The sequence below is a fragment of the Delphinus delphis genome, chromosome 5 (assembly GCF_949987515.2).
Source record: "Delphinus delphis chromosome 5, mDelDel1.2, whole genome shotgun sequence".
NCBI classification, from domain to species: Eukaryota; Metazoa; Chordata; class Mammalia; order Artiodactyla; family Delphinidae; genus Delphinus; species Delphinus delphis.
In genome coordinates, this window is record NC_082687.1 from 4,044,540 (window position 1) to 4,300,647 (window position 256,108).

The 256,108-nt window shown below is 38.0% G+C and overlaps 2 long non-coding RNA genes across 2 annotated transcripts; one reads left to right on the forward strand and one right to left on the reverse strand.

Moving 5' to 3' along the window:
* The first annotated feature begins 111,790 nt into the window (after positions 1-111,790).
* LOC132425266 (uncharacterized) lies at positions 111,791-195,855 on the forward strand. The gene is made up of 3 exons (XR_009519411.1): positions 111,791-111,823; positions 195,446-195,541; positions 195,835-195,855. It is a non-coding gene; the product is annotated as an uncharacterized lncRNA (long non-coding RNA).
* LOC132425267 (uncharacterized) lies at positions 128,759-226,241 on the reverse strand. Its single transcript, XR_009519412.2, has 4 exons — positions 226,216-226,241; positions 200,605-200,711; positions 194,163-194,246; positions 128,759-129,415 (listed from the first exon to the last, which is right to left on the reverse strand). It is a non-coding gene; the product is annotated as an uncharacterized lncRNA (long non-coding RNA).
* Positions 226,242-256,108: the final 29,867 nt, after the last annotated feature.

Genomic DNA, 256,108 nt, shown 5'->3' on the forward strand with positions numbered 1-256,108 from the left:
ACTTCTGACCTTTCGAGGCTGTATGTAAATAACGTTCCATTGAGGAGCTTGCCATTTCAGGCACCGTGAGTCCTCGGGCTCTGCCCCTATGGCACACCCGCTCCCACACGCCCCAAGCCCGCTCCCTCCAATTCCATCTTCCAGGAAAAATGGCTCGCCTTGGGTAAACACACAGTCTCTGTTTCCACCACCTTTGCATTGCTCACATTGCGTCCTTTGCTGAGAATATCCACCTCCAGGTTTTTACAAGCTTAAATATTTACTAATTTTTAAACTCCTCTACAAATCCACTTTTTAAATCGCCAGTGATGCCTTTCCCACCTCTGTAGCTGCCACGGTGGGAGAAAAGCACCCTCCCTCCTCTGATCTAGAAAATTCCATGTGTTGCTCTTATTTATGGGTCCTGTCTTCTTGCTTCCATCTGCCTGGAAAGAAGTACGCGTCTTAATGTCTGTATACTCCCTCTCAGCACAGCCCTTCGTCCCGGGAGACGCTCTGGCAACACTTACTGAATGAATGAATAGATACTGCATTTGTGATGTACTTAAAATCGGTGGCTTTTTACTCACCCTGACTATAACTACTTATGACATGTTAAAGGAGTTCTTAAGAGGAAATCAAAATTTTGTTTTAATAATTATTATTGTAATTTTGTAAAGATTCTAAGTGGCCTCAGGGGACCTAACCCTCATTTGGAAATAAAAGCTGAGGTTTTATTTTTATAGATAGGTCTCGAAGTTGAATATTTATCTGTGCCGATTGCAGAGAGCCAATCCTGAACTTCTTCTTTTCCTTTTTGCCAAAAATATTAGTTTGTCTGCATTATTTACGTAATTGTCTTAATTTTTCATTGGTCATTGTTTATTTTAATTACCGATCTTAGTTTTCTGATCGCCTTCCTTTGGCCGACAACAAATTCTCTCACTTGCGAAACCCTTTCTGGTGTCAGTAATCAGATTGTGATGTGGCCCCCAAATAACCCTGTTCCTGTTTCATGAACTGATGACCCTGTTGGAGATCTCTGTCCACATACCAGCTTTCCCAGTGGTCAGTCTGGCCTCCATGTTTACTGTGTACCCAACAGCCTGGTCACTTGTGATGCAGGCTAATAATGAAGAAGATGGTGAATGTATCTCAGTGTTTTTTTTTTTTTCTTTAAGAAAACACTTTCATATTTGATGTGGTACAGACAAATGAACAGACTGTGTTTTTTCACCATCAATGAATACAAAGTACATGAAGAAATGTGAGGCTGGGACAAGTCCTTCAGCACTTTGGCTAAGAAGTGTGCTAAATCATGTCCATCATGAATATGCCCATTGATTCAGTGAGCATCTACTTTGTGCCACACACCTTTTTAGATTCAACTGTTTTTATAACAGTTTTCTAGTCAATGAGATTCATTAATTTTCTTTTTTTTTAAACATCTATATTGGAGTATAACCGCTTTACAATGGTGTGTTAGTTTCTGCTGTATAACAAAGTGAATCAGCTATACATATATCCCCATATCTCCTCCCTCTTGCGTCTCCCTCCCACCCTCCCTATCCCACCCCTCTAGGTGGTCACAAAGCACCAAGCTGATCTCCCTGCGCTAGCTATCTATTTTATGCTTGGTAGTGTATATATGTCCATGCCACTCTCTCACTTCGTCCCAGCTTACCCTTCCCCCTCCCCGTGTCCTCAAGTCCATTCCCTACATCTGCATCTTTATTCCTGTCCTGGCCCTAGGTTCTTCAGAACCATTTTTTCTTTTTAGATTCCATATATATGTGTTAGCATACGGTATTTGTTTTTCTCTTTCTGACTTACTTCACTCTGTATGACAGACTCTAGGTCCATCCACTTCACTACAAATAACTCAATTTCATTTTTTTTATGGCTGAGTAATATTCTATTGTATATATGTGCCACAGCGTCTTTATCCATTCATCTGTCCATGGACACTTAGGTTGCTTTGATGTCCTGACTATTGTAAATAGAGCTGCAATGAACATTGTGGTACATGACTCTTTTTGAATTATGGTTTTCTCAGGGTATATGCCCAGTAGTGGGATTGCTGGATCATATGGTAGTTCTATTTTTAGTTTTTTAAGGAACTTCCATACTGTTCTCCATAGTGGCTGTATCAATTTATACTGATGTGTTTTTAATGTTTAATTACTTTTTTCACTCCTTCAGGTTTATTGATATGTAATTGACAAATGACATTGTGTAAGTTTAAGGTGTATTCATGCCAAAATGTAATTAACCTAAATTATATCACCCCGTTTGGATGGATTAGGAAAAAATAATTCCTAGTAATTAATAGATAGTTATTGAGCATCTACTTGGCACAAAGAATGATAACACACTGATGGTCTAAGTGGAAACCAGGTAAGGAAGAATTATAATTGGAGAATTATTTGTAGCTAGGGATATAGACAACAAATTTGGGGTAAATTTGCCAGAACAAAGGGAAAGTGACAGAACAGTCAAGTAGTTAGAGGGACAGAAAAGCCCAGGGCAGTTTGTTAGGGGAGATAGTTTGTATATAATTAAAGACAGAAGAAAGGGAGAGAGAGCAAGAAAGCAGAACAAAGATGAAGACATGGGTTCTAGAAAGAGAAGAAATGAATCCAATTAAAGTAGCTTCTCAAAGTGGAGGCAGAGAATAGGCAGCTTATTTGGAGGGATTTTTTGTTTTCCTTACAGGGTGGAATGTTTGTTTTTCATAAGCAATGTGTGAGTTAAATTTGGGGGGAAAAAATAAAGGGACTGAAGCTGTCAGCTTAGTGTTTGGAAGTCAGAACTCAAACTCACTGTGTCGGAAAGGAAGCTCCCAGCAGCGCACCTTTGTCCTAAGTGAACCAGCGGGCTGGTGGCGGTTGTTCAGAGATCCTGGCAAACCGTGTAATGCGTTCACTCGGGACATATGCTGGTTACAGTATTGTTTGGAAATCTAATTGAGGACACTTTCAGGACTTCAGAGCGTGAATGAGGGACAATAAAGGGTGTGTGGAGGATACGTCTTTTAAAAGTGACCTAAAAAACCTTACCCGAGTCCGTCTAAATATACATCAGTTGTGTAAATTCTTAAAGGAACCTATTTTAGTGCTCTCAACGAGGAAGCTCACATAAGACTAAATCCCATTAAAATACTTTCTGAAAGCTAAATCAACCTTGTTTACAGTGGATTAGCTCTGTGATGTACTCAAACACAAGGCTTCTGCCAAGTGCTTTTGCCGCCACATGTGCACCTATTAATTAACTCCTTGTAAATATCCTCAGTATTCCCTTGGGTTCCCTGAGGTTTGCTGTGGAAGCATCACTTTTCCCACAAATCCTGTTTCTCTCAATTTTAAAATTGGAGGTTTGAGACGACCCACTAAAGAGCACCCCTCTTTTTCATCCAAGTCTGTAACCATCTGAGAGAGAGAAATGGAAATTAGGCAAATAGGGATCAACATATCAACATACATACAGATGAAGCAGATACTGAAGGGCATGGCTAATTGTGAGACCAACTAGGACTTGCTAATACTTCCTTTCTGAGTTAGAACACCTTCCCCACCCAGGCACCAATGCTGGATCGTAGCAGGCCACTTCTCCTTGAATGAACATGAAGAAGAAGGAGAGAATATATACTCCCTGCAGTTAGGCAGACCTCAAGAGAGGAAGTGTAAGGACTCTCCCACTGTGTTATGTAACATCTTTAAGGCATTTGAGATAGACATCATTCTTGAAATGGGGCTCTCCTTGACCTTCATGCCACCATTCTCTCTGGGTCTTTTCCTACGTCTCAAGACCTCCAAATTAGTTTCCTTAGGTTCCTCTTTCTTATTATACTTTAAATGTTCCACAGAGTTCTGTCTTTGGTTCTTCTCTCTTGGGATCTCCAGAGTAGTGCATTCAGTTGTCCGTAAGATACTCTGATCTGGTAAACTCCCAAATTAGCTCAGGGTCATCATATTCAAACTTGCTCAGTGTCTCCCTCTCAATTCTCCCATCCGGCATCTGCTGCTTCACTGAAAAGCATCACCATCAGTCCCTCCATTTGCCAGGCTGTAACCTGGGCATCGTCCTCAGTGTGCGTCTTTCTCACAAGCCGTGATCAGTCCCACCGAACTTGCCTCCTTCATGACTCCTTAATCTCCATTCCCCAGCCTATTCATCTGCCTCTGAGTGGACTTTCTTTTCCTCCCAGCCATTCAGCCATACCAAGTCTACCCAACTGGCAAATTTAGCTAAATAAAAATGGAAGCTAAGCCTTTCACAGTCCAGCCCCAGTTTCCTCTTCGAGTTACAGTACGTATCACTTTTCTTCCACGCCACGTGCCATGGACTGAATTGTGTCTCTCCCAAAATCCATATGTTGAAACCCTGACCCCCAATGTGACTGGATGAGGAGATGGGTTTTTTAAGAGGTAGTTCAGGTTGGGAATTCCCTGGCGGTCTGGTGGTTGGGATCCGGCTTTCACTGCTGAAGGGCCAGGGTTCGATCCCTGGTCAGGGAACTAAAATCCCACAAGCCACGTGGCACGGGCAAAAAACAAAACAAAACCAAACCTTAAAAATAAAAAAAAAAAGAGGTAGTTAAGGTTAAATGAGGCCATAAGGGTGGGGCACTGATCCCCATACAGAAAAGGCACTGTAAGTGGCTTTTCTCTGCCCTGTGAGGACACAGTGAGAAGGTGTTCATCTACAAGCCAAAAGGGCTCTCACCAAGAACCAAACTGGCTGGCCCCTTGATTTGCGACTTTAGCCTCCAGAGCTGTGAGAAAACAAATTTCTGTTATTTAAGCCACCCAGTCTACAGTATGTTGTTATGGCAGCTGGAGAAGACCAATGCATCAGGTCCCAAGCAAGCGTCAGTTAAGGTCAAATGTTAATTTCTGGCCACTATTATTGCACAATACCGTGTCTTTGCACCCTCTCTGCCGGCTGTCCAGAATTCTCTCCCCTTTCCTCATGTAGGATTCTCATCTTCCAAGAGCAAGCTCAACTATTTCTTCCTTTGTCTTTCCTAAGTGTTCTGACACTCACAGAAGCAGTATTAATAACACTTATGTTTGGAAACTACATACTTGTATTATAGCAATTGTAACATCGTGTTTTCATATTTTTCTGCCTTAAGAGTAACCTTCTTAAGCCAAGAAAAACCTCTATTTTATTCTTCTATTTCTAGGGCTGAGCCCTCTGGTTTGATAATGAGAAAATACTGTTGAATGAAGTAATGGATTGATGAATGAATGAGGAAAATAGAGGTTGATGAATTTCCCTAAACTACTGGTACTAAATTAGAAGATGAACTAATTTAGTTCCCTGGAGTATATTTTCTTTCTGTGCTACCTACTTACTAATTTATTCAACAATTATTTATTAAATAGCTGCTACCTAGTACCATTAGCCTGATTCTCTTCAGCGTGGTGAGGAAGCTGGTGAGTTGAAACAAAGGGGAAAAATTTGCTCCATAAATAGTTCGGTTTTTGCTTTTTTAAATAACATGTTTAAATTATCAAGGGAGAAAAGTATAACTATCTATTTTAAATATAAGACCTTCCAATAAGGACTTAATGTGTCACTTCTGTGGGTCTCAGAGAATAACAATGAGTTTATGTAAAAACAGTGAAAAGTCTCCTCTTTAATAGCCAAGATCTTCCAGTTATCCTATGGAAAAGACTGCTAATCAGAATCTTAGCTACAACAATAAAAGAAATTTAGAGTTTGAAAAGAGTATTTGCAGTGGCAACAATAATCACCAAAATTATTCTGGCTAAAGACAAAATATAATCTTAATATTAACAGCCTCATAATAATGCAGTCAGTGTAATTTCATGTTTTTAATGGGCTAAAAGGAAATAATGATAATATATCTTAGTATTGTTTCCAAAATTTTAGCCTGATATAACTTGCCCTCTCATTTTCTAATATAATGTTATGAATAACTTCAGTTATATCTTCCTGTCTTTGTTCTAATGAAATTTGTGATCCAATAGCAATACCTTCAAAGTTAAGTTCTTTTATTATCAACATTTGCATTGATTTATCAGATCTTACAAGTTAAAAAATAGAATTTGAGGAAGTCATAGCACTCATTTAATCTAAACACTTTAGTGATTAGGTGAGGAAACTTCCTGGTAAGTATTTATATACCTGGGGACACATAGATAGTTCATGGCATAGAACAGACTTTACTTCAATCTTTCAATAATATTCTATAAGAAGGCACTACTAAGACTCAGTTATAGTGATTTTTCAAATTAAGTAAGAGTCAAGTGCAATAATGGAACGAATGCAGGATTTGAGTCCAGCAGTCGAGGGGGGGGCGGTGTGCCTTTCTTGCTGTCTCAGCCTTGAGTAAATGACTTATTTTAACCTCTGCATCAGCACTTGTAAAGTAATACCAATAATTCCCGTTTTACCATAATGTTCAGAAGTCAACGAGGGCTTTCATTTGTTCACCAATTTTTTTTTTTTTTTTTTTTTTTTTTGCGGTACGCGGGCCTCTCACTGTTCTGGCCTCTCCCGTCGCGGAGCACAGGCTCCGGACGCGCAGGCCCAGCGGCCATGGCTCACGGGCCCAGCCGCTCCGCGGCACGTGGGATCTTCCCGGACCGGGGCACGAACCTGTGTCCCCTGCATCGGCAGGCGGACTCTCAACCAGTGCACCACCAGGGAAGCCCAGTATCATTCTTTATTAAGCTAGTGTGTAGTTCTGAGAGATATTTCTATATGTAATTTGGCATAGATATCTGTTCAGAAAGACAGAATAAACGTTTGTGTTATCGATTCAGTGGCTCATTCAATAAACACTGACTCAGTGTGGTGGTCCAGGCACTGTACCAGGTCCTTGGATGCAAAGATGAACACGACCCAGTCTCCATCCTCAAGGAACTTATAGGGAGACAAAACCTGCAAGTCTGCAGTTCAGAGTTACTGAGGCTCTGGCAGGCATATGTACAGGGCACAGTGGGCATTACTGGGAAAGGATGATCACTCCTACTCTGGATTTCTTGAGCAGTTGTGAGTGGATTTATTTCTCAGAGAGATGGTGGTGGGTGAAATGGAATAGAGAGGGAAGAATTCTGTAGGCAAACGATGCAACATAAACTTGGAAGCATGATGTGGTCTGGAATGTTCAAGAAAATAGAAGTAGTTTCTAAAATATGGAACACAAGATGAGATGGTTTTGGGGAGAATGAAGGTGAAAAGACCAGCCAGATCATGGATGCTTTGTGTGTTACTGTATTTTGTTCTAGGCATCTGGATACCATAAGGGGCAGAGAGAAACTGAAGGAGAGAACTGAGGTCAGAGAAAGCTCACCCTGACTAAAATTATGAACAGTGTCAGGAAGTGCAGAAGTTGGAGGCATGGAAACCAGACAATTGCAATGTTGTAAGCAAGAGGTAATGTAGGACTAAGATAAAGCAATAGGAGCAGAGCCAAATGGATGGATTGGAGAGTCATTAGGGTGGAGGAATCAGTAGGACTCAGGGATGAGTCTATACGGGGGATGTTTGTTTTTATGGAGGGATGAAAGGTAGGGGCTCAGGGACAGCTCTAAATCTGAGAAAATTCTTATTTTGTTTGGGAAAGTGAATGAATTATAGCTATTGTAGCTCTTGTCATACAATATTATTGCTTATCCATACAGATAGATTTGCATTTATGTGATCAGTATAAGTTCCTTACTTATCAAGTGAAATATAAGTTGAGAGTAGGTCTTGTCTTGAGATATTTGTGTTAATATATTATGGGATTAGGAGGCTGGGATTAATATTACATGTTACTATATATAAAATAGCTAATCAACAAGGACCTACTGTATAGCACAGGGAACTCTACTCAATACTCTGTAATAACCTATATGGGAAAAGAATCTGAAAAAGACTATATATACGTATATGTGTAACTGAATCACTTTGCTGTACACCTGAAACTAACACAACATTGTAAATCTACTCCAATATAAAATAAATATTAAAAATTATATATACATTATGGTAGATTAAATTTTAGAATTTCCACTTGAGTAAGTTTTCTTAGAACATCTATGAGAGACAATGAAGTACTACAGCAATTAGTTTGTAACTGTTATGATCTAAGGCATAGATCAATATCAAGAGCTTGATGTCATATCTCCATAGACGGACTCTCCTTAAAGTTTGTATTTAATTTTGTAATCTAGATATACACTACTCATCTTGAGTTCTGGGGATTTTCAGGTCTGTAATGAACCACTGAACTGATTCCAAATTGCCTGGAGCAACATGTAATCGTTTTTATGTTTTATTTCCTATCAAAAAATTCAATAGGCGGTAAGAAAAGACTTTTATGTTTACTTGCCAAGCTGAGAAAAATTAGCGCTTTAGAGTTACAAGTCAACTGAAATCTTAGGAACAATTTCTTGCAAGCACATCTAATGAAAAAGAAGCGATATTTCATGTAAATAACCAAGGTGACTCAAACAGTAAGCTGCTATGAAAAAAAATCTCAAATATTAAGCTGTAAAAAACTTTTGATAATTGTTTTAATATGACATTAGGTATTTGTAAATAATTACATATGGATTAAAATTAGGAAAATAACTCTGAAAAATTAAGATTTAAAGTGTCTTTATGTTGAAACATTGATTTAATTCTCGATTCATTGTTTCTAAATATATGAGTATTATTTCTACTATTTAGAGAAGAGGTTACTATAAATGGTGGGAGGTTACTATAAATGGTAATATTTCTCTATTTAACAACAAATTACTTCAATTAATTTGCTAAGGGAGATTAAGGAAGTACATTTTGAATTTCTTATTTAAATGCATTTTCATCAATGGGATAGTCAGATTATTTAGCTCTACGTGTTTTTGTTTTTATTTTCTGTGGTTATTGAGAAGATTTTAATGCTTAAATATCTTTCAAAATATTTGTGCTATTTAATTTGGGAAGTTTTGAAGGGGTTATATTTTCTTATAATAGGTCTAAACCAAAGGCCCTTCATAAATTATGGGTAGACAGTCACTTGTCTAGTAAAAGTGGTAGATTTTGATGTGTTAATTTTTTTAGTATTCAATTTGTACAGCTTTTGAGGAAGGAGGATCGATGACATTTTTTATTTTCATGGAGTGGATTATAATTGTACTAGGGTTACTTCATGACTCACTGTTATGTTTTCATTGTGCTCAGTCTTAAATTAGTCATGCAGTTGAAGCACAATTTGTAAGGATAATAGTTAGAACATATTGAACCTTCTGAATAATTTACTTAAAAAATAGAGTGGACTAAAGGCTTTTTCCCTAACATCACTAGGATGTATGGGTTATAGGTAATATTTTCAGGATTGTATATTACCAAGAGGCTATGTTTGTATATTTGAGAGGAACAAAAATGTTAAGAAAGCTGAACCACTGGAACCACTGGAAATTATTATTTTTTTACTTTTATAAAGTATAGATATTTTTACCAAATATGTTAATTAGGTACTTCCTCACATTTCATTTATTATTAGAACATTTATCAGTATCCGCTAAAAGGAATTGGACTGAACAAAATTTGAATCTTGGCACAAGATTTTGATTATCAGTATTCCACCAAAGCATCACACTTCGTTCTTTCTGCTAGTGTAATTTTCAAGCCTTTTTGCTGTGATGTTAACTAAATTGTCTCTAACTTTAAGCCTTAAATATTTTCATGATCTGGATATATCATTCAGTGAAATAGAAAGCTCTGATTTTAAAATTTGGGTTTTGCATGCTATTTGATATTGTACAAATGTCTATCAAAACATGTAATCTGGGATATAGTCCTTCCTTCTGTGTTCTCACTTTCCAACTTCTCTTGCATTATTCTCCTTACTTTACATGTTAAAATATCTGTTCTTAGAAGTTTCATATCAAATGTGTATTGTGTATATATATTACATTTATATTTGTACACACACTATATAGAATATATACATATCTTAAAAAATATATATATATAGTATATGCCTCTATATAAAGCATATATTTCACCGTGAAATGAACTTTCTTTTTCCTTTCAGGACGAAAATGTAGTTTCCTATGTGGTTGCACTAAAGCAACTTTCAGTAGATTTTCAGACTCCTGGGCTGATGGAAAAATAACAAAATATATTAGTAGGGGAAGAGGAAAGGTAGTTTTTACTCTCTGCTTGAAAAGTGACAGAATAAAAGAATCCTTGAGCAATGTGTCAAATAGATCTTTTCTCCCCTTGTGGAAGAAAAGAGTCTGTAGCTAAAAAGAGGAAGCAGCCCTCGTGAGTCTTACTTGCAAACTGTGCCAGCCTACCTAAGCTTCTTGTTCATTCTTAACATATTGAACATTTTGAAATATCTAAGGATACTGAGATGGAGAACAGCAGTGCAATCTAAGGTAGAATATCATTCTAATTATCATTTCTGAAGTGGAACGTTAGTATTTTTTTTGGATGCTTAGTAAGTGGTTCAAACTTTGAAACACTTCCGGCATTTTTAAAAACTCAAAGAAGATATGCATGTGAACACTGGATCAATTAGTTGGACTCCATGAGTCCTGTCTTACAGGACCAGAAGCTGTGGCAATGCTTTTATACATTTGTTTCAAATATTCATCACTTCAGTCATCTGAAGAAATTTGAGCTGGCCATATGTTCATTCTGACACTCAGGAAGAAATGCATTGTTATAGATGGATGGATTTCTACGAGAATGTTATTCCCTTAATATTCTCTTTCCCTAAATCTCCTAAAAAATTAGAAACACATTTCATTGCATAAAACTTGCGACTCTGGTAATCTGATTCAACATATCCTCAATGTCCTACGCAAGGTGAATATTTCTGCTATGACGACAAATTCTGTCCATGGTGATGAGTTCTAACAAAGAATGAGAATGTTGAATGGATTCAAATGAATGGAGAAGTTTTAATGAACTGTAAGTGTTGCAAATTCACATAAAAATAGATTTACTTTTTATTATTTTTAAAAATTTAACCTAATGTTTATTTCACACACCTATTTCACTACAGTGGGAAAAACTTAATCTTAGCCAATTCCAGAATCTTCCACTCAGGATAGATATCTAAATTCTTGAAATGAAATGATAGTGGCTTAACAAAATTCCATGAAATTTGGGAGGGTGCTTGCCTGTGCAAAGATCTAGTGAGATATCAGTTGTCCCATGTGAACCTTGATCTTTGATTCTGAAGCTCACGCTGAGGTGTCCCTGGGACTCGTCTGCCCAGTCCCGTTACGTCTTGGCTTCTTCGCTTCTTCTTCTTGGAGACACAGAATCATTCCACTATCCTCATGCTTTGTTAGTGACATAGGTCCAGCGTAGCTGAATATATTTTCCAGTCACACCTGCTTATGAGGACTCTCCCCAGGGAAGATGCTCTGGCCTTCTATGCCCTTGGGTCTCAGACCCTAATTTCCAGCTATCCTGTCTTCCTGGCGAGGCAGGTTTCATGAAGTGTTTATCTGGAAACCATATTCATCTGTGCTGTTATAAATTCCTCCTCTCTATCCCTTTCTCTTCCTGTCCCTCCCCATTCCTGCTTCCAGCTCACCTGTAGAATCTTTTAAAAAATATATGGCCCCCAAATATTTTGTCTTTGCTTTCACATTCCTCTAAGGAGTTTGTCATTTCAAAAACAAAAATTAGAAAAAAATGAGTACTGCCCTTTTCTCTGACCTCTGCTCCTCACATCCTTCATCTGAGGAAATAAGCAGGAAATGGGCTAATGGGAGAGTGGGCAGTGAATTTGGGAGGATGAGAAATGTAAATTGCACAGATTAACGTTTAGAAATATTACTTTGCTACATGAGCAATGAAACCTAGCATTTGGTAGACTGACGTCATAGGAAGAAAACATCTAGATTACCTGACTGTGAAAGATGGATTATTGAATACATTTATTATCAATAGACTTTATGGATCATGGGTAGAATTAAAAAATACTTTTATGTGATCAGAATCCCTTTTAAGGCAAATCTAAAATTCTTTTTAATACAATAATTACATGCTGCTCATATGGGATCTCTCATCTGGTCCCATCATAAATTCAAATGAATGAGTAGGGCTATTTTAAAAAGCCAAACCAAAATGTTATCAGAAAAAAATTGGTTCTGCTTAGTTTTTATACCGGCCTATCTTTTTCGACCTCAGTATGATAAAGAAGGTTATATGTAACACATTGTATAAGGGTGGTGCAACTCTCCCTGCAGGACACCCTGAAAGCCTTGGGAAGAAGAGGTCTGGTCTCCTTTTTTTAAAAAAAATTTATTAATTAATTTTTGGCTGTGTTGGGTCTTCGTTTCTGTGTGAGGGCTTTCTCTCGTTGCAGCGAGCAGGGGCCACTCTTCATTGCGGTGCGCGGGCCTCTCACTATCGCGGCCTCTCTTGTTGCGGAGCACAGGCTCCAGACACGCAGGCTCAGTAGTTGTGGCTCACGGTCCCAGTTGCTCCGCGGCATGTGGGATCTTCCCAGCCAGGGCTCGAACCCGTGTCCCCTGCATTGGTAGGCAGATTCTCAACCACTGCGCCACCAGGGAAGCCCCTGGGCTCCTTTTTTTAACGGAGTCTCTAGCAGCAAAAAGCTTCCAGGAGCTCCTCTGGAAACAAACCCCAAAGATAGAACGTTTCAAGATGAACGTTCTCTTCTGTCCTGGGGCTCGCCTTTAAGTGGCAAGGCGCTAGGGGGTGCACGTAAAGAAAAGCAGGGTTTTATTTCTCAGTCCTGTTCTGAGATGAACAGACAGAACTCTGATGAAGGCTGAGGCCCTGGTGACATATTTCGTCATTATTAAAGTACTAAATGGCTTAGAAAACTTGGCTGTGAATTTATTCTGCTATTCTGCTCATGTCACTTTGAAAAATTTTGAAAAGTATGTGTAAAATCAGCCCTGTGTGTTCCAATACATTTTTATACGAAGCGGATCATTGCTTGGAATTAATTATAAAGGTGTGTCCTTTTGGGTAGGAGCCAGCGCTGCCTCTTCCCCTTCGTGGCCGGCAGGGGGCAGCAGACAACAAAGGTAGCCTTACCATGCACAAGTAAATGGAGTTTGATCCAACTAATTCTTAAACAAGTGATGGCATTTGCAAAAGAACTGGCGTAAAGACAGACCATGAGAAAAAAATGGCAGGAGTGGAGCATGAAGGGCCTTGAATGCCATGCTAAGGATTTTTAGCTTCATTTGAACAATCACTAGAGGTTTATAAGCAAATGACATCACTGTGAATTGCATAAAGTAAGATTTGCATTTTAGAAGAATCATTTTGAAAACAGCATGAAGGCTTCCCCACTCTGAAGTCAAAAAAGCAAGTGTTTATTTTTTTAATTAGTTAATTAATTAACTAAAAATTTTTATTGGAGTATAGTTGATTTACAAAAAAGCAAGTATTTATTCTTTCTAGGTACAGTACTAGGTGCTTTACCTGCTTACCTACTTTAATAATTTTTCCTCCAGGAGGAGAAAAATTAAATCACTTACCCAGGCCAGTCAAAGAGGAAGTGACCACTTTTCCTACAGTACCATGATGTCCCTTGCTCAAGATTGGGGAGACCAGTTAGAAGGATCCTTCAGTAAATCCAAATCAGAATCCGTGAGATCCTGAACTAAATACAGATTGTCAAAAGATAGAATTACCTGAACTTCATGCTTCATTGAGCATAGTAAAGAAATGTCTAAAATTACTCCTAGGGTAGGGAATGGGTGACATGGGCAGGTATCACTGCTAGTGTCTGAGACAAGAACTGTGAATTACGAACACAAATTTGAGTGTGTGCGTGTGTGTGTGCGTGTGTGTGTGATAGGGCAGCGGTCCCCAACATTTTTGGCACCAGGGATCGGTTTCGTGGAAGACAATTTTTCCACGGACGAGGGGCGGGAATGGTTTCGGGATGATTCAAGCGCATTACATTTATTGTGCACTTTATTTCTATTACTATTACGTTGTAATATATAATGAAATAATTATACCACTCACCATAATGCTGACAGGAGGCGGAGCGGTAACGAGAGCGACCAGGAGCGGCTATAAATACAGGTGAAGCTTTGCTTTCTCACCCGCTGCTCACCTACTGCTGTGCAGTCTGGTTCCTAACAGGTACAGGTCTGTGGCTCAGGGGTTGGGGACCCCTGTGTTAGGGGATTATGATTCCAATGGGACATGTAAGTGCAGGTATCTAGTAGAATGTTGATAAAGTGGACCTGGAGAATATTCTGGGCTGGACAGAGAGAGTTGTGGTTCACACATACTTAAGTGGTAGTTGGAGAAAACCACCTTGCACGCAGCTGTCCTCACCATGCAGAGAGAGGAAACATGCGGCACAAGAACTTTCGAGGCACAGATTCTTTCTCCTGGATAAAAATCGCGCTTTGGTAGCATAGGAGAATACAGTTTTTCAAACTCTATATCCAGGGATTCTGATTAGCACCCAGCAGAGGAAGGTAACGAAAATGGTAGGAAACAGCAGGGCAGTGTCAGTTCCAGACGCCGAGGGAGCGTCATCCGCAGTGGTGGAAATTTCAGAGACCATTAAACTTTGGGGATGGAGGGTAACTAATTCCTACTGGGTGTTACAGCCTGTTGGTCAGTTTTCTACTCTGTGACGCAGACCTATTTCCTTTCAGTGCTACCTCCTTCCCCCCATTCTTTTAATACAAAAAATGCTAAAGTGCTTTTTTAAATTTTTTCTTTTACTTTTTTTAAAAATTGAAGTATAGTTGATATACAGTATCATGTTAGTTTCAGGTGTGCAGCAAAGTGATTCAGTTATGCATATATCTATCTCTATATATTCTTTTTTCAGATTCTTTTCCCTTATAGGTTATTACAAAATGTTGAGCAGAGTTCCCCGTGCTCTACAGTAGGTCCTTGTTGGTTATATATTTGATACATAGTAGTGTGTATGTTAATCCCAACCTCCTGATTTATCCCTCCCCCACCCTTTCCCCTTGGAGGGCTTTGATTAGGGCTTGCTGCCATCATTCTCTGTTTCTGGACATGAACTTCAACCGAGAAAACAATTCACTTTCAGCAAAAAATCAGTTGGAGTGTTGTCCAAAATAAATACATACGTACATGAGGGTGGACTCACCATTTATATCACCACCATCAAGTTTTGTCTCTGCAATGTAGGGGCACTTAGTCCAGAAGTAGACTGCTGCAGGAAGATTAGAAACGGCCTGCGTGTCAGACATCCTTGTATCCTCACATCAAATGCGCTACTTGAATCCAGGAGGTTACTTCTTACTCAAAATATTTGTTTTGGCTTCAAGTGTGTGGGTGCTGAGTTTTGCTGCATGAAATCATCCTCCAGTCCACCTCGCTCTCCTACTTCCCAGCACACCTCCAGCCTGTGGAAATCACCCACAGGGATCAGAAACACTGATGTGGTCAGCAAGCAAATAGTAAATGCTCTTCATAAAGCCTGAAGTCAAGCCTGAAGCAAACTCACACGGAACACCAGAAAATGAATTTAATTTTAAGTTGAGATAGGGATCAAAAGATATAGCTTGGGATTTGGGGATAATTAAGTGTAGGATTCAGTTAAGAGGTTTCACCTGTCCAGAAAATAGAAGTCAAACAGTCCGATGACTGACCTATAGATCTTCGCTGTATTTGACATAATAACATGACAGATCTGGTCATGTATTGCTTTAACAGGCCTTGTACGACTTGACTGAAATGTTTAATTCAGAACATAGGCAAGTCAATTTTAGGTTCAGTAACAGATTTTTTTGGGATGGATTTAAACTTATTTTTGCATAAATTTGTTTTGTAATTCTAATGAGCATTGCCTTTGACTGAAATAATAGAATTGACAAGAACTCTGGGGCTTAGAATTCTTTTCAGATGCTTCTACAATTTTTCCTAATAGAATATAAATGTTGATAAAAGCAGCATATCCAGAAACATCTAGATGTAATTTAAACATTTATTTCTACCATTTATTTTAACCTATGTGTAGTCACCTGGATGCAGAAAATTGATAGTGGCCGAAAAATTTATTGTATGCAATCTGTTAAAAATATCTTGAACGATAAAATTAAAAAAACAAAGGAAACGGAAATCTGAGCTAGGCTTATGTGAGCAGAGAGAATTCTTGGTCCACAGAGAGGGATGCTTGGTGCCAGCCTTTACTTCCTGATCATTACCTTCCCATGCCTCCTCCCCCAGTTTCTTCTAAATGTTCATTAGGGCACACATTAATACATTTTTACTGTCCTCCTTGCCTTTGTACAATTTTTATTTTATTTTTTATTTTTTTTTGTGGTACGTGGGCCTCTCACTGTTGCGGCCTCTCCCGTTGCGGAGCACAGGCTCCGGACGCGCAGGCTCAGCGGCCATGGCTCACGGGTCCAGCCACTCCGCGGCATGTGGGATCCTCCCGGACCGGGGCACGAGCCCGCGTCCCCTGCATCGGCAGGTGGACTCTCAACCACTGCGCCACCAGGGAAGCCCTGTACAATTTTTAATAGTTAAAGACAGTATCTTCCTCTCTTTCAGTGACTTTACATCTTTTGCTAAATGTCTACTCTTTGGATAAGTGTATATTGCTGAAATAATCTGCATATAAAATTAAAGATCTTTATGTTCTAATTAAGAAGTGTTCCATATCTGTATTATGTTTTTAGTATGTTAAGGAGAAAAAAACAAAACAAAACCCAGCAACATGTAGATCTCTAAGGAGCGGGGAGAGACTAAATAGAAAAGCTCTGGCTTACAAAACAGTGCAGTGGCATCTGCTTTGGACTCATAAATGAGATGTTTGAAAAGGGCATGAATAGGGCAGTAGAAAAAATACTTTGCTTAGCAACACACCTGTTTTGCTTCTTGTTATAGACTCTTGTGAGATAGGTTTCTTCCGTTAGGACTCGTCTTGGTCTTACCTCTTTCTCTCCCTCGCATTGAGCTTTCTAACACAAAGCTAAACACCAACATCAAAGGAATGTTGGATTTTGGAGATGTTTTGTATAAAGCCAGCAAGGAGCGCACCTCTGCCAGATGTGTAATTCTTACCCAAAGGGGTGAATGTAACAAGAGGCATGCAGTAATTAGACTGATACAGGCCATTTACCTGGTTTTAAAATTATATACGGTAAAAAAATACAAAATAATTATGAAGCATAGCTATATAAGCTTTTAAGAACAGGAGGTTTAGGTTTAATTTCTGGATAAAATCTGTTGCTTTTTCCCCTTTACATCTATCATTAGGGTTATGAATTAGATGAAAAAATGAATGTACTAGCTTTGAAAGTAGTTTTTTTTTCCTGAAATAGAAAGTTTAATTTCAAGGTTCTTCCAAATCTGAGACTCTTAGATGTGAAAGCCCCTTCCTTCAGTGTCAACTCAAGTGTGCTTGTCTGTTTGGAGATTCATCTTTTTTTCACATCTAAGGAAGTAGGTAGCTACAGCCTCTCTGAATCTGAGAAACATTGGCTGGTTAGATGGAATCTAGGTGGCAAGCCTTACCTAGGAAAGATGAAGCAGGTTTGTGGTCAAATGGGAAGATTTGAAGCAGTGGCCAGAAAGAGAAGACCCCTGTGTCTTAAAATGTCAACACAGCAGGCATCACTGCAGTGCTGTTCTACGGGAACGTCGGAAACCAACCGTGTCAGGAAAGTAAACTTCAGTTTTCAAACTCCAGTGACGATGGGATCCTTTATTTCTCTGTAGGAGAAAATTTCTGACAATGCTATTCATAATTAGCTTCCTTATTTTCATACGCTTGAGAATAAAACATTATACATCCCTTACACCAAAGGAAGTAAAGAACATTTTTGCACGTTTTTAGTAGGAGTCGCCACGAATCCACACGTGGAGGGACAGTGTACAAGGTGTATCCAATTCAAAAGCTAATGTGTATCCTAGGCTTTCAGTGAGTTTTTTTTTCAATTGTTATGTGATAGCTTCATACCTCAGAATTAAATTTCCAGGATACACACAAAGAGAGATTTAAAGCTGTGCTTTCCAGTCTTTGGGGAGCCATATGTCCTCACAGTAGTGTTTCTGTGTCTTAACTAGAGAATTTATCTATAGAAAAGGCTTTTCATAGCACTAAGGAATGTATCAGGCACCTCTGGGTCAGGCGTGCATACAGGTCTTGCTGCTTGCCCCTGAGGAGGCTTTTGGTTTCGTGTGTGAAACAGAGAAATAACTGAGAAATTAAAATATAGAATAAGTGGTACAACAGTGGTAAACGTAAGGATCGTGGTAGCATATAAAAGGATGCAAAGATTCCTGGAGGATACGATTACTTGGCTGAAAGATGAATCCACGTGTGCCGGCAAAGAGAGGGAAGATATTCCAAGTATAGAGAACGGTGTGCAAAAGACCTGGAGGTAAGAAAGAGGCTGCAGAGCTGCAACTAGCTCAGAATGGCAAAAGCAAGGAGCAAGGGACTGAGGGGTGAGAGGGAAGACCGAAGAGGAAGCAGGGACCAAACCCAGAAAGAAATCAGAGACATTTCAAATGCAAATGTCCAAACGGAACTCCCATCCTCTCTCCCAAACCTACTATCACAAAGTCTACCACAGCTCACCCCATGGCAAATCCATCCTTCCATTTACCTACATGTCATCTTTACCCCTTTCTTCCTCTCACAGTCTACAACCAATGGCTCAGCCTTTGAAATATATCAAGAACCCAACCACTTCTCTCTCTCTTTTTTAAAAAATTTCTTTCTTTTTTTAATTGAAGTATAGTTGATTTACAATGCTGGCCCATCTCTACTGTACAGCAAAGTGACTCACTTTTACACATAGATACATTCTTTTTTAATATTCTTTTCCATTATGGTTTATCCCAGGAGATTGGATACAGTTCCCTGTGCTCTACAGTAGGCGCTTGTTGTTTATCTACTCTAAATGTAATAGTTTGCATCTACTAAACACAAACTCCCAGTCCATCCCACTCCCTCCCCCCACCCCCTTGTCAACCACAAGTCTGATCATATAACCCTACAAAACTATAATTCAAAAAGATCCATGCACCCCAATGTTCACAGCAGCACTATTCACAAAAGCCAAAACATGGAAACAACCTAAATGTCCATCCACAGATGAATGGACAAAGAAGATGTGTTTGTATATACAATGAAATATTACTCAGCCATAAAAAAGAACAAAATAATGCCATCTGAGGCAACATGGATGCAACTAGAGATTATCATACTAAGTGCAGTAAGTCAGAAAGAGAAAGACAAATACCATAGGATATCACTATATGTGGAAACGAAAATATGGCACAAACGAACCCATCTATGAACCAGAAACAGCCTCACAGACACAGAGACCAACCACTTCTCTTAACCTCCACGAGCTACAGCCCTAAAGCTTTCCTCCATCATCTCTTGCTTAGACACAGCAAAGGACCCCAAGTTCGCTTTTCTGTCATTTCCTCCTGCTCCCACCTTTCTGATCTTGTGTTGCCCAACTCATTTCAATATTTAATTATTTCTTAGCAGTTTCTGAAAGAGGTTTGTTAAAAACTACCGCTAGGGCTTCCCTGGTGGCGCAGTGGTTGAGAGTCCGCCTGCCAATGCAGGGGACGCGGGTTCGTGCCCCGGGCTGGGAGGATCCCACATGCCGCGGAGCGGCTGGGCCCGTGAGCCGTGGCCGCTGAGCCTGCGCATCCGGAGCCTGTGCTCCGCAGCGGGAGAGGCCACAACAGTGAGAGGCCCGCGTACCGCAAAAAAAGCCCCCAAAAACAACAAAAAAAAACCTACCACTATAATTATGGTTTTGCCTAGCTTTTTCCTTAGTTCTTTTTTGCTTTATAAGTTTTGAGGACATGTTATATATGTATTTAGAATTGTAATATTTTAGTAGTGCATTACTGTTTATAAAATATCTCTTTATTTCTAGTATGGCTTTTTCATTTAAGTGTACCTCATCTGTTATTATACCGGCTTTCCTTTGGTTAGTGTTTTCATGGTACCAATTTTCCAGTCAGGAAGACAAAAAAACCATTAGATAGTTCAAGCAAGAGATTTAGTGAGGGGAATTGGTCACATAGGTTTAGAGAGCTGACGTGCTAGAGGGAATACTGAGTTAACCCAGAGATGATACCTGTAGGAAGCAGCTACTATTCTTAGCCTGGGAAACAAACAAACAAACAAACAAAGCTGAGGTGAAAGGAAGAGCCCTGGAGAGATGCTGCTGCTAAGATCTTGGGGGGAAATGGAGCCACTCAGGAAAGGAGGAGCAGTCAGTGGAGCTGTTGCTCAGACCCCAGATCCAGCTCTCCCAGCACCATCCGGTCCGCTGAGGGTCCTGATGAGGCTGCTTCTGGGAGAGTCCGTGGAAGCTGACGGCTTTGGCCTGCCACTTCGGAACCATCTAACACTGGTCACTCTTAATGCAAATAGGAATACGGGAAGTCAGCCCTTTCCCCCTTTCTTTGACCTTGCAAATTCTCTCTAGTGACTCTTACTGGAAAACTAACAGAAATCCATTTGGCAGTCCAGAAATGTAGTTTGCAGGATCCCAGCCTCGTAATCGTAGAGTAGAAGTAGAAGGGGATTTTTTAAACGTGAGAAGTGATTGATAGGTAACCAGAAAATATGATATATATTTTTTCTACCTTTACTTCAGCCACTCTACGTTCATATACTTTAAAAGCATCTCTTTTAAGCAGCATATAGTTGCATTAAAAAAAAAGTGAGTCTGACAGTCTTTGTTTTTAAATCGGAGAATTTTTTTTTTTTTTTTTTTTACGGTACGCGGGCCTCTCACTGTTGTGGCCTCTCCCATTGCGGAGCACAGGCTCTGGACGCGCAGGCTCAGCGGCCACGGCTCACGGGCTCAGCCGCTCCGCGGCATGTGGGATCCTCCCGGACCGGGGCACGAACCCGTGTCCCCTGCATCGGCAGGCGGACTCTCAACCACTGCGCCACCAGGGAAGCCCCATGATTTTTTTTTAATCCTGCTCTTCTAGTTCTCAGCAGGAAGATTGTTCTGAATTACCTAATCTATTACAACAGACTGTAGACCCTTTTACAGTCTGTTCTCCCTAGAGAACAATACAAGTCAGATGGCATCGTTGCTCAGCTCACAATCTTGGGGTGGATCCTTATTGCAGTCGGAGTAGACGCAGAGTTCTAGTGACCCCTCCCCCTCCCCCACTTCCCCTCTGACGTCTCCTCCTCCTAGGCTCATCACTTCTCAGCTGCACCGGTTTCCACGTGCTTCTCAAACCTGACACGCTTGTCCTCAACTCTAGCCATTTGTATTTTCTGTTCCTTTTGTCTGGAATTGGATACTTTTCTGTCAGATATCTGCTGGTCTGGCTCCTCCCATAATTGCTGAACTTCTACTTTCTCAGAGAGCTCTTACCCAGCCATCCTAGTGAGAAATTGAACTCGGTAGGCACTATCTTCTTTTGATTCATTTTCCCCCTTAGAAATTATTATCTTCTCATATATTTTATAATTTGCTATTATTATTATTTTTTATCTGATTCCTTTCATTAGAATATAAGTCCCAATAGGGCAACCATTTTATTTTTTTATTTTTTTAATTTTTTTATTCACCATGTAGCTCCAGCGTCTAGAATAGTGCCTGACACACAGTAGATGCTTAATAAATATGTTTTGAATGATGGGATGAGTAACATGGCTACCAGTGGGGCAAGAGTTTGGGGTTTAGGTTTGCAAAATACTAAGCAGCCATGGTTAATTGCATCCTGATGACAATGTCGGAGGAGTCCAGGAGGATGACCAGATTTCTGGCCCAGCAGCAACTTCCTTTCCTCTGAACAAACAGGCTCCTTGTTTACCAAGTGGCATTTACTGTCTTTTTCTTCTCTGGCTCCATCTGACTGTAATGATGTTTCATATCACTGTTTACCCCAAAGGCAATAACTATAATAATGATACTCTCCATGACACTGACACTGATGTCAAAGGCCAAAGTATATCCTGTGGGCTATGTCCCCTGTATTTACTGAATTCAGGTAGAATTTCCTAAGCGTCAATTAAATGACAGAAATGATAAGTGCTACTGATATAGAAAGGAAGGAGGGGTTTCTGTGGTTTGAGAGTCTGATAAAGGCCGTAGAAAAGAAGTCATCTTCCACGTGTTCAGTAACATTTGGGTAGGACGTGGCTATTTAAAAGATTGGTCTTTCAGGGCAGAGCATGGAACGAGCATAAATATGGAAGTAGAAATGGGGTAGATACAATGGATTTTGGAAAAATGTGGAGCAGCTGGAGTGGGGTGTGTAGGATGAGCATAGATGTGGAAGTAAAAATCTTTCAATTCTTTTTGAGAAAGACAAATATATCCATTTAAGGTGCAGATAATTTACAATCACACAGAATGTTTGTTTTGAGAGCAGTGTAAGATGAAGCTGGAGAAAAGATAATAGACACATGGTTAATTCAGTTCACTTCAATAGCAGGCAGTTTTGAAAAATATAAGATATGCCATTTGATATCATTTTCTCCATTTTCTTACTTTTTATTTTGAATAGTTTCAACAGAAATTGTATTCTCCACGTTAGATGAATATATCATTGGGATAAGAGACTCAGTTTTCGTTCTTTGAGATTGATATTCTCTATAGAGCCCTTCTGTAAGAAAGGAAACCAAACAGGGATGTACATTCTTGAGAAATGTGGGTGTGCAGACCCTGGATCAGAAAAATAGTTTGGTTTGTTAAAAAACAAACAAGCAGAAGGAGAGTGAAAAATAAAAAGCAGACTATGTATAAACGAAAGTCAGTTGAAAAGTAAAAATGCCTCATGAACTATTGAAAACCTCTGGAGTATTAATGGAAATTGTTTTGGCTTTCTGTAGAGTTGTACCAATCAGATCAGCTAGACTCAGTAACCTGGCTCTGGCTAGTGTCTCCGTTTGGGTTTTGGGCTTTGAGCTTTACCTTCCCCTGAGCTCTCTCAGGTGCTTCACGTAGCTGGAGGCATCTGAGAACTGACTGTGCCTCGTACGTGTCAACAATCTTGGGAAAGTCGACTGACCTCTCTAAGCCTTGCTTCCTCTTGTGAAATATCAGTGTTGAAGAAGATGTTCTCTATGCCCTCTTTCAAATCTCATACTGTCTTCCTCCTGCAGGAGCCTTTCCCTGGAACCCGTCCCTCCTCTGGGCCCTTGGCCGCCTGCATCAGAGGATGCCTGGGACAGACCAGGACTGTGTTACCACCATCCCAGTATTTATAGGGCGACTTCCTTCCTAAAATAAACAAGTCAACTTGATGCGTTTGTATTCACTCCTGGGGAGAGCAAGTAAGCTAGAGCAAGTAAGCTATAAAATGCCATTGCAGGCCCTCTTCAATTGGGTGTTACCCTTGAGGGAAAAGTGTGTTATTTAAGCAAGTTTGCTGCTACCACATATTATTCCAGTGCCCAAGGATAGGTGAAGAGCCTGGCTGGTTCCTGTCTTAGGGGAGAGGGTGGAGATCTGTCTATCCTGTGGAAACGTGTGTCTGGATTTAGCTCCTGCAATAACTCTGGTATCTGTAAATGCAGGCTCTTTGCCTTCAAGCTGTTACAGTTTTCACTGCAGACTGTTATGTATATGAGGTGACAGAGACAGACTCAGCAAGACGGAAGCCTTTAATAAATTTATCATTTTATTGAGTGCCTCAGACTATAGTTGTTAGTTATATAACGGTGTTCAGTAATGCAATTTTAGGTAAGTGGTTTGTATAAGGGTCTATATTGTTTATCAATATAAAGTAAGTAATTTACATTTATGGGTTTTGTTTGTTTGCATGAAGGAGCCTGGTGAGATGGGAAAAGCATGGACTTTTGAGATAGACAGGCTTGGCTTCAAATTTTAGCTCCACCATTTTCTAAGTGTATGACCTAGAAATAGTTGCAAAGCCATCCCAAGACTTGGTTTCCTATTCAAAAGTGGTTTAACCAAACCCAACTCAAACTTGCTATGCAGACAAAAAATATCATGTAAGTCAAGTTCATAGCATAGTTTCTGAGGCAGAGTAGATTCTAAAAAATAAGCATTGGGCTTCCCTGGTGGCGTAGTGGTTGAGAGTCCGCCTGCCGATGCAGGGAACGCGGGTTCGTGCCCCGGTCCGGGAGGATCCCACATGCCACGGAGCGGCTGGGCCCGTGAGCCGTGGCCGCTGAGCCTGCGCGTCCGGAGCCTGTGCTCCGCAACGGGAGAGGCCGCAACAGTGAGAGGCCTGCGTACCAAAAAAAAAAAAAAAAAAAAAAAGCATTAAATGAGTGAAGTTAGTTCCCTTCTGCTTTTATTCATTCCTCAACCTCTTTAGTTCCTGAAAGTTGTGAAAAATAATATATGATAGCAGTAGCAGGTATGAATGATTAAAACAAAATCCTTTCCCTCAGGGAACTCCCACTTGACCAGGGTAAGATAAACAGAAATGTTTTCCTTGAGCAGATAACAACTGTGTTATCTAAGTGTCTTTTGTTTTTTTATCAGTGTGTATGTACACCTTCTCTTACGTGGTTGCAGGATGAAGCACTTGTGCCAACAGCAACTTAATAGCCTGAGACTGATAACACATAGGAGGAAAATGTTTTAACCCAACTGTCTTGATCTAATATCACAGGCAGAGTAGATACGACAGAACTGAGTCAATGATGTTTAACTACCAAGAGGTTCAGGACCTAAACTAAATGTGTGGGATTTTGTTTTTGATAGGTATTTTGCAAGGAGTATTATCTATTTTAAGAGACTTCTTAAGTTTGAAGTAATGGTTTGCTATTCTTTTTCTCCAAAAAATAAAGGCGCGAAGGATTTGGACTTTATGCCATTAACACTAGTGAGTTGTTGTTAAGGGAAAAGCAGCAGACGTTCTTGGTTCAGAAAGATGAATCCCACGTTATTGAGTGAGGGAGTGGAGAAAGGGAATGGAGAAAATGATAAAAGTAACTAAAATCACTAGAAGGAAAGTTACAAAAGAGAGAGACTTTTGTTTAGTGGAATAAGTATCAGGCTATATCTTTAAAAATAATAATGATAGTTATTCATTTAAAAAGGGGGGGGGTCCTTAAAAATTCATTACCCAAATCTATTTCCTCTTCTATTCTGTTTTGATAACATCACCAATGCATTAATTAAACATATCACACCCACACAAAGTGGATGCCCCACCAGTCACAACACAGGTACAATGGTCCATATAATGAAGGTAAGCAGGTGGCAAAGCTGGAAGGTCAGAATTTAGAAGGTCAGGTTGTCATTTGGTTTGGGACCTCTTCAGCCACGCGTCATCTGGTTGAGAAATGGACATGGTTGTGCTTATTCTGAGCAGACAGCCCTGAATGGTAAAAGCAAAAAGCAACCAACCAAACAAAAACAGACTTTGGCTTGAGACACACCTAGTTTTAGATTCTCCCTCTGCCTCTTCGTAGCTTTGTGATCCTTGGTGAGTGACTGCATATCTCTGAGGCTCGGTTTCATCTTCTGCAAAATGGATCAATAATGTGTGTGTCCAAGTGTGACAAATGAAATGCGGTATCGAGCACGTGGAAAATAAAAGGTGCTCCTTGCCTGGTGGTTTCTTATTTTCTCCTTAGGACAAGACACTGAGGTGTTCCGTAAATATTTCTGGTATTAAATTGAATATTTAACTCTTGGGATGATTATGAGGATATATTTGTTAAGAAGTACAAAAGAATAACAACAACAATTACAAGAGCAGCACAAGACACAAAACCTGACACACAAAAAGGATCAATAGCTGTTGGCTTCCTTTTGCCCTCATTTGTGAAATAGCAGCATTGGACTAAAGGGCATTCGAGGTCTCTCGGTTTTGAATATTCTGCAGTTTAGTAGATTCTGATTCTCTTCATACGAAAGTGTAGCTTTGTGTGCTCTTTTTTTATAGAAAAACATCCAGTTTCAATAGGGCACTCTGTCTGGCTGTACATCAAAGTGGAAATACAAATCCTCCATAAAAACTGATTTTTTTGTTAAAAAAAACCAACAACAATAAAAATCCTCCTTCCCTTACTTTTCTCGTGAAAGTAAGCAATAAGGAAAAGTTGAGAGAAAATGAATGGGTACTGAACTCTAAAGACATTGAAAATGAGGCAGAAAGAAGATTGAGCAATCATTGCAATAATGGATGGAACCTAAGGAGAAAATGTTAGCAAAATCCTGTTTGCAGGCAGAACAGGAGTGCCTAGATGTGGATGAATGACTGAATGTAAGAGGGCAGTGAATTTCAGCGCGACAGAGGCGAGGAAACATGGTCAAAGGAAGGCAGGAAAGCAATAAAAATACGAGCTGAGTTTTCCGACAAAAAGAACAGTTAAAAAAAAACTCAAACTAAGTGAAAGGTGAAGGGCAGGTGCGCAATGGTTAAATGCTTCTCTGCTTGGCCTGCGTGTGGTGAATGAAGTTCTATTTTTGTTTTTTTTTAACTGAAGTATAGTTGATATGCAATGTTGTGTTAGTTTCTGCTGTACAGCAAAGTGATTCAGTTATACATATACATATACCTGTATCTATTCTTTTTCAGAGTCTTTTCCCTTATAGGTTATTACAAAATATTGAGTAGAGTTCCCTGTGCTATACAGTAAACCCTTGTTGGTTATCTATTTTATATATAGTCGTGTGTATATGTCAAACCCAATCCCCTAATTTATCCCTCCCCCCCTTTTCCCCTTTGGTAACCATAAGTTTGTTTTCCATGTCTATGAATCTATGTCTCTTCTGTAAATAAATTCATTTGTATCTTTTTTTTTTATATTCCACTTATAAGTGATATCATATGACATTTGTCTTTCTCTGTCTGACTTACCTCACTAAGTATAATAATCTCGAGGTCCATCCATGTTGCTGCAAATGGCATTATCTCATTCTTTTTTACGGCTGCGTAGTATTCCATTGCATATTATCCATTCCTCTGTTGATGGACATTTAGGTTGTTTCCAGGTCTTGGCTATTGTAAATAGTGCTGCTATGAACATTGGAGTGTGTGTATCTTTTTGAATTAGAGTTTTCTCCAGATATTTGCCCAGGAGTGGAATTGCTGGATCATATAGTGATTCTATTTTTAGCTTTTAAAAGAAACCTCCATACTGTTCTCCACAGTGGCTGCACCAATTTACATTCCCACCAACAGTGTAGGAGGGTTCCTTTTCTCCACACCCTCTCCAGCATTTATTTGTAAGCTTTTAGATGATGGCCTTTCTGATTGGTTTGAGATGATAAATCAATGTTCTATTTATTATTGGCATAGTTTTCTTATGAGTTAACAACTGATGACCTGTTCTTTTCATGAGAACATCATTGTAAGCCGGGTTCACCTCTGACTTGCGTCAGAACAGCTAATGAGGTCACAGAAGCAGTGACCGTGTGGATAATGGAAGGAAAAGTATAATTAATAAAACTAAAATGAGGCAGTGAAGATTTTGATGGGGTTCAAATTAAAGTATAATTTGGTAGAGGTGAATTAAAGCACTGTGATAACACAAGCATATCTTTTAGGAAGGAAAACAGTGATTGTATTTGGAATTTTAGAAGACAGACTCTATTAAAGAACAGATAAGTAGCTTCCTCAGGACAGCATTGCCACAATACCGTTTTATACCACTTGAGAAAAAGTACAAACGTCATGCTTATGGGTTCTCTAAAAACAAATTGAAATCCAAACCATATGTTAAATGATAAAATTACAATCAATTTTCAACACAAATAGCTTTCTAATTTACTGGGCACTTTTCTTTATAAAATAAGGATGGATAGTAATATGCTACTCCATTTAGTTTGATGAAAAAAAAAATTCTTTAAAGTACCTGCCTCTCCTGTGCGTCTCCGGAATTACAGATTTGTCCCCTGTCCTTAGCGTGATAAACCTTTCCTATTTCCTTCCAGAGTTGTCCCTCCAGAATTCACTTCCATTTGTTTGAATCCAGTTATCAGATTCTTCTTCACGTGCGTTGTCCTGGACAGAGCGCATCATTCTTGGTGGGAGCCCAGAGCACTGATACCCCTGTGGTACTTTTGCAAGATTAATTCGGCAGCTTTGGGTAGGACGGATCAGTGTCTGCAAATTTTTACAACACTGTGAAAGTCTATAATGTCAAATTTTCATTCCAGGGGTTTGGTGTCTTGTTTCAGAGCCTTTTATTTGGCCTCACTCCTCTTCAGCCTTTAGAAAACAATCTTCATTTAGCTTCAGGCTGTCTTGTTGCCTTGATGATTGCTGTGGTCCTTGGACAAACTGAGATCTCGGAGGAGAGAATCACTCACTCTCCTCTCGGGCCCGGGTGACAGGTGGCTGTTTGAACACTGATTGTTGAGACTACTTAGTATTCTGGACAGTCCGTGGCGTAAGCATGAGAGAGATAGTGAGGGGGACGAGAAGAAAATAAGTATAGGACGAATGACAGAGAAAGGAAGAGAGGGTGAGAGAGAGGAGAATATCAATTAACAGGTCAATCATAACTATCCTTCATCCATTTATGTTTCTATTATTATGTGATTTTCTTTGCCTGTAAATGATGGCATTGCCTATAAAAATTCTCTTCATTCTTTAAAGAAAAACGTAAAAACAGGTCTTTCTTAACTGTTTAAAGCTTGCATAAAGCTTTTTCAGTGTATTTTAAAACATTAAAAAACACATACAAATGAAAAGCATTCCTTTTGATATGGGACCGTTGTGTCCCCCTATGACAACAGCATTTGCTCAGTTAATTCTTCTTCCGATTTTCTTTCAGATCTCAGCTCAAGCATCCTTAGAGAGGCCTCCTGAGCATCTCAATTAAGATAGATTTCACAGAAACACAAATCTTCCGCTCTGGCTTCTTCACAGGTGTCACTGGACAATTTACAGATGATTTTCATTAATATTCATCTCCTTCACTACACCGTGAACTCCATGGTGACAGGGACTCTTTTTTTTTTAAAATCACGATTGTATCTCCAGCACCAAGCAAGCACCTGGCGTACAGTGGGTGCTCAATGACCATTTGATTAAATAAAGAAATTTATGATGAGCTTGCCAGACCACTGAAGGACATCAGAGAAAATCTATTTGCTGAATTGCAGCAAAAACTTTCGAAAGATAGGTGAGATGGAAAAATATCATGATTTACTATAATAACGTATTTTTTCTACTTGTAGATTTTGAGTTATTCTTTTCAGCTATGCTTGCTAACAAACCTAGAATGAAAACAAACTGGATTTACAACCAGAATTGCCGAATTGTAAAATGCTAAGCCAAAGTTACTAAAAGAATAAAACATTTTTTGTTGCTTTTTTGCGGTACGCGGGCCTCTCACTGCTGTGGCCTCTCCCATTGCGGAGCACAGGCTCCGGACGCGCAGGCTCAGCGGCCATGGCTCACGGGCCCAGCCGCTCTGCGGCATGTGGGATCTTCCCAGACCGGGGCACGAACCCGTGACCCCTGCATCGGCAGGCGGACTCTCAACCACTGTGCCACCAGGGAAGCCCAAAATAAAACATTTTCAATCATATTTCTGTCACTGAAAACTGTCATGAGTGGTCAATTTATACTGTTAAATAAGATAATTATTTTTAAAACATTGTTTTATAGTCATTCTTATTCCTTTATGTTTTCTCTCTTGTGTGTATATATTTTAAAATAAATATAACATATTAAAACACTAGTACATGTGGGCAAGAGGCACATTCATAGAAGCAACTTTATTTCCTGCCCACTCTTTCCTTGAATCTGCTCTGTGGGTCACGTCTTTGTCTACCCTGGATGGAATTCCAACCAGATTCTATCGTTTTCTGGTAGCTCTTTATGTAATAGAAACTTCTCTGATCAGTTCTAATCTCAACAGATACTGACTTCAGTAATTAAAACATCCAGCTCGATGTCAATAAATACCCTTTCAACTTCTCTTGAACTTAGAGTTTCCCCGTCCCCCTTTCAGGGTGGCTTCAGCTGGAAACCTGAGAAGGAGATGGTCCCCTGAGGGCCCCTTTATTACACCCCATCTCGCCTTTCTCATCAACCAGCCCTCCTCCATCCCCAAGGAGGCGCCTCTGGATCTTTCAGGATTGGGTGGGAGAAGGGAGCCCAGAGCTGGATGAGGAAAGGAAGGTGGAAATCAGCAAAGATCTTACTTACCTGTGGACTGTTACATTCTGGCATTTATGCTCTCTGGGCTGCTGGGTGTTCAAAGCTATTCTTTTTCTCTCTTGTGGAACTTTTATGGGTTTCCCAGAGACTCTTCTGTACTACCTGTGATGTGAACATCAGGTCTCCTGGTCTGATTGCTTATAGTTTCTCCCTCAGGCCCTGGGCATCAGGCTGTCCACCGTTTGTACGGAGGTCCCATAGCCCCAGGCTGGCACCCTGTGTGGATTCAGAATTTGGCCCTGGATAAACATGCTCCCTTAACTTACCATTGCTGCAGCTGCTTTCCAGTGATGCCCTGGCCACCTTGTTAATCAGGAACCAACTAACCAGCCCCCAATCACTTGCCTTTAAAATTCCCAGACGTGGGTCTAAGTCTGGCATTAGTACGTGACTCCACCAACTCCTGGGGACAAGGTCAAACTTACCTTTTGATTTGCTTTAAAAAAGTTTACTGAAGGGCTTCCCTGGTGGCGCAGTGGTTGGGAGTCCACCTGCCGATGCAGGGGACATGGGTTCGTGTCCCGGTCCGGGAAGATCCCACGTGCCGCGGAGCGGCTGGGCCCGTGAGCCATGGCCGCTGAGCCTGCGCGTCTGGAGCCTGTGCTCCGCAGCGGGAGAGGCCACAGCAGTGAGAGGCCCATGTACCGCAAAAAAAAAAAAAAAAAAGAAAAATTTACTGAAGTATAATTGAGTTACAATATTATGTTAGTTTCAGTGTACAGCACAGTGATTTGATATTTTTATAGAGTATACTCCATTTAAAATTATTATAAAATAGTGGCTATGTTCCCTGTGCTGTACACTACATCTTTGTAGCTTAATTATTTTATACCTAATAGCTGGTAGCTCTCAATCCCCTTCCCTTATTTTGCCCCTCCCTCTCCCCCTCTCCCCAGTGGTAACCACTAGTTTGTTCTCTGTGTCTGTGAGTCTATTTCTGTTTTGTTATATTCATTTGTTTTATTTTTTGGATTCCATATTTAAGTGAAAACATACAGTATTTGTCTTTCTCTGTGTGACTTCTTTCACTCAGCATGATGCCCTCCAGGTCCATCCACGTTGCTGCAAATGGCAGAATTTCATTCCTTTTTATTTTCTCACACCATATAGAAAAATAAACTCAAAACGGCTTCAAGACCTAAATACGAAACCTGAAATTGTAACACTCTTAGAAGAAAACACTCTTTGACATTAGCCTTAGCAGTATATTTTTTGATCTATCTCCTTAGGCAAAGGAAACAAAAGCAAAAATAAACAAATGGGACCTAATCAAACTTAAAAGCTTTTACACAGTGAAGGAAACCATCAACAAATGAAAAGGCAGCCTATTGAATGGGAGAAGATATTTTCAAGTGATATGACTGATAAGGGGTTAACATCTAAAATATATAAAGAGCTCATACAATTTAATATCAAAAAAACCCACCAAACAACCCAACTAAAACATAGGCAGAGGATCTGAATAGACATTTTCCCCAAGAAGACATATAGATGGCCAATAGACACATGAAAAGGTGCTCAACATCACTAATCATCAGGCAGATGCTAGTCAAAACCACAATAGGACATTGTCCTTTGATCCTCTTGAAGTCTCTTTTAGTCAGCATGTGGTAGGGGTAAAGGTTGGGAGAATGGTGTTTGATCGCTTCCTTTAAAATTCTGCCTCTTTGGTCTAGGCTTCACTGTGGAATATGGAAGTAATTGACCAGACTGTTTTATGTTTGGTCTTTGGGTCTTCAGTTTGAGACTGAGACAGCATCTCGTTTTAACCTCCTGTGACAAATACAATAAATAAATAAGCAAATACATTAAAAAGTATATAAATAAAACATGTTCAAATATTTTTATTGATATGAATGTATAATTAAAGTGCTTTGCAGACCACTATGTTACCACGTGGTTTCCCAGACTCATTTTTTATAGAACACTGTTGCAGGAGGTGTATAAGTTTGTGTTACAAAACAAACAGACAAAGAGAAGACAGTGAAAAAGTTCCCAAAACCTATGAATAGAATTTAAGAATATAATTATTCTTTCTTATACACTGTATCCTATTATTATCTCCTGGAAATGCACATTATCTATTAATAGCATAATACAAGTTTGAGAACACCTATAATTCTTTTAATTTTGTTTATGATGTATTTTCAGAAAAAAACCTTTGAGTTTTATGTGATTAAATCTAGTAGTTCATGTTTTCTGTCTCTCCTTTTATGTGCCCAGCTTTTCTTTTCTAGTATGTTTTATTGTCTCCCTCTCTCTCTATTTTTTTGCCGTCTCCTTAGTCCCTTAATTTCCTCTTACAGTCTGTCTGTTCTGGTTTTCTCCACTCTGATCATTACCCACTGTTTCTATCAAAATTGATTGCTCTCTGGAGAGTCATTCTGCTGAATGGAGTTTTACTAACATCTCATTATTAACACACTTATTAAAATACTTAATATGTGCGAGGCACTCCTGAGTGCTTCAGATGCAGTATTTCATTTCATCTTAATGTCATTTGGGTTAAAGAATTTAGGTCACTTGCCCAAGGTCACACGACAAGTGAGTAGCAGAGATTGGATTTGTGTTGCTAGAACTTGAACTATTAGAATCATTCTTCTGGGAGATAATTTGGGTGAGGGCCTTTCCAAAGCCACTTAAAAGACACCGCCCAGGCTAACTCTCAGTTTGGTGGTGCCAGCAGCACAGATGCTAAGGGTCCTCTTAACCCTGGAGTTTGAATTTCCACTCAAAATATGAAAATCTCTTTTCTAGATGGTTCAGCCACAAAGCATCCATGTCCTTCTATTCATCTTTGGTATAATGTAGCAGAACCAACTATTATTCAAATGGAAAACTCTGTACCTCCCTCCAAGTGAAATGTCTTGCTTTTGAGACTTTTCTTATTTATAGGCTACTTCAGGAATTATTGGCACTAATATGGGGGTTGACTAAACATCCTCTTGAGTCTGATGCCCCATAGCCCTATAGTAGCATTAACCACTTTCTATCCATGGATTCACTACCTCCTTGTTCCTAAGACCTTAAGGAACTTGTATTATCCTCTATTTGATTCAAATTCGACTCGAATCCCCCATTTGTTCAAGTCTTATAGACCAGAAAGGTGTTGTAAATATATGACTCTCATCACTGTGCTCTTTTTCTACACAAAACAGTGGATTTTGAACAAAAGGGGTAACAAAGCTCAGTATGGAGTCTGTATGCATGACATGTGGACTTAAGTATTAATGTTTCAAAAATCAGGGTAATTCTGGCTTTTCTACTCACTTCATTTTTAAGCTCTTAACATCATTCACATGATTAACCATCAGAATGATTATCCCCCCTTCGAACAGATAAATACACTCCTTATCAATTTTATTTTGTGTGTAATTTTTTTGGGGGTGGGAGGAAATAACAATATTCAGGTTTGATCTCATGCTATATATATCACTGTGAGAAGAAAACAAAGAAAAAACTGAATCAGACAATCATTTATCTCTGTGATTGCAACATCTGATAATAGACGGCTTTTAAAAGAGAAACATCTGGGACTTCCCTGGTGGTCCAGTGGTTAAGACTTCGCCTTCCAATGCAGGGGGCGTGGTTAAAATCCCACATGCCTTGCGGCCAAAAAATCGAAACATAAAACAGAAGCAATATTGTAAAAAAAAATAAATTATTTTTAATTAAAAAAATAAAATAGAAGAGAAACATCCATAATAATTGAACTATCATTTTCTTTTTTACAATGGGATAGTAACTCTAAAAGAACCAGGGAAGATCACCTGGAATCACTTGGGACTATAAAATAATAACATAGTTTGTGGCAATTGCACTAGGGAGTTTTCTCATTACTTTAGAGACTGATCCGGTAATTTCCTTGTCCATCGACAAGGCCATTTGTACACAGTCACAAAGAAAAATAGTGTGTTTAGAAGGCTTCAGAGTGAGAAATCCACTGCTTGTTTTTAGGAATACTTTTTGTATCAAAGAAATCAGTATCAAGAAGTGTTTCTTTACATTGAATCTGAATTATAAGAAGCAATATACACAACTCTCAGAAGCGTGGTACAAACTCTCGACACATCTCTAACGTATTTCATCTTTATTTCTTGATAGAGTCTCTAAAGCTTTGAAAAGGCATGAGATTTAACTCCTATGTACAGTGATTCTAAAATTATAAAATAAAAACTCTTTCAGCTAGGGATCCCATGATATGTATAGAAATCTCAGATGAGGAGATACAAATATATTCTTTTTGTTGAATGTACTATTCTTGTTAAAGTTTGAAATGCCCTGAGAAGTCATCACTCCCTCTGCAAAAACAAAATTAAACTCAATTCACTTGCTGTTAAACACGGTTGCATTACCTTGAGTCAGAGGAACTTAATCCTTTCCTTTTATTGTTTTGCTCTACTTACTTTTACTAATAAAATTCCTTAGACATAAATACATTGTTCTTATTTGGGAGGTGGTAGAAATTGTAAGTGCTAAGTTTAATATTTGCAAAAGATTTTAATTTTACAAGAAAGATTGACCTTGCTCAAATGCCATATTAAAAATCTTTGCCTACCTAAATAAGGTTGAGTTCATCTTTTGGAAAACATTATTTTTTAAACAATAAGTCATAGAGATTTTCCTTGTCTTAGGTTGACTCTTTAGAGTACATTGGTTAGAGTGATGTGAGTTTAAGGTAGTTGGAATGGGATGGAGGTGTTGAGATGTATCTATGTTTCCATATACATTACCCCATTAATCTGTAAGAAATGCTTGGGGTGTGTTTGTGAATAATGCATTGTGCTTCCAGTGTGATACATTTGTTCCTGTGCATATGCATTTTACAGAGCTCAGAGTGAGTCTACTGGATTGCATTTGAAGATGTGTTACCTGTGTACAGTAGGTTACTGCGTGTACCCATGTGTCCGGTTCAGGCTTAGTAACATTTTCCATCTTCCTTTTGGGGGCCAAAATGCTCGTATTTTACTGTACTTGTTGCCATTCATCGAACCATATGAAAGTTGTTGGATCAAACACCAGATTTTCAGTTTCTGGAGCTTTTATAATACCTGTACAACTCTGAATATTTCAAATTTATAGATTTATTATACGGTGGGAAACAGATTTTTATAAACGATCGTAGGCAGCATTGTACATTAAAGAAGTCCTGCGCATGTGATTCTATTCAGTCCTCCAAATGTCAAGAAGGCAGTACATCTTTATACCTTCTTACACCCATGAGGTGGCCTGTGTTTACACTGATGAGAATTGTTAGGAGTGTGATTGTGGCACCTCTGTTCAGAAAACTGAAGAATATTTGTGCGGAGTTTCCTTCAGATTCTTGTTCTGCAAGGTTTGCCTGCAGAATTACATTTATACTAAACTGGGTTTTGGAATGGGATGGGGATGAAATCTTCCAATTAAAATCACGATTGACCTTTTCACAACTTTTCTAAACCTTATTAACTTCTGTGAATTAAAGAAAAAGAACTGCAGACCTTTTTCATGTTTGCTCAAATTTCATTTGAGAAATAAATACCAAATGTGTGCAATCCATTGTATATATTAAACTTAAGTTAGACTGGCTCGAAATTTTAATGATGAGTTATTCAACTTTCTGCAAAACACAAGTCAATAATCACTCTCTGTATGCTAATTTTTAATTAAAAAAACCAGAAACAGCAATGGTCGTCTTTTAACTTCATCATTAATATAGTGGCAGCTGCATAAAGTGATACCTAGAACCACATATGCTGTCTCTATAGAAAATGAACTCTTTCACTTTGTAACAAACTAGTAAGTAGGGTTTCTCCATAGACGAATGTGGAGAGCCAAATGGTTCTATCTTCTGGAATGTACAGATTTAAATTTAGGGAGTGTACTAAATATATAACCCATAATGCTTAAGAAGTTTTGGGTAAATTGTAATCAAATTATATGAGAAAGGTAGAATTAGGAGGCCAGTGGATGGGGGTTGATTGGTTTTGTTTGTTTGTTTGTTCAGCTGGAGTTTAGGTCTGAATTACTTTGAATCAGAGCTTGGGCTGTAGACTGAAATGTGCCTTGGGTTTCTTAATAGCTGCAGAACCTTTGGGCAAGCTACATAACCTTTACCAAGTTTTAGTTTCCTCATCTTGTGATATGGAAATAATATATAACAATACCTATTTCAAAGGATCGTGAGTTGTTTGGGGCAATGTTTCTATTTTCTTTCTTTTACTATTGACGCTTCTTTGGGGATCTCATCAATTTTCAGGGATTTTAATCCCGTCTTTAAGATAATGATGATGTCTCCACAACATACCTCTCTTTTGTGCTTTAGACTTGCATCGCTAATTTTTAAATTTATTTATTTTCACTTGGGTTTCTCACAGATACCTAAAATTTACCATACCAAACAAATTTCTCTTTGTTTTTCACCCTGATTCTTCCAGAAACTGAGTCCCCCTAAAACTGAGTTCCCCTGCCGAGTTCATGATTTTTTTAAAATGAGTTTATGATTTTTTTTAAACTTGTTATTTTATATTGGAGTATAGTTGATTAACAATGTTGTGTTCATTTCAGGTGTACAGCAAAGTGATTCAGTTATACATATACATGTATCTATTCATTTTCAAATTCTTCTCCCATTTAGGTTGTTACAGAATACTGAGTAGAGTTCCCTGTGCTATACAGTAGGTCCTTGTTGGTTATCCATTTTAAATATAACATGTGTACATGTCTATCCGAAACTTTATTCCCTCTCTTGTCCTGCCCCTGTTCCCCACAGGATTGAGGAGTGTCAAAGAAAAAGTGGGATGGAAACCAAGCAGGACCTTGTGAGGCCCTCCCACGTACAAAAACCCCTCCATTTCCCCCATTTCTTGTTTGTAGAAAAAGCCTTTAGTCTCCTAGCCTTTCCCTGAGTTCCAAACTCAGTTATTAATTAGGGAAGTGAGAGAATGCAGAAACAAGGCAAGAAATGTAATGAAAATAGTTCAGAGGTAAAACAGAGTCCTAGTTCCTCCTCAAGAGATATAAATAGCAAACTGACACATATCTTCGAGTTGTTCTGCAGAGACTAAGACCCACCCCGCCCAGGTGGAGGATAGTGACTACATGCTGACCACAGCATGTAGACTCCAGACTGGTGGGAACCAGAAGGTTGATGGTGAAGATTCCTGAAACATCACCCTGTGACCTCACCACCAAGCAACCAAAGGAAAATCATGCACCCTGCAGGCCTCACTCCACATGTTGCCTTAAAAACTCCTTTGCTGAAAGCCATAGGGGAGTTGGGGTCTTTTGAGCATGAGCTGCCTGTTCTCCTTGCTTGGTGCATGTAAGAAATGCTGCACATTCCTTCACCACAACCTGGGGTCAGTGGATTAGTTTTGCTGTGTGTTGGGCAAGTGCACCCAAGTTCAGTTCGGTAACATGCCCTCCCCTCACACCCCGACCCTGAACCGTTAACAGTCCTGATTCTATCTCCAAAACATAACTCTGTTCTCTCCTTCCACCTCCAACACCAGCTCATTTGTCAAACCACAGTCATCTCCTGCCTAGATTGCCCTCAGCGTCTGTAGTCTAGCCTGCCTTTTCCTGTTGTTGTGTCCCTCTTATGCAGACTCCAGATTGTTGCAGCTGTGAGACCCTTAGCATCTAAACTGGATCACATTCTGCTTGGCATTCTCTAAGGGCTTCCCCTGAGTTTAATATAAAATACATATTTCTTACCATGGCCCACAGGATTCTTTATGACTCTCTGGGTCATATCTTTTCAAATGTATGTCTTTTAAAAAATATTTTATTTATTTATTTGGCTGCACTGGGTCTTAGTTGCAGCATGTGGGATCTTCATTGTCGCACGTGGGATCTTTGTTGTGGCACGCGGGATCTAGTTCCCTGACCAGGGATTGAACCTGGGCCCCCTGGGAGCATGGAGTCTTAACTGCTGGACCACCAGGGAAGTCCCTCAAATTTATGTCTTGCTACACCCCTTCAAGCTCACTGCACACAAGCCAACTGTGTTTCTTTCAGTGCTGTGACCCTCCTTGGTCTCTCTGGCCTTGGCCGTCTGGCATAAGCTGTGCTGTTTGCATGGCATGCTTTCTCCCACTCCCTGCCACACACTCACCCCAGCTCTCCATGTGGTTTTCTAACATGAGACTTCAGTTTAAGGATGTCTTCCTCAGAGCCCTTCCCTGACTGTCCTAAATAAAGAAGACCCTAGTGTGGGATTCTCTTTGTCTCACATGTGTTTCTATGATAACACTTATAATTGAAATTATTTTATTATTTATCAGTTTGCTTTCTTTTTTGATTGTATTCTCCACGAGAAGTGAAACCAAATGAAGACAGAAATAGCATCTGACTAGATACTATCTAGTATAGAACTTTACCCAGTAACTAGCACAGTCCCTGGCATATAGTTGATATCGAAAAATATATATTGAATGAGTATATTTAATGAGAATATGCAAGGAAAGTGCAATACACAGTGTCCTGTTTATGTCAAGTGCTTGATGCTGAAAACTTGACATCTGTGCACCATTGCCTGGTGACAGGGTTTTGGGTGAAGTAGAAAAGGACAGCTTTATTGCTTTGCCAGGCAAAGGGGGGACACAGTGGGCCCCTGCCTCAAAAGCTGTGTCACAATCAGGAGGACTTGGTGAGGAGTTTTATAGCAATGATTCAAGGGTGGGATTGCTGATAAAATTAGGGTGTGTGTAGGGCCTGAATTCCTTTAATCTGGTCTCAGGTGGTCTCTTGATAAGCTTCTCTGGTTCCTTTAATCTGGTCACTGGTGGTCTTCTCTGGACTGAAAAATGCTAGCATCATCCATTTATTGGGGGTTTTAGTTCTGTAATGAGCTCAAGATATCGTGCTGTGTATCCCTTGATGTGGAACCAGGACCCTGCCCCAAGGCTGCACTGTTGTTTCGTAGCTGCAACCTCCTTGTCTCTGTGGCCTTTCCCTTCCCTGATTAGCAATCTGCCCTTTGTTCGAATCTGCCCTTTGGAACTCAGGGAAGGTCATGGAAGCTGGAGTCTGTTCCCTACAAATGAGAGACAGGGGACATGGAAAGGCTTCTGTGCCCAGGAACTCCACAGGGTCCTGGTCAGTTTCATGTCCAGTAAAAGTTAGCTAACAGAACGTGAGTTCCTCTCTCAAATCTTGGTTGTAGGATAAGAGAGTGTAAAGAGTCCTGTTAAAACAGTAGCAATTGACCCTGATGCTTTTTTGTTTGTTTGTTTACTCTTTACAGTCTATTTTAAAACAGTTGTGTAGCGATAGGAGGGTTGATGGTCTTCAAATACATGAATTGACCACAGTCTTTTGATTTAATAGGTCAATTTTTAACTAATTATAAACATAGTCATCCAGTTCAGTTGTAATCATTAAAATGCTTTGTAACCATGAAAAACTCTGAAAGAACCTAGAGGAAATAAAAGAAAAGTGGTAGAAATAGTGTTTTAGACCCACTTTTTAAAAAAAACCTCTGAATTGATGACCTTTCGTCATCTCTAAGAATGGTGAGTAAATAATCTCTGTGGAGAGGTTGTGGCTTCTGTTTCCTAGGGTGGGAGATAGACTGCTGCCTTCTGTCTCCTGGACCAGGTCCACCTGGCTGACGTTTGTCATGTTGGCATCTGCAGTTCAGTTCTGCAGATGATGTAACTTGTGAGTTGGTCACTTTCAGTTTGGGCAAAGCTCCATCTCACCTCAAACATGGGCCTCTGTGAACTTCTGCTGTTACTTCTTTTCAGCCCAAGCCTGGGTAGGGGTATAGGTTTCTCTTATGCAGCTCTTGCTGTAAAGCACTCTACTTTCCTAAGATAGACTCTGTAGCTGCCTCCTTAAGCTGATACTTCTGGATTTTATCCACCCAAAAAGGAATCAAATGGCCGCCCCTTGGGTTGGTTTAGAGCAGTTTGAAAGGGAGTGTCTTTTCACGTTCTTAGATAGAAGGTTGGGTTGGGGGGTGCTACATGAGTACCTCCCAAACCATCAAAGACATTTCCCTTTCACCGAAATGAAATCCCAGGGAAGGATACTTGGATGAAGATATTCGAAAACTTGTTTTCCCTTCTCTTCTCTCTCTCTCTTTCTAATAATCTCCTTGAAACAGAAGAAGGCATACGTCTTTTCTAGTTACCTTATTTTGTAGGGTAACACGTATGGTCTCATTTTCCCAAGAATAAGGGGTACTTTCTCTACTTTAGGAGAGTATAGGGTGATTTGTGTCTTTCCAGGCTTAAGCGTTATTACGCTGCTAAAGGGGAAGGAATCAGAGTATCTTCAAAATCCTTTCTCAAAACAACCACCCAACATCACACTTTGTAAGACATTTTCTTCCTGCAAAATTCTATTTTGTTTAACAGGCAAAGTATTGCCGAGGCTTTCCCCTCTCCCCTTTAGACTCTTTATTTGAAAAGTTCTAATCTTATTCCATAGGCCAATGGATGCCTTTGGCTGAATAGATAAAGATCAGATACTCATAAAGGTAATCACAAAGAAAAAGGAGATAATTACATTCAGAATTTTCTAAATATAGCCTCCTTATACTAGGCATTCACATTGAACATAAAATTAGGAGGAACAGGGGAAAATTTGGTACAGATGTTAAGTTATTCAAAAGAAAATATATGAAAAAAATAGAGATCTTAAAAGGTATTTCAACGTGCCGATGAATTCAGTGCGCCATATATAAGTTATGCTCGGTTAGCAGGTAACTTTAGTTTCTGAAGTTCAAGGGGTTGCATATGAATCTGCCTTCAGTGCACATGATAGCCTGTTCTGGTTGGAAACATTTAAATTCAAAAGTTGTCATCTGCTCAGTCTTCTCAACCTCAAATTCTCCTCTGCGTATCCTGTGCACATTCAATCCCTTGCCCTTGGTTTTGCCTGATTTAGTGAGGCTCAAGGTCTGTGTAAAGAAGTCGCTCAGTCATCACTTAGAAAAGGAAGCAAAAGTTGTAGCATTGGCTTTGCTGGGAGATAAGCTGTAAGAAAAGATTGCAGTTATTCCAAAAAGATAGTGACTCTTAGGTGCCTTTGGAAGAAGTCGATTATAATAGGATACGGATCCTGTTAATTAACTCAGCAAAAAGTACTAAATCTAGAAGGTCCTTTCTGGAAAATCTAGAGGAGACAACTTATACGCTCTAAAGAGTGTTATACAATGGACACCTTTTCATTCAAAAATGAGTAGTGCCTACTAGGTGCCATTTGCTCTGCTGGTGAGCAGGAGAAATTGGACATTTGACTGAGGTACCGGGATACCACATCTACATTCCAATGTAAAGGCCCAGGTGAAAACGAGAATTTTTAGAGGCAATACCAAGATTCAATTGCATACACTTGAAATGTCTGACTGACTTTGAGCTCATAAAATTATCAAGAATGGATATTGAATGAAGGAGCTTTGAAGATATTTTTCAGAGTAGTGGTGGGGGTGATGGTGGTGTATTTCTAAACCTGTGCTCTCCAGGAGAGCTGGTAGGTGTCTCCAGGTGTTATGGAAGAGGGATGGATGATGTCAGACGCGGCGGAGCCATCTCAAGGCAGGAGGCTGCCGCCATCAGTCTAAGGCCGAGGCAGGTAGGAGGGAGCTGGTGTCACACTTGAAGAAACTCCACTCTCTTTCAGTGGGGATGCTGTGCTGGAAATGCCAGCCCTGGTTCAATTTAAAGGGTGTTCTCCCCTCAAAACTTTCTACCAGAAGGCAAGGAGATTCCAACAGAGAGGTACTCTTTGCAGTGACCACCAAAAAGCCAGAAGTTGAAGAAGACAAGAGCTGGTGGGGAACAGCCAGGTGGAGAGAGGCAGTTGGAGGGCCTCTGTGGTGGGGGAGGGAGCATGTCCACAAACCCATGAAATCACTTAGGAGAGAAAAAGTCCACTTTAAACCCACTATGCCCAGAGAATACAAAGCCGGTCAAACTTTCTGTGCAGAATGTTCTCTTCTGTTCTCCTGCGCTCAAATTGTAGAGGGCACAGAAGGTGTAGACAGAGAGTCGGACGAGGAAAGCAGACAACGAAAGACTGTTTATGCCCCTCTGCAGAAGGCAGCTGCCTGCCCAAGCCTAGACCTAGCTGGTAGAAGAGAGAAGGCTTAAATGCAGCTCACATTCAAAGTTTTTATTATTGCACTGGATGTATATTTTAATGAATGTACTGAAATAATTCTCACTTAAGTTCGTCTGAGAGTCAGCAAAAAGCCGTAAGTTCTACCAGGGTTTTCATTCCGGTGAAGAGAAATCTTTCCCTAGCTGAAGGTGTATAAAGGGAGACTAGGAAATAAAAATAAAGTTGTATTATAAAAACATCATCCACGATTACATTAGTTCTTAGAGAAACAAAAGATGTGATGTAGTCCCCGTCCTCAAGGAGTGAAGTCTGTATATTTCAAAGAAGATTGATCCTTAACTAGGGTACAGTGGAGACACTTGGGAGGGACATTTAACCAAGACAAAGAGGGATAAGAGAACATTTCCCAGAAAGATGCAGCATCAGTTGAGTCTTGAAGACGAGGTGCCGTGGGCTGTGTTCTGGGTAGAAAAAGCAGCGCAGGCAGCAGCATGATGCCTTTTTCTAAAGACAGCCTTCACCTAAATTGACTGCCCCTCCTGTTCTATTTAATGGGCTGAGCTGGGCCCGAGACAGGAACCGCAAAGGTTGTTTCTGCCTTTGAGTCTCCAGAGGATGCAGCCCTCTGCTCTCTGCTTCCTCTCTTCTGCTCTCCGCCCTCACCGTCCATGTTTCTGGGTTGAAAACTTTACCTAAAGACAGAGGACATTCTTAGCCTAAACTAGAGCGTAGAGAGACTCATTAAGAATTTGAAGTCCAAGAGGATTCTTCCAAATCTCTCCAGTGAAGCCCCATTGCTCACCCCACACCAATTCTAGGTCTTGATTTGGGGGGTGGGTGTGGGAGAGAGGTTGTTGACCATTTCTGACCCAAAGTAAACTATCGTTCTTTCTTCTCTCAACATTTTCTTGTTTTAATAGGATGCATTGTTTCCACTTACTTGGAGGTCTAAATTGGCTCTTTACTTATTTTTAGTTCTGTTCATTTATTGTGTATATAGTATACCTACAAAACTCCTATGAGAGGGAAATAAGGTGGGTCATAGGAAGGCAGATACTAGCTAATAATCCCTATATATTTGAGATTTTGCAAGAGGATATAGTGAACTAAAACCGTTGGCAAGGAACCACAGGTGTCATGTGAACTCACAGTGCATAAAGGTGGGAAAAGTTGAAACAAACAAACAAGTGACCATTTTATCCCACAGGTCTAGATTCTGGTTCTCTCTGCTAACTCTCTGGTGGGCAACACAAAGACATACAGAGGTATGGACACCAAGGGAGTACAGTGAGGGGGCGGAGGTGGTGGTGGTGGGATGAACTGGGAGATTGGGATTGACATGTATATACTAGATAACTAATAAGAACCTGCTGTATAAAAAAATATAAAATAAAATAATATTCAAAAAAAATTTAAAAAATTTGAGCTTCAGGTCAGGTTTACACAAATAACTACTTTTAATAGAATTATTTAAAAATATCATGTGGACTTAGATGTAGATAAATTATAAAACTCATATAAATTTATAACTTAAAATATGTATTAGATTTCTCTGAGAGATTTAATACATATTTATTGAGAACAGTAAATAAACACCTTAAGGGAATATGTTGGAAGGATATGAAGATCAAAGCTTGGCAATGACATATATCAGGGAGCTCTAAATGGTCTCATAGAAATATTTACAGGAGTTCCATGGTCTTCTCCATCATGGTCAGGCAACCAATCCCAAACTCCCCATGTTACTGAGGGACTCTTGGCTGCTACATCGTCCTGGTACATCTGCATTAATCTACCTCCCTTAGCAAAAATGCCATTTATTGAATGGATATTAGGGATTTGTCGAATTGGTTGGAGGCTGAAAGCTACATTGGAAGAATAGGCAGGAGCTTGGGAAGTCCTCAGTGCAGGATCCACAGGTGTGGTCACGCTGCGGAAACACTGTGTTCCAAATGCTGACGCTGTGATGAATGTGACCTGCAGCCCCAAGACATCAGTGTGGTGACTCAAGGTTCAAAGTCTAGGAAGAGAGCTTCTGACGAGCCTGTTCAGTAACTGTGCCAGAGCTCGGAGAGAAAGCTATTGCTTCCATAGTGGGAGGTGGGAGCTACCTTGCAAGATGCTACACAAAGACCCCCAAAAGAGAGGGAATGGCACTAACAGGGGAGGGTTTGAGGCTGGTCAGTTAATAAACAACACGGGTTTATGACACAGATCTATCTTTTTGTTTCTTGACCATGGGATACCTGCAACTGACATATACATCAAAATTTATTTATTTATGTATTTATTTATTGGTGATGAGATGGTGGCTAATGACGATGTCTGTAAATCTCATTATAACGGTTACTTGAGGAGTATGCTGTCTCTAAACCAAAATATGTAGTGGTGAAAAAAAATATATCAATCATCAATCTTCTGAAATATTGGTATTTTTCTCTTCTGACATCTTTTCCTATCTTAACTTCATTCTTTGAAGCTTCACTTATAAATTCCTCATCTCCTTATTTTTCCCCTTACTCCTCTCCTCCGTCATCACCTAAAATTTGTCCCTTTGGGTGCATGCATTTGAACTAATATAACTGTCTTTGAGTTAGCCTATCCATGAACCAGGCCTGTATGTAAGGATTTGACTTAAGTAGTTTATTTGGGAGGGGATCCCAGAAAACTTCATCAGGGAATGCAGAAGTATGACAGGGAAGGGAAGGCCTCCAACGAAGAGTGTGTAAGCAAGTCACCACTGTGGGTAACTGGAGTTGGATCCCACTGGGGAAATCTGACAGCCAGGGCAGGACATACACATCAGCACGATTCCAGATAAGGAACATGAGATCTGAGGTATTTTATATTCCAGTTTTCCTCAGTCATTGGTTTAGATTCTCCCGGGCCTCCCTGGTTTGCATACAGGTGGGCAAAATGAACTCTTGGAAAACAGAGAAAGTCATAAGGCAATGAAAATACGGGGCTGACAGTTGGAATTCACCCCATGGGAAGTGAAATGGTAGGGATGAGGGCTTACAGGTGGGACACGAGCTGCATCCACTACAGTCACAGGACCTCCTCTTTCCCCGCCTCTAGGGATGCACCAGGTCCCTTATGGACCACACTCAGCTGGAAGAAAATGAGAGTCCTGGGCAAGGACTGGAAGGGTCAGCGAGTATTTAGGGACATGGATAAGCAGTAAGCCATCAGGACCAAGACTTGTAAAAGGGTGTTTGGATTTAAGAGAAAAGGGCAGCTGAATAGGATATGGGAGTGGCATTAAGTAAACAGAAAGATACAAAAGCTGGGAACCAATGGGAAGGTCTGGTAGATGCAAAGATTCCCCGTCCAGTCCCCCCATCAGGGCGGTGAGCCTCATCTCCAGGTGTCGATGTCCCTCCGCTGAGTCCCACTCTGCCAGTTGCCTTTGAAAAAGGAAAGAGAGCTGTCTCGCCTGGGGTTAAACCACGTACCCGGGAGCAGCCACTTCTACTGATGCATTAATATAGGGTTACAAAGTCCCTGATTTCACCTTGGGACATCTTCGAAGGGCCAGACCTACTTGAGAGCTCTCTGTGAGATTGGCCGAGGCCGTTTCTGAGACTGCATCAGAACTCAATGTCTCCTTCTGCCCAATCCCACTTGCCTCACTTCCTCCCCTGGTAATAATAACTGGTAAACCTCCCATAAGCAAATTTCCTTCTAAAAGTCTGTTTTCTGGGAACCCCAACTAAAACAGAAACAACAGTGGAGTGGACTATTGACAGAGGTGGAAATAATAATTCCCATCGGATTCTGCACAGGCATAGTAGATGGTAATTGCTGTTACTTGCATATGTTTATTCCAAGCGTACACAGAAATGAGTTCTGATGCTTACTCTTAGCCCATGTATGGTTGTTCGTGTTTACTGATGCATATCCTACCTGTATTCTAATATCAAACACTTACAGCTTACTTTGAATTCTGTTGTATACAAATACCAAATAAATGTTGAACCGTGGGACGTGAAAAACGAATTATTTTATGGCTTGTCATGAATATGAGCAATTCAGAAAAGAGTTGGAAAGCAAAAGTAAGGTTGTTATCTAGGGAGTTTGGAGTTGTTAAGGGTATCACTTATTTGTCAGGTCTCATTTTGTTAGCGTCAATCTCAAGAAGATTGGGAGGAAAATGCTAAGCAGGTTATTGCAATTACTTTTCTGTAAAACTAACGGCCAGCATTCCTGAGAATCTTAATGTCACCTTGTTACTTACCTTCCATAGTTTCTGGTTGAAGGCAATTACAGCCTGCTTCCCACCTCGAATCAAAAGAGGACTTGTACTTTCCAGTGATTCTGTCTCAGCAAAGCTATGAAATCTCTTCTCTACTGTACGAACTCAAATACCTTGCTGAAAAGGCTCTCTCACCGTTAAAAACTCATTTCTTTCCTATTTATCTTAATATATCTTACAATTCCAGAGGCAAGGGAATAGGAATGAGGGTGAGGAAAAGTACGGCAATTCTCAAGGCCTTCTTTTCTGAGGACTGAAAAATTAGGTTTGACCTTTTTCCAGCAGACTATCATGGAATACTAGGAGCACTTTATGGATTTGAGAAATAAAATATCGTGTCAGAAAGACGGGGACAAAAGACCCTTTATATACTCCCGGAGAAGTAAAAGCCATATTAACTTCAGATAAAAGATTTAATCAGAGGAGAAAGCTTAATATGATTGTCTGGTGTGTATTTTTACTTTTTGTCGAGAGAGTAAATGAAAGACGCTTTAGAATTTCACCAAAGTGATCTCGTGGAGATAATGAGGTTAACCAGCTAAAATTAGGCTCTTGGGCTTAGAAAAGAAAAGAATTCACTTATGAAAAGAATTGTTAATTAAATGGAAGTGTCTTCATCCAAACAGCACCATTTGCTTGTCAGAGATGAGGAGCCGAGATAGGCCTGATAAGAGAAGATAATGATAATGTAATGTTGCCTGAGATCAAGAATCGGTGCTCATTTCAACACTCCTGCAGCCATCAGCAGTCTGGAACTGCTGGAGAAAAAGAAATACAACACAGGAATGAGCTCTGAGAAAGACAGAAGCACCATTTTCATCCTGGTATACAGCCCACCCTGCAAATCCGTATGCATCTGTATGCATTCATTTCCTAGGGCCACCATAACTAATTACCATAAACTAGGTGGCTTACAACAACAGGGATTTGTTCTCTTACAGTTCTGGAGGCTAGAACTCTGAAATCAAGAGGTTGGCTGGACAGTGGTGATCTCTAAGGCTGCTAGGGAAAGACTTTTCCTTCTGGTGGTTGCCAATTGCCTTTTCCTGGCTTGCATTGCAATCTCTCTCATTGCAATCTCTATCTCCAGTGTCACCTGGCATTCTCTCTCTCTCTCTGTGCCTCTCTCTCTGTCTCTTAACTCCCCTCTTCTCACTGTGTGTCTGTTTCCTTTTCCTGTAAGGAATCCAATCATTGGATTAGGGCCCACCCTATTCCAGGATGACCTCATCTTAATTCAACTAATTACATTTTCAAAGACTATTTCCAAATAAGGGCACATTCTGAGGTTACTAGTGGATATGAATTTTGAGGGGACAATATACAACCCAGTACACGATGTAAAAAATATCTCTGAGAGAACTCTTCAAATCAGGGCATTTCTTCAAGGTAAATGATAAGATTTGACTTCTTACTCTTTCTTCTTAAACACACCTGTTATAATAATTTAAAAAGAATATACTATGTATAACATTTTGTGCATATGTGTGCATATTTGAGTTTCCTAGTTAAAACAAAAGAGACATCTAGGGTAAAACTCTTTAAACCTCTGTTCAAATTATTATTAATAATTCACTTGGAAAAGAGAATGAGAATAATTGGTTCCTAGAAAATTGGAGGTATATTCTGTTGAGTTTGAATTTGTGCCTAACTTTTAAGAACACCAGTGGGGCAATGAATTTTTTATAACCATCTTTAAAATTGAAGTATAGTTAATTTACAATGTTGTGTTAGTTTCAGGTGTACAGCAAAGCGATTCAGATATATATGTATATATGTACACACACATATATTTATATATATTATTTTTCAGATTCTTTTCCATTATTGGTTATTACAAGGTATTGAATGTAGTCCCCTGTGCTATACAGTAGGTCCTTGCTTTTTATGTATTTTATATAGAGTAGTTTGTGTCTGCTAATCCCAAACTCCTAATTTATCCCTACCCACTTTACACTTTGGTAACCATAGGTTTGTTTTCTCTCTGTGAGTCTATTTCTGTTTTGTAAATAAGGTCATTTCTATCATTTTTTTAGATTTCACAAGTAAGTGATATTATATGATATTTGCCTTTCTCTGTCTGATTTACTTCACTTAGTATGATAATCTCTGGGTCCATCCATGTTGCTGCAAATGGCATTATTTCATTCTTTTTTTATGGCTGAGTAATATTCCATTATATATATCTATATATCTATATCTATAACTATATCTATATCTATACACCATCTTCTTTATCCATTCATCTGTCAATGGACAGTTGGTTGCTTCCATGTCTTGGCTATTGTAAATATTGATGCTGTGAACACTGGGATGCAAGTATCTTTTCAAATTAGAGTTTTCATCTTTTCTGGATATAAGGGCAATGTATTTTTTAATAACCTTTTTTATTTTAGGAAAATTTTAGATTTATGGAAAAGTTGCAAAGACAGTATAGAGAGTTCTCTTACATTCTGCATTTTGTTTGCCTATTGTTAACATCTTAGCTTGGTCTGAAACATTTGTCATAATTAGCCTACCAGTATTGATGCATTATTATTAACCTAAGACCATACTTTTAGAACTTCTTTAGTTTCTTTCATTTTCTGTCCCAGGATCCAAACCAAGATACCATGTTAACATTTAGTAGTTACGTTTCCATGAGATAGTTTTGGCTGTGACTTGCCCTGTTATTAGACTTGCCCTGTTTTCAATGAGAAGTACTGCTAAGATATTTTGTAGAATGCCTTTCAGTTTGGGTTTGTCTTACTTTTCTATTTCCCATGAATAGACTGGGGATATGTGTTGTGGGAGAAAGATCATAGAGATTAAGTGACACTTGCATCAAATCACACCAAGGGTACATGTTCTCAACATGACTTATCACTTTTGATGCTAACCTTGATCACCGGGCTCAGGTAGTGTTTGCCCACAGTAGTTTCCACCATAGTTACCTTTTTTGTCTCCTTTCCCTACTGTATTCTTTGGAAGCAAGTCACTATGCACAATCCACACTTAAAGACCAGGGAGTGATGTTCCACCCCCTTGAGGGGGCAGTATCTATCTCTACATAAATTATTTGGAATTCTTCTATATAGGACATTTGTCTATTCTCACCCATTTGTTTATTTATTCTTGTTTTAAAAAATTTATTTCATGTTGGAGTAGAGTTGATTTACAATGTTGTGTTAGTTTCAGGAGTACAGCAAAGTGGTTTAGTTATACATATACGTATATATTCCTATATCTCTCCATCTTTATTTATATTAAATTAAACATGAGTTCATACTGACAGCACAAAATCTAATCCATGACCACATGTGTCCTTCCAACCTCTCCCTTACTTCTCTGTAAACTCCCCCTCCAATGACGAGGCTCCTGGTTCCACCATCTGCCATCTACGTACTTACTGTTCAATTCCAGCATACATCTACAGTTTTAGGATTGTTAACCTATACCCCCGTAAGAAACAATCTTAGCTACTGGAATACAGTACTTACACACAGTTTCTTGTTCCTCCACTCACTTCCAAAGTTACTTACTTCGAAACATCTCCCCCATCCTCATCAGTGAAACCATATCACACATTTGTGATAGAGCTAGATGCTCTTGCCACAGTTCGTATTCCGTCTTGGGATCCCTGATCTCCTTGATTTTTTATTTGTTTGTGTGTATACATTAAGGTTTACTTCTTGTGGTGAAAAATTCTATGGGTTTTGACAAGTGCGTAGCATCATGTGTCTAACACTATAGTATCGTACAAAATAGTTACAGCACTAAAAATTCGTTTGTACTTCACCCAGTCAACCCCTCCCTCACCTCAAACCTCTGACAACCACTGACCGGTTTTCCTTCTCTATAGTTTTGTCTTTCTCAGAATGTCATATAAAAGGACTCATAAACTATGCTGCCTTTTCAGACTAGGTTCTTTCACTTAGTAATATGTTTTTGTGGGTTGATAGTTCATGCATTTGCATCCCTGAGTAGTATTCCATTATATGGATATACCATCGTTTGTTCATTTATTCATCTATTCAAATACATCTTGGTTGTTTCCAGTTTTTGATGATGGTGAATAAAATTGATTCATAATTCATTCATGTGCAGCTTTCTGTGTGGATATAAGTTTTCAAATCAGTTAGGTAAACCTGGAGTTGATTGCCAGTAAAGTTATGTTTAACATTATAAGAAATTTCCAAATAGCTCTCAAAGTGGTTATAACACTTTGCATTCCCACCAGCAATAAATGGGAGTTCTTGTTGCTCCATATATCCATGAATAACAGATACTGCCAGATTTTGGATTTTAGCCATTCCCGTAGGTGTGCGGTAGTATGTCATTATTATCTACTTTGCATTTCCTTAATTGTAAGTGATGTTGAGGGTGTTTTCATTGTCTACTTACCATCTGTATATTTTCAGTGGTGAGTTGCTTGTTCACTATTTTTCCCCATTATGAAACTAAGTTGTTTTCCTATTATTAAGGTCTAAGAGGTTTTATTATTATGTAGTTTTGTATATTTTGGATACAACTCATTTATCTGATAAGTGATTTGCAAATTTTTTTAGTCTGTGAGATCTCTTTTCCTTCTCTTAACAGTGTTCTTTGCAGGGCAATTTTTTAAAAACTTAAATAAATTTCAACTTATAAATTTTTTCTTTCATGGACTGTGCTTTTGGTGTTAAATTGTATCTAAAAACTCATCATTAAACTGCAGGTCATGCAGATTTTATTGTATGTCTTCTAGAAGTTTTATAACTTTTCATTTTACATTTAGGTCAATGGTATATTTTGAGTTAATATATGTGTAAAATGTGAGGTCTATGTCTAGTTTCTTTTTTCTTTCTTTCAGTCTTAAAAAAATATGCACTGCCAATTATTCCAGCACCATTTATGGAAAAGACTATCCTTGTATTATATATATTATATTGCCTTTTTGCTTTTGTCAAAAATCAGTTTTCTTTACCTGTATGAGGTTATCTTCTAAGCTCTCTATTTTATTCCACTGAACTACGTGTCTGTTCTTTCACCTACTGTGCTCTCTTGAGTACTATAGCATGACAGTAAATACTGAAATTGGCTAGTGTGAGTCTCTCAACTTTGTTCTTCTTTTCCTGTATTGTGTTCGCTTTACTAACCTATAAATGTTGGAATCAGTTTGTTGTTACCACCAAAATTTTGCTGGTATTTTGATGGGGTTGTATTAAATCGATATATCAATTTGGGAAAAAGAGATGTCTTCTTTGTTATGTTGAATTTTCCAATCCATGAACACAAAATCTCTTTCCATTTACTTAGATCTTCTTTGATTTTTTTCATTAATATTTTGTTGTTTTATCTTTTTGGTACAATTGTAAATGGTATTTTAAAATTTAATTTTCTGATTTTTCTTTGCTGACATATAGAAAATCAACTGACTCTAAAAAAAAAAAAAATCGACCTTATATCCAGCTACCATGCTGTATTCACATTCACATTCAGGAGTTTTTTTGTTGGCTACCCATTCTGTTGGTAATTTTTCAGGCTATCTACACAGAAAATCATGTTATCTTTGAGTAAAGAGTGTTTTACTCCTTCCTTTAAATTTTGTATACCTTTATTTTTCTCTTCCTTGTCTTATTGAATTAGCTAGGACTTACAGTACAATGTTGAATGGGAATGGGGAAAGAGAATATCCTTGCCTTATTCCTGATCTTATGTGGAAAGTGTTAGTCTCTCTTCACGAAATATGATATTAGCTATAAGGTTTTATTTTTTTAAATATTTATAACCTTTATTAAGTCATTATACTCTAGTTTTCTTTTAAAGTTTTTATTATAGTTGATTAATTTTTTCAAATGGTTTTCTGCAATGATTGATATGATTATATATTTTTTCTTATTCAGTGTGTAATGAGATGTTACCTCGATTGATTTATGAATGCCAAATCAGCCTTGCATTCTTGGTCATGATGTATTACCCTTTTTATATATTGCTGGGTTTGATTTGCTAACATTTTGTTAAGGACTTTTTGTCTCTGTTCATGAGGGATATTGGTCCTTTGTAATGTCTTTGTTTTGATATTAGGGTAATGTGGGACTCATGAAATAATTTGGGAAGTTTTTCTTCTTTTATTTCTTTGAAGAGATTGTTGATAATTGGTATTATTCCTTCATAAAATGTGTGGTAGTGTTAATCAATTGAACCATCTGTCCCTGGATATTTCTTTCTGTAAGGATTTAAAATAAAATTCAATTTCTTTAATAGATATGGGCATATCTATTTGCTTGTCCTTGCATGTATTTTGGTAGTTTGTATTTTTGTTTCACTTTATCCAAGTTATGAAACTTGTGGGTATAGAGTTGTTCATAGTGTTTCCTTATTAACCTTTTAATGTGCATGGGATCAGTAGTGATAACCCCCTTCTTTATTTGCTGTAATATATATCTTCTTTCTCTTTATCTTGTTTAGCCCACATAGAAGTATCAATTTTATAGATCTTTTCAAAAAAACAGTTTTTGGATTCATCAGTTTTTTTCTATTGTTTTACTGTTTTCAATTCCATTGATTTTTTGTTCTAATTCTTCATTATTTCCTTTCTTCTGATTGTTTCAGAGCTTTGTTCTTTAGTTTCCTAAAGTGGGTGCTTAGGTTGTTGTGGCCAATGTATTTTGTGCAAAATCAAGTTGTACAATGAGATATGTGGTGGGGTTGTCCTGAGAGACACATGGAATTTGACATTGTTTTGGTGAGGTTGGAAGGCAGAGAGAATAGCAGTCATCAGGTGCCTCTGATATTTCAGCCTTAGTTAATAGGTCAACTCTGATCATATTGCTATGAGGGTAGATGGAGAAAATAGAGGACTAAGAACGTATTAAAGGTCTATAAGGTCGATATGTTTTCCAAGGCAAATTCAACTTCTGGTCCTTTTGAGAGAAAGGATTCTCTGATTATGATTTCCACACATTCCTGCTGATATGACAACCCCAGGATGGTATCAGGGTTGACTCGTTATCTAGTGAATTCAGGATTTCAGACCACCCAGAGGATAATGAGTAGAATCCTCAGTGAGCCATAAACTTCCAACCCTCTGAGCAGGAAAAGACTCTTCCACAGAAACGATGTTGTTCACGGCTGCCACAATTCTGCTACCTAAAGCTGATTTACAGGACCATGTGGCACTTTTATACATTTACATGGATGTAGAATAGAATAATGTTCAAAAACTCTGATTAAGCCAATAGGCTGGTTGTCTCCTGGGGGAATCGTTGCCACGGTCTTATTAATGCTGACTCCTCACTACACCCCAACGGAGGATGTGAGCTTTCGTTGTGTTCTCCATCTTTTCCTTTGGAAAATGTCAAATTTCATAGAACACTGTACATATTTCTGATTTTATTTTGAAGGAGCATGACTTTTGGACAAATTTGTATGACTTCTTTGTCTTGAAGCACAAATTCTCTTATTAATTCATTACTTATTTTAAAAATATTGAGTGTTTACCATGTGTTAGGCACTGTTCTAGGCCTTGCTCTCTTAAGACCTTACTTCTAGAAGAGGAGACAGATAAAAAAAAAGAAGTACAGAGATATGTAATATGACTGTGCTTAGTGCTATGAAGATAAAAGCAGATTGCATGACTGGGAATGACATGATTTTGTGTGTGTGTGTGTGTGTGTGTGTGTGTGTTAGGCAGGATGTTTAGAATGGGTATTTTGGGGGAGTGATGTTTAAACAAAGACTTGGAGGAAGTGAAGGAATGAGCATTATAAAGCTTGAAGGATAAAGGGTTCTAGGCAGTGGGGACCCCTAGTAAGAATAAGCACGGCATCTTGGAAGAGCTGCTCCAATGACCCTAGAGCAGAGTAAGGGGTGATGGTGGGAACAGCGGACAGGTAACAGAGCCTGTAGTGCCTTCCAGCCCACACGGAGTTTAGATGCAACATGGTGAGAGTGTTTTGAACAGGAGAGTGAATGATTACTCCGGCAGCTGTGAAGAAAATCACTGCTGACAAATTTGCTCAGCTTTGGTAAAAACAAGACACTGATATGTAGCATTTTATTTGAAGTTCAGAATGACTTGAATAGTACTGTATTAAAAATAACAGTGGAGAAGTCCTGCTATTCTTCAGTAGGATGTTTTTAGCAAATTCTGTGGTCTGAGCCTCAATGCTCTGTCATTAAAATAATCAAAGAGGCAGAGAGGATTATTGGAGAAAATGACGCATGGTTTTAGTCTTGTCTCCGTTGTTCTGAGACGATCACATCAGAGCTAATGGCTGGAATTGGAAATCAGCTGGTATAAGAAGTAATTGTGCTCTTGTGCCTGGAGAGTGAATGTATCTCCAAGAACATGAGGTGACAGCCAGTGACTTGGGACACTAGGATAGTGACTAGGACAGTGGGGTTTCCTGAGTCCCGGTTCTGGGACTGAGTGAGATGAGCTCCTTGGGCCTCCACCTTGGATTTCTCCTGTACTGTTACACCTTTTAGGTGTTGCCTCAGCAGTGTGGAACATGGATGGTGTCCATTCCTGGAAGGATAAATAATCCCATCCCTAATTAATAGAGTATGTACAGGTAGCTGAAGCTTCGTAACTGCTTTAAAGTCAGGACATAAAGGTTGGTTTCTGCTAAACTGGGTGATGCTGTCCTGTTTTTGGGCTCCTATACTGAAGAACTTGAGGAGAACTATGATAGATCATTAACCCAGGCAGATCCTCTCCCTAAAATTCATCAGGTTCAATGCTCCCTTTCAGGGTAACAGAACAGGGTGAACTAAACATGGAAGAAGTAGGCTCTAAAATAATACAATTTGGTCCTGTACTTTTTTCCCAGCATGCAATTTGACTTACTTCTCCTTTAATGTATAAGTCTGCTAAGGTTCAGATCATGTTTTGTTTTGTGTGATAATCTCTAAATTTTTCTACCACCCCTACTACAGTGTATTTTTGCTTTACTTATTTATTTTGTTTTTGCACTGTGGATATTTAATAAATTGTGACTATCTAAAGCAGTTGAACACTAATCTCATATTGTATGAAAATTTGCACAGAGTATTTTTTCTATTTAATAACATCAAAATTAGAGAAATAACTCATTATGGAAAGTGTTGCAGTTCATTAATTTAACTATTCTTTTTTATTCATTCATTTATTTACTGTCTTATGTTTAATAAACACCTGGTATATATCTGGAAGAACACTAGAGGACACATTTATAAAAGATGAGTAAGATATATCAATAGTTTGCCTTAGCTGAGCTAAGTGATTATAGTAGAATTTAATAAATACTTTGTGACATGGGAACAAAATGAAGAAGGAGCATAGATGTGAGAAGCATTTCTTGCTATGAAGGATAAGGAAAGTATTTTGAAAAGAAGTGACATTGAGGGAGATCTTCAAAGAGAGCTAGGATTTGTTCATGTAGAGAATGAAGATGACCCTAAAGAGTACAGAGGCATAAAGACATAAGGTATAATCAGGAGAAAGCAAATTTCTCCAGTGGAATTGAACTATGGGATATAAAGTAGGGAAAGTATGGAGGACAGGACTGGAAAGTTGATTGGGACAATTTAGTAAATGATCATTATGCCATGCTAAGGAATTTGGATTTTATTTTATAAACCATGAATAGTCAGTATCTTAGTACATTTGGGCTGTTATAACAAAGTACCATAGTGTAAGTGGCTTATAAACAGTATAATTTTATTTCTCACAGTTCTGGAGGCTGGGAAGTCCAAGATCAAGGTGCCAACTGATTCAATGTCTGGTGAGAGCCAGCTTCCTGGTTCAAGATGCTTTCCTTATAACCTCATATGGTGGAAGGGGTGAGAGGGCAATCTGGGGCCTCTTTTATAAAGGCACTGATTGCATTCATAAGGACTCTGCCTCAGGACCTAATCACCTCCCCAGAGCCCCACTTCCAAGTACCATCAAATTCAGGATTAGGTTTCAACTCATGCATTTTGGTGGGACACAAGCATTGTCGATAGCATTCGATAAAGGTTTGACCACTATTATCGACTAAATTGTGTCCCCTCAGTTCATATATTGAAGCCCTAACCTCCAACATGAATGTATTTGGAGATAGGACCTTTACAGGTAAGTAAGAGGTAATTAAGATTAAATGAAGCCATAAGAATGGGACCTTAATCCGATATAACGTGTGTCTCTATAAGAAGAGGAAGAGACACCAGGATGTGCGTGCACAGGGAAATGTCCATGTGAGCAATGATGAGAAGGTGGCCGTCTGCAAGCCAGGGAGGGAGCCTCCAAAACCAAATCTGTCAACGCCCCGATCTTGGGCATCCAGCCCAAGAATGAGAAAATTAATAACTGTTGTTTAAGCCACCCAGTCTGTGGTGTTTTGTTATAGCAGTCCTAGAAGATTAGGACAATCACTAAATTAATTCACAGGTTTATTCCCTCTCTTGTACTCTGTCTGGTCCTCTTCCTGTCCCCTCCTCATTGTTACTTTCCTGTTTTCTTCTTTGGCTCACTTTTCTTCTTAGTCTCCTTAAATGCTCTGTTTTTAAATGCTGGTATTCTCCAGGTGTTTGTTGGTGGTGGTGGTGTGGCTTTAGCCTGTTTTCTTCTCGGTCTACGTGCTCTCCCTGTTCAATTTTACCCAATTCTGTGACTTAAATACTGCTCATACGCTGATGAATTCAAATGCATGTCTTAAATTCACACTTTCCTTCTGGGCTCCTGACTGATACAGACAGCTCCCCACTGCACATCTTCACGCCCATATGTCACACAGGTGGCTCAAACACAGCACATTCCAAAATGAATTATTATGTTCCATTCCCAATCTGTTTCTATTTGTGTGACCTAATTCAGAAAATATGATTGCCGTCTACCTGGTCACCTAAACGGGAATAATGAGAGTCATTCTGCACTCCTCCACTAGTCCACATTACTGTCCACAGGTCCAATTAATCACCGATATCCAAAGATGCTAGCTGTATGGCATTTCTACTGTTAGATTTTCCTGTCAATTCTGTGGGTACTGCTTTAGATCGGGCATGAACTGTTTCTTAGCTACACTGGCCTTTCTAATCAATGGGCATTTCATTCTATGAAAGCCAGTTATCTTCTAATATCTTATAATTTTGAGATAATAACTAGTAGAAGATCTCTGTGATTGGACCATTAAAATTGTTTAGTTTCTGATGTTTCATGTAATGTAGGGTTTCCTACACAAGACGGATAATCACTATGAAGTTGACATATATGCCTCCAGGGTTATTTCAGATTAAAAATTTTAGATTGCTTAGTGTGGTATTTAGTAGTTAAGGATCATTAAGATGGAAGAGCTTACTAGAGTAAGAAACATATTTTTCTCTGATGATGTGATCTTTGCCTTATAGTTTACATGTGTGACACACTGACATTTGAACAAAGCCTTTTTGGAACTCTTGCTGCACTATCTTCCTTAAGCAAAGCTGCAAGATAAACAGAACAACTAGTTAGTCAGAAATGAATCGACACATTCATTCACCTAAACCACTTGGTCAGTCACCATTGCCCAGAATTTTTAACTTCTAGAATCTTCTAACTTTTTAGTTCATTCCTTTTTTCTACAAGATAGATTCAAACCTGCTTTATAGTTCCATTCATTTCTTTGTCCTGCTGTATTTTTGTTTTTCTAGGTCATAAATCCAGTAAAATTTCCAAACGTCTTGGCCTTCACAATTCATGAGTGGCGGTAGTTTAGATCTTTCAGCCTGAGATATAGTTGTGCGTCAACTGAATGTGAAAAGAAAACCATAAACTTTTGAACTAGAAGCCAAATGTACACAAATAAAAACTCTTATTTGTTCTGTAGTTTTATTTCTTACCAAGGAGTTTCTTATATCATTTTCATGAATTTTGTTATGCCTCAGCAACATACTGTGAACTATTCGGTTGGAAAAACATGGGGGAAAAAAGCTACTGAGAAAATGCAAATATCAGTAGGTGTCATTTTTTATTAATTATTTTTATTTATAGCTGACTTTTAATTTTTGTCATATTTTCCCATTAGACATGCATGCTTTTGTGTTGCTGTTGTTTTTATAGGTGAGAAAAATCAATGGATTAATTGGTTGGGAAAATCAATAAGGTAGTATAGATCGCTTGCCTGTGACAGAAAGAAAAGCTCCCTGATTCTGAAAGCTCAGCATTTCTGTTACCCATAAAGAAGAATTACTGGTATGCAAATGACAAAGAACCTACTTAGAACTGTTTGCCTCATGCTTGATGTTGCAGTGAAAATTGACAAAAAGAGGAGTGGGCATTTCCTCCCCGCACCACCTTACCCTTCCTCAACCGAATATAATTTAGAACTCAGGAGTAAGCCATGAGCAGGTCTGTGCCCCCAGTCTTGACATAATGAAACTGAACAGCCCCTCTGTCTCCCACTAAGAGTTAGCCAGTTGAAGAGAAAACACAAATAAAAACAAGTGACTTCTCAGATTTGGTGCTTGCTTTCAGGGCTGCCATAGCTTTAGGCTAGTGCAAGATGCCAGTGTTTTAGAAAAAGGTTACTTCTGAATAGATGGCTGGTTAGCACTGTCCAGTTACTGAAAGAAAATACAACTGTGCTGGGCAAAGAAACACTGCCCTTATATTTTTTCTCTCGATACATGTATTCCACACAAAAGAAATCATGGATTATGGGTAGTAAAATCCTTGAGAATGAAAAGAAAAAGGTAGAGGCATCATCCTTTAGGCAAGAAAGACCTAACGTTATCTGCAGTAAGTTACTTTCTGCTCTCTCATGATACGTAACACACCACTGGATAAAGTACTATCAGCCCTCTGGATCTGTAGTTTCCATATTCCACATTTAAAAAAAAAATTTCCAGAAAGTTCTAAGATGCAAAACTTGAATTTGCTGTGCAACAGCAACTATTTACATAGCATTTACATTGTATTAGGTATTATAAGTAATATAGAGATGATTTAAAGTATACAGGAGGATGTGTGTGTGTAGTTTATATGCCAACACTACACCATCTTGTATAAGAGACTTAAGCGTCTGTGGATTCTGGTATGGCAGGTGGTGTTCCTGGAGCCAATCCCTCACGGATACAGTGAGATGACTGGATCTTATATAGTTAAGATTTTTGGTCTTTGGATTGAGAAATGCTTGGTTGTAAGATCTTTATACTCTTTCTTAATAACTGTGCTTTCCTAAGCAAGTGAGCTAAGTTCTCTAAGCATCAAATTTCTCATATGTAAGGTGAGTAAAAATACCTGTTTAATCAGTTTGTTGTAAGGATTAAAGAAGATAATGTATATTAGTGCTTACTGGATATTCAGTAGAGGGCAATGATGAAGAAGGAAAGATGATGATGATCAATAAAACAGAATTTCCTTTAGAGTAAGTTTATAATTCCTTTTTATTAAATGGAACAAAGAAGTCCTGATAAGATGTATTTCCCTGCAAAATTAGATAGTCTGTAACTACATCTTAAAGTCTCACTGTTCTGATTTTCTTAGTATTGCAGCTAGATCTGGACTAGGGGTATTTAAAACAGACCTATTTAAAACAGTATTATAAGAGTTACCATTTACTGGGTATACATTTTGCCCCATATTTTAGTATGTGATTTACAGGCAAGTTAAAAAACGACTGAAATCACATAACTTAGAAACAGCAAAGATGGTATTCACATCCATATCAAAACTCATGCTCTTAACCAATTTTGATAAAGTTCTCTCTAAGTTGCAGATTTCCCTTTAAGCTCCAGAGTTGCTAGTGCCAGAAATGTAGATGTATCTGGTATCTCAGGTGAGATTTGGTACGAAGTTGGTGGATAAAATTGGGCCAACTTTTTGGGAACCATAAACCACTCTGTGTTCCCAAGCTCTTATTTTCAGGATCAAATCAAACTATTCTTGTCAGTGAGTTCTGATTACTTTGCAATAGTCATTTGAGGACACCTTGGAAACCAGCTTCTCTGTGACTCAATATAATTTATCTGGTATGGACCCTCACAACTTCAGTTTGCCTTGAACCACTCATTGTCTGAGGCCCATTCAAAGAAAAAACACAATCTCAATGACTTTCTGGAATGCTGATGTGAGTGATGGACCACCCTACATCAACTTGGGCTTTTAGGATGTATCCAGCTCACATGCTGATTGGAGTGAAATCTTGTCCCTGTGCAGCCTCGCATGTCTGCTCTCTTTTTAGCAGATAACACTACAAATTATACACTTGGTCCACTTGAAACCATTACCAACCATGAGTGGTGACGGCCCTTCTGTGAAAGCAAAGTCTTTCTGACTCTGCATATGCAAGCCATTTTTATGACTGGTAATCGAAGCTGAAATAGTTGTTAACTAATAGGTGTTAGTTGTTAACATCATATACATTCAGTTCTGGAAAAGGTAGAAAGTGTTATTGGGCCCTGGGTACTTCCCGAAACTCAGAATTCCTTTGTATGAAAAAACACCAGCAATCTCATACACGCCTCTTCTTCATACTGATGATTTGGTCAGCCTTGATCTTGTGTAAAAAGCTGCAGTCTCTCTTGCACAGAAAAACAGATGAGAAGAAAAGCTGGCTTTTTACAAAGCAGAAGGAAAATGGCCTCCCAGGAATGGGCATGAGAGAATGAAACAGATCAAACATATCTTATGCTTGTATATTATTAACATGACAGATGGAAGGTAAGATGGAACCTCTCTCTCAACGCAAAGATTAAGGAAGTGAAGTAAGGAACATATAGTTTGTGTAGCGTGGGTAAGTGTTACAGTTGGGCTTTCTTGCTTTCCTTGTGAGGAAAGAGGGACATGGCTATGGGGAAGGATATATAAATGTGTTCAGTGTATATATAACATGTATATGCGGACTATCATATCATAACATATCATATACGTGTATAATGTATTTATGTGTATGGATATGCACGTATATGAACACACACACACACAAGACTAGATGACTGGTTACATACCTGCTTTCCTAGTTTGATCGCATGACCTTTGATGGAGTTTTTTCCAACTGGTACGTAAATAATAATTTGGCATAGACCAGAATAAAAAAAGACGCCCAATTCTGAGAATCTTGGTCCTTAAATTTGAAAATCTATTTACACATTGAGGTCAGTTAGAGGTAGGATAGAAAAGTTACTGATGCTGGAAAGTCGGGTAGAAGAGTTTTACTGATTTGATGCAAAAATCATCTGAGTACTTACTATATTCAACACTTACGTTAAACCCTGTCAAGCAGAAATGCGCCACTAAAAGACATTACTTCTCTTGTAATTTGCCCTGAAATATCTGACAGAAGATGAAAAACCATTATGGCTACCTGGTAGCAAGTCCAGTTACAAATGACTCCAGAGCCCTCTGTTCTGTGACCTGACTCTAAATCGTCCTTTAGGATTGCCATCCGGTCTGCTGGCCCTCGGCTTTCCGCCTACTCCTGGGTAATTGGGGGATGGAAGGCACTTATCTGTCTTGTTTATGGCACTGGGCTCATTTGATAACAGTTGCTCCACAAGCGCACAAGAAGGAGAGTATGTTTGCTGGAGCTCTAAATTCACTCACTGGAGTTATTAGATCCTGGGTATTGCAGTTGGACAAACAGACATTGGGCAAAGGGGGTAAGGCTAACAGGACTTCTTTTTTCTTAAAAAGAGAAAAAAAAGCAATAAAACAAAGCTCTACCGTCACCCTCTTTTCCTGACTTCTGTTATCTTATTCATGAAAAGTACAAACTAAAGAAGGAAGAAATAAGAGAATAGCACTGAGGACTTAAGAATACTCTTAGCAGAGGGAGACTCTCAACATTAGCAGTACATTTCAGACTCTTTTTTTGTTTTTTTTTTTTGCGGTACGCGGGCCTCTCACTGCTGTGGCCTCTCCCGTTGCGGAGCACAGGCTCTGGACGCGCGGGCTCAGCGGTCATGGCTCACGGGCCCAGCCGCTCCGCGGCATGTGGGATCTTCCCGGACCGGGGCACGAACCCGTGTCCCCTGCATCGGCAGGCGGACTCTCAACCACGGCGCCACCAGGGAAGCCCGATTTCAGACTCTTAATCCAGCTATCCTTCAAGGATTCTCCTGCTACCGTCTGAGGTTCTTTTTTCTTGCTGTCCTGTCGCTGCACCTAAAAATGCTCACTACTTTTTTGCGCTGACAGGCTGGTAGGGAGTCAAGGCTTATTTTGCAATGGAATCCTGCCTAGGACCCATTTCATGTTGGCCTGGTGAACTGCAGCTTTGTGAATATTCACTGCAGGTGCCCGGCCAAGGGAGCCGATTTTCACAGACTGAGCGGGCAGTAAGGGAGTCCATTTAGATGTAAGAATCGAACGTAAGGGTTTTAGGTTTCTATACATTTTTTATGAATTATAAAAAGTAAATGAACACAAAACCACATCTACAAATAATCAGAGACATCTAAAACCATGTTTAGAGTTGAAGAGAAGAATTTTCACCTCCGCAAGCATCAAGGAAGAGTTTTGCTAAAGTACCATCGTAGTCATAAAAGCAAGGATTTTACATCTTTTATTAGCACTTCTGATTTAGGAAGCTGGAAAGCACTTTGACCCATACGTGGAAATGAAAATACCCAAGCCAGAACCGCTTTCTTTTTGGCAATAAATCTTTGTCTACTTCTGAGGGTTGTCTCATTTACCTTTTTGGCATCTTATTAGAAAGCCTTTTTCTTCCAAACTGAAGCAAATACCTTTACATGTGTCTTTGCAAGAATGCTTTGTTTCTTAATCAAAAAAAGAGTAGTATTCGGTGAATCCATAGGCATGTTGCTTTAATGACTTAAAATTCTTTGAAGAATTCAAATCACTGCTTTCCAGTCAACATAGTATTAAAGCGTCAGGATACTAATAATACGAGTAATGAGTGGAAACCATTTAACCTTGATAAATCCTTTCCAATTTAATATTACAAAATCCCCGATGTTTTCAAGCACTGCTGACATGGGCATTCTGAGTTTCCTTTTATATCTGAAGCTTTGTAATGTGGAGGCCCTTGCCCCAAGCCCCAGACAGAGCCAGGGTTGAAATGATTGAGTCCTTACCCTTGGTCTTACCTTTCTCTTCACTTGACAGCACATCACCCAGCAAAGGAGCAAATCAATAATAATGAAAACTTCCTCTTTCTCCCTGGAGTGTTAAAGAGAACAAGTTCATAGAGCAGTACCTATAGCAGTGCTGGCTGGTCCTTGACCAAGACCTAGCCATTCTGGTGTGGAATTGGCGAGGAGAATGAAAAAGGGAGTAAATAATGACAGTGGCAGAGAGTACAGCCCGGTGGGCTAAACACAGGCCATCTGAGTTCTGACACTGACAGACTGTGTGACTTTGGGCTAATTCCATAACCCCTCTGTGCTTTATCTTGGCCACAGCAAAATGGGACCTGGAAGCATAACCATCCTGCTTTCCACAGTTGTGGTATTAAATCTGTCTTTGCCAACTACTTTCAAAACCCAGGTGCCGGTGATGGTGGTCTTTTCTCCGTTGATCTTCGTTTTAAATCAAGTTGGCATTTAAACAGTCTTTATTAGAGGGTTTATTAACGTCTAACTTGTTCTGATAAAGTATGATGGGTTCGGAAACAATAACAAGTGTAAATGAGACCAATATGGAGAGTGCAAAAGTGAATTAAAATTCACTTTTAATGAAATTCACTTTCATTTTTAAATGCTAAAAGGAATTTTAAGTTTTTTTTTGTCTAGGATAGTAGCTGTTTAGATGAAGTGTCAGCCTAGCACAAATTTCCCTAAATGAAGCCTGTACGTACTCTTTCAGGAACTGCAATACACCGATTGCAATATTTCCATTAGTCACCTCAGGATCTGTTGCTTATGTTAAATTAGTCCTGGACTCTGGTGCTCTGTCCTTAGCGTCCACTGGTGAAAGGACCACTGAAACGTCCTCCTGGCTGTTGCCATGTTCGTCTCTTTGTGGCAACCTAATCAGGATACTCTCTCCCAGTGTTTCCTGAGGTTGAAATGATCCCAGAGCTAAAATTCTTTCAAAGGTTCCGAAATGTGTCTATTTTACCCACAGAATCCATGGGGAATAAATCCCTCAGTCTGTACCTCAAATTCTTCACTTTGTTGGGACTTGGAAAACACTTCCTACATCGGGGTGGAGGCAGGGTCTGAAATCTTCTGTGCTTTTCTCCCTGTTCAGTGATTTTTGTGCGAAATTTCTCCATTTTTTCCCCATGCAAAATGGAAACAAATAAAATTTAAAAACAAAGTATTAATAACTCAGCTTATAATAGTTGATGGGATGCTGTAAGAGGACTGGAAAGGGATGAAGTTGAAGGATAGTGGGAGTCAATATCCAACAGCAAAGAAGGGGCCTTACAGGTGTTGCCTAAAAATACATGGTGCTGACGTACATAGAACAGTCTGTACGGATTCCCACCACTACCGAGCTATAGCAGAGGGCGGTGGGACCACTCCTTTGCTTTGGGGACAAGTGTACACACCCCCTCAGATTTCACAGGAACACCTTATGATTTCTTAAGCTCTTCAAGACTTCCTGAGATACTGATTTTGGTATCACTTAGACTACGTAAGAATGTCATGGTTGTCAAATGAGCAGCAGCGAGAGAGAGTCCTGCAAGATTGAGATGGAAAACTGTAGCATTGGAACCAAGCAGGACCCTGAGGGGCCTTCTCGGGGACAGACATCCCAGGTCCCCTGCCTCTTCTTTGCAGGAAAGCTTTAGCCTCCTAGGTCTTCCCTGAGTTCCGAAGAGCAAATTTAATCAGAAAAGTGAGAAAATTCAGAAACATTGGGAAAAAGTAAGACAAAATAATAATAGTTTAGCCATAAAACAAGGTCAAAGAACTTTAGTTCCTCCTGAAGGGCTGTAGATAATATCCTGAGCCATATCCTTAGGCTGTTTTGTGGATACTGAAACCCCTACCAGGTGGAGGAAGTTAACTGCATGCTGACCACCGGCAGGTAGACCCCAGATAGGTTGGAACCAGAAGGTTAATGACTGAGATTCCTGAAACACCACCCTGTTATCTCACCACCAACCAGAGAATTGAGCACAAGCTGATCACACACCGCATGACCCTCTCTCTAACACTGACTGTAAAACCCCTTCCCTGAAAACCATCAGGGAGTTGGGGGGCTTTTGAGCATGAGCTGCCTGCTCTCCTTGCTGGGCCCTGCAATAAACGCTGTACTTTCCTTCACCACAGCCCAGTGTCAGTAGATCTGCTTTGCTACGTGTCGGGTGAGCAGACCCAAAATTGGTTTGACAACAGCATTTGTGGTCAGAACTGATGAAGTCATGTCTCAGGACAAAGATAATTTGACATCTGACCTTTTATACATCTGCTATTGAATGTTGGTGGCTAAGGTCTCAGAGCTGTGCACATACAAGGGTATTTTAGTTATGTGGAGGGAGGGAGCAAAGTGATTGTAGGTCTACTTCAGGCATGAGTGGGCCAGATGGGAAAGAGGAAATGTGGCACTTTAGTACTTTGAGGACTAACCATGCTCAGTGCATCATGGTTTCCAGGACTAAAATGCTCAGAAGGATTCTGAGGCTCTGCTGCTTGACCACAAGATCAGTCCTAAAATATTGTCTCCTTACTTCTTGTGAAAGAAACCTTAAAATATGATTTTCTGAATGGCTTTCTTCAAGAAATTTTTGTGTGTGTAACTCTATGTAGACCTGTCTCAGTCATATCTTTTAAGATTTCCTTTTCAGTTACTATTGCCTCTAAATCCTCATTCTAGTTTTCTCATTTTTGTGAAGTCCTTTTCCCGCAGCCCTCCGTCCGCATTGTCACTGTTTCTGCAGTTGTTTGTTACTTGCCCGAGCTGGCCGTGAAGTTAAACCTGCTGGAGAGTGGGCACTGTGGACCTAAAAAGTTGGAGCTGTCAGCTGGTGTGGATTCTGGGACGATTCCAGCAGCCTGTCTGCTCATTTTCAAAAGAAAACACATTATCAGCAGAGTTGAAGCTGGTCTCCTTAGAAAAATAAGCAAATCTCTGAAGTCTCTTATAAAACTCACAGATCTGGTCAGAGTAAGTTTGATGTTGCTGACAGATCGTCAGTTAGAGGGTGCACGTGTGAAGACAAATGTGGGAAGTGATTGGAGTGTGGCTTTTCGTAGGGGTGACAATGGCTCTCACCGGATTGGGAGACAAACTCAGCTTTGGCTGAAATGCAGTAGAGCTAGATTTTATTAATTTACTAAACCTCACCACCTCCTCCCTTTAGCCTTTGTCTATGGATTCCAGAGAGGCGCCATGGTGAAATCAGTTAATACCGCATCTTGTCCTTACTTAAGACTGCTATTGTTTATCCTTACGGCTTGTATTAGTTCTGTTATAGCAACAGGGCATGATTTAGCCTTTGCTACTGAGGAATTAATCAGGTTCACGTCTACTGTAGAGTAGATGGCTTTGATTCACTAAGGCATGGCTCTAAGGGCTTATTGGTGATTATTTCAAATGTTTTCTTTTTTTATACTTAATCAGAATGACAAACTCTTTTTGTCCCATCTACACTGGAGCATTACTAGGGTGGCCTTATGCATCAACTCAGTAAGATGCATTGGAAAGAGCATCCTATGGAGGCAGGCTGACTTGTGCTATGCTGCCTAGAAACTGTGTGACTTGGGCAATTTAGTTATTTTCTTTGAGTTTCACCATCAGTAAAGTGGGGATAATAGTATCTAATTGCCATGTATTGTTATTAGAGAGGTCAAACAAAACAACACAGAAAAACGTCTTTAGTCCTTGGCACGTAATTAGTACTTAATGGTTGTTACTCTATGTAAGGACCACCAACACGACCACAACAACAGAAACACACACTACTAACAATTATTGAGAATCTGGGCACCAGAATTCAGTGATGAAAGACACTGCATTTAAGAGTTCAGGAATTTACAGCTTTGTAGCACAGGTTTATCTTGAACCATTTTCACAGGTTAAATTACTAGAAGTACCACTGGGATTTCCTCGTAATTCCTTTGTAATACAATCCAGAGGCATGGGCCTCTGAATTTAATCTTAAGGCCATATATAGAGGCATCCGTAAAAATATTCTGCCGAAAAGTTCTCACCTCTAGCAAATGAGACTATCTTTAGAAAGAAATCACTTTATAGATGTTTTGCCCGAGTTTTCACAAAATACTAGTTTCAAAATGGCTATTCTTACTTTCTAAAACAGTAATTGAGGAACAGAGTTTTAAAATTGTGTCAGGAAGACAGATTTCAGGCTTTGAAATCTCCAAATCTTCTGCTATCCATTTTTACTCACTGCTTACCTTCTTTTTGTTTCTTTCCACTGAAGAGATGAATGTGTCAAACAATACACAAGACGATGTATAGTTACTCATCAGTGATTTAAAATATAAAAGCTGACTTTTGGTATCCATCAAAGGCTTACGGTTTCAACAGGCTTGTATCTTTACAGGTTTTTAAAGAATATAAGAGAAAACTGAATATTTGGAGGTACACTTTTCTACTATAGTGATAACATTTGTTAGAAGAAAATAAATGCAATGCATATATATTTATTTATAAATAAATGCAATGCAATATATTTATTTATAAAAGTTGAGAAATGTAATTGAATTATATTCTTGCTTTGATCATTTTTCATGAATGAATTTAATTTAGTAAAACGTTTTTCTTTGAGACAGGCAAAATTAAATTTATCCAGGACAGAAAAGTATTAAGGAGGCCTACATAATTACTTAACTTTATATTGGTGGTTATGAAAGCAATTTTAGGACACGTATGTATATAGTCAATAAGTTGCATTATTAGGACCACCTTAACTTGAATATATGTGAAGTGTTTATGCAATATTTCTGGGGTATGATATATTTTTATAACTTCCATCAATATCACCAAAAAGGCAAAAGAAGACAAGATATTCTAGTTGTTCTGCAAGGTTTAATTAAACCCATCACACAGGTAATTGAATATATAAATATTTCATTGAGTGATAAACTTCACACAAGGAACTCTTCTAAGACTTGGTCATATTGCACTCGGTGACACTGCAGGTTCATCAGAGAGCTGATCTATGTGAATGACTGTGTCTTTAAGAAAGAACAATGAGTTTAAAATAGAAATGAAAGTGACGTGAAAGATGGCTTGGAGCTTGAATTTGACTCATTCTTGAACTGCTTCTGATTTATACCTATTTCTTTTTCAGAGTGTAATTGTAATTTTTAGCATCTCTGCATTTAAAAGTGCCAGAAAAAAATATCAGTATGCTATTGGAGATGCAAATGTCTTTATACGGAAAAAATCTTGGCATCATTGAATTACAACCTAATTTTCAGGACTTTCACCTCCATATCTGGATATGTGATGTTTCCAGATAGATAACTGATAAATACAAAGACATCTTTATTTGTTCTGAACCTAGATCTACATCCTACAACTATCATTCACATGCCTAATGAACTTGATAAAGAATCTTCTTTATATCACAGAACAAAAACCATTAGACTTACCCTACTTTAATAATTCCTTTCTGTACTACCTTTTACTGCATCTTAACACCCAAATCTTGAGTCAGTGATGGTCATAATCTGGAACCCCCTCATACCGTATAATCTTCAGAAATTGGTTTAGCTCCTTTCGATGCTGCAACACATATATCTGCCAAATGGCTTTGTAGGGGAAACAGAGGCAAGGAAAGTGAGTGCTGAAAAGAAGAGACACCTGTTCCCAGCTGCAGAAGGTACTGGGAACTGCAGACTTCCATTCAGCCTGCTCTGGTTTTATTAAATGTGGATGGGGTCACTTTGTGTCTGCCGTTCATCCTCTTCCTGTGCCTACGCTTGCACTTTAATGTCATATAAGGCTTTGCGTTAAAGTTTCCACATGTAGTTCAACAGATAGTATGGAAGCACTAATCTTATTTCCAAACTGATAACATTTGGAATTCCTTCCAATAGTAGCTAAAGCAATAGTCTGCAACCGTCATTGTTTGGTAGGTTTGCCTTGTAGGCTGCCTGATGTCTGTTGAAAACTCATCTGCTTTCAGACAATATATTAATATTTTGTAGCCTTTTGCATCTTGGTTCAAAGCCAAGGATAGAAAGGCAAAAGATATAAGAAGCAGGAATCATACAAATTCTAACCTGGTTTCCACAAGGTCTTGGGGGCCTCGGCTCTAAGCATCAACAGGGGGATATAAATATAGAGCATCCTTGGGAAAACTCACTCTACAATCAAGCCTTGGTTACTAGTCTAAAAATAGTACCCACATCTTAGAATTAATGAGTGTTAAAAAGACAATGAATTTAAAGAACATAACTAGTTTCAGGTATATACGAATTAGTAAATGTTAGTTATTGTTATAAATATAGTTCGATCATTCAGGAAATTAAGTTCCAAGCTTCTGGGCTCTAGTAGAACATGAGTTAAAAGACCTCCCCTCCTCCCACTGACCCCCATCCCAGAGCCCCATTTCCAGCAGTCAGCCTGTCTTGTATTTCTTTTGGATTTGCAAGCTGGAATTCGTTTTGCACTTAGAATGCTTGACGAACTGGGAAATATTAATAACGCAGCATCTTATTCACTTACTCAACATCAAAATGTAACAGACTGATTAAACAGAAAGAAGACATGAATAAAATGACAGAATACACATGAAATTTTAATCACTACAGGTTCACCTAAGACATGTAGCCGACATGCTGTAAAGGAATTATACTTAGGTCATGGAGGTGGCAGTGTTGTTTAAGAAGCTGGTTGAATTCATCCAAGGTAGTGGAAAGGTAGTGGCAGGATTAGGCATGAAGAATACAAACATCTTTCTGATTTTTAACACAACCACTTAGGCTTTTTGAGTCCCAAACAAAGCCGGATGGTGCTTTTGGTGTCAGTGTATTTGGAATAAAATTGTGTATGAAATTCAAAGAAATCTTACTGGGGTCGAATCCTCTGTACCCCATAAAAGTTAACTGAAGAAAAGTCCCCAGAAAGTCTGGGAGGAAAGAGACACTTGAAACAGTCCCTATCTGTCAGAGACAAGCAGTAAGATGAATTTCAAGGGACAAAATGTTTATTACAGAATGCTAGGCTATCGATTAGTGCGAAACTATACATTTTTTTACCGTGTCATTTAATTGATTCCTTCAGAGAAACTGCCATGTTTGTCAGAATGAGGCATAAAGCTATTTTAACTGCCTGCCTAAAAGTGTTCAAATTCCTTAGCATAAAATTGAATGGAATCCACAATCTGAACCCAACTTGCCTTACAGCCCACTGCTCTTCTACAATTTCAATACCGCATTTACCCAACGGAGTATCCACTCTCCTCAAACAGTGGGGGAGGGTGAGGGAGCGCAGGGTCATGCTAGAAAAATCCACCCGTTTTTTTTTTTTTTGCGGTACGCGGGCCTCTCACTGCCGTGGCCTCTCCCGTTGCGGAGCACAGGCTCCGGACGCGCAGGCTCAGCGGCCATGGCTCACGGGTCCAGCCACTCCGCGGCATGTGGGATCTTCCCGGACCGGGGCACGAACCCGCGTCCGCTGCATCGGCAGGCGGACTCTCAACCACTGCGCCACCAGGGAAGCCCCACCCCTGTTTTTTTTTAATGATCAAAGTGTATGTCGCATTCAAGGCTGAACGCAAATATCTCATTCCAAAATCTTTTCTGCTCTCATCGTTTTATCTTCCAGGAAAAGAGTAAATAGTCTCTCCTTTCAAGCTTCTGACAGTTTATATCTATCATTTGGAGCTTATTACTTTTGCAAACTAAAGAATGTTAGTCGCCATCTGGCTCTACAAGGATTAGGTCATTAACCACTGCAGTTGCTGACCTTTAACACCCCCTGAAAGGAGTTCAGGGCAGAGATCAGGAATAAGGCCCTCTGTGCTCTAGGAACACTGGCAGAACAGGCCTTCAGATAGTTAGATATTTTGGGGAGAAGAGTTTATGAACCCAATTTCTTGCATCTTCTCATACCCAGAAGAGCACTAAAATCATTAACAGAGACATCTGTTCCTCGTGACTAGCAGCAAACTTCTACTGAGATGTGTGCTTAATTGCATGTATCCCCTTCACCAAGATCATATATAATATGTACTGACTTCCCCTCCTACCTCTTGGGAGCAGTTTGTCAGAGCTCTCTAAAATGCTGTCTCTCAGGCTCTAGTCCTCCTTTTGCCCCAAATAAAACTGAACTCACAGCTCTCACATTGTGCATTTTTTTTCAGTAGACAGTTTTCATCTTTTATAATAAAGATTAATGTATATCCTTACTAATCTCTAAAATAATACGTTGAAGAGCAAAGAACCTTGTCTTTTTATTATTGTATAACACCATAGGCTACTAAAAGTCATCTATTCATATATTCATTTAATAGTTCACTTATTTGCTCTAAAAATGCTTTATGTATCATGAATATTTGGAGACACACAGAGACAGAGACAGAGAGGTCTTGTTCTAAAGAGCTAATGCTATAGGAATAGACTATACACGTTACCAAGTAATGATGCTTTAAGTGCAATGATATTTGAGAAAGGAAATGATTCAGCATGATAGGAGCAAAGGATATTCACGAGAGATGGTAACAGAAAGCGGAAGGGTTATGACGCGGTTGTGAAGCCTTTGTATACTGTGCAATATTTTATCCTAAAGTTAATGGGCATTTGCTAAAGAGTTTTAAGGTCCAAAGTTATACTCTCTAATTATGTGAAGGGTGGTTCTTAGGAATTTGACCGTTGAAGTAGTGAGTCCAGTTTAAATGTAGTTGAGGTTAAAAACAAACAAAAACAAATAATAAATAATAAAGCTTAACCTCAGACAGTAGCAAAGGTGATAAAAAGGAGAGAATAGATTTGGGAGCTAATTTTTGTAAATGTCTGATAATGTTCGGTCATTCATTTGTTATGCTAAGGATGGTGCTGAAAGAATTAAGGATGGCTCCAAAGTTCCAGGCTCAGGCAACTACGTGGTGATATTAATGGAGAAGAAACACGTGGCAGGAGGGGTAGGTTTGGGAAGAAAAAGAATGAGTTAGTTTTAAACCAGATGAGGTGTGTGTGTTTGTGTGTGTGTGTTTAATGGAGTTTGAAAGTCACTGGAATTAAACAGGTCAAACAACCGTAGGATTAGAATCTGTGGCGGCACAGAATCTGCCACCCAAATATGTCTCTGTGGCATATTAATTATTTTAAGCTAGTTATGTTCTAAGAAACAGAAGACTTGGGAAAAACTCTGAAAACCAAGTAGGAGTTACACTTTTGTAAGAAACATTTACATTTACAAGGGAAATCTCCATTTGTAAAGGTATCTCCCTTGATGGACCAGGAAGAGGCAGGTGACCAAACCTGTAGAAACTCCTTTCAGTGGGGAAGGCAATGATGGAAAGCTGTGTAACAACCATACCCTTGTTTACTGTGCTTTTCCGGGTCGCCTCCCATAACTGGCTCTCCCCTCCCCCCATCAACATCCTCTTTTGTCTTTAGCTGAGGATGGTATTTAAGGTGAGGGCTTTGGCCATTTTTGCGAGTTACTCAGTTCTCCTGGGTCTCTCCCATGTACACATGGTGTTAAACTTTGACTTCCTCCCGTTAATCTGTCTCATGTCAACTGAATTCTTAGATCATCCAGAAGAACTTAGAAGGGTAGAGGGAAATTTCTCCCTCCTTGACAGATCCTAAGTGACTGATTCACAGGAATGTTTCAGTTGACTGGTAAGGTAGGAGGTGTTGGGTAAGTGGAAAGGACTATTAGCCAATGGCAAAAATTCTTTGGAGAAAGTGTGTAAATTACCAAAGGCAAATCCATGAAAGCAACATGGAAGAATTTCTGAAAGGACTGATCCCTCAAATATATGAGTCATGAAATCTACCATAGTAGCATAAATTACTAGCATAACCATTGCTTGGTTAAGAATTGGGTCCCAATATTTCTATTGTGAAAAAATGCAATTGCATTACCTCGGAGGGAACATGCACCACCAAGTACCACGTTAGCATCAATGATGGACCTTGATTAAAAAAAAAAAAAAAGCCAGAGGAGAAAAATAAGGAAACTAACATTCACTAAGCACCTGTTACATTATGTCACTTAAATTGCACAGTCAACTTTGTGGTTTTACTATTTTTTAGAGATGGAAAGGTATATTCCAAGTGGCTAAAGGACTCAGCTCCTAAAAGAATTCTCTTTCTGTCACAACAGCATGATAGTAGTAAGAATGATCACAGTGTTGAAAAACACCATTTTCCAGGTACTATGTACGAAGTATGGTGCTATGTGCCTTATACACCATGTCTTATCTAGTCCTCATAACGTTCCTAAGCAGGAGGTACCATCCTGGTTTAAATGCAAGAAAACTGAAGCCCAGAGGGTTTGAATAAGCTGACCATTATCATGCAGCTAATGAAAGTGGTGAAAAGATTCAAACCTGGATGGGACTGGCTTCCTAGCCCAAGTCTTTAACCATTATCCACACTGTTTCAGGGCCCTGTGATTCCTAGATAAAGACCAAGAATGGAACGAGCTGATTTTTTTAAACCTCGTGATTCAATGTTTTGGCAGCATCTTTTATTGTTTAAACATACAGTTAAGAAATCCGGTATTTTAACAATTGAATCCTTGCCAATGTCAGCTCTCATTACATCCTACTGCCCTTCACTCAAGGAAATTCACATCATATCCAAATAGGATATAATATCTTATAATAGGACCTTGTGCTTCACCTGGCAGCTCATCTGAAGCTCATTAGGAATGTCTATTTTAATCAGTGTCTATCTTGTTGCACCAAGGAAGAACCATCTTAACTATTTTTTGACTGCTCAGAGAAGGTATAGTTGATTTGCAGTTGCCTTTAGCATTGTCATTATGCTCTCCCATTGGAATGACTAATATTTATTCAAAACCAAAGAGTTAAGTGTGCTGCAAAAGCAACACTGGGCCGTGACTTTCCCAGTCAGCAAAAAAATGTAGCTGAGGCAAGTTGTTATATTGGAATGAAACACAAGAATATGAGAGAATGTGGAATGCTGACATTTATAGACCAAATCATGTTAATTATTTGCCATCAGCCCAAAGTGAACTATATTTAAAGATAGAATGGCTCATTAGACAGTCAATTAATTCCAAATAGATGGAGTCAGACATCATTTGTTCTTTTCTTTCAAGATGGTTAAGAAATAACATAAGCATTTTCATCTTCTAGTGGCCACTAGGATATTAATGGACTATGTTTAAGAGATTATCATACTTAGTAGCATCCTGGATTTAGAATCAAGAATCAGAAGATTAACAAAAACTAAAGGTAGATAGGAAACCCTGGAATGAACTGAACAGTCATGGAACAATCTCCTTGCATTCAGAATGGAAGTATTATACACATCATTTTCAAGCTGTAATGCTTCTCTTTCAACGTGTTCATGCAAAATGTTTCACCTCTGTTGCCAAGGAGTGAGAAAACCACTTAGTGTTTTAAAACCTTAAAAATTAAAGTTTTGCTTAAATGATAAAAGCTGTACTCTCATTATAAGTTCTGCTCTTTTTACAGATTATACTTTAGTTCCGTTTAAGTTGGGTTATTTTAGTGGACTCCAAGGAATTTTAAGTGATGCCAGAGGTGCTTGATAAACTCATAATTAATCCCATGCAGAGTATGGTGGGCTGCATTTAACTGGTATTCATATTTACCACTTAATAATGTTTTCAATTCATAGATCATTGCTCTTCCAATGGTATCAGTGATAGAACTTCATTATTCTGCACTGCACAGACAGTGATTTTCTTATGTTATGAAGGGAGAGACAACACCTGTCAATTTAAATGCATTATGTGTGGTGCATAATAAAGTTTAGACAAATTGAGATTGAAATCAAGAACTATTGAATGAAGAGTCCACCTACAGGGCAGGAAAGACTTAATTGGGAGTAAAAATTGCAATGCTATTTAATTGGTCATTAGCTGCACTCGTTTCCTATTGCTGCTGTAACAAACGACCACTAATTGAGCAGTTTAAACAACACCCATTTATTATCTCAGTCTCCACAGGTCAGAATTTGGGCACAGCCTCACTCAGCTGTCTCTTGGCTTGGTCTCGCAAGGCCAGAATCAAGATTTCAGCCAGGCAGCATTCTTTTCTGGAGGCTCTAAAGAAGAATCCTGTCCCAGGTTCATTCAGGTTATCAACAGAATTCAGTTCCTTGTGATTGTAGGACTGAGGTTCCCTTGCAGCTGTCAGTGGTGTTTGTTCTCAGTTTGTAGCGGTTTCCTGCGCTCCTCACCTCATGGTCCCCTTCACCTTCAAAGCCAGCGATGACGAACCAAGTCCTTCTCACACTTTATCTCTCTGACTCCCTCTGCCTCATCCCTCTGTCCACTTCCTCTCCTGCGGCATTTGTCTGGCTTGACCCTTCTGCCTTCCCGTTATGCTCCTAAAGGCACAAGTGATTATACTCAGCCCACCCAGGTTAATTTCTCTATTTTTATACTTAGCTGATTAGTAACCTCAATTCCATCTGCAAATTTTCTTCACAGCAGCATCTAAATTAGTTTTGACTGAGTAGCCAGGTGACTGGAGTCTTGGAGGGGACACCTTTTGAATGCTACCTAAGAAAACAGCTTATTCGGGGTATTAGGCAACAGAGGGAAGAATACAAGGAACTCTTTGAAAAGAATCCAATTTTCAGAGAAAAAGAGTTTTATATTTTCTATAACTGTGGGGACTGAAGAAAAAACAAAGCACCTGAAGAATTTAAAATATGTCTCTTCCCCTCTTCCCACCATCCGTCCCACATAAAAATTGATCACACATTTGGTAATATACAAAATTTTTACTATACTTGGCTAACATTTCCATACCTCGTTAAAGAAACAGGTCATTTTGAAGCATTACACATTTAATTATGTGATTCGATCAGCTTAAGATGGTAAGTTAAATTGTTCTCCAAACATTAAAACTTTAAACTGTGCACTGCTCTATATAAAATGTAACTAAATATATATTTAAAAAATTCTGTCGACAGAAAATAAAAAGAAGAAAAAGGGAAAGAAAAAATCAAGGAGCAGATGCCTATCGTGACATTTAGAGGTGATACACAGATGCATCTCCAGTGCACTTTGACCTTTCCACAAAATATCACCTTTTTGTTAGACGTAGTGTCTGCACCAGTAGACCAGCAGCCGGTTAATGTTTCCACGGCTTGATGATGCCCTATTTGTATAGCTCCTTGGGTTTTTTTTCCATTTAGGAAAAAAAGTCTGTTTTAGGTATATTCCATAGGATGGAACAGTGCTTGTTTCCTAAAGGGGTTCTTTCTATAAGTTGTTACTGATTTTGTCTACTTTACAGAAGTGTTTTTGTTTTCCCCCTTGAATTCTCACGGCCGACATTCTGCTCTTCTCTTCCGTGTCACTTTTGGCAGAGACTGTCACTTTCTTTCCCGTGGCTGTTTTTGATCTTGGCTACTATCTCTGTTCCCTCATGCATCTGCTTTTCACTGTTATGTTTCTTCTCTGCCCAACAACACTCTCGTCACCTGTTTGTTCCCATTGTAGCAGCCATCTCTTCTTTCCTCCAAAGTTCTTGAGAATAAAGGTTACCCTTAACTGTCCATTTTACTTGTTCACGCAGTTCGCAGTGCAGTGCCTAAAATATGGCCCCTCTTCAAGAATACCAACGTCATTTAAGTGCCAAATATGGTGTATATTTTTCCGTCCTATCTTCCTGGGTCAGTGTGTTACATTGTGGATTTGCCTTCCATCTTAAATGTTGGTATTTCCTCAGATTCTCTCTTGCTATTTCTTACTTCTATTCTCACTTCCTACACTTCTTCTCCCCCAGAGGACAGCATGGATTCTTAGGGTTTTGGTGTCCATGTATGGCAGTCCCTTCCAAAAAGGTTTCTCCATGCCTAGACGTCTCTCCTCAGGGTCCACACTGACGTGTCTGTTTCTCTGCAGTCACAGGTTGTATTCTCCAGAAGCAGATGCAGAGAACTGAATTAGGCATGTAAAGTTATCATTAAGCCTCAACACCTATGAGAGGAGGGGATGGGAGGAAGGCTTGGGCAGAGAGAAATGTTGGACCGCGGTGCAGGCTGACAAAATCTCAGCCGACCCGATGGGATGCTGCAGAGCAATTACTGCCCATCAGAGGAGATCTGCAATGTCTCAGAATAAGCAGGTTCTTAGACTCCCAATTTGCTCAGTTGCTAGATGTGAGCCGCATTGGGAAGACTGATTCTGGCTGTCCGAGGCCGACCGTGAAGCAGCTAATGGCTGCAGGCTGTCTGCCGAAAGCATTCTCTGCAGCTGGGGAGCTAGTTTCTCCTTGAGGGAGGATCTGGGTAGCACATCACCATGTCACAATGTGAATGTTTCCTAATTAAGTCAACTTCACATTTTCCTGATGTCATCTGAGGTCTTCACTGCCCCTTGGTTGGAATTAATTAGACTCTCTCCAGTGAATTTATTAATTCAACTAAAATTTATCCAATACCTAGCAAATGCCAAACCCTGTTCTAGACACTGGGGATTGATTAGTTCACAAAACAAAGTCTTTCCTCATGGAGCTTACATTTTAAACAAGTCATGAATATACAATGTTTTGGGAGCTGTAACCTCCTTCCCATTTCCGTATTTCCACGGGTGAGCTTAAGCCCGTGTGACTTTCCTGGCCTCTCTCCACAGTGGAGATTCGCTCTTTTCCTTGCCCTGCAGCAGAGCACTGTGCAGCAGCCACTGGGACAGGTAAGCTCCACAAAACATCCAAACCAGCTGCCTGCTGGGGTGGTGAGCAGAGGACCCACTATTGGCTTCATCAGCACTAAAGTTGATGTCTTGAAATTGATCCTCCTTTTCCTTGCTTTAATTTTCCATCTGATCTAAACGTGGGAGGATAAGGATTGGGTATTACATTTTGAACTCCCTATATGTCAAGTGGAGAAGAGTGTCGGGAAGAATAATAAGAACAGGTTAAAAGGACAGAAGTTGAGGGGAATATGTGGTGGCTATTTTGTATCCGGTTATAAGGAGATAGATCGCTGAAAGATGACATTTTGAGCAAAAGCCTTCTTGGAGTGACACAGATTCACTGGCCTGTGGAGGCCGACACTCCAGTCCTCAGGTGTGAGTCTATCTTCCCCAGGTTCCTCTGTCTTTGATCTTGACTTCCACAGGGCTGGCTGGCTTTCACACTCAGCCGCTTCTCCAGATTCACAAGAACAAAGGTCTCACCACGCGTTGATCAGTGGAGTTTTTACTGGGGATGGGGAGGTGTTCACAGAGGGGCCACATCCTTCAGCTTTGTAACCTTCAGCTGGCTGTCTGCTCCCCTCACCACCTACACTCTACTCCAAATTCTCATCCCTTTATAAAGGAGAAGAATCTAAACACTGAAACTTCTAAAGTCCCTGAAGTAGGGGTGTAGCAGAGCAAGGCTCACCTTCTATCACTCCCTGATACAAAATTACGGCATTTTTTCCTCATAATAAGACAGCTCTTTCTTGATGGATCGTTTTAGTAATAGTTAGTTGGGCAATACTGCTTTCTCCATATTATTTCATAGCAAAAAAAAAGTGTTGCATCCTTATTCAAAACTGTTTCACAAACCACCGCTTAAATCATAGGTGAGGGAGATCCAGGCACAAAGTGGAACTCGGTAACTTACACGCCCCTACCCAACCTTCCCGGGTTGCCCAGGGCTGAAGAATTTCCTGGGACCTAGGAATTTCAGGACTAAACCTGGGGAATCTCAGGAAAGCCAGAGTTTTCAGGTCTCCTTTGACTTAATTCCCAAATCTCCTGCTTTGAAAGTGTGGAGAAACTCCATGAGGGCCTTAGTTAGAGTATAATTTCTTAGCTCAGTTCTAAGGCTCATTCCTGGAAAGAGTTGCTTGCCCACCTGCTCCGGGGGTGAACTTTTCCCATTGGGCCTCAGACAGAGGTCCTGCTGAATGCCCAGAAGTCTCTCATATGCCTTGTGTGATAGAGATGCAGCTTTGAGAGGATTTAAATAAGATGGAAAACAAAAGCAGGGACCAGTCCACGTCTTCTGCCGTACATTCTCTGTTCTAGGAAACAGTGCTTACTACTGTTCATAATCTTCCAGCACTAGGATAAACTATAAATGGAAAATGCCTGTCCTATTCATCTCTTCCATATATATATTTCAGATGCTTTTCCCTTATAGGCTAGTAAAAGATTGAATGTAGTTCCGTGCTCTACAGTACGTCCTTGTTCTCTATTTTATATCTAGTAGTGTGTCTATGTTAATCCCAAACTCCTATTCTCTCCCTCACCCACCTTTCCCCTTTGGTAACCATAGGTTTTTTTTTTCTATTGGACTTATTTCTCTTTTTAAAAGAGGGTTCCACCCCACCCCCTGCCCTAACTTTTTTCCCCAACTTCACTTTCTGGGTAACTAGATAGAGATTTATGATGGCTGAATTTCCCAAACTAAAATAGAAAGATATTTGCTTCACAGAGGCCTTTGCACTTTGCTCCCCCAAACAGAAAGGAGCATTTTTGCTACTAGGGTTTAATTTTCATGTGGTCACAGACATTCTGGCTATAGCCATCCCACAGTAAAGGGAAAAAAAAAAAAGTGGTGCATGCAGTAACTGACTTGAACCAACTTTAACAAGGGCAGGAATTTCTTAGGGGATTTGGAAACCCCACCTGTTTACGCTACTCCCTGAGGTCTTGCTTAGCGGGAATAAGTCCTAGTCTCCCCCAATGTCAGGTGTTCACATCTGCACTAGCGCTTCTAGCCCCAGCTCTGTTTTCGTTTCCTGCCATTAAATGTTAGCTCCTTCTCTTCTGCTTCCTTCCAGAAGAACTTTGTTTAACATCGACAAACCAGGAGACCCTTCCTTGACTCTTGGGAAACTTTAGCTTTCTAGGAAAGTTTTCAGACGTTTTGTTCCCAGATCACTGCCTTGAATGAAGCCGGATTGTCTACCTACGTTCTGTAGCCCACTGTTACACTGATCCTCTCAAAATACCCATATGCTTAACATTTGTGCGGAAGTCCTTCCACCTTCCCCTTGGAAAAGAGCAACAATTTAGTAGGAGTTCCGCCAATTCTCAACATTAGTGGACCAAAATAATATAATAATGATGATGATAATACTAATTATATCTAAACTTTTTTTCGAATGCCTTTTTTATCTTCATCATAAGAGGTCACTGAAATTGTGATGCTGTCCTAGAATCTACGATGTAAATTTGCTGTGTAATTTCACACTATTTTAACAAAGAAACCATTAACTGAATATCTGCCATTGTTTAAAATTAAATCCCATTGTTGGATGATTATAACTGGAGTTTCAGAATGATTAAAAGTTTACACACACAGAAACACACACTTACAAAGAACCACTGACTAAATTAGTGAATAGCCCATCCCTTTGGCTATAATCAACTCAGTTCCAAGAACCTCTTTTGGTGTTTCAGTTTCTCAATTAAGTATCAAATCCTAATTGAAATAATGGCCTTGAGTTTTGGTAGTTTGGGAACTGCATCTGTGTAATGCTGAAAAAGTTTTCTTAGAAGCAGTCTCTTGAGGAGTTGTATGTACGTACCTATGTTATAAATCCCATTTGAGTTACTTTCCTTTTAAGCTCTAGAAACAGGATTTATAAGGCCCGACAGGCGTTTTCTCTTTGTGGACTGAATTTTCTTTTCAACGTTTTGAATGAGTGTCATCTGTCTTCAGCCAATTTGGATCCATTCTGGCTTATGTCAGAGTAGATGACGTTTGTCGTTAGTCTCAGCTGTCTGTTAATATGCCTTGTTTCCAGGTAGCAGAGCGGACGTTTACCACCTTCCTTTTGCCTAGGACTTACTCTAAAGGTGCCTCAGTGTTTGTTGACTAAAGCTACTTTTTATTCAAAATTTCTAAACTAAAACTTATAAAGAAAATATTTATCTTCTGAAACCACAACCTGTCAACATGTAATTAAACAAATGTAAGTCTTTTTGGTTTCAAAGTGCTTCAGTTTTAAGATATTAGAAATAATAGCAGTAAGTAGATGTGAAACCACCGGGCAGTCTCTAAAACAAACATGCTGTGGTGCTGCATAACACGGAAGCCAGGAAAACGGAAAGGAGATGGAATTGTAGGGAATCCTCCTGTTCTGGGAATCGCCTGTCTCGTAGTTTTACTATTATTCTTCTCACATTCGCTTAACTCTTATTTGTGTATCATATAGTTTAGCACTTACCTTGCTTTTTATTTTATGCTTCTCCTCGGTTAGGTTATAAGCTTCTGGAGGGCAGGGACTGTATCTAAAACTTGTATTTTTCTCTCTCAGCATCGCCTTACACCAAGATCAGCACTTAAAAGATGCTTAAAATTCTTGGTTAATTGATTTTTTTTTCCCCCAAACTGACTGATAGTTATTTTCCCCCGCTCGCTAGATTAATTGACATCCATTTGAGAGCAACTATGCGTGTGACTCTGATCCAAGAGAGGAAAGCTTGGGAAGTCTAGGGTGAGCCATTCATCATGATGGAGTGCAGAATGGGTTTCTTGTAGTAGACTAAGGGTGTCTGATTATAGTATATTCTAAGTGGGTGACAAACAGACCAAATGATAAATGGGGTCGTTTTACTATTCCGTGGGAAACTTGGTTTAGGAACATAGACCCAGAGTCTTTTATTGCCCTATCGACCCCAGGAAATTGTTCAAAACCATATCAGGTAAGGGCCTCTGCTGAGGAATTGATAGTTACATATTTGGTGCGATAATGAGGCCCTTGTGGTTTGTTGCTTTCTGAGTCGTCTTGTTAAGCTTTGATTTTCTATGTCAGGCTGTTCTAAGTGTCTGCCAACCCAGGTTGACATTCCAAAACAGAGTTTAAACCAATTGAAAGCTCAGAAATATTGCTATCAAGAGACATAACTGGGGGTTGAATACCATGACCTATATTTGTATAGGATTTTTACAGTGTTGGCAACCTGTCAATTTTATTTGATGGTTATAACCACCATGAAATGCTGTAGGAAGAAAGTTTCTGAAACTCCATTGTAAGGTTAATGCTGTATTACCACACATCCAAATCCCACAAGCCCTCTCTTTCTCTTACTGTTTGAATATTTATACATAAGCTTCCAAGGTAAATTAAACACCAATACACTCAAAGGTTGAGAATCTATTTTATAGGAACATTAATAAATGTGAAGGTGAAAGAAAAATTTAAACATTTTTTGGTAGGGGAACTATTTATACCGTTTTGTTTTGCTTAGGCAGAATCAGTTTCAGTTTGTTAGTTTTTTTTTTTTTTTGCGGTACGCGGGCCTCTCACTGTTGTGGCCTCTCCCACTGCAGAGCACAGGCTCCGGACGCGCAGGCTCAGCAGCCATGGCTCACGGGCCCAGCCACTCCGCGGCATGTGGGATCTTCCCAGACCGGGGCACGAACCTGGGTCCCCTGCATCGGCAGGCGGACTCTCAACCACTGCGCCACCAGGGAAGCCCAGTTTGTTACAGTTTTAATTCCTGGATTATGAGAATAAAATTTATTTCAGAAATCGGAAACAACAGTCTAAAGCACATATTGCCTTCCTCTTCTTAGTTTATCTCAGTACTATTCACTCTTAAAAATATAACGGCCATTTCTCTTTTTTTTCTTTTAAAGAAAAACATACAAAGCATCTCTTTAATTATTTTTATTTGATAACATTTTTCAGATATAGGTTAATCTAAATCTGGTATCTGTATATTAATTTCAGAATTAAGGAATAATTTTCGGATTCCATCCTCCAAAAGTATGACCAAGTTACCAAATGCAAGACAGCACATGGATTTTATTTGAATAAAAATAATTCAACTTTTAAATAAAGAAGCAGTATCTTGAGCTAAGAATCTAAAACTCCTGGTTTAGTTTTAATTTGTTGATCCTGCATTCATTTATTCACACTTATTTGACCCAGCTTTTGGAAATACAAAGTAAATAAGGCAAGATCTCTGCCCTCAGGTAGCACATGACACTAAGTATAAGTGCTGATATATACAAGTTCAAAGGTTGACAAGACTAAAGATGCCACAAGAGGAAAGCATGGTTTACAGAAAAACTGATGACTGAGAAAGAAGAAAACTGAGCAAATTAAGATGGGGATTATTAAGTTATAGTTACAATTGTTAGAAAAGAACATTCTGATGAATGTAAGCCAAGTAAGAAGCAAAGACAACTTTGGCATTAGGAGGAAGGGTATATAAGCCTAGAACCGGGCCACCCAAGTAAGTCATTGCTGGTTGTTCAGAGTAATTGGCTAATTCTGGAAAGTACAGTTCTGTGTTAAAGCAATGTAAAATGTAAGTAAATCATGGAAACAATTCTTCTCTCCCTTAAATTTTTTCTTGAATCAATTTTATGTCTTTGGTAAGTGGTTAGGCTGATGCCATGGTATGCAATGCGTACTGAATGTAGTATTTACTGTGTGTATATACACACATTGCATGCATCTATCTATACATCTATCTATGTATCATCTATTTATCACCACTGGCCAGTAAATCTGTTCCATTACTTTACAGATATGTTATAATAATGATTCACAGTTCTGGTCGAGAGCCATTTTCATAGTTAGATGGTCATTCTCTCTAAAGTTGTTGTGAACATAGTATGGGAAGGGGGGAATTCCCCTCTCTACGCTTCTTGAGTTCTTATGGCTGGAATAATAATAAAATTGACACAAGCCAGATTAATGGGAGAAAAAGAAATAAATTTTAATTCATGCTCATGGAGGTGTTATAAAAATGGAACCTAAGAAGTGGTCAAAGCAGGCAGCTTTCATACTTTTTAAGCAAAGAAACAATACATTTGTGAGGAACTGACAGGACAAAGAAACTTAGGCTTCGTGTGCTCAATTAGTGAAGAACCTGAACAGTGTTTGGGTTTGGGATAATAAATTTAAAAACAAATATGGTTTGTTTATACAGGCTTCTCCACCCAATTTCCCTGTCTCTGACAGTAAGGATGTCCTTCCACCTCTAGACGCAGGGAGATCACCTTTCACAGGGGAGGTTTATTTCCTGCTTTCAGGGAGGAAGAAAGGAGGGTCAGAGTGTCCCTCTTGTGTTGGCCATTTCTTAATTGACTTTAATTCAAAGTAATCAGTATGATTTTGTGGCATATTTGGAGGAGGCCCACCCTGAACCCCAATAGCTAAAATGAAGAAATATGTGACTATTCGTAAAATTCAAGCTGAAAATTAGATTTTTCTAAATATTCAGATAAGAATGGCATACGCTTGTCTCTCACTCAGTTATGTGGATAATTGGCATATAACCAGTGAACATCTTTCTGTAGATTCCCAGATCAATTTATAGGTTCCGACTCTCATATGAACTCCAGGCCTTAGGCGGAATATTTATTTGGCTGTCAAAACGATTAGAAATCATTGCACTAGCTTTCACCCAATCATATATTTCTCTCCCAACCTGCTGGTCTGATGCTCTCCATCTTTACTAAAGAGCCCCAGCACCCCATCGCCTAAGCTGAGATGCTTGGTATCAGCACCTATTTATTCACTCCTTTTTTATCTCCCATATCCAATTGTTGGATTCATTCTTATTGAATTCATTCTATTTATTTATTTATTTTTGGCTGCATCGGGTCTTCGTTGCTGCACGTGCTTTCTCTAGTTGCAGCAAGCGGGGGGCTACTCTTCGTTGCAGTAAGTGGGCTTTTCTCATTGCGGTGGCTTCTCTTGTAGCGGAGCACGGGCTCTAGGCACACGGGCTTCAGTAGTGGTGGCTTGCAGACTCTGGAGCGCAGGCTCAGTAGTTGTGGCACACGGGCCTAGTTGCTCCACAGGATGTAGGATCTTCCCAGACCAGGGCTCGAACCCGTGTCCCCTGCATTAGCAGGAGGATTCTTAACCATTGCGCCACCAGGGAGGTCCTTGAAATCATTCTTGAATTGTTTACCTAAATACTTCTATATATCGTCTTATCACAGTCATGGTTCAGAATTGAATTTGGATTATTGCAAATGTCTCTCTTTGCTTAACTGTTTTTCTCCACTTCATCTTATGCTTCATAATTCCAATTAAGACAAGCAAAATCAAAGCAGCCCATGGCATTTCTCACCTTGAAAACTCTTGGCTTGCTATTACCTATAGGATAAAAATTTAATTTCTTAGCAAACCATATTGAAGAGTCTGGTTCCTAACCAGAAAACCTATGTGTGTGATTTTTCAGTCCTGATCCGGCAGGCCTCGGAGAGGAAGCTTGGTTTATAATCAATGCATTGCCGTTGAGGACACAGGCCTCCCCTGGCGGGCCACATCCTTATGCTGTCTGCATTCCTATCCCAGGTGCCTACATTTGGACCTCACCTTATTGGGGAAACTAGAAGATATTTTCCCCGCTCTCACTCAATACTCAGTACTTTTCCATTGCTGCCTTTCCCCCTCCCGCTTCCCTTCTGGGTCCAGAAATACGCAGGAGCCTTTTGTTTAAGGCTCCCTCAACAGGGGGACAACCTGTACTTCTGTGCTGAGCCACCTGACCCTTGATTGACGCTATTTCATGGGAGGAAACGGAGCAGGGGGACAGTTGGCCCTTTCTCTGGTTTTAGCCTCTTACACTCTCAAAACGATGAAAGGCTTTACTGATACTTGCGTTTTCGCTCGTTGTTTCTGATTGGCTACTCTGACACGGCAAAGCTCAGCTCTTTCCAGATCACCTCGCCCGATGAATTGACTTTGTGAAGGGATTAAGCATAAGGCCGTTCAGAAAGACCAAAAAGGCTGACAGTCCCAGCGGGCACCTTTGTGGGCTGCTAGAGGAGTCCACGGGGCATTCTAGAGGGACGCTTGTGGTTTGCCTGCAAGACTTTGAGGGTTCTGTGGACGTGTTGCCAGAGGGTCCTGGGAAGTGCTTGCAGAAGCTGTGTGCCATTCTTGGAGGATGCTAGGGCACTTGCACATGTGTTTTTGGTGCTGGGGGGAACGTTTGGTCTTCTCTTTAGTCTCGATCCTGGCTGAACGTGCCCAGTGAGTCAGATCAGGCATACAAGAGAAGGGCTCAGAAAAAGCTACGGAAGCAGTTCCTCATCTACTGCCTGAAGCCTCCTCCAGCGGGGCTGGAGACGGTCAGTGGGTTCCCATGAGCTGAGTAACCCTAAGCACATCCCGGGCACTGGTGCACTCTCTGCAGTTCAGAAAGTTGTTGGAACTTCATAAGGGAACAAAAGTGCAGAACTCTTTGTGATTGCTTTGCACGGTGGTCCCTAAGAGACCTTAAAGACTTAATCAGATCCCCTCTGGAGGTAATTTTGCCAGTTAGTGAAGGAGAGGGTCACAGTACTACAGACCTTCTCTCTTCAGAACACCCTGACAGCAGCCACTCCAAGACAACAGCATGCAAGCAGCGGCCACTGCCTCCTGGGCAGCACCCCCACTGGGGAAGCAGGGGCTCCTCTAAACCAACTTGCCCTGCGACATCAGACTGAAGAAGCTGTCTGCCTCTGTGGGCCAGTGGCTGGGCCACTGGCTCCCTTGCCCACAGAACTGGTGGCCACATCCTGACAGGTGGCCCCTGTAACTGAAATGGGTGTTCTCTCCACCCTTCTCTGGGGGCCTGGGAATAAGTCTGAGGACTTCACTCACTTCTGTCCAGACCTCTTGGCTTTCGAAAATAAACCCTTAATAATAAACATTAAGCTGATGGCTCTCAGTCCCCAGGAGTGACCAGAGGCCCTATGCCAAGGTTAGAGTTCAGAGGGTAGGTGCGGGAGAATGCATTTCTTGGGCTTACTAGATACTGGCAGACAAGTGACTGTGTGTGGTCCCTGCAACCCCTGCACCAGGATGAGGGGAAAACAGATAATTTTGTCTGGTTTGGGGTCTGAGGCCATCACCACTGGGACCCTTGCCCAAGTCTGACTATGGGCGGGTCCCTGTGGGCCCCTCTGAGCCTCCACTGTTACGGCGCCCACGACTGCTGCGGTGTTACTGGTATCGATGCATTACCTATACACACTCCTGCTTGCCTTTGTCGTCGTGCTGGGACAGGGCTTGCTGCAGTCGGGGACACTTTGGTATGGGCATATGGAAGGCTGTGAGCCTGCTAGACTCACGGGCTATAGGTTGTGGCCTGGCCGTGTGATTGGACCATTGGGCAGCCTCAGAGTGACATGTAAAACACCCACTCTGTAAGGACAAGACATTTGAATGAGAACCAGTTCCGCTCTTAAAGTTGTTTTGTTCCCCATGTGTCTGCTCCCCAGACAGGCCAAGAGGACATGACTATTTTTTTTTTTTTTTTTTGCAGTACGTGGGCCTCTCACTGCCGTGTACTCTCCCGTTGCGGAGCACAGGCTCTGGACGCGCAGGTTCAGCGGCCACGGCTCACGGGCCCAGCTGCTCCGCGGCACGTGGGATCTTCCCAGCACGAACGCGTGTCCCCTGCATCGGCAGGCGGACTCTCAACCACTGCGCCACCAGGTAAGCCCCATTTTTTATTTAGTGTCATTGTACAGACTCTTTACTCTCTCATTAGTTCTCTTTCTCCCTTAGTAAACTCACGTTTAGCCTGAAAAATCCTAGCTGGAATCTTGTCTTCATTGTCAAGGCTTCCTTATATTCCTCACTTAGGATCAACTCTGAAGGAGCTGTTGTTTCTATAGCAAGAGCACTACGATAGCCTTTAGGTGGAGAAACAGGCCTTTTTCAATCCAACGTGTGCCATCCCCGTAAGTCTGTGTGTTTCTTTAGGAGAGGCACTGTGTCTCACTCATTGTGTCCCTGGACCTTTGAACACGGGCAGGTAAGTAATAGTAGGTTTGCAACACTATTTGTCGACTAGATAAAGAAATAACAAATTCCTGAGTAGACTGAGGTTCTTTATCTATGTAACTTATAAACTAGAACCATGGCATAAATAATATAGTTCACCTGGTTGGACCTTCCTATTATTCACTATTGATTAATATTGCTGCAGCGACATCAACCAGCTTTCTGCAGAGGCTAGACTATTAGAAGCAGGAAGAAATCTAAGATATCCTCTTGTACAACTCTTTAATCTGAATGATGAGGAAACCATGACCCCCAAATCGAGTAACCTGACCCGTATCTCACAGCTGATTGTCGACGGTATTTGTAATGCTCTTTAAGCACTATACTTGTTTTAATGACGCTACAGTTGATGCTTTGCTGTAAACAGGGAAGGGCCAACTTTTATGTATTATATTGATCACACCTCTCACTTGAGCCCCATCAGGGAAATTAGATTTATGCTTTTTAATAAACCCTGCCTAATATTCAACCCACTAATAGTTTATTATTGCTAGTTTTTCTTTTATCTAATAACATGTTGTGGTAAAATTGCTTTATCAGTTTTGAATCTATGAAACAGAATTTAATCAACCACTAATAATCCATCGTTCAGATTATTTTATCAGGTTGTTCTAGGCTTGAAAATATCTATTTCATGGCACAGTTTAAAGTTACAATAGCCATCTTTCTGTAAGACTAGAGCAAATTAGACTGTTTGTTTCTTGAAGAGATGCCCTTGTAAGTGGTTATTTCAAAATGTATATTCCTGTTTTTTATCTTGATATTCCTTATCGAAATGCAATGAAGTTGTTTAAATATTACTTAAGCAACTATAATATCTATATTTGTTTTTTAAATTTGTGCCTTTTGGTGCGGTTTTAACTCCAGCCTTTCAAAAGTCTTCATTTATAGAAATAAACAAATATGCTCATTTCAGGTAAAATGTAGTTACCAAAGCAGTTTACAGACTCGTTACCATTCCATCTTGCAACTGTTAGGCTCTGGTTCAGAAGAACGAAACAAGCATTCATAGAAAGGAAACCTGGGTTGTCATCCAGCCCTCATCTCTAAAGAGCTCTGAGATTTTAGATAGCTCATTTGACTTATCTGTTTTCAATGATCTCATCTATTAAATGGATTTACAAGGCAAAATTTTAAAAAAATCAATGTTACACTAAATTAGTTGTCATCTTTATCCTTCTCACTGAGACAGCGCAGTGTCCTGTTTGAATGCCCTGGAGCTATGCTGCCTGAGTTTGTCATTTATGAGCCATTACCTTGGGCGAGTGACGTAAGTTCCCTGTGCCTACGTTCCCTCCTCTGTAAAACAGAGGTAACAATAGTATCTATCTCATAGGGTTGTCATGAGGATTATGGAGTCATTACAGGAAAAGCACTTAGAGCAGTCCTATCATGGGGTAATTCCTCTTCCTCTCTTGTACCTACCTGCCTATTATCTATCGCTGTAATGACATAGATTTACTAAGAAACAGCCAGTTCACAAGTCTCTTATCATAGCTGGAAATGACTTCGAGAGAGAGAGGAAAAAAGAACTCCAAAGGGAGAGGACTCTATCCATGCATACTATTCCCCTCTGTCAGAAAGAGCATCTGCTGAGGCTTAAGTACATGATGGGTCCTTAAGGAGGCAGTTTGGTGCTGTAACGAACGATCACAGAATCAATATACCTGGAGAAGGTAATGCCGACCTCTGCTTTACCCAGCCCTGATACTCTGAGCTCTTAACCCAGTTCTCACATATTGTCTCTTTTTTCCCCTTTAAATCAATAAAGAACTTCAAAGATCTTTTAGAGCTATAGATTGAGGCTGTAAATGTTTCAAAATTTTAAAAGATAATCATAGCATTGAGGCCGTTATGCATTCAGGTTTCAACCGTATCCTTGAAGACTTTTAAAGTACAAATATATAGGTCCTTTCTCTAAATGAAGTGGGTAACTATAACAATAGCAACGAAAGTAATTCACCGTTCCTGAGGACTAACCATGTATCAGGCCTGATACTAAAGGCTTTATAAGTGTCATCTAAATAAATGAACAGAACCATCCTTTTTGGTATTGTTATCTGCACTTTTCAAATGGTGAAATTGAAGTTCAGAGATTTAAGTAAAATGTCCAAGAATACAAAGATACAAAGTCAGTAAGTGGTGGAAGCAGGATTCAAAGCTCCATTAGTCTGGCTTAAAAGACCATGTTCTCAAACAATCCCCCAGAGAGACTCGTCTCCTAAGAAAGGACAATGTGCCTCATCCATTTACCGATCCAGTCTTCACAGACAAGCCTAACTGGGAAATGGTCACAGCAGTTGCTGCTCTTTGTACGACGAATGTAACGATTCTCATTCACGAAACAGGTGCACTAAGAAATGGCTTCCCAGTAGTTGCGAAGTTTAGAGTTTTTTGTATATTGTGCATGACTGGTACCATAGTACTGAGCAATCTCAGCGATGATTGGCCTGATTTTCTAAGTAAACTGTCCTGGGAGAATAGGTTACTAGGAGCGAGGTGACCCATTCAGAAGAAAGTAGCATTGTTCTTGTCACAGTGATCATTGATTTTTCTCTCGGGTTTCTGTAGGGAGTTGCAGGATACATTTCTATTTGCTACAAAATGAAAAAAGAGAAGTGTTCTCGGATGGACTTCTGTGTTCCAGAAATACAATCTTGGAAAGGAAAAAGAAGTCTAAGAGAATAATCAAAGTTTTCTTAGAATTTTTTTTGAGGTTTCTCAAGACAAAATGGCTTGGAAGAAAGGAACTATAACCAATTCCAAATTTCTTTTCAGTTGTAGGAGGAAAAAGGATTTGTAACAGCAATTGAATTAGAAGAAAGTCATCTTTTCAGTTAAACTTATGGCTATATCATAATGTAATTTGTTATATACTTGCATTTATTCCTATATTGACAGAAAGCTTTTCAAATTTGATGGGCCAGATAAATCATCAGATCTTTGAAATCAAAGAGGAACACAATTTGTTTTATTCAATAAGAATGTGCTACCCAGGACTTCCCTGGCGGTCCAGTGGTTAAGACTCTGCGCTTCTACTGCAAGGGGCACGGGTTCGATTCCTGGTTGGGGAACCAAGATCCCACATGCCTTGTGACCTGGCCAAAAAAAAAAAAAACAAAAGAGGAAAAATAAAAAGAGAGGAGAAAAAAAAAAAAGAATGTGCTACCCATAGCCAGAGGGGCATAATACCATGATGTGAAGCATGAAACAGAAAAGTAGTTTGCAATTAAATCTTTTTTCTTTCATTCTTGTCCCTTTTAGTGACCTAAAGGACTATTTTAAGTACTAAGCATTTTCCTATAAACGTACAAAGTGGTATCCAGAGGGATTCTCATCAAGCCTATAAGGGTTTTGTTTGGAATATGTTACAAATATAGTTCATGAAGATCTTAAACCCATTGTGCACTCACGTTTGGAAGCCATAGACGGGTAATTTTTAGAAAACCTGCCTATTTCACTTCCCCACTGCGGAGAATCTATCCTGCCTATTGCCACAACTGCTTGAACAGCCTCATCATCTGTAGGTCAAAGATGCATTTTTAAAAAGAACCAAAAGCCTCACTTACAGGACATAATAGAAAGTAAGGGCTGGGAAGACACTGTTCATGTCTACTGGGTAATTAAAATGAGTTCTCAAGATAAGCACACCAACTGAAATACGTATTCATTTGAGAAATCCCAGTGGCTCCCAAAGAGCTCTCAGGGGCTGTCAGGTACACAGCATCGTAAGTAGAAAAGACGATGTAGTGCAGCGTGTGACAGGTGCTGAAGATGTTGGTTTCTTGTTCCATGTCTGATATGCTCCCTTGTGGCACTCATGGTGTTAGCTGTACTTTGCTCCCTCTGCCTGTGCATTAACAGGTCCTCCCGTCTTTTCACATTATTGTGACATTGAGCGTTTTGGGCAAGTTACACTTTAACCCACTGAGGAGAAGGAAGGAAGAGTGGAGTTAGTTAAGTGGGTATAGAGTGATTGGGTCAATAGCAGAATAGAGCATCCTTAAGCTGCAGACGGACATTGGCAGAAATGCAAACTGTTACCAGTGCAGGAGAGAAAAAAAATTTGACTGTGAACGATTGAATATTTCTACCTTTCACTGAACTCATACTTGAAAGGGTCTTTAAGAAAGATTCGTTCATTTGATGTTTTGAGGAACTTTACTGAAGAATTGAGGCCCTTCTTGCTGTTTATACTGACTATAAAGCACTCTACTATATCCCATTCAAAGAGATTTTGGCTTAATAAAAATATGATAATTTTTTTTAACCTTTTTTTTTTTTTTTTGCGGTACGCGGGCGTCTCACTGTTGCGGCTTCTCCCGCTGTGGAGCACAGGCTCCGGACGCGCAGGCTCAGCGGCCATGGCTCACGGGCCCAGCCGCTCCGCGGCATGTGGGATCTTCCCGGACCGGGGCACGAACCCGCGTCCCCTGCATGGGCAGGCGGACTCTCAACCACTATGCCACCAGGGAAGCCCTGATAATTTTTTTATAACAGTGTATTAATATCTTCCGTCTCTCCGTCCATGGTTGCAACCTTTGCTTTAATGAAGAAGATATTCATTTGATATTTTGGCTTTGATTTGCCAGGAAAGCTCGGGTCCCATTTCTCTCCTCATAGATCTCCGTAACATGATGAATCACTGTTTGAGCTTAGTGAATTTAAAACTACACTTATTCTTCCCCAAAGATTCTGATTTGCATCATTCCTGTTTATATTAATGATATTAATATTTGCCTCAAAAATTTTTAAGTTAACTTTGAAGTCCTTTTCCTTCACATTTCATATTCAACCTATTACTAAGTTTCCCACGACTACTTAGATTTCCAATTTAAATTTATATTTCAAATTTCTACTCTTGCTTTTGCCATTTGCCTCTGAAATTTCATTTCTGATTCAAGAAAAACAAGAGCCTTCCTAAATTGTGTCACTTTTCTACTGATAAGTTAATAACAAATGAAAACAAAATACAAAAGACTCATTCGAAAATTCAAGAACTTAAGTTTATTTAAATTTGGCTGATATATAGAGCCTGAAATAGTCACTATGCTTTTAAAAGTACTGCAGTCTGACAACTCCACAAAGTGAATTATAATGCATAGTGTGTCTCCCACTAACAAAATAAGGTGTACATGTTAGCTTAGTGTTTCATGGTTGCATATATTCATTTATGCAAGAAAATTATCTTGCGACCTTTTTTTTTCAAATATAAGAAACTCATAACTGTAACAGAATATGGAGTAGGAGAAAAATTAGAATTTTTTCTTTCAGATCAGTAAGAAAGTGTATGTTGAGAAAAAATACCCTATATCAGAGTAGGACATTTGGACCACATTAGGCTCTAACAAGGATATGCAAATACAAGATGTCCTCCTTACTTTCAGCCCAGTTCCTGAGAAAACACGTGCATATCCAAAGCAGCCAATTAAAATGTAAGATAGTAAATAATTAAGGACCAATAAGTGGAAGTCCTAGTTCTTGCAGAAATGTTATGCTGGGTGAATCATGAAGCATCCTATACAATGTCCAACAGAGAGATGTGCGTCACATGAATCCAGTGTAATCCTAGAGCATTGGAAGGATGAAGTTGTAAAACTAGAGTTATTTTTAAAAATATTCTTTTGAGGGCTTCCCTGGTGGCGCAGTGGTTGAGAATCTGCCTGCTAATGCAGGGGACATGGGTTCGAGCCCTGGTCTGGGAGAATCCCACATGCCGCGGAGCAACTAGGCCCGTGAGCCACAACTGCTGGGCCTGTGCGTCTGGAGCCTGTGCTCCGCAACAAGAGAGGCCGCGATAGTGAGAGGCCCGCGCACCGCGATGAAGAGTGGCCCCCACTCGCTGCAACTAGGGAAAGCCCTCGCACAGAAACAAAGACGCAACACAGCAAAAATAAATACATTAATTAATAAACTCCTACCCCCAACATCTTAAATATATATATATGTATATTCTTTTGAAACATATATCAAATCATTACACTGTAGGCTTTAAATTTCTTACAATTTCATTTGTTAAGATAGGCATCACCTTTGGGTGATAGAGGGTTGGATCCCGTGAACCTGGGTACAGGTTCATCAGAATTTGCCAGTTTCTCTTCATGATCACGGATTGAGAATGACTGAGAATGTGTTGGATTAGGGAGTTTGAAGAGAATAGCCGAGATCTGAGAGAGTTTTGTAGAAGATGGCAGATAACATCAAGGAAGAACAAATAGTGGAGAAAATGTGAGTGTATGAAGTGTGAAGTAAAGTGTGAAGTAAAGTTTGTTTCTTTTCTCCCCTCCTGTTTCTTATCTTCCTCCTCCCCCCTCTCCTCCTCTTTCTTCTTATTTTAGCAATTTTAAGCAGCTCTGATACAGAAGCAAAAAAGGCAGGTCCGTGAAGGTCAGGGAGTTACTTGCTGAGTGTTACACTAGGACAAGGGGATTGAGGGTATTGACAAAAGGTTAGCTTAGGTGGGAAGAAAGTGAGAACTCAAGGAGTTTTCAGATTAGGAGAAAATGACAAGTTAAAGGACCCTTGAAGGACAGGACATTATAGGCTATGAGGACTAAAAAAAAAAAACTGGAATAATAGGGATTATAATTCGAGAGAAAGGTATTATAAGGTAAGATCTCAGAGTGGAGTGGTTCTGGGCGATGGCAGTCTTGGGCTGACAGCTATGGGTGTGAAGGGAAGTGAAGTGGTATCCGAGAGCTGTGAGAAACAGGCGTCACACGTGTTACTTACACAGAATGCAAACTGTGCGCCAACATTCCCTGAGAGACTGGGGAGATGACCCAACTGGTAGAGGATGAGGGAGAAGAAGGACTTTTAAGTAAAAGGGGTCGGGTTTGAGGGATCTGCAGGAAGCAGTTAGGAGCACACTGTAGACCAGGGTGGGAGAGGGTGTCCTGTCCCTGGGGCAGGGCCAGGTTTCAGTCACAGCAAGGAGACAGAAAGAGAGCTCTGAAGAAAGGGTGGATGACATAACTGGAGAAGCTGTAAACCCCAGAGGCGGGTCTTCAGAGACTGGTTAGACCAGAATGTGAGAGAGAGAAGGAAAAGAGATTTTCATTTTGGCTTTCTGGCCTCAAGGCTCCCAGCGGAACTCTGAAGAGAGATGTGTCCGTCCTGGAGCAGATCCTGGTCAGAAGCCTGCAAGGATTCCAGATCAGGAACTCTGCTAGAGAACGTTTGTGTTACTTATCAGCTTAGAGGTCTCCATAGACACCACTTACAGCGTGAAAGGAACAAAATGGAGTTTGACAGTCTTCCTGGAAGAGCCTGATGTCTGTTTTAGCGTCATCATTTGTCCGTTTAACTGTATGCTAAAGCAAGACTCGTTGTCTTAGGTCACTGGGCCCCGTAGCAGCCGCTGTTTGGGCCATATGTCTTCAGCTCTCCTATTGTTTCCGGACCACACGGTCCAAATTCCACATGACGGCACTGGTATCTCTTGGAGCAGTTTTTCTGTGCTCAGAGCCTGCTCTGCCCTCACGTATGACATCCTCTTGCCAAGCGTGAGGGTCCTGGTTTCCTGATGCTTGGTGGGGGTGGATCTTAGCCTCCTTTCTGCACTAACTCCTGGAGTCGCCCTGCACGGTAGACTCCAGGTACCCACAGCAGAAACTTGCTTACTGGCTGCCTTTTTTTCTCAGCCTCCCTTCTCCACTCCTCACTGGGATCACCTCCTAAGTTACACATGCTCTGTGTGCCCTCAGATCCTTGTCACGGGTAAAGCCAACTGAGAGAGGCCCCAAGATAAGACGTACCACCATCCACATGTTCCAAATGGAAGTTTGCTAGAACACTTAAGAACAACTTGCAAAGGACGTGGCTAGGAACAGTTTGCAATCCTTAGTTACCAGACTATAAAAAGCACTAGGGGACCAAGAGTGGACTTGAGTGGAATTTCTTTGGACAGAGTTGTGAGTCAGACCCCATCACGGTGAAGGGACAGTTTGTATTGCCTCCTGGCTCAAATCTAGAGATTAGGGTTCCAAAGAGATATCTAAGGAGCTGTCTATGTTTCCATGGAGTCTGGGCACAGAGGATGAACTGTGGCTTGTTAGCTGCTCTGATGGATTAGGAGACGGGTCTGCCTTGAGAATGGACTGTACACACTCCCAGAGTTTCTGGAGGCAAAGGCTGTTCATTTTCCATGGCTCAGAGGTCACTTGGAAGAGTGAGCTGGCCTGGAGCTATGGTAAGAAACTCTGCCTGAAAGGATACTGGTGAATACAGCAAATTTAAGGAGGCTTCAGGTCACACGGCAGAAGAGGGCAAGGGAGGAATCATAAATTGACGACGAGACAAAAGATTTCCCTGCTTTAAGGGAACTGCATGTTACAGAGGCCCGAAGATGCAGAGGGGTGGGGAGGGAGAGGACAGAAAGTGGGGGGCAGGAGTGGTCTTCAAAGTTCCCAAGTTGACTGGAAAGGAAGAATCAGATCTAAGTATGGCAGGGCCAGTAGAAAGTACTGCAAGATTAGATCCGTGCCACCGAGGAAGAGAGGACGTTTCTGAACTTTATTCCCTACCTAACCCCCGCTAAAACCCCGGAGGGGCCCCAAACACAGTCAGGCCAGCTCTGCTCCCCTCTTAACACAACGCCCCCTCCTCCAGTGGATTCACAGGCTGAGTAAAGAGAAGCATTTCGGTTCTGATGATGATTGACAAATACTAGATATTTCTATTAGACAACGATGACTATTCTGTGACTAAGAGTGATCAAAGAAATTTTATTGTCACAGACAGACAAGAGATCACGGGATGAGCCCCCGTTTCACCCAGGGATAGTCTTCTACACAGGGACAGAATGCAGGAATAATTGGGTTGGTTGTTTTCCTGCTTTTAAGCTTTAGAGTTACACTTTTCAGCGTAACTGGTACAGCCTTTTTAGTTCCTCATAAATTCACATTTGTGCCTTGGTAACTAGAGAGTCGAGAGTTTCAATCCGTGTTTGACTAAAACTCGTGGAAATATTCCGGGAGTGTGCATAAGGCCCAAATTACAAATGATTATCAATATTGAAAAGTTAGGGAATGCTTTACATCTTCAAATCCTAAATAGACTAATCTACGACTACTTTAGCTGTCATTTCTAGCTGTATGCTTAAATCCTGCAAACGATTATGTTTCTCAGTTTGTGAATCATAAGACTTTTTTACATATGGATATATACCTGCTTTGCATGAATTAGAAACAACTATTTACTGAACTGCCTAAACCCACAGTCTGTCTGGCTCCTCCAGCCCTGGTTAAGGGGTTCAGCTCACCGCCAGGGCAGATTTCCTCCATTTCCTGCTGGCCTCTCTCCAGCGTTTTTTTTTGTTTTTTTTTTTTTGCGGTACGCAGGCCTCTCACTGCTGTGGCCTCTCCCGTTGCGGAGCACAGGCTCCGGACGCGCAGGCTCAGCGGCCATGGCTCACGGGCCCAGCCGCTCCACGGCATGTGGGATCTTCCCGGACCGGGGCACGAACCCGTGTCCCCGGCATCGGCAGGCGTACTCTCAACCACTGCGCCACCAGGGAAGCCCCCGACGGTGGCTCTTTGTACTCCTGTTGTCATCCATTTTTCTAAACAGGTGCAGCTCAGGAGGACTAAACTGCAGCAGACTGTCAGTGCTGATGGACTGCCTGGCTTCCAGGCCCTTCTTGTTGGTGATCTTGTCGGACCATTACATGCTGATTACAGTTTATTGATGATGGCTACAAAACTGCTTAACAGGCCACATGTAGCATCCCTGAGCAGTGGAAGCCTCACAGCTGGTTAGTACATTGTGCGGCGATTCTGCTTTCTATACTCCATGGTGCTGTATCAGTGACACGGTGCCCAGTAACTTCCTGAAGGACGTGTAGCTCTTGACGGATTTACTTTCTGGTCTCGAGATGTTTCAGCCCACATTGCTACCTAAGTAGAAACTCACAGAAACTTTGTGTACTCACCGGTATTTCTTCTTTCTGTAATACAATGTGTTTTTTTTTTCAGTCTTCCCTGACTACAAACAAGTTTTTGAACAATATTTTCATAGTTGAAAGATGGTATATGAGTAAATTAAAAATTGGAATCCTTGAATATTCAGGCTGGGGTGAGGATGGATATGTGCGAACTAAGCTTGGACTTATGTCGTCTATTTTATTTGTATTGCAAAACTCTGGAAGGATTATAACCATACATATTCCAATATGACCAAGATACACAATTAGTTATAAAGATTCTCTGAAATTTTATTTCACTTATAAGACTGAGGCATTGCTAATATTATGTGAAATATCAAGAGCTATTTATATGATCCTATTATCAAACTTTTTACAAGTGCCACTTAAGGTTTATGTAAATACTAGAAATAATTGCAAAACAAGAGGTCAACTCTAAAATAGACAAAGTAACTCCAAAAAAGAGTTTAGTTCTGCAGATGAATGTTTCTCTTATTTTAAGAATTACTAAATGTGCAAGCACTCGCTTAATATTCCACTTCTACCTAACATACCACGCTTATCTTGTATCCTACTAGCTAGGAACACAGTGATATGTGTCTTCATCCTACGTGTCTTAAAACGAGAGCTTCCCATCTAGGCGATCTGCGCAGTAAATTAGCTCCTGACCACTAGATGGGGCCATGAAACCTCTTGCGTTATTAACAGAGCTCTTGCAAACATTTGCTTTTCTTGAATGGAAAAAAATTTTCCTTGAAAATTTCTCAGTCTTTTTCCTCTCATGTTTAACCCCACCTCTTACTGATGATTGAAAAATGCTCCAGATTCTTTGTAATAATGACAAAGCAACATTACGATAATGACATGCAAGTGTAATCATTATATTATGTTCCAGGAGGGAAATGGATATATTGCCAAGGTCACCTTACAGTTAATTCAGACTCTCCACTAATAGTAATAGGTTCATCATGGTGACATACTAACAATTCTTCCTTTCTTTCTTTCCCTATGTATTGGTCCAACACACAACTCATTAACTCCATCTGTTTGGATTGCAGACCACAGAATGCTTCTAGGACTTAGGAGGCTGTGAAAAGTGTGATTGTATTTGGCGTGGGTATAGAAACTGCTGCCACTATAACAACCACACACAATAAGTTTTCTTTCCACCTTATCAGTTCCCCATCAAGATTAACTCTGTGATAATCTGCAGGTCCTCCTGATTCTGGAGGAATGAGGATCAACCCTGAAAAATGATTAGCGTTGCCTCCGAAAACCTGAGTATGATTCCACTATTGTGCAACTTAATGTTTATCTTTACTTCAAAAGAACGATTTATTTCACTTTAATTTAGAAGCAGTCATTTCACTGTTTTGGCTTTCACCTATTATAACCAGCAAAAGAGAAGAAATTCAATTTTCCCAAATACTTTGTACTCCCTGGCAGAGAATAGAATGCATAAAGTAGCCATTCAATAAGAGCTTATTATATAAATGAAAGATTCAAGATACCATGATTACATTTTATATTATGGAATCAGGGCAATTTCATTTGTTTGTCTTATTAGTATCCAAATTTTAATTTATTGAATTATCATATAACTTCAAGGGACAACTATGTTTTAAATAATATTAGATGTGGTATTCCATATTTAAGATGGATTTAGGGCTACTGAAATAATAATTTAAAATCCAAGGGACCACTATGTTCCCCATTGATTCAGGTACTTGAAAAAGAGATTCATAGACTTAAGTCATTTTAATCAAAGGTCTTTCTTTTGACTCTAAGGTCAGATAGAAACTGGTAAATGGACAGAAGAGCTAAATGTCAGTCAAATATATATATATATATATTTTTTGTGTGTGTGGTACGCGGGCCTCTCACTGTTGTGGCCTCTCCCGTTGCGGAGCACAGGCTCCGGATGCGCAGGCTCAGCGGCCATGGCTCACGGGCCCAGCCGCTCCACGGCATGTGGGATCTTCCTGGACCGGGGCACGAGCCCGTGTCCCCTGCATTGGCAGGCGGACTCTCAACCACTGCGCCACCAGGGAAGCCCTCATTACTGTGTTTTAATATGTAAAAAGGGAAACCTCGTACAGCGCTCTTATTCTTCCATTGACACAGCATGATGGAAACAACAGCGGCAGGTAAAGTGTTTGTTCAGTTGTGCTTTTCAAACAGTTGGCAGAAATATAGAAAGATTATGTCTATCTATACTTTCTAAGGTATTTGAACTCCTAATTTCTGTGGAGAACCTAAACACAAAATAATCCGCCCAACACAGCTACATTTGTAAGCCGTATCAAGGCAGGGTTTATTATAGCAGTGAGTAAAGAGAATTAATGTAAAGATGCCACTCTCAGTAGGCCTACCGACAGTAAGCATTTTACTAATTTTCTCTATTTGTCCATAACTTCAGCCAAAATCCCATTTGTAGCAAAGCTCCCATAAACTTACTTTCTCTAGAAATGCAACGAAATAATGACAAAAGTTGTACTGTGTTCACCAACGCAATATTACCAAGCAACTGTCATTAGCTGATTTCCTTATGAAACTATTTGGTTATTTTCTAAAGGAGAATTTTTAGCTCTGCTTTTTTCTCTAACTTTTTATTTGAAAATAAGTTAAAACTTAGAGGAAAGTTGAAGGATAGGTGAAGGGTGGATACCCATAGCCCAGATTCCACAGTTGATGACATTTAACCACACTTGTTTTATGGAATTCTCTAGGTACCTATTTATACCTATATCTGGTAGGACTATCACCTAAGTGATGCTGTTTTCTTACTATACTTTATTCAATAGGTGGTCATAATATCAATACTCTCGTTCTTATTCCTGGTGACTTTAGCTCTGGTCACTTGATTAAAGTGATGTCTCCTAGGTAAAGTTACTGTTCTCCCTTCGTAATGAATAATTACTTCTCATTTTGTGGGAAGACACTATGAGAGTATGTAAATTTAGTTTTCCTCATCACACTTTTGCCCACTAGTTTTAGCATCCATTGAGCATTCCTGCTTGAAACAGTTGTTACTATGATTTTTGCCAAATGGTGGTTTTCTAATTCCATCATTCTTTACATAAAATGCCAACTAACACTACCATTCTTTTTTTTTTTTTTAACATCTTTATTGGGGTACAATTGCTTTACAATGGTGTGTTAGTTTCTGCTTTATAACAAAGTGAATCAGTCATACATAAACATATGTTCCCATATGTCTTCCCTCTTGCGTCACCATTCTTTATTCTCATGCTCAAATCTGGCCAGTGGAGTAGCTTTAAGCTGGTTTCAGTGTCATTTTTAACATTTTCCTGTCATTCTTTGAGGACTCCCTTGTTTTCTAGCACATCAGTATTTTCTAGGTTTATTTGTATTTTTCTTGCTCTGGTCCCTGAATAAGCCATTCCTCTATTGAGCCTAATTTCTGTTAGTGCAGAATGATATTTAGAAACCAAGACATAATAAGCTAGGTGTGTTTACTGACACTGAGTTCACTTTTTCCAGTCCCACTCAGTTGGCTAATTGAAAGAACTAGGAAAATAAATAATGTGTACGTGGTATATGTATATGTACATGCATACATTCAGACACATGTATAAACACATTTATATCCATGTTTTCTCTCCCTCTCTTTAAATTCACACCAATGCCTAAGTTCACCACAATGCCTCCAATTCCAACCCACATCCACAGTATACATTCCAGCTTTTCTCGTGTTTGTAGTTCCCTTTTCTGACAGTAAGAAACCTGACTTCCATTTGTTGATTTCCAATCCCTGTGAAATGAATCCCTTTAAATGACCCCTTAGAGCTGCTGCCCCTAACCTCCCCCAGCCGTCATTTTGCAAGGGAGCCTAACACCTGTGGCCACCTCCAACAAGTACTGGAGAAGGGGTATGACAAAAAGAAGAAAGGAAACGAAAGCTCTCTAACAGCTTCTGGACTAAATTACCCAAAGAATGAAGGAAGAAAGAAAGCAAGAGAGGAAGGAAGGAAAGGTTATCTTTATTTAATGGATAAATAATTTTTTGGGAAAAAACCCCTTACTTTCAGCTTTTCTTTGAGTGGTTTTATTTCAATCAAACTAGATATATGACATTTGAAGGAAAAAAAAAAGCCCCCCAAAGAGCGAGATTCAGGTCTTTGATTAATAACGAAGGCCAAGGTCATGTGAAATGATCTGAGAATTCATGCAATTTATCTCCAAGTCATGATTCTTCCCTTTACAATTTGATCAGAGCTGCATAAAACTCCAGGGATACGTAGCTGGCGTACCTAGGATTATCCTTAATTCATTCTGACGTGGTCAATTTTGTTGAAATGATATTCAAGCATTAATGTTAACCATCAAGAATACAGATTTTTGGAGCTGTATTCACTCAGGAATATGAGTTTCTTTTACAGAACATCAAAGATATCCAGAGCATTATTTGATGATTAACTGATAGAACATAATGAAATAAAAGTTGTCTTCCCTGTTGCTTAATAAGTGGCATGAAATGGAATTAAAACTTAATAGCTCAAGTGCTCAACCTTTGACCATTCAGCAGGGCTGCTTACCAAATTCTTCTATGACACAGAGGAGTTGAAAGCAAAGAAAGAGAAACTGAAACAAAAAAACAGAGCGTAAATTGAACACTGTTTTGTAAGAATATTGCACACAGGACTGAGTCACGTCAAGGGAAGAAAACTATTTTGCCATCAAATTCAGTTATTAACATTATGTTAGAAAGTACAATGAATGGGATGTAAGCATGCATACATTGCCTTTTCTAGTCTGTTTACTTACAAAGATCTGGTTACAAAGGATCTCATATCTTCTTGCATTGTTATCAATGTTTCAAGCAAAGAAGATTGAATGCTATGCAGTGGTATTGTCACACAGTTTTGAAACTGTTGACGTTTATTTATTCAAAAAAATTTATTGAATGCCTACTATGTGTTAGGCGTTATTCTAGTTCCTTACAATACAGTGCAGTGATAGATAAGATATACAGTACAGTGATAAATGATACTCTGTGCCCTTATAGATCTTCATTGGGAAAGAGGCAGACAGTAAACATACTAAATATACATACACACACATACACATAAAATACTTCAGATAATGCTAAGTTTTATCAGGAAAAACAAAGGTGGATAAGGAGGTAGAATGTCAAGTTAAGTGCTAAGTCTACTACAAGCACCAACCACTGCAGAGTAATTATAAAACTTTTACATACTAGAACAGAAAAAAATCAAGACATTGTTTAGTTAAACTCCTTTTTTTTGCAAATGTTGATTCTGAATTCCACAGAGATTGTGACTTGCTTAAGGTTCTGTAGCTTTTTGGTGTCTTTGCTAGGATTTGAGTTCCCTTGTCGAGTAGAATGTCAGTCACAGATTCTACCTAATAATTTGCTACTTCACTATAAATTTACATGGAGCCCTAGAGCTTCATCTAGTTTCTTGGGATCAAAACTCTTCCCACGCTTTTTAAAAATGTATTTGCTAAATTTCTCTCATTTTTATCAAATTAATATTGTACATAGTTTTAAAAGACAAATGATGCTATATATTAATATAGTATCATATATTGGATTTCAATAATATTTATACTAAAAAAAATAATGAAAAGCAACAGTATCTATCCCCATGTCTCCCAGTGCCTGTCTCGCATTCCTAAAGGTAATCCCTTTCCAATTTTCCGTACGTCTCCTATGGAATGTACCTCCATATATCTAAAGAATATGCTCACACTTCTATTTCTTGGGTTTCCGGCTTTTGCACTTAACTAGTCTCATTGAACTGGCACGGTTCCTGGCATGTTACAACAACAGGAATAAAAAATCTCTCCTCTGGCTTCTTTAAGTTTATTTAGTAGAACTAGTATTTTCCTTGATTTCTGTCTTAGTCTGCTTTGGCTTCTGTAACACAATACCAGAGACCAGGTGGCTTATAAGCACTAAACATTTATTTCTGGAGTTCTGCAGGCTGGGCAGTCAAGACCAAGGCACTGCAGATTCAGTGTCTGGTGAGAAGCAGCCTCCTGGTACATGGATGGCTGTCTTTTCTTTGTGTCTTCATGAGGGAGAAGGCACAAGGGCTCTCTCTGGGGCCTCTCTTATAAGGACACTCATCTTGTTCATGAGGGCTTCACCTTCAAAAGCTAGTCACCTCCCAGAGGCCCCACCTCCTACTGCTATCACATTGGGCGTTAGGATTTAGCATGTGAATTTAGGGGACCACGAACGTTCAGTTTATGGCATCCAACCCGTTGACCACCCAAAATCCATGTCCTTCTCACGTGCAAACTATATCCATTTCATCCCAATAGCCCCAAAGTCTTAACTCATTCCAGCATCAATTTAAAGTGTGAAGTCCAATGTCTTATTGAGATGTCATCTACATCAGATATTGGTGAGACTTTAGGTGTGATTGGTCTTGAGGCAAATTTCCCTCCAGCTGTGAACCAGTGAAGTCAAATACATTATGTGCTTCCAAAATACAATGCTAGGATAGGCATAGGATGGATATTCACGTTCCCCATGGGAAAAAGAGGAAAGAAGAAAGGAGCAACAGGTCCTAAGCAAATTCTGTTAGACATTGAGGTTGCATAATAATCCTCTTTGATTTGATGGTCTGCTCTCCAGGCCCACTGGGGCAAAGGTCCCACCTGCAGCTTGACTTTACTTTTTCTTGGTTTACTCACTGATTTTGTGAGAGTAAAGGGGAAGTTTATAGGGGAGAGCTGGAAATGCCTTTAGTCAATCTTCATGTGTGATTGACAGTAGAACTGTAAAGGCTTTGACCCACTGTTTTCTGGTTACAGTGTGCTATGATGCATTTGATGACTTTCTAATTGTTGATCCTTTGTGTGTTCCTCCCTCTTTTCTCACTGAACATGATGATTACTGAGTGGCCCTGCCTTTCTATCCTGGCAGCTCATGTCTTCAGTTCCGGGAAGTTATAACTTCTTGGACAATCGCCCCTCCCATTTCCTCTTCCCTGTTCCCAATTTCTCTTTCCTTTTCTGGAACACCTAATTTATTACTTGAATATCCTTGACAGGTCCTCTATTTTTTTTTTAACAGTCTTTTCTCTCCAATTTCCCACCTCTTTGTCTTTTTCGTTTCTAATGTCTGGGAAATTTCCTCAACTTTTAAATTCCATAACTTTGATTGAATTTGTATTTATTTTATGAGTCCAATATATTCCAACAACTCACTTTTCGGTCTTGAATATTCTTATTGAAAGCAAACAAACAAAAAAGCAACCAATGTCTTCATCTTATGCATAACTTATCTTCTCTTATTTGAAAATCTTACTTAGTTACTTTTCTATCACTTCCTAGATTATTTCTGTTTCCTCTGAGTTCCTTTATTTTATTTTGCTCTCTTTCCAGAATGACAAACCTTTTTTTCCAAATATGTGTTATCCTCTTTTCTGTTTATCTTAAACCTGAAGCACTAAAATGCTTTTTGGAAATTCTGTTTATGAGGTTATTTGTGATTTGTAGTCCTACAGACTTTATTACAGCAATAGCTGTAGAGAGCCTGCCAGTTTGATGGAGTAATCCCAGATGGCAGCCTCTGTGGATCTTTTCTTTGAGGCAAGTCAGTTTTCTTAGAGAGAATTCACCCAATTTCCTGCCTGTGCAGTTGTAAGTGAGGCTCCCAGCATCCCTGGTGCCAACTTATTAAGGTAGACTGTGGTTTTCAATGTTCAGGAGGTCCATTTCCACTTAATCCCACACCTCTGAGTACAGCGTTCCATCTAACTAACTCCATCTTTCAACTTGTTAAGTCTGTCTACTTCAAGGTCTCTAGAGAGTAAAGCTCTAGTCTTCTGTCATGGTGGTGAAGGATGAGAACTGCCTGGCTGCACTGGAGGGGTGAAGGTTTCTCAGGCATCTAACCACTACCTAGGGAGACTTTCAAACAGTCCTCCAACTCTTTCTTATTAGCATCTAGAAGACTAAGTTCAGAGATATTTAGGGGTCTGCTTTCCTTAGTCGACTATGTCCTTCTCCACTCTTACACCCACTTTTGAGACTTCAAGTTTTGTTGATATATCTTTTCCACTGTCCTATTTTGGACTCTCATCTTTGGTTTTGCTGATTTATATTTCTTTTATTCCTTTACGGTATTATCAGTGCAGTTTTGAGATGCAACAGAAACAAACACGTTATTTAATCTATCACGTCATATGGAAGCCTCAAGTCTCCTCATTTATATTCACTGCACTTTTGAAAGGGTCGATGTCAAATAAATTAGTGTAATTTAATTTTTTAAACATAAAACATGTTAGGTATAAATAAAGAATAAAAATAATGTTTATTTAGAATTATTATACGTGATTGGGAGAGGCATATTATATGAAATTAAAATGATAAGACTCATTTGGCTGTATCCTTGTTCTAGTAAACAGTTAAATCAGTATCTTCAGATGAACACACACTGTGTTGGAATACATACAGTATGTGACACAAAGTCCATGTTATTACTATTTTTGAATTGTTAATAACTGCCATTTGCGTTGATATGTGTATTTCAGAAATGAATTCATAAAAGATCTACTGAGGATAAGATAGGTACAGAAATTCATGTAAAATGATTTTAAGTGAATATTCAATCATGAATTTGTCACGTATCAGCAAAACAAATCCTATTATCTAGTATTCCTTATTGTTATGATGTACAGAAATTTTTATTCAATAACAATAGTATTAAATTCTAAAAGTATTTCCATGGAAAGATGAAAAAAAGATAGTTGTATATGGCTTCTGATCTACACTCAAGCTCTGATCTGCTAACCCTTCTCCTTTTTAATTTGATTCTTGTAAGGATTGATGATCTATTAGTGAAATGTCAGTCTTTTATCAAAAATTCCACTTCCTATCCCCTCTGCTTCCCCAAGTTCCCACATCTTCAAGAGCTTGACCTTGTCACACAGACCTTGGCTATAAGTGGTCTTGGAATAGCTGAGTTCAAGCAGTACAGCCCCGAATATGCCATCTGCTCTCTTGGAGATACACTATATAGTTCATGACTCAGACTATATCTTGTTTTGCTTTGATGGAGTGCTGCTTAGTAAAAGAGTGGGTCCAGATGTTTTGTAAATTAATAAAGGTTTATAACTTCTTGCTGTAAGACTATTATTGTGAACTGGTCAGACCTTTTCCTGCAATACAGAGTAAAGAGTTCTTTATAAATCAAGCTCTTGGCATCCTAAGTTAGGTAGTTAATTACAGATGAGTTAAATTGATGAGGTTTTCATTCTCTAATATGAAGTATGATTTTAATAAAACATAATTCTGGAAAACAGGAAAAAATTAGAAAAGTGAGTGGTGAATATGATGATATAGGACTATAGAAATCTAAGCACCAAAGTGGAAAGTGAAAATAAGAAAAAGAAAAGAAAATTCACAGTGTAAGAAAGGGAGAAAGCTAACAGTTTTTGAAAGTGCTTAATCATCATTATTGATAACAGATATTTATGAAGTGCCCAGCTAAGATGGAATAAAAGTGAAGGGAGATTTAAAGATAGCTGTGATGACACACTCCGTTATGGTTATTTCTCCATCAATAATTTAAGAAATTTAGACTGTACTGGGAATCGTCAATTTAGTATCCAACAAAGTTCCATTGTTACTAAATATTCTGTAGCTTTGGGTAAATCTAATCTTCTAAATAGCCTGAAACCTTTCTGATGTCTGATGTCATATAGTAACTGTTTTCAAGACTAAGAGTAAAAAGAATACAATTGGTCAAAATGAAAAGAGTTATAAGAAATCTAATATTTTTAGAGGAAAACAGCTACCACAGCGTGATCAAGGAGTTCATTTATAACAGCTACTTGTCAGAGACAAACAGGAAACCACTATGAGGTACTCAGCTTCTATAAGATATATATTCCAATTGCTTCTAGACTGTATTTGACATTGTTGATGTTCTTTGCTCTTTGGAAGTGAAGGGCTCTATAACATAACAAAAGGCCCTTCCTGTATGGACTATTGCCTCCAGTTTAGGTTATAAATTTCTGCAGATGGCAGTTCAAAGTCAAGACAGTTAACACCATAAACGTTATTACCGTCAATGTGTGAATAATTTTAAATGTTGCAGCTGATTTGTATGATTCAACTTAAAAACACTGTATAGCTGCTGTGTTTAGTAGAAATTTAAAATATTTTTATTATTGATTGGGAATTCAATAGGAGTTTTGGTGTTCTTAAATAGTTTGATAACCATAGAGGTAATTATTTTATTATTTTCACAAAGAGGAGAGAAGAACTGGTGGCAAAATCATACTGAAATTTCCCGTAAGCATCACAGACCTTCTAGACACTGTAGAATACATACTATCCAAAACTCTCCAGACCTATGTAAATCTGATAAATTGATAATATTTTTAAAATGATAAAAAATTGAAACTGACTTATGCAGAGCCAACAGATAAGAGCTGATTAAAGTGTTCTTGTGTGTTTGAATAGGATATAACTTGAACTTTCTTCTCTCATTTCCTCTTTTTTTAAATGTCAGAGGCTTCATATTACTAAGTAGCATTATAATACTCAGTTTATGATATAATTTTATCATTTTCATTGCAAGTACTATTTTAGTTTTATTTTCCCTTAGTCGTCTGCTCTCACTTCTTTTCTCCATTCCCCACAGGTTCTCACATGTATGATTTGATTTATTACCTGTGTGTATGTGTGCATGTGTGTGAACTTATCAGACATACAGTAATGTTTGTGTTGTTTCACTGTACTTTAATTTGCACAAGTGATATTGTGACATCGTACTTTAATCTACACATGGTTCTCATTCTGGTTTGGGTTTTTTGCTTATTTGTTTGTTTGTTTACTGCCAGATTACTTTCAAAGTGGCTGCAACAGTTTCCGCCATTAGTCTATAAAAGTCCTCCACCCTTTACAGTCAAGTGTGGTATTATATGCAATCCTAATTTCTGCAAAATTCACTCATGTAGAGATAAGGCTTTCTTGTATTAATCTGCGTTTTGATGGGAGCAATGCAACTTAACTTTTTCAGTGTTGGTAAGATTTTGCAGCTTCGTTTACTACATAGCTCATCTTTCCCTACTGAGGTGTGTATCATTGTAAAAATCTATCAAGCTTGCTTATAAACAGGGCTGTTTCTGAGAGTTGAACTTGAGTTTTTCTTTTGCTTAGTATCATATTGTATTTATTATACTGATCTTCAGCATAGTTTTAGTATTTGATAGTGTCAATTTATATCTGCATTAAGTTTTTAAAGATAACTATTTGTTGAGATTTATTCTAATGTATAAATTTCAATGAATTTGTTTTCAGTTTATTTTTAGTTAGCAGCAGATTTTGTTTAGTTATTTTTAGTTACCTAACAGATTTTTGTTTGTTGTAAGTATTTTAGAATTTTATTTGATACCATTTTAAATTCATGGGTCACTTATGTTAGGGTTGGTACATATATTTTTATTTTGGTTTTTGATTTTACTTCCTATTTATTTGTTACTTACATTACTATTGCATTATGATTAAAGAATATAGAATGTTCCTTTTCTGGAACTTACTAAGGCATCCTTTGTAAGCCACTTTTACTTTCTTTTTAAATAAATGTTATTTATATCAAAATAATCATCATATTTTTGCTTCCAAGCTGCCAAGTTTATATCAACTGTCGCTTTCAAATATTGTGTATCTTTGCTTATGCTTTGTATGTCTCAGATGTCATTTTCTGAGCATAGTGATAAAATCATCTATTAAATTTGTTGACTCAGTTTTTTACATCATCCTAAAAAATCTTTTTAAAATATATTTTAAATCTATATTGTTAGCGGTATGCATGTTCATAATTGCAATATCTTCTGGATCTAGTGTAGCTTTTTATCATGATATAATGCCTTTATTTGTCTCTCAGGGTATTTTTCATTAAGATGGAATTTTCTTGTTTATAAAATTGCTACAGGTTTATTTTTGCTTAATTTTTGCCAGTATATCCTTATTCATCCCTTTACTTTCAGTCCTCTTGCTCTGTTTCTTTCAAGAACATCTACTATACACGGTACATTGCTAAGTTTATTTTTATAAATTCCATTTTAGAGTCTTTGTGCTTTGGACTGGAGAATTTAATTTATAATTTCCATAATTTCAATTAAGTTAGAACTATTCTTTGCCACCTTATTTCATATGTTATCTTCACTATTATTTATTTATTAAAATTTTTTTTTTATCCCAGCTTCCTCCTACTTCAAAAGTTGTACTTTTTTTTTTTCTGGTGGCAAATTCTAATGATTAAGATCATATTTATGGTAATATTTTGCTTCTCAATCTTATGTAATCTCTCATGATTTACTTTTCTTTCTTGCTGTCATAAATATTTCAAGAGTGTACTCACATAGAAAAATTTAGATTTGTCTTTGCAATCACATGTTAGTTTGTTGAGATAAATTACAGATTGAAAATAATGATTTTCAACTATGTAAATATGCCTTTATTTTTATATATCCAGAGATAGTATTGAAAGTTTTATAAAAATCTTAATATTTTTCCTTTGCTTGTTCTTCTGGAAGCTTGTAGGAATTTCTCAATGTCTTTAATTTTCTTAAAATAAGCATTTTATTTAAGTGTAAGTACAAAAATAGCTGTTTAGCCTTCTCTAACTTAATGACATTTCATCTTTCTTTAATTTTCACCACTTATTTTCATCTATTTATTTTTCTTTCTTGATTATATAGTTATATATAAATGTTGTCATGTTTAATTCTATATTTATATCACTTTGGTATTTAAAAATATATAATTGGCATATTTTTTCAAGGGGAGTTTTTAACCTGATGTTCTAGTTAATTAATTATTTGTCTATATTCATCCTATTATTTAAATTATCAATTTATATCTTTAGGTCAATTATATTTTTCTTACAGAATACAATTGGGCTTATTTAAAATTATTTGTATTTTTGGATACTAGTAGCTAATGGTTACAAATAAAAATTTACAATATCACCATAAAACATAAAATACTTGGCAATGAATTTAACAAAGGTTGTGTAAGCCCTTCAGTATATTTACTGAAAACTACAAAACATTGCTGAGAGAAAAATGAAGAAGACTTAAATAAATGGGTAAATATACCATATTCATGGATTAGAAAGCCCAATATTTTTAAGATGTCAGTTTTTCCCACACTGATCTGTAGATTCAAAAGAAGCCCAATCAGAATCTCATTAGGCTTTAAAAATAACTTTGAAATTGACAAGCTGATTCTAAAATGTATATAGAAATGCTGGGGACAAAAACAGCCAAGGCAGTCTTAAAAATGTAACACAAAGTTGAAGACTTACACCCTGTAGTTTCACAACTTATTATAAAGCTATTGTAGTCAACGAAGGGTGATACTGACATAAGGAAAGACAAGTAGAGCAAGGAATCCAGAAATAAACATATACATACACAGTGAATTGATTTTTGACAAATATGTCAAAGTATTCATTGCTGAAAAGAACATCTTTTTACTTATTCTGTTTGGAGTTTGCTGAGCTTTTAGAATCTAAGAGACAATGGTTTTCATAAAATTTGCAAAAATTCTCAACCATTATTTCTTTAAAAATTGTTTTTCTGCTATAGTAACTTTCTCCAGTCATTCTGGGAACTAGTTATACATATATTAGACGGCTTGATATTTCTCACATGACATTAAGTCTATGTTCATTCTTATCCATTCTCTTTTCTTTCTGATTTTCAGGTTGGAAAATTTCTAGTAATCCTGTCTTCAAGTTTATCAGCGCTTCCTTCTCTATCTCCAATCTGTTCTTAAGACTACAAAATCAACGTATTACTTCAGCTAAGGTACTTTTCAGCTCTATAATTTCTATTTGATTCTTTTTGATGGATTACATTTCTCTTCTGAGATTCTTCTTTTATTCAATCATTACAACCATCTTTTACTTTAAATCCTTGAACATATTTATACAAGCTCTTTTATAGTCCTTGTCTGTTAATTGTGCTGCGTCATCTGTTTCTACCGATTGCTGCTCATTTCCTTGATTACACGTCACACTGCCCTGCTTGTTTATATACCTAGTGATCTTAAATTATATGATGGATATTATGAATGACTTATTGGAATGAGTCTGGATTAAACGGTGGTCCTCTAAGTGATGGTTTTTTAAAAAAAATTTTTTTCCTGGAAAGCAGTTAAATTACTGGTGGATCTATTTAATCTTGTCAGTCTTGGGCACTTCTTTTTCTTCTTCTTCTTCCTCTTCTTCTTTATTTGTGTGCCTGAACTTTATTTTATTTTTATTTTTTTTTCAGTTTTGTCTCTAGTAACAGGGTATGGCTATTACTCTAGGTTACTCCCAAGGCATGGTCATTTTTGGGGTCTCAACCAAGGGCTTGAGATTCACTGCAAAGTTTCTAAATACCCTGCATTGTATAGTCTGTCTTTTGCTACCTCTTATTAGCTAGCAGTTCTATAATCTTGTCAAGTCTTGCCATTCAAATAGTCTTTATTTTTTAATGTTTTCCTCAGTTTTATTGAGGTATAATTGGAATATAAAATTGTGTAAGTTTAAGGTGTACAACATAATGATTTATATATATATAGTGAAGTGATCACCACAATAAATTTAGTTAATATACATCACCTCACATAGTTACATATTAGTCTTGACAAAGAACTTGCACAGCCCAGCCTTTGGTCAAAAACTCTCTGTGAGGAAGACCTCCCAGAGTCCTGGCCTCTCCTTATTCTACCCTTTTATTGGCATGCTTCTTTGTGAAGTTCAGCCTCCTTAGTTGTCTGAGTACTAATATCTGTCTTTTCAGCTCAGTGAGTTGACTTGTTTTATTTGAGTTCCACTTCTTTGGGCTATAGAAAGTACCTGCGGCAGAAAACTCCAGAAAACAGGCCTAACAACCCTAATCTCCTGAATTTCCTTTCTCTCAAGAATAACATTTATGCATTGCTTGGTTTCTAGTGCCAGAAACACCTGTCACATGTATTTCGTCCAGTTTTATTCTTATTGGGGGCGGGAGGGAAAGTTTAATCATGGCTCTCCCAATTTCATTTGTGAGGACTTTGGAGCTTAAGCTCTGATTGGAGCTTAAGAATTAATGGCATTTTTGTTAATATTTTATTTAATATTCTATTGCTATATAAATTGTGATTAGAATGTAACATCACAACAGGTAAACATAGAATTTAGTGCTAAAAGATTTTCTTCCCTTAGAAATACCTGTAGGTTTATAAATTAATTAATTAATTAATATTTTAGTTAGGATTCAGTCAGGGAAACAAAAGTCACTCTGTATTTAAGCATGAAGGGTTTGAATACAGACTGACTTCTTCTACTCTTATTTTTTTCCAAATCTCATGTCTCTTTTTGATAGGCTCCAACCTGGAACCACACAGAGAAAAAAATTCTGGGGAATGTAACTCCTGGTGTCTCCTCTGGGCTGTGTAGAGGGGAACCACGTAAAAAAGTAGTTGTGATGTTGAGTTGATGACAAACAGTGAAGCACAGTGTGGTTTGCCTCAACATTTCACATATATGTATTTTTCTAAAATGAAAAAAATTTTGAAAATTATTTTTGTTGTCAGAGAATTCTGAATGTATTTTGTTTCTTTCAATTTAATTTAATTTTTATTTTATATTGGAGTATAGTTGTTTTACAATGTCATGTTAGTTTCAGGTGCACAGCAAAGTGATTCAGTTACACATATACATATATCCATTCTTTTTCAGATTCTTTTCCCATATAGATTATTACAGAATATTGAGTAAAGTTCCCTATACTATACAGCAGGTCCTTGTTGGTTATCTATTTTATATATAGTAGTGTGTATATGCTAATCCCAAACTCCTAATATATTTTGGTTCTTTAAACATATTAAATGCTTAATAAATCTTTCCTGAGTGAACACTGCTACACAAATGTTATTCAGATATGTTTGAGAATGTTTAAGTTATTTTACATATGGAAAAATAATAATATTTTCAATCAAGTTTTAGAATAACTGTGATAGTCTTAAGATACTAAATATTTAAAATTCAACTCTCCATATATCTATAACTTTAAATGTTAATCTAAAATGTTTCTAGACTTACTTATATATGTGAAAATGTCCTGGTTGTACAGCACTTTACATAAATTTTAAGGAACCAATGAAATAAAAAGCAAGTACTTACAGGGCACAGAAATATAAATTTTGGTCCCTGATTTGACATATGTCTTCATTTCAAGACATACGAAACTCAATCTCCATTAAAAAGTAACTCGATATCTCTGTCACCTTTCGTGGAACACTACCTCTGCAATATAAACTAGGAGGACCTCGGGAAAGACCATGCATACTGTTCTACATGCATTCTAATTGTTATGGCTGTGTGTTAATTATGCCTATTGCAGGTGTGTCAAAGGTAAGAGATGCAAATAGCTCTTTAATATTTTAAATCACTGCAGTGTTTGTTTACTATGGGTATTCCCGGAATACAATGGGGAAAAAGAACTTCAGAGCATGGTGGGTAAAAAGAGAGGGAGAGAGGGCAGTTCATGCACAGTGAGCCATGGATCCCTTCTCTGATGGTCTGGGTTTGGCTTTCCATGGGCTGAACTATACCCAGGATACTCTGCTCTTAGCTTCACTTTTTCCATTGTGTCAACTTTCCGTATTACAGTATGTCCCCTACATAAGAACCTTCAAGTTGTGAACTTTCAAAGGTGTGATCGTGCATTTGCATGTCCAATCATGTAAGTCAGTTCATATGTCTGGCGGACTTTGTCACATGTGTGCATCCTTGACAAGTAGTTGTGCTTTTGTGTACTTTACTGTGCAGTACTGTATAGAGTACAGTAGTACAGTATCTTTATTTCAAGCCCAGGGATGTCTGGAAGCAAGCATTAAAGCAGTGGTGATGTAGCTGGTACTACTGTACTTTTCAAGGTACTATACTGTAAGATTAAAAATGTTTTCTTTATTTTTTGTGCTTGTTTGTTTTTTGTGTATTATTTGTGTGAAAAGTATTATAAACCTATTTCAGTACAGTACTATATAGCTGATTGGTCAGTTGGGTACCTAGGCTAACTTTGTTGGACTTATGAACAAATTGGACTTACGAACTCACTCTCAGAATGGAACTCGTTCCTGTGTAGGGGACTTACTGTTATTGTTCTCACTTACTGCCCTCAACTCTGTCGGCCTAGGTGGTCTGATGTTGTCATTCCGCTTTTCAATTATTATCATAGTATTTCTTTACTTTGGTCATTCATCTATACAGCAAGTATTTATTGAGTGCTTACTATGCTAGGCATGGTTCTAGATTGTGGGTATACAAAGGCGAACAAAATAGTAAAAAAATGCCTTAATATAGAGGTTCTATTCTAGTATTTGGAGTCAGAAAATGAACAAAATAAATAACTAAAATATACACTATGTTAGATAGTAAGAGCAGCTATAGCAAAAAATAATTCAGGGAACAGGTATTAAAAGTTTTTGTCAGGGAGGCACTTTTGCAATATTAAATAATGTAGTTGGAGAAGGTTTTACTGAAATTCTAACATTTAAGTCACTTGTAGAAGTTGATCACTCTGCCTCACATTTCTCCATGTTCTTCTCATCTCCTGTATTTTCTGCTCTCCATTCCTTCTTTATTTTTTCTCCTTAGTATTTACATTTCCCTAAATATAAATATATATTTATCTTTTTTACTGACCCCATTAAATATAAGCTCCACAAAGACAGTGATTTTTTAATGTTTTGTTCACTGTTATATTCCCAGCTCCTAGAAAGTTCTTATCTCATAAAAAAGTGATAAACATAATTAAATGAGAAACTGAATGAGTGAATGAAGAAAAGCATTTCAGGTAGAGAGACTAGCAAGTGCAAAGGCAGTGAAGAGAGAGTGTGTCTGGTGAATTAAATGAAAAACTAAGAGGCCAGTGTAGCTAGAGTGCGGTGAGTCTGCGAAACAATAGTAGGAGATGAAAATAGAAAAGTAATGGTGCAGGAGGTGGGTGGCAGCTAGTGTAGGGCCTTAGGCCACCGTCATGACTTTGGCTTCTACTCTGAGTCAGATGGAAAGCTGTTTGGATGGGTCATATCAGTGGCAAGACCTCACTTTTGTTTTCACAAGTTCACACTGACTGTTGTGTGGAGAATTGACTGAAGAGCCAAGAAGGAAAGCAGAGAGACAAGTTAGGAGATTGTTGCAATAACGGCCTCTTCTCAATATTTGCTATTGCCCAATACCTGTAAGTGTAACCACCTTACTGTCCAGAGTACTGTTTCTTCCACTCGGTTCAGAGCAGGAAAAAATAAAAGCAAATATAAAGTGTCATTATATATAAATTAAGGTGGACAGAGAAAGGCACTGAAAACTACATGACTTGGCTTAAATCATGTACATGGAAGTAAACCATTTATACCTAATATTAATTATTCTTAATAATTCAAAAAAGTAAAATTTCAGTGAATGTAAATGTGAATGGAAGGCACACTTTAATACAAAACACATCTGGCATGAGAATTTTTTAAATACATATTTTTGTATTTGGGAAAAAGTCCCTTCAATTATGTTTGAATGACAGTAAAATATTTCCTAGTACTGATACAAAATAAATGTTTTCTGGACAGTTAAATTTAAAAATGAGGCTCTTACATTCAGTCAATACATTTCTTACACTAAATAATTTAGTCATAAAAGAATTACTCTAGGAAATTTGTTTACCCCTAATTTAAGATCAACTCAAATAATTTGATCTTAAATCTCCATTTCAATGAAATAAATGGCAAGTAGTCATAAACTTGACTGTGACTGCAACGTGAATGCCAACAGTTCTTTCCTGTGTCGATAACGTTGGAGAGCCTTAACACTCTATGACATGACGCACTGTATGTTTGTTATCAAACACTCTACATTTGATAAAAGGGCTTTGGTAAAACTTTGTGCATCAGAGACACAATCTTCCTTTCACACACACACACTCAGTAACTTACAATAATTTACCAGCTCCCGGAAATCACTGACAAATATTCTAACAGATAGACAATAGTGAACCCTGTTCTTATACCTCGTATTTATATATTGGAAGATATTTTAATTACATGTTTTTGAAATTTCCTTAGTTATTAATATGTTAGAGATGAACAATAACTAACATTTAATCAGTACTTATCATGTGCTAAGCAACATGCTACATGCTTTACATATATGCTCTTATTTAAGATTCACTAAAATCCTGTGAGTAATGGGCCATCATAATACTCATTTCAGAGATGAGAAAACAAGGCTAAACGTTAATTCTCTAGTTCATGCAGACTGTAAGTGACCTGGCAGAGATTCCAACTCTGATTCCATAAAGCAGCTATTACCCAAGGCCATAATTTAAAACTATATAATTAGCTATACATGTTAAAAATAAAGCATCTGTTAACTTAAATAATAAGTAATTGCTTACTTTAAAAACACGATTTCTCTAAAAATTAACTAGCTTCCAAATTCTACCCTTGGGGCCAGTTAAGAAGATAGGTCCTTTCTCCCATCATGAAGGGTCAGAATTCCACAAAGAAAACGTGAAAAAAATGCTTTGCTTTTAAATTTGAAAATAACAACTGGAATCTGTCTGCAGAAATGGTGCTTAGGCACAGTCAATCATAGGCCAATCTTATTGTTCCATTACCTATTTCTGTGTAACAGACAATTCTAAAATATAGGAGCTTAAAGTCAATGACTCAAAATATGGAGTTAAAGGGCTTCAAGTTTGTGACTTAGCCCTAAGTTACCTTCCAGCTTATCGCCAGCATTTCTGCACCTCCAGTCATGTGAGTGGGCAATCTTAGACACTGAGCCCAGTCAGACTTCAGAGGAATGCAGCTTCAGTTGCTGTCTTACTACAAGCTCATAAGAAATTCCAAGTTTGAACCACTCAACCAACTGCAGTCAACTCACAGAACCATGAGAAATAATAAATTGTTATTTTAGTCTGCTAAATCTTCTGCTGGCTTGTTATGCTGCAAAAGCTAATCCAAACAGAAATTAGCACCCAAGGTTTAAGTGCTGCGATAACAAAAACCGTAACGTTCGGCACTGTCTGGGGACAGGTTTGAGGCTGTGAGTATCTGAAGGAGACGTTTAGCAAAGGATGGAAGACAGTGAGATCTTGTAACTGGACCCTGGAGAAAAGAGGGTCCATATTATGTAGTGGCTGAAAGTTTGGCAAAACTGTTGTAATGTTGAAAAAAATAAGACATACCTATTAAAATGGTAGATTTGTCTAAAGAAATTACTAGGCAGAATGTTGAAAATGTCAAATGGTTTCTTTAGCCATTTATGATAAGATATGGAAATAGAGAAATGATCAAAAAGGAAATATTCAAGATTCAAGCAGAATTTAGAAAAATGTAAATAGAGTTAGGAAATGCTAGGTTCAAAAATCAAAATATTTATTATCTCCAAAGAATCCCAACAAAAAGTTGCTTAAACTAAGAAATGACCCCATTCTATACTTCCCTTATCCTGTTCAAATTGTATTTCGTGTTCCATTTCTTCAATCATTAACTTGCCAGTACTCTAAACTACTATGCACTTCTGCCAAGCAAAGATGGAGAAATTTTTATAATCTCTGACATGTGGTATTTATAATTAGAATCGAAGCTAGATCTTGAAAAAATACTTGGAATTGTAACGAGTGCTAATTTAGAGTAGGAGTTACTTGGGCAGGTCTGGGTTATCCAAACCCTGAACATTCCAAAAAATGTTTTGACCCTTGACCATCTCCTGGGAGATAACCTCTTGGAATTTCCTGCCTGATAAGAGTGTTTCTATTTACCTGGGTCTTTGGGCCATGCCAGATGGCTTACGCTAACAATGTGATTTACGCTGCAGGCCTTGGGCCATATAGTACTAATTTGTCCACTGGAGGAGCTTAAGACTGAGACATAAAGGTCAGCCATGGGGACTCTCTGGGCCAACATGACCAATACCCAATAAAGTGCCTGGGCACTAAGGCTCTAGAGAGCTTCCGTGGATGGTAACATTTCATGAGTGTTGTCACACATTGTTGCTGGGAGAATTAAGTGTTGTCCATAAGACTCCACTGGGAGAACACAAGTGAAGCTGTGACTGGGCTTTTTTAGGCTCTGCCCTACGTGCTTTCTGTCTTTGCTGCTTTGTCCTTTCACAGTAGTAAACCATAACCGTGGGTATAACATCTTTTCTGAATTCTGTGAATTCTTCTAGAGAAACACTGACCTAAAGGTGGTCTTGGGGGTCCCTGACTACAGTTAGGGAGGCCACAGACATGAAATGACTGAGATATGAGTAATGAGTCAGAGTTACGTAAATGAAGATGGGAGAATGCTTATTTATTGAATCTCAGGTAATATGTGCTTTACTTACAGGTTTGAATGAATGAATGAATGAGCATACAAAGCAGCTAATCTAAACATGGTGAATCTTAGGAATAGGAAATAAAGTTTAAAAAATGTAAACGGAGGGCTTCCCTGGTGGCACAGTGGTTGAGAGTCTGCCTGCCGATGCAGGGGACGTGGGTTCGTGTCCCGGTCTGGGAAGATCCCACATGCCGCGGAGCGGCTGGGCCCATGAGCCATGGCCGCTGAGCCTGCACGTCTGGAGCCTGTGCTCCACAACGGGAGAGGCCACAGCAGTGAGAGGCCCGCGTACCGCAAAAAAAAAAAAAAAAAAAGTAAACGGAGAAATTTAAAACAGCATAACCAGCTTATTAATATTGGTATGAAAATGTTCTTGATAAAATCAAAGTATCATTAGGAATGGTTAATTAATATTTCTGACCAGTGAAAATTCATGACCCTAGTGTGCATATGACTAGATTTGGAGTCTGATGACCTAGATTTGAATAACTTAATAGTCAAATATTGTTTAAAAAAGTCACCAAAATTTTCTGGGCCTTAAGTTTCCTTATTCATGAAATGAAAATAATGATAATTCTTCTATCTTTGTCATAGTCATGAAAGTAAAAATATGATATTAGTAAAAGTGCACTGAAAGTTACAGTGTATGACTCTATCATGGCTTCCAAATACATTCTCCTTCTTCTAATTATTTACCCACCATTACAACCACTATCCTACTATTATTAACCCCTATTATTACTATTAACTATACAACTTAAAAGGCCTAAGACATTGAGATAGTTGCTTTAGCAAAACCACTCTGAAAAAATAATCTCCAGCTTTTTCCCTCAAAATGATGTTAAGGGAATGATATTCATTGGAGAAGCTAATACTGTTAGTCATATTTCTTGAACAAAATGTATATATAGCCACCATTTTTTTTTTGAGAAAGAGAAATATCTTCTACTAGGTGGTGTTAAATAGATTTTTTTTATATTAGATACAATACTGAAAATATCATGAATATTTGTTTTTGGTCAAATCTGTCTTTCTTCAGGAGGACAGTAAATTTAAAGACAAGCTAATAAGGTATATTATTGTATGTCTTAGAGAACTGTGGAAAAAGAGAAAATTGTCATAAAGAATAGGAATTATTCAAGAAATCATGGAAAATAGGGACTGTCTATGAGAAAAAAACAATTCACCTCATTGCTCCTTACACTTGAGGATTTTTGCACTGTTAATTTATTCATTGAGCTCTGGTTCTAAATGCTCTGACAGAATCAAGACTACTTCTATCAAGGGGCAGGAAAAATGCCACAGGGTTTTCAAATCAGAATTCATGTCAATCAGTCTAAGAGCAAAGGCTTGTCTGCTGAAACAGGAAGATTAACTCTGCATGTATTTCTGTCCCTCACCTTTATCTTTCTTTCTTTTTTTTTTGGCATTAACACAAAATGTGCTTTGTTGACTCATGGTGTGTCATATTAGTTAAATTAAACATCAAACATCTGTCTGATTTTAAGATCCCAACATGAGTATGTTGGCAGTCTCGGTAAAACTTGAGCTGTTAAAGGCCCTCAATCAGTCAAAAGGATAGAGCTGCTGTAACGGCAAACTCAGCAAGCAATTACATCAAAGGATTTAAAATCTATTTCAGTAATGCCTTCTGGATAATGACATTGATCTCAGCACTCCCCTTGCAGATTTCCCGGTATTGAAAAGCAGGGTTCTGCATGGTTTCACATTTAGAAAAACACCATTCACCATTTCTTTTTATGTGAACATAGGTCAGTTCTCTTGAATATACCTAGACAGCTATTTCTGACATAACACCTATAAGCTAATAGACTTTTATTTCATAAAGCCAAAATTCATGCTATGCACACAATTTTTTCTTTGTTCTTTTCTGTCATACCAATTTTGCCAAAGTAGGAGAAATAACGAGAGGATTTTACTATCTTTTACATTCATGTTTTTCTCCTACGCTAAATCAGGTATTATAAATAAATAGATCCATCAATCAATCCATATTTCTCTTTATATTTTAATCTTCACTTAGTTTGCTTATCTTTTGGAGTTGATATGAATAAATGATTGCAGAAGAGAATGTTTCAAATTAAAGAATTTCCATAAACTTTCTTCCTCTCTTCTCTTTCTTCCCTTCCTTCTCCCCCCCCCCCCCCCTTCTGTCCTTCCCCTTCTCTCTCTCTCTTTTGTTTTTGGTTAGGGGAAACATTTATTTCGGGACTTTCATGAGCTATCTGTAGATTGTTTAAGTGGGTTCTAATGCTGGCAAGGTCTTTAATTTTATTTTTTAAGTAGTTGCTCTAGTAAAGAAATAGCTAGGTGTAAATTAATGCTTAAATTTGCATGCCTTAAAGCAGCTGTGTAGTTAGTCAAAAACATGTAGTAACTTTCTACTTTAAAATAAGTAAAAGTAAAAATTGAATTCTACTAGAGAACTACATATTTTTCATGTCATATAGATGATGCATGTGAGATAATTTAATTATCTGTTATTTATTTACTTGTTCTTTGACTCTAGAATCTACTCTATGCCAGAATCCCCAGTGTACCATTATACAGTAGTGGAATAAACCTTGTATTGCTAAATCTCTTTGTATTATCTTCTAACGGAAAGATGTCTAACTCTACTTCCTTCTTAATAAGGCTATTTGGTCACTCAGTGTGACTGTCCTCAAAAAGAAATTCCCTCCTCTCAGCTACTTCCTGGCAATGATCAGAATGAAAGGCGTAGGGTCATATAGACCTACTCTGAGAGTCTGCGAATTCTCTGTGACCATTCCTGGATATGATACTTCTCTTTTACCCCTAACGGCAACCCCAGGATGGCCTGGTTGGTACATCTTCTGCGTGGAAACCTGGCCACGAGAGGGACTAGTGAATTCAAACTTGATTCTGATTCAGCCACAAAGATTCTCTTGTTAGACTGGCATGTCACATATCATATGGGTAATGACCATTTGGTTGAATATATTACTTGTCAATTCCTTCTATAGTGGAACATATGAGCCAAAGTGAAGGAGCTTGTGAAATAAAAGGAACAAAAAGAATACATGATTTAAGAAATAGAAGAAATAACAGGATTAATAAATAAATGAAAGATCTGGTCGTTAAAAAGCAACAATCTAAATAATATCTGTAAAGCTAATATCTGAAAGGATGGGGTCACAGGGGTAAGAATAAGGGGACATAGTAACTAGAAATTGAGTCTTGGTATAATCACAGGTAACACTGATCAGATGCGGAATAATGAAATTATTAGTTTATGTATCCTAAAATATGTCCTGAGCAGAGGTAGGGTTTGTGGATCATTTGAAAAAGGGTTGACATCTTGATTACGGAATAGGTTGGATTCTCCCATACCTTGTGAAGATTGGACAATAACATGTGCTATTATTTTGAATAGGACATTGTTTTGGTGGTTTTTTGTTTGTCTTTTTTTTTTTTTAACTTTGTAGTGTGACACAAAAGGGTTCAACATGTTGGGGAAACTTTATCAATATTGTGATTTACATTTTTTTATATATAAGCTATTTTGAGGTACAAATAAAAAGAGACTCTGGCAAAGTATGTTTTCCTAAGAAAACATATGTGTTTTGAGTGATCTTAGAAATACCTTTGTCTTTGACTTGCGTAACGTTACTTAGGTGACTAGGTATCTCATTGAATAGCATTAAGTTGATCTGTGTTTAATTTTTATTCTTAAAGCAATGACAGAAGAGAAAGCAAGAAAAGCAAAGATTTATGGAAAGCAAGTCTCGCCTTACCTTATATTGAGAGTTATAGTAAATTCAGGACCACTGAGAATTAAATACTCTGTTATCAAAAAAGTAAAAGAAATTAATTTTTAAATTATGTTAAAATAACTTCTTATCCTTAGCTTCTACACACTGCAGACTAGTGTAATGATGTCCAATGCTGGTAACAGAAAACAAACATATCAAAAAGCACAATCTTCCTCTTTTGTCTGCCCTATGACCCCCCCCCCAAAATAAGAGTAATAGAACTCATAAACCACACTGAGCACACAGTTGAGAGCTCATAGGAAAAGTACTGATACAAAAGGATTGTGGTAGCTAAAATGAAACCTCTGAAAGTTAGACTACTTAATAGAATGCTAACTGCTGACACAGTTTCCATTAGTGTCTATTGTAGATTGCATAATGCTATTTCAAGCATGGAATATAAAAAATTAGTGAACTGAAAATAATGAAAGATAATTTGAATTATGGTAACATCATTATTTCCCATCTAATATTTATACCATATTTGCAATTTTATATTCATCCTCATTACTGTCAAATGGCAACAGCAAGAACAGAAACAGGCTTCACTGTTTTCCTGTAATGTATCTTCGCAGCCAGCTGGAGAAAGGAAGTTCCATTTCAGTAATGACATTAGGACTCCAGTCCTTTATTGGAGAGAGAAATACTCATGCTATAAGTTAGTTTTGTGACTCCCCAAAGAACAGTAGTTGACTTTCATTCTATTATTCATTTGAATTTTTCTTATAAGCACAAGGGAGTAAGGGATGATGCTCCCAAACACAGATAGAAGAAATCATGCTACAAAGAGTCTGTCAACATTGCATTTCCTTTTGTTAATGGATATGTGGCCAAAGATAATACTTATTCATATACGAATTATTGACTAAAACGGGATGCCAAAGAAAAATATTTTGGTTCTGGGTATCTGCCTATTTTACACTATTGTTTTTGAAAAAAGGCATAAAAGAATAATATGTCATTGAAAATATACACTTAGAAAGCTGCAGAATATGTATGGAATGTATATGCCCTGATCAGTGTATATGCTCTTATCAATGATTCTACTTATTCTTCTCTTGCTTTTGCAAATAATTTGCCCTGATAGCTTTTTATTACTATTTTGCAATTATTGTACGTGTGCCTTATCTTCAGGAAAAGAGTTTTTTATTCATTGTCATCATTGTCGGATTGTGTTTTACAATATGTAATACATAGCCTGCACTCAAAAAATACAGAAATTATAAAAAGATAAAGTTATTACAAGACACCAAAAAAGGGACACCAATACACATATTAAATCATTGCTTAACATAATGCCCTCAAGATGTATCCATGTCGTTACAAATAGCAGGAGTTCCTTTTTTTCCTCATGGCTGAATAATATTCCATTATATATATATATATATGCTTTATATGAAAAAGTGGCAGCTAATCCTTTAGTGGAAACTTGATCCCCCACTTTGCTTTCTGAAGCAAAGCTGCTGTCTCAGATTCACAAAGGTTCTGCTGACTGTCTGGACCTGATTCACTGATGGTTTAGCTAAGCTGGAAGTTGATGGTGTCCTTGGATTGGGCAGTATTCAACAACAGCACCAATTGCAAAATTAAAAATGGTCATGGCCACTCCACTTAGTGGGCAGTACTGACAGTAATTCTCACAGTTCTGGCTAATGCTCCCCTTAATAAATATTGTTACATTTTTACTGACCCTAGCTGTTTTGTCTGCCGCTTGCAAAACTACAGAGTAGTGGATAAAAGGCCTTCTGGAGTAATGGAAATAAAAACAAAAATAAATAAATGGGACCTAATGAAACTTAAAAGCTTTTGCAAAGCAAAGGAAACTACAAACAACACGAAAAGACAACCCTCAGAATGGGAGAAAATATTTGCAAACAAATCAATGAACAAAGGATTAATTTCCAAAATATATAAACAGCTCATGCAGCTCAATATTAAAAAAACAAACAACCCAATCAAAAAATGGGCAGAACCTAAATAGACATTTCTCCAAAGAAGACATACAGAAGGCCAAGAAGCACATGAAAAGCTGCTCAACATCACTAATTATTAGAGAAATGCAAATCAAAACTACAATGAGGTATCACTTCACACCAGTTAGAATGGGTATCATCAGAAAACCTACAAACAACAAATGCTGCAGAGGGTGTGGAGAAAAGGGAACCCTCTTGCACTGTTGGTGGGAATGTAAATTGATACAGCCACTATGGAGAACAGTATGGAGGTTCCTTAAAAAACTAAAAATAGAATTATCATATGACCCCGCAATCCCACTACTGGGGATATACCCAGAGAAAACCATAATTCAAAAAGACACACGTGGAGACCTTCAAGATGGTGGAAGAGTAAGACATGGGGATGCTCTGTGGTCTAGACCAACTTAGTTGAGATCACTGGGCAGGACTTATGCTATGCATTCAATTCCTAAGCTAATCCTGACCCCAGCACAAAACCTTACCCACGGCCTTGGTTGGCCATCATGTGGGGCCTTCAATTAAAGTTGCTGCCATTAACTCAGTATTTAGGAAATGAATTCTCAATAAATCTATGGCTTTAGAAGAATAATCTTTTTACATCTCTAGCCATGTGCCTGAGTGTTTTCTTTAGTTCTTAAGCCAATATGAAGGTCTTAATGACAATGAAATCTTCTCAGTGTGCTTGGTCAGACATTATTTTTAGCTCTTCTAGGTCTTTTTTTTTTTTTCAGAGACTAGACAGTATCATACCCCTGATTACTGTTAAGGATCCTGATTCACAATGATATTTGCTTGAATTGGGATGTTACTGCATCCCTGCCTATGGTTCCCGTCACTCATCCTCTGAATTGGACTCCTTTTGCCCCGATTTTTGCCAAAACTATGTCAGAGTAATGAAACTTCTTTCTGGTTCCAAAAAACATGTCAGGATTTAGACGTCCAAATGAATGTTGCCCAGGCCAAAATAGTCAGGTTGGAAGCTTTGCATTTGTTCCAGTAATGCTGCCATGACTTTAAACATTCTGGAATTAGTCTGTGAGAATTGCTTTCACAGCTTGAACAACGTAGGATTTAGGAAGTATTTATTTAGCATTTGCCACGTGCACTGCACTAAGATATTGCATAGGATGTTGGGACTTAAGAAAGAGCAGTTTCTATCCTTAGTGAGCTTGCAGAACAGGGCTAATATGCACCTATTAGCAAAACTGTCTGCAGTGGAGAAATGCATTTCGGCAATAGTAAAAAAGTAACTCATTCTGTTGAGTAGGAAGATGATAAGCTCTAACATATACTTTGGTGTGTGTTAACATGTGAATTGTGACTACTGTGTGGGTGTTTTAGTGTCTCTAAAAATAGTTCCCCAATATTCAAAGGTGTGATAGAGGCACCACTGACATACAGCATAGGCATTCCAAATAACCACCTTGAAAGACATGCCTAATTTACAGTATAACTTTTACGTATTTGTTTTAAGATGTTTTGTTGTTTTGTAATTTTGAATACATGAATACTGGCTCTAAGACATAAAACAGTAAAATTTATCACCTTGTTACTGTCTGAATATTTAGGAATCAGTCCACTGGCAGTATTGTTTTAAAAAATTATCTTCAGTAAGTAACAAGCTAAGTGATTTTTCAAAATATTAAATTGTTACTGAAAGGATTGAACAGTATGAGGAAAGACAGTACATACATACACACACACACACACACACACACACACACATACACACATGCACATTGAGAGGGAGACAGGGAGACATAGACAGAGACCAAGAGAATGAATGGCTTCACAGGATTCCCAGAATATTCATTTATTTTCTGTGTCTCAGGTGGATTAAAACTAATCATTTAAAAAATAGCTACATCTGGCTTGGCCTCCATGCATGGTGTTACACAGAATTTGTTTATGTCCTCTAGAAGAACCTGTTTTATAAAATGGTATTTCTAAAAAATAATTTAATCTCCACTACAAAACAAAAACAAGGAACAAGAAAGGCATATGTTGAGGTATGAAGAACAATGCCATGGTTTAGAAAGAAAAAAGCAGGTTATGATGGCATGCTATGTCCCACTTGTTTACCCATATTTCATAAGTTTAAGGTTTGTTTTTTGACTATATAACTATGCTAATATTATTCTTTACAAAAGAAAAAATTTGCAGCATAAATGGTTATTAAAGGTCCAATATTTCTGAATATCCTTCTATATTTACAAGAAAAAGGTAAACATTGGAATAAAAAAGTGACCAAAGGTGTGCATAAGCATGGCAGAAAGAGAAACTTCAAATGGTTAGTCCAAAAATAAAATACAGAGGCTTAAGCTGGTAATCATCAAGGAAGGAAAGATGAAAACATGAGGCCCCCATTTTTGTTCATCAGATGTTTGATAACATTCAGTGCTGGCATGTATGTGGTAAAATCAGCACTCACAAACAGATACTGCCCAACAAACTTGCACTTGCTTCAAACTGGGAAAGGGAAGCACCAATAATCATCTTTATATTTAGACCACCCCTTCTGCCTTTTTCTCCTTCTAAGCATCCAGTCTTGTAATAGCTGTTATGTGAGTGGCTTTAAAGGGCCCCAGATCAACCTTCTAGTTACACGATATTTTCAGGAAACTCCTTGTTTGTCTGTTGGAGTCTACACAAGTCCCATTTACTGTATTACTTAAATTCTCATGATTTTAGCTCTCCTACCTGTGTGTACAGAATCTTAGATCTCTAGGCAATTCCCTCTACTTTCAAAAGAAAATAATTGGGTAATATTTATTTAAATTAAAAAAAATGCGTTTGTTTGGACCCACCTAAATATTAAATAGCTAGAAGTGAGAACCATGGGATTATTTGCTTTTCTCGCAGACACTTCTTTACTTAGATTATTATAATGTTCATGAATAAGTCATTAAAATAAAGCTGAATAAACAGTGACTCCTAAAAATGATTAATTTAGATTCTATTAATCATAATTTAAATGAGACACCTTCCCTAATTAAGATGGGTCATGATGCAAACTACATAATGCTTCACTTTCTGTTACTGTCACAACTACATAAAGCCACAGTGAGCATTTGTAATTTTGCTTTGAACTTTAACATTATGGTCAGTATAGGATGTATGTAATATATTGATATTAATGTATGATGACAATTCAATTATGGGATTTTGCTACCAGGATGTGTAATTAGTAGTAAAAATACCGCATTTTCTTTCACCCTTTCCTTTTTTTCCTCAGAAAATAAGTTTTAGAGATTAAAAAAACAACCCGTTAGTAGATCTTTGGTTCTTGGTGTACAGTGCTTCAGATAATTGCCTATTATTCACTCTCCAAAAATTTTCCTTTTTCAATTTTCTTTCAGTTCTTTTGATTAAATTGAAAAGAAAACATCAATGGGTTTATTTATGGCTCGTAGCTTTGACTGTTACTAGCAGCTTGTTAAATCTGCTCAGTACTGCTTGCAGCTAAAACCCAAAACTCATGAATCCAAATTTCTGAATCAGAATTCCTATAAAGGGTCATGTAAAATTCAGATCAAACATTCAAACGTATGCAAATACAACAGGCTCTTCTTCTTTACTTTATTTGATTTGAAGTAGTTACTGTTAAGGGGTATAAAAGGAAAAGGGCAAACTTATACGTAACAGGCACTTAAATACTTATTTGAAATATAAGTTGACTTCTATCTAATTTTGCTTAGGGATATTGCCAATTTTAAGCAAAAATATTTTTAAGGAGACTTTTCAAACAATATACCATTTACTGCCCAAATCTTATCAAATATTGATAGATTTAGCTTAGAGTGATCCAGTCGGCACACTACTTAATTAAAACATATATATCAATTCTCACAATATTGAGCTTTATTCTCGGCAAACAAACAAGGCAGGAGACAATTCAAGACACATACTAAGCCTGGAGCAGTATTTACAGAGTTTCCTGGGGAAACATAGAGAAGGAAGCAGTAGCTGTTACATGGTTAGCTCATTATTCACAGAGATCTGAAAGGTCCATACATTAAGACTTCAGGAAGGAAACGCGAGTCTTTGTGCTAAGGGTCTATAGGCTACATGACTGGGAAGCCCCAGTCCTTACCCTGGTGTGGCCAGGAATTGAGGTCCAAGCTTGTGGTTGTAGGAGGGACCAGAGGTTTCCAGGGCTGATCCCACACTTCACCATCTTACCAATATCGATTGTCCCAACACAACTGTAGCTGGTCTCTGAGTTTTGCAAGAGGACTGACGTCTCTCTAGAAGACCACTTTGCTGAGACTCATTCCTGGAAAAGTGAATACTTCTGTCATGTGTTAACAAGAACTTATTAAGTACCAGCAATAGGTAGAAATAGTAAGAAACTAATTTAACAGTATGGAGGATCTGCTACTATCAGAGCTCTCAGAAAAATTACCAGTGAGTAAATAATACCCTTGATTCTTTGCTCTTTCCCTCACCACATCCTTTCACCAGCCTTCATAGGCATCCAATGTTTACATAGATATTCCTGTCTTTAACTTGTCCCACAGTGCAGATGACCTCTACTCAAAACCCACTTCTGGGCTTCCCTGGTGGTGCAGTGGTTGAGAGTCTGCCTGCCGATGCAGGGTACACGGGTTCGTGCCCCGGTCTGGGAAGATCCCACATGCCGCGGAGCAGCTGGGCCCGTGAGCCATGGCCGCTGAGCCTGCGCGTCCGGAGCCTGTGCTCCGCAACGGGAGAGGCCACAACAGTGAGAGGCCCGCGTACCGCAAAAAAAAAAAAAAAAAAAAACCAAAAAAAACCTCCACTTCCATTCCTAAATAACATTCCTATTTCTCTGTGTAATTCAAGAAATAAGGATGTGCCAGGAACTCTGCTAGACACCAGGGAGACAACGGTAGATAAGACATGGACTCTTCCTTCAAATAACTTAAATTTGGGGGAAGGAACATGCGTGGTTACAGAACACCAGTTTTAGACAACCTGATGAGGAGATGTGAATAATTCACATTAAGGTATAAATCAGTCTAGTACAACAGGCTTAAGTTATCTAGGGTATTTATAGGTTGAGAAAGTCTGCTAATTCAAATTAATTTTTGTTGAACAAAAAATAGATGTTAACATTTTAGAGTGAATTTTTAAACAGCGCAATGTAATTCAGTCACTTTTTCAAAAAGCCATTTCCTAATCACACTAATTGTAAGCTTTGAAGACGAATTTATCACGTACCCTAAAAGCAAAGGGGCAAGAGGCAAAGTGTCTTGATTTAAAGGCCAGGAATTCAAACACAATAAAATATGCAGGCCATGGGCAGCCTTATTGCACGGATTACTGATGCTATAATTCTCACTGTAATGTCTTCTTCAGTAGAGATTCTTAGGTAGATTCTCCTACAGACATTGCCTAAATAAGCCTGTCCTTTATTCGAGGCAGAAAAGGGCTCTATGAGTCATATTTGTCGTTAGGATTCCCATTCTATATTTTTCTCTCCATCCAAGCATCCAGCCTAATAACACGGGCTATACAAGTGGACAAGGATCCCCACTCAACTTTCTGTTACGTGGTACCCTTAAGGAAACTTGATGGTTATTTTGTGGGACTCTGAAACAACCCCATTTAAGATTCTTTTTTTTTTTTTTTCCCTCTTTTCGGTAAGCGGGCCTCCCACTGCCGTGGCCCGCCCCCGTTGCGGAGCACAGGCTCCGGGCGCGCAGGCCCAGCGGCTATGGCTCACGGGCCCAGCCGCTCCGCGGCATGTGGGATCCTCCCGGACCGCGGCACGAACCCGCGTCCCCCGCATCGGCAGGCGGACTCCCAACCGCTGCACCACCAGGGAAGCCCTGAAACCACCCCATTTAAATTTCAGTGAGTAGTGCTTCTATCAGCTTAGGCAGCTCAGACAGGATTAGAACCCCAGTAACTACCAGTTTTGGGCAGGAAGTCTTTCCCAATATTTCTGAGTCTCTGGGGTCTCACAGAGTGGTCGGCGAGGTCCCTGCAGGATATTGTTTTGTCTGCTGGGCTTCCTTCCCATCCCTTCCACAAAACCATTTAGCTTACATTGGGGGTCTTCAAGTATACCTTTGAGGAAACACCAGTGACACACTAGGGGAGTTCCCGCTATGTCAGCATGGTGCTATTTTCTACATTAAAGTAAGGAAAATGTTCAGTAACCTCCAGCCTGGCCACAGTTTATCATACAGAGACCAAAGATGAACATTTTTTGAAAGGGGAAGGGGTTATTTGTCACAGGGACCCATAAAGCAATACCATGTTTACACAGGTAATTTAAAGTAGAAATCATAATGCTGCTAGAATCGTGGCCTCTCTGATGACCTTGAGTGTATTGAACAGGCTAGTACAATAAACAGAATGCCTTACCCATCAAGACAAGTTTCAGCCTTTCCAATTCAGAAAGTTTCCTTTGACTTTCATGTTGCATTTTCGAGATGCAAATTTTTTAAAGAAATAATGAAAAACTTTACTAAATCTCACAAGGTTAAATGATTTGTACAAAGATACTTAGCCAGTGTGTGCAAAAATCCAAGTCCTTCATTGGAGTTCTGTGCTCATTCCACATAGCGTAGTCAGAGCATTTATTAACTCTTGGAACTAAGTGTTCATTATTGTAATCACAGTTATTATTGAATTCCAGTAGGTATAATTTGTCTCTGGTTCAAAAAATGTACAATTTAAGTCATTACTCTTATTTTTATCTAAAATTATTAGAAGATATTTAGTTTTATACTTTTAAAAAATATTAATTAATTAATTAATTTATTTATTTATTTTTGGCTGTGTTGGGTCTTCGTTGCTGTGTGAGGGCTTTCTCCAGTTGCGGCGAGCGGGAGCCACTCTTCATCGTGGTGCGCGGGCCTCTCACTGTCGCGGCCTCCCTTGTTGTGGAGCACAGGCTCCAGACACTCAGGCTCAGTAGTTGTGGCTCACGGGCCCAGTTGCTCCGCGGCATATGGTATCCTCCCAGACCAGGGCTCGAACCCGTGTCCCCTGCATTGGCAGGCAGATTCTCAACCACTGCACCACCAGGGAAGCCCCAGTTTTATACATTTTAATAGTTAATTTGACATAAAAGCGTGTTTTACAACTATATGTTTCCCTTGAAAGGGGGTTTATTTTAGACAACTGAACACGGTGTTACCTACGTCTATGTATACAGTTTAATAAATGATTAGTTAATATGCTTAACAATGATTTGCAAAGTTTCTTTTTGTTACAACAGAAGTGGTGACTAATTTAGTTTCTGTCACTATAGATTAGCCCCTTCATTTATTCAGTTGTTAAAATTCACTTTTAATTGTTTTTGTTTCCTTAAAAAAAAGCCCAGTATGGTCTTATGAAGTTGATAATGGACTTACTAAGTGATATTGACTACTATTTCCTGAATCTATCTTCTGATGACCAGGTGTTGATTACTGTTCATTGAATAATTCACAGATTACCCCCATCTACCTAAAATTACTTCTGTGATGATCTCATAAAACTTTCATTTTTAATCACCTATAATAATACTCAAGAGAAAATAAAGTATGGTTCTATTTTTTAAAAAATAGACAATGACAACATGCAAAGACTTATTTAATATCTGTAAGAGATGCTATTAACTTCAGGGTTGTTCAATAATTTCCATTGTTAGAATGTGCTCCCCGGGAATCACAGAATGAAGATTATGTGGATAGGAAATGTTAATAAAACCAAATGGAATAAACTGTTTCCTAAATTACAATGATCTGATCTAAATAGTGCCCTAACAAAAGTTTTTGTTTTGTAAACTTGGGGCCATTTGACTTTATCAGGCTACACTGTCCCTCCATGTTCAGGGATATTTTGATTCCCATGGCTATGGTACCTCTAAATACATCCTTATATGTCCAAATACTCTTCCACAAATCCAGCCATCTTGTTGCTACCCAGGGGGAGCTGCCGAACAGCTTGCAGTTTTCAGTTTCATTTAACTACGTTGTTATGCATTCTCAGAAAAGAAACAAAGCTTATTCTCATTGATAGATTTTTCCCTCTTATTGCTTGTACAGTATTTTGATACAAGCATGGGTATAACATGTAATAACCACAGTCAAAGTCATATAATTATTAAATACTTTTAATTTTGTTAGTAAATTTAAGTATCCCATTTGAAATTGAGGGACGTATCTGCAGTCTAATTAAACTTTAGTGCAATGAAAAATTTTTTTTCATTTATATGTTTATTAGAATATAGATTATAAGCATTTTTCTATTTTATACTGTATTCTATTCTATATCCATACTGATTGCTGAAACTATGGTGTACGTTTTTGTTTGTTTTTTTAACTTTGGAGGAAGGTTTTTAAAAAGTTTTAGCATAACATTTTTTACCCCCAATGAAACGTCCTAATTTCAAGCAATTTGAGATTTAGCCTGGAAATTAAGTTCTTCTTCCCAGATTTCACTATTCACTGAAGGAGATTATTGTGATCTTCCTTTGCGGGAATCACCTCCTCTGAAATTGCTCTTAGATGTGAAATGGAAATCCGGGGCTCTACTTATGCTGTTATTAATATTCAAAATAGTAGAAGATGCTTTGGTTCTTAACAGGTAATAGATTTCGGTTATCCTTTTGGTTGATAAAAACTGTGTCTAATTTGAAGAAAAAGGTATTTTAGGGATTTCACCATAGTAGACAACTTCTATGGAGAGACATTAGCAAATAATATTATAACATAATATTTTAATCTCTAATCCCTAGAAACATACCTCTGCACTAAGAAGAACTATAACATTTCTAGTACTTCTCTTGATGGAGATTATACAGTTTTATGGTGATACAATTTATCATCAAGAACTTCTTATTTATAGCTGAAATTCAACATGAGATCATTTTCTTTTTAGCAGAAACAGGAACCAGCCGAACATTTTTCAATAGATTGCTTTATACTTTCACTATGGTTAAGAAACGTCGTGTTTAATTTCCAAATACTTGTGAGTCTTCTAGCTATCATTCTGTTAGTGTTTCAGAATTTAATTATGTTATGATCTGAGAAAATACTTTGTATAATTACTGTTCTTTAAAGTTGTTAATATGCATTTCATCACCCGGAGTGTGGTCTAGTTGGGTGAATGTTCTATGAAATTGAGAAGAATGTGTGTTCTACTATTGTTGGAGTATCCAGTAAATGTCAATGAAATCAGCGTGATTGCTGGTGCTGTACAGGTCAAGGGTACCTTTACTGATTTTATGCCTGCTTGATTTATTGCTGACAAAGAAATGTTGAAGTCTCCAACTATAACTGTGGATTTTTCTATTTCTCCTTTCATTTCTACCAGTTTTTGCTTCATGTATTTTAGTGCTCTGTTCTTGGGTATATATGGTTTTAGGATTGTGATGTCTTCTTGGAGAATTAACTACTTTATCCCTATATAATGTTCCTCTTTATCCCTGATAATTTTCCTTGCTCTGATGTTGGTTTTGCCTGATAGAACTATAACTACTCCAGACTTTTTTTAAACTTGTGTTTGCATGGTATATCTTTCTCCATCCCTTTATTTTTAACCTATGTAAGTCTTTACATTTAAAGTAGCTTTCTTATAGACAACATATACTTGGTTCTTTTTTTTATCTCCTCTTACAAACTGAGTCTTTTAATTGGGATAGACCATTCACATTTAAAGTACATTTTTAATGTAGTATGATTAATAATTACCATGTTTATAACTGTTTTCTATTTTTTTCATTCATTCTTTGTTTCCTTCCCTCATTTTCTGCTTTCTTTCGTTTTAATTGAACATTTTACATAATTCAACTTTGTCTCCTCTCTTAGCATATCAACTATACTTCTTTAAAAAAAAACTTAGTGATTGACCTAAGCTTTATAATATACACTTTTAACCTAAGTTCACCTTCAAATAATGCTATACCACTTCAAGAGTAGTACAGGTGTCTTAACGCAGAATATTCTGAACTCTTCACTCCTTTTCCTTGTGATATTGCTGTCATTAATTTTACTTAAACATAGGCAATGATCACCCAATACATTGTTACTATTATTACTTTTAAAAGAGTTATTTTAAAAAATTAATTTAATTTATTTTTTTTGGCTGTGTTGGGTCTTCATTGCTGCGTGCAGGCTTTCTCTAGTTGCGGCGAGCGGGGGCTACTCTTCGTTGCAGTGCGTGGGCTTCTCATTGAGGTGGCTTCTCTTGTTGCAAAGCATGGGCTCTAGACGCACAGGCTTCAGAGCACAGGCTCAGTAGTTGTGGCGCATGGGCTTCATTGCTCCGCGACATGTGGGATCTTCCAAGACCAGGGCTTGAACCTGTGTCCCCTGCATTGGCGGGCAGATTCTTAACAGCTGTGCCACCAGGAAAGCCCTAAAAGAGTTATTTTTTAAATCAATTAAGAATGAAAATAAAATATTTTATTTGTTCTTAATTAATTTCTTCTCTGATGCCCCTTTTTTTTCCTTTACATAAATCTAAGTTTCTGACCTATGTTATTTTTTCTTTTGCCTGAACTAATTATTTTAACATTTTCTTTAGCATAAGCTCCTGGTGATGAACTTCCTTTGTTTTTGTTTGTCTGAGAAAGTGTTTATTCCTTCTTCACTTTTGAAGAATAATTTTGCTGTGTATACAACTCTAGGTTAGTGTTATTTCTTTATTTCAAACTTTAAATGACACTTTATTGTCTTCTTGCTTGAATGGTTTCTGATGAGAAGCCTCCTGTAATTTTTATCTATGTTCCCCTGTAGACATGGAGTTCTTTCTCTGATTTCTTTAAAGATTTTCTTTTTGTCTTCGATTATCTTAAGTTTGAATATGATATGTTGCTATGTCCAATGCTTTTAAATTTTTTTTTCCGTATAGTTATCCTGTTCAGTGTTCTCTGAGATTCCTGAATCTGTGATTTGGCACCTGTCATTCATTTTGAAAATTTCTCAATCATTATTGCATCAAATATTACATCTCTTTTCTTCTCTGGTATTCCAATTAAGTGTATGTTATAGAATTTGAAATTCTCCACACTTCTGTTTAAAAATTTTTTTTCTTTGCATTATATTTTGAACGTTTCTATTGATCTATCTTCAATCTCACTGGTTCTCCTTTTGGCTAAGTCTAATCTTCCTATTGATGAGCCCCTAAATCATTCTTCATTTCTGTTACAGTGCTTTTGATTTCTAGCATTTCCTCTTGATTCTTTCCTAGAGTTTATCTTCTTATATTACCAATCTTTTATTGCATGTTACCTACTTTCACCTTTAGAGTCATTAATATGTTAATCACAGTTAATTTAAATTCAATTCTCTGATAATTCCAACACAGTAAGTCCCCTACATATGAACCTTCTTGCCGTGAACTTTTAAAGATGCGAACGTACATACGCATTTCCCATCGTGTAAGTTAGTTCACGTGTCTGGCGTACACTGTCACGTGTGTGCATCCTCTATGTGTTTGTGCTTTTATGTACTTTACTGTACAGTACTGTATAGAGTACAGTAGTATAGTACTAATAAATAATAGAAGTGTTCATTTCTTTGGTACTAACGCAGAACTTCTTAGAATATGCAACCTTAGAGTAAAATATTTCTTTAAAAATTATATTTCAAGCCCATAAAATAATTTAACTCTGAAGAATTTTGAATAGGAATGTACATTAGTTATTATAGATATTGGATTGATAGATAAAAATCAGAAATTGTCTTTTGAATCCAATAACTTCAATGTGACCACATTTGTTAAAACTGAGATCAGGGCTTCCCTGGTGGCGCAGTGTTTGAGAGTCCGCCTGCCGATGCAGGGGACACGGGTTCGTGCCCCGGTCCGGGAAGATCCCACATGCCGCAGAGTGCTGGGCCCGTGAGCCATGGCCACTGAGCTTGCATGTCCGGAGCCTGTGCTCCGCAATGGGAGAGGCCACAACAGTGAGAGGCCCGCGTACCGCAAAAAAACAAAACAAAACAAAAACAAACAAAAAAAACCTGAGATCAATAGTGTGTGTGGTCTCTATGATTTCTTTGGATCCCTAATACCTATATTTGTTTCAGCAGACATAATAGACTTGTGTGAAAAGTATTATAAACTTATTACAGTACTATAGAGCCGATTGTGTACATTGGGTAGCTAGGCTAACTTTGTTGGACTTCCATACAGATTGGACTTACAGACGTGCTCTCCAAATGGAACTCGTTTGTATGTAGAGGTCTTACTGCATTTGTGTCATATCCGAGTCAAATTCTGGCACTTGCTTCCCTCTTTAGACTGCGTTTTCTCTCGTGTTTTAGCGCACCCTGTAACGTTAAGTCGAAAGCTAGACATGTATGAGGCAGCAGGGACTGCAGTAAATAGGCCTTCAGCATGAAGATTTAGGTCTCTCTAGCTATAGGTGCTGTGCTCTGTTTGACGTTTGCTGTAGAATGAGATTTTACATCCTGCTAGTATCTTTGTTTATGTCTCCCCTCTTGACTTAGTGTTTTCTTATGTACTTCCCCTCAGAGATGGTCTCTGTCCTGCAACTCTTTCAGCTTTAATCCATGTATTATACTGGAGCCCTGTTGATGTGGTCATAGAATATGAAGGACAGAGGAAGTTCTATAATTTTCCAACTGAATCTCAGTGCGTAGTGCACCTGTGTCTTGGAGCGAGTTGGGACGTTTATAAGGCTTCTCCGGTAGCGTAGCTTTCCCCCGTTGTTCCCTACTCTCTTCCCTGCCTGCAGTGTTCCCAGTGTATTTCACTGAAGTCCTGATCATTCTGGACCAGGTTCCTCCTCCTTTTATCTGAGAAAGAAGTCTAGAGGGGACCTGGATGGAGAAGAATGCCCTTCGCTCCACAGGGATAAAGCTCTGGCAGAGGCTTTCCCACACTTGGAATGTGGGAGTTTGTTATGGAGGAGTTTTTAATTGTATTTCATATTGATTGCTCTTCCCCTCGCTTTGGCAGAGCCATAAAGAGATCCTTCTCGGATTGTCACTGTGAGGCCCTGGTGGAACTTCTGGAGTAAAGTCCACAAATGCTGTAGTCCCCCGGAATTTCTCACTCTCACGCCTTCAGCAATACTTCAAAATTATTATTTATAATTATTATTTATAATTTTTATAATGTTCTTACCAGTTTATCACTCCAGTGGCTTTTACTCCAATTAAGCAGATCTTGGCTGTGTCTGGAGGAGTCTGTTTTTCCAGAGTTTGGGGTGTTTTTCCTTGTGACTTCAGTTCTCTAATGGGTCTAATAAAATAATCGATTTCCCGTTTGTTCAGCTTTTTCTTGTTGTAAAAATGGGTGTGAAGGCTTCGGAGCTCTTTACCTGTCAGAGCTGAAATAGGAAGTCTCTTTTTCTAGGATACTTGAAATTTGCATTTTCCTCAGTTTGAATGAGGTTGAGCAACTTTTCCCATGTTTAAGAGCATTGTGTGTTTCTTTTTCATGCAATTCTGTTCATATGTTATTTCTCTTCTAGTTCTCTATTGCTCTATGAAAATAACTCCTTAGATTAGTGGCTTAAAACAAGAATGTGTTATCTATCTCAGGTTTCTGTGGTTGGGGCTCAGCTCAATGGTTCTTGCTAGATATTTTATGCAGTTGCAGAGCGATGGCGGTTAGGGAGCTAGAGGTGGAGTCATCTGAAGACTCAACTGGGCTGGATGTCCAAGACATTCAATGCCTGGTGGCTTGGTACTAGCTTGGTACTTACATTAGTCTTCTATTGCTTTCTTAGCAAATTACCACAAACCTAGTGGCTTAAACAACACAATTTTGTTAACTTACAGTTCTGCAGGTCAAAATTTGGACACGGGTCTCCTTGGGCTAGAACCAAGTTGTTGGCAGAACTCAGCCCTAGGAGATTTGGAATTTTACCTCTGTTGGAGGACTGAGGTCCTGTCTCCTTGTTGACTGTCAGTGAGGACAACTCCCAGCTTTAGAGGCTGCTTGCATGCCTTGGTTTAGGGTGACTTTCTTCCATCTTCAAAGCCGGCCACAGCAGGTTGGATATGTCTCTTGCTTTAAATATATCCTCTTTTTTACTCTGTTGCATTTACCTGACTTACTTTTCTGCCTTCCTTTTCCACTATTAAGGGCCTATTGATTACATGGGGCCTGCCCAGATAATCCAGTATAATCTCCCTATTTAAGATTTGTAACATGAGATACATCTGCAAAGTCTTTTTCCTCACATAAAGTAACATTTTCATAGGTTCTGAGGATTCGAAATGGACATTTTGGGGGGTCATTATTCTGCTCACCTAGAATTCTCCTCTTTCTCTAGATGGCATTGCATTTTCCAGGGCATGGTTTGTCCTTCTCAGGGCATGACTGTCACACTTTTTACATAGTAGCTTCCTTCCAAGAGGGAATTCCTGAAGAACCAGTGTTCTAAAGGGGCAGAAAATAGCAGCTCTCAGATCACTGAAGGACCATATCAGCAAAGGGCACAGCAACACATACCTTCTACTGGGTTGTTCCAGGCAGCCACAGGGCTTATCCATATTTAATCAAAGGAAGACAAAAAAGTCAACAAGGACGTTTTTCTTGGTGGAGTCAAATTGCAGCAAATTGCAGCAAAATATACCAAGCCACAATCCTCATTTTCTCTTGCTGTATAAAAACTGAGCCTAAAACTTAGTAGCTCCAAAACCAGTCTCATGATTTGATGAGGGCAGGTTGTTCTTTCTTGGGGCCTTTTAGGCATTCATGGTTAGATGGTATATGGGACTTCAGTGTTCTGAGTTCTCGACTAGTCTAGACGTCCAAGTTCAAACACTCGCATGACTGAGAGTTGATGCTGGTTGTTTGCTGGGAGCTCAGCTTGGACCACTCACACACCTACACTTGGCCAGTCCACGTGATTTGTGTTCTCACGACATGCCAGCTGGGTTCTGAGCAACACCCTGACAGCGAGTGTTCCAAGAAGCCCATTGAAAACTATAAGGCTGTTTATGACTTTGCCTTAGATGTTCCAGAGAATCGTTTCATTTGTATTCCATGTGTTAAGCAAGTCAATTAGGTCAGCTTAGATTGAAGAGGGAGAGAATTACCATACATATTTTTCTCATTTTTCTGTTTTGTTATTGGATTATTCTATTTGCTTCATAGGAGCTCTTTTCATATTTTTCTGGTTATCTATTGTTTCATAAACCTTCCTGGAAGCTCAGTGACAAAAACAATAACTTCTTATTACCTTTTATGGTTCTGAGGTCATCAAATGGGTGGTTTTTGTTTGGTGTCTCTTATATGCCGGCAGTCAGACAATAATGGGACTTGAGTCATGTGAATGCTTCTTTATTCACATAACAGCTGGGGACTGGTCAAGCATCTTTCTCTCCATCATCTCTCAATGTGGCCAGCTTGGTCTTCCTCATCACTTTCATGGCCTCAGGGCTCCAAATGATCAAGGCAGAGACTGCTGACGGTTTTAAAGGAAAGGCCTGGGACAGACATAGCATCACTTTTGCTTAACTCCAGGATCAAAGCAGTCACAGGTTAAGTTCAGAGCCAAGGAGAGGAGAAATAAACTATATCCCTGGAAGGAAAGAGGGTTAAATGTACAGCCATCTTTAATCTGCCATATACGTAAAGGAAATAGTCCTTTCCCTGTTATACAAGCTGTAAACGATGTTCCCAGCTTGTTTTTGTCATGATGCTTCTGTACTCAACAAATTAAAAAAAAACAACCTTGTCTTCAAGTCGGATGTATCTTCATAGTTCTTTGTTTTGTATTTAGCAATACCTTTCTCATTTAAAATTAGTTTTTAAAATTCTCATGTTTTCTCCTAGTACTATTCTTTTTGTGTGTGGGTTGAAATCACTGCATGTAATTTATTGTTTAAAGTTTATTTTATAAATCCATTTTTTTCTTTCTGGCTGCCCTGTTTCTAATACCATTTATTGAAAAGTTTATCTTTACCCCTCTAGTTTTTTACCCTTATTATGTACTCTATTTTCTTACAACTATTTCTTTAGGACATTTTCTTCTGTTCTTTTGATCTGTTTATCAATGTTCAAGTGAAAAATGGTTTTAATAATTGTGGTTTTATATCATCTTGCTTGTTTACTTTTTTCCATTAGAATATCAGAATTAGTTTGGTTCAAAAACAATTCTGTTGGTTTTTTTTAGAGGAAATATTTACATTTTTATGATGTTGAGTGTACCTATCAAGAAGACAGTGTGAATTTAAACTATTTTCCTGGCCAGAGACCGTTTTGACCAAAAGAATGAGGTGGAAGGAATGCTACTTACTTCTTTATTAGTCTTGTAAATTTTCTTTCACATAGGTATTATACATGCTTTTTTTAAAGATATTCCTAGGAATTCTTTTTATCCTAGTTATTGTAAATGTAAGTATCTTTCTAATCATATCATCTAATTTATCATCGTATGTATATTTTCCCAGCCATTTTTCTGATTTCTCTATTCATTTATCTATTTCTCAGTTTCTTTTACTTTTTTGAGTAAAAAAATTATGTTAACCAAACTGATAGTAATTTTATCTCTGAAAGTATACTTTTTAAAAGACAATGTATGACTATTTTCTCAAGTACATTTGTCTACTGGAGTGGAAGCCCACATCGTCCTTAAGTGGAGAGCTTGTACATGCACATATAAATAGATACCACGTACTATCCAGAATGAATTTACAACTGGAGTTCCATAAATTTTGTGTTTGGAAGCTAATCGATCTAGTTCAACCTGCGTATGTTACAGATGAGAGAAGAGAGATTCAGAGAAATGAAATGACTCAAGGGAAATCTACCGCTCAGGTAGGACCCAGAATTAGGATGACCAAGTCACCCAGGTGAGAATGGCACTGACACAGTATATTTTCCCCTCTTATTTCCCCCCTTAGTGTACTTTGTGTCCCAATCAAACTAAGCTGTTTGCTTGTCCTGCCTCCACACCTTTGCCTGGTTACTGTCTCTGCATATAATGCTAACCTCACGTGTCCACAAGTCCAGTTTCTACCCATCATTTAAAAAACTCATGTCATTTAAAATCATCCTCCCATGACTCTCATTCTCCATAAAATGCAACACTATCCTCAAAAACCAAGTATCGATGTGTACCTTTCTCACAGCTCATAGCATTTGTAACTTACGTTCACGTGCGCGCAGGTATTGCAACCCTTCCTGGGCCATATATTATTTGTGGTACTCAGCCTCGTCCTCCTTCAAGTGCTTAGCACAGAACATTGAACATAATAGAGAAGTGAAAATATTTCTTGGGTTAATGACTAATATTCATATTTATTGAGCCATTATGTGCACATCTGCACTAGAATCGAAATGTAAATATGCAGGATTATACACACATCTACATACATGTACAGATATAAATTCTGATGTTAGTAACATTCCATGTATTTAATTCATCAGTGGAGATGTTCTTATATAATGTCTCTGATGAGAAAGGCATATTAAGTGTTTTGAAGGTCAGAATCTATTGACCTTAGCATGTGAAATGGTAATTAAAATGATGTAGATGAATGTTTCTTTTTGTAGATCTATTACTGCAGGGAGAAGCATTGAAATTTTTAGTATCTGTAACTGTTCATCAGACAACGTAAAATTGTATAAGGTGAACAAAATGTTTAGAAAACAGCACATTTTAAATTTATTCATCTATTTTTAGGACAAAGAAGCAGCACTTGGAAATGTCCTAAATGGAATAGTTGTAAGAAAATAGAGTACATAATAAGGGTAAAAACTGGAAAAAAACACTGGAAAATAGTCTATTCTATTTATTTGGATACTTTTTTTCCACAGATATATTTCATACTTGATATTCAAGATTCTACAGTTAAGAGGCTAACCAAGCAAGCTTGATTGCTTGTTTTTGGAATAAAATTTGTGTTTTATTTTTGACTTTCAAGTGAATTTCTATTTGTCAAAAGCTGACCGTAATATCTGTTAGAGCAGATCATATGCATAATCTAAACACCAAAAACCCAACAGGAATGTACACGAATAGTCACCAAAAATCATGTAAGAGAATGTTCATCATAGCAGTATTTTTTTAACATCTTTATTGGAGTATAATTGCTTTACAAGGGTGTGTTAGTTTCTGCTGTATAACAAAATGAATCAGCTATATGTATACATATATACCCATATCTCCTCTCTCTTGTGTCTCCCTCCCACCCTCCCTATCTCACCCCTCTAGATGGACACAAAGCACTGAGCTGATCTCCCTGTGCTATGTGGCTGCTTCCCACTAGCTATCTATTTTACGTTTGGTAGTGTATATATGTCCATGCCACTCTCTCACTTCGTCCCAGCTTACCCTTATCCCTCACCATGTCCCCAAGTCCATTCTCTATGTCTGTGTCTTTATTCCTGCCCTGCAACTAGGTTCATCAGAATCTTTTTTTTTTTTTAGATTCCATATATATGTGTTAGCATACAGTATTTGTTTTTCTCTTTCTGACTAACTTCACTCTGTATGACAGACTCTAGGTTCATCCACCTCACTACAAATAACTCAATTTCGTTTCTTTTTATGGCTAATATTCCATTGTGTATATGTGCCACATCTTCTTTATCCATTCATCTGTTGATGGACACTTAGGTTGCTTCCATGTCCTGACTATTGTAAATAGTGCTGCAATGAACATTATGGTACATGTCTCTTTTTGAATTATGGTTTTCTCAGGGTATATGCCCAGTAGTGGTATTGCTGGGTCATATGGTAGTTCTACTTTTAGCTGTTTTTTTTTGCGGTACGTGGGCCTCTCACTGTTGTGGCCTCTCCCGTTGCAGAGCACAGGCTCTGGACGCGCAGGCTCAGCGGCCATGGCTCACGGGCCCAGCCGCTCCGCGGCACGTGGGATCTTCCCGGACCGGGGCAAGAACCCGTGTCCCCTGCATCAGCAGGCGGACTCTCAACCACTGCGCCACCAGGGAAGCCCTACTTTTAGTTTTTTAAGGAACGTCCATACTGTTATCCATAATGGCTATATCAATTTACATTCCCACCAACAGTGCAAGAGGGTTCCCTTTTCTCCATACCCTCTCCAGCATTTATTGTTTGTGGGTTTTTTGATGATGGACATTCTGACCAGTGTGAGGTAATACCTCATTGTGGTTTTGATTTGCATTTCTCTAATGACTAGTGATGTTGAGCATCCTTTCATGTATTTGTTGGCAATCTGTATATCTTCTTTGGAGAAATGTCTATTTAGGTCTTCTGCTGATTTTTGGATTGGGTTGTTTGTTTTTTTGATATTGAGCTGCATGAGCTGTTTGTATATTTTGGAGATTAATCCTTTGTCAGTTGCTTCGTTGGCAAATATTTTCTCCCATTCTGAGGGTTGTATTATTGTCTTGTTTATGGTTTCCTTTGTTGTGCAAAAACTTTTAAGTTTCATTAGGTCCCATTTGTTTATTTATGTTCTTATTTCCATTTCTCTAGGAGGTGGGTCAAAAAGGATCTTGCTGTGACTTATGTCATAGAGTGTTCTGCCTATGTTTTCCCCAAGGAGTTTTATAGTGTCTGGCCTCACCTTTGGGTCTTTAATCCATTCTGAGTTTATTTCTGTGTATGGTGCTAGGGAGTGTTCTAATTTCATTCTTTTACATGTAGCTGTTCAGTATTCCCAGCACCACTTATTGAAGAGGCTGTCTTTTCTCCATTGTATATTCTTGCCTCCTTTGTCAAAGATAAGGTGACCATATGTATGTGGGTTTATCTCTGGACTTTCTATCCTGTTTCATTGATCTTTATTTCTGTTTTTGTGCCAATACCATACTCTCTTGATTACTGTAGCTTTGTAGTTTAGTCTGAAGTCAGAAAGCTTAATTCTTCCAGCTCTGTTTTTCTTTCTCAAGATTGCTTTGGCTCTTTGGGGTCTTTTGTGTTTCCATACAAATTATGAATTTTTTTGTTCTAGTTCTCTGAAAATTGCCATTGGTAGTTTGATAGAGATTGCAATGAATCTGTGGATTGCTTTGGGTAGTATAGTCATTTTCACAATGTTGATTCTTCGAATCCAAGAACATGGTATATCTCTCCATCTGTTTGTATCATTTTTAATTTCTTTCATCAGTGTCTTAGAGTTTTCTGCATACAGATCTTTTGTCTCCTTAGGTAGGTTTATTCCTAGGCATTTTATTCTTTTTGTTGCAATGGTAAATGGGAGTGTTTCCTTAATTTCTCTTTCAGATTTTTTGTCGTTAGTGTATAGGAATGCAAGAGATTTCTGTGCATTAATTTTCTATTCTGCAACTTTACAAAATTGATTGATTAGCTCTAATAGTTTTCTGGTAGCATCTTTAGGATTCTCCACATCATAGCAGTATTTGTGTTAGTCCCAAACTGTAAGCTACCCAAATACCTATCAAGAGAGTAATAGGTAAATATATAGTAATATTCTCACACAATGGAATACTGTACAGTGATGAGAATGACCAAACTTCACTGTAATTAATGATATAAATGAATCACACAAACCAACACCCAGTGAAAGGAGTGAGATACAAAACACTGCACACTGTATGAAATCAATCAAATAAAATACGAAACGGGTAAAACTAACCTATGCTGTTAGAAATAAAGATAGAGGTTACCCTTGGCGGGTGGTGACTGGAGGGGACATCAGAGAGAGTTCTGATTTCTGGTAACGTAACCATGCTCAGTAAGGGCATTCTTCACTTGCGTGTGCTCTGTTACAGAAAATAAGTAAGCATATGGACTTGTGTGTATTGTTCTGTACATATATTTTAATTCCATAAAAGTTCTAACAGTGCTGTCAATCAATCAGCTGGAAAATCAGATTTGTACGTTTACAATCTAGTTATTGGGGCTACTTTCCTGCAATTGGCATAATTCACTCGTTTCAACACGTAGGAAGTGAATCTGCCTTTGTCAACAGTGGAAATAAAAAGGGATCATATTTTCTTGTATAAATCTAGAAAAAAAGAAGTATAATACCAATATACATGTGTGGTATTTTCCAGGTCATAGAGGGGTTTCAGATACATCATTTTAGTTTATCCTCACTCCTGTACTCTTTAGGCTACATAGAGACTATTCCAATCTTGGGAACAAAAGAACTTTTATTCTAGGAAATCTATGGCCCCTGCCTAAAAGTAATATTTCTTCATGAAGCTGCTATTTCCATTGTATAATTTAAAATCATAGAAACATCTTTAACATAAAAATTTGATAAATTTTATTACAATTGGTAGAGGTATTGGTGCTCAAGTTTGTATGATCTTTCCAAGGTTTGCTCTGATAATTATTGGCAATATTTTTAGGTCCCTTTGAGTGAGGCTAGCGTTATTTTTCACTATTTGTAATTGTGAATTTTAAAAAGTTTTCTAGGCCTTAGAATGAATGAACAGAGCATATTTGGAGAAATCATCTTTATATTTATTCATATGTGCTGATAACATTAACTCAAATTAGGTATTTTCATAAACATTCTGGATATACTCCTATCTAATTAAACTTTAAAAAGCAACCTCTCCTATTGATATAAAGATGGATCATGTAGTTTTCACCAAGAAATAAAAGCTTGAATTCACATGACTTATGCCTTGATTCTGTCCCACTTCTTTGTCTGCCCCTGCAGTTAAAATGAAAGCATCCGTAGCTGTAATCACTGAAGCAAAAAGACCCAAACTTAAACCACATGCTTGGAATTACAGTTCCAGCTTTATCTTGCCTCAGTTGCTGAATCTATTAAACCTATCAGCCCTATTTAAAATTAAGACTCACAGTAACTCTCTGTACTTTCCAAAGGCAAAACCCTTGTTTTGTTGTTATGGGCAGTATTTTGTTTATTTATTTATTTATTTACTTACTTACTTATTTATTTATTTATTTTTACTGCGTAGCTTGTGGGACCTTAGTTCCCCGACCAGGCATTGAACCCTTGCACATGCTGCGTAAGTGCAGAGTCCAGACCACTGAACCGCCATGGAATTTCCTTGTTTTGTGGTATGACTAACTAAGATAATGCATGAAAAATAGTACTTACCTCATCTTTACTACTTACTAAATGTCAGGTGATGTTATTATTTTTATTATTATTTTCATCAGTGGAAATAGACAAGATAGATAAGATATTAGGTGCTTGATAAATGCATGGTGAATGAAAGAGTCATTATAAATTGCTCTAAAATATCCTCTAGGATTATCTGTAAGGAGCGAGAGATATGGCTGGTCTAGGAAATGTATTCTAAACAATTTTATAGTGATTGCTTCTGTATAAAAATGGATTTTTCCCATTTTTCTGATTTCAGAAACATTTCACATTACTCTTCTAAAAACTACACGTTTTGACACCAGAAATACATCTACGCGTGGAACAACTCCTACGGAGCACCTACTGAACGCTGGCAGAAGACCTCAGACCTCCCAAAAGGCAAGGAACCCCCCACGTACCTGGTTAGGGCAAAAGAAAAAACTAAACAGAGACAAAAGGATAGGGACGGGTCCTGCACCAGCGGAAGAGAGCTGTGAAGGAGGAAAAGTGTCCACACACTAGGAAGCCCCTTCGCGGGTGGAGACTTCGGGAGGCGGAGTGGGGGAGCTTGGGAGCCGCGGAGGAGAGCACAGCAACAGGGGTGCGGAGGGCAAAGCGGACAGATTCCAGCGCAGAGGATCGGGCCGACCGGCACTCACCAGCCGAGAGGCTTGTCTGCTCGCCCGCCGGGGCGGGCGGGACTGGGAGCTGAGGCTCCGGCTTTTGTCGGAGCGCCGGGAGAGGACTGAGGTTGGCGGCGTGAACACAGCCTGCAGGGCGTTGGTGCGCCGCGGCTGGCCGGGAGAGAGTCCGGGGAGGGGTCTGGACCTGCCGAAGAGGCAAGAGACTTTTACGTCCCTCTTTGTTTCCTGGTGCACGAGGAGAGGGGATTAAGAACGCTGCTTGAGAGAGCTCCAGGGACGGGCGCGAGCCGCGGCTAAGTGTGCGGAGCCCAGAGACGGACATGGGACGCTAAGGCCGCTGCTGCCGCCGCCAGGAGGCCTGTGTGCGAACACAGGTCACTAGCCACACGCCCTTCCGGGGAGCCTGTGCAGCCCGCCACTGCCAGGGTCCCGGGATCCAGGGACGGCTCCCCCGGGAGAGCGCACGGCGCGCCTCAGGCTGCAGCGTCACGCCGGCCTCTGCCGCTGCAGGCCCGCCCCGCACTCCGTGACCCTCCCTACCCCCCGGCCTGGGTGAGCCAGAGCCTCCGAATCGGCGGCTCCTTTAACCCCGTCCTGTCTGAGCAAAGAACAGACGCCCTCCGGCGACCTACACGCACAGGCGGGGCCAAATCCAAAGCTGAGCCCCTGGGAACTGTGAGAACAAAGAAGAGAAAGGGAAATCTCTCCCAGCAGCCTCAGAAGCAGCGGATTAAAGCTCTACAATCAACTTGATATACCCTGCATCTGTGGAATACCTGAATAGACAACGAATCATCCCAAATTAAGGAGCCCTGTGGATGAAAGGCTCTTGGTGCTGCAGCCAGGACTCAGTGCTGTGCCTCTGAGGTGGGAGAGCCAACTTCAGGACACTGGTCCACAAGAGGCCTCCCAGCTGCACATAATATCAAAGAGCAAAAATCTCCGAGAGATCTCCATCTCAACGCCAGCACCCAGCTTCACTCAACGACCAGCAAGCTACAGTGCTGGACATCCTATGCCAAACAACTAGCAAGACAGGAACACAACCCCACCCATTAGCAGAGAGGCTGCCCAAAATCATAATAAGTCTACAGACACCCCAAAACACACCACCAGACGTGGACCTGCCCACCAGAAAGACAAGATCCAGCCTCATACACCAGAACACAGGCACTAGTACCCTCCACCAGGAAGCCTACACAACCCACTGAACCAACCTTAGCCACTGGGGACAGACACAAAAAACAACAGGAACTACGAACCTTCAGCCTGCAAAAAAAGAAAAAGGAGACCCCAAACACAGTAAGATAAGCACAATGAAAAGACAGAAAAACACACAGCAGATGAAGGAGCAAGATAAAAACCCACCAGACCTAACAAATGGAGAGGAAATAGGCAGTCTACCTGAAAAAGAATTCAGAATAATGATAGTAAGGTTGATCCGAAATCTTGGAGATAGAATGGACAATAGAATGGACAAATTGCAAGAATCAGTTAACAAGGACCTAGAAGAACTAAAGATGAAACAAGCAACGATGAACAACACAATAAATGAAATTAAAAGTACTCTAGATGGGATCAATAGCAGAATAACTAACTGAGGCAGAAGAACGGATAAGTGACCTGGAAGATAAAATAGTGGAAATAACTACTGCAGAGCAGAATAAAGAAAAAAGAATGAAAAGAACTGAGGACAGTCTCAGAGACCTCTGGGACAACATTAAATGCACCAACATTCGAATTATAGGGGTTCCAGAAGAAGAAGAGAAAAAGAAAGGGACTGAGAAAATATTTGAAGAGATTATAGTTGAAAACTTCCCTAATATGGGAAAGGAAATAGTTAATCAAGTCCAGGAAGCACAGAGAGTCCCATACAGGATAAATCCAAGGAGAAATACGCCAAGACACATATTAATCAAACTGTCAAAAATTAAATACAAAGAAAACATATTAAAAGCAGCAAGGGAAAAACAACAAATAACATACAAGGGAATCCCCATAAGGTTAACAGCTGATCTTTCAGCAGAAACTCTGCAAGCCAGAAGGGAGTGGCAGGACATATTGAAAGTGTTGAAGGAGAAAAACCTGCAACCAAGATTACTCTACCCAGCAAGGATCTCATTCAGATTTGATGGAGAAATTAAAACCTTTACAGACAAGCAAAAGCTGAGAGAGTTCAGCACCACCAAACCAGCTCTACAACAACTGCTAAAGGAACTTCTCTAGGCAAGAAACACAAAAGAAGGAAAGGTCCTACAATGACGAACCCAAAACAATTAAGAAAATGGGAATAGGAACACACATATCGATAATTACCTTAAATGTAAATGGACTAAATGCTCCCACCAAAAGACACAGATTGGCTGAATGGATACAAAAACAAAACCCATATATTTGCTGTCTACAAGAGACCCACTTCAGACCTAGAGACACATACAGACTGAAAGTAAGGGGATGGAAAAAGGTATTTCATGCAAATGGAAACCAAAAGAAAGCTGGAGTAGCAATTCTCATATCAGACAAAATAGACTTTAAAACAAAGACTATTAGAAGAGACAAAGAAGGACACTACATAATGATCAAGGGATCGATCCAAGAGGAAGATATAACAATTGTAAATATTTATGCACCCAACATAGGTGCACCTCAATACATAAGGCAAATACTGACAACCATAAAAGGGGAAATCGACAGTAACACATTCATAGTAGGGGACTTTAACACCCCACTTTCACCAATAGACAGATCATCCAAAATGAAAATAAATAAGGAAACACAAGCTTTAAATGATACATTAAACGAGATGGAGTTAATTGATATTTATAGGACATTCCATCCAAAAACAACAGAATACACATTTTTCTCAAGTGCTCATGGAACATTATCCAGGATAGATCATATCTTGGGTCACAAATCAAGCCTTGGTAAATTTAAGAAAATTGAAATTGTATCAAGTATCTTTTCTGACCACAACACCATGAGACTAGACATCAATTACAGTAAAAGATCTGTAAAAAATACAAACACATGGAGGCTAAACAATACACTACTTAATAATGAAGTGATCACTGAAGAAATCAAAGAGGAAACCAAAAAATACCTAGAGACAAATGACAATGGAGACACAACGACCCAAAACCTGTGGGATGCAGCAAAAGCAGTTCTAAGGGGGAAGTTTATAGCAATACAAGCCCACCTTAAGAAGCAGGAAACATCTCGAATAAACAACCTAACCTTGCACCTCAAGCAATTAGAGAAAGAAGAACAAAAAACCCCCAAAGCTAGCAGAAGGAAAGAAATCATAAAAATCAGATCAGAAATAAATGAAAAAGAAATGAAGGAAACAATAGCAAAGATCAATAAAACTAAAAGCTGGTTCTTTGAGAAGATAAACAAAATAGATAAACCACTAGCCAGACTCATCAAGAAAAAAAGGGAGAAGACTCAAATCAATAGAATTAGAAATGGAAAAGGAGAGGTAACAACTGACACTGCAGAAATAAAAGAGATCATGAGAGATTACTACAAGCAACTCTATGCCAATAAAATGGACAATCTGGAAGAAATGGACAAATTCTTAGAAATGCACAACCTGCCAAGACTGAATCAGGAAGAAATAGAAAATATGAACAGACCAATCACAAGCACTGAAATTGAAACTGTGATTAAAAATCTTCCAACAAAGAAAAGCCCAGGACCAGATGGCTTCACAGGCGAATTCTATCAAACATTTAGAGAAGAGCTAACACCTATCCTTCTCAAACTCTTCCAAAATATAGCAGAGGGAGGAACACTCCCAAACTCCTTCTACGAGGCCACCATCACCTTGATACCAAAACCAGACAAGGATGTCACAAAGAAAGAAAACTACAGGCCAATATCACTGATGAACATAGATGCAAAAATCCTCAACAAAATACTAGCAAACAGAATCCAACAGCACATTAAAAGGATCATACACCATGATCAAGTGGGGTTTATTCCAGGAATGCAAGGATTCTTCAATACACGCAAATCTATCAATGTGATAAACCATATTAACAAACTGAAGGAGAAAAACCATATGATCATCTCAATAGATGCAGAGAAAGCTTTTGACAAAATTCAACACCCATTTATGATAAAAACCCTGCAGAAAGTAGGCATAGAGGGAACGTTCCTCAACATAATAAAGGCCATATATGACAAGCCCACAGCAAACATCATCCTCAATGGTGAAAAACTGAAAGCATTTCCACTAAGATCAGGAACAAGACAAGGTTGCCCACTCTCACCACTCTTATTCAACATAGTTTTGGAAGTTTTAGCCACAGCAATCAGAGAAGAAAAGGAAATAAAAGGAATCCAAATCGGAAAAGAAGAAGTAAAGCTGTCACTGTTTGCAGATGACATGATCCTATACATAGAGAACCCTAAAGATGCTACCAGAAAACTACTAGAGCTAATCAATGAATTTGGTAAAGTGGCAGGATACAAAATTAATGCACAGAAATCTCTGGCATTCCTATATACTAATGATGAAAAATCTGAAAGTGAAATCAAGAAAACACTCCCATTTACCATTGCAACAAAAAGAATAAAATATCTAGGAATAAACCTACCTAAGGAGACAAAAGATCTGTATGCAGAAAATTATAAGACACTGATGAAAGAAATTAAAGATGATACAAATAGATGGAGAGATATACCATGTTCTTGGATTGGAAGAATCAACATTGTGAAAATGACTCTACTACCGAAAGCAATCTATAGATTCAATGCAATCCCTATCAAACTACCACTGGCATTTTTCACAGAACTAGAACAAAAAATTTTGCAATTTGTATGGAAACACAAAAGACCCCGAATAGCCAAAGCAATCTTGAGAACGAAAGAAGGAACTGGAGGAATCAGGCTCCCAGACTTCAGACTATACTACAAAGCTACAGTTATCAAGACGGTATGGTACTGGCACAAAAACAGAAAGATAGATCAATGGAACAGGATAGAAAGCCTAGAGATAAACCCACGCACATATGGTCACCTTATCTTTGACAAAGGAGGCAGAAATGTACAGTGGAGAAAGGACAGCCTCTTCAATAAGTGGTACTGGGAAAACTGGACAGCTACATGTAAAAGTATGAAATTAGATCACTCCCTAACACCATACACAAAAATAAGCTCAAAATGGATTAAAGACCTAAATGTAAGACCAGAAACTATCAAACTCTTAGAGGAAAACATAGGCAGAACACTCTATGACATAAATCACAGCAAGGTCCTTTTTGACCCACCTCCTAGAGAAATGGAAATAAAAACAAGAGTAAACAAATGGGACCTAATGAAACTTAAAAGCTTTTGTGCAGCAAAGGAAACTATAAAGAAGACCAAAAGACACCCCTCAGAATGGGAGAAAATATTTGCAAATGAAGCAACTGACAAAGGATTGATCTCCAAAATTTATAAGCAGCTCATGCAGCTTAATAACAAAAAAACAAACAACCCAATCCAAAAATGGGCAGAAGACCTACATAGACATTTCTCCAAAGAAGATATACAGAGTGCCAACAAACACATGAAAGAATGCTCAACATCACTAATCATGAGAGAAAGGCAAATCAAAACTACAATGAGATATCATCTCACACCAGTCAGAATGGCCATCATCAAGAAATCTAGAAACAATAAATGCTGGAGAGGGTGTGGAGAAAAGGGAACCCTCTTACACTGTTGGTGGGAATGTAAATTGATACAGCCACTGTGGAGAACAGTATGGAGGTTCCTTAAAAAGCTACAAATAGAACTACCATATGACCCAGCAATCCCACTACTGGGCATATACCCTGAGAAAACCATAATTCAAAAAGAGTCATGTACCAAAATGTTCATTGCAGCTCTATTTACAATAGCCCAGAGATGGAAACAAGCTAAGTGTCCATCATCGGATGAATGGATAAAGAAGATGTGGCACATATATACAATGGAATATTACTCAGCCATAAAAAGAGACGAAATTGAGCTATTTGTAATGAGGTGGATAGACCTAGAGTCTGTCATACAGAGTGAAGTAAGTCAGAAAGAGAGAGACAAATACCGTATGCTAACACATATATATGGAATCTAAGAAAAAAAAATGTCATGAAAAACCTAGGGGTGAAACAGGAATAAAGACACAGACTTACTAGAGAATGGACTTGAGGCTATGGGGAGGGGGAAGGGTAAACGGTGACAAAGCGATAAAGAGGCATGGACATATATACACTACCAAACGTAAGGTAGATAGCTAGTGGGAAGCAGCCGCATAGCACAGGGAGATCAGCTCGGTGCTTTGGGACCGCCTGGAGGGGTGGGATAGGGAGGGTGGGAGGGAGGGAGACGCAAGCGGGAAGAGATATGGGAACATATGTATATATATAACTGATTCATTTTGTTGTGAAGCTGAAACTAAAAAAAAAAAAAAAAAAACTACACGTTTTATTTACAGTAGTTTTAGCTGCAAAGAAAGATACCACATATACCTTACACAACCAATTTCCCGTGTTGTTAACATTTAACATGACTCTGAAACGTGTCACAACTAAAGAACTAATATTTACTAAGTTATTATTAACTGAAACCCATAGTTTATTCGGATTTCATTAGTTTTGCATTAATCATAGTTTCTGTTTCAGCATCCCATCCAGGTTACCATGGTTACATGTAACCATGTAATCCATTGTATCTCCTAAGGTGCTTCTTGGCTAAGGTGGTGTCTCAGGATTCCTTGCTTTTGATGACCTTGACAGTTTTGAGGATTACTGATCAGATATTTTGCAGACTATCCCTCAAATTGGGTTGTTTGATTTTTTTTCTTGGTTAGAGGGAGGTTATGGGTTTTTAGGAAATAGATCACGGAGATGAAGTGCGATTTTCATCACGTCACCTCAAGGGTACACACTGCCACTGTGAATTTTCACCATTAATGTTAACCATTATTACCTGGTGAAGGTAATGATTACCAGGTTTCTCCACTGTTAAGTTACTTTTCCTCCTCTTCCATACTGTGTTCTTTGGAAGCAAGTCACTCTGTGGCCCACATTTAAGAAGTGGAGAGTGTACAGCAAAGTAACATTGTTAATCAACTATGCGCCAATGTAAAATAAAAATTTAAAAAGGTAATAGATTAATAATTGTATTTTACATCTATGTTGGTGTAAGGAAGAATACAATATTAATATAATAAAATCATTAATGGTTAAAAAGAAAAAGTGGAGAGGATGCCTCACCTCCTTGAAGGAGGAGGTACATGTAAGTTATTTGGCATTTTTCTACACAGATTTTTCTCCTCTTCATTTAATTATTTATTCAATCATTTACTTGTGTCAGCATGATATTAACTTCATACCTTTATACTCTTAAACATGTACTTTGGAGTAATATATAGTAATATGTTAATTATTTTTCCTGATTGGATTGTTCTGTCTTTGACCATTTGGAGGCTCTTTATTGGCTCCTATATCCCTTTGACATACCTCCATCCTTTGCTTTTTGACCACTGTCTTTCTGGCACTACAAGATGCTTGAGGCTTACCTTGTCTTAGTCCTAGAATCAGTCATTTCTCCAAGGAACGCTGATTTCTTTTATTGGACAATGCCATCAGAGCAGTGCCAGATGTGTGATGCAAATTTATGTTTACCCGAACTTTATTATTTTAAAATATATTTAATTTTCACTACTTCCCTCTAATTTTTGAGGGAACATTAAAAAAACCAAGATTAGGCACTGGGTTCACAGTGCTTTTTACACTAAAAGATATTTCAGAATATTGATATTAAAACTATATCAATTAACAAATTATTTCCAATAATTAGGTTCATCTTAGTTTCATAAACTTACTAAAATTCTACTATAAATATATTTTGCTCAAAGTTTGGTTAGATAATAAAACTAAGAGATCTTTTCTGTGAGATAAAATCTTGTTCACTTTGAAAGGATTGTTAACACACCATAAGTGAACCAGGCAGATAAGAATCACTGCAGGTAAAATCCTTAAGAGGATGTGCATTTTTATGACGCACATCAATATTTTCCTTACTTGAAAAGCATTTTTAGGTATTTGTTCTATACAATAGAAAATACACTCTTTTCTGAGATTCCATGGCAGTATCTTTGATTACACAAACTAGTAATAAGGTAAAGAAATAAAATGAAGATATGAAATGTAGAAGTTTAGGACAAGAAATCACCCACCCATAGGAAGAGTGTACGGAACTTTTTCTGCTTTCATGAGATATATATATATTTTAAGTACAAAGCTTATTTACTGCTGATTTACAGAATCTATTTGCAAAAGTGCCTTTTTCTTACATTGGTTCTGTTTCCTATTGTAAGAGGAGAGAGATAAGCATCACTTATTTATTTACTTTGTCTTATTTATTTTTTGTCTTATTCAAACTGCTCCTTAAGGGACTTCCCTGTTGGTGCAGTGGTTACGAATCCGCCTGCCAATGCAGGGGACACAGATTAGAGCCCTGGTCCGGGAAGATCCCACATGCAGCGGAGCAACTACACTCATGCACCACAACTACTGAGCCTGTGCTCTAGAGCACATGAGCCACAACTACTGAAGCCCGCACACCTAGAGCCCATGCTCTGCCACAAGAGAAGCCACCACAATGAGAAGCCCGCGCACCGCAACGGGTGAGTAGCCCCCGTTCGCTGCAACTAGAGGAAGCCCACGTTCAGCAACAAAGACCCAACACAGCCAAAAATAAATAAATAAATAATTTACCAAAAAAAAAAAAAACCCAAACAAAGTGCTCCTTAATGCTCTATAGTTACAACTTTTCTAAAGATGAACAAATGGATATTAGCCCTGCTTTTGAAACTAAAGAGGTGTCATTTGAATTAAGATATCACTCAGTAAGAGTGTCCATTTCCTTTTATTTTATACTCAGAGAAATGGAAATAGAAATTCAAATGTATAACCTTCTTTTGTGTAAAAAGAAAATGAATTAGCCATGGGATGACTTTTTAAGTCCCATTCAGTTTTGAAATTTAGTAAGTCTGCAGAGAAACTTAAATTTAATGGTCATATGCTTTGCTAAGGTTTCCACAGCCATCATAAAGGTGGAAATTCTCAGAATAAAGAAAACGCCATTTTTTTTTTCACTTTAGGCTAGCCATAGGGACATAGGCTATGTCACTACCTCCTTTGCAAAGTTGAAACATGCTTTAGAAGTGTGATCTTACTGATTTCAGAGTTTGAACGTCCTGATTGATTTGTAGACTTGCTCTCTGGTGGCTGAAAATTTGAGGATCAGGAAAATCTCAAGAAGGCAGAACAAACTACTAACTTTTAGAATAAAATAGTAATATGCTTGAAGCGGGAGTCATTTCTCTTGTTACTTTTATTACCATTTTCTCAATGCTCCTTAGTCCTATTCTGAACTGCTTTGGGGTCTATGCATTGTAAGCTGTCATTCATTTATGCTGGTCCCTCCTGATTTCTTGGTTGGCTTTCTAGTAGATATTTCTAACATAAATGTAGAACTCTGTATCAAAAACCCAAATTCAGCTGATGTTGTGAACATAGGATAGTATCTTAACAGGGACCTGAATTCACCCCATTCTGATGGTCAGTTATTATTTGACAGGAGAGGAAAATATGCATTTGTTTGTTCTGATCACATATTCATTTATTCAGAAGGCATAAGAAGGATTCAGGAGATGCATATTTTAAATGAAGATCAAAATCTGAAATAAGTGAGAGTTGAATGAAAGGTGATATAACCATAATGTCCTTAGCATTCCATCCAAAATTGGGGGATTCATTTTGAGTTCTCATTTCATGCGGCTCATCGTGCAGGGTCAGGACAATTTTTGGTTCAATTTTAGCATGGGGGAGGGCTTGGGTGGACTGGGAAAGAGAGGAAGAATAGGTTTTAGAGCACCTATGAAATCCTGAAAGCAATTGTTTCGCTTTCACAAAACATAAAGCAATAAACACAGTTCATAAAATATATCAATTCTATGTCTGTATCTTATAATCATACTAGTAGATATTGTATAGTTTATCATCATCTCCTCTGTGATAGAAATTTCACACGATCCATATTATTGCTTTAATAAGTTGCTAGAAAATGGGTCTGACTTTGCTGTGAATTACTGAAGATGTTTAATACCAGGCTTTTCGGGTAAGGCGACTTTCTGTATTCAAATGTCCAATGCCTTCCTGGTGTTTGACCCTTGTTCACTGTGGTCTCAGAGTAGGATGAGCTTTTTCGTTGGAAAATGCTGAATAAACTCTCTCTAATCTACTGTTCAGAGCTGCACTGGCATCTCTCCCTGATATACAATAACAGCCTTCATCTTGTTCATGTAAAATAAATTATGTTATAGTACATATGACAAAGTGACTGACACATATTCCAACGGTCTCTTTTCTAACTTAAATGGGAAAGTAGGCCTAAGTTTATGTTTCCTTAGTTTCCCTTATCTCTCCCACGTTCTGTTGAAAAATCCTTTATTCTTGCTCTTTTCTACCTTATTTCACCTTATATTCCTGGAAGAGTATTACTACTCTTTCACACTGTGCTCCGTATGAGCACTGTATTCGCAAACTGTGTATTGATGGAGAAGTAGACAGTCATCTGTTCCTATATGTTTGAATTTCAAGTGGAAAACCATGCTAGGCAAAAATTACTATATAACTCCTTCTACCAAAGCCAGAGGAATCCAAGTGTGATCAGCTCATAGTACTTAGCTTAATGCTGAGATTGAGGTTTCAGGTTTGGTAAGCTCAGCACTGACAAGCAGGAAGACTTTGCACACATCATTTCTCATCTTTGAGATTCTGATTCCCCAGATGTAAAACAGGTATGTGAGACTATGATTCTGATTCCTTTCAAATTTAGCATTTTATGGTTTACTGTTTCATTAAAAATAATATGGATTTAAAATGGGCTTAGTATATTTAACATAAACACAGACAACTTAGAAGATAAAAATTACCCACACTTCCTTTGCTTTTTTTTTTTTGCAGTACGCGGGCCTCTCACTGTTGTGGCCTCTCCCGTTGCGGAGCACAGGCTCTGGACGCGCAGGCTCAGCGGCCATGGCTCACGGGCCCAGCCGCTCCACAGCATGTGGGATCTTCCCGGACCGGGGCACGAACCCGTGTCCCCTGCATCGGCAGGCGGACTCTCAACCACTGTGCCACCAGGGAAGCCCTTCCTTTGCTCTTTTTAAAAAAAATCATGGAAATATAGTTGATTTACAATGTTGTATCTATTCTTGTTTAGATTCTTTTCCCTTATAAGCTATTACAAGACACTGAGTAGAGTTCCCTGTGCTATACAGTCGGTCCTTGCTGGTTATCTATTTTACATATAATAGTGTGTGTATGTTAATCCCAGTCTCCCAGTTTATCCCTCCCCACACCCCTGACCTCTTTCTTTGGTAACCAAAAGTGTGTTTTCTATGCCTGTGGGTCTACTTTTGTTTTGTAAATAATTTCATTTCTATCTTTTTTTTAGATTCCACGTATCCACACTTACCCCACTGTAATACGGCCATGGAAAGAAACATAGAGAATGATCCAAGGCACCTGAGGACTGTAATGCTCACGTGCATGTTCTTATCATGATGCCTGCATCAACTTCCTCTTCTTAAGTTTCACGTCATTGTTATCTATCCTGAACTTCTATTCTCCAGTTATTTATCTTACTACCCAGTCCTTCCTATGTTTGTTTTTAAATCTACAGAGTTTAAACACATTTATTTTTATTAGAATTGTTTTCTCCAAAGATGAACAATAAAATGTGGATTACTGTTTAAATAGAATGTGCTGGAAAGGATGCATAGTCTCATTGCCTGGATATACATGATTTATTCTCTCTGATCTTACCCCACATTTTGATCTTCCTTTATTCTTGACACTGAATTTTTTATCTTTTATAATCTTACTGAAGTGTTTATATTTCTCTAAGCCATTATAAAAACCTTTTGGGATATAAAGTAAAGTAGAGTGTAAATAAATAATTGATATGGTCCCCCTCAACTCTAACACTCTCTGGACTCTCCAATTTAAGTCATGTTTCTAGATTGCCAGGAATGCCATTTTCTAAAACTCCAACTGGTGCCACCGTTAGAACCCATTTTATTTTATTTATTTATTTATTTTTGTGGTACGCGGGCCTCTCACTGTTGTGGCCTCTCCCGTCGCAGAGCACAGGCTCCGGACGCGCAGGCTCAGCAGCCATGGCTCACGGGCCTAGCGGCTCCGCGGCATGTGGGATCTTCCCAGACCGGGGCACGAACCCGCATCCCCTGCAAAGGTATGCGGACTCTCAACCACTGTGCCACCGGGGAAGCCCAGAACCCATTTTTTTTGTTAAGACTCACTTTCATCCTGAAAAAATGGTGTCTGGAGGCCCTCCTAACTGGTTCATCTGACTTAATACCACAAGGTTACTCTTTTGAACAATTCCTGTTTAATCAGGCCACTTTCATTCATAAATTCCTAATTACCAACATAGTAAAGTTAAAACCTTTAATATAAAACTTCCTTAATAAAATTTCCTTAGTTCTTAGTAGGTTTATCTCCTGCCATACCCTTCTGTCTACCTTATACATTCCACTCATATAGATCAATTTGCAATTTTCTTAGGAGTTGTGCTCTTGAACGCCTCCAGGTAATTTTGACGTATAAAGGCATTCCAGCACCCTATTTGAGACAGGGAAAGCAGCCTATGAAATCTCTATATCTTAAAATTCAATTTATATTACCACATGTACAGCTTTCCTTAATTCCCCAGGCAGAATTATTTCATTCCTTTGTATTCACATAGCACCTATTCATACCTTTCTTATGGCATTTATCACAATGTATTTTATTTATGTGTTACTTTTTCTCACTAAACTATAAACTCGAAGCTAATGCCTTTAGTTGGCACTCAATAAATGTTGAATGAAACAATGAATATGGAAATGAATAAATTAATGAAGTAGGAAATAGTTCATTTTAGGTGTCAAGGTAAATTACAACTTTTAATAGATTAGAAACACAAGATAACATCTTTGTTTTTTTTGTCTTCATTACGGAGAATGGAGAAACTCAAGCAGAAAGAGCCACACTATGTAAACACAAACCTGTGTTCAGAGAACTTGAAGGAAAATATAGAAGATTTTATCTAATCTCAGCTGAATTTAATGAAAGAGAATGGGAAAAGATGGAAAGCTATATACTGTTTCTAGTTAATTGGTAATTTTGGTGAACTTTTGTCAGAATACAGGATCAAAGATGAATGAGACGTGGTTCTGATGCATTTCAGTTAAAATAATAAATGTTTATAAAACCTAAAATGTTTAAAATTGATAGCCCATTGTCTACACACACACACACACACCCCCCACACCAAACATAAACACACACAGAGGTATACACATATAAATGGGAATAGACATACACATGAGGGTTTCAAGTTTCTTTGCAGGATAAATGAGTCTGTTAGTAATTCACTTCGTTACAGACAATTTAACATTTTTAACATTCAGCTGATACGCTGTGTTAGAATAAGTCTAGTCCAATAAATAGTGCGGTTTGCTTCTTTATGGCTTATTTGTTGCAGGTTTTATTGATCCTTCCCTTTTGACCTCAGTGAAAACAAAAGAAAATATTAAGAAACAAGTCAAAGAGAAGATGTAAAAGTCAAAAGGTAACATACTTACTATACATCCTAACCTAGTGAATTATGACTCCAAAAGAAAGTGGAGAGTGTGAGTCAGAGTGAAAAAAAAAATAGAGAGAAAATAAAGGTTTGTTCCCCTGCTTTGACACTAGAGAAGGCAGAATGGATAGAAAATAATTTGGACTTTCCAGGAAATAAGAGGAAACTACTTTCACGACCTACAGGTACCTGTGAGCCCCATTTTTCACACTCTGCAGGAAGGAAAGTCAGACAAAGAGGCAGCTGACTAGCTTTCCTCTAGCCTCGTTATTTTATATTTGCAATGTTTTCCTAACTGCCAGGGCTGCAGAACTGCAGCATTTGTATATTACGTACATGCAAAGTGCAAAGACCACCTCAGCTACTGAAGACCTAATTTTCAGACTACATAGATGCACTTTATAAAAACCTTAACAATGAACTGGTTAACATAGGAGAAATTATCTCCATTGACAGCCTCTGAAATAGTTGAATAAATTAATTTAAAGCCCAGAAGCCGGACCTCCCTTTTGGGTATACATTTCAAAGACGGCGAGCCATAAAAGGTGGGGTATTTACATCTTATTGTTCTGCTCCTTAGCCTTCATTTAGGTGATATATTGTAATGATATCCTGGTCTAAACGTGATAGAAATGACTGACGATGCTTTTAACCCTCACGAATGAAAAGTTAATCATGTCACAATAGTAATTCTATTTAAAATATGCCACAGCCCTTTGATGATCACTTGAAATTTTTCTGAGAAATATGCTTGTGTTACATCTTAGTAAATATGACTGGAAATATCATAAGTGGCCATAAAGTAATTGGTAATAAAATTCTATGAAATACCACGTATTCTCTGAATGCATCCTAGAACTCCTATTAATGTTAATTGGAATAACTAAGCTAGCACAAATGGGAACAAGATGTTTTAACATCTAACACTTTGGAAACTTAATAGTCATAAGCAAAATCAATAGGACTTGGGCCATATGTTACATGTGAATCCATCCTTGTAAACGGCTGCAATTTGGCATGAACACAGATTTTCTCTTGGCCTAGCTAAGAATAATTTTCTTTCTGCCTGTGAGTCACAGTGTAGAAGTAATAATATCAAAAATCCTTATGCCATTATTCTTTAAGGAAAATACTATATGACTACAAAATGCTACATATTTTAAAAATCTTTTTGTCTTATAAAGTAACATTTAGTAATTTCAAATAGTGTCGAGGAATGTGGAAGCCATAATTTATTTTTCTGGCTCCCTCATTGACTTGCTTTGGGATTCTAGATGAGATATGCAGCCTTTATACGTGCTTCAGCTTATGAAGCTGTAAAATTTGTACAAAGCAGCCATCATGCTCTGTAGTAACCTGATGAGGAAATAAATTTAAAATATAATTAGGTTACCCAAAAGGAACTTTGCTGGAAATATTTCTACTCTTCACATGTGGGGCACACACTTGAGGTGGCACCGTAGATTCCCTTCCAGAACCTGCAACTACAGGATGGTTTGGGGCTTCCTCTTTTATACTGTTGCTTTGAGATAGTCAATCCCCTTTTCACCCTTTCTCCTCCCTACTACTCTTTATATAGCATTCAGCTTGATAACCTTTTATCATCCTAAAATATTCCTACTGTATTCAACAGCTATATATTAAACACCTTTCAAGAGTTGGCAATGAATCTTTGTGTTATAGAGTCAACAACCCCTGCCCTCAGTAAGCTGACATTCTGGTGGGTGATCAGAGACAATACATGAGACCAATAAATTGTGTAGTACATCAGAAGAAAAATATTATGAGTAAAATGAGGCAGTGAAGGAGACAGAGCATGCTAATAGGATGTGTTGCAGTTTTAAGCAGAATTGTCAGGAAGGTTTTCCGAAACGGTGATGGCTGAGTAAAGACTCTCTCGAGAAAGAAGTAGGGAAATACCTGGGGGAAGAGAATTCTAGGCAGAGGTTGGAGCAAGGGCAATTCCTTGAGTTGGGGGAGTACAGCAACGTACTTGTGTAAGAACAACAACGAGGCCAGTGAAGTGTTGTAGAATGAGCGAGGGGCTAGTAGGAGGGGAAGTGGTCTCATAGGTAGCTGGTGAGAGGGCTTCGGCATTTACTCTGAGTTGGGTGGAAAGGCATGGGGAGGTTTTAAGCTGCGTGTGATATGGTATGAATTACATACATATTGAGATAATCACTCTGCCTCTTGTTTTGAGAACAGATATTGAAGGGACAAAGATGAAAGTAGGGAAACCAGTATGGAGGCTGTTGCAATAATCTACAGGAGAGATGATGGCGCCTTTGACTAGAGTGGTAGCAGTAACAATGCAGAGAGATGGTCAGATTCCTGATATGTTTTGCATCTAGAACCAAGATGATTTGCTTTTAGATTGAAATTTTGGTGTGGGAGAGAATACATCTCCAAGGAGTTTGGCCTGAGCACCCAGAAGACTGAACTTGACATTCATTGAGATGTAAAAGACTGTAGTGAGAGGGGAAATCAGGAGAGTCATTTTAAGTACATTGGGTTTGAAATATATCTTATCATCGGGTTGTATACAGTATTCTAATCTGGAGTTAAGGAGAGGTCCAATCTGGAGATATAGATTTGGCAATCATAAGCAGAGTAATGTTATTTAAAGCCAAGGAACTGGATCAGATCACCAAAGGAGTAAGTGTAGACCAAAAAAAAAAAAAGGACCAAGGCTTAAGTCCTGAAGCTCTTCAACAGAAAGAGACCAGGCAGATGAGGAAAAGCCTGTGAGTCTGGAAAATATTAGCCAGTGAGGCAAAGGGAAATCCACAAGAATGGTTCCCAGAAACAAAGAGAAGAAGGTATTTCAAGAAAGAGGGAGTGATGATCTATTTTGTTAGAAGTTGCTGACAGGCCAGGTGGGCTGGGTACTGGGAACTGACCTTGGGACATAGAAATGCAGGGTTGTTACCATCGGTGACAATAGCAGTTTTGGAGCTGTCATGGGAAAGAAACCTGACTCACGTGGATTCAAGATTGAAAGGGAGGAGAGGAATGGGTGACAGCACAGGCAGCTCCTCTGAGAAGTTTTGTTCTGTAAAGAGGAGCCAGAAAAGGGGGAAGTAGTTACAAGGAGATGTGAAGTCAAGAAGAGGCTCTTTAACAAGAGTTAATAGAATACTTCTAGGTGCTTGTGTACTTGCTATTCTGCATGCTTCTTAATGAAATAAGAACCAAAGTTACCATCTTGCAGTAAATACAGGGAAGGCATGTTGGACGTCTGAGGAGTGGAGAGTTAGAAAGTAAATCAGCTAGGAAAACATATGGACCATCCAGAATGATGCTGAGCGTAATGGAAGCTAATGTCCCAGTTATGAGAGGATGAAAGTGGAGGATGGCTTTGAGAATCGCCTCCAAATCTCCATGTTCTTTTTCCTTCAGTTTCTCTTTTCTTTTCTTTTTCTTTTCCTTTCTTTTTTCTTTTCTTTTCCTTTCCTTCCCTTTCCTTTTTCCTTTTTCTCCTGCCATTACAAAACAGGTATGACATGTCATTATACCATCCCAGACTAGCTTGACAGATGCAAAGGATATGTCAGATTATAAAATAACAGTGTTTAAGCAATATTCTGAGTGACTCTATACTCTGACAACCTCCTAATTCTTAAAAAGAATTCAGTGACCACTTCTGGGGACTTTTCTTTTTGTTGTTTATGTAGCTGTATGGCACACACACACTTTATTTCTGATTATTATTTTGTTTTTAGATGATTCTTTTCTCTAGATCCTCGTTGCCTGAAGCTTACTTTGTGCCCTCATTATCTTTCACGTGGACTATGGTATTTTCTTTGTGAAAATGTTCACTGCTTCTCATTTCTGCATTCTGAAATTCAGTCTACATGCTATGTTTTTTTAATTGAAGTATAGTTTATTTACAATGTTGTATTAGTTTCAGGGGTACAGCAAAGTGATTCATATATATATACATATATATATATTTTTTCACATTCTTTTCCCTTATAGGTTATTACAAAACACTGAGTCAAGTTCACTGTACTATACTGTAGGTTCTTGTTCGTTATCTATTTTATATATAGTAGTGTGTATCTGTTAATCCCAAACATGCTATTTTAAAACTAATTATGTTTCTTGCTGGCTTAAAAACATGCAATGGACAGTAGTGCCATTATGATAAATTTTATTTTATTTTATTTATTTTTAAGAATTTTTTATTGAGGTATAGTTGATTTACAATGTGTTAATTTTTGCTATACAGCAAAGTGAATCAGTTATATATATATAACAGTCTCCCTTCACTTATTCTGTGTGCAGTTACCAGTTCTCTCATCTGTGCTTCCGTCTCCCCCCTTGAATTTTGTCTCATTAGGGCAGGATTTTTGATTTACTATTATATCCCTCATGTCCAGAAGTGTTCTTAGCTAAGTGTAGGTGCACAAAAACTACCAGATAAATAAAGAGCACCTTAACCCATATGGCAGGATCTGGAACATAGCAAATACTTAAAAGTGGCTATTGAATGCTTCTCACTACTGCTAAATATTTTACTAACTCTAGATGCCTCATTATCATTTCTCATACAGATCCACCACAAAGACTGTAGTTGTGGCGAGATAACTCATATAACTCAAATGTGAGGGTCACAATATCTTGTTCGTGGACAGCCAATACTTTTTATTTGATAACCCAGATGCAGAGTTGACCCTACTTATATATTCCCCTCTGATAGGCCCTCACTTAATTTTTGGCATGATTGAAGATTTATCCAGAAATAAAGGAGCAACAGTTTATACAAGGAAACACAACTTATAAATGGAGTTACAGCTGGCCAAAATAGACTAATTATTTATATATTTATTTAATATTTTATATATATATTTAGATGGCATGCACAAGGAAGTAATGGACACAAATTTCCCATCTCTGTGGTTTTAGAGTCGATTCGAGAGCATGGCCATCTAAAAAGCTCTGCCTCTTCTCTCTCAAGATGGCCATAGATAGCAACACATATAGTTAAAACTTAAGTGCCTTTTGATGAATGAACAAATTGTTTTGAATAAAAATTTTAGGCTTTGTTCGGTTCAGCTCTCTTCTAACGACTTATTTTAATTGGGAGGAAGTGACATTGTTTATAAATATTAATTATTCTTATTAAAATAATAAAAAAGTATTATTTTTACAGTGGAAGAGGCCAGAAAACTATTTGCAGGGATATATCTTGTTGTACAAACCTAAAAATAAGGAGAGCAACCATTTATGTTTCTGTGGGCCATCTTCCCAAAGTTGACAGCTTTTTCATGATTGAAGTTTTCTAGGTATACAAACAGAGTACTACATCTTTAATCCTGTGCAAGATGGCAACAGATTAGCCTGCCACAGGCATTCTTCATCTACCTTTAATATTTGTATTTCTTTATATTCTTTCCTCAAGAAGTTGGGGCTCACCATTATCTGACAAAATATAGTGACTATGGTGTTAGCAAGAATGGAAAGATAGTAATGACTTTGATTTGTTTTTAATTAATAAACCTCATTTTCAAGTTTACAAAAATACTGACTGGAAAGTAGAGAGAGTTTCCTTATATTCCTTCCCCCTCCCAAAGTTTTTATTATTAACATCTTGTATCAGTGTTTGTTACAAGTGATGAGCCAATATTGATACATTATTATTAACTAAAGTCCTTAGTTTACATTAAGGTTCACTCTTTGTGTTGTACATTCTACGGGTTTGCACAAATGTATAATGACATATATACATCATCATGTAGAATATTTTCATTGCCCTAAAAATCTCCTATGTTCAATCTTTTTATCCCTTCCTCTCCCCAAACCTCTGGCAACCACTGATCTTTTTACTGTCTCCATAGTTTTGCCTTTTCCAGAGTGACTTGATTTTCACCAAAGTATGTGATGGAGTTGCTTGAAAAAGGACCAAGATCTTTCTTTGCTTGATTTCAAGTAGCAGTTTTTTATGACAAAATCTTCTTATTCAAAATCAATTGTTTAAATAATCCATTTCTGGTTGGAATATTCAAAGGTGATCTGTGTGCTGCTGTCCACCAGAAGTCAGCCAGCAACTACCTGTCATCTTACATCGTCAGTTTAGACTTACACAATCCTTTCCCAGCAACATGGTTTATTCTATCAACCTTAACAGAATACTACATGCATGCCAATCTTACGGATTTAATTTTGTTACTGACAAAATTAAGAAACAGCTTAAAAAATGGAACGTAACATCTGTATGTATAAGTAAATTTCACAACTATTTGGGAGACTCTGGTCCCACGAGTTTTAAATTTGATCTGAAATTTAATGCACCTGATTCCATCAATTTTCTGCCAGATTGCCAAGATGTTTTTTTCCTCTTCTTCCATTGCTTCTTTCTCCAGAACTTCTTCCTTCCTGTCTTCTTTCTTTCCTTCCTTCATTCTGAATATTTATTAAGAAAGTTCTACATCCTAACTTCCCTCCTTCCTTCCTTCTTTTCCTACTTGCTATTGTTTTAACAGGTGTTTATTTGGCACCTACCACTATCAAATAAGTTATATGAGTATGGTGATTATTATGGACTGAATGTTTGTCCCCCTAGTTTACACATTGAAATCCTACCTAAACCTTAATGGTATTAGGAGGGGGGGGCCTTTGGGATGTGATGAAGTTGTAAGAGTGGATCCCTCATGAATGGGATCAGTGTCCTTACAAAAGAGACCCCAGAAAGCTCGTCATCCCTCTCCATCATGTGAGGGGATGAGAAAACAGCAATCTGTGAACCAGGAGTGAGCAGCCATCAGACAGCCTTAGCCTTGGACTTCCCAACTTCCGTAACTGTGAGAAAGAAACGTTCATTGTTTAAGCCACCTGGTCTTTTGTACGTTTCTTATATCAGCCTGAATGGACTAACGCAGCAATTGATACCAAGAAGCGGGGTCCTGTGGTAATAATATCTAAAAATATAGAAGCCTCTTTGGAACTGAGTAGTGGACAGAGGCGGGATGAGTTTTGAGATGTGTGCTAGGAAAAAACCTAAATTGCTGTGGATGGACTTTTAAAGATAGGTTCTGGTGAGGGCTCACAAAGAAAAGAGGAGAGCTATAGAGAAATCTTCCATATTCTTAGAGAACACTTAAGTAAGCATGAAGAGAATGTGGATGGAAATATAGTCAGTAGAGGCCATTCTATGGAGGTCTCGGATGAAAATGAGAAAGATGTTATTGGACAATGAGGAAAAGAAAGGTGACCTTTGTTATAAACTGGCAGAGAGCTTGGTGAATTGTGTTTGTGTTCTAGTGTTTTGTGGAAGACAGAACTTGCCAGTGATGGAAGTGGATGTTCAGCTGAGGAGATTTGTACACAGAGTGCTGACGGAGTGGCTTGGATCCTCCCGACAGCTTATGGTAAAATGTGAGAACACAGAAATAACTTTGAGATGGAATGGTTAAGCAAAAAGGAACAGAATTTTAAAATTTGCAATTCTCTCAGCCTATCCATTTTGTAAAAAATGAAAAAGTATGCTCAGGGTATAGCCAAGTGACCATTTGATAAAGACCAAGCTCCTAGCTAGCCATCTCAATAGAGGTCAGGCACTGCTCAAGACAAGGGGAAAATGACTCCTCCAAGGTGATTCCGAGATCATCAGGCTGCCCTCAAGCCAAAGAGGATTCTTCTTGAATCTTAAGGTTTAGTGTTTTCTGCCCTGTTAGGTTTTAGGCTCACTTGGGACATATTACCCCTTTTATTCTTTTTTTTGGAAGAAAAGTTGCTTGTTATTTAATTTTTTATATTTTATTGGAGTATAGTTTATTTACAATGTTGTGTTAGTTTCAGGTGTACAGCAAGGTGATTCAGTTATACATATATTCATTCTTTTTCAGTTTTTTAAAATCACAGAATATTGAGTAGAGTTCCCTGTGCTATACAGTAGGTCCTTGTTGGTTATCCATTTTATATCTGGTAGTGTGTGTAGGTCAATCCCAAGCTACTTTCCTATTTCTCCTTTTTGAATTAGAAATGTCTGTCCTGTGCCTGCCTGACCATTGTACTTTGGAAGCACATGACTTGTTGGTTTCGCAGACTCATAGCTGGAGAGGAGTTTTGCCTCGGGATGGATCGTCTTTACGTTACAGAAGCCCAAACTGACTAAGATTGTCATGATCCCAAAAATCTCTTTCAGTCCTGACTTCCTACTCCAGCTACTCTCAATAACCCCCTGTCACTCTGCTCATTCAAGTCACCATCATCTCACACTTGTTTTACAGAAATAGGCTTTAAACTGGCCTCTTTGCCAAACCCTTGCCCCTCTTCAATTTTGTCCATGTGTGGCAGCATCCTTTACAAATATAAATTGGACAGTGACACTTCCTATTCCTTAAAACCTTTCAGTTGCTCCCCATCACAATTAGGATAAAACCTTAACAGGGTGTTCATAATTCCGAGCTGAGTCCCACCTCCTACGCCAGCCTCATCTGGCACCATTTTTGTGTGCTTCAGCCATGCAGCCCTTCTTTCAGTGGCTTAAACCATTCTGCTCTTTCTCATTCAGGATCTTTATGTGCTGCTCCCCAAGTGTACAAAGCTCTTCCCCTCTCCTTTCCCGAACCCACTCCCCACGTGCGTAACAAAGTACAGATTTTTCCAATACTAATTCAGTAGTCATTTTCAGGATAAAATAACAGAATAGCTGATGCTCTCTTGTTACAGAATTTAATGATATCTTGTCTTTATTTTATATGCACATTTTTGTAATTATATATTTATTTGTGATTATTTGATTAATTTTTTTTCTATATTGAAGCGTAACTTGCACGTAGACTGGACCTATATTTGTTTGTGAGGTTTGAATTTGAGTTCAAAACCAAACTTAGCAGACTGCTTAGAATAAAGTAGGCAATATATATTTATTGGATGAATGAGGAGTGAATGAATAGATAGATCTCCATGGTCCTGGGATGAATATTATATCTTTTCTCCATCAGCTAATTCATTTCAGTTTTCTGCTAGGTAGTAGAATTCAGAGGTGCTTATAATGAGTATTATTAAAGAGTAGGAAGTGGTTGGTAAGTAACAAATCAACTTTTCTTTTACTGGTAGGTGAATACTAATGAACGCTAGTAGGAGCAATTTCCTAGGCTACCGACTATTCCCATCGTAAAAATGAAGTTGTCTTTTACTGGTTGTGCTGAAGCCCCCCCTATCAATTTCAGAGATTCATAAACGATGTCGGTCTAGTTTCTAAATGCCTCGGTGCTGCAATTAAAATATACTTTAAGTATCAACACTGTCCAAATGAAATCTTCCAAAACACTGGTGGAAATATGCTCCCATTTTAGACCAAACTCTTATAAACACATCTTCTTCAGCTGCATGGGTGTTTTAATGGTCACTTCGCCCATCGCTCCTTACTATGTGGACCACTTGAGTACTGCTGTTTTTCTGCTATTTCATTTCTTTTTTAATGTGTTCCAGTAGTTACACTGCAAATTCTACTTTAGATAAAGGAAACAGAATCAAAACTCAGTTTAGTTCACTCATCTCTTTCTTTCTCCTGCTTCCACACTGCTGGAAAGTCCCCTGGGCTCCTCTCCCCTTCTGCAGATCAATACTTCTTGTCTTAGTTTAATGAACACTCATACATTGATCTCTCTCAGGTGCTGCATTACTTTATGACAAGTTTCTTGGTTACAACTGGCTCTTAGTAAGTCAGTGGGGCACCATGCCATTTCCTACACAAAGCAACCTGCAGAAATGGGAACTTTATTCATCACAGGTTAATGTGTGATTTTTTCCTTTGGAAAGGAACAAATAGATTTTTTTTTCAGCTTATTCTTTAACTTCATCTTTTGGTTATATTCCTGGAAAAATTGTAAAAGCAGTTTAAAATGGTATGAGAAAACAGCAAGCAGAAGCTGTGAGTTTTTAAAGGCTCCTGAAACACTTCTCTAAAAATCTGAACGTTACAATAGCCATGTTGGTTATTTTATTTGCTTTATGTCTTGTTAGCATAGTAACAAGTCATTGAATACTTTCTGTCCCCAGGAAGACAATACTTTCTGTCCACAGGTACCAGCACCTGACAAGTTACTCCTGTTTCCAAAGCCAGGGCTCCCATCTGAGTTGTCCTGTGCTGGTGGAAGGCAGACATGAAGAGAGTGAGTGAAGGGACAGTAGGCCCGTGGATGGTGTTCTTTTGTAAATTTATTTATTTTATTGGAGTACAGTTGATTTACAGTGTGTGTTAGTAGCTGGTGTATAGCAATGTGATTCAGTTATATCCTTTTTCAGACTCTTTTCCATTATAGGTTATTACAAGATATTCAATACAGTTCCCTGTGCTATACAGTAGGTCCTTGTTGATTATTTTATATATAGTAGTTGTATATGTTAATCCCAAACTCCTAATTTATCCCTCCCCCCTCAAGTCCCCTTTGGTAACCTTCAGTTTGTTTTCTGTATCTGTGAATCTGTTTCTGTTTTGTAAATAAGTTCATTTGTATAATATTTTAGATTCTGCATATAAATGATATATGATATTTGTCTTTCTCTGACTTATTTCACTTAGTAGGATTATCCCTAGGTCCATCCATGTTGCTGCAAATGGCATTATTTCATTCTTTTTTATGGCTGAGTAGTATTCCATCGTCTATATGTACCACATCTTCTTTACCCATTCATCTGTCGATGGACATTTAGGTTGCTTCTATGTCCTGGCTGTTGTAAACAGTGCTGCAGTGAACACTTGAGTGCATATGTCTTTTTGAATTATGGTTTTCTCTGGATATATGCCCAGTAGTGGGATTGTGGCATCATATGGTAGCTCTATTTTTAGTTTCTTAAGGAACCTCCATACTGTTCTCCATAGTGGCTGCACCAATTTAGATTCCTATCAACAGTGCAGGAGGGTTCCCTTTTCTCCACACCCTCTCGAGCATTTGTTATTTGTAGACTTTTTGATGATGGCCATTCTAAGTGGTGTGAGGTGGTATCTCATTGTAGTTTTGCTTTGCATTTCTCTAATCATTAGTGATGTTGAGCATCTTTTCATGTGCTTATCGGCCACTGTGGATCGTGCTCTTGACTCTCCATAAAGACTTTTCATGAGTTCATTTGCTCTTGTGGCTTTTCTTTCTGTTATTACACTGTGTGTGGTGTTTAACGAAGTACCGCCCTGTCCCTAAGACATTCCAGTTCAATTTCATCTTCTGCGTCCTTTAGCTAGTTCACCTTTCTTTGCCTGGTGTATCTCTCAGCTGTGGTCATGATCCGAAGCAAACTTTTTTCCCTTACTGCTTGCTTAAACTAATTGCTAACTCAGTGGTCTTTAAAAAAAAAACAAAAATAAACAAACAACTGGTTTCTTAGAGGTAGATCACTTTTTGTTATTGTTGCTGTTTTTTCAAAAAATGAACACCAAGTAACCACCTTCTGGGATACTGCCAAAACCTGACACACTCAGAACAGGGAGAAGGTTCACCTCTTTGGATTGGCAGCAAAAATAAGAATCAACTCCAAGCTTCCGATTAAATCCTGATCAGTGCTAGAGAGACACAAAACTCAACATCCACATTGACTACTCATTTTTTTTCCCAGCAAATCCTTTGTATCTCCTTTCAAAAAATACTCAGCATGCTACCATTTCTCCCAGCTCTATCCCCATTGCCTCTTCTCCAGAAGAGTATACAATACTCTCAATCTGATTCCACCCTTGCCCTTGAATAGACTAATTTCTGCACTGCATCCAGATGATCCTTTAAAACTGAGGTTAGATTATATCACCTTTCCTCAGAGGAATCTACCAATGCCCCGTGTCCCTCACAGTAAAAGTCAACATCTATATAAGGGCCAATGGATACATACATGGTCTAAAGCGTTCGCCTCAGTCTGGATGTGCTACTCAACTTCCACACACTGGGTAGCTTATAAACAACAGAGATTTGTTTCTTATGGTCCTGGAGACTGGAAATCTGAGATCAGGGTGCCGGCACAGTCGGGTGAAGGTCCTCTTCCAGCCTGCAGACTTCTCACGGTGTCCTCACATGGCAGAAAGAGTGAGGGATCCTGGAGGTCTCTTTTGTAAGCAGCCTAATCTCATTCACGAGGGCTCCATCTTCATGACCTAATCCCCTCCCATGGTGCCACCTCCCCACACCACCATCTTGGGCATCAGGTTTTCACTGTGTGAATGTTGGGGGACACAAACTTTCAGACCGTAGCCCTGCCCTTACTTTTCTGTGATGGTTTCGTCTCTCACCATGTCCTGGGTCATTCTAGGCAGACACACTCTCCTCCTTGCAGTTAATCAAATACAGTCAATGTAATTCACATCAAATTTGCATATATTGTTTCTACTGGCTGAAATGCTTTTCCATTAGCTAATCACAGGGCTCAAGCCTCCTTTCTGGTAAGCCTTTATCCAAAGGTTAGCTTATCGCTAAGGCCTTCCCTGATGAACCTATTGCAAATTGTACCCATTTATAGCCCTGTTTTGATCTATTCCTATCCTATTTATTTGGTATATTTATTGTCTCCTCCAATTGGAATGTAAGCTCCCTGAAGTCAGAGCTTTTGTCTAATTTTTGTGTTTTTTTTAACTCTATATACCCCAAACCCAGAACAGTGCCCTGCACACGATACTTAATAAATGCTTTCAAATGAATGACATGCCATAATTAACAGTATTTTTTTTTTTAAGTGGGAAAATTCACTTCCTACGTCCTAGAGCCCAATCATAACTCTACCCTCTGTTGGGCAAAGAAAGCACAGTTAAAACTCCTGAAGGGGTAGTATGTTGGGGATTGTGAGTAAAAGGTCATACACTCTGGGCTGAAGTTTGGGAAAATGTAAGAGTAAGGATTGAAAGGTACTGGATTTTCCTGCTGAAATCAAACCTTGGAACATATCTGACTTTGATCAAATCTTTGGTCACATGTTTTTTGGTCAGTCCTAGCAGCTTCCTTGGTTACTGCATACTTTGTTTTTTCTGCAATGGACATCTCTTTTCATTACACTACTGTGAAATGGAATGCTATTTCACAGCTGTTTTACTGAATGTTGAAATCGAGTTGAGTATATAATTTCCACCGAGGATTGGGTAGAGGAGGAGGAAAGAAATATTTGCAATAAAACTGCCAGGTAATCTCTTCCTTACTCTTACCCTGACCTCCAACTAAAGAGAAGCATTAAACTTCTAGTCATATATTTAGTACTTATTTCTCATTTTATTTCATCTGATGATGTCACCAAGGAAACTGGCTTACTTGGAGATTTGGGAATGGCTGCTGTAAAGCACTTTCCAACATGTTAGTTTGCCATGAGCTTTATAACAATTTAATGAGAGAGAAAGAGAGAGACAGAGAGAGAGAGAATTTAAATCAGTTAGACAATTAGGTAACACGGGATGTGCTCCTACACAGTTCTGCCACATACAAGCTGCACTGATTTTGACTTTGGGAAGATACTACTAACTGCCCAAACCTCACTTTTCTCTTTTGAACATGGGCATAACAACACCTACCTTGCAGGGCTGGCAAGGATTAACATAAATGGGAAATACCAATGTAACTGTACATGTAAAAATCTTTGGCACACAGTTTTGCTAAAAAGCCTTAATATTTTTAGAATTCTGATTTGTCCTCATTCATTTATTCAAACACATATTAGCTATGTTCTGTGCTAGGCATTCGAGATGCAAAGATGAATCAGACATAGTCTTGTATGTCTCTGTTTTACCCCTGGGTAGTTCAGATTTAGTCCTCGTTCTGCCTATAGTACCTGAAATCCAAACCCGACACCCACACCTTTTTATAATTAGTGACTTGAAACTCTTTTTTTTTGCTTTGTGATGTTGTAATGAGATCGTCAGACTGTATTCATGTATTCAGATTCAACACATGAGTCACTTTGGAAAATAGCTAATCTCTGTAAAATAACAGATTATTAAAAAATACCTTTCTTTGGTACACTCAAAAATGTCTTTGCTTCTTTCCCAGCTGAATTGAAATACACCTTAGAATTTAGTTTCCTCCTTCACTGCACATCCTGGAGATTTTTTTTCTCCCTGACGATTCGTTACATTGAATGGTACATGAAATACCCCATCTGTCTTTCTAAAGGCACATCAATATTGGCCTACTTTGATTGAACTATCTAGACCAGCAATTCATTCACCTGTGACACACCAGGACTATTGTTTCATTATAGCTGCCTTAATGCTTCTCTGTTATTCAGAGATAACAGGAAGTTTCTCGTTTTCTACTTAAATATTTAGCTTCTTAAAATACAACTATTTTCCCCTCTGATTCAAGTGCTAGACCATAGCCTCTAGATACAAGGCTATAAATAAGAACATCTGCCAGTCATTATATAATGCTGAATAAACATAAACCTTTTCACAAACTTTTCCTTTGTGTCTTACTGCATTTTCCTCTGTCTTCCTCTGCATTTTAAATTATTTTCCTTTATTCCAGCTCTCATATTTAATGAGGTGTGGGTTAAAATGAAAATGAAGAGATTACTTTCATCTCCCTGGTAATCACACTGTCTTGTTATTTTTGGTGGTTGAAAGACACAGTGGAATAAGTCATCAGACGTCACCTGGTACTGGAGGTAAATGTGCTAGTTGTAACCTCAGCTGATATTCCTAAATGCCGTTGGGTACCCTCTACCACTTTCTTCTTATTGTATATGTCTCCTCTCTTCCTTTCTGTTATGTCAGAATTATTCTGATTGTAAATGTCAGCTGAGAATCATGCCTTTGCTCCTTGAGAGTTGATATTCTAATGGGCAGGAGGAAAAATAAGCAAACAGCTATTATGTCAAGTGATACATTTGATTTCTTCATAGAAGCTATGTCAACATTCCCCGACTGAGCATATCTGTGGGATATCCAAGACAAGACGGAAATACATGAAGGGAGTTCAGGGGAGAGATTTAGAATAGAGATATTAATTTGAATTCAATAGCATGTTGGCTATAGGTGAAGCTACGCGGCTGGTTTGTCGTTCAAGGAGTATATGTCTAGAAAGAAGAGATCAGGGTCTAAGATAGGTTATGGGGAACAGAAACGTATTTAGAGAATGTGCATAAAGAAAATTTCCAAAGTCCCCTGAGCATGAGTAATCAGAGAGAGACACGTGACGTCTTAAAATCAAAGCAAGAGAGAGTTTCAGAAAGCAACTGGTCAATGATGTTCAATATTTTATATAAATGTTGAGTTACAAATCAAAGGAGTTCTGCTTGATTGACTGAGACGATTATTTGATTATTTGCCTTTAGAAAGGCAGATATGATATAAAAAAAGAAATATACTATTAGCTTCATATCATTTGGTTTTTTTCCCTTCATTCAGAAGGAAAGTGAAAATGTCTCCTGCAACTTTATTATGATTATCTGTGGAGTACTCATTCATATTCTGATGTACTAACCAGTATTGATCTAGAGTGAAGTAAAGATACTTACTGAGAAAACAGACATCAGGCAGTTTATTGCAAATAGAAATAACATAGAGTTCAATCTTGATTGGTAATTCCTTTGAAAATAAGTATTCTTTTAACCAAATCTATTTGGACAAGGAGAGAGGGTGTTTTATAAGTTCTAGTCATCTCAGGGCTGAGCTGCTGGTAATAGGAAATGGGGAAGAGGTTGTGGTAACACATGATTTTGTGGACCAGGCTCTGGTGTCCCCTAAAAAGTGCAAGAACCCTCTGGGCCTTGGCTGTGTGTGACCCCAAATTCTCGCATCAGAGGCCTCTGTCAGAGTGCCATGATCATTGCTCACCTTGGCCGAGTTATGTAGGAAGAACTTTGCCTCCTATCTTGGTATAAATTGGGGAAATTATTCACATTTTATAATACATCTCTTTATCTTCTCTATTGTATCTATTGCCTCTGATTTTCATTTCTGAATACAACTTTTTAAGAAAGTGGTGACATGGGGACAATAAAATCAAAGGAGAGTGGTCTGGTCTCTTAATTTAGAAGAAACTTTGAGAAAATCCCAATGGTCTTGAACTGACAAAATAGATAGATAACCAGGGCATCTCGGTACAGTTCAGGATATTATTCTTTCCATTTACCTGAACAGATGGTTATGTTAAGAAAAATTGTCACTTATCAGTTCTGTGAAATCTCTGAGGATGCCGGCCCTTATGCTAAATATCCTTTTGAGTAAGATTCTCTAAAGTCGCTATCAGCTATGCTGATTTGTAACAGGTTTCGCTTTTTGACTTAATGCATTTTTCCCAAAATATCTGTTCGCAGTTTAGGAAAATGAAGCATGTTATATGCTGATATGACAGGACAGTCGGACAAGATGTTGTTAATATAGCTGCGTGGTATTTCTACTATCTCACACTCACCAGAACCCTTCCTGACCTGTGCATTACAGGGAGAGCTGGTGTGTCACAGCAAAAGGGCACAGAACTGAACTCAAAGCATTATTTTTTCCATACTGTGGCTTAGGCACACTAGATAATTTCTCTTAATTAAAAAAAAGAATGGAGTGTGGATGAAATTATCTATGGCGATCATGTGCATTATATTAGACTATATTAAAATACCTGTCATAGTGCCTGACACAGAGCAAGACTTTAATGCACAACGTTTACGTTCTCTTGTCTCTTTTCTCCCTCGTCTCTTCCTTCCCTCCCTCTCTTCCTTCCTTCCTTCCTCCCTCCTTCTCTCCTGCCCTTCCTTCCTTCCTTTCAACCTTCCCTCTTTCTCTTTCTTTTTCTACTGAATATTCATGAAGCTCTTACTTTACATCAAAAAGTCCTACAAAGTCCAGTCTCTTTTTTTCCAGTCTTTTCAACCGTGTCACCCCCTGTTAACATAAACATTTCATTCTAAGAAGGATAATTTATCCACGGCTCCCAAGCATGGTTTCTCTTTTCTGATCCAACATTTTTGTTGTGTGGTTCCTCATAATAGGAACGTTCTGTCCATTCGAATCTTTTAGAATAAGCTAGTAATCCTTCTAAGGCCATCTTGACGAAACAACCAACCAGCCAAAAAGATGTCTGTTCTTTTTGAAATTCTATGATTATATACCCTAAAATTCTAACGTAATCTGACTTGTATCATTATTTGATTCATCAAATGTAATTTATATATAAAATAATTTTATATCACTTTATCTGCTTCAAACTAATCACTGTAGAAATCAAACATGATAGATATTAATGTGCTCACCCTACAGATGATCAAACAAGCTTAAGATAAATGTTTTACCAAAATCATACAGCTTGTAGGGGCAGAGCTGAAACAAAAACTATTTTTCCTGACTTCAAACATGGTGCTTTAAACCATGCAACTGCATTTTATATGTGTTATAAACATAATATTTTAAAATCACAAACCAATAAATTATAGAAACCTTAAGGGGAAATATCTATAGTTTAATATATGTATTTTTATGTGTATTTCAATCCTATATGTATTTTTTTTTTTTTTGCGGTACGCGGGCCTCGCACTGTTGTGGCCTCTCCCGTTGTGGAGCACAGGCTCTGGATGCGCAGGCCCAGCGGCCATGGCTCACGGGCCCAGCCGCTCCGCGGCATGTGGGATCTTCCCAGACCAGGGTACGAACCCGTGTCCCCTGCATTGGCAGGCGGACTCTCAACCACTGTGCCACCAGGGAAGCCCCTATGTGTATTTTTATGTGTATTTCAATCCTATCAGTCCATGTATAAGGACAGTGAAGCAAATCGGAACCATTCTTATATATTTCAGAAATATGTGGATTTTTTAGAAGAAATAAAGTCATATAACATTGTATGATTTGTTCATTTTTTTCCCTGGAAATAAAAGTCACTGTCGATAAGAAAAAAGGAGAGAACTACCTTTGTAATCATTTCTGAAGTTATCATCATGCAGATGCAATAGTTAGGTGTGAAACTGATTATTATGGTTGTGGAGGTATGTCTAGAACATGCCTTCAGGTTAGAGTAACAGGGCATCCGATTTCAGAGCAGAAGCTGAAGTACCTTACAGATGTCCTCATACTGAGAATTAATACCTCATTTTTCACCAAATCTTGAATTGACCCTTAAGTGTATTTGCTCATATTCCTGTGAAGTAAATTGTTGCTTATTTCAATAATGCTGAACGTTAACCACATATTTCTACTTCCTTCATTAGCAAATTGATATTCTGAGTTGGTGATAATATTAACCAGTTTATGTGGTTCATATTTTGTTCAAATAAAGATGTTTTGCCTTATAGGAAAGATAATTTTGTAGTGTATTGAGTTTCTCAGAGATAGATGATAAACAAATACCAAATACTGCTATTCCAACTGTCATCTTCTATCTTTGTATAGACAAACACATTTAAAGCTTAGACAGGATTCATAGTCAGGGCAGTCTGTCTTCATGTGCCCAAGGTATCACTAAAGGTACACACAAGTAAGATCAGAGTCAGTAAGACTGAATACTTCTTGTTTATATATGCATAGCTTGAGTCCAGACAGAATCTAAAAGAACATTATTTTATTAAAAAAATATTTTCAGTTACTGGTTGAAGGCTGTTGCGTAGCAACTAATTGTTCACGGAGTACTACCTAATAATACCTGACCCCATGTAACATTACATTTATTTTTCAAAATTTCAATTCTATTCCAAAAAATCAAGGTAGATAATTAGAGTGAACTGAACATTTTAAAGATAAAAGTTATTCCTTTTAAATTGATAATGATGAAGGTTCTCTTCAGGAAATGTATTTTTTCTTAGATGTGCATGTCAGTTTAAAACTGTTTTAATCCACAATGAGACTAAAAAAATTTGTTTTTCAGCCGAGATATTTAAGTCAACCAAAGGAATTAAGAATTGATTGAACCAGACCTAACAAATGAAGAGGAAATAGGCAGTCTACCTGAAAAAGAATTCAGAATAATGATAGTAAGCTTGATCCGAAATCTTGGAGATAGAATGGACAATAGAATGGACAAAATGCAAGAATCAGTTAACAAGGACCTAGAAGAACTAAAGATGAAGCAAGCAACGACGAACAACACAATAAATGAAATTAAAAGTACTCTAGATGGGATCAATAGCAGAATAACTGAGGCAGAAGAACGGATAAGTGACCTGGAAGATAAAATAGTGGAAATAACTACTGCAGAGCAGAATAAAGAAAAAAGAATGAAAAGAACTGAGGACAGTCTCAGAGACCTCTGGGACAACATTAAATGCACCAACATTCGAATTATAGGGGTTCCAGAAGAAGAAGAGAAAAAGAAAGGGACTGAGAAATATTTGAAGAGATTATAGTTGAAAACTTCCCTAATATGGGAAAGGAAATAGTTAATCAAGTTCAGGAAGCACAGAGAGTCCCATACAGGATAAATACAAGGAGAAATACGCCAAGACACATATTAATCAAACTGTCAAAAATTAAATACAAAGAAAGCATATTAAAAGCAGCAAGGGAAAAACAACAAATAACACATAAGGGAATCCCCATAAGGTTAACAGCTGATCTCTCAGCAGAATCCCTACAAGCCAGAAGGGAGTGGCAGGACATACTGAAAGTGATGAAGGAGAAAAACCTGCAGCCAAGACTACTCTACCCAGCAAGGATCTCATTCAGATTTGATGGAGAAATTAAAACCTTTACAGACAAGCAAAAGCTGAGAGAGTTCAGCACCACCAAACCAGCTTTACAACAAATGCTAAAGGATCTTCTCTAGGCAAGAAACACAAGAGAAGGAAAAGACCTATAATAACGAACCCAAAACAATTTAGAAAATGGGAATAGGAACATACATATCGATAATTACCTTAAATGTAAATGGACTAAATGCTCCCACCAAAAGACACAGATTAGCTGAATGGATACAAAAACAAGACCCTTATATATGCTGTCTACAAGAGACCCACTTCAGACCTAGAGACACATACAGACTGAAAGTAAGGGGATGGAAAAAGATATTCCATGCAAATGGAAACCAAAAGAAAGCTGGAGTAGCAATTCTCATATCAGACAAAATAGACTTTAAAATAAGGACTATTAAAAGAGACAAAGAAGGACACTACATAATGATCAAGGGATCGATCCAAGAAGAAGATATAACAATTGTCAATATATATGCACCCAACATAGGAGCACCTCAATACATAAGGCAAATACTAACAGCCATAAAAGGGGAAATCGACAGTAACACATTCATAGTAGGGGACTTAAACACCCCACTTTCACCCATGGACAGATCATCCAAAATGAAAATAAATAAGGAACCACAAGCTTTAAATGATACATTAAACAAGATGGACTTAATTGATATTTATAGGACACTCCATCCAAAAACAACAGAATACACATTTTTCTCAAGTGCTCATGGAACATTCTCCAGGATAGATCATATCTTAGGTCACAAATCAAGCCTTGGTAAATTTAAGAAAATTGAAATTGTATCAAGTATCTTTTCTGACCACAACGCCATGAGACTAGATATCAATTACAGGAAAAGATCTGTAAAAAATACAAACACATGGAGGCTAAACAATACTCTACTTAATAATGAAGTGATCACTGAAGAAATCAAAGAGGAAACCAAAAAATACCTAGAAACAAATGACAATGGAGACACAACGACCCAAAACCTGTGGGATGCAGCAAAAGCAGTTCTAACGGGGAAGTTTATAGCAATACAAGCCCACCTTAAGAAGCAGGAAACATCTCGAATAAACAACCTAACCTTGCACCTCAAGCAATTAGAGAAAGAAGAAGAAAAAAACCCCAAAGCTAGCAGAAGGAAAGAAATCATAAAAATCAGATCAGAAATAAATGAAAAAGAAATGAAGGAAACAATAGCAAAGATCAATAAAACTAAAAGCTGGTTCTTTGAGAAGATAAACAAAATAGATAAACCACTAGCCAGACTCATCAAGAAAAAAAGGGAGAAGACTCAAATCAATAGAATTAGAAATGAAAAAGGAGAGGTAACAACTGACACTGCAGAAATAAAAGAGATCATGAGAGATTACTACAAGCAACCCTATGCCAATAAAATGGACAATCTGGAAGAAATGGACAAATTCTTAGAAATGCACAACCTGCCAAGACTGAATCAGGAAGAAATAGAAAATATGAACAGACCAATCACAAGCACTGAAATTGAAACTGTGATTAAAAATCTTCCAACAAAGAAAAGCCCAGGACCAGATGGCTTCACAGGCGAATTCTATCAAACATTTAGAGAAGAGCTAACACCTATCCTTCTCAAACTCTTCCAAAATATAGCAGAGGGAGGAACACTCCCAAACTCCTTCTACGAGGCCACCATCACCTTGATACCAAAACCAGACAAGGATGTCACAAAGAAAGAAAACTACAGGCCAATATCACTGATGAACATAGATGCAAAAATCCTCAACAAAATACTAGCAAACAGAATCCAACAGCACATTAAAAGGATCATACACCATGATCAAGTGGGGTTTATTCCAGGAATGCAAGGATTCTTCAATATACGCAAATCTATCAATGTGATAAACCATATTAACAAATTGAAGGAGAAAAACCATATGATCATCTCAATAGATGCAGAGAAAGCTTTTGACAAAATTCAACACCCATTTATGATAAAAACCCTGCAGAAAGTAGGCACAGAGGGAACGTTCCTCAACATAATAAAGGCCATATATGACAAGCCCATAGCAAACATCATCCTCAATGGTGAAAAACTGAAAGCATTTCCACTAAGATCAGGAACAAGACAAGGTTGCCCACTCTCACCACTCTTATTCAACATAGTTTTGGAAGTTTTAGCCACAGCAATCAGAGAAGAAAAGGAAATAAAAGGAATCCAAATCGGAAAAGAAGAAGTAAAGCTGTCACTGTTTGCAGATGACATGATCCTATACATACAGAACCCTAAAGATGCTACCAGAAAACTACTAGAGCTAATCAATGAATTTGGTAAAGTGGCAGGATACAAAATTAATGCACAGAAATCTCTGGCATTCCTATATACTAATGATGAAAAATCTGAAAGTGAAATCAAGAAAACACTCCCATTTACTATTGCAACAAAAAGAATAAAATATCTAGGAATAAACCTACCTAAGGAGACAAAAGACCTGTATGCAGAAAATTATAAGACACTGATGAAAGAAATTAAAGATGATACAAATAGATGGAGAGATATACCATGTTCTTGGATTGGAAGAATCAACATTGTGAAAATGACTCTACTACCCAAAGCAATCTATAGATTCAATGCAATCCCTATCAAACTACCACTGGCATTTTTCACAGAACTAGAACAAAAAATTTTGCAATTTGTATGTAAACACAAAAGACCCCGAATAGCCAAAGCAATCTTGAGAACGAAAAACGGAACTGGAGGAATCAGGCTCCCTGACTTCAGACTATACTACAAAGCTACAGTTATCAAGACGGTATGGTACTGGCACAAAAACAGAAAGATAGATCAATGGAACAGGATAGAAAGCCCAGAGATAAACCCATGCACATATGGACACCTTATCTTTGATAAAGGTGGCAGGAATGTACAGTGGAGAAAGGACAGCCTCTTCAATAAGTGGTACTGGGAAAACTGGACAGGTACATGTAAAAGTATGAGATTAGATCACTCCCTAACACCATACACAAAAATAAGCTCAAAATGGATTAAAGACCTAAATATAAGGCCAGAAACTATCAAACTCTTAGAGGAAAACATAGGCAGAACACTCTATGACATAAATCACAGCCTGATCCTTTTTGACCCACCTCCTAGAGTAATGGAAATAAAAACAAAAATAAACAAATGGGACCTAAGGAAACTTCAAAGCTTTTGCGCAGCAAAGGAAACCATAAAGAAGACCAAAAGACACCCCTCAGAATGGGAGAAAATATTTGCAAATGAAGCAACCGACAAAGGATTAATCTCCAAAATTTACAAGCAGCTCATGCAGCTCAATAACAAGAAAACAAACAACCCAATCCAAAAATGGGCAGAAGACCTAAATAGACATTTCTCCAAAGAAGATATACAGACTGCCAACAAACACATGAAAGAATGCTCAACATCATTAATCATTAGAGAACTGCAAATCAAAACTACAATGAGATATCATCTCACACCAGTCAGAATGGCCATCATCAAAAAATCTAGAAACAATAAATGCTGGAGAGGGTGTGGAGAAAAGGGAACACTCTTGCACTGCTGGTGGGAATGTGAATTGGTTCAGCCACTATGGAGAACAGTATGGAGGTTTCTTAAAAAACTACAAATAGAACTACCATATGACCCAGCAATCCCACTACTGGGCATATACACTGAGAAAACCAAAATCCAAAAAGAGTCATGTACCAAAATGTTCATTGCAGCTCTATTTACAATAGCCCGGAGATGGAAACAAACTAAGTGCCCATCAGCGGATGAATGGACAAAGAAGATGTGGCACATATATACAATGGAATATTACTCAGCCATAAAAAGAAATGAAATTGAGCTATTTGTAATGAGGTGGATAGACCTAGAGTCTGTCATACGGAGTGAAGTAAGTCAGAAAGAAAAAGACAAATACCGTATGCTAACACATATATATGGAATTTAAGAAAAAAAATGTCATGAAGAACTTAGGGGTAAAGCAGGAATAAAGACGCAGACCTCCTAGAGAACGGACTTGAGGTTATGGGGAGGGGGAAGGGTGAGCTGTGACAGGGCGAGAGAGAGTCATGGGCATATACACACTAACAAACGTAGTAAGGTAGATAGCTAGTGGGAAGCAGCCGCATGGCACAGGGATATTGGCTCGGTGCTTTGTGACAGCCTGGAGGGGTGGGATAGGGAGGGTGGGAGGGAGGGAGACGCAAGAGGGAAGACATATGGGAACATATGTTTATGTATGACTGATTCACTTTGTTATAAAGCAGAAACTAACACACCATTGTAAAGCAATTATACCCCAATAAAGATGTTTAAAAAAAAAAAAGGGGCTTCCCTGGTGGCGCAGTGGTTGGGGGTCCGCCTGCCGATGCGGGGGACACGGGTTCGTGCCCCGGTCCGGGAGGATCCCACATGCCGCGGAGCGGCTGGGCCCGTGAGCCATGGCTGCTGAGCCTGTGCGTCTGGAGCCTGTGCTCCGCAGCGGGAGAGGCCACAACAGTGAGAGGCCCGCGTACCGCAAAAAAAAAAAAAAAGAAAGAAATTAAGCAGATGGTCAAGGAGCAATATAAAAAAAAAAAAATTGATTGAGAGCTCACCAATTGACCAATAACTTGCTAACAAGATTATAAAATGATAGGCAATGGTGATTCTATTTTGCTCTGCTGATGTTCTGGTGTTTTGAAAAATATTTTCTATTCTATTGCATATTCCAAATTAAAAATCCGGGAATTTATTTGGAATAATTATATGAATTTTCATTCTGGACAAATCTGGATAGTAACATATTTCAGGTCTTCTTATTCACAGGATTATAGTAATAATAATAAAAATAAAACATCAAAAGGTTTGATTCCCACCTCCAACAATTGTAGATAGCTATGTGATTGTTAGGCAAATGGTCGTCTAACCATAGGTTAGTAATTTCATATATGAAGATCACACATACCGAAGAGAATGGAGGTCATGGGGATTAAACATGGTAACACATGGGAAAATGCCTCTTACAGTGCCTGACAGATGGCATATGATTAGTTCAAGTTGTACATCAATTCTTCTGTTTCACTTCCGATATGGTAAGTTGTTTTATTTACAGAACACTTTCCTGTAAGCCATCTTATTTTGCGGTTGGGATTTTGGTAAACTGGGTGGTAACTTTGTATTTTTGATGTAGTTCTAGATTCCTAGATTCCTAATGGAAAACAGTCCATCCTTCTCTTTTCTTCTTCTTTTTCCCAAAATTGTTAGAATGAAAGGAGCTAGAACTCAGCTCTATGCTATAAAGAGAGGAAGGAGAGTGTAGCAGTAGCTTATAGCCATGTCCTGCTTCAAAGGTAAAGACCAATCAATGCAGGTGGTAGATGATGTAAAACGAACATTCATTCCAGCATCACAGTTACATAACATAAGGTCTGTTTACCAAGTTCCAGAAGGAACAAAAGTGATAAGGCTGGTAATTGAAGTCAAATCAGCATTTAAAATGGAGAAATGAGATCAATCCAACAATCTAAAATTTTAAAAGAATGAATATAACTTGCTTTATGGGGCTCCTAAGAATAAATGGCATAAGTACCACATGACTTAGAAGTGCTATGTATGAAGATGATTTAGGAATCATACTAGTTTTCTGTCACTGCTATAAGAAATTATCATAAACTTGGTAGCTTTAAAAACACAGGTTTTTTACCTTACAGCCCAAAGGTTAGAAGCCCCCAACTTTCTCTTACCTTCAGAGGGACAAACCACACGAAACTGAGCCAGAGATAAATGTATCATGAAGAAAACTGATTACTCTCTTTATGACACGAGAATTTTAATGCATGTTTACAATAACTAATGTACTCTGCTGCAGGACATTAATAAAGTTGCTTTTTTCAGGCTAGAGTGTCGTGATGCTGTAATCAGAACATGCTTTTTTCCCTTTCTTCAGCTTCAAATGCAAATTCGTCATTGGGCTGACTTCTAATAATTGCAGTGTTTCCTGCCTTGGGCTTATGAGAGAAGCCTGACAAAATAGTGTTTGCTTAGGCAGTAATTTAGACTTATCTTATTTGTGATTACTATAGCGATTACTATAGCTACAAGGTATAATTTTACTTTCTTATTTAAATTTTATGAATTTGAATGTGTTTTACACTAACTTTGCCCAATAAAGTCCAAAATGAAACCAAAAAAAAAAAAAAATCAAGGTACCGGCAGAGCTGGTTCTCTGGAGACACTGGGGGAGCATCCCTTCCTGCCCTTTTCCAGTTTCCAGGGGCTGCCTACATCCCTTGGCTGTTGGCTCCCTTCCAGCAATAGCATCACCCTGACTTCTGCCTTTGTGGTCACATCTCCTTCTCTGACTCTGATCCTACTGCCTCCCTCTAATAAGGATCCTGTGATTACATTGGGCCCAAGCAGCTGATCCAGGATAATCTCCTCATCTCAAGTTCCTTAGTCTCATCCCACTGCGGAGTCTCTTTGCCATGTAAAGTAACACATTCACAGGGTCAGGGGATTAGGAAGTGACATCTTTAGGGAAGGGGTGTTATTCCGCCTACCACAAGGGGTTTGGGGGGATAAGTACAATACAAAACTACCATGGAATTGAGTATAAGTAAAGTCAATATGACATCAGGCTTTCAGTGACAGAAAAACAAATGTTCTTTTTTTGTGGTACGCGGGCCTCTCACTGCTGTGGCCTCTCCCGCTGCGGAGCACAGGCTCCGGACGCGCAGGCTCAGCGGCCATGGCTCACGAGCCTAACCACTGCGCCACCAGGGAAGCCCAAGACAAATGTTTTTAATGGAAGAAGTAATCCAGCCCAGCTCTGCTGATCACAGAGCTTCTTACAGAAGACTGGGGCTAGAATGATGAGTGGACCTAAGAAAAAGATATACGGTTGTTAAAATTTGAAAAGGTTTGTGAACAAAAAGAGGATACAATGCCTTTCCTCAAATATTTATAAGGATGTCTGTCCAATGAAGGAAGGACTATTGTTCTGTTAAAGGCAAAGAGCTAGAAACTGCACAGTAAGCACAAATTGCAGTGTGGCAAATCTTTCAGTCAACGTGAAAGAAAACATATTTCATTCCCTGGAGACTTTCCTTTTCTACATGTCTTCAAGCTTGGAGCTTGCCAAACCCTTTATGGGCATGTGGTAGTGGACATTGAAGCATCAGATAAGAAGTTGGGTCCAACTACATTAATTTTGAAGTTATTACTTCCAAAAATTTTATTTTATTATTTAATATTGCTATCCTCTGACTTATATTTAGGACAGATTCACTCTAGAGTTTATGATTATTAGATTTTTTCCATCTAACAATTTGCTTGATATAAGTCAATATTGACCTTAAGTAAGAAATCTTCAGTCAGGGGGTGAGTGAATCAGAAATAAAACCAAAGGATCTCTATAAAAACTTATACACTGTATCATAAATGAGAAATTCATATTTAACTGATACAATATAAGGTAAAGATTCACGCTTTGAAAAGTCCATACAAATGATAGAGGAGAGCTTTAATGTAGTTGCAGCAAAGAAGAAAATCGGAAACAATTTGTTTGCAAGTACATAAGAGGGCCACACGGTGAATGAGAATTGGATCTGTTCACTTTTGTAAAACTGTTGCAAATACTGTGTATAAAATATGTTATTAATCCACTGAGAGGAGGAAGCACAGATGACGTCACCTAAATTTATATACAAAATAATGTATTTATGGATTATTTTCTTTGATGGAAATAAAATAACTGTGTCCCTTCAATGACATCACTGAATTTTGAGAAACAAGTTGAATTCTCTCTCCAAACTACAGAATCTGAAATGCTGAGGGAATATTCTCTGTCTGTCTGCCTGTCTCTTTCTCATTTTATCTTAATTCTTAAAAGCACAACTTAAAAACTAACTGTAAGCTTCAAACCCTAAATGTAGTAAAAAGGACAGAAAAGGAAGAAAGAAAGGACGTAAAGATATGCTTTTTAAGTCTTTTTAATACAAAAATTACTTTGATGAGTAGTAAGGGAAAAGTTAATAACCAAAAAAAATCACTTGGCAATTAGGAAAATAAAGCTAAGAAGTTCTGAGTACACTGAAAAAGAAAGAGTGAAAAAAACATGATTAAAAATTGCAGAAAGATAATATTTGTTATTTTTTCATAAAACATTTTTTATTTGTGATGAAGAATTGCCTTATGATTCTTTAAAGCTTGAAGAGCTGGAAAGAATTAGGTGTACATACAAAGAAGAAGGAAATTATCCAAAAGATACAACCAACTAAAAAGAAAATAGAAGTTAAATGGTTAAAATAGTCAAATAGGTAAAGAGCAAAGACAGCATAATTTAAGTATCGTATGTTATTTATATCTAAAAGTCATATTTATCTACTAGCAATTTTAAATTTTATCTCAAAGTTTTTTAGAAAAAAGAAAAATTCACAGTGCTTCATAGCAAACAAGAAAGGCCTGGATGACAAAGAGACGGTCCAGCCAGGTTAGGGATACAAAAACATATTTTTCAAGTACCTACATAAAAGTTGAACCTTGACATGATAAAAGGATGCACGCTTACAGTGGAAAAGCATCCAAGAGCTGTTTCCAGTGGAGAATGAAGAATTAAATTAGCTTCAAAACTACAAGCAGATCATTCTTCTCTTAAAAGCATACAGCATCTCTTCTAACGTTATACTCTATTTCATCAAGGAAGACTCCAAACTACAAAACCAAGAGAGAAGCCAGATTCCATCCAGGTCCCATATCTGTCAAGCACATTCGTTCTATCCAGTAACTAAGAGAAGAGACCAAGACTATCACATGTCAATCTGATTTGCCTTTGCTGAAGTTAAGAAAGAATTGACTACTGAATATAACCATGTTTTAACATGTTTCTATTTAAAGTCCAAAATCTGATAAGTAAAGATAAAGTAACACGTCTTATGGCTGCAAATACCAAAGTGTCCTAGAAATGATCCCTTTAGTTTAAAAAAAGATGTGTCATAGGGGTTTCCCTGGTGGCGCAGTGGTTGAGAGTCCGCCTGCCGATGCAGGGGACACGGGTTCATGCCCCGGTCCGGGAGGATCCCACATGCCACGGAGTGGCTGAGCCCGTGAGCCCTCGCCGCTGAGCCTGCGCGTCCGGAGACTGTGCTCCGCATTCTTCAAAATTATTTATGCAAATCATTTTTAAACTATGAAATAAATCTTGAAAATGCTATAGTGACAAGAATTTAAACCAGCCCTTTGGAAGGATAGTATTTTATACCACTTAAACAAAAAGAAGAAGCTTATGGTTGATTGTAAACTTCCTTTGGAGACATAAACAGTATTTTTCAATTTGATTTCCTTTATCATCATTGATTCAGAAATCAATTCTGCATGTGTAACCTGTTAAACATGAGGTGATCTTTAAACAAAGAGGCTCAAAGTTACTACTGGAGTGGAAAGAGGGGTTGAACACTTGATACTGTACAAGAAGCAGAGTTAAATTCCTGCGTGATGTGCAATCCATTTACCTTTCAAGTCAATCATGGAGTAATTCTTTCTGCCAGGAATAATTTAACACAGCAAAGAACTCCAGCCTCTAAAACACACGCACACAAAAAAATCTAGAGATGAAAGAACACTGAACCATTTGGGTAAGGTGTTGTCATTCATTTCTTGGTGAGAGGAAACTGGGGATTTGTATTAGATATCACCTAAGTGGTAACCTGAGTACTCAGGAAACCTGATGCTCCAGGCCCAGACTCAGAGATTCTGACTCCATACTGTGACAAATGTATAAAAACTATGAAACCTTAACAAGCCTTATGTCTCTTTGGATACTGTTATATTTCACCTAAACTCAAGAACTGAAGTTATTTTCCACAAGCAAAGGATTGACATGGATGCAAATATGTCGTGAAGATCTTTTACAGGTGGAATTTGGAAACACACGTGTTTAACACGCGGTGCAAGCAATTATATATTGCCTCCAAATAGACAGACCTGTGGGTAGGTTATGACAACAGATGCTCTTTTCACCTAAAGACATTAATCTTAAGGAAAAGAAAGCATTCATCAGTTATACTGAGCAGGTAGCACTTTCCTGATATCTCTGCCCCCTGGTTGCCACCTGCAGAGCAAAAACGAATGGAATTTTCCTTAGAATGCTCTTATGACGGCAAAATGAACACTGGTCAACTAAAACCGAACGGTTAAAAAGAATGTAAATTCAACGCATCGCCGATTTACCGCATTGAGCTTCCTAGTCCTGATTGGGTTATTTCGGATGTTCATTTGAAAATGAGCTCCTATTTCTTATCTTTTGTTTTACAGATAAGGATACTGAAACCAGGGATAAAGCTCAGAGGGAAAGGTGACAAGAATCCAAGGTTTCTAGTATTTTGTCTTAATTTTTAATTTTATGAGGAAATCTAATTTCAAAGGTCCTTTCCTATAAAAATTGAAGGTCATACTTTTTTGGTGGTCCAAACCCCACTGTCTGCCTAAACACTCTTCTCACCAGCTTTGTTGTCAAGATATGGTAGAAAGACCATCGGTGTAGAAAAATGTTTAAGTTGTGGGGATTCTGTTGCTGACTCATAGTTTTCTAAAGGTTAGCGTGATGGTTATTTACTATCTACTTCCTGCTAGAGGAGATCGCACACTAAATTTCAGACTTTGGGCAGGAACGCAATAGAGAGAAAAGCCTAAGGGACTCACTAGAGGGGAATGAGGAGGTGGGAAGAGGAAAGAAGAGACTACCTATTCTCAGTTTTTAATAAGTGTTTTTCCAGAGCATGGACACTGCTGCTTCATGCTCCACTTTCTTTGGGCACTTCCAGCACTTCCAGCACCAGCTGTGCTGCAGCCCCTCAGAGAGACGAGGACCAAACCATTCGATCACCTTCAATGGTTCCAAGCTCTCATTTCACGTTCCCACCCCCAGCCCTCCTACCAATCTGTCTAAGCCCCAGCTATGTAGAGGGAAAGTCTCCAGTCTTGCAGGTAGAAGTTGCTGCCTCCTGTAATCACTCCATCTGGGGTATCTCACGTGCAGAAAAAGATTAACTCAGCAGGCCTGGAGTGCTCAAACCCTGCACATTCACAGGAAGGTCCTGTCTTTGGTCCTGGCCCTTGGCTACCTCCAGAGATGGGTTCTGAGCACTTGGAATATTCTGCCTGATAAGATTATTTTCTTATGTCTGAGGTCTTAGAGCATGAGATAACTGTTTGATCAGATAGTCTATGCTAACATTGTGATTTGGGGTAAACACTTGTTTTTGTATGTTTTGTATGAGGCTATGGGGCTTGAGGTACCAGTTGGATTAGATAGTCTATGCTAACAATGTGATTTGTAACAAATGCCTGCTTTTGCTCTGGGATGCTAAAGCCTGAGCAGCTGAGGTGAGTCACTGATTGTCAAAGATTTAGCGGCAGGTTTGTTTATAAGCTATGAAAAACACAGTTGGATGTTTTGTAACATTACCTTTTGTTGGGAAACAAATATGATATAATCTATAGTGAGACAGATGCTGAAGGCGTAATTTTAGCTTTATTGACATACTTTTTTTGTTCAGGTGAAATCAGTGATGTATAAAACTACCATAATGCCTTAGTTATAATGAAAAGGACCAGTGGTCTACAGTATTACTATTCGTAGTTGTAGTTAAGAGTCCAAAGAACTAAGGGCTCAAAGATGAAATCAATGGAGAAAATAGAAAAACAAAAAAGAAGCTCTGGATAATAGGTAGGAAAAAGGTACTAACTATATACCAGACATGGTGTTGGGTGTACACATTAAAAGGCAATTACAGTCGTTTAGATTAGAATAAGAATATGGATGGCTTAGACTAGGCTAGTAGCCCTGATGGTCCTGAAAAGGAGTGAGAATCTGAATCTATTTTGAAAGGTGAAATTGAACTGGATGTGGATTGTCAGAAAAAAGAGGTGACTCTAGTATGACTACAAGTTTTGTTTTGCATTATAAACTGGAAGGATTGGGTTGCCATTTGCCCAAGAGTAGACAAGACAGGGAGAAGAACAATTTGGGGATGGAGTGGAAATCTGTATTGCAATTTTGAAAACATTAAATAGTTATAAAATCGTTCTTTGGTAAGCCATTAGATATTTGAGTCCAAAACTAAAAGAAGAGATGTAGGAAGGAGACATAAATTTGAGAGTTATCATACAGATTGCTTTTAAAGCCATGAAACAGGAGAGATTGTAGGTTGAGAATGGTCAAATGGAAAAAAATAAAGAAGAGATTCAACAACTGAGGTTGAGGGTTACGCAAAGGTTTAGAGTTAAGTAATAAGAGAAATCCAAAAGGAGATGAGAAACAGTAACCACATGTGAAAGGTTACAGAAAGTCCAGGAGAAAGTAACATATAATAAGCCTATGAGAAAATAGCCTAGCTAAAATGATATTCTGTAAAAATTTCTGTACATCTCATTTTCCTACTCTTGTTGCCTAAGATTATATACTCAATCTTAAGGTGACACATCTGTTCATAACAATAACTGATTGAGTTCTTCAAATTTGGATTTGATGAATATGAATAAGAACAGACAGGCGTTCGTTGAGAAAGATTGAATGCATATTATTTATAACTGTATACATTATACTTAGATGACCTCAGTAACTGTCACTATACCATGAGGCTTTGTATCAATATTCAGTGCCTTTTCACTAGCAACTAGTGAAAACTATTCTACATTTTTCAGTAATGAGGTTGATTTTTTTCTTTTTAAGGGCCTCTTCCTCTCACTTAACATATTCATTAATCTGCATCGAAAAATTTGTATCCCTTAATTGATATAGAGATTTTTCTCCCTCCAATGGGATCTACCAGATACTGGCTGATGCGTCTGGATTGCAACTGGTAATACCTTGGTTTCTTCCTATTGTAGCACAACCATATAACCTTGTTTTTTGTTTTTATTTCTTTCATATATGCTTCTACATTCTGCTGGTCAGTGCCAGGGAGGAATTTTGACCTTCTTTGGCTAAAAAGTAAATTTCTGATTGGAATGTGAGCTAAGTTGTAATTTCTTTCATTGGGCAGAAATTTGCTAATATATTTCCTACATTGCAAAGTTAAATTTACTCCCTGTTTGTAAGTTCAGTGAGTTTAGAGTTTTCAAACACATCATTGTTGATATCACAGAGGAAACACCAGAATATCAAACTGGTGAATGCAACACCATAATCCAAGACTTGCCTTATATCAAAGTCCACGTCCTTCCTGCTGCCACAGGATGACTCCAGCATGCTTCTACCTGCCCACAGCTGGGCCAGGGGGCAGCTAGGAGAGAGACAAACAAATTCACTCAATACACCCAAGTGGTGGTGATTTCAGTCAAAATTCATCGACTTACATGGCTACTCTTGTGAAAGTATAAGTGCTCAAAGATGATTTTCCCTAATCCTATGATTATGAGGCTATGCTCCATTTCTTATGCAGCTCATATGGGAAAATACTCAACTGAGCAATTTTCTTACCATCACCACTGTCTTGCTAACCTGAGGAGATATAATCATTCCTCAAATACTGCTGATCCTGCTTTTATAATATACAACATGAGTCAATCTACTAGTCAATATATGGCACTCTCTAAAGGCTAACGATTATAGTATAAGGTGAGAGAGCTTCCGTCCTAGAAGGAGGGAATGATGAACATTTACTTGCAGAAAAGCCAAAGATCACTGAGTCCGATATCTTAATTTGGCCTGTGAGGAAATTTAAATAGAGTCAAGCTACTCACTAAACCCAGGCATTCTGACTCTTGTTTTTACTACATACTTTTAAAAAAATATTTTAATTTTATGGGAGTACAGTTGATTTACAATGTTGTGTTAGTTTCAGGTGTACAGCAAAGTAACTCAGTTATACGTACACAAATATTCATTCTTTTTTAGATTCTTTTCTCACATAGGTTATCACAGAATATTGGGTAGAGTTCCCTGTGCTCTACAGCAGGTCCTTGTTGGTTATTTATCTTATATAGAGTAGTGTGCGTGTGTTCAACCCAAGCTCCTGATCTATCCTCCCACACCACGTTTCCCCTTTGGTAACCATAAGTTTGTTTTTGATATCTGTAAGTTTGCTTCTGTTTTGTAAATAAGTTCATTTGTATCTTTTTTAAAGTTAGATTCCACATATAAGTGATATCGCATGATATTTGTCTTTGTCTGACTTACGTCACTCAGTATGATAATCGCTAGATCCATCCGTGTTGCTGCAAATGGCATTATTTCATTCTTTTCTATGGCTGATCTACTACATACTTTGAGTAGTGTGACAGACAAAAGAGTATGTTCATCTGATTCTATTTCATATGACTTTTGCTTGGGCACATGGAAAACCACACTTCCTAGTTTGTTAAGCAGATCATATGACTATTTTTGACAAATGAGTCATGAGCATACAGGACATTTGTCACTCCTGGTCTGGAGCAATGGGAACTGGCTGTGCGCTTATTCAGACTTTCTCTTCCTTTGCAGCAGTGTCTTGAAAGAATCCACTTTTTGAGCTGACAGGGCCACAAGATTGAAGCAATCTGCATTCCTGCTGCTTGAGTGAAGCTTTTTTATGCTTTGGTGAGTGAGAAAAAACTTTGGTTGTATTAAGCCACTGAGATTTGGGGTTGTTCGCTACCCAAGGAAAAGCCTATTCTATCCCAACTAATTCAGGTACTTAAAGATGCAAAGGGAAAGCCATATCTTTGTGACTGCTGGAGTCATGGGGATTTATAAAAATCAAAGCACTGACTTAAAGCCGGATGCAAATAGACAGTCTTGCAAACTGGGGAAAAATTATTATAAATTGAAGGCGTGCTCCGTGGGGCCTGGTACCTCTGCTTTGACATGAAATACTTTTTATTGCCTTTTAGATTTACTTCATCTTCTCCTGCAACTCCAATGTCACATTTAGGAAAGGAGAAATGCATATTAGAGGCATAAAAATAGAAATCTCTCCTTGAGTAGATACCACCTGCTCTATGCGGAGTCTCTCCTTTTCTTTTCAATTTTAGCAAAGTACATTTGACAAGATTTTTCTGTCTGCGGAACGCTGTCAATGAGAGAAGAGGATCTGCTTTATTCTGGGGAAATGCTATTAGTCATGATAGTCACAGATCAGCAGCAGTGTAACAAGGTAATGCAGGATAATCAAATGATGCCTGTGGACTAGCACAGTGATTAAAGAATCAATCATTGGCTCTTCGAGAATTTTATGGCTCTCTGTAAAATAATTTAAATGTACAGAGGTATAGATTTTTAGTTTGAAAGTGCTTCTATGTATAGCAAACTGAACTATACGTACATACATACATAAACATAATTAATTTAAGAATAGTTTGATAACACAGAAAACTATTGTCATGTTGTGACCTTGGTCAAAATATATTGGCTTTAATTTGCCTCGGTTGTGGGAACACAGATTATTAAAGAGCTGTTTTCCTTGAAATTGTGTCTCTGGCAGAAGATGACTATTGACTACAAAGTTAGACAAACTAAATAACTGAGATTTGCATTTTAAAAAGTATTTCAAAGTTTTATAAGATTGCTAGCTCGAGATAACTGGAACCTATCTGTGGTATATTCACAACATGTTCATGCCTCTTGAATGGATTTGCATGCCAATCATCTCAAGTAACTTTACTTTTAACTGACTGTTTTTCTCTGGGGAAACAATATAATTAAAATGTGGTGCTACCCGTGTTTGAAAAAATAGACAAGATGACTTGTATGTTATTTTAATTAGTGAATATATTTTTATATATTTCTTCAGTGTACTATACATGTGTGTTATGTAGATAAATGAATGAAAGGACACTTGGAACACGCTAAATATGCTTAAAAAGTGGGTACATATTCTTTAAATTGAGACACATTTGTAAAAAAAAATTGCTGAATGTTTGTGTTCCCCAAAATCCATATGTTAAAATCCTAAACCCCAAAGAGGATGGTGTTAAGAGGTGGAAACTTTTGGAGATGCTTAGGTCTTGCGAGTGAATCCTCATGAATGGATCAGTGTTCATCTAGAAGAGACCCCGCAAAACTCCCTAATCCCTTCCACCACTGAGGACACAGTGAGCAGGTGCCAGCTGTGAGCCAGGAGGAAGATCTTCACCAGAACATGACCAGGCTGATGCCTTGACCTCAGACTTCTCGCCACCAGAACTGTGAGAAATAAACTTCTGTTGTTTAGGAGCTACCTAGTCTATGCTATTTCATTACAGCAGTCTGAATGGACTAAGAAAATAACATTTTACAGAATCCTGTGAACATCTTTCTTCCCCAAACAAGATCTGGACACAGACCTTATGAAAACTAATCTTCTGCCTTTTAATAATGTTCTAGAGATTCCATCTTCAGCCTGGAACTGTCTTGGGTTGATGAAATACGAAAAGGATTTAAAGCTAGCCTTACACTCCTCTCCACTAAAAAAGTGCTCACTTCTAAGATGGAAGCACTGTTGTAGAATGAATTATTGGTCTCAATTCTTTACTCCTCCCCGTATCCATGTCCTTTGCTATGTAAATTTGCAGTTGACTCCACAAACAGTAGATTATATTTCTCTATACTTTGAATTAGGATTCTTCCACATAACCTGCTTCCGTCAATGGCAAACTAGTGTATGGGACACAAGCAGGGGTTTTAAATGTATCGCCATGAGGGGGTACTTCCTTTTGTGCCTCTTCAGTCACTTGGAGAAAAACCATGTCTTTCCTGGGCCGCTGGTCTAAGGAGGGAGAGAGGCATGCAGAACAGATGCAAACTCTCAGATCTGCAGTGTTCAGTGCCCAGTTGTGACAGCTGGCACAGAGCCAGCCAGTCTACCCAGGAGAATAAGTGTTGCATTGTTTTAAGCCACGGACTGGTAGGGTCGTTTTGTCATGCAGCATTATTGCAATAATCAATGCTTGATAAATTCAGGGATGCCACAGTTTTTAAGAAATTAGCACTGGACCACTTATCTGGGATAAGTTGGAAATTCCTAAGATGTCAGAGAATTTACTATCATTTCTTAGTACTGTATTTTCATGTATGAACCTAGAGGGCACTATTTTAAAAGGTCATGTTTTTTTATTATTTTTGCTCTTTTCTTTTCTGCCTTGATACTTGAGACCCTGCAAATCTTCTCCAACTTTTTAAAGTGCCTAATAGGACTTTAAAAAACTCCCATAAACTTTTGAAATATATGGATTTCATTACCTGTCCTTTGACTTAAGACACCCATCTCATTCCTTTAGTCTTATATTACTAGATACTAGCTAAACTTGAATTTGCCCATTGCCCTGCTATGACATAAAGGCACCATATAGGTCTAGTACTAGTACTATAATTTCTTACATTCCTTAAAATTGAAACCCTTCAAATTATCAGGTGGATATCTGGCCACATCACCTGGTGATTTTTGAACATCTATATTTCTTTTCATTTTATCCAGATCTCATCATACATACCGCAGTGGATAATCTGTTGCTTATAAGACATTTCTGGTCTAGGTCTTAGTATACAATCTAAGATGTTATATAGTTCAAATGTTTATAAGTCATAAAGGTGGCTCTAGGATGATTAAACAATAAAACTGCTAAAATAACCTGATAATTTTAACATTGGAAGAAGTGTAGATAAAGTGGATCCAAGAAGAGAAAAAAGGGACTAAAGTGATCAAAGTCGGACGAGCAATGCTTGCCATCTGCCTTCCAGATTTACTATGGTACACCTCATGACTAACTCATGGGTTTATGTGGGATTTTATTGTGAGAATCACTCTAAGATGTGTAACGTGAGCAAACGGAAAAGCAGAAGGCTATCCAAACACATTTGAGCTGTAGTCCTGTCGTGAAAGCTGGCTTGTTTACAGATTTTTGATTCTTGTCAGGGGAAATCCCGGCAGCAAGAATCTGAAAACACTACAAATTTATTTCACTTTACACAGAGCTTTTCTTTAACAAAACATGATATATAACTATACAACTTTACTTTGCGGTATAACTTTAAATAATTTCAATCAAATATAGGTATATTTCAATAATTCCACTATATGAACTTTGTGTGTTTGCACATTTTTAATCATCAGAGGCAGTTTCTAAAATCATTATATAGTATATTTAAAAACAGTAAATTGAACATGGGCAGTTACTTTGAGAATGCAGAGAAACATGGATCACCTTAGGGCCATGCGTGTTATAGAACCAGTCATTACTTTAAGCTCTAACTAAACACAATTATGATTTTGTTTGGGATCTTTTGTTTCTCTAAGAAATTAATGGTTAACATTTAATGAATGTTTATAGAAAAGTAAGATATTTACAGTCTTTTTAAAAATTGTTTTCCTCGGGGGGTGGTGGTGGGATGAACTGGGAGATTGCGATTGACATATATACACTAATACGTATAAAATGGATAACTAATAAGAACCTGCTATATAAAAAAATAAATAAAATTCAAAAATTCAAAAAAAATGTTTTCCTACATTTTTTAAAGACAATTTTTTTAGAGTAGTGGTAGGATCACAGCAAAATAAAGTGGAAGTGACAGAGATTTCCCATATATGTACCCCCTACCCTCACACATACACAGCCTCCCCCATTATTGACATCCCCACCATATGCTACATTTGTTACAACTGATGAACGTACACTGACACATCATTATTATCCCAAGGTCAAAGTTTACCTTCAGGTTCGTTCTTGGGGTTGTACATCCTAGGAGTTTGCACAAATGTATGATGACATGTACAGGTTTTCCTACCCCGGCACTGGTTCCCATGACAGTTTCTGCTTGTGCCTCTCTGCTCTAGTAAACTGGGATTCCCTGTCTTGGCCTGTCTGTCTCCCCAATCTTACAGGCACTGTTTTTCCCTTCACCCTCCCCTCTCTAACAGATCCAAGAAGAGTTGTTGATTTTTCAGTCTGTTTAGCTTTTACTTGTTATTATGATGGAGTGGCAACTTCCAAGCTCTTTCCATATGGAACCCTGTTTACATACTCTTCAAATGCAATATTACACTGAAATATTATATCTGTATATAAATGGTCACAGATATATACATAAAGTGAATGTACCTCTTTAATCAGCATCTAGGTCAAGAAACAAAACATTACTAGCATCCCAGAAACTCCTTGCATGTACCTTTCCAGTAACTCAGTAACTACATCTTCACTGAGAGTAACCACTATTAACAGAGTACTTCTTTTTTTTTTTTTTTTTCCCTCTCTGGGTGGCTTGAGGGATTTTAATTCCCTACCAGGTATGGAATCCAGGGCCCCAGCAGTGAGTGTGCCAAGTCCTAACCACTGTACTGCCAGGAAATTCCCCAGAAGTACTTTTTTTTTTTGAAAATCATTTCAAAAATCAAATTTTCTGAAGTTTACTTTTCCAGCAAGCAAAGAATCTCTTTATTTTACGGAAAGGGACTGAGGGAGTATGTTAGGGTTTGCTAGTACATTTTACTTTATTATTTTCCCATTGTGGTGTTATTTTTTAAAATGCACCAAATTCTTCTGCACTCCTCCCATCAAAAGACAGAATCTGTGTTTCCCCCTTTTGAATCTGAATGACTTTTGACTATGGAGGAGGAGATACTAAGTACCTCTGAGGCCATATAGAATAGAGCTTCTATTTAATTGTCTTGGGGGGTTTACACTAACCTACAGTCACCAGCCTCTGAGAAAGCCAAGTAGCCACATGAAGAAGCCACGTGGAGATGTTACAGTCAACAGCACCAGATGCAGTTCCAGATGACAGCCATCACCACCTGCAGGATAAGTAAAGGAAGAAGCCTTTGTGATAATGCCAACCTCAGCCTCCATCTCACCATAAAAGCGTGCGAGACCCTGGGTGAGGGTCACCTAGCTGAGCACAGTCAGTACTTAGAAACAAATAGTTATAATAAAATGGTAAATGTCTTTTATATCATTACTTCTTAGGGTAACCTGTTACACAGCAATAGTAACTGAACCAATTTTTGTACTTGAAAGTGCTGTAACAAAAACTTGCAACATGTGTAACTGGCTTTGGAACAAGAGAACAGCTGGAAGGGTGTTACAGAGTGTTTTAGTGAAAGCTTAAAGGGCCGTGAGGAGAGGATAAGCAGAAATCTAAAGGGATCAGGAGGGCATGGGGGCTCAAAGGAAAGTGATGAAATGTTTTGAGAAGCCAGAAGGAAGAGGACTTCATTTGGAAGAAAGTTTGGTGGACACTGTCATGTATGATAACATGGAAAATAGGAAATGTACCTAAGGACCTTGAAAGTCTAACAAAAATGTTATCCAGGCAGAATATTAAACATACCACACGGCTTTTTCTAGTTGAACACATTAAATGTGAGAATAGAGAGGCGAGAATAAAAGGAACTGCATAGTAAAATTTGAAAAAAAATCTAAAAAAGAGATAGAACCTCCTAAATTAAAAATACAATTCTTTTTCTCATTCCTTTCCAGATGGCAAAAATTCTCCAAGAAAAAAAGGAGTAAAAAGCTTCCATGCCAAGATCACATCTAGAGCAAGACCTGTGAAGACTTCAAAGAAATATGGAATGGTGCCTCAATGAAACCTTTAGAAAGATAAAAGACCTTTTATGAATCTTAAAGGCATGCGCAAATCCTCTTAGTAAACAACAGGGCTTCTAAGAATCTCAAGGCTCGTGTCCAATAGCGGTTTCATTGGGAGCTAAAGGTCCAGAAGGGCCTGTCTGGTAGTTATTTATGGTTGTACATTTTGTTTAAAGGAATGAACTGCTGTAGGATTTATAGAAAACCCACAAAGTTGTTAGGATATTGCTTCTCTTGGAAGCACCAAAAGAGAGAATAGAAAATTAAAATGTCTTTGGACCCTCGATGTTTCAGACAGAGAGTAGGCTGAGTATTCAGTTCAATGTGTTTTCTCATGGAGAAAGGATGCATGACTCAGAGTTTTGCATCAAGAACTCAGAAAATGGAGCCACGATCCATGGAGAATCACTCCCAGGAAGCAGAACCAGGCTGTACCCAAGACCTGACAACGTGTGCCCAGCCAGGTTTCAGTGTGTGCCCAGTCCATGGGACTATCCCATGCAGTCTGGTTTCCTCTTTTTGAACAGAGTGTTTATTGCTCTAATGCCTTAACACTTGCTTATTGGGTTTATGTAGGGAGGGCTAACTTGGTTTTTTTTAGTGGAGACTTTCAAGTGGAAAAAAATCTTATCAGAGAAGCTGTTTCCCCCCCAAAACAAACAAGAACCTCATCTCAACTTGATTTGACCTAGATGCACGATTTTGAACCTAGAGCCCTGTCTGATGAGACATTTGACAAGTCTTAGAAAGGGGTTAAAAAGTGAACTTTATTTTGAGTCTTATGAGATAATTCAGTCTGGTAGTATTATAGGAATTTAATTGACTAAGCACCTCCTTTTTCTGAGGGCCAAAATGCTTGCTGTGGAAGGAAGGATCATCAAATATATTAACTGATTTTGCATCATATAAGATGACAATTAACTTTTATATCATCCGAATTTCTCAATGTTTTAGGTAGGAAAAATGTGAATAACTCGTTGCCGGTGTGTAAATCATGACTGATCTATAATGTAGCCCCTGCATTCTTTAATACTGATCCCAGCAAGAGGTGGGGATCTTTGTTCTTTACCCTTGAATCTGGGTGGATTTTGACTATGGCAGGAGGAACACTGTACCGTTTCTTTCTGGTTCTTTCGGCACACACGTATTGATCATGGTCTAAGGAAGCCAAGCAACCTATGAAGTGGTTGCTAGTTGCATGGGGGTGTTGTAGCTGATGACCACAGAAAAGATCCAAGCTGACAGTATCAACCACCAGACATGGGGGAAGAAGCCTCTGTAGTGGCACCAGTGCCACCACCTACTATAACTGCGTAGACTCTAAGTCAAGAACCACCTAGCCAAGCCCAGTCAACCAACAGAACCATGAGAAATAGCAATGAAATAACCATTGTTGTTTTAAGCTACTAAGATTTCGAGTTGTTATGCAGTAGTTGGAACTAGAAATCTAGATATATGACTTGAGCTCAATTTAGATATGCTTTAACAGCAAAACATGCTATTATTATTCTTTGCCAACAGTTCAGTTATACCAACAATTCATTTTATCTTCTAATAAAGTATCATTCTTCTTTGTATCAGGGGCCTTTGATGGTAGAATATCAGGTAATTATAGAAGTTAGTAAAAATGGTTTTGGCATGGTTGTTGATCATATCTGGGGATCCAGGTCAGGTGGAACTAATTTGTCATCTTACATGTTAAAAAATCAGCTCATATATTGAATACATCTTTCTTCCTGAGTACTTTGGAGAATAAAGTCTTATAGTAAGGGGTGGGTGTTATTTGGGGTGCTATTATGTTTCCAAGCTAAACTATTCCAGAATCTTTAAATCTCCTTTTGTACTTTGAATCTCTTCATATATTAAATCTTTGAATCTCTTTATATCCTCATTTTAAATGAATTTTAAAGTGTTACTTAGTATTATTTTAACTCTTAGGTTCACTAAGAAATTATTTGCAGAAGTTGTTTTACTTATCTCCTGTTTCTGATATGTTAGTTCTTTGGTTTTTTCAGTTATTGTTTGATCTCAGCCAATTAGGATACCTAACTTCATTTTGCTAGTGTGTTAGAAGGTCACCAATGCTTTATGTTCCAATAGCTTATTCTGTATTCTCTGAAAATGCTTTCTTCTGTAAATTGATCATTAACATAGAGTTTATAAACCATTTTAATTAATAAATCCACTGTTTTCCTTTGTGAATTAAATACACTTTCATGTGGGTAGAGAGGATAGCAAGCTCCAGTTCAAAGAGGCTCAGGATTTCACCTACAAAAAGTAATCTGGTTTTAAAACCTCATTTAAGCTTTATCTGGCATTACAAAAGCTCAAAATCCTATATACTGCTTTCAAGTAGAAAGTAATGGAATTTCAATTTTGCTAAATAGATTGCCTAGTGATGCTTGAAGAGTTGGTTTAACTAGATAAGTGAATTTCAAAAGAGTTGAAAAAGGAAGTGCAGGAATGAATTTTGTGTGTGTATGTTGGGTTATGTAATAGAAAAATTTTGATAGTAGCTATACATCTTTATAAGAGATAGAAGAATTTGATTTAATTTCTAACATGTCACTGTATACAGGAAATAATTTGTTGACAGATATTAAATACATTGGGAAAGTTATGAAACAGCTTCCCTTGGAAGTTAGTATTTTCTATGCAATTACATAGATAAAATCCTGAATGGAAAGAAATGTATATGTTCAGAGATCATTTAAGGTCTTCAATCATTTTGGCTTGTATTCCATTTGAAATAATTTTGAAACCTGTGCTCTCTCTTATATATTTGTAAGCTTACAAACCTACAGAAGTCTTCATCTAAAATTTTCCATTACCGATTTAAATAGTTCCTAGGGATGTAATTTTTGGAATATTGTAAATGTTGGCATTAAAAAATAAAACTGTTACATTACTTTTAAAAATATAACCAATGGAATCTAAATATCAGTTTAATTTGATATCTACCATTACTCAGATTTAAACATGACAGCTTAAAGTTTACATTTTTCTTTTACCCTAAACTTTATTTATATTCTTCTCTCTGTAAAGATTTACATGCTAATAACTTAAGTAATTTTCAATCAATTTATCTTCTTGGGATCTCCTCATATAATAAAACATAGTAAGTTTTAAATGTTAGTATAATCTTAATCTTAACTATCTAATGCCTTTAACTGATCTTACATAAATTCTTATATAGAACTTATATGTATATAAATTAATGTACATATATTAATGTGTATTTATATTGCAATTTTAAAGTAAGTTTGTTTCCTGTGAAAAGAACCTATGAGGCACTACATTTCTTTTCCAGATTTAGATAATATTATATTATAATGATTACAAAATTAATCAAAATAAGTGATTTAAAATGCTTGATAAACAATTATTAAATCTAGAAAACTGGCACAGATGAACCGGTTTGCAAGGCAGAAATAGAGATGCAGATGTAGAGAACAAATGTATGGACACCAAGGCAGGAAAGTGGGGCAGGGGTGGTGGTGGTGGGATGAATTGGGAGATTGGGATTGACATATATACACTAATATGTATAAAATGGATAACTAATAAGAACATGCTGTATAAAAAATAAAATAAAATAAAATATTAAAAAATAAAAAGTAAAATTTTATTGGAAGTGAATCTCTTAATAAAATGAATCCTGACAGGTCTATTATTTTACTTTTTGTTGACAGAAATTGTAAATTATTAAATACTTTAAAAGATGAAATAATATTAGGAGTGACTCTAATTAGACTAATTACTTCATAGTACTAATTGTTAAAATAAATTTTCACTGTTTTCTTGAATAACATATAAATTTTAAAAAATTACATAAATGTTTTATCCTTGGGGTTTACTTATTCTATCCTAAGAATTTTTATTTTCTAATAAAACATTTCAGTTACATTTAAAAGAATTAGTAACGGGAGACCTTCAAGATGGCGAAGGAGTAAGACGTGGAGATCACCTTCCTCCCGACAAATACAGTAGAAATACATCTACATGTGGAACAACTCATACAGAACACCTACTGAACGCTGGCAGAAGACTTCAGACCTCCCAAAAGACGTGTGGCTGACAGAGTCTTTGTGCTCCGTCTGGGTGTCAGGCCTGTGCCTCTGACGTGGGAGAGCCGAGTTCAGGACATTGGTCCACCAGAGACCTCCTGGCTCCACATAATATCAAACAGCAAAAGCTCACCGAGAGATCTCCATCTTAATGCTAAGACCCAACTCCACTCATCGACGAACAAGTTACAGTGCTGGACACCCTAGGCCAAACAACTAGCAAGAGAGGAACACAACCCCACCCATTAGCAGAGAGGCTGCCTAAAAATCATAATAAGGCCACAGACACCCCAAAACACACCACCTTCACACATATCTTCATAGCAACTTTATTCACAATTGTTTAACTTGGAAGGAATCTAGACGTCCTTCAATAGATAAATGGATAAATAATATGTGTGACATCTATGCAATAAAATAGTACTCAGTGATAAAAGGAAATGAGCTATTAAGTCCCAAGAAAACATGGATAAATCCAAATGCAAATTTCTAAGCGAAATAAGCCAATGTGAAAAGGCTACATAGGTAGGATTACAACTATAAGACATTCTGAAAAAGCACAACTATGGAGACAGTGAAAAGAGATCAATGATTGCCAAGGTTTTAAGGACAGGAAAGAGGGATGAATATGTGGGGAATGGGATTTTTATGACGGTGAAACTTCTGCATGACACCATAATGGTGGATATATGTCATCACATTTGTCAAAATCTGTAAAACGTACAACACAAATCTTGGGCCCTAACGTAAACTATTGACTTCAGTTCATAATAGTGTATCAATATTGTCTCATCCACCTTGAAATGTACCATATTAATGCTGGATGTTAATGATAAGGGAAACTGTCTGCTGGGGAAGAGAGGAGATGTGGGACAGAGGGTACATGGGCACTCTCCATACTTTCAGTTCAATTTTTTAAAACATAAAACTGTTCTAAAAAGTCTATTAATTAAAGAAATGTGATACAGATTCCCAGCTGGAAGTCTTATTAGCCAAAATGACAGATTCCACTGCTAGTCTTCTCATGGACCTTCCTATCTCCTGCAAGGAAATATTCTGAATTTCGTTTTGGATACATTCCTAGATATTCATCTGTTTTGAGACTTTGTAGCAAGATAATTAACTGCTATAAAGATAAAGATGAAGATGTATTGCTTTAAGTACCATCTAGGCCAATATTTTTATCTTGCTAATTATGAAAATATGTACAATATTGAAGAATACTAAATGTTCAAACATTCTTATTCTTTTTCTGTGAAAAATAAATACAGACTGAGATTATGTTTCTGTTTCAAACTTTACAGGTAAAAGTACAAATTGGAAAATTATGTTTAAAAGTTAGTGGAAAATTCACCAAACTCTATTAATAGTGATATTGAAAAAGATGTGCTTTTTCCTAGAATTGCTCACTAGTTTTTCTCAACATGTATTATGAAAAATTGCAAATATAAAGAAAAGCTGAAGGAATTATATTTAGTTTGCTATATTATTTCTGCCAGGAAAAATCCCACAGACAATTTTCTGTTTTGACGTATGTATACACTCATGAAACCACCACCTCAACCAAGAAAATGAACTTATTTATCTCCCACAAAAATTTCATTCTGCCTCTTTGCTTTACTTCTTTCCTAACCTTCCCTTTTTCTTCTATCTTGCCCCATTTTGGGGAACTACAGATCTGCTTTCTGTCACTATATATTTGTTTGCATTTTGTGGAACTTTATGAAAATTAAATAATACAGTATGAACACTTTTTTGTCTGACTTCTTTCACTTAGCATAATCATTTTTTATTTCATCCATATTGTTGCATGTGTCAACAGTCTGTGGTTTCTTATTGCAGAATGCTATTCCATTCTGTGGCTATAACACAGTTGGTTTTTCCATTCACCAGTCAGGAAACATTGAGCTGTTCAGAGTTTTGGGGTGTTACATGTAGATCTGCTATGTGAAAATTTGTGTACAAATCTCTGTGTGGGACATACACTTTTATTCTTGCTTAAATATCTAAGAGTGAAAATGCTTTGCCATTTGGTAAGAAATTGCTCAATTTTTTCCCAAGTGGTCGTTTCATTTTACCTTCCTACAACCAGTGTAAAAGTCTTTTATCAGATAAATGGTTTTCCTTTATTTTTCTCCACTCAATGATTTGACTTTTTATCTTTCAAAGCCTAGAAGCTTTTAATTTTTATGTAAAATGTATCCACTTACCAATTTACTAATTTAGATTTGCCAACGTAAAGATTTTCTCTATATGTTCTTCCACATATTTTCTAGATTTAGATTTTCAATTTAGTCTACAACACACTTTGAATTAATTTTTGTAGATGCTGTAAAGTATGCATTGAAATTTATTTTTTTGCATATATATATTCAATTTTCCCAGCATCAATTGTTTAAAAGGCAATCTATTCTCCACTGAATTATCTGTATATCTTATTTGATAATCAACTGAACAGATATATGTAGGTCTATATCTGGAGTCTTTATTCTGTGCCAATATTCCTTTGTCTTTCTTTATGCCCACACTGTCTTGATTATTGTGGCTTTATAAGAAGTCTAGACATCACGCAGTATAATCTCTTCATCTTTGCTTTTTCTTTCTAAATGTTTTTCTCTTTTTTATTTTTCACTGATTTAAGTTCTTTGCCTGTAGTATCAATTGTTATCCTATTGTTATTCAGTCTTCTCACTAATAGCAAAGGTATATTTCTAAATTTATTTCTGTCAGCAGTGTTTTGTAGTTTGCCATGTAGAGGTTTTGCATATCTTTTGCCAGATGTAACTCAATTCAGGGAGAATAGTGGGCTTCAATTGAGTTCCCCCTGTCATTGCCTGGAAACTGTCTCCAGAGAGTAAAGTGGGCAATCATAGGGCTCCTTCATCTGCTTCCTGTATCTTTGGCATCACTGTCTCCTGTTGCTTGTGGTCAATGCCATGAAAACCATGGTTTTATATATTTTGTTCAGATTTTAAAATTAATTTAGGTTGGAAGATACCTGTTAACACCAGTTTGGCTGGAAGGAAAAATCCTGTGATAGATTTTGAACAAGAAAGCTATTAGATTTTTCAACAGGTGTTTGCCTTTGGTTCAGAGAAGCAGCTTACTGTTAAACCATAGAGACAATGTGATCCTCTGTATTTGAAATTTACTAAAGGCATTTACCATCTCTTCTAAAATTTTTTCATCCTAAAAACCAATTATGTGCCTGGCACACAGACAGCTGAAAGGCTCCTTAGGTCCCTGATTAGAGAGATAATTATATAAATAATGGACTTTATCATCCATTAATATTCATAAAACTTAAATATTTAATACATATATAATTTGTTTTAATTATTTTCTTAGCATAGATTTATTTGACCTAAATAGATTTAGTGAATATATAAGTATAAACTTTTCAAAAATTCCTACAGTTTCCTAGCCAGTGTTAAATGATAAAATATGGGTTAATCTTTTACAAGTTCTTGAGAAGTATAGGCTACACACTAATGACTAATAATTTTCTATAAACTTTATAATAATTAAAAAATTACACTTCTTTTAAAAGATTCACATTATCTTAGTTGGTCTTTGCTAAAGAGAGTTACACACTTTTTTTTTTTTTTTTGCGGTACGCGGGCCTCTCACTGTTGTGGCCTCTCCCGTTGCAGAGCACAGGCTCTGGACGCGCAGGCTCAGCGGCCATGGCTCACGGGCCCAGCCGCTCTAAAGCATGTGGGACCCTCCCGGACCTGGGCACGAACCCGTGTCCCCTGCATCGGCAGGCGGACTCTCAACCACTGCGCCACCAGGGAAGCCCAACACACTTTGTAAATGATGTGTTACTTAAATATATTAAGTAAGATGAAAATGAATTAGGTTTTTTGCCTTTATTTATTGAAAAAATCTAAAAGAAATATATTTCTCATAATGTTTTCTAGTCAAGTCAAACCAAAAACTCTACTTTGTAAATGACATTTTTAATACTACGTTTTATCTCCTATTTTGCTAGCCCTTGGTTTTAATAAGATTCTTTTAAAATAGATCATCTGCTTTAGGGAATAAAGGAAAAAGCCAAGATTCATGATTTATTGTTAGCTGAAGGAAGAATAATGGGTATCAGACTCATTGGCAACAACTCCAGCATTGTAGTGGTATAGAGTCTTGAAGTTCTCATTAGCTGTGCCATTCTGCTTTGAAAGCCTAATTCCCAGTACTTCTTCATTCAATTCTCATATGTTCTCATAAAAAGAGACTATTATAATAATTCTTTTCCAAGAAAATCTAAAGTCCTTTAACTATGAAATCTTACCTCCCATCAGAGTTCTTAGACCACATAATTTGGAATTTAATATTAATCTTTCCACAACTGTTTTTATGTATTAAACTCTCCTCTCCAGGAATATTATATGTTCACTGAAGGTGGGGCTATATCATATCTTTGTGATTTTGTTATACTTTTTCATGTATTCACTATTGAAGCAATTAAGCATTATTTTTCTAATACTACTAATAATATTAAATGTTTGCTGAATGCAGTTGAATTGAATAAAGGGGATATGATTGCTCTATTGAGTATGAATGGAAAGTGTATTGCATTTAAATATTCAAGTGGCCCATTGCTTGGCATATAAAATACTATGCACAACACTCTTATATACTCTCTTAATTGTGAACTAGTACCATGTACCCCTATTCTATACCACTTTTGAGATATTTAAATCAGATATTTAAATGCAGAGAAATTGGAGAAATATTTGAAGGCAAATAGAACACCCCTGGTCACCCTTTTCAGATTTAACTTCTTCCCTCCACATATTTGGACAAAGAAATGATTTGACTTTTCTAGCCAAAAAGTTGTATTGAAATAAAGTGAGACTTTCCTTCTATATATGCTTTCATTAAATGCCATACTAGATTTGGGACTACACTAAATTTGGGAATTCTTTATCTCAATACAAAGAAAATGAAAGAACTGGCTTTGAAAAGAAAGAGAAAATAAAGAGAAATCAATATTCTTAGATCAAATTTTATAACTTGTGTATGCATGTATTCTAACTCTAGTATGATTAGTTACATTAAGAAATACCTGCTAACATTGTTTCAGCCTCTAATAATATTCTGTATTTCCAATGAGGTATTTTGAGCATTACCTGTAGTTTCTGGAGAACAGCTGATGACAAAACTCCTGCTATAACTCAGATTAATTAATCAATTTTAGTCCTCCATGGATCCAAATGATGAAGAAAATGTATCCACTTAAAACTAATTCTAACATAAGCAACGATGGCAAAAAGAAGTTTATCTAGCATTTATTTACTTCTTTCCCAATATTCTGTTGTGGTAAAATACATGTAACAAAATGTATCATCTCAGTCATTTAAAAATTTACGGTAATAAATAGAATCAGAGTCGTGTGTAACCATCACAACCATCAATCTCCATAACTCTTTTCATCTTGTAAAACTGAAGCTCTGAATTTGTTAAACTCCCCATTCCTCCGCCCTCCAGCCCTTGGCAAACACCTTGCTGTTTCTATGATTTTTGACTTCTCTAAATATGTGATATAAGTGAAATCGTACAGTATTTGTCTTTTTGTGACTGGCTCATTTCACTTAGCATAATGTCCTAAGGGTTCATCCTTGTTGTAGGAAATATAAAATTTTCCTTCCTTTCTAAGGCAGAATAATATTCCACTGTATGTATATATCAATTAGTCAATTATATGCAATTTATATCAATTATATTCCACTGCATGTATCAATATATCAATTTTGTTTATCTTTTCAAAGAACCAGCTCTTAGTTTCATTGATCTCTTCTATTATTTTTTTCAGTCTCTATTTCATTTATTTCTGCTCTGATCTTTATTCTTTCTTTCTTCTGCTAACATTGGGTTTTGTTTGTTCTTTTCTTAGATTGTTTTAGGACTCTGGGAGGGCTCACGCCAAGGAGTACTTCCTAGAGCTTCTGCTGCCAGTGTCCTTGTCCCCACGGTGAGCCACAGCCACTGCCCGCCTCTGCATGAGACCCTCCAACACTCGCAGAATGACAAAAGGTATTGTCGGGGCTTCCGGGAAGATGGCGGAAGAGTAAGACGTGGAGCTCACCTTCCTCCCCACAGATACACCAGAAATACATCTACACGTGGAACAACTCCTACAGAACACCTACTGAATGCTGGCAGAAGACCTCAGACCTCCCAAAAGGCAAGAAACCTCCCACGTACCTGGGTAGGGCAAAAGAAAAAACAGAGACAAAAGAATAGGGACGGGGCCTGCACCAGTGGGAGGGAGCTGTGAAGGAGGAGAGCTTTCCACACACTAGGAGCCCCTTCGCGGGCGGAAACGGCGGGTGGCGGAGGGGGGAGCTTCGAAGCCGCGGAGGAGAGCGCAGCCACAGGGGTGCGGAGGGCAAAGCGGAGAGATTCCCGCACAGAGGATCGGTGCCGACCGGCACTCACCAGCCCGAGAGGCTTGTCTGCTCACCCGCCGGGGTGGGCGGGGCTGGGAGCTGAGGCTCGGGCTTCGGTCGGAGCGCAGGGAGAGGACTGGGGTTGGCGGCGTGAACAGAGCCTGCAGGGAGCTAGTGCACCACGGCTAGGCGGGAGGGAGTCCGGGAAAGAGTCTGGACCTGCCGAAGAGGCAAGAGACTTTTTCTTACCTCTTTGTTTCCTGGTGCGCGAGGAGAGGGGATTCAGAGCGCTGCTTAAAGGAGCTCCAGAGGCGGGCGCGAGCAGCGGCTAAAAGCGCGGACCCCAGAGACGGGCATGAGACGCTAAGGCTGCTGCTGCCGCCACCAAGGGGCCTGTGTGCGAGCACAGGTCACTCTCCACAGCCCCCTCCCGGGAGCCTGTGCAGCCCGCCACTGCCAGGGTCCCGGGATCCAGGGACAACTTCCCCGGGAGAACGCACGGCGCGCCTCACGCTGGTGCAACGTCACGCCGGGCGGCGCCTCACGCTGGTGCAACGTCACGCCGCCTCTGACGCCGCAGGCCCGCCCCGCCCTCCATGCCCCGCCCTCCCCCACCCCCGCCCCCGGCCTGAGTGAGCCAGAGCGCCCGAATCAGCGGCTCCTTTAAGCCCGTCCTGTCTGAGCGAAGAACAGACGCCCTCAGGCGACCTACACGCAGAGGCGAGGCCGAATCCAAAGCTGAGCCCCGGGAGCTGTGCGAACAAGCAAGAGAAAGGGAAATCTCTCCCAGCAGCCGCAGGAGCTGCGGACTAAATCTCCACAATCAACGTGATGTACCTGCATCTGTGGAATACATGAATAGACAAAGAATCATCCCAAACTGAGGAGGTGGACTTTGAGAGCAAGATTTATGATTTTTTCCCATTTTCCTCTTTTTGTGAGTGTGTATGTGTATGCTTCTGTGTGAGATTTTGTCTGTATAGCTTTGCTTCCACCATTTGTCCTAGGGTTCTATCCGTCCGGTTTTTTTTTGTTTTAAAAAAATTTTTTTTTCTTAATAATTATTTTTTATTTTAATAACTATTATATTTATCTTACTTTATTTTATTTTACTTTATCTTCTTTCCTTTTTTCCTTCCTTCCCTCCTTCTTTCCTTCCTTCCTCCCTCCCTCCCTCCCTCCTTTCTCTCTTTCTTTCTTTGTACTTCTACCAATTCTTTCTTTCTACTTTTTCTCCCTTTTATACTGATCCGTGTGGATGAAAGGCTCTTGGTGCTGCAGCCAGGAGTCAGTGCTGTGCCTCTGAGGTGGGAGAGCCAACTTCAGGACACTGGTCCACAAGAGACCTCCCAGCTCCACATAATATCAAACGGAGAAAATCTCCCAGAGATCTCCATCTCAACACCAGCACCCAGCTTCACTCAACGACCAGCAAGCTACAGGGCTGGACATCCTATGCCAAACAACTAGCAAGACAGGAACACAACCCCACCCATTAGCAGAGAGGCTGCCTAAAATCATAATAAGTCCACAGACACACCAAAACACACCACCAGACGCAGACCTGCCCACCAGAAAAACAGGATCCAGCCTCATCCACCAGGACACAGGCACTAGTCCCCTCCACCAGGAAGCCTACACAACCCACTGAACCAACTTTAATCACTGGGGACAGACACCAAAAACAACAGGAACTACGAACCTTTTTGCACCCTGCAAAAAGGAGACCCCAAGCACAGTAGGATAAGCAAAATGAGAAGACAGAAAAACACACAGCAGATGAAGGAGCAAGATAAAAACCCACCAGACCTAACAAATGGAGAGGAAATAGGCAGTCTACCTGAAAAAGAATTCAGAATAATGAATAGTAAAGATGATCCAAAATCTTGGAAATAGAATAGACAAAATGCAAGGAACATTTAATAAGGACCTAGAAGAACTAAAGATGAAACAAACAACGATGAACAACACAATAAATGAAATTAAAAATACTCTAGATGGGATCAATAGCAGAATAACTGAGGCAGAAGAACGGATAAGTGACCTGGAAGATAAAATGGTGGAAATAAATACTGCAGAGCAGAATAAAGCAAAAAGAATGAAAAGAACTGAGGACAGTCTCAGAGACCTCTGGGAAAACATTAAACACACCAACATTCGAATTATAGGGGTTCCAGAAGAAGAGAAAAAGAAAGGGACTGAGAAAATATTTGAAGAGATTATATTTGAAAATTTCCCTAATATGGGAAAGGAAATAGTTAATCAAGTCCAGGGAGCACAGAGAGTCCCATACAGGATAAATACAAGGAGAAATACGCCAAGACACATATTAATCAAACTGTCAAAAATTAAATACAAAGAAAACATATTAAAAGCAGCAAGGGAAAAACAACAACACACAAGGGAATCCCCATAAGGTTAACAAAAGACGTAAATAGACATTTCTACAAAGAAGATATACAGATTGCCAACAAACACATGAAAGAATGCTCAACATCATTAATCATTAGAGAAATGCAAATCAAAACTACAATGAGATATCATCTCACACCAGTCAGAATGGCCATCATCAAAAAATCTAGAAACAATAAATGCTGGAGAGGGTGTGGAGAAAAGGAAACCCTCTTGCACTGTTGGTGGAAATGTAAATTGATACAGCCACTATGGAGAACAATATGGAGGTTCCTTAAAAAACTACAAATAGAACTACCATATGACCCAGCAATCCCACTACTGTGCATATACACTGAGAAAAACATAATTCAAAAAGAGTCATGTACCAAAATGTTCATTGCAGCTCTATTTACAATAGCCCAGCGATGGAAACAACCTAAGTGTCCATCATCGGATGAATGGATAAAGAAGATGTGGCACATATATACAATGGAATATTACTCAGCCATAAAAATAAATGAAATTGAGCTATTTGTAATGAGGTGGATAGACCTAGAATCTGCCATACAGAGTGAAGTATGTCAGAAAGAGAAAGACAAATACCGTATGCTAACACGTATATACGGAATTTAAGAAAAAAACTGTCATCAAGAACCTAGGGGTAAGACAGGAATAAAGACACAGACCTACTAGAGAATGGACTTGAGGATATGGGGAGGGGGAAGGGTAAGCTGTGACAAAGTGAGAGAGGCATGGACATATATACACTACCAAACGTAAGGTAGATAGCTAGTGGGAAGCAGCTGCATAGCACAGGGAGATCAGCTCGGTGCTTTGTGACCGCCTGGAGGGGTGGGATAGGGAGGGTGGGAGGGAGGGAGATGAAAGAGGGAAGAGATATGGGAACATATGTAAAAAAAAAAAAACGCTATTGTCATCAAAATAAATAAATAAATAAATATACTAGTATAATTCTAGGTGAAGTTCTAAGAAAAAAGATTAAATCTAAGATTAATATGTCCTTTTTTGATTGTCAAGATCTAATTTTATAATATAGGTAGATATTAAAAAAATTTTTCCTATGAACTTTTACATCTCTATATATTTATATATTTCATGTTTTGTGATAGGGAATTCTGGATATTTAGTGTAGTATTTTAATTTACACATTTAAAAAGTTCTGGAAATATGTTTCAAATTTTCTGGTTTCTTTGCACTTATTCACAATCCCCAATTGACATTAGGGATAATTCTTTCTTTCTCTGTTATAGCAAGAATGTAAGTCAAAAACACATACCAAGTAAAATAAAATGTTATATTAAAATAAAATATTATATTTTCTGTATTAAAATAAAATGTTATATTTTCTGTCAACACTCTTTGTATGAAAAGCTGTAAGTTGAACTTTAAGTTGCACATCAGAATCACCTGTTAGGTGTTGTTTTTTTTTTTTTTTGCGGTACGCGGGCCTCTCACTGTTGTGGCCTCTCCCGTTGCAGAGCACAGGCTCCGGACGTGCAGGCTCAGTGGCCATGGCTCATGGGCCCAGCCGCTCCGTGGCATGTGGGATCTTCCCGGACTGGGGCACGAACCTGTGTCCCCTGCATCGGCAAGCGGACTCTCAACCACTGCGCCACCAGGGAAGCCCCAGCTGTTAGGTTTTTAAAAAATATACTTTTTTGAATCTCCACCATCAATGATTCTTGTGGTGGGCTTCATCCATTTTCTTTTTCTGTGTTCCCCAGATTATTCTAACACATATTCATATTTGAGAACAACTGATTTTAAAAATGTAAGAGTTTTTGTACTCATTTAACGTGTGAGTTTCAGTTATTAGGTAATAACTCACCAGTAAATTATCTAACATCTTCTCTGCATCATCTGTTAAGATCATTAGAGGTCTGGTTGGAATAAATTAGAGCACTTGACAACCATAGAATATATGTCCTGGACCCCTATAGCCCTAAGGAACATTGGGCATATTTATCATTATCACAGACAACATGCAGGGTATAATCCAAAAGTTTGAGTTTCAAAAGTTACGTAAACTTTTTTTTTTCTTTCTAATGAATCATCTCACATCTCTTACATTGTAAATTCAGAGCCCTATTGGTTTGCTAGTGACCAGAATTACTTAATGCTGCTTCCTAAGATTCCATTTTACATAGAATTAATAAGTCAATACATGGGCTTACTTTATTCACCGAGAAGGACAGATTAGATAGAATAATATGAACAGGGAGTGAGAGATTCCTAAAGTGTGTGTCAAGTTGATTATGGGCAATAAAGCCCCAGAGCAGAGACACAATAATGATTTCTAACAAAGATCAGCATCAAACCAAAGGTTAAGACAATTTACAGTACAAATGTTTATAAAAAAACTGTTAAAGAAAAAAAGTCATAAATTTCCAGCTAACCTAATGATGCATTAACTAATGACCTGCTTCATAAGAATATACTGTGACTTTGGAAAATAGGCTTGTACTTAAATGGTTATTTTATATCATCCATGTATATAAAAAATAGTTTCCAAAGTAGGATTAACACTGATAAAAGCTGTCCTATATAACATAATAAAATACTAACACTAGAAAACAAAGAAAGAGCAACTTCCAAAGCTACTTTATCATTCCCTGAAAAGAACTGTTCAATATCCCACCTGCTTAATCACTAGCTCATATTGCCAAAGGGATGGACCTAACAGTTTGTTTTGAGTGGTATATCTTACAAGAAGTAAAGACACTTGACCCACTCTCAGTGCCTATGACAAGAACATCGACCGTACATCACAATGATGGGAGTGATACTCAGTATACTTTCCTTTATCTCTCTCCTTCATCTTTGTCTCTGTTCCACTCTTCAGTTTCTCAATTTGAATGTTGCTAATATTTACAGATTTACTTTTGAGGTTTAACATCAGAATTCAATGTTGACAACATCTTCTTGGCATTGAATTAGCCAATACATTTCAACAGTTTCAAAATATTACTTCAGCTCTATTATGTTTCAGATATCATTTTAATTTATTTGCATTTTGCTGAGTGTAAAACCTCTCTGTAGTTTGAAAAGTACAATAGAAAGTATTAATATAAATTGGATATATGTGTTGAAAAGTAGGTTGTATCAATCGAATACAATTGAACATGTTCAAGAAATTTAGCTTTGGGAACAAATTTTAAATCATAGTAAATCCAGTTTTAATATGTATTTATATTTTCTTGCATGTCTTTACCTTAAGTCGGATTAGTAGGTTTATTATTTTTTAATTTTTATTATTTTATTGCAGTAAGAATATTTAACATGAGATATACCTTCTTAATATGTCTTTCGGTGTGTAATACAGTAATGTTAACTAGAGGCACAATGTTTTACAGCAGACCTCTAGAACTTAATCAGCTTATATAACTGAAACTTTATACTTGTTGAAAATAGCAAATCCTATTTCTCCTTCCTCTAGTCCCAGGCAACCACCATTCTGCTCTTGGCTTCTACGTGTTTGACTATTTTAGAAACCTCCTATAAGTGGATCAGGAAATATTTTTTCTTCTGTGACTGGTTTATTTCACTTAGCATAGTATCCTCAGGGTTAATAGATGTTGTCACATAGGGCAGGATTTCCTTGTTTTCTAAATGTATATACACCACATTTTTTTCGACAGCTGGACATGATGCACTGGGTGAAAGAAAGTGCTGTAAATGGACTTTTAGTAGTACGTTGGTGAGGTATGGGGACCTGGGAAGCATCCTATGATTAGTCTATGATTAGGTCCTATGATTAGGTCTCAGCATGGATTATGCATTTCAATTGGGCAGGATGGCTAAAGTGGGCTGGTATTTCCTTCTCCCACGTGGAAGGCAACAATTGACTAGAGTTGAATATATCCCTTCCCCGGGTCCGTTAGGCTCTGATAAAACCCCAACAGGTTAAGCTCCAATTAGTTTCTCTGAAGGCAGAGCTTGTTAAGAACGGAATGCTCTAGCACGTTTCAAAATGCCTTTTTACTGTCCTCCTGTAGGAGGCATGAGGGAACTTTTTTATTATATTCACTGTGAGAACAAGTTCAAGCTCCTGGAAGAAAAAATGAGTGGGGCCCCCTATGACAAGGTCTCCCTGGAGTTTTGACTCAGTTTTGTCCACACTGAGCCTTCAGCCATTTGTTAATTACAGTTCAGGTTTCCTTACACTGGCAATGGGTCCCTCAGCAGTTTCCGTTTGTGGGTTTCTACTCAGCTAAGTTGTGATTCTCATTATTCGCGTCTTGGGCTCTCCAATTTTGCATGGTGTGGTGTTAGAGTCTGAATGTTTGTGCCCCCAAATTCATATGTTGAAAGTCTAACGCCCAGGGTAATGACGTAGAAAGTAGGACTTTGGGAGGTGATTAGGTTATGAGGACCCTCAAGAATGGCATCAATGCCCTTATAAAAGGCCCAAGAGAGATCCTTGTCCCCTTCCACCTTTTAGGACACAGAGAGAAGTCAGCAGTTGTAACTGGGTCCTTCACCAGAACCCAACCACACTGGCACCCTGATCTTGGACTTTCAGGCTCCAGAACGGTGAGGAATAAGCTTCTGTCATTTGTAAGCCATTCAGTCTATGGCATTTGTTATAGCAGTCGGAATGGGCTGAGATAAGCGCTCTGCCCTGGGACCTTACTTCTACTGTGGACCCAAGAAGAACTGGTACTTTTTCAGTTCAGTTTTTCACTTGGTGTTGGGACAAAGTGATGCTATCCAGATTTTGTAATTATTGGGCTGGAAGTTTGATTTTTTAAACAATAAATTTTTTCCTTAAAAATATCTTGTTGGAATAACCATAAACTGTAAGTACATTTAATCTATACGATTTGCCTTCATTTCACATGCAATCATCTCTATAATCTATACAACATGCCCTAAATTTCTGGCTAAGGAAATTGCTTTTAATTCTTTCTTAAGGATGTAAGAAATTCTGTGCTTAATACCAAGAGAATTTTTCTACTTCTTGCAATCAATTATTTCAGTTTTAGTTAGCACAATGATGAATTAAAATCTCTAATTAGTACAGACTTTTAAAACTTTAATTCCCACGAAGTGCCGTTAAATATAAATTGTTCAGACATTTAAACATCAGTCATATAAATCACATTAAAGATGCTACTTAGTCCCTGATTTATTTTAAAGAGCATTAAATCTTATTAACATTCCAGTTATCTACTCTTAATATTAATTATTATGGGTATTTGTGAGATACCTTGTCAACTTAAAGTCATCAAGGGATGAATGGCACATGACTGTCTTGCACCAGATATTTCTCTGGTTGTATATAATGCAAGTCTTGTATGGAAAGATAAAATATAGAATTTGACAGCCAGCCGCCTAAAATTAATTGAATATTTAGAAGAAAACATTTTATTTAGAATTTAGTATCCAAAGAAAAGTGTGGTATGGCTTCAGTGATAATATGGAAAAATGTATCATGTAATTACAGGAACATTTTTACTTCATAGTTTCGAGGGTTATCTGTATTACTTATAAGATATATGGACTATGATTTATTACATGATGGTACAGATTACATTGAACAAGGCAATAAAAGCAAACAGTTCACCACTAAGGTGACCTTCACATCCACAGCACTGCTAAACAAGTTCTTTTTGGAAAATGAGTGTTTGGGACCTTATCTTTACTAATAGAATCATTTATATTTGTAAAATAAATTTGAAAATGACACAAAATGCTTTTTTCCAATAAACCATAATATATTTAAAAAACTGAAATATTAACAGTAGGCTATACTGTATTCCAACTACATTAGCGGCCATTCTGTTCTTTGAATGATTCCTTGACATTATCACATTGGATAAGCTAAGAGGATTGTTTCTGAATATATCAGTAAAGCTTATTCAATTTTATTTCTTTATATATGGCTTCTCCCCACTTTTTGCTTTTCTATATATTTGTATCAAAAGGAAGAAATGCAATTAAATTATTTCATTAAAATACAGGCAAAAACTCAATTATTTTTTCCACTTTATGCATTTGTACCCGATATTCCTCCTTCATGGAATGTCTTTTCCATTCCTCTCTCCCTAATCCTAGTTTTCACTTCTTTCACATTGGGTTATCTCTGGCTACTGCGGCAAACATTAGGTTTGCTCTGCAGGACTGCAACAATTTTTGTCTGCCTTATTAACCTTGGCCTTATATTTTTACCTTTCCCAGCACGTAGTGAGCTTTCAAATAGGTATTGATGGAATTAATTGAAATATTTCAGAATGTACCGGCTTCTGAATAGATTATAAACCTTGTAAAGATGGGTACAGGTTTAATACTGTTTTTACATCCCTCTAACACTCCTAATTCCTAATTCCACTGCCTGCTTTTCAGTTCTCTGCAGTGATCTTTTTACTTCTCTGCAGTATTTGACAATTTAAGCAATACTGTAATCTTGTACTTTTTGTCCCCTGGATTTGACCATATCATTTTCTAGGCAATTTTGTTCATGTTTCTCCAGAAATGTCTTAGGTTTGGGTACTCTCAATTTTTTAATTTCTGCTTTGCTTTGCTTTCTTTCTCTATGTTTTATCCTGGCCAATCTTACTTGCTTCCATTACTTAAATTATTAGCTATTCCTTGACAAGAATAATAACGAGTAACTTTTATTACATGCTTTCCAGCTTCTAGAAACTTAATCTGCATTCTTTCACCAGACCCAATGACATAGATTCTCATACTGTTCCCATATCACAAATAAGGAAAATGAGAGATTACATCGCATGCTTATGGTGATGTAGTTAATTGTGTCGGAGTCAGGTTGCAGACCAGATTCTGAGCGTCTACTACCCTGTATTACATTACTCTCTAATTATTTTAGACTGTATCTTTCCAATGCTCAGATTTCTCCTGACCCACATCCCAACCGTCTATTAAGTATATCTATTTGAGATGCTTTACAGAGAAATCAAGTTTTACTCTTGAACGTGAACATTTGTTACAGTTTCTCTATGTTTCCTGCTCATTTAATGATGCCTCAACCATTCAGCTGTCTAAGCTAGAAACCTCACAAGTGTCTTTATTAAGCCTTTTCACCCTCTGCAGGTAGCGGTCCTCGAATCCTTCCAGTTCTACTGCAGAAATATCCTTGACATGACTGCTTATCCCTAATCCAAACGATCACTGTTCCTTTCTTAACTACACTGTTGTCATAGTTTTATCTTCAAATTCAACCTCAATGATGCTGGTAGAGTTATTTCTGTGGAAATATAGATTTGAATTTATCTTTTATTTAAAACCTTCCTTGCTTCCCTTATGTACATAATAAACTCCAACATTTTAATGGAAATATTCATAGCTCCAGTCTCTGTTTTAGCCTTGCTTCTTATAGCTTTCTCCCCAACTCCACTTCCAAGAAACCTATATTCTAGACCCCAAATATTTCTAACACAGTAATGAGTTGGTCACGCTCTTTGTTCCTCTGGGCCTTTACTCATGCTGTTCTCTGTCTGAAATATTATTTCCTTCCTTTCAACCCAGTGGAGTTCATTTATCCTTCAAGGCATAGCTCAAATTACATCTTCTCTCTAAGGCCTTTCTGCTACCAACTGCAACTCCTCCACCTTGGACAGAATCCATTACTACTTTCTTAGGGCTCCAAATCTCTTTGTACTCATCCTGACTGTAGAAATTATTACAATATATTTTATTGTTTTTTGTGCTTTGCGGCATGGCTGTATTCTCCCTTGAAAGTTAAAAAACTGGCTGTACGGCTTCCCTGGTGGCGCAGTGGTTGAGAGTCCGCCTGCCGATGCAGGGGACACGGGTTCGTGCCCCGGTCCGTGAAGATCCCACATGCCACGGAGCAGCTGGGCCCGTGAGCCATGGCCGCTGAGCCTGCGCGTCCGGAGCCTGTGCTCCGCAACGGGAGAGGCCACAACAGTGAGAGGCCTGCGTACCGCAAAAGAAAAAAAAAAAACAAAAACTGGCTGTAATCAGTTTTCTCTTTTAATCCTGAATATGAATACAAAAAGGTCAATATGAGGTAAGGAACAAAAATGTTTTCTATATATTGGACATAAAAATGTATGAAATATATATGTTTTCCTTTGGATTTTATTTCCTTCTGTTATGCTTATTAAGTTTAGCAAATTTGGAAATATTATTATAATGGTAACAGGACACAAAGAATTAGAATTAAAGTCATATAAACATTTATCTAACTTTATATGTATCTCTGAATGTTTGTATTTGGCCATTTGTTAATAATGACTAAAGACATAAGGTTTAATTTGTTGGAGTTTTCTAACCATATTTATACAAATAAAAATAATTTTATGGTTCCCATAGAGTCTGTGATATGAACAATTCTGTATCTGTTCCCTTTACAATTTTTCTTTGAGTTGTACCTATATCAGTTTGATTAATAATTGTTACTAAAAGTTATTTGCTTTAGATGTAAAATTTATTTACTGACTATTATCAACGGCTTTACTAAGTACAGCTGCAAGAAGTTTGACATAATTTAAGCATAAGGGCTTTGAGATGAGACAGACCTGGGATATAATTTCAGCTCTATTATTTATTCGTTGTTAGATTAAAGGCATGTATGTAACGCCTCTGAATCTCAGTTTTGTCTTCTGTAATATAGGGTAAGAATGACTTTTTGGAAACCTGTTTTGAGTATTAAAAATGATATACATAAAGGTCCTAAGCTAAGGCAATAGACGCTCCGTAATTGGTAGTTGTTAATATTGTTGCTCATATTACTATAGTGAATAGATCCTTCCTGTAGTGTTTCTAAAAAAGTTTTTTTTATTATCTTCAATATCATCATGAATTCTCCTGTGTCATGATTTAGGGGAGGGTTGTCTTCAGCATTTGATTGAATGATGTCTGATGTGTCAAAATGGAAGTTACGTGATGAATGTGGGTGTGGAAATCTCTGCCACACGGTTGATTTATGTGTGTTCCCTCTGAATCATCAGAGCAGCCTTACTAGCCAACGTGGAGGTTAAGTCACCTCCCTCTTCTGATTCTCAGTTGACAAGAGATTGAACATTGGAATGACAACACCTAACTTCTTTTTCCTTTCCTTTCTAAAAATGTTATTGGAGTATAGCTGATTTACAATATTGTGTTAGTTTCAGGTGTATAGCAAGGGGATTCAGTTACACATATACATATATTCATTCTTTATCAGATTTTTTTCCCATATAGGTTATGACAGAATATTGAGTAGAGTTCCCTGTGCTGTACAGTATGTCCTTGTTGGTTATCTATTTTATATAAATATCTATATAATTTAGTGGCTATTGCTTAATTCTAGTCCACTACCTTAATATGGGCTTCAGAATATCCTTAAAACAGTTGTGTAAAATGTTTTTTACATGTTACTGAATTTCATCTTAATTACATGTTTTTAGGAAAAAAATGAAGTGACTATTCTTTATAAGTTCTCATGCCTGTAAAAGGATTGTGCTTCTGATTCTTAATGTTTGGGGTAATTGCCTAATAATACAAAAGTGGGTGTGGCTATATCCCGTAACACACTAGAACAAAAGGAAATCGTTAAGGCTCCCATTTCATTGTTAAAGTTACATATAAACAAGTGAAAGATGGGGCTAGAGGGAGTCATTTGAGATGGGATTAGCATTGGAACAAAGAATCACTGTGGGAGAATTTGGATGCAGTGGTGAGAATAATCCAGTAGGTTTACTCACATTTGGGTTTTTGTTTCCTTATGTGCACCTGTCTATTCCAGCAGTTCTACTTATATTTTAGAGGCTTAGAGGTTGAGTTGCACTCCACAGAGCCTTGGTATTCCACTGATTTTTTTTTTTTTTTTTCAAGAGAAATTCATGTCTATTTTTTCAAGACTTTTCAATGATCTCAGTAATAGAAACGGAGAATGCCTAACCCAAAAGGTTGGTTTTGCTACTAATCTTTCCTCCTCTCCCTGCCAACCCCATTCCACTCCTGCACACCCCCTTTCCCCCACATCAGCATGTTAACCTTCCTATTTATTTTGTTTAAGCTAATTTCTTTTTTAAAATTGAACTAGAGTTGATTTACAATGTTGTGTTATACATAGGAATAACTCAACAAATATTCATCAGACAAATAGCAGATAGTTGCAATATTATGAGGAAAAATATAGCAAAGCAGGAGGATAAAATTCCCTGGTTAGTTTTGATGCAATTTCTAATAGGGTAATCAGAGAAGACTTAATAATAAGGTGGCATTGAAGAAAGCCCTGAGGAAATGAGGGAGAAATCCATGTGGGTACTGGAGGAAGCTCTGTAAGTAGAGAGAAAGCATGTGCAAAGACCCTGAGGTGGTGTATTCAAGGGAAACCAGGAACTCAGAGTAAGGGGGAGAGAATTAGGAGATAAAGTGAGGCCGGGTCATGAGGTATTTGTGGAAATTAAAAGTATGTTAGAATTTGCTCTGTATGAGCCAGAAAACGTTAGAAGAATTTGAGCAGAGGAATGCCATACCCTGGCGTCTATGTTGAGGGTGTACTGTAGGAGAGGCAAGGACAGGCACAGAGACTATGATTAGGTAGAAGTTTTTGCAATAAGTCAACTGAGAAATGATAATGGGTTTCTAGTGTCATTGGGGAGGTGAAAAGAGGTAGTTACACACTGGATATATTTGATGATGCAAGAGAAAGAAGGTATAGGTCAGAAATTTCAGGATTCAGGGTACAAGTAGAATGTTAGCTTACCTATGAGCAAAGACAATTGATCTCTGGGTAGAGACACAGGTGAGTTGGTGAGTGTGATGTTGAAAACTTGTGAAAGTTCTCTTCCAACTACTTACATTTCTTTCAGTGAAAAAGGAAAGAGAGACACTGAAAGTGAGAAAGTGGATGGAGATTTTAGAGCCTAGAAGAGAGGAGAAGTTGTAAAATAATTTGGGAGAGGAAATGGAGCATCTGGGAGGATAGAGGGACTTAGGAAAGTAGTACAATTACCAGATAGTAAGTAGCGACCACTTGAAGTTACTGGCTTTGATTTTAAAATCAGATCTTTTTTACATAGGTGTGTGTCTTTCTCTATCCATATTCTTCTGAGTAGATGAAGTACAAAATATGAATTGCATTGGATTTTAGTAGGATTCGAATTTTGTCCTGTGAACAGAACAAGTGCGTATAGTAAAGAGGGCAGGAGACCTGAGGGTCTGTTCAGGGAGTGATTTTAGAGATGGGCCATGTAATCCGCACTGGATAGGAGGGAGCTGAGGACATGAAGATCAGTTGAAGGTTAGTGAAAAGGTATCTTGGTGTAATTGAAGCACTTTCGTGTAAGGGTACCAGAGAGCATGACATTCAGAGAGTTAAGATGCTTGAAACTGAGATTGTGTAAGGTACGGTCATTTGTCACTACAGGTCAGACATAAGATTGAAGGAAGGAGAAGAAGAGGTTAAAATGGGGTAGAAGATCATCGAAAGAGAGGAGATTCAGATACAAGTAGGTGGATATTGAAATCAATATACTATATTATTTTGTAATAAAAGAGACAGTGTAAGATAGAATTTCATTAATTCATAAACTAAAATCATCGAGAAATGACTTTGGTTTAGACATCTGTAGATTACCGCAACAAGTCTGAGTTGATAACATCTGACCAAATGAAATTTAAAGACAGAGCTCTTAATCTCTCTCTTAGCAACAAACCATTGTATTCTTTGCTAGTTTCCATAGTACTCTGCTATCTTTATAATATATTATCTTCTACTCCTTTTTTTCCATAGAGAAGACCTTTATGACGCTAATGATTTACTTTTAGCTACTCTTCTTTTCCCAGAGTGAGGCTGCCCCCTGATGCGGCCCCCAGACACATTGTGGAAACTCTTGTAGCCACCCCGGTCTTACTTCAATGCTACTTGTGCTCACTCTTCTGGGATCCACTGGAGCAATATTGTTTCCAGGACATTAATAGCTTTGTATTCAAGTCCTATAAACAAAGAGACAAAACTGGGTTATATAATCAAATACACTTGGGGGAACATCAGTAAAATCGGTCTTAACCTCTCAGAGTCTTTAATAAATTGATGGGCTTTGTGAGTCTCTGAGACAGCTCTAATAAGCTCAGTTTCTCCAACATTTCGTGTCATCTTGGGGAATCAGCGTTCCTCAGAGCTAATATTTTGGTATATTCTGAACTGCAGCTGTGTAAACTTCATTTACTCTGTGCCTTAGCTTATGAATGAATGAATAATCATAATATCCCACACTTTTTTGTGGAAAGCAGACACTCTTTAATGTTCTTATATGTATATTAGCCTATTCAGTCCTCAATACAACCCCAAAATGTGGGTGCTATTATTGATCTCTGTATTTTAGTTTATATTTTATTTTATTTTATTTCTTAATTGTTTTCATTGCAGTTTCAATGACAGAGTCTTTCATGCAAGTTTCCATCATAAAAAACCCATTTTTATACCCATCATCACAAAGTCTAGGCCTGCACTGTCCAGTATGGTAGCCACTAGCCACTGATCTCTGCATTTGAGATGAATAAACTAAGGCACAGGGAAATTAAGTCACTACCCATATACTCACATGGCTGGTAAGGGGTAGAATTCTGGATCCTGGCAGTTTAGCTTCAGGGTATGTATTCGGCCCACTAATAATAAAAGGAAATTTAGGAAATTTCCTTTCCTAAATGGAAAGGAAGTGAGGATACAAAATGATGATCAGAAAACCAAAGATTAGGTATAGCAACAGTATATGTATTTCTTAAGACATGTGAAACAACTATAAAAGAACCAGTATGACAGCACCTTTTGTTTGGACTGATAAAATACAGACAGACCATTTGAAAATCTCTGCCTAATACACTTTGGTATGCAGAGCAGAAAGCCCAAAGACCTGATTGAAAAAGATTTCTATAATGGTTAAATCCCATGTATGTGGAAATAGCCCAGAAATAGTAATGACAATACAGAGCATTGGGTAAGACTTTGTTTATTTTTTAATGTTAAATTCCATGGAGATTGCAAACTCTATACAGTTAGATGTGAACTTACAGCATGTGTATGTGTGTGTGTGTGTGTGTTTGTACATATATGTGTGTTTGTTATTTTATTGTGTTTTTAATACCTTGTTGGATTATTGTATATTCTTATGTTGGCTGGGTTTGGAAAAACAGCCCTAGGTATTTAATCTTTGGGGGACTGATCGATTTTAATTATATTTGCTCGTAGTCAGACAAGCAAAGATGTATTGTTTTAGAACAGGCTTACAGTAAATCTCCACTAGTAGCTATAAAACTGAAGGTTCATAGACCCTACCACAAGTGCTCTAAAGCTAAAAGCAAAGTTGTTTGTACATAAATAAATTTGCTAAATTGTTCGCTGATATGGACATTTTTCTATGGAAGATTCTATATCATTCATTAGGTAACAGATCCTTTACTCCTCAGGCCTCCTGAGAGAGTAAAATTATTTCTTTCCAAAAGTGCGTGTGTGCATGAATATGTGTGTGTGTGCGTGTGCGTGTGATATCTGGTTTGGACACATCACGGCCACCTAAGATTTGAAATATGGCATTACGGGTGAAAGTAGACATTTAGATTGAGGTCCCCTTGACTTTGGATACATTCCGCTGTCTCCAGTTTATCCTGGGTGGTGTGATTTGAGGGAGTTTGAAATTGACTTTGCTATGTAAATTACAGGCCGTGGCATTTCTGTTGAACTACTTCAAATATAATTGAAGAGGAACCGGCTACAGTTAGAATCTATCTGCTCACAAACTTCTTATTTGGATCTTAAGTAGAAACTTCCTTTTTTTGTTGGTAAGTAATTAAATGGCATAGGGAAAAGAAGTGCTGAAGCTAAAAGTGATCCTCCCATCTTTTATGGGAAAAACACTCTAAAGAAAAAATATGCATTTTATGTTTTTTAATAATACATTATTTGGTTTCAGATCAAACCATGAGAGACAAATGAATGGAACTTGTGTTTAACATTAAGTTTCCCCTGAATAACTGTTAGTATCAATTACACAGCTATTGTGCACACTAGTGATTTTCTTATTTTTCTGCTCAAGTGGGAAGTGCATTTAGTATTGATGAAATGCTATCGTCTGAGCTTTTCCCATTGTTTGGATTATAATTTCAGTACTTCTTTGGTATGAAGAAAACAACACTAAAACTACTAAATAACTGCTCTTTTTGAACATGTTAATACCTGTTTATAATTATTTGGCAACTAATTTTAAAAGTATGTTGACTAATGTATTAAAGATCTCAAAGTCTTAGTTTATTCCATATTGCTCACTTGTTTTCAATTCATTTATTTGTAAAATTAAAAATGTACTGCATTATTTATTTTATAAGTCTTATCATTGATAAGGGTAAAACAATTCCACTGCAAGTACTTTTTAACAGAATTATTGCACAAGGGTTAAGTGTAAGTATTGACTAAATTTGCACCTGTTTTATAGTGGAATGTGCAGAAAATATTGACTGGAGTTTTCAGTGCTTATTGGTGCAAGGTCCGTAAGATTAGTTTTCTTTTAAAAAGCTTCATAAACCTCATATGTTTGCAAATTTTATTTCCTTCCACTCTGTATCTGACCTACTACTGGCTTCTTTATAAGTGTCCTTTGCTATATCCAGTTATAGAAATTTAGGACACTTTTATCCAATTTGCATAGTACTTGTATAAACAGTTCTCTTTCTTTATTTGGTATTTTTGAAAAAGCCCTTTTTCTTGGTATATATGTAATGTTACTATTCATTTAAAGATTTGTTCCAGAGGTTTTGTGCATTATCACTCAGCCCCTTATTTGATTATTTTAAAATGTTGTTGAAATTTAAATTTGTCCAATGGCTCTATATCTGACTTAAAAATAGTCTATTTTGGAGAATTAATGTAATGTAGATTTATCTTATATATGCTTGGAAACATACATACATATATGTGTTATATAATCTACATTTTCAGAATAGAATTAGTATAAATGAATAAAAAATTCTTACTTGTCTTTCTGGGTGAACAATGAAATTGCACACGAAATGCAATCAATTATCCAATGATACTGCACGAATGGAGAGTGAATTATAGGAAAAACAAACCAACTAAAGGGATGAGTAACAGCAGGACCTATTCGACATCATAAAGCTTGGGTCTTAACTTCTGTTCTCTGATCCCTAGGAGATTGTGGATAGAAGTATATTTCAACACAGGGAGATAAGCTCAGTGCTTTGTGACCACCTAGAGGGGTGGGGTAGGGAGGATGGGAGGGAGATGCAAGAGGGAGGAGATATGGGGATATATGTATACATATAGCTGATTCACTCTGTTATAAAGCAGAAACTAGCACACCATTGTAAAGCAATTATACTCTAATAAAGATGTTAAAAAAAAATTCGGGGAGGGTCTGGCCCAGACATTGTCAATCACCAAAAAAAAAAAAAAAAGTATATTTCAATATAATGATATCCTTTATAGTATTATTTACTTTTTGGAGTACTTAAAAAAACATTATTATGACAAACATTTCACTAAACTTCCAAATGTGTCCATGTCACACCAAAGGTGAAAAACCTTTATTGGATATAATAAAAATAGCTAATATTTTATCATTGCTGACAAAGTGACACCCACTATTTAAAAAGTTTTACTTATGTTCATTTATTAAATCCAACAATCTCAGGAGGTAGGTATCATTATTAGACTTCATTTTACAGAAGAGGTAACTGGATCACAGAGCGGTTAAATAATTTACTGAGAGTCACACAGCCATAACTGCAATTCTGGCTACAGAGATTGTATCTTAATATTTTAGTGCATATAGATATAATAGCAGCTTTTAAGATAAAATAAAAAATGTACTGGTGGCGCAGTGGTTGAGAGTCCGCCTGCCGATGCAGGGGACACAGGTTCGTGCCCCGGTCTGGGAGGATCCCACATGCTGCGGAGCAGCTGGGCTCTTGAGCCGTGGCCACTGAGCCTGCGCGTCTGTAGCCTGTGCTCCGCGGCGGGAGGGGCCCCGGCGGTGAGAGGCCCGCGTACCGCAAAAAAAAAAAAAAAAAAGTTACTGAATGCAAGTTCATGCACCCTTCACACAGTGAGGCCAAAACAAACCAATATGTCGGAGTTTGGAGCAGAGAAAGGTTTATTGCAGGGCCAAGTAAGGAGAACGGGTGGCTCTTGCCCCCCAAAACACTGAACTCTCTGAAGGGTTTCAGCAAAGCACTTTTAAAAGGCGAGGTGAGGGAGGGGTGTGGTTATTTGTTGCAAACTTCTTGGTGTTGGAATCCTTCGTTCTAGCAACTGTCCACGAAGGTCAGGTCACTATGTTCCTGTAAATCTCCAACAAGACAAATGTTATTCTCAGTTCTGCAACTTTTCATCTCTATATGAATGGGAAAATGTTATACCCTTAAAGGTCAGAGCCTTGAGAATGGGCTATCCTGTATGTTTCAGGCTGTAGGCAACATTCTTAACCTGTAGCAAAAGTGATAGAATACAAAGACTAAAGTAAAATATGGAATCAGATTTGTTCTTCCCTATTACAAAAATATAATGGATTTTAAAAGATGTCAGAACATTTCTTACAGATATGTTACTAGTATTTTAATATGATTTCTTAAAATATAAGATTTTAAATAACATTTTGTTTACTTATATTTGTACAGCAGTATATTTTGATTTGCATTTTTTAATCTATGAGAATTTCTATTCTCAGTTCAAAATCTCAATCAGTTACAACAGATTATCAATGAATCATGATGTGAGAAGAAGCACACAGACAAATATCAATGATACATAAATGCATTGTTTGATAGCATTACGCCACTGATCCTTCCTTACCTGATTACCTTCCAGCAATCCTCATGAATTGGTCTGCAGTACTTTTACTTAACCCCTAATGAGTCTGATATAATAGTCTGCAAATTGTTGCAGGTTTATATGACTCTTTTAGTTAATGAGGTACCATGGGCTTACTAAATGAATGCATCAATAAAACAACCTCTATTCCTCTATATTTGGCAGAAAAATGATTCACGTACTGTAACTACTGCATTTAGAGAGTAAATTTTAAATCACATAACTTCTAACCATGAGAGAAATCTAGTGCTTGCTGACATGATATATGTTCTCTGTCTAACACAGGTGTATACATTCATCTTTTGAAAAGTCTATTTTGCTAAAGGAACGGTAAACACTTGTATTTCTGCTTTTATTAGATTTTAAAGGAATAAAACGATGGAGCACAGTTGTTGCTTTTTTTTCTTTTTTTTTTTTTTCTGATTTCATTCAATGTAGCCATGATGGCTATCAACCATCCACGCTACTGTTGCAGTTTTACTACATAGACCAGTTCTTGATTTATTAACTTTCAGACTCAGGCTTTGCTGTGTTGTTACATTCTTTGGCTTACACAGCACCTGTGTAGACCTCTGGTGATACAGTTTTATTTATTATTCATGCAACTTTCCAGGACAAATAGGAGACAAACTGGTTTGGAGGTCATCACCATGATTTAAGGTCAAGCTATTTGACTTCTGAAGTCTTCAGTAATATCCTTCTGATTTCCTTGTAAATGAGGCAGTCCAACCAGCTACAATGCAACATAGAATGTCCTGACCTTTGGAAAGTGAATAAACTAAATGAAAAGGAATTTAAGACATGGCTTTCCTGTTCATTTTAACTCATCATTCTACATGTTGTTATATCTTTTGTAGAATGGGTGGGCATAAAGGAGCTGCTGTGTCATCAATCTCCAGAAAGAATTCTCTGAAAACAGGGGTTTTGCCTAGTTGAATTTGACCATTTGTTATCATTAGAGGACTGTTTGTAAAAAACAAGAATTTCTTCTTAGCTGACAATGCAGGAACATCAAAGGCCTAAATAATCAAGACTCAGGGAAGAGTTTTGGACTCATTCATCGTCCTCAAACACGAACTTCCCCTTCTAACTTGGCAACACACATATTTTAATTTATTTATTTATTTAACACCTTTACTGGAGTATAATTGCTTTACAATAGTGTGTTAGTTTCTGCTTTATAACAAAGTGAATCAGCTATACATATACATACATCCCCATATCTCCTCCTTCTTGCATATCCCTCCCACCCTCCCTATCCCACCCCTCTAGGTGGTCACAAAGCACCGAGCTGATGTCCCTGTGCTATGCGGCTTCTTCCCTCTAGCTATCTATTTTACATTTGGTAGTGTATATATGTCCAACACACATATTTTTAAGATCATGCTTCAATCATTATTTACACACCTGCAATCAGAGTGACATTTGATTTGAGTAGAAAACTGCTTTAGAAACAATGAACCAAATTCTTTCATTTTTAGAGATGAGAAATTTGCGGGGACTACCATGAAACAATGAATTGTATTACACTTATGAAGAAATCAACAGTTTAATATACCTCAGAACTCCCTTACATAATTTGCAAATTTACACATTTGGTTCCTAATATATGCATACATGTCAGCAGTGGCATTTAGAGAATCTCTCTGTGTACAAATATTTCCTTCCCCTTCATATTTTAACAAGTCTTTGAGCAAAATCCTTTATTTGTTCACAGAACACTTACTCCTCTGAAAGCTTCATCTCCATAAATTGTATAACCATCAGCATGGTTGCTATAGTCAAAAGTGGAAGGTTCTTTCAGTTCCACTCTTAACCTCACCTCCACCTCTATCCTCTCATGAATTTGCTAGGTTCTAACTATAAATGTATTGCTAGTTTTCTCCCTGCCTCTGGTGTCACCTCTCGGGTGCAAGCCACTGTGTCCTCTTGTCTGGACCATGGCAGTCCTAACTGCCTCCCTGATTTCCCCATGGCCTCTGTAGGGTCCGTTCCGTACCCAGCAGCCTAAATGTAAATCGCATTACAGGCAGAGATACCGCCTGTTCAGTTCCAGACTACCGCAATAAAGTCAGTCACATGAATTTCTTTGGTCTCCCAGTGCATATAAAAGTTATGTTTACATTATACTGTAATGTGTTAAGTGTGCAATAGTCACACTTTAATTAAATATATTTTATTGCTGGAAAATGCTAACCATCATCTGAGCCTTCAGTGAGTTCTAGTAGTAACAGCAGAGATCACTGATCACAGATGGCCATCAGAAATACAATGATATGAAAAAGTTTGAATTATTGTGAGAAATACTAATACTATGACACAGACATGATATGAGCAAATGTTGGAAAAATGCTGCCGATAGGCTTGCTCAACGCAGGGTTGCCGCAAAATTCAGTTTGTCAAAGCTGCAGAATCTGTGGGGCACAAGAAAGTGAAGCACAATAAAATGAGGTACGCCTGTATATCATTTCTGTGCTTAAAGCTATTTTATATCTTCTTATTCCAGTTGTGGATAACTTCAGACTCTTCCTATGGCCTCCAAGGGCCTCCGTGATCTGCCCCGACTGACACCATGTCCTCTAGCTCCTACTGCCTCACTTCAAGAGTGATTTGCATTTGTGTAGTAAAGAATCTAACTCCATTTTTTGATGTTTGAATGCTGATAGCTTCCAAGCCTCACCTTTTCTTCTTCCCCCTTGGCCCATCATCTTGTTACTAAAAGTGGGGTCCAGCTGCCCACCCCTCGAAAGCCAGTACTCAAGAGGCAAGGTTGGCAGAAAGGAAAGTCTGCTTTGTTACAGAGGCCAGCAACTGAAGGAGAGGTGAGCTAGTGTCCAAAGGCCTACTCCTCCCACCGACAATCAGTGGGCAAGAGCTTTGAAAGGGGAGTCTCAGAGGCGTACAGATGGAGGGAAGGGGCTACATGCAGAAACAGCACATTCAGCTCTGACTGTCATCTTGAAATTGGTCATGCAGTGATCTGATTAGTGTTATCCTGATTGTTTTAAATACAGTTAGTCTTCAGTTCCAGGGTCAGTTTGTTCCCATTCCTTTGAGGCCAGTTCTTGGAATTGTGGCAGCCTATGTGATGGCTACAGTCTGGTCATCATGTAGTTAACTTCTTCCTCCCGGCAGGGTTTTCGGTATCTACAAGACAGCTCACAGATACGGCTCAGAATATTATCTATAGCCCTTGAGGAGGAATTAAAGGTCCTAGATTTTGTTTAATGACTCAACTATTATTATTTGCCCTATTTGACTGTTTTCCTTTGCTTCTGCGTTTACTGGCTTCTCTGATTAAACGTATTCTTTGGCTAAAGTTTTTCTACAGACAAAAGGCAGGTCGAGGACATGGGGGGCAAGGACCATAGGGTCCTGGTCCATTTCAATCTGAGCAAGCTGATTAAAATGTCAGGGTAATCTCCCTGTAGTGCCAGTGAGAGATTAACACCACTGCTCAGAAGTGGGAATCGTCCCCGCTGCGTACCCCCTAGCCACCATAAAAGCCCTAAGCTAGTCTCTTTTCCATTTTTTCTCCTTTCTGTTTTTGGACCTGTTGGAGAGCCACTGTTTGCTACTCAGAAAGCCACATTATGTGAGTAATAAAGCTTTTCATACACTCTCGGTGAGTATGCAGGGTCATCAGTCTCACCGTAGGAACCAAATTTGGAGTATGGGGTTTTTTTATCCTGGTTCTGTAGAGTGGTACTATGATTTCTTAATGTTACTTTGGGAAGATCATTCTCTTAGAAGATACATTCTAAAAAGTCAACAGTGATGTGTACAGAGAAATAAAATTCTTCATTCTGTATCTTCAGGAGGAATCTAATAACCAGAGGATGGTTAAAATTCAATTAATTGTTTTGTTTAAATGTAATGTATATTCTCTATTAGTTGAAAAACAAGTTTTTGTATAGCACTACATAAATATATCTATAATTGTGTAATGAAACCAATCCTGAAATGTTTAAATTTCTTATATAAATTCTTCTTTTATAGATGAGAAAGACCAAAATTATTTTGACTTCTTAAGCATCCTAATATGACTTTTAATCACTTTTCTATCACTATCCTGCAATTTTAATTTTTTTGTTACTTTTCCTCCCTTGAATAACAGTTGACATAAACATAAGTATTTCCATTTTAGAGATAAGAAAATTCAGCATGGCTATTACATGTTGAATTATAGTTATTTAGTGAATACATATTCCACATTTTTGATCTATAGCTATATTATAGAACATATATGAGGTTATACAGTGCAAAATAACATTTTACAAGTTTAACAGAACCCGTACTTTGAGTCCTCAAGCAAATTGCCTATGAAAGGAAATATTGGAACATTGCTGGAAGCTGGTCAATTTCTTCTAAATGCAGCATTTTGTTAAATAGTTACTCTGGACGCTAATCAGGTTATTAGAAAATAAAGTGCATTAATAAAGCTAAAAACCTCGAGTTTGATTATTTTAGCACTAGACTTTTAAAGAAGTCTCTATTGCTCAATTATGAGTGGGAAAATCCTTTTTTTTCTTCCCTAGGTTAGGAATCATCATGCTGGTGTCATGTGATATGAGGGTGTCAGGTTGTCTTTCAGAGTTACATTTAATCTGATCCACATGGAAAATTTGTATAAAAAGATAATTTTCCTACTCTGACATAAGGGGCAACTACTAGCTTAAATTGAAGCAAATCTTCGCAGGTGATGAGATTACATTAGATTCTAAAATTCCTAAAATGATCATCTTCGTGTCAAGTTCTGACTTTTGAATCCAGGAATGGGATCATGTTGTAAGCCAGCAAAAACAGCCTTAAAAGACTGGAAATCTTAGATATAAAGATATGGTGAATTTGGGTGTGGGATATGAAAGAGAGGACATGCTTACTTAGATATTTTACAGTGATAGACTGTAAGGAGAGGGGGTAGAACATTTTGCTGAATACCTTTAGAATTCTCCTGAAATGTCACCTCCTGGAAAGCATCCCCAGATGACCTATTTGCTGCACCCAGCACATCATAAACCAATCTCTAAGAGGACAAGCTGTACTCTTATTAGAGTGTCAGATGATCTACCACACACTAGCTGGGGGAAACAGAGCAAGTTAAGTTACTTAACTTCTTTGTGTCTCAGTTTCCTCTTTTGCAAATTAGAAAATGCTATTGCACATTTCCTAGGTTGATGAGAAGTTTCATTGAGTTTACACATGTAAAACACTGAGTGCCTGCCATATAGCAATCTCTTGATAAAATATTAGTGTAGCAGATTTAAATAAAATAATAGTAGTTTTGATAAATTGTTGGATGTGTCTGTTTCCACTTAATTGTCTTCTATGAGACTATAAGCATCTTGACAGTGTGCTTTATAGATAACGGCGCCTGCAGGTTCTACCAGGCAGTCTGTGTATTGTGAATGGTATCTCTATTGTTGGTAATATTCAACACAGATATTTACTAATCACCTTGGTTCTATTCTAAGAATTTAAAAGTAATCAAGAATATAAATTTACCTAAGAGAATACTCTAAGATTTACTAATCTAAGAAACCCCAAGGTAACCTGTTATTCATGATACAAACAGGTGACATTCAGGCCTGGTATGAAGAGGACAGGAGTTGCCCGTCTATCCAGCCTCTATGGAAATTTTCTCATAAATTCAAATGTGTTTTGTAATGATTCCAGCTGCCATGCTCCTCAGCTACTTTTTGTTCCCTAAGACACTTCATAGTTTTCTTTGTATTTTTTTCAATTTTTAAAAGTTTTTTAACATCTTTATTGGAGTATAATTGCTCTACAATTGTGTGTTAGTTTCTGCTTTATAACAAGGTGAATCAGCTATACATATACATATATCCCCATATCTCCTCCTTCTTGCGTCTCCCTCCCACCCTCCCTATCCCACCCCTCTAGGTGGGAGACTTTATATATATATAGTCTAACATCTTTATTGGAGTATAATTGCTTTACAATGGTGTGTTTCTGCTTTATAACAAAGTGAATCAGCTATACATATACATATATCCCCATATCTCTTCCCTCCATATTTTTCTAACTAGGTTCATATCCTGGATTGCCATTGGTCAACCAGAGACCATTAGAGAACCTTGGAGAATGCTCTTATCTGATAAGAGATAATAACCAGATATAATGCTGAGTTAGAACCAGGTTATGTTAGCCAGTGTCCAAGGCTCCAATGAGTTTATCTGATAAGAGATAATAACCAGATATAATGCTGAGTTAGAACCAGGTTATGTTAGCCAGTGTCCAAGGCTCCAATGAGTTTATAGATAATCTAGTTCACATTACAAGTATTATGTTCATTTACTCAACAAATGACAACCAAGTGACTTATACATCCTGTTTAATACTGAAAGAGTTACGAGGGCAATATCCTCAAAAACTAATAAACTGGAATATACTCAGTTTTTTCCTAGGGAAAGGTTTGGTATTAAAAACTCAACTGTGCTATACTGCAGTTGTCAAGAGAATGGATAACATCCAGACGACCAAACCACTTACGGCAAACTTAAGAGAGATGGGTTTGTGCAGAGCACCTAGATGAAGTTCTTCAAGGGCATACAAAAATGTATACCACTGTTGCTCTGCTTTAGGAACACTACGCCAATAACATCACAAAACTTGGAGATAGTTTTTCTGTGACTAACAGAGCTTGGGATTGAGCTGCTACTGCATGTGGGTTGACTCAACTTGCAGGTCTGTAATGTGTTTGCAAGGAGTTGAGAAGACAAATGGGAGAGCACCGTAATGTTCTCCTAGAAGGGATGTAGGAGGGTGACAAAAAGCCAGTCCTCGTGGACCAACGTTGCAGAAAGTGTATCCTGGTTTGTTTGGCTGTGTGGATTGAAGCGTCAAGGGCTCCTGATCATCACATTATTCATTCCTGCATCCCTATAGGGAAACCAGGTCACATCTATTTTCTGCAATTGGTAACCAGACGTACTCCCGCACTACAGGGAAACTGGAAACACTGCATAAAACCAGAATTGCTTAAATACCATTAAACTACTTCACCAATTCAAAAGGAAAAGGAGGAGTTTAAAAGATAATAACATAAAAACAAACAGTTGAAAAATGTGTTGAACTCCTGTGGTGATCTACACAGTTTTCCCGAAAATGGTGTTGCACAAGACATCAACAGTGACAAAACGCCTAAATGGTGGTACAAGCTGGTATGCAGTTCAGTCCTCAGGGACTGTCATTGTTACCATGATCACACCTTCCGGTTAGGGCTGCTCTTGTGGAGCAGGGTTAGTTGGCGGGCCTGCTTTCCTCTCTCATGGACACCTCATTATTTATCATCCCTTCAGTACTTTTAATTGCTCTGAGCAAAGATTTCTTTTTCCATTTAGAAATGGGGACTGAACCCATCAATACCCAATTTAAGCAAGACGTTCATAAAGACAGCAGTGAAATTATCGCTCTGCTGCTTTTCTAAATATCCAGCTAGCTTGGCCAGACATTCGTAAATTTAAGCTAGTTTGGCATCTAAAACTAAAGCTTCTCCTTGATCGCTGAATGACTCTTCGGACATACAGTGTTTCTAATTAGCTGTAGCAAAATCCGGAAAGACACATTTTGCATTTGGTTTAATGTATTTGTGAAACTGTCCTTCACTTTTACTGGTGTATAGCACACGGATAATTTGGGCCCATGTTTTTCAATAATAATTGTAAAAACATGAACAATTATATTGTTTGCTAAATACTAAATGTGGTTCAATTTTACACGAAATAAACACTGTGTTATTTACTAAAACTTAAATTATACATCAAAAAGTTGGGTTTTTTGATTTATAAATGTTTATTATATATACAAAGTAAGATCTAAAAAATAATCCAATAAATTCAATTAACTATATATATAATATTGGATTTTCAATATGGCAAATGTCATCATGGCTATAATTTTTATGTAATAGTATGCAATATTGAGCATTGCATATTTTAATTTCTATGAGTTGTAAAGTTCAAAATCTCAGTTACATTGCTGCAATAGAATAAACTTGAAATAGAGGAACAGCTCAAGGAAGCTGACTACTACTAATCCACTTGCAAAATGCTTAGGTATAGTTCTTAGAGTTTCCAACTGAATGTGTTTTTACATCATGCTTGTACTTTTAGCCACATCTAATTTTCACTGATTTTTAAAAGCTCTGGTAGGCTTTATTTGTACCTGATTAATTCAGTTAATTAATATTTAAGCAACTAATAGTAATAATATAAATTTAGCACATTAAAAATGATACCAGCTACCTTTTATTATGTGCTTTGCCTATTTCCGGCTCTCTCCTAAGGAATTTAAGTCAGACGTCATGTCACATAACTCACAATAAACCTGAGGTGGGTATTTTTATCATCATTTTAAAGGTGCGAACTAAGACTTAGAGAGTTGAAGTGACTTGCCCAAGGACTGCTAGTAAGGATGAAAGAGAAACTCCAAATCCTACATATCTGACTCTGGATTTCAAGTTTGTATTCTAGTTGTTTCTTTTTTTTTTAATTAATGATCTTACTTTTTATTTTTTAATTAAAAAATATTTTTATACAATTTTTAAAGGTTACTTTCCATTTACAGTTATTACAAAATACTGGCTCTATTCCCCATGTTGTACCATACACACTTGAGCCTATCTCACACCCAAGTGTGAGCTTGTGCTCACAAGTGAGAGCTTGTGCCTCTCACTCACCCACCCCTGTATTCCCCCCTCACCACTGGTAACCACTAGTTGTTCTCTATATCTGTAAGTCTGCTTCTTTTTTTGTTATATTCACTAGTTTGTTGTATTTTTTAGATTCTACTTATAAGTGACAGTATTTGTCCATCACGTTGGTTTTTAAACTGCGAAGCATAGGACCTTCTCCCAGGCCTTACTGACAAAGGTAAGGAGTGGAAAGGGGGGGTATTAGGACAGGTTTGTGAGGAAGAAAATAAAGACAGGCCACGAGGTAGACAAAGATCTTTCCACTCTATATTGTGGCTTATCTCTTGGTGGTTGGAGACAGCAGGGGAAGGGGGAGATGTGAATCGAGCAAAGATCTAGTATCTGCTAAGGGAGTTTGGGATGAGACTGAGTTTTCATAATGAGAGAACACTGCTTGTATGCTGAGAGCCAAACGTTCACACTGCTTCAGATAAAGTGTCCATTTGAGAGCTACTGCCCGCTCAAGACCCAATGATCAGCCCATATTTAAGAAACACTCTTGAAATACTGATAGCCTGGAGAGACTGAGAAGCTCAAATCCAGAAATCCAGACATACTGATGATTCAAACACATGAAGTAGCTCAGATTTTCCACCCAGAAAAAATGAATAGTTCATCCTATATACAGTAGGCAACCAGAGGAGGTGCTTACTGTTTTAATTACCATGGGATTTTCCTGTACAACCCAAATTACTGTGTATGAGTGTGTGAGTGTGTGAATGTGAATGTGTGTGAGTGTGTGCTCCAGGGGTGGGACATTGGCCTGTGATTCCCTCCAGACTTCAGTTTTCCATTTTCTATCACCCCCTCCCCCTTACTAAACCATAGGTATGTTTCCCCAGGTCTCCTCAGGAGAGAATTTTTGATATTCACTGCATCAATTAATGCATGGGCCTATAAATAAGTGAAACTTTAAAGCATTTCCCCCCCGAGATCACATGAAGTGTATTAAAAGTTGTAGTTTTTCACAATCTATGCTTAAGTCACTTAACGTGTAGTTTTTTTCTTGAGAATGCCAATTTTTCTAATATAGAAGGAAATGGGCAAAAGCCATCAATGTAATTATTAAAACCAATCATTGATGGGCATTTAGAAGCCTGATTAAGTAAAACAGACACAAGTCAGTAACCTAGATTTGAAAGGCATTTGATGTGTTTAATGATTCTTTAAGATCACCCATCCTTATCAGACTTGTGGTCTGCAAATAAGACAATTCACTCAATGCTTAATTCACCTTCCTTATGCAGGTCTAAACCCCAGCTGGGTTGACAGGCCATGCATTATGTTGAAAAAGTGATGTCTCAGACAGTCTCCTAATTTGGAGATATATCTCTGCTAAGAGAGGACACAAGACTGTAGAATCAATGGCGGACTTATAGTTTTGAACATATCACATCTAGAAGGATGATCTTATAACTTAGAAGTACTACACACTGTTGAAATTTCTCTGTCTTGATTTTAAAATAAAATAGTCAGGATTTAGAAGCCTATGATTGATAGTTCAAAAATTTCCTTATGTCTATTTTTATTTTCTGTATCAGTAGTGGTAAAAACACTGAAGAACCAAAACACTGCCCTCACACAGGTGTCCTCACCCACCCATAGGTCCTCTGTGTCTTCCAGAAAGATCTACTTTTGCCGAGCGTGTATGTGTGTGTGTGTATGTGTGTGCGCGCGTGCTGTAGAGGCCTTAATGCATTCAGTACAGTAAAACCTAAATAACTTAAGAGTCTGAAACAGAGATGATAAATTGGATTTATATTCAGTGTGTTAAGAAGAGTTGCCATCCCATTGTTAATTGAGAGCAAGACCAATATTCAGTCTTTTTTGTACATTGTATCCCAGGTTAAAAAAGTAATTTCTCCTGACATCAGCCTTTATTTAATTTTTATCTCGCTGTTGCACAATGTATTGCTGAACTATTAATCTTTAAAAGTACTGAGAAAAGTCCCAGAAACTACATTAAAAAATGAAATGGCTTGACCACTTGCACCAATACTTATAAAAAAAAAAAAGATTCATCTCAGTTTGCAATTCAAGTGCCGGGTTTCAGGACATTACATTTTGAGTTGCTGAAATAGAAGTGCTCAGAAACCAGTGTTTGGAAGGGAGGCCCAGCACCTTTAAACCACAGTGCCATGATGCATGGCACTGTAATCAAGAAACAATTCTCGATACACATTTACAAGAGATTCTTTCATATTCTGTGGTTCCCTCAGGAGGAGATAAAAGATACTTCTCACAAACAAAATGCCACGGCTAGTGAAGAAATGTGTTTTACATGATTTGTAATTACTAATATTATTCAGGTGGCTGCCCCAGATGAATCTTTGAAATAAAACCAGTTTTTTATAACACATGATTCAAACGCTCTATCAGATCAGCACACAGCCATGGAAGGTTATGGCAACTTTTAAAATATGATGAGTATTTTATGAAAAATAAACTACTTGTTATGATATTTCATTTCGTTTTCATCTAAGAAATTAATATATATAATTCTGCAGAAATATTCATCATGTGATTATATGGGGTCAAAAAAGTTTATTTTTATGAGTAATTTTACCAACTTCTCTTGTTCTAATTTGGCTATAATAAGTTGATATTTCAGATCTAGTTCTGAAAATCCTAACCCTAGAGTACAATTCTCACATACTTCTGCACAATAAGCTTAAATGAGTTAGGAAATATGCCTACTTTATTTTCGTGGGTTTAATTTCTGAATATGTTTACTACAAGTTCATTTTCTCTCCCACCAGGATTTAATTTCAGAAAGGTTACTGTGTCTCACCTCTTTTCTGTTTTAAAACCTTGAATAGAGCAGTAACATCATAGACCCTTATAAATATGGAGAGAATGATTAAATTAATTTTAATTTATCAAGTTTAACTATGTTGATTGCAAATAACACACCTTACAGCATTTTTTCTAGTTGTGTTTGCTCTCCCACATTCTTCAAAGACTATTCCTCACTTAAGCAGTGGACTTTCCTTTTGCTTTCTAAACTCTCTGGCAATATCTTTTTATCACATTTCACAGAGAAAATAAAACCTTTTAAAAGTGAATCCTTGGGCTTCCCTGGTGGCACAGTGGTTGAGAGCCCGCCTGTCGATGCAGGGGACACGGGTTCGTGCCCCGGTCCGGGAAGATCCCACATGCCGCGGAGCGGCTGGGCCCATGAGCCATGGCCGCTGAGCCTGCGCGTCCGGAGCCTGTGCTCCGCGGCGCGAGAGGCCACAGCAGTGAGAGCCCTGTGTACCGCAAAAAAAAAAAAAAAAAAAAAAGTGAATCCTGTTATCTTCCCTCTACCAAATGAACAAATTCTCTGCATCTATACCCTTTCTTTCCTTTTCTCTGAGTATAATTTAAAGGTATGCCATCTCTCTCTGAAATGCCAGCTACTCTCTGGGTCTTCTAGATTTTCTTACAAATTGATTTCTTAGGGAGCTGAATTCTATTGGAAATCTATCTCTACTCAATCTTTAGCTGCTTCTTTATTAAGATCCACAGTATCATTTTTAGGTACATTTTCATAACTTCAGTAATAGAAAAGCAAACCAAAAAGAGAGAAAACAAATCTCTAATAGCAAATCCCTCTCTAGCTAGCACCTAATTTTTCTACATGATTCTTCAACCACAATCCAGAGAGCCAAACAGTTTGAAAACCAAAAGTTTTATTTTTTACATTTCACTTAACTGGTCAAAACCTTACCGGACTTTAACTTACAAGAGGCTATTTATAGTCTTATGCAACTTAGCATGAATACTCATACATTCATATTCAAATGACTCCAGAAAAGTCAATGAAAATTTTAATATAATACTTGATTTTGGGGTGTTGTTAAGAAGTCACGGGGTGTCACTTATATACAATAGGTGTCTTTCTACCTTTTTATTTATTTATTAAACAAACTTATTTACTTATTAAATTTATTTATTTATTAAATTTACTTATTTATTAAATAAATTTATTTATTTGTTTATTTTTGGCTGCCTTGAGTCTTTATTGCTGCTCATGGGCTTTTCTCTAGTTGCAGGGGCTACTGTTTGTTCTGGTGCACGGGCTTCTCATTGTGGTGGCTTATCTTGTTGCAGAGCACGGGCTCTAGGCACGTGGGCTCAGTAGCTGTGGCATGCGGGCTCAGTAGTCATGGCTCACGGGCTCTAGAGCACAGGCTCAGTAGTTGTGGTGCACGGGCTTAGTTGCTCCAGAGCATGTGGGATCTTCCCGGACCAGGGCTCAAACCTGTGTTCCCTGCATTGGCAGGTGGATTCTTAATCACTGCACCACCAGGGAAGCCCCATCTCTACCTTTTTAAAATGTGAAATATTCAGAATTCCGAGCACACCTAAGCCCCGCATTTTCTCCTAAGGGACTGTGGACCTGTCATTTCCTGCTTCACGCACTGTTCCCTCTTTATTGACTGCAATTCACCATTCGGCTCACTCCAGCTTCCTCTATGGACGCTCTCCTTGCTAAGGTAACTAGTAATTTTCATGTTGACAAATCCAATGACATTTTCTATTTCTTCCTTGACCTGTGAGCCCCATCGGACTCAGTTGATCATCCCCTGCTTCCTGAGATGTTCTTTCTCTAAGTGTCCAGGACTCCCTTCCTTGCCTTCCTCCAGTCCCGCGGTTCCTTTACAGTCTACTAAACAGGCTTCTCCTCTACCCACAACCTTCTCCACTACCTCTGAAGGTTGGTGTTACTTATAATATTTTCTATGCCTTTATCATTCTACACTCTCGAAACACGAGCGTTTCATCCCCACTCATGCCTGTCAGATAATGAATCCCAGCTGAATGTATATATTTAAACTATAATTTTGTTGCTGTAAACCTACACAGCCAGCTCAGTATGTAGTAGTCTCCCTTTGGATGTTACGTAAGAATCTCAAACTTTTCTTGCGTCAGATTTCACTCACATTTCTTCCCTGCATCCTCCCTTGACAAAACAAAGCAAGACTAAAACTACTTATCTCTCCATTCATTAATTTGAAAGTTTTTGTTAAGTACTTACTATAAGCCTAGTACTCTTCTCGGCACGGGGAATAGATTAGCGTGAGAGATGATTGTGGTCTCTGTCTGCATGGAAAAGACCAGATTGCTAAATCATAAATTAAAATAAGTTAAATACACCTTACAACTTTTTTTTTTTTTTTTGCAGTACGCGGGCCTCTCACTGTTGCGGCCTCTCCGGTTGCGGAGCACAGGCTCCGGACGTGCAAGCTCAGCGGCCATGGCTCACGGGACCAGCCGCTCCGCGGCATGTGGGATCTTCCCGGACCGGGGCATGAACCTGTGTCCCCTGCATCGGCAGGCGGACTCTCAGCCACTGCGCCACCAGGGAAGCCCGTTACAACTTTTTATATGTGGGATGAAGGACCAGGTCGCTGGATAGGGCACATTTCTTAGTTTGGGTCCTTTTGATAGGGTGGTTCTGGGAAGGCTTCTCTGAAGAGGTGACATTGATGCTGAGCTATGAAGGTGAGAAATATCTAATTAGGACCAGGGTGACAGTCAGGAGAAAGAAATTGAAAAAGTCCTGAGTGGAATGGCAGGAGGGAGAACATGATGATGGCAGTAAGTTTCAGCTAGTTGATAAAAGTAAAACTGTTGCATTTTGATTTAGCAATAGATTGTCTGCTTTAAAATTATTTTACGCCATTTGAGAAGGCACATTTAACAACCTTTTCTGATGATAGCTCAGAGTTGAGTTTCTTCCAGAAGTATTTTTTATGTGGTCCCCATTTGTTTCCTTGACTAACTTCCATGATGTGTTATATTAGAATTTTCTATGAAAGAAGAATAAGTTGCCCTGACATTTGAAAACTCACTGAAAGGAGCAACTTAGAACTTTTGAGAACAATACATTTCTAACACCTCCTTTGAAAAAATGTTAAAGCCTTACCAACTGCTTATTTTTAATTTATTCTTAGATTGGTGTGAACCAATTATTGTCTTCCTAGTCCTAGTTCCAGCTCCTTTCCTCACATCGAGTTGAAATACAGCAAGTTGGCTCAAGTTACCACGCAAATGTACAATTTTAGGGACCCTAAGTGTTGGATAGGATTTGGTTGATGGCAGCATAGAGAAAAGTGCTGGAAAATACGAGAAAACTTTACTACTTTATACAAAACACAATTTACTTTCAATTCACAATAATGATAATTAATAACTTTCAATTTTTAATATTTACCATGTGCCAACACTGTGCTTAACCCTGATAACAGTCTTACAAACAATGGACCTCCATTTTACAGATTTGCAAACAGATGGTAACTAGCTCACCTGTGCTGATACATATGGTAGATCACAAAGCCAGGCTTCGAAGCCCCGTCTTACTGGGAGGTCTGAAATGTCATTGTTCATCACTCTCGCACGAGTTAGATATAAAAAGAACAATGACCCAGATCAGGGTACATATGACCCAAAATTGAGTTCTTATTACCTTTGGGAGCACAATTTTATTTCTTGCTCAAAAATCTGTTATCTAAGTTGGACGAGGTTTGAAACATTGTGAACATGGTAAGAGAACTCAGTAGAAGAACTGGTATCAGATTTTTATTTGACTGATTACATAATAATTATCCCTTACTCTTCTCATATAGCTATACAATCCAAGAAATAATAACTTAGTTAAACGGTAGAAGGGACAATAGACTTTTTAACCCTGAGTCATATACTCATTTAATTATTAAAATAAAGGATATACGTTTTTCTTTCCTAGAAAGTGATTCTAATGTAAATGCAACAAAATATATATAGATGTGAGTTATAGCTTTTACAGAGTATACAATTTACATTCTTATATCTGGTGTCATTTACCAGGTTTATTAATTTCAGAACTGAGGCATTAATGATTTGAGACTCTAAACGCTTTCACCACCACACCAGAGCAAAATGAAGTGCAATTACCATCAGCAGAAATGCCAGAGATATTAATGGGCCTTTTTTCAACCTCTATTGTTTCTCACCTAGTTTTAATTGATAGTCTATGATGCTAAGAAGAGAGAATCTGTGGCCTGAATAGGAGAAAACATTCTTTACAAAGCTGTGAAGACAGAATCACTTAAATCCAATGTTCCATTTTTGACTTGCTGTGTAAGATAATGAAAAAAAAATGTGAGCAAAGTGCAATAAAAAGCAATTCTGCATTGACCTTGTATAGTGTCTGGCATACTATATGGAGTCAGTACTACATGCTCTTTTGATGATTGCTTTTGTATAGAAATGCTTTTACCTACCTTTGTATGTACCTAGGACCTTCTCAGCTGGAATCAGAAACCAGCCTAAAAATTACTTTCTTAGCTGGGCCTTTCCCTACCCTTTTAGGTTAAGGAGCTGAGACCATCCCTGTTATTTTCTGAAATGGCAGCATGAGTTGGCCACCTGGCACCTCCCAAATTTTCATGTACTAATTTTTTCGTTCACTTGTTTATTGTATGTTTCTTCCACTAGAATCTAAATCTAACACTTGCCATATAACAGGCTACTAATGCGTATTTGCTAAATAAGTGCTGTTGGGTAATTATTTACTTGCACTGTATGTAGGCTACATGTGTCCTCAGACCCTTAGAATCGCATGGATAAGAAACAAACAGATACTCTGCAGCAAGTGTCACAATTTTTATTTTTTATAAAGATGTTTTTGATGTGGACCATTTTTAAAGTCTTCATTGAATTTGTTACAATATTGCTTCTGTTTTATGTTTTGGTTTTTTGACCACAAGACATGTGGGATCTTAGCTCCCTGACCAGGGGTTGAACCTGCACCCTCTGCATTGGAAGGTGAAGTCTTAACCACTGGACCTCCAAGGATGTCACACAAGTGTCACCAGTTTTAAAGGGTCATTATCTGTCTATTATTTCTGATATAAACCTGGCAGTTTTGGATGGTTCCAAAAGATGCTACAATATGCTTCTTACTCACCAAAACAGTGGGTCATGTAGGCTTAGCTTACCACTGGACTTTTAATTCTGTTTTTCAATGAAAGATTGATTGATCAGTTTCATTAATGAGCTTACTCATGTTTCCACTATATTAACTCTCTCTAGATGAACACATTTAAAATTAAGTTTCCAAGAATAGATCTTACGATGTTAATAAATACTGAGGATAGTAGAGGAAACTACAATTCCCAGTGAAATTCACAGAGAACAAGAAGGAGTTCCACTTGGATGAAATCCTCCAAAACCATTGTTAGCATAAAAGCAGAGTTCAGCAAGCTTAATTAAAGGAAAAAGGAAAGGAAGACTCTCCCTACTAATGTCAGTTTACCCATGGGAAATAGATTTCACCAAAGAAATAGATTTCTTTATAGTCTTGGATACTCAAATATGTGAATAAAACATTTCACATAGTTATATTTTGGAAAAGTCACTTTTTTTGTAAAAGTGATCTTTTTTTGTTGTTGTTTTTCGCGGTACGCGGGCCTCCCATTGCAGAGCAGGGACTCCGGACGCACAGGCTCAGCGGCCATGGCTCACGGGCCCAGCCGCTCCGCGGCATGTGGGATCCTCCCGGACCGGGGCACGAACCCGTGTCCCCTGCATCGGCAGGCGGACTCTCAACCACTGCGCCACCAGTGAAGCCCTGTGAAAGTGATCTTTATGCCAAATTTGTCACAAAAAATACTTTATTTTACTCCAAAAGCATTTTTTTACAGAATATTTTTGGTAAGAGAAAGTAACAAAAGCACAGATTTGCATGTGAGGACTCCTCTGTTTGGCGAAATATTTCCTTCCCTGATTGTACTACAATGTTGCTGAGAAAGCGTCCCTAAGTACTTTTCTCTACTTTGGCATATCTTTAAAGAGGTTGCCAAGTGCTGAAGAGAGATATATTTAACCAAGCTTAATTGCATTTACTGTTTTAAAATTACAGAGCATCCAAACCGCTTACCAGCATTCTTTCGTGCGATACTAATACTAGTGCCATAGAAACTGCAAAATGAAAAGGATGCTAAATGAAGTAGTTTTACTATGCTCTTAACCCTTCTCCGAAGCTGCTTAACTCAAATGTAATTTGTCCAAGAGTCTTTTAATTATTTGAAAGGGTTTATCTAAAGATGTGTAGTTGAATAGGTGTTTTATTTATTTATTTATTTATCTATTTATTTTTGTGGTACGCGGGCCTCTCACTGTTGTGGCCTCTCCCGTTGCAGGGCACAGGCTCCGGATGCACAGGCTCAGCGGCCATGGCTCACGGGCCCAGCTGCTCCGCGGCATGTGAGATCTTCCCGGACCGGGGCACAAAACCGTGTCCCCTGCATCGGCAGGCGGGCTCTCAACCACTGCGCCACCAGGGAAGCCCAATAGGTGTTTTTAAACTTAGAAAAAGCACAGTATAAAAACTCAAAAGAATAATACCTCCCAACGTTGAGTGGAACCCATAGAACCTTCCAATTTTAGAGTATTAACTGTGTTTAACTGTTTGACCAGTAGGAAAGTAAAGTGTTGCATTGTTATATTAAAATCATACTGGATAATATTGAAATAATAACAAGATCGTCAGTTTATTATAGGTCCAATTGAAGACATACATGTTTTGCACTGTATAGCTCAAAACAAAAAATGTAAAGTTTTAACAGTAAGAGAATTTTCATGATACTAAAAAAGGCATCAGTTTTAAAAGATTGTTTACTAGTTATTTTTGAATTGACCAGAATTGTAGCTATTTTGTATGCAATATAGTCATAAGCATTACCCAATGGACATAAAATTATGCTGAAAAAAATCTAAATTATTCAGACAAAACTTCATCCAGGAATATACTTAAGTTTTATCTTCATTTCTGCAACATAAGATTGTACAGTTGACAAATATCCAATTTTTGGTTTTTGATACTTTGCTACGCAATAACAATTTAAATTTATTTTCCAAAATATAGGCTTTAAAAATATCCTAGCTGCAATGGTTTAGATAACTAATGAATATGCTTAAAAATCTGAAAAACACCTTTGTGGTTCTTTTTCTTGTGTAAATAATTTAGACAAGTTGGGGGAAATAAATTAAAAGACTGGGAGGGGCTAATAGATATCTTGAAATGGATGATACAGAATGGTGGTCTGCAAACAACCCTAAATCTCTGGTCAGTTCTCAAGTCTTCCATTTTCTCAGCCATGTAAATCAAACTTAAATGATTTCCTTGGATCCCAGTGTGCAGTAGGGAAGATGAATATGGACGCTTTGATGCTTCTGCAAAACTAGTATAGCATTTGTTCCTACTCTAGCCCCTAGGACATACAGTTTACATCAGTGGCTATTGACCTCAGAGGATGTGTGAACATTCCCTAAGTTATTTGCAAAATATTCTGAGGAAGAGGATTTTGGGGGTTAAGAATGGATATTTTTATCAGATTAATGAAAAGCATCCATGATCCTCCAAAAAGTGCTGAAAACCACTGGCAGCTAAAAATAAATCACTTTAAAAATGAGAAAAGAGAACTTTTCTTCAGGAATTTAAAAGCGTCTTGTGTTTACCTGCTTACTTTTTTTTTTTTTTTTTTTTTTTTTAAGGTTCTCTGTTCATAAACTCATGGAATTAAGGATCTGGAAGACATCAAGAAAAACTGTGCAATCAAATGTTCCAAAAAGTGAATAATAATTTTTCCTTTAAGTATTGGAAATTAAATCTAAGCACCTTTCTTTATAAATTAATTCAGTATTGCTTGTAGTCCCAGCATTTTCCCTTCCACTGACTAGCATATGGAATTCTTCAATTTCCTTGAAAAAAAAAGTCTCTCACACTGTCTGTGCTGAAAGAATTGCTTAGTCTACTAACAAATTTCTATTCTCTGTAGGAAGTTCATTCATGTATTTTACCACTCTTTGTAATAGTTTCATCTTACCTTTAATTATCCACATTGCACTCCTTTGGCACTTTTTAAAGTGAGGGATACTGTGGATATTAGATCATTTATAGAAAAATATTTTTAGATATTCACTGCCAACTTTAAAAGATGACCAAATTTGTTATTTATTTTTTTATTTAGTAAGTAATTTTAATAATAAATTTAATACATATTTATTTAAAATATTTCTTTGAATAGTTCATGCAAATTTCATGTCATATGATACATTCACATTTCATATTCTAACAAAAATTACTCAGAAGTATCTCATGGGACTTTTATCTTAACTGATCTCATTTCTACCTTTTTTTCTGACAGTTCATTCAGTCTCCTGCTTTACCCATCCCTTTGCTAAGCCAACTGATCATTTGCCCTCTTTCTCTACTTCAACCCAGTTTGTCTTTTTGCTCTCCTGAACTCATTATATCTCTAAGTTACTTCTTTTGCTAATTGTAACATGTCTAATTTTATCAATATTTAATTTCTCAAATTTATTTCTTTATCCATTTTTAATATAAACATTCAGTATTCTATCAATTTTTAACAATTATATTGTCTCAGACTATACACAGAATCATCAAATTATCAATTACCAGATCTCTGAAAGGCATTTGTGGCATGTTTCATCAGGTTGGTCATATTTACTAGTCAAACACAATCAAATTAAATTATTAGGCAGTATAAGTGGAGTCTTATTTGGACATGGTCAGCCTAAAAATGGATAGAGTCTGAGATCTAGACTTGATGATAACCATCTATATTTAATTTTAAAAGACAAATAATAACCTATTTACTATATTTCCTATGAAACAGGAATCAACTGTCTGGCAAAATGAAGTTTTTAATACATAATAGCATTTCTACTGAAAATTAATTTAATGTTATTAACACATTTAAATTGTTTTTTTGTAATGTTCAATCTCATGCATATAGACATAACTGTAGAGTTTACATTTCACTTTTGCAAACATAAAGTAATTGATTTTAGAAATTTCTTCCTCCCTAAATTTCTTCTTCCTTTTATAGCCCATGCCCAGAGTTACAAGTGCTGGAAATAGCCAGTTCATCTTTCTTGTAGACCTTTCATTAAAATGCATAACTTACTTTGAAAGGATAGATTGCAATGGCCATTGCAAACTTGGCTAAGGACATATGCTGATAAGGATATAACTTAGTAAAGTCACCAAATTAATACTTCACAAGAGAATTATAGTGAGCAGCATTAATGTTCTAGAGTTTTATTAATTTGCAAGAGGCTTTTTCATGTTTGGCAATACTCATGCAAGAAAAAATACTTTATCTAAATATTTTTTCATTTAGTTTAAAAAGAAATGCAGAAAGATATATGTAAACAGAAAAAAAAGAGAGACATCAAATGGAATCATTATTAAAAAAAATCAAAGTTAGTCATGAGAGCCATAAAATTTCCTTTTATATAAAATTGGTTTTCCATTATCTCTGGCTCCACTGATCACTGTACAGGTGAGGTTATTGCTTTTTCAGTTTTGTTAATAAACCTATTTGTACATAAATAGCCTTCTGGCCTTTCCTAAACAAATGGAAAATAAAATCGTTTCATTATCCCCAGGGTTTCATGCACTCCTGGTTATAGAACTATCCCTGAAGAAATGGTTCTGTTTGCAAGAAAATGTTTGTCTTGAAGACTTTTCATATTGGACTCTAGGGGCTTCCCTGGTGGCGTAGTGGTTGAGAATCTGCCTGCTAATGCAGGGGACACGGGTTCGAGCCCTGGCCTGGGAGGATCCCACATGTCGCGGAGCAACTAGGCCCGTGAGCCACAACTACTGAGGCTGCGCGTCTGGAGCCTGTGCTCCGCAACAAGAGAGGACGCAATAGTGAGAGGCCCGCGCACCGTGAGGAAGTGTGGCCCCTGCTTGCCACAACTAGAGAAAGCCCTCGCACACAAACGAAGACCCAACACAGCAAAAATAAATTAATTAATAAACTCCTACCCCCAACATCTTCTTAAAAAAAAAAATTTGGTTTCGATATTTTTGTATTCTTTAGATTTTATAATTAGAAACGGAATATTATTTGAAGCCCTGCTATATATTATAAACAATATTTTAAAATTATTAGAGGCAATTTCAAAAAAGGGTAAAGCATGGGTCGTGTCAAATTGCAAACCTACCAGGAAAAGAAATATGAGAATAGGTTTTTAGTGTCAAAGAAAGGTATTTTATTATATTGCAGGGATATTTCATAGGAGTTGAGTGTTTAATATTCAAATGGCCTTCAGATCAAGAAAATAGGAAAGAACCTACTATAGGCCAGGCCTAATAACATGTGCTGGGAAATGAAAGATGAATAACACTGCATCCATTCATTTATTGATTCATACTCAGATAAGCCTAACTATTCCCCAGCCAAGAAGGTACCTGTCACCTGCCTTAAAGCCCCAGAATTATTCCTTAGTCTTTACACACCGAAGGTAATCCCTTATTTGCCACAAATTGGTTTAGTGGATTGTGTTGCTGTGTCAAATTGCTCTGGTTGAAACACTAGTCAGAAAGATGCCAGAGATGATTCTTAACAGCAGTGATACTTATGTGCCTGCTTTGTGTACCATAACTGCATTATTACAGCAGGCTAGAGTTAATTGAATATCCCTTTAAGACACTGAATTTCGGAGGACTCAGTGAAGCTGCAAGAAAGCAGGCAAGTGACAAAGCAAGGAAGTGAAAAACCAGAGGTCTAAAGAATTGGCTTGATGGCTGACCTGCCATTTACTGTATGAGAAACACAGACTATTGGTTAGTTGGATAATAAAGTATAATGGAATAGGACAAGGGGATCACTGCAATTAAGCAGTTCTATACTCCATGCTTCAGTACGGGTAGTTTGAAAAGATTAGAGACGAATGATTCTTGTGAGTTCCTTGAAAACAACGGACAATCCTCACCTCTACAACTCCAACACTGAATTCAGTGATTGGCAGATGAAGTGCACTAAAATTTTTGTTGATCGAATGAATTAATTTATTAATAAAAATGAATATATGTGGAATCTAAATTATGACACAAGTGAACTTATCTACAAAACAGAAACAGACTCACAGAGAACAGACTTGTGCTTGCCAATGGGGCTTGGAGGCGGGGGTTGGATTAGGAGTTTGGGACTAGCAGATGTAAACTATTACTTATAGGATGGGTAAACAACAAGGTCCTACTGTATAGCACAGGGAACTATATTCAATATCCTGTGATAAACCACAATGGAAAAGACTATGAAAAAGAATCACTTTGTTGTACACCAGAAATTAACACAACATTGTAAATCAACTGTACTTAAATAAAAATGAAAAAAATAAAACCCATTATCCAGAAGGTGAAAATTTTCCATTAAAATACAATTCATTCTACTAAACATATTAATTGAGGAGTCTTTGCATTAGATTACCTTATATAAAACTATATAGGTGACCTAAAACCAGTAAAATGCCTTGAAACATTTTAATCTTGTTTAAGGTTATTGCATCCTAACTGAAAAGCTAAAACGTGAGTTACTTAGATCCTAAGTTACTAGGATCTCATATAATATATACAATGTGGAAATGAAAAGATGAAGAGTAAATAGTGACACGTGCCTGATGTGGGTTACCTAAACATTCAGAGATTTTGCCAAACACATGTTTAAGGTTCCTATCTAGCATCAGAAATCATACAGATCACAATTTTCTCTATGAAATTTCTACAGAACTGTAGGGAAGGTCAAAGTTTTTCTTACAAAAACTTAGGTGATGTACTTCCCAAAGTGAAGTATTTAACTCTTAAAAAATTGTCCAAGAACATTCATTAGCATTTTATTAATGAAAAATTGAGAGCATAAAAAGGACATTACCAGCCCATGAAAATTCATAAACAAAATAATTGCTTTTAAAAGTACACGACTATTAAATATCATATATGCAATTGATAATAGAAAAATAATATATTATGGGTACATGAAAACCATGACGAATTTTGTTTGAAAATAATCTGAATATATTGTATTCACTCTCTGGCATATGGGATATTTTGCTTTTCATGTTTGTTGGTATAAATGTTCACGTAACAATCACAACTGGGTAGTCTCTTGGTTGCCTTTCCAGGTTCTGGTATCTGCTTTGAAGAACTATTGTGTTTCTTTATGTCCACACTTGATAAAGAGGAAGCTTAGCTATGTGCCGTGTTCTATGATACCCATGCTCATATAATAAGAACTACACCATTTGCTACATATGAAGGAAAAAAATACCCTTTTCCACTTCTAAATAAGAACTCTCAGTATTAAAGGTCATCAGCGTTTTCTTAATTCATTTTTAGAATGCTTTCATAAACATTTCCCAACTTTCCTACTTTCCTGAAAGATACTATCTCCTGAATTTAGGAGGGACATGATTCATTGAAATGGTAATTTACCAGATGTTCAGTTATTCTATTTACCTATCAGTATTCCTTTTAGGATGCCTGTAGGAGATGCAATGTCTCTTTTTCTAGTTCCAAGAGACAGCAGGCAACTTATGCATGATAACTATCTGTTACATTTCTCTAACACCTTCACTTTGCTTGTAAATAATAATTGTGTGTTAGTTGTAGGAATGTTTACCAGGAGATTAACAATTTGTAAAAGCCCTGCCATGGAGGATGTGAAATAATATAATTCAATTTGAAAACCTATAATTTCATACGATACGGTTTTACCACTCTTCTTAGTCAAGGTAGGATAAAGCAAACTTCCTGTCAGAGATGATTGGATAATGTGATGCATTACCTGATTACCAAGTGATTCTGGGAAAACAACCCATTTCTCTACATTAATCTGACTTGTTTAGTGTTTTTCCCCCTCTCTGCATTCCGATGAGGTGCTCGGCACCAACCTAATTCTTTTTTATGTACATCGGCTGTTTTTTAAAGCACATTTTTTTTTCTAAACTGCTTAAATAATGACAGTTTTGCAAAGTTCTGAATAGTTTTCCAAATGTCTTGAATTTTAATTTGGTGCATTTTCCTTCAGGACAATTTGTGTGGGTGGAAACAAGAAATTGGAAAACATGCAACTTGGTGAATTCCAGTAATATTTAATAATTTCTTAATGTTGCTGATATCACTTTGCATTTGTACGGCATTTTTCTTTAGGTGCTTTCCACGTATTTCATTGTTATTTTGCAATTATTAATTTTTTTAGAAAAGGAAATTAGCGACACAGATGAAATAAAATTCCGTTTTACACAGCCAGTGAATAAATGACAAATATTAGACAGATGTCTTTTCTGAGATTTTTAAACATTTTCTTGAAAAGGGTAGAAATCATTTGTCTATTGTTGAATACAAGGACTTTCAATATCTTGT